This window comes from Heterodontus francisci, chromosome 17 (assembly GCF_036365525.1).
Source record: "Heterodontus francisci isolate sHetFra1 chromosome 17, sHetFra1.hap1, whole genome shotgun sequence".
In the NCBI taxonomy this organism is placed as follows: Eukaryota; Metazoa; Chordata; class Chondrichthyes; order Heterodontiformes; family Heterodontidae; genus Heterodontus; species Heterodontus francisci.
Genome location: NC_090387.1, coordinates 23,427,162 through 23,649,981, shown reverse-complemented (window position 1 = coordinate 23,649,981; position 222,820 = coordinate 23,427,162). Strand labels below are relative to the sequence as shown.

General features: G+C 43.7%; 2 protein-coding genes and 1 long non-coding RNA gene across 5 annotated transcripts; 1 reads left to right on the top strand and 2 right to left on the bottom strand.

Annotated features, from left to right (window-relative positions):
• The first annotated feature begins 25,918 nt into the window (after window positions 1-25,918).
• On the top strand, window positions 25,919-139,512 carry LOC137378766 (calcium-transporting ATPase type 2C member 2-like). The gene is made up of 27 exons (XM_068049151.1): window positions 25,919-26,141; window positions 46,062-46,175; window positions 53,380-53,496; window positions 60,773-60,862; window positions 67,091-67,126; window positions 67,221-67,282; window positions 69,544-69,652; window positions 77,526-77,675; window positions 85,265-85,333; window positions 87,769-87,844; window positions 101,523-101,589; window positions 106,497-106,621; window positions 107,016-107,113; window positions 110,825-110,926; window positions 111,868-111,957; window positions 113,112-113,213; window positions 113,309-113,465; window positions 113,877-114,047; window positions 115,440-115,537; window positions 115,869-115,919; window positions 116,178-116,344; window positions 120,230-120,298; window positions 120,425-120,541; window positions 132,038-132,185; window positions 132,887-132,982; window positions 134,566-134,707; window positions 135,051-139,512. The coding sequence occupies exons 1-27, from the start codon at window positions 26,046-26,048 to the stop codon at window positions 135,170-135,172; spliced, it is 2,841 nt and encodes a 946-aa protein (XP_067905252.1). The 5' UTR covers window positions 25,919-26,045; the 3' UTR covers window positions 135,173-139,512.
• On the bottom strand, window positions 101,080-117,190 carry LOC137378769 (uncharacterized). The gene is made up of 3 exons (XR_010976656.1): window positions 116,487-117,190; window positions 113,917-114,041; window positions 101,080-103,508 (listed from the first exon to the last, which is right to left on the bottom strand). It is a non-coding gene; the product is annotated as an uncharacterized lncRNA (long non-coding RNA).
• Window positions 139,513-145,044: 5,532 nt separating the features above from the next.
• Window positions 145,045-198,981, bottom strand: meak7 (MTOR associated protein, eak-7 homolog). Of its 3 annotated transcripts, none has more exons than XM_068049152.1 (9): window positions 198,775-198,980; window positions 179,823-180,027; window positions 173,704-173,937; window positions 172,589-172,733; window positions 165,427-165,870; window positions 160,785-160,903; window positions 153,247-153,426; window positions 150,104-150,200; window positions 145,045-145,260 (listed from the first exon to the last, which is right to left on the bottom strand). In XM_068049152.1, exons 2-9 carry the CDS (start codon window positions 179,991-179,993, stop codon window positions 145,238-145,240), a joined length of 1,413 nt encoding a protein of 470 aa, XP_067905253.1. In that variant the 5' UTR covers window positions 179,994-180,027; window positions 198,775-198,980; the 3' UTR covers window positions 145,045-145,237. The 3 variants fall into 3 exon arrangements, with proteins under 3 accessions (XP_067905253.1, XP_067905254.1, XP_067905255.1); XM_068049153.1 differs by lacking the exon at window positions 145,045-145,260 and adding an exon at window positions 147,624-147,962 and having other exon boundaries at window positions 198,775-198,981; XM_068049154.1 differs by lacking the exons at window positions 145,045-145,260; window positions 179,823-180,027 and having other exon boundaries at window positions 149,277-150,200.
• Window positions 198,982-222,820: the final 23,839 nt, after the last annotated feature.

Below are 222,820 nucleotides of genomic sequence, written 5' to 3'. Positions count from 1 at the left end.
CAGTGACGCTCAGTTTGGGTTCCGCCAGGGCCACTCAGCTCCTGACCTCATTACAGCCTTGGTTGAAACATGGACAAAAGAGCTGAACTCAAGAGGTGAGGTGAGAGTGACTGCCCTTGACATCAAGGCAGCATTTGACCGAGTATGGCATTAAAGAGCCCTGGAAAAACTAGAGTCAATGGGAATCAGGAGGAAAACTCTCTGCTCGTTGGAATCGTACCTAGCACAAAGGAAGATGGTTGTGGTTGTTGGAAGTTAATCATCTGAGCTCCAGGACGTCACTGCAGGAGTTCCTCAGGGTATTGTCCTAGGCCCAACCATCTTCAGCTGCTTCATCAATGACCTTCCTTCAATCATAAGGTCAGAAGTGGGGATGTTCGCTGATGATTGCACAATGTACAGCACCATTTGCGACTCCTCAGATACTCAAGCAGCCCGTGTCCAGATGCAGCAAGACCTGGACAATATCCAGGCTTGAGCTGATAAGTGGCAAGTAACATTCGCGTCACACAAGTGCCAGGCAAAAACCATCTCCAACAAGAGAGAATCTAGCCATCTCCTCTCGACATTCAACGGCATTACGATCACTGAATTCCCCACTATCAACATCCTGAGGTTACCATTGACCAGAAACTGAACTGGAATAGCCATATACATACCACGGCTACAAGAGCAGGTCAAAGGCTAAGAATCCTCCAGCGCGTAACTCACCTCCTGACTCCCCAAGGCACAAGTCAGGAATGTGATGGAATACTCTCCACTTACCTGGATGGGTGCAGCTCCAACAACACTCAAGTAGCTCTACACCATCCAGGACAAAGCAGCCCCTTGATTGGCACCCCGTCCACAAACATTCACTCCCTCCACCATCGACGCACAGTGGCAGCAGTGTGTACCATCTACAAGATGCACTGCAGCAACGCACCAAGGCTCCTTAGGCAGCACCTTCCAAACCCAGCGACTTCTACCACTTAGAAGGGCAAGGACAGCTGATGCATGGGAACACCACCACCTGCAAGTTCCCCTCCAAGCCACACACCATCCTGACTTTGAACTATATCGCCGTTCCTTCAATGTCACTGGGTCAAAATCCTGGAACTCCCTTCCTAATAGCACTGTGGGTGTACCTACCCCATACGGAGTGCAGCAGTTCAAGAAGGCAGCTCACCACCACCTGCTCATGGGCAATTATGGATGAGCAATAAATGCTGGCCTAGCCAGCGATGCGCACACCCATATCCCATGAAACAAATAAATTTTTAAAAGGCTGGAGCTTCCATTGGTTGCTCAGCTTTGGGAACAACTTGAAACTTTCAAAGACTTTAGCCTTTATATTTTAATTTTTTTTTCTTTTACTAAGCCCACTGATGTGGGGACCAAGTTTGGGATAAAGGCCTTAAAGTGTTGCACAATCCATGTTTTCCTTCCCCACTGGTCTCATCTTCCCCTGACACCCTGCTCCTTACCCTTGCACTGTCTTTCTGAAGCACTCACCAGTCTAGTGAACTGCTGGAACCCATGAGTAATAAAAGACAGTTATAACAGTCGCTTGGTAGCACAGAACTTGAGTATTGCTGAAAAAAAAGAGACATGCTGTCCAAGCTTTTCGACTTGCACTCATCAGGACAGACACAAGAATGCCAAATTTCAAAGGGGGAAACAATTTATACTGCATGAGAAAAGGGTGCTAATTGGTTGGCAAATGCAGGCCTGAAATGTGCCCAACCTACCTCAAATTACCCTGGAAAGGGTAAGGTATCTCAAAAATGTGAGCAACAGTTGAAGCTAGCCGTTTCACACTGCTACTATGCAGTAGCAACACCAGTGATATTTTCCTCTAACAGGATGCTGCTGTCAAACCAAAATGACATTCTGCCTACCCACAAATGAGTCATATGGTATATGAATTTCAGTTCCAGTGCTTTGCTAGGTATGTTGGCCGTGCATCCCAATGACTGGTGGATCGTATCAAACAGCACATCCTTTCAGCTCTTCACAATAGGCAGAGTACTGACCATACTCAAACAGACAGTGCTTGCAAAACTCAGAACACAATGTCTAACGTTAGAGGTGATTCTGCGATTGGACAGCACATACTGAACAATCCCGAGTGTGCTAAGAATTACACTAACAACCAATTTAAGATCATCAGGTGGGCTCGCAATGTGGCGCACTTACGCTTGCTAGAAGCTACGTATATTCATATGCAGGGATCTGTCCTCTGCAGGCAAAAGGAATATGGCCAGGCATTGCATCTTTTTTGAATTAAACAAATGTGTTAGGGGCAATAGTTAGAGTCATAGAGATATACAACACAGAACCTTCGACCCATCGTGTCTGTGCTGGCCATCAAGCACCTATCTATTCTAAACCTATTTTCCAGCACTTGGCCCATAGCCTTGTATGCTATGGCATTTCAATACTCATCTAAATACCTCTACCGCCCCTTCAGGCAGTGTGTTCCAGATTCCGACCACCGTCTGGGTGAAAATTATTTTCCTCAAATCTCCTCTAAACTCCTGCCCCTCACCTTAAATTTATGCCCCCTGGTTATTGACACCTCCACTAAGGGAAAAAGTTTCTTCCTATCTACCCTATCTATGCCCCTCAAAATTCTGAATACCTCAATCAGGTCCCCCCTCAGCCTCTCTGCTCTAAGGAAAACAACCCTAGCCTATCCAGTCTCTCTTCATAACTGAAATGCTCCAGCCCAGGCAACACCCTGGTGAATCTCCTCTGCACCCTCTCCAGTGCAATCACATCCTTCCTATAGTCTGGCGACCAGAACTGTACACAGTACTCCAACTGTGGCCTAACTAGCGTTTTATAAAGCGCAATCATAACCTCCCTGCTCTTATATTCTGTGCACTGGTGAATTCTCCATTGCAACGCCTCGACCAGAGTTGACTTTGCTAACCAATTAGCACCCCTTCTTCATGCAGTATAAATTGTGGCTCGCTTTGAAATTCAGCATTCTTGCATCTATCCCGATGAGTGTAAGATGAAAAGCTTCAACACCATGTCTTTTTTTTTAAGCAATACAATAACGAGAATGGGAGTGGAAAGAAGAGACAGTTATTGACTCTTCACACTGCTGTCAGACCCTAGGACCCTCTACTAAGATGCTGCTACATTTCAGGCACTGGTCCCCAATGCTAACAGACCCCAGGAACCCAATACCTAACTGTACTTAACCCTCAGGGACCCTAAAGTGAACTCGACCCCAAGTTCCTCTAAAGGTCAGATTTCTGCACTTCAGTGCTGACAAATCCGCTGCGGCATTCCAAAGCTCAGGAGTCTCTCCATATCACTATCAAACCAGGTAACTTCCACCCATGTACAGAAACCCCCCAGGACCACCAGCCCACCACTAACACCACCACCCCCCCCCCACCCCCAACACACACATTTTGTGCTCCCAAACTCCACAATAGCTTCTTCTTCCTGCTAAAGTCCAGAAACCTACCAGTAGTAAAAACCACAAGACTGCTTTCCCCCAGCAATAGTTGTAAACACAAGGTATCGGCCTCTGATCTGGTACATTTTACCCACTATCTGATTATTTCCTGCACTAAAATATTTGGTTTAAATAAATGTAGAATACAACTAAATGAACCAGCATAGTCTCTGAATTATCATGAGGAAATTTACCACTATTATTCCTGCCTAATATATCTTGCATAAATATTCCATATTGTTTTATATGTATAATCATTGTGGTGCCACCCATCCTGTTCTTAGCTTATATCCTTATCACTTAATAAAAATGCATTGAAAATTTTTTCAATTATGTAACACATACACAGTATAAGACATTGTAAATTGAAATATTTGACTTAAGACATCTCTCATGACTTTGTCACTCATGACCCAAGTGACCCCCTCAGTTGTGCGGTTATTTTCATGTCTTTGCATTTTATTCATTTTACTAATTTGAAAAAACAACCCACCTTCAGTTTACTCTAATGATCAAATATGTACTTACCTGAGATTATAAGTATTTCGGTCTCTTTACATGGTGCTAAATATACAGTGTTATGGTTCTAAAAGTTTGTGTAATGTACAAATACTTTTATTGTTTCACTTTGTACCAGTGGCAACTGAGATAAAATTCTGAATTTAAAAAACTGTCTGAAATGATACAAGTTGACTGGTCTAAATTAGTTCCTTCCGGTTCGAAAATGTAACAAGCCAGGTTTTTGTCAAAAATGTATCATCTGATTGATTTGTCTTTGTCACATCATTATAGAATCATAGAATTTATAAATACAGAGGCTGTTCAGCTCATTTGAGGTGGAGGATGCGGTAGCACCTCCCGATACCACATTAAACGGAACCAATCTCCCCTCCCAATGGCATCTCCTCAATTCATTACCATTCCTGGCCCCCGGACCTCCCACTTCGCCCGAACTCCCTATTGCAGACCCAAGGTCTCCACTCCTGCCCGCCGAGCTTCCTCTCCCCACCACCCACCTTCATTTGAATACATCAACAACTTGCTAGGTTAGAGATTCACATGTGCTATCGACCTCCAGTACCTCAACCAATTCGTTATGCACGAGACTTGACAGTAAATGTCTGCAAGCTATTTGAACAAAGGAGCATCACACCCAAGCAAAATCCTGCCCACTCCTGCTCTTCACACACACTTTCAGCAAAGGTCATTGATTAACAATTAGGAGAGGAAATCCTGGTAATTTTTTTTTCCTTTCCTAACCCATGGATGCTATGGCTAATTTTAGCCCCCTTACCAATGCCTTCACTTAAGATAAACTCAGCCAGCAGGCCAGGAATCAAACCTGGTCTGTATTACTAACAATTCAAGTAGACAACTTCCTGAGGCATTATAGTAGCAATTAATATCCAAACTTGTCCCTGTTTGGCATCAATGAGAAGGGGAGTGTGTTGGGGTTTAGTTTCCTTTATCCAGTATTAATGGGTAAATAATAAACTATGGGTACATTTACATTGTAGCTTCAGCATTACTAAAAACAATTCCTTCATCACCAACAACGAAAAAGTGACACTATAATTCCAGAATCCAATCCTGACCTGACTGCAGAGCGCAGCACAAAACCTCCTAAACCGATTATCTCACACCTCTTGAATTTCGTAATTGTGGAAAAAAAAGGTTTAAAAAGTCCAAGTAGAGCATGGCTCAGTTGACAAGTGTTCTTCTGTCTGAGCCAGAAAGTTATGGATGCAAGGCTCACTCCCGAACTTAAGTGCACCTTTGCCTGTCTCAGTTTATCAATTAGAAAGAATTTTCATTTATATGGCGCCGTTCACAACCTCAGAACATTACAAAGCACTCTGTAGCCACTGACATTATTTTGACTTGTAGGCAAATGTGGCAGTCAAATTCATACATCAAGATTCTCACAAGCAGTGGGAAGATAAATGACCAGGTAATTTCTTTCTTCAAAAAGTGCCAACAGATCTTTCATATCCAGCAAAGAAGGCAGACAGTGCTTCAAGACGTCTCATCCAGAAAGACCACAACTTCAATAGTGCAGCATTTCCTTGCTACTCCACTGAAGTGTCAGCTTTAAGTAAATATTTGCCAGGCTATGGGGAAAAGGCAGGAGAATGAGACTGGGTGAGTTGCTCTTGCAGAGAGCAGGCACAGACATGATGGACCAAATGGCCTCCTTCTGTGCTGCAGCCATTCTATGATTCTAAGTATGTGCTTAAATCTCTGCAGTGGAGATAAAACCCCAGGCTTCTGACTTACAGGTAAGAGCGTTACCACTGAGCTAAGGCTAACGTTCCTGTACATCAACTATTTTGTTGTCTTTATCACATCCGTCCTACCCTACTTCTTTAAAAACTGACAACATTCAGTCAAAATAAAGTAATCTTTCGTAATGATTTTAAACAGAAAAGGAACACCACAGAGTGGTGTTGAATTTGAGATTTCATTTGGAGGTTGCCCTCATTAACAGGTTAAATGTCACTGTAAAATGCTGTTTCATCTTCAACTCATTACTCACATAAACAGTTTCACTTTTCCAAAGCTTGTCTTACATTGGGAGTGATACTAGGAGCTGACATTTTGCAGTGGAGACAGGAAATGCAAGTCGGGACTGCTTTCGGGTCCCGGACTAGCCTCCAAGGTTGGTGGGGGGGTGGTCGGGGTGGGGAGTAAATTAAAATCCTGATTTTCACAGGGCAACCCCCTAATTAGATTGGAATTGGGTTTGGCGAACACGTAGAGGCCACGGAGACAGGCCAGATGAAGTGCGCCCCCCCCCCCTCACCCCATAGCAGCCACCATTTAAATCTAAAAGGAGTAAGCAAAAGACCTTCAGTGAGCGTTGGATTGAATTGAAGTCTTCAAGGAATGGTATTTGAAAGTTGGAGGCCTGGCATCCAGAGCAGGGAAGCCTGCTAGTTCTCGGATAACAACCTGAGGTGATGCTCGAGACCATGAGGGAGAGGAGGGAGGTCATCTTCCTGAAGGGTGGCAGGAGGAGGCTACCCACTGAAACTAAACAGGGATGGGTTGAGATAGCTGCCACCACCAGTGCCGTAACACATTCAATGACCTGATATGCTCTGGCAAGGTCAGCCCCCAACCCTCAGGACAGGTCTCAGAGCTTGTACCCTCCAGCAGATACGCCAAGTGAGGACCCGTAGGGCACATGCTGCTCCTGAACATGAATGAGGTGTGCGCCTATGGCACTTAATGACCCCACAGAATGGCTCAGAGTCACAGCTCTGCTGAGGATTCATCAGCACTGAGACATGCAGCTTCAAATGGATAGGGGCAGATGCCATTGGTCAGAGAGGACACCAGTGCCTTATATTGCTCTGTTTTGTCCTTGCAGGTAAAACAGGCTGATAATGTGCAGGAAAGGGCAATGACAGGCAGCAGGGTTCCCTACTACCAAAGTGGAAGACCAATGGAGGAGAGAGCAATGGAGGTAGCCAGGATTCCAGACACAGAGAAAGTCAGGCCTGGCGAAATGGGAACCCACGTGCAAACGGCGATTATAGGGGGTGAAGTGTTCAATATGGGGGTGCAGTAAAAGCCACCACGTCCGATAGCATGCCGAGCACTGAGTTGCATTGGGTAGCCTCAGCACTGCAATGGCTTCTGCTCTCCTAGGTTGGTTCTCATGATCGTTTGTGTCTCCCAAAGGTGCAGGTGTTCACTCATGGTCACCATCTCCCTTTCCCACTGCAGCACAGGAGAAATTTCCCGAAATCGAGGAAGTACCATCACACCTGACAAGCACAATGTCCCCCAGCGCAGATACTCTCACCTTAGTGGGTCCTGGTGCACATTTAGATAGAGTGACACTGGGTGAGTAACACTGCAGTTCCCCTTGGAGGAGGCAGGACCGACACAGCCCTACATGTAGTGTTTGATTGATCTGGGTTTGATTGTCCACTTATCAGTGTTCACTGTGTTTGATTGCTTAAACCTATGGGTGGAGCTTAAGAGTTAAAAGTGAAACTAAAGGACACAGCTCGGAGCTTCTACAGAAAACACACCGTCTGCTATGAGGAGACGTACTGAGATCGTGTAAGAACTAATATAGTTTAAAGTGCAGTAAATAGACCAGTTAGTGATATCTGCATTGCTCTGAGATAAATCAGATATACATACAAAGTCCAGCAACCCAGCGTAAACATAACACTACACAGCTTGGCACAGATACAGGGCCTCACAAGTCACAAGAAAGAAGGCTCTACCTGGAACAGCGGCAGGAGATGTGCTCTCACACATCAGAGTTCCCTAAAGTAGTGCGGGTTGAGGATGGAGGAGCCACAATGGCTGAGGGCTTTAAGTGCATTTTCTCCTCCATGGAAAGAGTGGCCAACCTCATGGAGAGCCATATGGGCATCATTCTGAGTGGATGGAGGAACAGCACACTGACATGCACAGGATGCATGCTTCACTGTGTCGGAGTGGTCAGTGGCACTGGTGGCACAAAGATGTCTGGACTGGATTCCAGTTTTGCCCCAACTGCTGCTCCCTGCCAGCCATCCAGAGTGCCAGACAAAGGCTGAAGAGGATGAGGGTGCCACCCCTCCTGGGTCACCTTCATCATCCTCAGTCTCCTTAGCTCCTCCAATTGTCAGAGCCTCTGTGCAGCAGGGCCAAGTGATGGATGCTGGCCCTGCAATGATGCAAGTGAAACAGCCCTTGGAGATGCCCCATGGGCACCTCCTTGACAAGGACGACCACTAGGCAGAGACCAGTGAGCAGGTTGCCTTCACCTCCTCCAAGGCAAAAGAGAAGCACCACGTAGGAGTAGCCTTTTATTGGCAGCCTGGCAGAAAAAGTAGTAAGAAGTGGTGAAAGTGATCAAGGATGAGATTAAGGAGAGGGCAGAGGCTCTGGGTAGATGTGCATCCTTCATTGGCGGTAAGAGTTTAGATATTCCAGCCTTCGTCTTCAATGGATGTATTAGGACAGTGACCTCAGAGTCCATTGTATCCCATGCCCTTCTTTCTGGGTCAGTTAAAATGTTCCTGAATCAAAAGATTCCCTGACATCCATGGCATCCTGATGGAACTTTCACGCCCTACACCATGCCTGGCCACCTCCTTGTGCAGCTGGAGAACCTGAGTGTTCTGCATCCTCCCCTTCTGCTTCAAACTCCTCCTCCTCCTCTCTCACCTCTTGCCCTTCCTCTTCCTCTGATGAGCTATGTGGTTCTAGGGCCTCACTGTCCTCGAGGTCTACCTTGGATGTCGAGGGAGATAGAGATAGAGATTATGATGAAACAAAAGAAAAAGAGGGTGCATAATGCATGTCAGGTGAATTCTTCAAGTGAGGACCAGGCCTGTTGTCAATGTTGAAGGCACCAACTGGCAGGGCTCAGATTGCCACAAACAATAAGTTGAGAGGGGAGGTGAAGAGAAAAATAAGACTGCCAAAGAGAGAATATGAGAATAGAATCGCAGTCAACGTAAAAATGAACCCAAAAATCTTCTACCAGCATGTAAATAGTAAGGGGTACTGGGGTACTAAGAGGTGGAGTGGGGCCTCTTAGGAACTAAGAGGGTGATATATACTTAGAGGCACAGGACAAGGCTAGAATACTTAATGAATACTTTGTATCAGCAGGGAGGACAAAAGGAGCAGGAACAGCAGCGAGAATTAGCCAGTGGGGCCTGGTGCATGGGTTCAGATCCCACCAACAGCATTCAAAAAAAATAATCTTCGTGTGATGTCAGTGGAATGGTGGATAAGTGATTGGCTGTGGCACGAAGCAGGCTGGAGACACCAGCGGCAGCAAAGGATAAGAGAGATAGCGAGTGAGGGAAGTCTACATGTTCAGGGGATGGAGGAGGCTACCTGGAGGTGGGACCTAGAACTGCTCCCTTCGTACACCTGGAGGACAAGATCACACTGATGTTTGTGGTAATCTGAGCCCTGCCAGTTGGTGCCTTCAACATTGACAACAGCAATATCAAGAGCTAATGGCTAAGGGAGTAAACCTGACAAAATCTGGGAGTGAAATCCCATTAGGCAGTTGCTGTTTCCCTCAAGTTAGCAGCTTTCAGCAATTCCTGCAAACGAGTAGGCCCCAGACATATTTGTTTTCATCTTTCCCTTGGACACCAGCCTACAAGGTCGAGAGGCGGGTGCATATGCTGGGCAAGTCTGCACCTCCTAAAACCATTACAAGGCTATGCAGCAAACAAATAAAGGAAACCTTTTGGTTTGGAAGCTGGAATATGAGGATTATGTGCCCTGGAATGGACAACGACCCACACTCCAAAGCTAGTGTACACAAGACAGCCCTGACTGACCGTGAGCTACACAAGCTTGATGCCAACATTGCCAGTCTACAAGAAACCGGATTAGCCGACACAAGCTCTATTCGAGAGGCTAATCAGACCTACTACTGGCATGGAAAGAGTGCTGAAGATTGCTGTGAGCATTGTGTAGGTTTTGCAGTGAGCAACCGGCTGTCACAGTCAATTGATCCACTAGTAGCAACCTCAGAGCATCTCACTCCCTGTGGCTATAATCTGATGGAGGCACAGTCAATATCATACACTTCTACACACTAACTCTGTGCACCAGCATCTTAGATAAGGAGCATTTCTATGACTCTCTATGTGACGTTCCGAAGAATATCCCAAATGGCGAGAGGCTATTCACCCTGGGTGACTTCAACGCACGTGTTGGGGCAGAGAATGATTCATGGTCAATGTGCCTCGGTTGCCATGGGGTGGGCAAGGTCAATCATAATGGACAACGCCTTCTTGAGCTTTGTCTGTTGAATGAACTCTGTATCACCAACACCTTCCTCCAGGGCAGACATCGCCACAAGGTATCATGGCGTCACTCAAGGTCTGAACACTGATACCAACTAGACCTAGTCATCATGAGGAGGCATGATATGCTCCGTGTTCTTCACACCTGCACCTACCACAGCGCAGTTTGTGACATCGACCACTCTCAGCAGCAGAGTGAAGAGGCACAACCGAAAGTTCCACAGCTCCAAATGCAACAGTCCACCACGTATCAACATCCCTTGCACAAGCAATGATGCAAATGCCAGTACTTCTATCTGTTGCTGGAACGCTTGCTACCCACCAAAGACTTAATGGGAACCATTGATGAAGCTTGGAAATCACTAAGCTCAAATCATCTATGAAGCAACAGAAGCATCATTTGGTAAAGACGGAACCCGCAACAAGGGCTGGTTTGAGACCTAGTCAGCTGAGATGATATCTGTCATTGATCCAAAAAAACAAAGCCTACATGATGCACTACAGCTAAGACACTGCACGATCTGAAAGTAGCCAAGACAGCCATGCAAGAGACAGGGTGATACTGCACAAACACTATATATGTCAAGAAATCCAAACTGCATGTGACAAAGGAAATCTACAAGCTATGTATGAAGGGATCAAGAGGGCGCTTGGCCCTGTCATCACCAAAGTTGCTCTGTTGAAGTCAGCAGATGGTGAAGTACTCACCGACAGAAGTAAACAGATGTCCCATTGGGCTGAACTCTACTGTGAGCTATACTTCTGTGAGTTGGACATCTCCCAGACCATGCTTGATGCTCTCCCGCAGCTTCCTGTCATTGATGAGTTAGATGAAGAATCCTCATCACTGGAGCTCGAGGAGGCCCTAGACTACCGAGCGAACAGAAGGGCACCCGGCAAGGACGGAATCCCAGCTGAACTGCTGAAGCACACAAAGTGCCCTCTATTGTCAAACGTTTATGGCCTTCTCCTTCTCTGTTGGAAAGTAGGCTCTGTTCCACAGGAGATGCGTGACGCCAAAATCATCACATTATACAAAAACAAAGGCTACAGAGGAGACTGCAACAACTACAGGGCCATCTCACTCCTTAGCATCATGGAGAAGGCTTTTGCTAAGGCCATACTTAAAAGACTTCATCTACTTGCAGACCAAGTGTACCCGGAAGCACAGTGCAGTTTCCGTGCCTGCAGATCTACTGTGGGTATGATCTTCTCCATACACCAGCTAAAAGAGAAGTGTAGGGAACAGAGTATATCCTTTTACCTTATTTTTGTGGATCTCACAAAGGCATTTGACACTGTTAGCAGAGCAGGGCTACACAAGATTTTGGAGAAAATTGTCTGTCCACCAAAACTCTTCAGTCTCATCCGCTCCTTCCATGACAACATGCACTGCACTGTACAGTTTGATGGCTCCACTTCCGACAGTTTCGAAGTGAAGAATGGAGTGAAACATGGTTGTGTCCTAGCTCCCACTCTGTTAGAAATCTTATTCTCCATGTTCCTGACCTTTGCCTTCCCTGCAGATATGGAAGGTGTCTACTTGCACAGTAGGTCAGGTGGCAAGCTCTACAACCTATCAAAGTTGAAAGCGAAGACAAAAACACAACACATCCTGATCAGAGAACTCCTCTACACTGATGATGCTGTGCTAGTCACTCACACAGAAACTCAGCTACAAAGACTCATGGACGGTCTCTCCCATGCCTGTTGTTTGTTCTCCTTGCCAATAAAGGTCAAGAAAACTGTGGTCATGGGACAAGCTGTTGCATCTCCACCCCTGATCACACTAAATAACACCCCATTGAAAGTGGCTAGCAAATTCTGCTACCTTGGGTCCACGGTGATGTAATGAGATCTTTAAGTTGTCTGGTGCTGGGAATCCAATTATGATGAAGATCTCTAACAGTTTTATTAACAGCTTAACTATTGTATACAGTACAGAGCAAACTATTTACAAAACCTTCATCTGGGTGTTACATTTGCAGGGTGACCCTTGCTTATAGTCACATGACTACATCCTGGTACTTAACTCTTAATATACTGAGATCTTAAAGGGACATCACTCTGAAGTCGATCACACAACAGGTGACAGACAATCTGTTCCTTGATGCCAAGCTCAATACATATATAGGGAAAGCAGCTACTACCTATGGTCGACTCGCGAAATGGGCATGGGATAAAGCTGACCTTTAAGACCAAGCTGATGGTTTATAAGGCGTTCTAAACACATTGCTGTATGGCTGTGAAACATGGGTGACTTAAAGTTACCAGGAAAAAAAACTCAACTTCCATCTTCACTGTCTGTGGCACATTTTGGGTATATCCTGGCAGGACAAAATCATAAATCAGCCGTCCTCTCAAAGACAGAGCTCCAAGTGCGTTGGCACTAATCAGACAAGTGGCATTGGTGGATCGGACACGCCCACAGGATGGAAGATGGTCTTATATCCAAGCACTTTCTGTATTGTGGGATAGCTGGGGCCAGATGATCAGGGGGGTGCCCAAAACTCTACTTCCAGGATGTTTTCAAACGTGGCATGAAGGCCCTAAACATCGATTATTATACCTAGGAGTCACTAGGTGGCGAAAGAGGGAAATGGCAACACATCCTGTGGACTGGTGTGCACTATCATGATGACCAGTGGCTACAGCAGCTTGGCAACAGGTGCCAACATCAAAAACAACAACTCAGCATCACTTGGCAGCTTCATATGTGACACTTGTGGCAGAACCTGCCTCTCAAGCATTGGCCTTCAAAATCATCAGCAAAGGTGCACCAAGCGAAGACACCCCACCTAAATGGATTGTTTATGAACATATGAACATACGAATTAGGAGCAGGAGTAGGCCACTCGGCCCTTCGAAGCTACTCCGCCATTCAATAAGTTCATGGCTGAACTGATTACTCCACATTTCTACCTACCTCTGATAACCTTCCACCCCCTTGCTTATCAAGAATCTATCTTCCTCTGTCTTAAAAATATTCAAAGACTCTGCTTCCATTGCCTTTTGAGGAAGAGAATTCCAAAAACTCACGATCCTCTGAGCGAAAAAAATTTCTCCTCATCTCTGTCTTAAATGGGCGACCCCTAATTTTTAAACAGTAACCCCCAGTTCTAGATTCTCCCACAAGGGGAAACATCCTTTCCACATCCACCCTGTCAAGACCCCTCAGGACTTTATAAGTCTTATAGGGCGGCACAGTGGTGCAGTGGTTAGCATTGCAGCCTCACAGCTCTGGTGACCTGGGTTCAGTTCTGGGTACTGCCTGTGTGGAGTTTGCATCTTCTCCCTGTGATCACGTGGGTTTCCGTTGGGTGCTCCAGTTTCCTCCCACAGCCTTGCAGGTTGATAGGTAAATTGGCCATTGTAAATTGCCCCGAGTGTAGGTGGTAGGGGAAGGTGGGAGGGAATGTAGGATTAGTATAACTGGGTGGTTGATGGTTAGCACTGACTCAGTGGGCCAAAGGGCCTGTTTCAGTGCTATATCAATCTATGTTTCAATCAAGTTGCCTCTTACTCTTCTAAATTCCAGCAGATACAAGCCTAGCCTGTCCAATCTTTCCCCTAAGACAGCCTATCCATTCCAGGTATTAGTCTAGTAAACCTTCCCTGTACTGCCTCCAATGCATTTACATTCTTCCTTAAATAAGGAGACCAGTACTGTACACAGAAATCCAGACGTGGTCTCACCAATGCCCTGTATAGGTGAAGCATAACCTCCCTACTTCTGGATTCAATTCCCCTCATGATAAACAATAACATTCTGTTAGCTTTCTTACATGCTGTACCTGCATAACCTTTTGCAATTCATGCACTAGAACACCCAGATCCCTCTGCACCTCAGAGCTCTGCAATCTCTCACCATTTTGATAATATGCTTCCTTTTTATTCTTCCTGCCAAAGTGGACAGTTTCACATTTTCCGACATTATATTCCATTTGCCAGGTCTTTGCCCACTCACTTAACCTATCTATTTTCCTTTGTAGCCCCCTTATGTCCTCTTCACAAGTTACTTTCCTACCTATTTTTGTGTCATCAGCAAATTTAGCAACCATACCTTCAATTCCTTCATAAAAGTCATTTATATACATTGTAAAAAGTTGAGGCCCCAGCACAGATCCCTGTGGCACACCACTCGTTACATCTTGCCAACCAGAAAACCACTTATGCCTACTCTCTGTTTCCTGTTCACTAGCCAATCTTCTGTCCATGCCAATATGTTACCCCCTATACTATGAGCTTTTATTTTCTGCAATAACCTTATCAAATGACTTCTAGAAATCTAAGTACAATACATCCACCAGTTCCCCTTTATCCATAGCACGTGTAACTCCCTCAAAGAACTTCAATAAATTGGTTAAACATGATTTCCCTTTCACAAAACCATGTTGACTCTGCCTGATTACCTTGAATTTTTCTAAATGCCCTGCTATACCATCTTTAATAATAGCTTCTAACATTTTCCCTAAGACAGATGTTAAGCTAACTGGCTTGTAGTTTCCTGCTTTCTGTCTCCCTTCCTTTTTGAATAAAGGAGTTACATTCACTATTTCCCAATCTAATGGAATCTTCCCCGAATCTAGGGAATGTTGGGAAATCAAAACTAACGCATCAACTATCCCACTAGCCATTTCTTTTAACACCCTAAGATGAGGTCCATCAGGACCTGGGGACTTGCCAGCCCGCAGCTCCAACAATTTGTTCAGTTCCATTTTCCTGGTGATTGTAATTTTCTTGAGTTCCTCGCTCCCTTCCATTTCCTGACTTACAGCTAATACTGGGATGTTACTTGTATCCTCAATAGTGAAGACTGATGCTAAATATCTGTTCAATTCATCTGCCATCTCCTTATTTTCCATTACTAATTCTCCAGACTCACTTTCTATAGGATCAACGGTCACTTTGTTAATGCTTTTCTTTTTTAAATATCTATAGAAACTCTTACTATCTGTCTTTACATTTCTCGCTAGCTTTCTCTTGTACTCTAATTTACCTTCCTTATCAATCTTTTAGTCATGCTTTTCTTTTTTTTATATTCTGTCCAATTTTATTTTTTATTTAGAGATACAGCACTGAAACAGGCCCTTCGGCCCACCGAGTCTGTGCCGACCAACAACCACCCATTTATACTAACCCTACAGTAATCCCATATTCCCTATCACCTGCCTACACTAGGGGCAATTTACAACGGCCAATTTACCTATCACCTGTAAGTCTTTTGGATGTGGGAGGAAACCGGAGCACCCGGCGAAAACACACGCAGACACAGGGAGAACTTGCAAACTCCGCACAGGCAGTATCCAGAATCGAACCCGGGTCCCTGGAGCTGTGAGGCTGCGGTGCTAAACACTGCGCCACTGTGCCGCCCAATCTTCTGACCTGCCTCCCATCTTTGCGCAGTTATAGGCTTTTTCTTCAAGTTTGATATTATCTTTAACTATTTTAATTAACCACAGATGTCGGGTCCCACTGTTGGAATTTCTCTTGTTGAAATGTATCTATTCTGTATATTCTGAAATATCTCCTTAAATGTCTGCCACTACATCTCTATTGACTTATCCCTTAACCTGATTTTCCAGTTCACTTGAGCTAGCTCTGATTTCATGCCCTCATAATTGCCTTTATTTAAGTTTAAAATACCAGTCTTGGACCCACTCTTCTCTCCCTCAAACTGAATGTAAAATTCAATCATATTATGATCACTGCTACCGCGGGGCGCCTTTAACTATGAAGTCATTAATTAAACAAAGTGATGCTTGACAAAGCAGCCAGCCACTGGTGTCATCAGACTGCGCCAAACTGTGTACATGCGCAAACGGGCTCCTGCTCTCTGTGCGTGTGTGGCGTTCCACATTGCCAGGACTGGTTGGCGCATGTGCAGATGATGTCATTGCATAACGCGGGGAAGCGGGGGAGAGAGCGGGGGGAAGCGAGAGAAAGCTTCCCCCAGCCCGCTCTCTCCCCACTTCCCCCCCACCCCCGCCCACACGCTCTGTTCACACCTCCCGCCCACTCTCTCTGGCCACACGCTTCCCCCGACCCGCTTTCTCTCTCCAGCCACTCACTTCCCCCGGCCCGCTTTCTCTCTCCAACCATTCGCTTCCCCCTTGCCTGCTTTCTCTCTCCAGCCACTCACTGCCTACTTTCCCCCCTCCCCCGCTCTCTCCTGCTGCTATGGGTTTACGTTGCCTTTCTGTGATTATTTGAGCAGTGCCATCTATAGTCCTGGCAGCTGCCTCAACATCGCAGACTGTGATGTTTTAGTTGAACAGGCTGCATTTGCGCATGTGCCAATGCAGCACCACCTAGTGGTTGTGTTGTCAGCAAACACAGCCTTAATTAATCCTATCGCATTGCACAATACCAGGTCTAGTATAGCCTGCTCTCTGGTTGGGTCCGGAATGTATTGTTCCAAGAAATTATCCCAAAAACATTCTATATAGTCCTCATATAGGCTACCTCTGCCCATCTGATTTTTCCAGTCTATATGTAGTTTAAAATGCCCCATAATTATCGCTGTACCTTTTATTTTTTAGAGATACAGCACTGAAACAGGCCCTTCAGCCCACCGAGTCTATGCCGACCATCAACCACCTATTTATACTATTCCTACACTAATCCTATATTCCTACAACATCCCCACCTGTCCCTATATTTCCCTACCCCCTACCTCTACTAGGGGCAATTTATAATGGCCAATTTACCTATCAACTGCAAGTCTTTTGGTGGTGAGAGGAAACCGGAGCACCCGGCGAAAACCCACGCAGACACAGGGAGAACTTGCAAACTCCACACAGGCAATACCCAGAATTGAACCCGGGTCACTGGAGCTGTGAGGCTGCGGTGCTAACCACTGCGCCACTGTGCCGTCTGACAAGCTGCCAGTATTTCTTCCTTTATACCCCACCCTACAGTGTGTTTAATGTTAGGTGGTCTGTCCACCACTCCCACAAGTGACTTCTTGCCTTTATGATTTCTCATCTCTACACAAACTGCTTCTACATCATAGTCTCCTGAACTTAAGTCATCCTTCTCTATTGCACTAATACCATCATTAATTAACAGAGCTACCCTCCACCTTTTCCTAGCTTCCTGTCCTTCCTAAATGCTATTTGCCCTGCAATATTCAGGTCCCAATCTATGTCATCCTGCTGTCATGTCTCTGTAATGGCTATCAGATAATACTTATTTCTTCTATTTGTGCTCTCAGTTCATCTGTTTTTTTTCGAATGCTATGTGCATTCAGATACAGAGCCTTTAGTTTTGTCCTTTTATTATGTTTGTAACCTTTGGCCTTATCCATTGATTTACTCTTAGATTTGTACACTCTGTCCCTTCCTGTCACAGTCTGTTTATCATTTCCCATATTAATGCCTTTCTCTCTTGCCTTGTCTCTACTCCTTGATTTACCATATCTTCCCAAATTTGCTCCCTTGCCCCACTTCAGTTTAAAACCCTCTCTACCTCCCTAGTTATGCGGCTCGCTAGAACACCAGCCTCAGCATGGTTCAGGTGTAGACCATCCCAACGGTACAGCCACCACTTTTCCCAGTATTGATGCCAGTGCCCCACAAACCGGAACCCACTTCTACCACACCAGTCTTTGAACCACGCATTAATCTTTCTAATCTTATTTGCCGCGTGCCAATCTGTAAGTGGCTGAGGTAATAATCCAGAGATTATTACCTTTGGTGCCTAGTTCCTCATACTGACTATGCAGAATCTCTTTCCTTGTCCTGCCTTTGTTGTTGGTTCATGAATGGACCATGACAACTGGATCCTCCACCACCCCCCACCCCCGGCCCCACCATAGGATCCTCTCCAGCCCTGAGCAAATGTCCCGAACCCTGGCACCGGGCAGGCAACACAGCCGTCAGGACTCTCGCTCTTTGCTACAGAGAACAGTGTCAATCCCCCTAACTATACTGTCCCCTACTACTACATTCCTTTTTTCTCCCTCCACTTGAATGGCTTCCTGTATCATGGTGCCATGGTCAGGTTGCTCTTCCACCCTGCAGCCTCCACTTTCATCCAAACAAGCTGAAAGAACCTCAAACCTGCTGGACAAGCACAAAGGCTGAGGCTCCTGCACTCCTGCCCTCTGGGACCCCTTTCCAGACTAAGCTGCAGCCACAGTCACCTGTCCCTGATCACTGACCAAATCAGAAGACCCTATCCTAAGAGATGTGACCGTCTCCTGGTACAAAACGTCCAGGTAACTTACCCCCTCCCTGATGTGTCGCAGTGTCGGCAGCTCGGACTCCAGTTCAATGACTCTGAGCCGACGTTCTTCGAGCCGCAAACACTACAGACGTGTTTGCCCTGGATCACACTAGCATTCAGGAGCTCCCACATGCTGCAGCCGTGAGACATCACCTGTCCTGCCATCCTTAATGTGTGTTAATTAACTACTTAATTCTTTTATTCAATTATTTTTTTAATATATATTTTATTAAGCTTACCACTAGTTCCTTTACTATTTTTAAACGAGAAGATTAGAATGGACCTTAATCAGTTACCAGATACTCACCAAACAGGTAGCTTTATCCCAAAGCAAGCACTACCTGCTTGCCTATGATGTTTGATACTATGTTTGATTTAAATTAAATTAAAAGCTTACCTGTATACTTTCCCCAGCAGCTCTCTGTTTCCCTGCTCTCCCTAATGACTGTGATGTTACTCTGATGTAACTTTTCGGTTTTCCCTGCTCCACTCCCACCATGCTCCTCTCTTTCTCTCGCTCTGTCTCTGGTCTCCAACTCTGGACTTTTAACGCGCTTTTTAAACCCCTGCTCCCGCCGTGCTTCTCTCTCTCTCGCTCTGTCTGTCTCCGGTCTCCGACTCTGGACTTTTGGCACACTTTTTAAACCTCCACTCCCACCGTGCTTCTCTCTCTCTCTCGCTCTGTCTGTCTCCGACTGGAGAGCTGTAACCACAGAAACACTAATCAGAAACCCCCTTCAGAGACTGCCTCAAACCTTTCACCTTATATTTTCCCCTCCTCTTTTCTGTCCCTATCTGCATGTGTGTATCATGTGTGCATGCTAGCGTGGGCAGTCGTTTATCTGTCGGCATTAATCATATTAGAGTTTAAGTTTAAGGTTTAATAAATTTCACTTTCCTTCTTTAAACCGAAGAAAGCCTGTTTACGCTTATTTCTTTGCCTGATAATTGGACAGCTGTGAACAAGGATTCACAAAGGGGGAGCTCAAAACAGTGTGTTTAAAAATAATACCCTGTTACAATAAGACCAGGTGAAGACAGTAACAGACCCCTAGACTCCTTTCTCACCTGGTTGTAACATCAGTGATTTCAACCTCCATCTCAACTCAACTCCTCTCAGTCTAGTTTCCTCTTGTCCTCCCTTAATGTAAATTCCATGTAAACTGCCAAACGCCTTGACCTTGCCATTTCAAGTGGCCTTGCTCCCATTGTATCAATCACAGATAAGACAACTCTGATTACTTCCTTATTTCACTCTCCACCCCTTCCCCTTCCCACCCTGATTTCCTTCTGTGTCCACCCCTGGAAAAACCTATCCCCAATTCATTTTCAAACTTCACTTTTAAAATGCCAGTTTTCTAGCCTTTGGTTCTCCATTCACCATGACATTTCCACAGCTACTGATTTGCTCAACTGCACCCTCGCCTCCATCTTTGATGCTATAATATCCACTAAAACCATTACTCTGACACCCTGGCCATTTCTCCTGCTACAGCCCTCATCACTGCTCCCTCAAGTGCATGGGATGCAGACTTTAACAGATCTGGCTGGACCACATAAAGCAATATCAGGTCCTGCTCTCGTCTGCTAAAACTGCTCACTATTTCAGGATCATCCTGGAATGCAAGGATAACCCCCCTTCTTTTCTCTACTGCAAATGGTCTTCTTAAATCCCTCTCCCCTGTCTCCTCCACTCACATCTCCAACAATAAGTGTGAGGAGCTCTTGAACATCTTTATCACCAAAATTACGATCAGCTTCCTCCCTTCCCCTAGCCCACCAGGCCAAACTTCCTCCAAAAATCCCCTCTGTCCTAGCCCTGAACTTGCATCTTTTTCTAGTTTCTCTACTGTCTCCCCTCAAGCCCTCTCTGAGCTCAGCGCACCTTGTCCATGAGACCCAACTTCTGCTCCCTCAACCTTATTCCCACTAAACTGCTGACCACACAACTTCCCTTCCTGGTCCCCATGTAAGTTGATATTGTTAACTGTTCTCTCTCTCCAGGTACTATCCCTCTGTCCTTTAAATCTGTCATCACTACCCTACTCCTCAAAAAAATCCTTGACCCCAACATCTTTGCAAACTACTGCCCCATCTGCAATCTCCCATTTCTCTCCAAAGTCTTTGAACGTGTTGTCACCTTCCAAATCTTTGCCTATCTTCCCTGGAACGCCATATTGGAATCGCTCCAATCAGATCTCTGCCCCTTCCACAGTACAGAAAAAGCTCTTATCAAAGTCACAAACGACATTCTACATGGGCGTGACAAAGACTGACTCTGTGAAGCACCTTGAGGTGATCTATTGCATTAAAGGTGCAATACTATAACTACAAGCTGTTGTTATAGTTACCGAACAATCTATTGTTTAATTGTTAATTAAATTGTTGCTTTTACCTGCTAATGCTAGTTCTCACCTCTGAATCACAAGGTTGAGTTCAAGTCCCATTCAAGGACATGAGCACTAAGATCAAGGCTGACACTCCAGTGCAGTACTGCAATATCAGAAGTGCCATCTTTCGAATGAGTCATTAAACTGAGAACCCATCTACACTCCCAGGTGGATGTAAAAGACCCCATGGTGCTATTTCAAAGAAGATCAGGACAGTTATCCTTGGTGTCCTATCCAATATTTATTCCTCAATCAGCATCTCAAAACAGATTATTTCATCATTATCACACTGCTGTTTGTGGGAGCTTCCTGTGCACAAATTGACTTTACAACAGTGACTACACTTCAAAAGGACTTCATTGGGTGTAAAGTGCTTTGAGATGCTAGTGGTCATGGAAGGTGCTAAATAAATGCAAGTCTTTCTTTCTTTCTTTATCCCTCGCCATTTTCTATGCTGATTCAGTTTAAATATTATAAAAAATCACTTTGCTCTCTCCAAAGAAAATAGAAGTAGAGTTAAGCAATGTAAACAAAGCAAAGCCTGACTGGGACTTTTATACAAATAGGTATATAAGTATCCAAAAGTCATAAAGCATGGAATAATAAATTACTTTTCCCACCATCAAAAATGTATGTTAAACAATGGAAGCAAAATGCTTTAGACAGAACTAAGCCATCCCAAAACCAATGGATCAGATGAAAGCTCTGCAGTCCTACCACTTCCAGTCATGAATGGTGATGGACAATTAAACAATTAATGGGAGGAGGAGGCTCCTCGACAATGGCAGAGCCAAAGACAAGGCTGAAGCTTTTGCAACCATCTTGTGCCTAAGTAGCAAGTAGATGTACTTTCTTCACCCATTCCTGAAGTCCCTACCAATATAGAAGCCAGTCTTCAGCCAATTTAATTACTCCACGTGATATCAAGAAATGGCTGGGTGCAGTGCATACAGCAAATGCTATGGGCCCCAACGACATTCAGGCTGTAATGCTGAAATAGCTGCACTTCTAGCTAAGCTGCTCCAGTACAGCTACAATACTGGTATCTACCCAATAAAGTGGAAAATTATCCAGGTATGTCCTGCCCACAAAAAGCAGGACAAATCCAATCTGACTAATTGTCAACCCATCAGTGAACTCTCAATGATCCACAAAGTTATGGAAGGGGTTATCAACAGTGCTATCTAGCAGTACTTACTCTCAAACACCTGGTCACTAATGCTCAGTCTAGGTTCCAAAGAATCACTTGGCTCCAGACCTCATCACAGCCTCAGCCCAAACATGAACAAAAAAGCTGAATTCCAGAGGTGAAGTGTGAGTGACTGCCCTTGCTAACAAGTCAGTATTTGACCAAGTGCAGAATAAAGGAGCCATAGCAAAATTGAAGTCAATGGGAATTAGGGAAAACTCTCCACTGGCTGGAGCCACATGGCACAAAGGAAAATGGTTCTGGTTGCTAAAGGCCAATCATTTCAGCTCCAGGACATCACTGCAGGAGATCCTCAGGGAAGTATCCTAGGCCCAACCATCTTCAGCTGCTTCATCAATGATTGACCTCCTGACTCCTCAAAGCCATTCCACCATCCACAACGCACATGTCAGGAGTGTGACAGAATACTCTCTACTTGCCTGGATGAGTGCAGATCCAACAACACTCAAGGGGCTTATCACCATCCAGGACAAAGCAGCCCGCTTAATTGGCACCCCATTTACCACCTTAACCATTCACTCCCTCCCCCATTAGTGCATCATGGGTGCAGCATGTACCATCTACAAGATGCCCTGCAACAACTCGTTGCATCTTCATTGACAGCACCTCCCAAACCCATCATCTCTACCACATAGAAAGATAAGAGCAGCAGGCGCGTGGGAGTGCCATCACCACCTGCAAGTTCCCCTCCGAGTCGCACACCATCCTGACCCATCATTGCTAGGACAAATTCCTGGAACCCCCTACCTCACAGCATTGTGGAAGTACCATCACCAGACTGCAGCGATTCAAGAAGATGGCTCACTATCACATGCTCAAGGGAAATTAGGATTAGACAATAAATGCTGGCCTTGCCAGTTACACCCAAATCCGATGAATCAATAAAAAACACTTTGACGTGGACTTCAAACTCTGAACTGTTTTTTTAGGAATATTTCCAAGGTCTCGACCATTCAGGAACTATTACATTCCACATTATTAGGTACAACTCATTAATTCTCACACCATGGAAACTGCCCTCTATGTTATTTGCATATCATCACAACCCCAGCTGCTGGGAAAATCAGGGCCTGCCAGAACATTTTTTAAATGAGTGCATACAATTATTACCTGTTGTGTAACACATTCTGACACAGTATATAGATTTTCACCATTAGCTTTCTATTTACTTGGGGACAGGAGGTGATGGAACAAGAAGAGCAAGCGTACAGGAAATAAGTATTCTCTTAACAGGCCACCCACACACAATTTATATCTCATTTGTTTGAAGATACAGCCATTTGTGTAGCACAAATGTAGCAACGTTGTGATGGTACTAAAATATAATTTCTGTTACATCTCTGGATACTGTAGCTCAGCTTTGGCGCATGGACAAGTTTCTTCAGTCCCGGCCACCAAATCGGTTCCCTAGTCATTGACTCCATCTCGCTCTATGAGCACTGTCAGAGGCTGAAACAGACCGTCTGCAACTCGGTTCATCACCCGTCTCCGACCCTGCTTCAGTTCATCTGCTGCTGAAATTCCTCATCCATGCCTTTGTTCCCTGTAAACTTAACCATTCCAATGCTCTCCTGGCTGGCCTCCCATTTTCCACCTCCCATCAATGTGAGCTCATCCAAACATCGGTTGCCCATATGGTAAGTCTCAAGAAGTCCTGTTCGCATGTCACCGCCGTGTTTGTTAACCTGCATTGGCTCCCAGTCCGGCAGCATTTCGATTTTAAAATTCTCTTCCTTGTTTTCAGATCCTTCTAAGGTCTGGCCCCTCAATATCTCCGTGATCATCTCCACCCATACAACCATCCAACATCTCTGCTCTGCTTCAATTATGCTCTCTCATGCATCCCAATTTTCATCCTTTTCCCATTGGTGGCCAAACCTTCAGCAGTCTAGACCCCAAGCTCTGGAATTCCCTCCCAAAATCACTCGACCACTCTAGCTGTCTCTTCTCCTTTAAGATGATCCTTACAACACACCTCTTTAACCAAGTTTTTGGCTGCAAGTCCTAATATGTCATGTGGCTCAGGGCCAAATTGTGTTTGATAACACATTTGTGAAGCACCTTGGGGTATTTTATTATATTAAAAGGAGCTATGTAAATGGAGGTTGTTGTTGTGTTTGCCAAAGACTCACAAAATCCCAAGACAGTCTTTTACCTGTTCCTGGAGGATGGGCACAGAATTCAATAAGGAATTCAGGAGAAACTTCTGAGTGTTTAGAATGTGGAACATGAGTAGTTGAGGAGAATAGCATAGATGCATTTAAGGGGAATCTAGAGAAGTACATGCGGGAGGAATGAATAGAGGGATATGTGGATGGGGTTAGATGAAACAGGGTGGAAGATGTTCATGTGGCGCTTAACACTAGTTGTAGACCAGTTGAGCCAAATGGCCAATTTCTGTGTTGCCAATTCTATGTAACTCACTGAATTACGTCATTAAAATTTATTCAAATTCTCTTACAGATTTCAGTTAGTTCCATCATTTCTATCATGTTCTCCCAGACAAGTCCCAAACAAAAAATGTGCAAAACAAAGCTGAGAATTGTCAGCTCTGAGCCCTGGCATTCATTCTTATCAGCGTACGCGGAAGGCAGAGAGATGGATTCCCGAATGGAAGGCTCTCTGAGCAGGGATCTTTCCATGCACAATCGGAGATCAGCGATGGAGGGTTTTGCACAGAGCAGTGGCTCGAATGTATGCTGAGCCACTTTATAAACACCCAGGCTGTGCGTAACTGAGAGAGGTTGGAGCCCCTGTTTTACTACCTAAAGGGCTGCTCCTCAACTTCTCAACAAACACTCCTAAATCTTGGCCACCTAATATGGAGGGGAGCAGGCAAGGTGGACCTTCTCAAGGGTCTACCCTTGGGTCTGGCAGAAACAGCTATTCACAGGTCCTAGATGAGTGCGACCCACGGGGCTGGTTGATATGCCTCTGTTCCATGGCCTAGTCACAGCTGGGTGGCCCTGAAGAGGAACAAGTGGAGTCCACTGGTGCACTGAAGGCTTACTGTGACTAGCTGACACCATAGGATGTACACTGTTTAATTGATAGCAATAAAAGTATATTGATTTTTTTTTAAATGTAAGCCTCTTTAGTTTTGATTGATATTCAACAAAAACAAGAATTATTTGTATTATACAGCACCTTTAATGTAATAAAACAGCCACTGTGCTTCAAAGAAGCATAATCAGACAAAGATTGGCAGTGAAGCAAAAAATGGAACATTAGCTGACCAAAAACTTGGCCCAAACAGTAAATCTTAAGGAGTATCTTAAAGCGGGAGATAGAGAGGAAGAGGCTTTGGGAAAGAATTCCAGAGCTTGAGGTTGTTAACAGAGAAATAAAGGAAATCGCGAAACACGGAATTGGAAGAGTTGCAGAGTTCTTGAAGGGTTGTAAGGCCGGAGGAGGCTACAGAGATTGGGACGGACAAGTCCATGGAGGGATTTGAATACAAGGATGAATGTCGATGCACTGCTGAACTGGGAGCTAATATAATTCAGCGAGCAATGGGGCGATGGAAGAAGGTGATTTAGGATTTCACATGTCGCCAAATCACATTAGTGTGCCTGCTCAGATTTACAGAGCTGCTTTACCAGTTACTGACAGTGGGTTATCCCAAAACACCTTTCTTGGTTCAATCGAGAGAAAAAATAAGCGCAAGTGCCGATCTGAAATTAAAGGCGCGTCCAGTTTGCTCACTCTAAAGACAGATACGTGGCAATAACCCTAAAACACAACTGTTACCTCGCCAAATGCGGGAACTAGTTTTGGGCCCGGGGGCAGGTGTGTTTGTTAACCTGAGTCCAGGTGCGGAGGAGGAGGAAGAGGAAGCGGTCACAGCAACTCCCTCAGGTATTTCACAGTGAATATTTAACCCAACTCCCCGCTTCACTCCGTCAGGTTCTCTCAGACAAATCCCTGACTAAAAAAGTCGCCATTCACAAAACAAATATATTAAGGGGGGGGAGATGCCAACGCGAACTCCCAACTTCTTGCAGAAACTTTCCCTCCTCTTATCCCGGAGAAAGTACCAACTGATTCGGGACAGTGGCCTGGACGGCAAGGTGAGTGCCTGCTTATTATGGGATGCGTTACCTGAGCCGGGAGCAATTATGCTCCTTCGATATCTTGAATGATTATATAAAAACACACAACCTCTTTTTAACTGTTATATTTGGGTGTCTGGGACTTGCCAGGTAGTTCGAGAACCGAGCAACACCACTGCCTTCCTGGCCAGAACAGAAAATAAAAGCTGCATTTCACTCTGCGAACGAAACTAAAACGTTTAAACACAACCATTGTTTTTTTTTCTTCTTTACTAATGCTGAAAAAATCCTGTCAAATGCAGGAGAATGAGTTAAATTCTCACACATTTTCTCAATATTCGTGGTTTTCTACTTTTTAAAATTTGAATTGAGTCCCTTTAAAAAATATACAAATGAACGAAATTTTGAAGTTCCATCAGCGAGCCACTCTGTGCTATCTGATTCGATACGTAAATACCTAAAGGGGTAATACTCTGCAAAGAAAAATGGTACCTGTTTTTCCTGTACATGACCTGTGCTTTTGTTTTCGTTAATTCAACCGAAATATTGAAAAAAAAAACTGTTGAAAATACGTTTGAAAAAAGTTGCTGACTTAAGAAAAAGTAGTGGTTACTGTTTTGTTTCTGGTTCTTTAACAGCCTCAGGCTGTATTTACAAAATACTTTACTACAGCATTGCTAATTTATCACTTTGCAACTTTCAATAGACAGTAACTGGTACTATATATACTTGTAAAGGTACAGGTAATTGCTAAGCCTGTACATTAGATCCTCTGTTTCAAGAACTTAGTATCTATATGTGCTAATGGCATAAACATAGCATTTCACCTGGTTTTACAATAGTTAAAGAAGCTGATTTGAAGGATTTATGGAGCCTATAGAGGCATTTTATTTTAATATGGTGTGCAGTGGATGATGGAGGATTTACCATTGGGTATGTCAGCAATTTACAATGACCAAAGGAGTTGCAAACCACTCCCAGCTGTACTAAGAGTTAAGTTTAAAGTACTAAGTATATGTTCCTCTGATGCTTTCCATCATTGAAATATTATTGTTATGATATGGGTTCTTTTCCGATGCTTTCTGCTTAGTGCTCAAATCAAGAGTCGGCAACCACTGATCAAGCTGCACTCACTATGACCAATAACTTGTACAATGTGCCTTGGATGTAGCTTATCTGGTGTGAACAATGTTTCTTTTCTGTTGTGATTATGCCCCATAACTCCTAATCTCCCGAATCTGCCAAAAAATCAGTGTGTTGACAGGTCAGTCTGAACAGTGTTTATTAAGAGGCAAAAGTAATACAGGCAAAATAGTTCAATCAATACAATGAGTACAATAATAGAAAACTTGACTTCTCACCAGTACTGTAAAACCATTTCAAAACGACAAAAGTCTCACACTCGCCATTAGCTCTTTGCACTAACTTTCATAAATTATTCTGCATGTCCTCTATTTTAAAAAGCATTTGAATCCTGGTAACCTCCAGCTTGTATGGTGAGAAGTAAACTGAAGGACCTAGTCTGCCAGTCTGGTTAGATCAAGGAATCACAGAACTGTTACAGCAGAGAAGGAGGCCATTCAGCCCATCATGTCTGCACTAGCTCTCTGAATAAGCAATTCATGTAGTGCCATTCCCCTGCCTTCTCGTAACCCTGCACATTCTTCCTTTTTCGATAATTGTCTAATTCCCTTTTGAATGCCTCAATTGAACCTGCATCCACCACACTCTCTGGCAGTGCATTCCAGATCCTAACCATTCACTGCATGAACAAAAGTTTTTCCTCATGTCACCATTGCTTCTTTTACCAATTACCTTAAATCTGTGCCCTCTCATTCTTGATCCTTTCATGAGTGGGAACAGGTTTTCCCTATCTACTCTGTGCAGACCCCTCATGATTTTGAATACCTCCATCAAATCTGCTCTCAGCCTTCTCTTTTCCAAGGCAATTAGTCCCAACTTCTCCAATCTATCTTCATAAATGAAGTTCCTCATCCCTGGATCCATTCTCGTAAATCTTTTCTGGACTCTCTCCAATGCCCTCACATCTTTTATAAAATGCAGCATCCAGCATGGACACAGTACTCCAGTTGAGGCCGAACGAGTGTTTATACAAGTTTAGCATAACCTCCTTGCTCTTGTACTTTATGCCCCTACTAATAAAGCCTAGGATGCTGTATGCTTTATTAACTGCTCTCTCAACCTGTCCTGCCACCTTCAATGACTTATGCACATATACACCCAAGTCCCTCTGCTCCTGCACCCTCTTTAGAGTTGTACCCTTTATTTGAGACTGTCTCTCTGTATTCTTCCTACCAAAATGAATCGCTACACACTTCTCTGCTTGGAACCTCATCTGCCACCTGTCTGCCCATTCCACCAACTTGTCTATGTCCTTTTGAAATTCTACGCTATCCTCCTCACAGTCAGATGTCCCTTGCCTTTTTGAAGTTGAACTAGTGCAAAAAGATCATTTAAAACCAAAAATACAATTTTACAATTAATCACAGCATTCAAAAATGTGCTAACAGAATCTCATAGGGAATGATAACAACCTATTAATGGTCTAATAACCATGAATTTATTATCCTAGACTTGAATCCTAGGTTTAAGACTCCTAAATGATTCAAGTGCATGAAAAGAAAATGGTTTTGTAGACTCAAAACAAAATTATATGTGCCTGCATTTCAGGTGAAAAACAAATTTTAGAAGTGCCTTTGTCCTGCTATCCAATAGTTCCCTCTATCCCGTAACTAATTTGTTCACTGAATAGGATCAAACAGAAGAAAGCATTTTTTTCCAATAATATTTTCTTTATCTGAGAATTTTTCTATGACTATTCTTTTGTTGGTCCCTATGGAGGAGGCTAAGTTCACAGGGAGTAATGCATTTGTTGCCTTCCAGAATTACACATGACAGCCAAGTCATAGAGCTGCTTGTGAGAACTCGGTGTCACTTTAGAACTACTTGAATGATGTGACTGAAGAAGGAAGTTTAGTGTGCAGCAGTAATGGGAATCTGGCTATGGGGTAGTATGTGATCTTTAAATAAGTAACTACTTTATTAATGTATACCCACTTTCTCAATCACTAATTTACACTTCAGCAGGAAGTGTTGTGTGGCTGAATTTATGTGCAGAATTGAACAATAGTAAAAGGAATGTGTGGGAGCTGATAACACAATGTGATGATTTCCATTTAGAAAATGATTCTACAGGAATGCATTTTGTCTGGGACTCTCAAAAACGCTTCCAATGAAAGATACCACCTCCTACATTATGAAGTAATATATTAAAAAACAATTGCATTTGTATAACGTCTTTCACGACCACAGAACATCCCAAATGTTTTATAACCAATGAAGTAGTTTTGAAGTGTAGTCACTGTTGTAATGCAGGAAACACAGCTGTCAACTTGCGCACACCAAGCTTCCACAAGCAGCAATTGGGTTAATGACCAGATATTCCGTTTCTGTGATGTGATGAGGGATAAATATTAGCCGGGTCACTGGGAATATCTCTCCTGTTGTTCTTTGAAATAGTGCCATGGGATCTTTTACATCCAACTGAGAGTGCAGACAGAGCCTCATCTGAAAGTTTAACAACTCATCTGAGAGATGACACTTGATAGTTCAGCACTACCTCAGTACTACACTGCAGTGTTAGCCTAGATTTTTGTGCTAAAGTGCTGGAGTGGAACTTAACCCATTAGCTCCTGACTTAGCAGCAAGAGTGCTACTAACTGAGCCTATTGAATATCATGTTCCCCTCACACATTTTTTATATGAATTAAACTGTAAAGAAAATGTAAAGAAGTCAGTGGCTGGGATGTTCCGGGCCCTTGAGGACAGGGTCAGTGGGAAGAAGGCTGGCAAAATGGTGCGGGAATGTGTTTGGTGACATGCCCAATGCCTTCTTGCCGCCATGCTATTTTGACAGCAGCAGGAAAGGTGCCAGACAGCCCGCTCGCCGGATCCCTATTGAGCCACTTACATGCATTTGACCAGCGGTGGAGGAGGGGTGGGGGGGCCCTCCTTCCTGGGCACTTTGGCCCATGGAGGGCACCCCCCCCCCCACCCCGGTGGCAATGGCTGCCCCCATGGCATCAGCGCCACCTGCCCTCATCGACACACACCCCACCCACCTGCTGAAGCCTGCCTGACTGGCCCCGGTGCTCCAGACCCCACCTAGCTGGTTGTGAGGGCGCACGTCCATCGATGTGCCCTCGTCCTCCAGGTGCAGCTGCAGCAGTGGCCACCACTCCCAGTGGTACTGTTGAGCTGCCGACCCTCTGATTTGGCTGGCAGCTCTTGGGTACAGGCCGCTGTCCTTAATAGGGACGGAAGGCCCGCCGGTAGCCACTTAATTGTCTGCCACCCGTAAAATGTAGCCCCAGGTCCTGCCACCTGCCAAAGCGGGGTCATCTCCTGCTTCCGGCCCCAGTGACAGGATCACTGGTGCCTCTGAAAAATCTGGGCCAGTATCTTATTTGTGCCTATTATGATTAAACTAAATATAACTGTATGGTTTTATGAATGTCTGCTGCTTAATTCTTTAGACCTGCAGTAGTTGCAGCTTTCTCCAAGGACCCAAAGAATAAATGTAGTTTTAGCTTGGTAACAGTTCTATTGTTTCATTCATAACGCGTTAAGAGTTTGAAAGCAAACCACATTCGAATCCCAGCCTGAGTGCGAATGGTGTGAAGATTGGTCATACTTTCCCTGCTTGCTTGTGCTTTCCAAAAACACCAGTACTTAACACTGGGAAATGCCTATGAGAGTAATCACAGATGTAGCCCTAGGCCTTCCCACATTGTGGAACAGTTCACTTCCATTGGAATTATGCAAATATTCCAAAAATTCCTACAAATCTGTATTATCCTATAAGAATTTTAACATTGTCCAATATGGAGTTCTGCTTAAAAATAACTGGATCTCTATTATACAATGAGTACCAAAAAATATACCCAAGTGTAGTCAAAAAGATATGTTTGTTCTGTAGCAAAAGTTTAATTTTAAATTATCATGGCTATTTACATGTTCTATATACCTCTTGTCTGAAATTAAGTTCGTTCCATTAGTTAATTAGTTAATCTGTTGTATAATAGAATTAACAGAGATAATACTAACACTGTGTACAGATATTTAAAATTATTTAACAAAAGCTGGAAAAAGTAATGAGTTCATCTATTTAGTTAAAGTAGAAATGTGCAAATGAGTGGGAAAACAACGATTGTTTCATGTTGGCTAAACTTAGATCGACAGTTAAACTATTTAGACATTTTAATGTGATTGAATTTGATAAATATAAATGTCAATGTTTAGGCAATTTGTTTCAGTACAGGTGATGTTAAGAAGTGGGCCCTTACAATCACCTAGCTGTAGTGCTGAAGACCTGTACACCGGAACTAGCCACTGCCCTAGCCAAGTTATTCCCATGCAGCTATGACTCTGGCATTTATCCAAATTTGTCCTAACCCCAAAAAGCAGAACAAATCCAATTGTCAATTACCGCCATATAAACCTTTTCCCTATCATGAATAAAATGATAGAAGGAGTCATCAAGCAAAATCTATTCACCAATATCTTGCTTACTGCACACAGTATGGGTTCCACTTGGCTCCCGACCTTGTCAGTTTTGATCCAGGCGTGGCCATGAGCTGAATGCCAGAGAAGAAGTAAGAATTACTCCCTTTTACACCAAAGGCATTATTTAACTGTATGTGGCAGCTAGAAGCCCCAGCAAAACTGAGATCAATGAGGGTCAAACAAAGATGGCTGTGGTTGTTGGAGGTCCGGACAGTGTCTTTAGCTGCTTCTTCAATGACCTTCCCTCAGTCGCAAGATCAGGAGTGGGGCTGGATAGAGATCCTGGAATTCCCTACCTATAAATAATGGTAGGAGCACCATCTGCACCAGGTCTACGGCAATTTGAGTAGAAGGTCCGACAACACTAGCAGATTCTTGGGGCCACGAGGGATGGTCAATAAATGCAGCTTTGCCAGCATCGGCCACATCCTGAGAACAAATAAATTGAAAGTTGTTAAATCTAGGAGTTCAGGCCTGAAATGTTTAGCAGGTGTAGAGGAAAATAAATGCTGCTTTTAGTAAGAAAATTAAGCTGTGCAAATAAATTCTTTACTTGAAGTTAGCTGCTAATAAGCTAGTGTTATAAGTCAGTCTCGAAGCATTTTTCCATATTTTTAAAGGCAAGATTGCAGAGATATAAGAAATTTTCAGCTTTTCCATTTTTTGAGACTGGGGTTTGGGGGGCTTCGAGGCAGTGACTTTTATATTTTTAGATAATACTTGTGTACAGTTCCATGTGAGTCTTGATAAGAATTGTTTACAACTAATCTTTTTAGAATCATTGAAACCATACTAATGGAGATCATGGAGTATTCTGCTAAATGACACAACATTCTTCCTATTTGATTTTACTGTCTTATAGTCTAGCAGATTGTATTGGTTTTTGTGGAAGGAACAACTGTTTTTTCTGGTTAGCAGGCCATGATTTTGGTTGCTGCTGCCGCTGGTGGAACGTGTAATGCTGTCAGTGGCATGGCCAAAAGCTGTGGTTGTTCTCTTTAGAGCAGAGAAGGTTAAGAGAAGATTTGGTAGAGGTGTTAAAAATCATGAAATGTTTTGCTCGACTAAATAAGGAGAAACTGTTTCCAGTGGCAGAAGGGTCAGTAACCAAAGGACACAGTTTTAAGGTGATTGCCAAATGAAACAGGTAACATGAGGGAATAAAAACAAGAAATGCTGAAAATACTCAGCAGGTCTGGCAGCATCTGTGGAGAGGGAATCAGAGTTAATGTTTCAGGTCAGTGACCTTTCTTCAGAACTGGCAAAAATTAGAAATGTGAAATGTTATAAGCAAGTAAAGCGGGAGTGGGGCAAGAGATAACAAAGGAGAAGGTGTAGATAGGACAAGGTCACAGAATAGCTGACCAGAGGGTCATGGAGCAAAGGCAAACAATATGTTAATGGTGTGTTGAAAGACAAAGCATTAGTACAGATAGGGTATTAACGGACAGAAAATTGAACAGCCGTAAGTACAAATATGAAAAAAAAAACAGCGGGTAAGCAAACTTGACAAACTAAGATGAAATAAAACACACAAAAATAATATATAAAAAAGAAAAAATAACTAAAAATAAAAGTAAAATGGGTGGCCATCATGCTCTGAAATTATTGAACTCAATGTTCAGTCCGGCAGGCTGTAATGTGCCTAATCGATAAATGAGATGCTGTTCCTCGAGCTTGCATTGATGTTCACTGGAACACTGCAGCAATCCCAGGACAGAGATGTCAGCATGAGAGGAGGGGGGAGTGTTGAAATGGCAAGCAACCGGAAGCTCGGGGTCATGTTTGGGGACTCAGCGGAGGTGTTTCGCAAAGCAGTCACCCAGTCTGCGTTTGGTCTCCCCAATGTAGAGGAGACCACATTGTGAGCAGCGAATACAGTATACTACATTGAAAGAAGTACAAGTAAATCACTGCTTCACCTGAAAGGAGTGTTTGAGGCCTGGGATAGTGAGGAGAGAGGAGGTAAATGGGCAGGTATTACACCTCCTGCGATTGTAGGGGAAGGTGCCATGGGAAGGGGATGAGGTGGTGGGGGTAATGGAGGAGTGGACCAGGGTGTCGCAGAGGGAACGATCCCTTTGGAATGCTGACAGGGGAAGGGAGGGGAAGATGCATTTGGCAGTGGCATCACGCTGGAGGTGGTGGAAATGGCGAGGATGATCCTTTGGATATGGAGGCTGATGGGGTGGAAAGTGAGGACAAGGGGATCCCTGTCGCAGTTCTTGGAGGGAGGGGAAGGGGTGAGGGTAGAGGCGTGGGCAATGGGCCGGACACGGTTGAGGGCCCTGTCAACCACAGTGGGGGGGAATCCTCGGTTGAGGAAAAAGGAAGACATATCAGAAGCGCTGTCATGGAAAGTAGCATCATCAGTGCAGATGCATCGGAGACGGAGAAACTGGGAGAATGGAATGGAGTCCTTGCAGGAGGCAGGGTGTGAAGAAGTGTAGTCGAGTTAACTGTGAGAGTCAGTGGGCTTATAATGGACATTAGTAGACAGCCTATCCCCAGAGATGGAGACAGAGAAGTCGAGGAAGGGAAGGGAAGTGTCGGAGATGGACCATGTAAAGGTGAGAGAAGGGTGGAAATTAGAAGCAAAGTTGATAAAGTTTTCCAGTTCGGAGCAGGAGCAGGAAACGGCACCGATACAGTCATCAATGTACCGGAAAAAGAGTTGGGGGAGGGGGCCTGAGTAGGACTGGAACAAGGAATGTTCGACATATCCCACAAAAAGACAGGCTTAACTAGGACCCATGAGGGTATCCATAGCAATACCTTTTACTTGAAGGAAGTGAGTGGAGTTGAAGGAGAAGTTGTTCAATCTGAGAACAAGTTCAGCCAGGTGGAGGAGGGTGGTGGTGGATGGGGACTGGTTGGGCCTCTGTTCAAGGAAGAAGAAGAGAGCCCTCAAACCGTCCTGGTAGGGGATGGAGGTGTAGAGAGATCGGACGTCCATAGTGAAGAGGAGGCGGTTGGGGCCAGGAAACTGGAAATTGGCAAAATGACGTAGGGCATCTGAAGAGTCATGGATGTAGGTGGGAAGAGACTGGAACAGCAGAGAAAAGATACAGTCAAGATATGAAGAAATATAGGTAACAAGACAGGTAACATGAGTGGGGTGACATGCTAGGCCCCCACCTGCCAAGAATGAGGCACATTAATTTTGTCACAAACATTGATTTTAAACTGTTACTGGAGTTAAGAAATGACTTATTAAACAGATCAGCCATGGCTGGAAGAGATACTTGCATAGTAACAGTCAGTGTTTGGAAGGACAAAGCAGCCATTCCCTGACATTCAACCCACAATGGACTTTTGATCACCAGACTTTGAAGATGGGGGAGTTCGCATTCCAGGTTGACTGCTAAGATGGCCGAATACACAAACGGACATGGTCAACAAGCTAGTCACATGACTAACCTGCTGAGCAACCTGAGTTTTTTGAATTTGTACAAAATGTTTGGGCAGAAAGTTTGTTTGCTCCTGGACTGAGAAGATCTCTCTCCTGTCTGCTCCCATCTCTTTCTCACAAGCCTCTGAATCCACTGAAGACACATGAACCCCATGAGAGAAAAGTCTCTGACAGCGAACAAGGTTTAAGAAGAATACTGGGCCCGAACGAAAAGCAAGATCTACCTACAATCAAGGACTCTACAGTGAGATCGAAGAACCGTAACAAAAACTCTTCAGATGTTTCCTCAAATGTTTCCACTTTATTTTTGTTCTGCTCTTTTGTGTCTCTATTTGCATGTGTGTATTGCATTTGCATCCTAGCATGGGAGCATTGTGTATCCGTAGGCGTTAACCAAATTAGAGTTCAAGTTTAATAAATTTCAACTTTTCTTCTTTAAACCTGAGAAAGCCTGTGCTGGTTTCTTTGCCTTTTATTGGAAAGCAGTGAAAAGGGATTCACCAAGGGGGAGATGAAAACAGTGTGTTTAAAGTTAAACCCTGTTACAGTAAGACCAGGTGAAGGCTAAAAGGGAACGCTAGATCTCTTTCTTACTTGGTCGTAACCGGGTGGAAAAAGTTATGCTGTGAGTTGTTGCGATCTGGAATATGCTGCCTGAAAGGGTGGTGGAAGCAGATTCAGTACTAAAGGGAATTGGATAAATACTTGAAGGGAAAAGCTTGCAGGGCTATGGGCAAAGAACATGGGTGTGGGACTAATTGGATAGCTCTACCAAAAAGCTAGCAATTACACGATGGGCTAAGTGGCCTCCTGCGCAATATGTATCTACGATTCTAATGTTACAATGTTACTTGAAATTTACATGCTGATTATTAAATTTCATGAGTTGTATTGCAGTTTTGAGTATAATAAAATCATTGCCCCAGCTATTGGTTCACGTAGCACCTGTGTTTTTAGGCACTATACAGGCTCCTAAGTCCTAGGAATGGTGAGCATTTTGGCTAAGGTCAAACAAGGTGTCCTTTACCCGTGCCTGATGCAGGCACTGGCCCTTAGTATATGCATATGAGGGGTCTAACATCAACTTGAGGTCCCTGCTGCAACGTTGGTTTGCCTTTTACTGACTGAACTCCAGGAAACCAACCCCACCAATTGCCTGCAGAAAAAGGTAAGTAACTTATCTGTAAACTGCTCTCCTGATTACTGCCACACCTGGCTTCCCTGGCCCCAACTTCTGATCTCCCTTCTGTGTGCAGTGCACATTGCACTTGCCTAATGAGAATGATGGCAGGACCATGGCAAATTAGCCCACTGTCCTCACTAGTAATGTACTAGTTTGCTGCAGGCCCCTGTGGCAGAATGCTGGTCTTTACGGAGAGGTGGGAATTAATTTAGCTGGATGGAATGCCCAGAGTGAATCCGGGATAGAGGCAAATGTAAGCTGGAAGCAGCTGTGCTCTAATATAGAGTTGCGAGAAGCACTCTTGCGCTTTCTACCTCCTCGTTCAAGTTAAGTATGACTTAAAAATGTAACTTTTTGGGGATGGCCTCCAGCAGTCCCTTTAGACAGTCTACTGCATGTGATCGGATAATCCTGAACACTGCAAGACCAATGCCTGCTACATTTAGGATAAACCAACTTCTGGTTTGTGTTCTAAAACAGGCACTAGGCCACATGAACTTACCAAGAAGAGGCTTAATGAATATTTTTGGTGACTGAACCTATATGGCTCTTTACATGCTTCTGATGCAGTTCAGGTGCGTGAGGTGTTTGTATGCATTTTCTGCCTGGAAAACTGGTGCAACCAGGCCCAATTTTACCATTCCTCCCCCCTACCTTTATCTGAATCTCTAATCCAATTTCCCTGCCCTTTCTCTATTGGTTTATAATTCTTCCTTTTTTGAATATTTATCCAATTTCCTTTTAAAAGATTATCTAAGCCTCAATAGCCACTTGTGATAAACACCTCCATGTGGAAAAAACGTCTTTTCCCCTTCTCTACCATTCCTGTTCTTCTAGTTAATTCTTCAACTAAATTCGTCAGAATCTTGCCATAGAAAGAAAAAAACTTGGAATTCATTCGAACCTTTTGGTTCGAAATTGGGACAGTGCAAATCACTTCACAACCATTTCATTGCTTTTTACTGTTATGTGGGGAAAATATACACTACATTGTGCCCCTAGCTCAAAGAAAGGCAGGACTGGAGCTAAATATTCCTGGGAGCATGGTGTTCCAGAAAGAAAGGAAGAGGGGTGGCATTGTTGATTAAGGATAGTATTACAGTGCTGGAGAGAGAGGATGTCCGAGAGGGATCAAGGACAGAATGTTTTTGGTTAGAGCTAAGAAACAATAGAGATAGATACCATTACACGACTGGGATAAGTACAAGCAAAATACTGCAGATGCTGGAAGTCTGAAATAAAAACAGAAATTGCTGGAAATGCTCAGCAGCTCATTCCCTAGAACCAGATCCTTCAATGCCATGTTCCTCGTTGGACTGGGAAAAAAAACTGATGTAGAAACACAGACCTGAAATGGTAACTCTGCTTCTCTCTCTACAGATGCTGCCAGACCTGCTGAGTATTTCCAGCCAACCAAAAAAATGATCCACCTATTCTAATCCCACCTTCCAGCATTTGGTCCGTAGCCCTGCAGATTGTGGCACTTAAGGCGCATATCCAGACTCCTTTTGAATGAATTTAGGGTCTCTGCCTCAACTACCCTTTCAGGCAATGGGTTCCAGACCCCCACTACCATCTCCGTGAAAAAGTTTTTCCTCATCTCCCCTCTAATTTTTCTACTAATCACTTTAAATCTATGCCCTCACGTCACTGACCTCTCTGCTAAGGTGAATAGACCCTTCACATCCACTCTATCCAGGCCCCTCAAAATTTTGTACATTTCAATCAGATCTCCCTTCAGCCTTCTCTGTTCTAAGGAGAACAACCCCAGCCTGTCCAACCTTTCCTCATAGTTGCATTTTTCCAGTCCTGGCAACATCCTTGTAAATCTCCTCTGTACCCTCTTCAGTGCACTTACATCCGTTCTGTAATGAGGTGACCAGAACTGCACACAGTACTCAAGTTGTGGCCTAATCAATGAGTTATGCAGTTCCTGCAAAACCTCCTGGCTCTTATATTCTATACCTCAGCTAATAAAGGAAAGGATTCCATATGCCTTCTTAACCACCTTCATCGACCTGTCCTGCTACCTTCAGGCATCTGTGGACATTCACTCCAAGGTCCCTTACTTCCTCTACGCTTCTCAGTATTTTCCCATTTATTGTGTATTCCTTTGCCTTGTTTGACGTCCCCAAATACATCACTTCACACTTCTCCAAGTTGAATTCCATTTGCCAATTTTCTGCCCATCTGACCAGACCAGCAATAACTTCCTGCAGCCTACAGCTATCCTCCTCGCTATCTACCACATGGTCAATCTCTGTGCCGTCTGAAAATTTCTTGATCATGCCCCCTACATTTACGCCCAAATTGTTAATATATACCACAAAAAGCAGGGTACCTGACCTTCCCACCGCACCCCGCCCACCACAAAAGTCCATAAACTTTTAACTTCAACCCTTTATCACCATCCCCTCCACCAGTAAGATTAATTTGATCCCACTCCCCCACTGCACTGAAATACTTACCTGCTCCCCCCTCCCCACCAGTGTCCCGCATCGGATCACCGAACGGAGATCCAACGGCGCTGGAGTGCCGGCTGCCACCACCAATATAGCATCGGAATGGATGGCAGGAGTGGGAAAATATTTAATTCATTCATTTGCATTTTTGTGAATGTTATTGCTGCTCCTGTCGCTATGAGGCCTCGCTGCCACTGACGGTATTGTACTGGGCCTTCCTGGCGACAAGGCCCATAGTGGGCCGCTCCTGGAGACATTTTCTGCCCCCCCTGCCATGACTCCTGACCCCTCTATCTCTTCTGTCATTCAGGGAACTGTGTATTTATTTATCCTACCTTTCCCCGTCATCGGAATGTATCTCGACTGTATCCAGATTATTTCCTTTTTAAAGGCAGCCCATTGTTCAATTAAAGTTCTGCCTGCCAATCTTCTATTCCAATTTACCTGGGCCAGATCGGTTCTCCCCCATTGATTTGGTGGGCCGAAGGGCCTGTTTCAGTGTTGTATCTCTCTATGACTCTATGAAATTGGCCCTCCCCCAATTAATTATTTTTACTCTGTTTTGCTGTCTGTCATTTTCCATAGCTAACCTAAACTTATGATACCATGCTCACTGTCCCCTAAATGTTCCCCTACTGACAATTGATCCACTTTTCCCAACTCATTCCCTAGAACCAGATCCATCAATCCCACGTTCCTCATTGGACTGGAAAAAAACTGGTGTAGAAAGTTCTCCTGAGCACACTTTAGAAACCTTTCCCCTTCGCTACACTTTACTATATTCCCAGTCTATAATAGATAATCAAAGTCCCCCATTATAACTGATCTATAGTTTTTACACCTTTCTATAATTTCCTTGCAAATTTGTTCCTCTATATCTTTCCCACCATTTGGAGGCCTATAGAATACACACAGTAGTGTGATAAGAATGGAAAGTACTGAAATTTCATTCTGGTGAAAGGTCACAGACCTGAAACATTAACTCTGTTTCTCTCTCCACAGGTGCTGCCAGACCTGCTGAGTATTTCCAGCATCTTCTGTTTTTATTACAGTTATTCCTCTTTTATGGCCACGTGGTACGATGTGGGTGGTTCCCACTTTTCGGGCTGCATTTTACATGTCCGCTGCTGAAATCGGCGGTGGACGTAAACTATGGTGGTCCACCTGTGTGGATCGCACGTCGTGGAGCCACAGTGATATTAAACGCAGTGGCTCATTTCAATGGCCAGGGCGGACCCCTCCCTGATGACGTGGAGGGGGCGGGTGGTCCATCCCCAGCAATGGCACCAGGCGCCATTGCACAGGCACCAATGCCATTCTTAAAGGGCTTCAAGCCCTTCCATTTAATTAAAATTTTTAAAGAGATAATGAGTTAAAATTTATTCAAAAAAATTAAATAACTGTTTCTACCCCCTCTCCACTCCCCAATAACCATACAATTCATTCCTTGCCCTCTCCCCGCACCACCCCCCCAACAAAATACTAACCTTGTGTACCTGACCTTCCCTGCCCCCTCCACCACAGTTCATAACCGTGAACAGTACCCCTTCCCACCATCCCCTACACCAATCCAATGAGCTTGTCCCTGCTCCCGCCCACCCACACTGAAACACGTACCTGCTCCCCGCTCCCCACCAGTGAACGGGTTTCCGAAGGCGCAGGAGTGCCGGCCACCAGCAGCAATATCGCTCCAGGACAGACAGCAGGAGCGAGTAAGAAATTAATTCATTTATTTAAATTTTAATTATGCAAATTTGGCTCCTGCCGCCGAGTGGTGGAGGGGCCGCCATGAGACCTTGCCATTGCCGGCAATATCGGGCTGGGCCTTCCCGGCGTCGAGGCCCGTGGTGGGCACGTGTTGGAGGCACGACAGCCCCTTCAAAAGAGGCGGCAGACCTCCAAGGAGATGGAAGATAAAGCCCCCCAGCCCCCGGGCACGGGAAGCTGTGATGGGCCCGGCGTGCCCCAACCCCAAAGCGCCACACGTAACAACGTGGCCAACGCATGCCAGCTCCGGGACACCGAGAGCAAAGACACGTCTGGCGCACCTCCGGGAAGCCGGGAGCAGTGATGTTTTCGAGGAGGAACAGAGGGAAGCAGCAGAGGACAACCCAATCCTTGCTGCCTACAAGACCACCCCCCCCCCCCCGATGTCACCCTAACGGAACAAACTCTGCATGAAAAACCAGGAGGGGTTTCTGAGCCCAACTAATGTGAAACAGCTTGCTCACACGATGGGTATGCAGGAACATCCCGAAGGACTGGGACTAGCAAGGACAAATGGGATGGGAAGCAACAAATAACTTTAAAAAAAATGGGTGTAAGGATTGCTTCCATTAATGTGCGTAGCATTAAATCTACTACGCGATGTGTTTCAACCTTGGATTACCTCGCCAAGGTCAAAGCCGACCTACTGTTTCTGCAGGAGCGTGGAATACCACACTTCAGCACCTACAGGCAGTGGTGGCAATGGTGGTCCCACGGGCCATCGAACTGGTCGGGGGGTAATGATTGCCGTTTCTCCAGCATAGGTATTCTGCTGTGGGGAGGTAACTTCACCATCTCCGAAGTTAAGGAGGTGGCGGGCGGTCGCCTCCTCGTAGCAGACGTGATGTACAACAACGCTCCGCTCCAATTGATCAACGTGTACGCCCCGGTACAACGCAGCGAGCGGCTGACCGTCTTCCAGCAGCTCCCACTGCTGCTGGCGACGTCCAGGCCGGTCATCCTAGGCGGTGACTTAAACTGCATCATCGATGCTGCTGGCTGGACGATCCGGCAGTGACAACAGCAAACTGGACGTTACGTCCAGATTCCTAATAAAAACAGTTAAAGATGCCAAACTGCGCGACGTCTTCAGCAAACCTGCAGATGGAGCGCAGCGCAGATACACATGGTCAAGATCGGATGGGTCTGCCCGTTCCAGGATTGACTGCCTGTTTGTGTCCCGTGCTGTCACGGTCGGATCCGCCGACATCAAGCCGGTGTTCTTCTCCGACCACTGCCTCTTACTGGCCGACTGTCACTTACAGGACGACCAGCGAGTTGGCAGGGGGACGTGGAAGCTCAATGCCACACTGCTGAACCCAGAGAACGTTGAGGAACTCAAAAGGGATTACAAAGGTTGGAGGACCGTGAAACCCCTCTTTTGAGTCTCCAGTTCACTGGTGGGAAGCGATCAAGGAGAACATCAAGAGGTTCTTCATCCACAAAGGTGTTCAGAGGGCGAGAGAGAGACAGAGGGAAATGTCCCGACTCCAGAAAAGTATGCAAAATCTGCTCCAGCTGCAGTCGATGGGGGTCGAGGTCAAGGAGGACCTCCAAGAGGTGAAGAGCCAGCAGGCCTCGCTCTTTGCCACGGAGGCCTCCAAGATCATCTTCTGGTCCAGAGTCCGCTCCATCGAGCAGGATGAGACATGCTCGCGTTACTTCTTCCAAAAGGTACACAGAGAGAGCTCTGTTATCAGCAGCCTGAAGGAAGAAGATGGCTCGGTAACGTCTTCGCAGTCCGACATACTAAAGGATCAGCAAATCCTTTTATGCTGGGCTGTATGACGTGAAGCCTACAATCAGCAGAGCCTCCCAGTCCTTCCTGTCATCTATCACAGAGGTCTTAGATGACAGCAGGAGGGAGGGACTGGACAAGCCGCTAACTCTGGACGAGCTGACAAAGGCCGTCGAGTCCTTAGAGACGAGTAAAACTCCCGGAAGCGACGGCTTACCGGTCGAGTTATACTCGACCCTGTGGGACTGGGTCGGCCCGGACCTGCTGGAAGTATACGAGAGTATGCTCCTGGCTGGCAGGATGTCAGAATCCATGAGGAAAGGCATCATCACCCTCATTAACAAGCGGAAGGGGGAGAGGTCAGAAATCAGAAATTGGCGGCCCATCTCACTGCTTAATGTTGACTACAAGATTCTGTCCAAAGTCATAGCCAGTCGAGTCAAGTCTGCTCTGGAGTTGGTGATCCACCCCGATCAGACCTGTACTGTACCCGGCAGGAAGATCTCTGATAGTCTCGCGCTACTCAGGGATACGATCGCCTTTGTGCAGGACAGGAGGGTGGACACCTGCCTCATCAGCCTGGACCAGGAGAAGGCTTTTGACAGGATATCGCACACCTACATGATGGACGTGCTTTCCAAAATGGGGTTTGAGGGGGGGAATCTGCAATTGGATCAAACTGCTCTACACAAACATCAGTAGCGCAGTCACAATCAATGGGTGGGAATCGGAAAGTTTCCCGATCCAATCTGGAGTCAGACAGGGCTGTCCTTTCTCCCCTGTCTTGTTTGTTTGCTGTATTGAACCCTTTGCTGAGTCTATTAGGAAGGATGCGAGCATAAGACGGGTAACAATCCCAGACAGTGGAGGCACTCAGGTTAAAACCTCCTTGTACAAGGATGACGTCGCCGTCTTCTGTTCGGATCCGCTGTCCGTGCGCAGACTGATGAGCATCTGCGACCCGTTCGAACTGGCCTCGGGAGCCAAAGTTAACCACGGCAAGAGTGAGGCCATGTTCTTTGGGAACTGGGCTGACCGATCCTTTGTCCCCTTCACCGTCAGGTCAGACTACCTGAAGTTGCTGGGGATATGGTTCAGAAGGGCCCGGGCGTGCACCAAAACCTGGGAGGAGCGAGTAGCCAAGGTACAACACAAGTTGAGCATGTGGGGGCAGCGATCTCTCTCCATTATGGGCAAGAACCTGGTCATCAGGTGCGAGGCGCTCACGTTGTTGCTGTACGTGGCGCAGGTCTGGCCCATACCCCACTCCTGCGCTGTGGCCGTCACCCGAGCGATTTTCCGCTTCATCTGGATCCAAAATGGACCGGGTCCGGCGGGACACGATGCTCAAACCTCTGGACAAGGGTGGGAAAAATGTACCCAACGTCGCCCTCATCCTGATGACCACCTTTGTGTGCAGCTGCATCAAGCTGTGTGTAGACCTCCAATATGCAAACTCCAAGTGTCACTACGTGCTGAGGTTCTATCTGTCCCCGGTGTTGCGAAGGATGGGCCTGGTCACATTGCCACGGAACGCTCCATGCAGTTGGACTGTGCCGTACCACCTATCCTTCGTGGAGCAGTTTCTGCGGGAAAACACCTTTGACCACCGATCCATCAGGCAATGGTCTGCACGGAATGTCCTCAAGGCCCTACGGGAAAAGGAGACGGTGGATCCTGTCGGATGGTTCCCCGAGCAGACCGCCAAAGTCATTTGGCGGAATGCCTCATCACCAGAACTATCAAACAAGCACCAAGATGTAGCTTGGCTGGTGGTGAGAAGAGCCCTCCCCGTCAGATCCTTCCTGCACGCCCGAAGTCTCGCCCCCTCCGCGCAATGCCCCCGCGGTGGCTGTGGTGGGGAAGAGACGGTTGCCCACCTCCTCCTGGAATGTGCCTTTGCAAAGCAGGTGTGGAAAGAAATGCAGTGGTTTTTGTCGAGGTTCATCCCAAGCAGCTCTGTAACACAGGAGTCTGTGCTCTACGGGCTGTTCCCAGGGACGCACACCGAGATAAACATCAACTGCTGCTGGAGGACTATCAATTCGGTGAAAGACGCCCTTTGGTCTGCCCAAAACTTGCTGGTCTTCCAGCGCAAAGAGTTGTCCACCACCGAATGTTGCAGACTGGCACATTCCAAGGTCCAGGACTACGTGCTGAGGGAGGCACTGAAGCTTTGGGCAGCCGCAGCAAAGGCTCAATGGGGAAAGACCACAGTGTAAGGTCCCCCCCACCAAGCTGAACTGAGGGCTGGATCCATGGGAAACCCCTCGAACTGTATCGGGAAAATTTTCATTTGCTGTAAAATGTTAAAATGTAATTGGCATGACAAATGTGAAATGGAAGGGTGGTGAGGCAACTCATGATTGTAATGAAGCAAACGGATCTCAATTGCACTGTTTGTATTTTTTGACTTGGTGCTGTTAGAAATTGGTAATGTATATTTTTACAGATTTTTATGAATAAAGTATATTTTGGAAATAAAAAAAAGTGTTGGAGGCATTTAGTTGGGGGGAGGGGATGTAGGTCACGATAAACCTGTTGAATCCTTTGGAATCAAGTTCTTGATGGGATAAAAATAAGAAACACTGGAAATACTCAGCAGGTCTGGCAGCATCTATGGAGCGAGAAGCAGAGTTAATGTTTCAGGTCAGTGACCCTTCTTCAGATGGGTGCAGGCCTGAGATGACTGTAGATTTCTCTCTTGATTGAAAGTTCAGTTGAAGATGGTGGGACACTTCTAGTTTAGTGCTGTCAATGTAGATGTAGGTTCTACAGCAGGGTCCATGTCTTCTGGCTTGCTGGAACACAAGCTGCTTGATGTCGCTTCTGTCTCTCTCTCTCTCTCTCTCTCTAGGCTGTCTTTTTTTAAGGTAATGCTGTGTTACTTCTCACCTCGTTGCAGGAGACGATCTCATCGCTTCCCAATGGTGATCACCCAATGGCCCTGGACAGGGCTACTTCACATCTTTGTTTCAAAAGAAGACATTCGATTCTGGAATGTTTTAGGATAGAGTGCAATTGACACCTCTAAGCTTTGAAGATTTGTCCTTTGTCTTTGTTGGAAAGTTTGAATACACAAAGGCCAGTCCCCTTTCCGTCAGTGGCGATTTTGAAGCATTGTTCATTTTTAAAAGAAAAAGTCAATTTTTCATAACTCTTCATAGTTAGTCCACAGTTTGTGTCATCGCACCTCACAATAATCCATTATATCCTTCCGTGTTCCATAAATGTAAGACTGTAATAACCAGCCCATGAAACTGACAGACAGCAGAGGGAACTATTTTGAAGTGGGAAATGGATTTGTGTATAGTGCAGAATGGAGTGTTAAACAGAGCGGGAGATCATCTGACTCTACATGGTGTAAATATCTTGTGCCCTTGGATGAGTTGTCCCTTTCCTCCAGGGGATGCAGCAATATCATTTTTTTTTGTGCTGTTTGAGTGAACAAGGAAGAATCTACATTTCAATTCAATGCAGATAGTTGAATGCGCAGTTATTGTATTTTTATGGGATGCATATTCATAGTGAAAATAAAATGAATGTCTTCTTGGTTCAATCAGTTAAGTTGCATTTTTGGTCAAATATCAAATGCCCAATATGGCAGAACAAATTCATCCCCATTTTCTTTTATCTAATTCTACCTTTTTATAATGAACAGAAAATAATTTCTATGGACTGGGAATAAAATGTGTGGAATAGTCAGAGGATTACTAATCATTCCTCTAACTGTACGATAACCATATGCACTCACAGCAAATGAAAGAACATTTTTTTTCTCTACCAACAGGAGAATGGGGAGCTCCAGGAACTAAACGTTAGTAGCAAAACTAAGGCAATTGTGCCTGTGTCTTCTAAAGAAGCTAGCACACAGTCCTTGGGTGAGCTAGTAAGCGATCTACAGGTGAGAATATATTTTGACGTAAATAAGAATTCACCACATTTTTCTGTGGAATAATGTGGATGGCCCTACTAGAGAAGGGGCTACACTCGACCTCCTCTTAGGAAATGAGGATGGGCAGGTGGTTGATGTGTCAGTGGGGGAGCACTTTGGGACCAGTGACCAAAACTCTATTAGCTTCAAGATAGTAATGGAAAAGGATAGGACTGGTCCTCAGGTTGAAGTCCTAAATTGGGGGAAGGCTAATTTCGATGGCATCAGGCAGGAACTTTCAAAAGTTGAATGGGAGAGGCTGTTTACAGGTAAAGGGTCTTCTGGCAAGTGGGAGGCTTTTAAAATTGAGATAGGAAGAGTTCAGGACTGGCATGTTCCTGTTAGATGGAAGGGCAAGGCTGGCAAGTTTAGGGGACCTTGGTTGATGAGGGATATTGAGGGTGTGGTCAGGACAAAGAAGGAGGCATATGTCAGGTAGAGGCAGCTGGGATCAAGCGAGTCCCTCGAGGAGTATAGGGGATGCAGGACTACACTGACGAAGGAAATTAGGAGGACGAAAACGGGCCATGAGATTTCCCTGGCAGATAAGATAAAGGAGAATCCTAAAAGATTTTATAAGACGATTTAGAGTAAAAGGGTAGCTAGGGAGAGAGTAGGTCCCCTGAAAAATCAGTGTGGTAATCTATGTGTGGAGCCATGGGAAATGGGAGAAGTCTTAAATGAATACTTCTCATCTGTATTTACAGTGGAGAAGGTCATGGAAGCCAGTGAGTTCGAGGGAGGGAACAGCGATATCCTGGAGCATATCAACATTACAAAGGAGGAGGTGTTGGAGGTTTTGAAGTGCAGTATGGTGGATAAATCCCCAGGGCCTGACCAGGTGTATCCTAGGATGCTATGGGAAGTAAGGGAGGAGATTGCTGGGACTCTGACAGAGGTTTTTGTATCATCATTAGCCACGGGTGAGGTACCAGAAGACTGGAGGATAGCTAATGTTGTACCTTTATTTAAGAAGGGCAGCAGGGATAAGCCAGGGAACTACAGGCTGGTGAGCCTTACATCAGTGGTGGAAAAGTTATTGGAAGCGATTCTGACAGACAGGATTTATATGCATTTGGAAAGGCAAGGATAGTTAGCATGGCTTTGTGCGTGGGAAATCATGAATTTGATTGGGTTTTTCGAGGAGGTGACCAAGAGGATTGACGAGGGAAGGGCGATGGGCGTTGTCTACATGGACTTTAGCAAGGCCTTTGACAAGGTCCCGCATGGTAGGCTGGTCCAGAAGATTCGAACACATGGGATCCAGGGTGAGCTAGCAAATTGGATACAAAATTGGCTTGGTGATAGGAGGCAGAGGGTGGTAGTGGAGGGTTGTTTTTCAGATTGAAGGCCGGTGACCAGTGGTGTGCCGCAGGAATCGGTGCTGGGCCCTCTGTTTGTCATATATATTAATGACTTGGATGTGAATGTAGGGGGCATGATTAGTAAGTTTGCAGATGGCAGCAAAATTGGTGGTATAGTGGACAGTGAAGAAGGTTGTCTAAGGTTACAACAGGATATAGATCAACTGAGAAAGTGGGAAAGGGATTGGCAAATGGAATTTAATGCAGACAAGTGCGAAGTGATGCATTTTGGGAAGTTAAACCAGGGCAGGACATATACAGTGAATGTCAGGGCCCTGGGGAGTGTTGTTGAGCAGAGAGACCTTGGGGTGCAAGTACATAGTTCCCTGAAAGTGGCAACACAGGTAGACAGGGTGGTGAAGAAGGTGTAAGGCATGCTTGCCTTCATCAGCGGAGGCATTGAGGACAAGATTTGAGATGTCATGTTACAGTTGTACATTGGTTCGGCCACATTTGGAGTACTGTGTGCAGTCCTGGTCGCCGCACTACAGGAAAGGTGTGATTAAGCCAGAGAGGGTGCAGAATAGATTCACAAGGACGTTGCCTGGTTTGGAGGGCTTGAGTTATAAAGAGAGATTGGATAGGCTGGGTCTGTTTTCCCTGGAGCGAAGGAAGCTGAGAGGGGACATGATGGAGGTATATAAAATTATGAGAGGCATAGATAGGGTAGATAGCCAGAGTCTGTTTCCCATGGTAGGGGTGACTAAATCTAGAGGGCATAGATTTAAGGTGAGAGGGAGGAGGTTTAAAGGGGATCAAAGGGGTAAATTTTTCACACAAAGAATATTGGGTATCTGGAATGTTGCCTGAGGAAGTGGTGGAGGCAGGAACAGTAGCGACATTTAAGAGGCATCTGGATAGGTATTTGAATGAGCAAGGCATAGATGGATATGGAATTAATGCAGGCAGGTGGGATTAGTATAGATAGGCATTATGGTCAGCATGGACGAAGGGCCTGTTTCTATGCTGTATGACTCTATGACTCTATAATATTTGTTATCTGGTTGAAGTGTCGTGTGAACAATTTGCTGAAAGCACTTCTATTATGTAAACTCGGTACCTGTGTGCTCACATTTTTTTACTTAAAACAGAAAGCACCAGTTTTGAAATGGCTGTTACAAGTATGTTTGAAAATTGCTATTTGTTCAGAAAATTTACTTTCAATGGAGAAATTTTTGTCAATCTTTCCAACCAGATGATGTTGGAACTATGATGTTGTTGTTGTTATTACAGAGACTTGGTTGAGGGAAGGACAGGATTGGCAGCTAAATGTTCCAGGATTTAGAAGCTTCAGGCGGGATATAGGGGGATGTAAAAGGGGTGGGGGAGTTGCATTACTGGTTATGGAGAATATCACAGCTGTACTGCGGGAGGACACCTCGGAGGGGTCATGCAGCGAGGCAATATGGGTGGAGCTCATGAATAGGAAGGGTGCAGTTACGATGTTGGGGGTTTACTACAGGCCTCCCAACAGCCAGCGGGAGATAGAGGAGCAGATATGTAGACAGATTTTGGAAAGATGTAAAGGTAACAGGGTTGTAGTGGTGGGTGATTTTAACTTCCCCTATATTGATCCAGGAGGGCTTCTTGAAACGATATGGAGATAGTCCAACTCTGGATGGGGCCGTACTGGACCTGGTATTGGGGAATGAGCCTGGCCAGGTGGTCGAAGTTTCAATAGGGGAGCATTTCGGAAACAGTGACCATAATTCTGTAAGTTTTAAGGTACTTGTGGATAAGGATAAGAGTAGTCCTCGGGTGAAGGTGTTAAATTGGGGGAAGGCTAATTATGACAATATTAGGCAGGAACTGAAGAATTTCGATTGGGGGCGGCTGTTTGAGGGTAAATCAACATCTGACATGTGGGAGTCTTTCAAACGTCAGTTGATTAGAATCCAGGACCAGCATGTTCCTGTGAGGAAGAAGGATAAGTTTGGCAAGTTTCGGGAACCTTGGATAAGGGGGATATTGTGAGCCGAGTCAAAAAGAAAAAGGAAGCATTCGTAAGGGCTGGAAGGCTAGGAACAGACGAATCCCTTGAGGAATATAAAGACAGTAGGAAGAAACTTAAGCAAGGAGTCAGGAGGGCTAAAAGGGGTCATAAAAAGTCAATGGCAAACAGGATTAAGGAAAGTCCCAAGGCTTTTTATACATGTATAAAGAGCAAGAGGGTAACGAGGGAAAGGGTTGGCCCACTCGAGGACAGAGGAGGGAATCTATGTGTGGAGCCAGAGGAAATGGGCGAGGTACTAAATGAGTACTTTGCATCAGTATTCACGAAAGAGAAGGACTTGGTGGAGGATGAGCCTAGGGAAGTGAGTGTAGTTAGTCTCAGTCATCTCATTATCAAAAAGGAGGAGGTGTTGGGTATCTTGCAAAGCATTAAGGTAGATAAGTCCCCAGATGCCTGATAGGATCTACCCCAGAATACTGAGGGAGGCAAGGGAAGAAATTGCTGGGGCCTTGACAGAAATCTTTGCATCCTCATTGGCTGCAGGTGAGGGCCCAGAGGACTGGAGAATAGCCAATGTTTTTCCCATTGTTTAAGAAGGGTAGCAAGGATAATCCAGGAAATTATAGGCCGGTGAGCCTTACGTCAGTGGTAGGGAAATTATTAGAGAGGATTCTTCGGGACAGGATTTACTCCCATTTGGAAACAAACGAACTTATTAGCGAGAGGCAGCATGGTTTTGTGAAGGGGAGGTCGTGTCTCACTAATTTGATTGAGTTTTTTGAGGAAGTGACCAAGATGATTGATGAAGGAAGGGCAGTGCATGTTATCTATATGGACTTCAGTAAAGCCTTTGACAATGTCCCGCATGGGAGACTGGTACAAAAGGTGAAGTCACACGGGATCAGAGGTGAGCTGGCAGGATGGGTACAGAACTGACTCGGTCATAGAAGACAGAGGGTAGCAGTGGAAGGGTGCTTTTCTGAATGGAGGGATGTGACTAGTGGTGTTCTGCAGGGCTCAGTGCTGGGACCTTTGCTCTTTGTAGTATATATAAATGATTTGGAGGAAAATGTAGCTGGTCTGATTAGTAAGTTTGCGGACGACACAAAGGTTGGAGTTGCGGATAGTGATGAGGATTGTCAGAGGAGACAGCAGGATATACATCGGTTGGAGACTTGGGCGGAGAAACGGCAGATGGAGTTTAATCCGGAAAAATGTGAGGTAATGCATTTTGGAAGGTCTAATGCAGGTGGGAAGTATACAGTAAATGGCAGAACCCTTAGGAGTATTGGCAGGCAGAGAGATCTGGGCGTACAGGTCCACAGGCCACTGAAAGAGGCCACGCAGGTGAATAAGGTAGTCAAGAAGGCATACGGCATGTTTGCCTTCATTGGTCGGGGCATAGAGTATAAAAATTGGCAAGTCATGCTGCAGCTGTACAGAACTTTAGTTAGGCTACACTTAGAATATTGCGTGCAATTCTGGTCGCCACACTACCAGAAGGACGTGGAGGCTTTGGAGAGGGTACAGAAGAGGTTTACCAGGATGTTGCCTGGTCTGGAGGGCATTAGCTATGAGGAGAGGTTGGAAAAACTCGGATTGTTTTCACTGGAACGACGGAGGTGGAGGGGCGACATGATAGAGGTTTACAAAGTTATTCGTGGCATGGACAGAGTGAATAGTCAGAAGCTTTTTCCCAGGATGGAAGAGTCAGTTACTAGGGGACATAGGTTTAAGGTGCAAGGGGCAAAGTTTAGAGGGGATGTGCGAGACAAGTTCTTTACACAGAGGGTGGTGAGTGCCTGGAACTTGCTGCCGGGGGAGGTGGTGGAAGCAGGTACGATAGTGACGTTTAAGAGGCATCTTGATAAATACATGAATAGGATGGGAATAGAGGGATACGGTCCCTGGAAGTGCAGAAGGTTTTAGTTTAGGCAGGCATCAAGATCGGTGCAGGCTTGGAGGGCCGAATGGCCTGTTCCTGTGCTGCACTGTTCTTTGTTCTTTGTTCAGATATTGTTAAAATTACATGGAAGTCTACAATGCCTGGATCAGAAAGGCTCTCAGGCCTCAATAACATTTTATGTACGAGCTGCCAATGACTGTCGCGCCTCCACAGACAGTTTGTTTATTTTATAAAGTTGAAAATCCAGCCAGTTGTCTCGGATGGGGGAGGCTGCGGGTGCTACTGCATGAGGACTGTGTAGTCAGTGGAGCACACCTCCTGTGTCTGGCTCCACAGGAACTAAAATAAAAGCAAAATACTGCAGATGCTAGAAATCTGAAATAAAAACAGCAAGTGCTGGAATTACTCAGCATGTCTGGAAACATCTATGGAGAGAGGAAGAGTTAATGTCTCAGGTCACTGATGCTGCTGAGTATTTCCAGCACTTGCTGCTTTTATTATCCACAGGAATTACTTTTTTTTTTTAATTACTTATTTTAAATGTAGGTAGCCGGGCTGTAGTAACCGCTGAAGAAATTTGAGAGGAGCACCTACCCTACTCGATCAAAACCAATTTCTGTAAGGAAGCCTAAAACATGAGTTAGGACCCTCGCTTACATATGTAAGGAGATTTACACCTGTTTTGAGTAGCTGCCTAGTAGGCCTGTACAGGCAAGTCTTTAGCAATATGGTGGCCTCTATACTGCAGGCACAGATCGCGGTGCAGGATGCTGTGCCCTGAAATTGGGCCTTGTGCCCCATTTTCCAGGCAGATATTGGGAACAACAAGAACCAATTTCTATCCCGACAAACTGAGTTGGAAACCTTTTCTAAAAATGTAATTCAAGCAAGAAATTAAAATTCAGATATGTATTAATCAGTTTTAGTCGTTCAGCACAAACCCAATTTTCCTACAATTATATTCCATTGCAGTGCATACTTTTTTCATTCATTCTGGTGATGTGGGCATTGCTGGCAAAGCCAGCATTTATTGCCCATTCCTAATTGCCCTTGAAGCAAAGCAGTCTGTGTGGTGAAGCTGCTCCCACAGTGCTGTTAGGGAGGGAGTTCCAGGATTTTGACCCAGCGACAATGAAGAAAAAGTGATATATTTCCAAGTCGGGATGACTTGTGACTTGGAGTAGTAGTGTTCCCACGCGCCTGCTGTCCTTGTCCTAGGTGGTAGAGGTTGCAACGTTGGGAGGTGTTGGCGAAATGCTGCAGTGCATCTTGTAGATGATACACACTGAAGATGGAGGGAATGTTGTTGGAGGGAATGAATGTTCAAGGTGGTGGTTGGGGTGCCAACTAAGTGGGTTGCCTTTTCTTGGATGGTGTTAAGCTTCTTGAATTACAGCTACACTTATCCAGGCAAGTGGAAATTATTCCATAGCACTCCTGACTTGTGCCTTGTAGATGGTGGAAAGGCTTTGGGAAATCAGGAGGTGAGTCACTTATTGCAGAATATTCAGCCTCTGACCTGCTCTTGTAGCCACATTAATTGTGCTGGTCCAGTTAAGTTTCTGGTCGATGGTGACACCCAGGATGTTTGTGATGAGCAATTCAACATGGTAATTCCATTGAATGTCAAGAGGAGGTGGTTGGACTTTTTCATGTTGGCGATAGTCTTTGCCTAGCACGAGTGTGACATGTATTTTATTTGCCACCTATCAGTGCCAACCTGAATGTTGTGCAGGCATTGCTACATGTGAGCACTGTCTATTTCACTACCTGAGGAGTTGCAAATTGTACCGAACACTGTGGCATCATCAGCAAATATTCCCACTTTTGACCTTATGATGGAAGAAAAGTCATTGATGAAGCAGCTTAAGATGGCTGAGCCTCGGACACTGTTTTTTTGGGGGGGTTATGATCAGTGATTTTAAAATGAATCTTTGGTTTTGATGCTAGGCTGACTTGCAGAATGGTCTCACAAAGGTTCATGTGTTGGAACGCCGACTGCTGTATGGATGGAATGATTTTGAAGTGGATAAACATGAACCAATTTGGAAGAAATATCTTGGCCAGGTAATGTGTGTGATGAATTCTGAAATTATCGATGAAAACAAACTGAAGAAAAATGTTGACTATAATGTGGCCCGCGTTTGAATGTAGCCTTATCCTTGGGTTCATTGTGATTTTTCGTCAATTTTACATTTTACAAGAGGCAGTTTGACATTTTGCAGAAATGTGAGGCAGAATTCTAACTGCTAAGGGCGAGTGGGGTCAGGTGTGGGTGCAAAGTTAAAGCCCCAAAAAGTGCCTGTGAATCAGGAATCCAACATGATCCTGCCCACTTCCAGGTTTAACCAGGGATGTTTGAAGGAAAGCAGGAAACCCCCGTGGAACTATCAGGCAAGTACTTAAAATATTTACATAGTTAGTTATGAATTTAACCCAGGATTCTGGCTTTAACTGCCAGCATGTGGGTTTCCTAAGCTGTGTGGAGCTCGTCAGGGTCAACAAGGTGAGAATAAAGTGGGAAACCATTGTTCAATAAAACTGTGAAGCCTGAAAGCCTTTAGATAGTGCAATTGCATATAGTTGTTGGCCATCCTATATGAAAGGTTTGTGCTCACAGCACTTGTTTGGAGAGCACGATTTCACTGCTTGGCAGGTGATTTCCAACTTTTTGGAAGTCATTTCACCCACCTTGGAGTTTACTCGCCTTGATCTGAACTTCCCTGCTGTTGGCCTTCACTGGAGCATGGGAGCAACCTTTGCAGGTTACAGCATGGAATTCTGATGAAGGACAACAGGAGCAGCCACACCAACACCAGCAGGAGCAGCAACACCAACGACCTTCTCTGCAGCCATATCCCACTCCATGGGACAGGGGATGGACACAAAGCTCCAGATTGAAGAAGGCGATACTCTCAGCACAGGGGATACAGACAGAGGATTTGCTTCCTTGACATGACAGAGCAACAGTGCATCAGGAGGCTTAGGCTTTTGCAGAAGACTAAACTAAAAGATCAGGATATTGGGATGGAGGACCAAAAGCATGACAAAAGAAGTAAGTTTTAAGCAGGATCTTGAAGGAAGGAGAGAGGTAGAGATGTTTAGGAAGAGAATTCGAGACCATAGTGCCTAGACAGCTGAAAGGCCAAAGTTGAAGGAATGTAGAGCTTGGAGGGATTTGCGATAAGGCTGGAGAAGGATACAAACAAAGGGAGAGATGAGGCCTTCAATTGGAAGTCTGGTCAGGAGAGCATTGGAACAGTCAAATGCAGAGGAAGCAAAGGCATGGATCAGAGTTTCAGCAACTAGTGGGCTCAGGCAGAGGCAGGGGCAGAGGCACAAAATATTGCAAAGGTGGAACCAGGCGGTCTTTGTCATTGGAGAGAATACAGAGAGTCAGCAAGACAGCTTGAGCAAATTTTTTTTTTAGATTTAGAGATACAGCACTGAAACAGGCCATTCGGCCCACCGAGTCTGTGCCGACCATTAACCACCCATTTATACTAATCCTACACTAATCCCATATTCCTACCACATCCTCACCTGTCCCTATATTCCCCTACTACCTACCTATACTAGGGGCAATTTGTAATGGCCAATTTACCTATCAACCTGCAAGTCTTTTTGGCTTGTGGGAGGAAACCGGAGCACCCGGAGGAAACCCACGCAGACACAGGGAGAACTTGCAAACTCCACACAGGCAGTACCCAGAGGAACTCCTGCAGTGATGTCCTGGAGCTCAGATGATTGACCTCCAACAACCATAACCATCTTCCTTTGCGCTAGGTATGACTCCAGCCAGCGGAGGGTTTTCCCCCTGATTCCCATTGACCTCAGTTTTGCTCAGGCTCCTTGATGTCATACTCGGACAAATGCTGCCTTGATGTCAAGGGCAGTCACTCTCACCTCACCTCTTGAGTTCAGCCCTTTTGTCCATGTTTGAACGAAGGCTGTAATGAGGTCAGGAGCTGAGTGGCCCTGGCGGAACCCAAACTGAGCAGGTTATTGCTAAGCAAGTGCTGCTTGATGGCACTGTTGATGACACCTTCCATCACTTTACTGATGATAGAGAGTCGGCTGATGGGGCGGTAATTGGCCGGGTTGGACTTGTCCTGCTTTTTGTGTACAGGACATACCTGGGCAATTTTCCACATTGCAGGGTAGATGCCAGTGTTGTAGCTGTACTGGAACAGCTTGGCTAGGGACGTGGCAAGTTCTGGAGCACAGATCTTGAGTACTATTGCCAGAATATTGTCAGGGCCCATAGCTTTTGCAGTTTCCAGTGCCTTCAGTCGTTTCTTGATATCACGCGGAGTGAATCGAACTGGCTGAAGTCTGGCATCTGTGATGCTGGGGACTTCAGGAGGAGGCCGAGATGGATCATCAACTCGGCACTTCTGGCTGAAGATTGTTGCAATTGCTTCAGCCTTATCCTGATGTGCTGGGCTCCCCCATCATTGAGGATGGGGATATTTGTGGAGCCACCTCCTCCAGTTAGTTGTTTAATTGTCTACCACCATTCACAGCTGGATGTGGCAGGACTGCAGAGCTTAGATCTGATCCATTGGTTATGGGATCGCTTAGCTATCACATGCTGCTTACGCAGTTTGGCATGCAGGTAGTCCTGTGTTGTAGCTTCACCAGGTTGACACCTCATTTTGAGGTATGCCTGGTGCTGCTCCTGGCATGCCCTCCTGCACTCTTCATTGAACCAGGGATGGTCTCCTGGCTTGATGGTAATAGTAGAGTGGGGGATATGCCGGGCCATGAGGTTACAGATTGTGGTTGAGTACAATTCTGCTGCTGCTGATGGCTCACAGCGCCTCATGGATGCCCAGTTTTGCATTGATTTTTTTTTAGATTTGGAGATACTGCACTGAAACAGGCCCTTCGGCCCACCGAGTCTGTACCGACCATTAACCACCCATTTATACTAATCCTACACTAATCCCATATTCCTACCACATCCTCACCTGTCCCTATATTCCCCTACCGCCTACCTATACTAGGGACAATTTATAATGGCCAATTTACCATTAACCTGCAAGTCTTTTGGCTGTGGGAGGAAACCCACGCAGACACAGGGAGAACTTGCAAACTCCACACAGGCAGTACCCAGAATTGAACCCGGGTCGCTGGAGCTGTGAGACTGCGGTGCTAACCACTGCGCAACTGTGCCGCCCTTGCTCGATCTGTTCGAAATCTATCCCATTTAGCACTGTGATAGTGCCACTCAACTCGATGGATGATATCCTCAATGTGAAGGCGGGACTTAGTCACCACAAGGACTGTGCGGTGATCACTCCTACCAATACTGTCATGGACAGAAGCACCTGCAGCAGGCAGATTGGTGAGGACGAGGTCAAGTATGTTTTTCCCTCGCGTTGGTTCCCCCACCACCTGCCGCAGACCCAGTCTAGCAGCTATGTCCTTTAGGACTCGGCCAGCTCGGTCAGTAGTGGTGCTACCGAGCCACTCTTGATGATGGACATTGAAGTCCCCCGCCCAGAGTACATTTTGTGCCCTTGCCACCCTCAGTGCTTCCTCCAAGTGGTGTTCAACATGGTGGTGTACTGAGTCATCAGCTGAGGGAGGGCAGTAGGTGGTAATCAGTAGGAGGTTACCTTGCCCATGTTTGACCTGATGCCATGAGACTTCATGGGGTCCAGCGTCGATGTTGAGGACTCCCAGGGCAACTCCCTCCCTACTGCATACCACTGTGCCACCACCTCTGCTGGGTCTGTCAAGCCCCCCAGATGTTAGTAAGGAGGACTTTGCAGGGTCTACAGGGCTAGGTTTGCCGTTGTCGTTTCCGGTGCCTCGGTCACTGCCGGGTGGTCCGTCAGGTTTCATTCCTTTTTATTAACTTTGTCGTGGTTAGGTACAACTGAGTGGCTTGCTAGGCCATTTCAGAGGGCATGTAAGAGTTAAACACATTACTGTGGGTCTGGCGTCACATGTAGGCCAGACCAGGTAAGGACAGCAGATTTCCTTCCCTGAAGGACATTAGTGAACCAGATGGGGTTTTTACAACAATCGACAATGGTTTCATGGCCATCATTAGACTAGTTTTTAATTCCAGATTTATTAATTAAATTCAAATTCCACCTTCTGCTGTGGTGGGATTCGAACTCATGTCCCCAGAGAAATTCCCTGGGTCTCTGGGTTACTAGTCCAGTGATAATACCACTACGTCACCGCCTACCCATGATGATGAAGGGAAGGTCATTGATGAAGCAGCTGAAGATGGTTGGGCCTAGGACACTATTTTATTTTTTAAAATTTTATTTATTTAGAGATACAGCACTGAAACAGGCCCTTTGGCCCACTGAGTCTGTGCCGACCAAGAACCACCCATTTATACTAACCCTACAGTAATCCCATATTCCCTACCACCTACCTACATTAGGGGCAATATACAATGGCCAATTTACCTATCACCTGCAAGTCTTTGGCAGTGGGAGGAAACCGGAACACCCGGCGAAAACTCATGCGGTCACAGGGAGAACTTGCAAACTCCGCACAGGCAGTACCCAGTATTGAACCCAGGTCCCTGAAGCTGTGAGGCTGCGGTGCTCGCCACTGTGCCACCCTGAGGAACTCCTGCAGCGATCTCCTGGGGCAATGATAGGCCTTCAATATTCACAACCATCTTCCTTTATGCTAAGTATGACTCCAACCAGTGGAGAGTTTCCCTCGATTCCCATTGACTTCAATTGTACTCGGGCTCCTTCATGCCATACTCGGTCAAATGCTGCCTTGATGTCAAGGGCAGTCACACTCACCTCACCTCTGGAGTTCAGTTATTTTGTCCATGTTTGGACCAAGGCTGTAATAATGTCAGGAGCTGTGTGGCCCAGGCAGAACCCAAGTTGAGCATCGGTGAGCAGGTTATTGCTGTGTAAGTGCCACTTGATAGCATTATCGATGACACCTTCCATCACTTTGCTGATGATGGAGAATAGACTGATTGGGCAGTAATTGGCCGAATTGGATTTGTTATGCTTTTTGTGGATAGGAGATACCTAGGCAATTTTTCAGGTAGATGCCAGTGCTGTAGCTGTACTGGAACAGCTTGGGTAAGGGAGTGGCTAGTTCTGGAGCACAAGTCTTTCGTACTACTGCCTGGATGTTGTCAGGGCCCATGGTCTTTGCTGTATCCAGTGGCATCAACCATTTCTTGGAGTGAATGGAATTGTTTGAAGACTGGCATCTGTGATGTTGGGGACCTCGGGAGGAGGCTGAGATGGATCATTCATTCAGCACTTCTGGCTGAAGATGATTGCAAATGCTTCAGCCTTGTCTTTTGCACTGACATGCTGGGCTCCTCCATCATTGTCTTCCATTCATGATTGGATATGGCAGACCTGTAGAGTTTTGATCTGATCCATTGGTTGTGCGATCGCTTGGCCCTGTCTTTCACATGCTGCATCCGCTGTTTAGCATGCAAATAGTCCTGTGTTGTAGCTTCACCAGGTTGGCACCTCATTTTTAGGTATGCCTGTTGCTGCTCCTTATATGCTGTCCTACACTCCTCATTGAGTTGATCCCCGGCTTGATGGTAATGGTAGAGTGAGGTATATGCTGGGCCATGACGTTTCATATTGTGGTTGAATGCAATTCCGCTGTTGCTGATGGCCCAGAGTGCCTCATGGATGCCCAGTTTTGAGCTGCTAGATCTGTTCTGAATGTATCCCATTTAGTATAGTTGTAGTGACACACAACACGATGGAGAGTATCCTCAGTGTAAAGACAGGTCTTCATCTCCACAAGGACTATGCAGTGGTCATTCCAACCAATACTGTCATGGACAGATGCATCTGTGACAGGTCAATTTGGTGAAGATGAGGACAAGTAGGTTTCTCCCTCTTGGTTCTCTCACCAGCTGCCACAGGCCCAGTCTAGCAGTTATGTCCTTTAGGACTCAACCAGCTCGGTCCGTAGTGATGCTACCTAGCCACTCTTGATGATGGACATTGAAGTCCCCCACCCAGAGTACATTCTGTACCCTTGCTACCTTCAGTGCATCTTCCAAGTGTTATTCAATATGGAGCAGTACTGATTCATCAGCTGAGGGAGAGAATAGATGGTAATCAGCAGGAGGTTTCTTTTGCCCAGCATGTCAGTGCAAAAGACAAGGCTGAAGCATTTGCAATCATCTTCAGCCAGAAGTGCTGACCTGATGTTTGACCTGATGCCGTGAGATTTCATGGGGTCCAAAATCAACATTGAGGTCTCCCAGGACAACTCCCGCTTGACTCCCACAGTGCCACCACTTCTGCTGGGTCTGTCCTGCTGGTAGGAAAGGACGTATCCAGGAATAATGATGGAGTCTGGGATATTGGCTGTAAGGTATGATTCGGTGATTATGACTATGTTGGGCTGTTGCTTGACTAGTCAGTGGGACAGTTCTCCCAGTTTGGCACAAGCCCCCAGATGTTCGTAAGGAGGACTTTGCAGCGTTGACAGGGAAGAGTGTGCCATTGTCATTTCCAGTGCCTAGGTTGAAGCCAGGTGATCCGTCCGGTTTTATTCCTTTCTCAACATTTCTATAGCTAAGGGGCAGCATGTGGATGTCGAAGAGAAAGAGGCCAAGGAAAGATCCACAAAGAAATCTAGGACAGGAAGAAAAACAGCTGCTGGAGATGCTATGTCTGCACTCAGAGTGGAACCAAGTAAGAATTTGAATGAGACAGGAAGGAGTATGGTAATATTGGCCCCCTGAAGGTGTGTTCGGAGGGAATATCGGTGAGAGAGGAGTTTGGGTTAGTTGGGGTTCTGCTCATAAGGAAAGTTTTTTACATATTTGAAAGCTATGCATATTTTGCTTATAACTTTTTTTAACAAAGTTACAAAACTTAGGAATATATGTATGTTAAGATGAATATTGATTAGCTTTAACTACTATTTGTTGTGAGTTATAATCTGTTAACTGATGGATTATCAACTTGGGAAAGCACAGTCATAAAAGATATTGGAAAATATCAGTCATTCATCCTGCACTGTTAACATTTGACTGTTTTAACCCTATTTTTCATAACCATTTTCCTCTATTAAGTCATTAAGTTTTGTTTATCTAGCACTGTACTGGATGCATTGTTCACTAAAGTAAGTGTCACAAGATAAAGTGAAAGCTTAATTTTTAAAAAAGACAAACAATATTTACATATCAGCTTTTACAATTGTATTAATTCCATCCAGACACATGAAAACGTAATTATTTTACAAGAACCAGATACAAACAAAATGATGACAAACATACTAGAAATTAAGATTTATATTTTGATATATAATATAATCAGTGCTATTTTGGGTGCTTACTAATTTTTGGTTTCAATCCTAGTTCAAGAATCCCCTTATTCTGTTGCTTTTGACCTCAGCTGTTATTAGTTTCATCACTAAAGAGATTGAAGATGCAGTGAGCATAACAGTGGTATGTATAAATGTTCACCCAGTCAGCTCTCAGTGAATGTAATCTGGCATGTTACTAAGACTTTTGGTGGGGGGCAGGGGGCGGGTGGGGGGGGTGGTGGTGGTGGTGGTGGTGGAGGGGGGGATGGGTGACCAACTTTCCACAGAAAAAATAATTAAAGTTAAATTTAAATGTTGGGTTTTAAATGCTAAGTGTATGCACAAACATCATTTTTTTAAATATTATGATGGAAGGTGATTAACATGTTTAATGAGTTAGGCATTGAAGTTATTTCTCCAAAGAGTGAAAATGCTCAGTAGTTTGCTTGCCTATTTTAGTCACGGATAAATATGTCAGCCCCTGGTCCTGGGCACTCAGCAAATCTTTCCACTTTTCCTTTGGTTGTGAGAATAAGGAGACAAAATAAGGACAGAAACGCACACTAAGGCCAGAATTTAACCATGAGCGGCAGGGTCACGGAGGCAGAAGTGGAAGAGGGTAGCGAAGGCTCTCCTGCTTCGACCTCCACTCCTGTTGCAATGGCGCGCTGGCCAGCCAATTAACAGCCAGCAAGCGGGGTCGTCAACGTATCCACAACTGGGGGTGGGAGGTAAGGCAGCGGCCACGTCATCCCGTGACCCGAAAGAAGGTGTCAACAGCATCTTTAAGGGGTGTGCAGATATCACAAGAAGGAAGCCTGGAGTTTCATCGAAACCCTCATCTGCATGAAACCCCAATCAGTCTCTGAAGAATATCCCTCATTTGCCTGTGACCACCCCCTCATCTGCCTGCTGCAACCCTTCATCTGCCTCACCACAAGGAAACCCCTTCTGCCTGACATCAGTCAAGCAAGTCAACCAAAAAGCCTGTGGAACCCTCTTGAGGGCATGGCGAAAGCGAGAACCCCGGTGGCCCCACAGTTCAGTAATGACTTCCTGCATGTCCTTCTCCAGGCTGCTTGGGAAAGGTAGGAGATCCTCTTCCCTTGGGACTGAAGGAGGAGACCTCCCCACTGAACCAAGCAAGCTTGGATGGAGATCGCAGGGGAGATTCACAGCCATGGGGTTTTCCACAGAACATGGATTCAGTATCACAAGTGGGTCAATGACCTTCCCGCTCTACCAGGGTGAGGTGGAGGAGGGGACCTCAGAGGATAGAGCATCATATCCTTGCGCCTCACCCTCCACCAGCTCAGATATTGTCACCTCAGTGGGTAAGTGCACGGTAATAGATCCAGGGTCACAAGCTGAAGAGACATCACCCAAGAGCTGGACCAGCGGTCAGAGGCTATGACAGCCGAGGCCTCTGACACTCTGAGGACTGTGGGAGGGCAGGCACATGATGAGTCCTCGGTTGATGACATGCTTTTGGAGTTTTCCGTACGGAAGCAGATGCTACAGGTTCAGCATGAGGTGTGTGGAGATCTGGCGGAGATTCCAGAGGGTATGTGCACCCTGGACCTGACAGTGGAGAGGTCCATCCAGACCATGACTGCTGCGATCTCCCTCTCATCTTGTGCGTGGCCTTACCCATTGAGAGGTTTGTGACTCTCGTGGAGAGCCACATCCAGTACACCAGTCAGTGGCTGCCAGGGATGCTTGCAGACCTGCATGCCATCACCTTGTTCATGAGCTCTACCTAGCAGTGGTAAGGCGAGAGGGGGACGAGGCACCTTGAGTCACCAGCAGGTCCTCATCCTTCTCAGGTCAGCAGGAGGTTCAAGTGTGCCTTGTGAGGAAGGAGGAGTAGCTGCCTTATGTATCTGAGGGCTTCTGTCAGGGCACTCCTGATGTGGACATTGCATCCTAGGGTCTTAAAAGAAATTGCTACAGAGATTGGTTGTAATTGTCCAAAATTACCTCGATTTTGGAAAGGTCCCAGTGGATTGCAAAACGGCAAATGTAAAACTCTATTCCAGAAAGTGGGAGGACAGAAAGTGAGAAACTATAGGCCAATTAGCCTAACATATGTCATTGGGAAAATGCTAGAATCCATTATTCAGGAAGCAGTAGCAGGACATTTAGAATATCCTAATGCAATTGGGTAGAGTCAACATGGTTTTAAGAAAAGGAAATGGTATTTGAAAAATTTATTGGCGTACTTTGAGGATATAACACGGAGGGTGGATTTTTTAAAATTCTGTCATGGGATGTGGGCGTCGCTGGCTATGCCAGCATTTATTGCCCATCCCTAATTGCCCTTGAGAAGGTGGTGGTGAGCTGCCTTCTTGAACCGTTGCAGTCCATGTGGGGTAAGGAGACCCACTGTGCTGTTAGGAAAGGAGTTCCAGGATTTTGACCCAGCAACAGTGAAGGAACGGCGATTATAGTTCCAAATCTGGATGGTGTGTGACTTGAAGGGGAACTTGCAGGTGGTGGTGTTCCCATGCATTTGCTGCCCTTGTCCTAGTTGGTAGAGGTCGCGGGTTTGGAAGGTGCTATTTAAGGAGCCTTGGTGCATTGCTGCAGTGCATCTTGTAGATGGTACACTGCTGCCACTGTACGTCGGTGGTGGAGGAAGTGAATGTTTGTAGATGGGGTGCCAATCAAGTGGGCTGCTTTGTCCTGGATGCTGTCAAGCTTCTTGAGTGTTGTTGGAGCTGCACCCATCCAGGCAAATGGAGAGTATTCCATCACACTCCTGACTTGTGCCTTGTAGATGGTAGACAGGCTTTGGGGAGTCAGGAGGTGAGTTGCTCGCTTCAGGATTCCTAGCCTTTGACCTGCTCTTGTAGCCACAGTATTTATATGGCTACTCTAGTTCAGTTTCTGGTCAATGGTAACCCCTAGGATGTTGATAGTGGGGGATTCAGCGATGGTAATGCTGTTGAATGTCAAGGGGAGGTGGTTAGATTCTCTCTTGTTGGAGATGGTCATTGCCTAGCACTTGTGTGGCACGAATGTTACTTGCCACTTAACAGCTCAAGCCTGGATATTGTCCAGGTCTTGCTGCATTTCTACATGGACTGCTGCAGTATCTGAGGAGTCGCAAATGGTGCTGAACATTGTTCAATCATCAGCGAACATCCCCACTTCTGACTTTATTATTGAAGGAAGGTCATTGATGAAGCAGCTGAAGATGGTTGGGCCTTGGACACTACCCTGAGGAACACCTGCAGTGATGTCCTGGAGCTCAGATGATTGACCTCCAACAACCACAACCATCTCCCTTTGCGCTAGGTATGTCTCCAGCCAGCGGAGGTTTTCCCCCTGATTCCCATTGACTTCTGTTTTGCTCAGGCTCCTTGATGCTATAATCAGTCAAATGCTGCCTTGATGTAAAGGGCAGTAACTCTCACCTCACCTCGAGTTCAGCTCTTTTGTCCATGTTTGAACCAAGGCTATAATGAGGTCAGGAGCTGTGTGGCCCTGGTGGAACCCAAACTGAGTATCACTGAGCATTATATTGCTAAGCAAGTGCCACTTGATAGATGATAGATACCGCAATAGATGTAGTATATTTGGATTTCCAAAAGGCATTCAGTGAGGTGCCACATAAAAGGTTACTACACAAGCGAAGAGCTCATGGTTTGGGGGGTAATATATTAGCATGGATAGAGGATTGGCTAACATACAGGAAACAGAGAATTGGGATAAATGGGGCATTTTCAGGTTGGCAAACTGTAACTAGTGGAGTGCCACAGGGATCAGTGCTGAGGCATTAAGTATTTGTGATCTACATTAATGATTTGGATGAAGGTACCGAGTGTATTGTAGCCAAATTTGCTGACGATATAAAGATAGGTAAGAAAGCAAGTTTGTAAGGAGGACACAATTTACAAAGAGATATAGTTAGGTTAAGTGAATGGGCAAAAATTTGGTAGATGGAGTATAATATGGGAAAATATAAGGTTCCCACTTTGGTGGGAAGAATAGAAATGCAGAATCTTACTTACATGGAGAGAGACTGCAGAATGCTGCAGTACAGAGGGATCTGGGTGTCTGTACCTGAATCACAAAAAGTCAGTATGCAGGTTCAGCAAGTAATTAGGAAGGTAAATGGAATGTTGGCATTTATTGCAAGTGGGATGGATCATAAAAGTAGAGAAGTCTTGCTACAGTTGCAGAGGGCACTTGTGAGACCGCACCTAGAGTACTGTTTACAGTTTTGGTCTCCTTACTTAAGGAGGGATATACTTGCATTGGAAACAGTTCAGAGAAGGTTCACTAGGCTGATTTCTGGTATGAAGGGGTTGTCTGATGAGGAAAGGTTGAGCAGGTTGGGCCTATACTCATTGGAGTTTAGAAGAATGAGAGGTGATCTTATTGAAAAGTATAAGATTCTGAGGGGGCTTGAAAGGGTAGATGCTGAGAGGATGTGTCCCTCGTGGGTGAATCTAGAACTAGGGGGCAAAGTTTCAAAATAAGGGGTCTCCCTTTTAAGACGGAGATGAGGAGGAATTTCTTCTCGGAGAGTCATTAATCTTTGGAATTCTCTTCCCCAAAAGAGCAGTGGATGCTGGGTCATTGATTATATTCAAGGCTGACCGAGATAGATTTTGATCTACAAGGGAGGTAAGGGTTATGGGGCCAGGCAGGAAAGTGGCGTTAAAGTCACAGTCAGATCAGCTATGATCTTATTGAGTAACGGAGCAGACCTGTGGGGCTGAACTACCTAGGCCTGATCCTACTTCTTATGTTATGTAGGCTAGGTTAGATAATCTGGGGTTGTTCTACTTGGAGCAAAGAAGATTGAGAGGAGATTTGATAGAGGTGTACAAGATTATGACAGGATTAGATAAGTTAGACAAGTAAAAACTGTTCCCATTAACTAATGGTGCAAGGACTAGGGACACAGATTGAAGGTTTTGGGCAGGGGGAATGTGAGGAAGCACTTTTTTATGTAGTGAGTGGTAATGACATCGAGCACGCTGCCCAAGAGGGGGGTGGTGGGGGTGGGGGGAAGCAGAAACACATTATGATTTCAAAAGAAATTGGATGGGCACTTGAAGGAAATAAACTTGCAGGTTAGGGGGAAATCGGGCAGGGGAGTGGGACTAACTGGATTGCTCCACGGAGAGCTGGCATGGACTCGATGGGCCGAATGGCCTCCTCCTTTACCGTAAACGACTCAATGCTGTATCTCCTTCTATGCTGTATCATTCTATGATTCTATACAAGGGCCATCTGATGTGGGAAAGCATAGTATGCTAATTAATTTTCGATTTCTTGTTAAGACATGTTATACTGATTGAATGATATAAGTGAGTCTGATCATAAATGTTGTCGTATGTTCACTTACAGCCTGAGAAATAAAACAGTTCATTGTGCCATTCTGACCTCATCTCATTTGAGTGTAAATAGTCTGTCTATTAAGAGGTAGAGATGGGCAATCAATGCTGACCTACCCAGCAATGCCCACATCTCATGAATGAATAAAAAAAAGTGTCACACTTGTGAAGGGTGTACACAAAAGACACAGTATCCAATTCATGTGTCAAGGCAGTGCATTGTTGCATCCCCTGGGTTACACTTAGTTATAAATAGATATTGGTCTGTATAAGCCAACTTTGCAATGTAGCAACAGCGGATGTACTTACAGGAATGATTGGTGTCACAGAAATGCCGGAAATACACAACAGGAATCAAAATCTGTAATGGGAGGCGGTGTGGGGGGTGGGGGGGGGGGGGGGGGTGGATGCTGTCTCTTTAGTATGGCTTCATGTTCCTGCTGATCCTAATGCTCACATTGGTTCAACATTCCTTTGAGCTGATTTCAGTGCATGTGAAAATCTGACAGTTTCCGTAAATAGCATCCCATACACAATTCAGTTCTGATGAAAGGTCACTGACCCGAAACGTTAACTTTGTTGCTGTCTCTACAGATGCTGCCAGACCTGCTGAGTATTTCCAGAACTCTTTTTTAATTTCAGATTTCCAGCATCTGCAGTATTTTGCTTTTATTTATCCCGTACACAATGCCAGCTTTTCACATCCACTTTTGCATTTCGGAACCCAACCAAGATCAATGTCAAAAAGGTGCTCAGTAATTAGCAACGCAGGGTCTTTCTGTCTGAATGCCCAGAAGCAGAGAATCCTCTTCATCGGGGTTATTTGAAGGAGAAGAATGTTTTTGTTAGGAAACTTAAGGGTATCTTTTTGAAACTTGGTCATGAAGTGATGAAATAATGCAACAATTTCTGACACAAATGGTTAAACAAGAGAAATCCAAATATTAAAATACATTTCTTTCATGAAACAGGAAGTATTTTATATACAACTCAGTAAGCTAATGTCATTCCTTTTGTAGGCGATTGTAATTGTTGTCACAGTTGCCTTTGTGCAGGTAAGATATATTCCCATTAATTCAGTAGAAATCTTTGTGAAATTAATGACTTAAAATCTTGCTGTGTTGCCTCGTAACAATTTTTTTTTTTCAGGAGTACCGTTCTGAGAAGTCTCTGCAAGAATTAGGCAAACTAATTCCTCCAGAATGTAACTGGTGGGTGCTACCTCCGAATATTTTCATAAAAAGTGTGGCAGCAATCCTCACCTGTCAGATCATGCATAGATCGGGGATCTTCTAGGAGCTGCTGACACTCCACTGTCATAACTCTGTTAAAGTGTAAATGGTGGGCTGAAATTTACCAGCACCCAGCATTGGGGATCGTGGCAGGGGGGCCCGGAGAATACTTCCAGGAGAGGTCCGCCACAGGCTCAACGCTGGGAAGGCTACGCTGCATTTTACGGGGTTGGTGAGGCCTCCAGGTGGCCCCGCCTTGCTGCTTGGTGGCAGAGCTTTAATTTCAATATTTAAATAAATGTCAAAGCATGCAAAAACACCTACCTTGTCCTGATGGCTGTCCCACGCCAATATTCCGAATGGTGGCCGGAATTCCCACCCCATCAGATTTCCGTTCAGAGATCCGAGGCATGACACTGGTGGGGAGGGGGGAGGAGTGAAATTTTCAGGGTTGGGGGGAGCAGGGGAAACAGTTTCTATTGGCTGAGGGGATGGTGGGAAGGGGTTGAGGGGCAAAGGTAATGAAGTTCGGGGAGGAAAGCTTGGGTTGGGAAGAAAAGTTTTTGTGGTGGGATAGGTGCAAAACTGAAGTGTGTAGTCATTGGGGGTGGGTGGGAGAGGGGCTTCCAGCTTTTACTTAATTTTTTTAATCTTACTTAGAAATGGGTTTCTCTTTAAAAATTTAAATTCAACTAAAGGGCTTGAGCCCTTTAAAAATGGCGCCAGCCCCTGCGCGGTGGCGCCGGACGCCATTGTCGGGGTTAAAGCACACGCCCCCTCTACGATAATAAAAGCAAAATACTGCGGATGCTGGAAATCTGAAACAAAAACAAGAAATGCTGGAATCACTCAGCAGGTCTGGCAGCATCTGTGGAAAGAGAAGCAGAGTTAACGTTTCGGGTCAGTGACCCTTCTTCGGAACTGACAAATATTAGAAAAGTCACAGATTATAAACAAGTGAGGTGGGGGTTGGGCAAGAGATAACAAAGGAGAAGGTGCAGATTGGACCAGGCCACATAGCTGACCAAAAGGTCACAGAGCAAAGGCAAACAATATGTTAATGGTGTGTTGAAAGACAAAGCATTAGTACAGATTAGGTGTGAATATACTGAATATTGAACAGCAGCAAGTGCAAACCTGAAGAAAAACAACCTGAAAAAAACAGTGGGTAAGCAAACTGAACAAACTAAGATGAAATGAAATAAATGCAAAAAAAGATTGTCAAAAATGTAAAAAGGAATGTAAAAAAAAAGGAAGAAAAAATAACTAAAAATGACTAAAAATGAAAGTAAAGTGGGGGCTGTCATGCTCTGAAATTATTGAACTCAATGTTCAGTCCGGCAGGCTGTAGTGTGCCTAATCGGTAGATGAGATGCTGTTCCTCGAGCTTGCGTTGATGTTCACTGGAACACTGCAGCAATCCCAGGACAGAGATGTGAGCATGAGAGCAGGGGGGAGTGTTGAAATGGCAAGCAACCGGAAGCTCAGGGTCCTGCTTGCGGACTGAGCGGAGATGTTCCGCAAAGCGGTCACCCAGTCTGCGCTTGGTCTCCCCAATGTAGAGGAGACCACACTGTGAGCAGCGAATACAGTATACTACATTGAAAGAAGTACAAGTAAATCGCTGCTTCACCTGAAAGGAGTGTTTGGGGCCTGGGATAGTGAGGAGAGAGGAGGTAAATGGGCAGGTATTACACCTCCTGCGATTGCAAGGGAAGGTGCCCTGGGATGGGGACGAGGTGGTGGGGGTAATGGAGGAGTGGACCAGGGTGTCGCGGAGGGAACGATCCCTTCGGAATGCTGACAGGGGAAGGGAGGGGAAGATGCGACTGGTAGTGGCATCACGCTGGAGGTGGCGAAAATGGCGGAGGAATATTTGTCAGTTCCGAAGAAGGGTCACTGACCCGAAACATTAACTCTGCTTCTCGCCCCCTCTATGACATCAGGGGCGGGCATGTCGGCCCCTCCATGCTGATGAGCTGCCACATGAAACATCATGGCGGCTTCGCGACACCTAGAACAGCACCGAGCTACTAAAATTCAACCCGGTGATTCTTTTGCACATTCCGATGTAATTATGACCACATTTCAGGAGCAGATGCAAGGAAATTCTTGGCCATAATCTCTCAACGAGCAGGAACAAAGAAACATGAAAGTGACAAAATGGTTTTATGATGCTGAATCATTTATATTGCAAAAGATGCGCCCGAATATTAGTATGTCTATCTTCTCATTTGTAGTATTCGTGAAGGTAAACTGGAGCACCTGCTAGCAAGGGAACTTGTGCTTGGTGACACTCTATGCATTTCAGTTGGTGATCGAGTCCCTGCAGATATCAGACTTTTTGAGGTTTGTTTTATTTTATGTTCTTGCTATTCTTGCAGATTTGCAAATCAGCAAGATATCAACAGTTTATTAACTGATCTATAATTTGGATTGATGATTAATAAATACATTTTCTGAACAGTACTATCGAGTGAAAATAATGGTAAATAAGACACTGTCCTTCTGCAAATTTATAGAGAACTATGGGAAAATTTTGGTGCAGATGCTGTAATGATGGCTGTTGACCTCGTAATATGGGACTGAGAAGAGTACACTGCTGTTCCTAGTATTTACCTAGTTTTTTTTTGGATCAGTGTATTAGGAATAGATACAGGATTGTTACTAGCAAAAGTGCTGACATATGATGAAGTAGATCTTGAAGATGGGTTATATACATGGCCAGTCGAATGGTCAGATGTTGGACTGTATTTTAAGGAGACCTTGACGTCGGAATCTGTAGTGGCGGAGGTGGTGGGTGGGGGAAGGTCAGATGGTAAAGGTAAATGTTTTGGGGCGGGGGGGGAAGGGCAAATAATTAATTTAATTGTTATTGGGGGATGGGAGAGGGGCAAAGGAGATGTATTTATTTTAGTTCATTTAATCTTTCTTTAAATATTTAAATTTTCCAGGAGAGCTGACAGCCCTTTAAAAAATAACATCAGTGCCTGTGCATAGGCAGCTGACGCCATTGCCGGGGACAGACAGCTTGCACCTCCACCTGTTTGGGGGGCGGGGTGGCGGCCCGCCCAAGCTATTTAAATGAGCCGCCGCGCTTGGAATCGCGGCAGCTTTTGGCGTGCGGCCCATATGGGTGGGCCACCATTTTTATCGCCATTCAGCCTGTTTCTGAAGCTTTCAATCCATGTGGTTCTAGGTTCAGATCTTACGAATACTATTGTGCGTACAGTTTAAATTTTATTTTCCAGTGTGTATTCAGAACAAACATTATTTAATTATGCCTGCTTAAGGCTGCGAGTACACTGAGTGTATCACTACAAACATCAGCTCTTTAGTTTGCTTAGTTCTAATTTTGAGTCTGCTGTTTACAAATTAGCTTTTCTTTAAGAGTATAAAGGAAACGATTGTTCCTCTCCCAGCTACAAGTACAGCTTAATGGGCCCATGGAACTATGTTTGCTTGTTTGTTGTACAAGGTAATAGACCGAAATCAGAACAGATAGTTTTATGGTCATTTTCACAAAGTCCATGTCTTTTCTTTACCCCTCCCCCCCACCACTAAAAAAAAATCTCAAGAGCTTCAAAGAAGTTTGAAATGAGGGGTTTGCCCACCTTTTTTAAATTTAAAATCTATTCTGCAGCCCACACTGAGTTTGCTAAGTTCCTGACATCTTGCATGTTGACAGCTGAAACCTGGTATCAGTTGAGTGCCATGTAGCCAAATCTTCTCAGGTGTGAGTGCATTCTCCATGTAAATGTTCGTGTGAAAGACTAAAGTGGATGACGGATGTGTTCCTGTCAATCATAAGACAGTAATCCATTTGAGGTTTTAAGGTGATCAATTTCCCTGGTGCAGCATAGATAAAGTGCTTTGTGTTTGTTGTCTAAATTTCAAATGAGTTTACTGCCGAGTATTATATGGTGGATTTTCCTTATTCTTTTCTGTTGTGGATAGAAACATGTTGAATCAGTTGTGTTTTTAGTGCTCATTATGCTGGTAAATGGGTTGCATGACTTTGAATCTCAATTTTCCTTACATTTGTAAAATTGCAGTATGAGCAGCTTGTTATTTAATGGTACAGAGGCCATTTTAAAGGGTTTGACTTTAGTGTATTCTAAAATCCGAATATGTACTGATATATTTACATTTACTTAAAAAATCCTTTCCAAAGCCAGGGAAGTTGAAAAGGATTTCTTCAAAAATTAAAAAAATACCTATTCTCATTTTCCTCATCCTCTTCCCCCTTACTTGAAGTTTACTAATTATATACTTAATGCATGTTATGATGGCTCCAATAGTACACTGAGTTCATGTTGCCCCTTACATAGTCATAAAATAGTACAGCACTGAAGGAGGTCATTTGGCCCATTGTGTCTGCACTGGCCCTTTTGAAGAGCAATCCAGTTAGTCCTACTCCCCTGCTCTTTCCCCTTATCCCTGCAATTTGTTTCTCCAATTAACATTTGATGGCTATGAATCTGTTTCTGCCACCCTATTATGCAGTGAATTCCAAATCACTCATTGCATAAAGAGGTTTTTTTTCCTTATGTCACCTCTGGTTCTTTTGCCAAACTACTTAAATCTGTGTCCTCTGATTTTGGGCCCTTCAGCATTTGGAAGTAATTTCTCTTTCTTTACTCTATCTAACCCCTTCATGATTTTAAGCACCTCTAATTCCCAACAAAACAAATTCATAAGTTAAGCTGATGGTGATGTATTGGAGTAGGGATTTGAAAGATTTTGGGGGCGGTGGGGGGAACTGGGGAGAAAGGGATGAGCAAAGAACCAGAGAGAGGTGAAATGAAAGGGGACATGGCTAAGTGAAAGGAAGGGGAGGAGATGGGAGAGAAGAGCTTAAGAAAGGTTCAGAGAAGTACAAAAAAAAAAGTGAGATTGAAGTAATGCGCTTGAGTCCTGAGTGGCAGCCAAAATGCATACACGGATGGACACACCGAAATGGTAATTGCAGCGTAAATGCATAATTAATGAAATGTTTTATGGTTTTATTTAGAAACTTGTGTTATGACCAGGTGAGAAAGAGGAATAGGGGTTCCTTTCAGCCTTCACCTGGTCTGATTGTAACAGGGTTTAATTGTAAACACACCGTGTTTTTTTAGCTCCCCCTTGGTGAATCCTTGTTCACTGCTTTCCAATTATAAGACAAAGAAACCAGCACAAGCAGGCTTTCCCAGGTTTAAAGAAGAAAAGTTGAAATTTAATAAACTTAAACTCTAATTTGGTTAACACCTATGGATACACAATGTGCCCCACGCTAGCATGCATATGCAATACACACATGCAAATAGAGACAGAAAAGAGCAGAAGAAAAATAAAGTGAAAAAGTTTGAAGCATTATCTGAAGAGTTGTTGTTACAGTTCTTCGAGCTCACTGTAGAGTCCTTAATTGTAGGTAGATCTTGCTTTTCGTTGGGGCCCAGTATTGTTCTTAAACCTTGTTCGCTGTAGGAGACTTTTCTCTCTTGGTCTTCATGTGTCCTCAGTGGATTCAGAGGCTTGAGAAAGAGATGGGGGCAGACAGAAGAGAGATCTTCTAAGTCCAGGAGCAAACAGCGTTCTTCCCAAAACTGTTTGTACAAATTCAAAAAATTCAGGTTGCCCAGCGGGTTAGTCATGTGACTAGATGGTTTGACCATGTCCATTTGTGTATTCGGCCATCTTAGCAATCAGCCTGGAATGCGAGCTCCCTGACCTTCAACGTCTAGTGATCAAAAGTCCATTGTGGGTTGAATGTGTCAGGGGATGGCTGCTTTGGCCTTCCAAACACTGTCTATTAATATGCAAATGTCTTTTCCAGCCACGGCTGATCTGTTTAACAAGTCCACTCCAGTAACAGTTTAAAAATCAATGTTCATGACAAAATTAATGAGCTTCATTCTTGGCAGGTTGGGACCTAGGATGACGCCTCCACACCCAGTGGAATGAAATGAGATTTGAGAAAAGGCACATTTCATTAAAAGGGTTGAGAGAAAAAATGTAAGATACAGAAAAAAACATGCATTTCTCTCATTCATTCCCATTCATTCATAAATCCTAAAACGTATTACAGCCTGTCTTTTCTTGGTGCCAGTGCTGCTTTAATTGCACTCATTTGGCATCCCAATAAACATGTGTTTTTTGGGGGCAAATTTCTCTTCCATTTGCACATTTCTCTTCCATTTGCACATTTCCATGGCTACCTAGGGTCTTTGTTCCTGCTGAGGTAATTTTTTTTAAAAGTCTGTAGTGGGCGGGTCTATCCTGAACACTCTTTCAGTGCTTTGCTGAGTCATGCAAAGGCTTATGAGTTCAGCGGTTGCGTGGTTTACTTTTTTTTTCTGACTGGGGGAGGATTCTTTGCTGATCTCCCCTTTTCCCCAGAGGACACTTCTGCCTGCAAGTATTTGTGCAGTCTCTAGTTCGAATAGGTGAGGCATCACCCTCACTGGTTCTCTGCCCCCTAGAGGTCTTCATTTCTGCAGGTTCCTGTAAATGCTGTTAGATACTCTGGTGGGGTGCTTCTAGTGTCTGCATTTATGTAGGAGGATGTGGGGTCTAACTTTTCACATTTTTTGGGGTTGGCTGACTGAACAGTAGGGGTTTTCATCCAGGATTCCTCCCAGACTTCCTTTAACCTGCCCTCTTGGTCACTTTTTCCCCTTCCCTGTCTAACCTTTGGCGGGGGGTTCCTTACAGTTCACCAGCCCTCTGCTAGAGGGTTCTCCTAATGCCTGTACAGGACTTAAGGGTACAGGTTGCACTGTAGGTTGGTGTTTGCCCTCAACCTGGCACAGATAGCAACTCCTGCAGTACTCCACCACATCTTTGTGGAGTTTTGGCCAGTCAAACTGCTGTCTTATGCGGTCTTTGATCTTTCGTATACTGGCATGTACAGCCACTGTAGTCTCGTGGGCCCTTCTTAATATTTCTCTCTGGTACCTCTGTGGCACCACTAACCGGTGAATTACTGTCCACTCCTTGCTTTCAGGTCTGTGAGGAGAACTCCATTTCCTCATCAGTACCTCATTCTTTAAATAGTAGCAATCAGGGACTCCCTCTGCTTCACTTTCAGACTGGGCAGCCTGTGCTAACTCTCGCAATACTGGGTGGGCTCGCTAAGCCTCAGCAAGGGAAAATCCATTTAATTCATTCCCTGGGTTTCCTAACTTTCCAATGAACGTCTCGGACAGGCAGACCTCATGGTCATCTGCCTGCAGTGTCAATGCAGTCTCCTCCTGGGGAGCTGGTTTGATTATGGCCTGATCTACTACAGATTCAGGGAAACTGCAGGGGTCCGTCTCCCGCCACTGCCATGTCTCTCTGACCTCCTGCAGTCTTTCTTTCACTACTGGGGGGGGCTACCACCTTCAACCCACCAGATCATTACCTAGGAGCAAGTCAACCCTGTCCATAGGCAAACTAGGGACAATCCCTACGGTCACTGGTCCCAAAACTAGGTCACACTCCAGGTGCACCCGGTGTACAGGTACAGGCATACACTGCCCTCCAATACCATTCCCCAGCATTTTGGTGTTCCTGCACACTCTGTGGGAAAGGTCAGGCCTTTTCCCAGTAAAAGGGATCTCGTGGTCCCTGTGTCCCTGAGAATCACTGTGGGCTCGCTTGCCCCACTCAAGGGGTATGGGGTTAACCTCCCTTCAGACACAAAACCCTGATAACCCTCAGGAACCCTATTAAGTTTTCCTGAACTTGCAGCAGTAGACTTCCTGGGTCTCACTCTTACTGCAGTTAAAGCCACAGCTTGTTCTGCTGTGCTTTCGATCAGATTCCTTTCTTCACTGAGTGGAGGTGCCCTGATTAACCTTACAGGTTTTCCCTTTAGTTTCCAGCAGTCAGCTCTTAAATGCCCTGCTTTATTACAATAGAAGCACAAGGGTTTTCAGGTCTGACTCTTGCTCACAGCACCTTCCTTTTTGGCTAGAGGAAGGCCCCCTGTGTTTCCTGCTTTCCTTTCTCTATCCGGACTGCTTATGCTCCTCTCACCTTAAATAAGGAGACCAGTACTGCACACAGTACTCCAGATGTGATCTCACCAATGCCCTGTATAGCTGAAGCAAAACCTCCCTACTTTTGTATTCAATTCCTCTCGCAATAAAGGATACCATTCTTTTAGCTTTCCTAATTACATGCAGCACCTGCATGCTAACCTTTTGTGATTCATGCACGAGGACACCCAGATCCTTCTGCATCTCAGAGCTCTGTAATCTCTCACCATTTAGATAATATGCTTCTTTTTTATTCTTCCTGCCAAAGTGGACAATTTTCCACTTTCCCACATTATACTCCATTTGTCAGGTCTTTGCCCACTCACTTAACCTATCTATATCCCTTTGTAGCCTCCTTATGTCCTCTTCACAGGTTACTTTCCCACCTACCTTTGTGTCATCAGCAAATTTAGCAACCATACCTTTGGACCCTTCCTCTAAATCATTTATATAAATTGTAAAAAGTTGAGGCCCAAGCTCAGATCCCTGTGGCACACCACTCATTACATCTTGCCAACCAGAAAATGACCCATTTATGCCTACTCTCTCTTTCCTGTTTGCTAGCCAATCTTCTATCCATGCCAATATGTTACCCCTACACCATGAGCTTTTATTTTCTGCAATAACCTTTGAGTTGGCACCTTATCAAATGTCTTCTGGAAATCTAAGTGCAATACATCCACCGGTTCCCCTTAATCCACAGCACATGTAACTCCCTCAAAGAACTCCAATAAATTGGTTAAACATGATTTCCCTTTCACAAAACTATGTTGACTCTGCCTGATTACCTTGAATTTTTCTAAATGCCCTGCTATAACGTCTTTAATAATAGCTTCTAACATGATCCCACACTGCTCAGCCATTTTCCTCAACTCCTCCATAGTCAGTGCTTTTAACTTATTCCAAGTTACTTCACCCTGGCTTGGAGAGCTACTAGCTTCACTTGCAGACATGTTAGTATTCAAGCACATACAACCACAAGAAAACCTGTATTGAAATCTTGCTTTTTTTTTTGCTTGGGAACAATTTGGCTTCCCATTTCCAATTTCTCTCGTTTGTCTGTGGGTCAATTTCGGACACTAGCACCCAAATTTCTGTTACAACCAACTGAGAAATAGGGCTAGGGTTCCCTTTCAGCCTTCACCTGGCCTTACTGTAACAGGGATTGATTTTAAATGCACTGCTTTTTTTTAGCTCCCCCTTGGTGAATCCTTGTTCACCGCTTTCCAATTATAAGACAAATAAACCAGCACAAACAGGCTTTCTCAGGTTTAAAGAAGAAAAGTTGAAATTTATTAAAGATAAACTTAAAACTCTAATTTGGTTGATGCCTACGGATACACGACATGCCCATGCTAACATGCATATGCAACACACATGCAAATAGAGACAGAAAAGAGCAGAAGGAAAATAAAGTGCAAAAGTTTGAGGCAATATCTGAAGAGTTGTTATGGTTCTTCGAGCTCACTGTAGAGTCCTTGATTGTCGGCAGATCTTGCTTTTCATTGGGGCCCATTCTTATTAAACCTTGTTCGCTGTAGGAGACTTTTCTCTCTTGGGGTTCATATGTCTTCAGTGGATTCAGAGGCTTGTTAGAAAGAGATGGGAGCAGACAGGAGAGAGATCTTCTCAGTCCAGGAGCAAACAGACTTCTGCCCAAATTGTTTATACAAATTCAAAAAAACTCAGGTTGCCCAGAAGGTTTGTTATGTGACTAGATGGTTTGACCATGTCCGTTTGTGTATTCGGCCATCTTAGCAGTCCAACCAGGAATGCGAGTTCCCCCACCTTCAACGTCTGGTGATAAAAAGTCCATTGTGGCTTGAATGTGTCAGGGGATGGCTGCTTTGTTCTTTCAAACACTGTCTGTTAATATGCAAATGTCTTTTCCAGCCACGGCTGATCTGTTTAACAAGACCACTCCAGTAACAGTTTAAAAATGAATGTTCATGACAAAATTAATGTGCCTCATTCTTGACAGGTGGGGGCCCAGCATGACACTTGGTAGGAATTTAATTTACAGTTACCACCTTTTTGAAGCTACAGTATAAGGTGCATAATGCAGTGTTACAGATATGTGCTTCAACTATTGATTTCAGTTTCTGTTTGTGCACAAGTATTTTTGTACAAATAGCAATCTCCAACTAATTGTGAAAATGTCACACTTTGTTTCCATCTGTAAATTCAAATTGACTAGTTTATTGTTTTTAAATTAGGCTGTTGATCTATTGATTGATGAATCAAGTTTCACAGGGGAGTCAGAAGCTTGTAACAAAAGTGCTGCAACCTTGTCAGAAGCTGGGGATTTAACTTCTCTTAAAAACATTGCATTCATGGGAACCCTGGTACGACATGGTAATGGAAAGGTATCTGCTTTATTAAATTATTATTTTATAATACTAAATTGCAAATTTATGCACAAGGAGCATTAAAAGGTCATGAGATATTGTACTATTGGTAAATTTTTAATTTTGTTTTCTGTTCCTCTAATTTATTTTCCACTTCCATTTTTAACTTGTAACTTCATTTGCTGTGTTTACTTTTGATCCAAGAGTGAGTGGGTAGACAGCTGCTCGCAAGCTTCTTTTGTGCTTATGAACTAGTCCCTCAGAATGCACAAACCCCATGCTGATTTATTCAGGTGGGCAGAACACACGCCCTGCCCAACCCATTTAAGCTGCAAACGAAATTGCCCCAAGAATGAGTGGATCTGTTGTCACATTGTTGATGATAAATTTGAATTTGAGCTTTTGAAACACAGGAATATTATACTGTGTGACAATTTAGTACTTTGCTATTACTAATGTGGATCTCTCGGTAAGTTCATGGGAGTTTTTTTAAAGTACATGAATAGTGTGCCAACCACACAGATGGATAAAGAAATAAATTTGTTCCCTGCGTATATCTGCCACATAAATAAATCTGTGCACATAATGTGCAGTAGGTGGATAAGAGAAGAAAACAAGAAAAAGGAGCAGAAGTGGACCATATGGCTCATTGAGCCTGCTCCGCCATTCAATACGTTCATGGCTGATCTTGGGCTTCAATTCCACTTTCCTGCCCGCTCCCCATATCTCTTGATTCCCTGCAAGACCAAAAATCTATCTATCCCAGCCTTAAGTATATTCAATGATGGAGCATCCACAACCCTCTGGGGGAGAGAATTCCAAAGATTCACAACCCTTTGAGTGAGGATACTTCTCCTCATCTCAGTCCTGAATGATTGGCCCCTTATCCTGAGACTGTGTCCCTGTGTTCTAGATTCCTGACCAATGGGAACAATCTCTCAGCTTCTACCCTATCAAGCCCTTTCAGAATCTTGTATGTTTCAATTAGATTGTCTCTCATTCTTCTAAATGCCAGAGAAGAGCATGGGGCCTAGGCCACCAATGGTGGAGCAATTAAAATCCAGGATGCACATGAGGTCAGAATTAGAGGACCACAAATATCTCGGAGGGTTGTGGGGCTGGAGGAAATTGCAGGGTTTCAAAAAAAAATTGCTTGCAACTTGAAATATTCCCCTTTTGCACTTGTAATGATTCTTTTCACAAAATAAAAATGCTATATTTTTTTTAAAAGTACTCGCATTTAGCCAAAACAGCAATTAGATACAGAGTGAATTCCAGAGTTCAGTGCTGCTGCAATGCATCTGTTTGCTATCCATTTACACTTTAAACTACAAAACAATGGGGAATCAAGTGATGTCACCTCTAAAGGAGCAGTAAAGGAATCATTATATTTGTTGAGTATTCTTACCTCTTTTATTTGATTTGAACAGCTCTATGCTCATGTGTTTGATCTGCCATTCAATAAAATGGGATTAGAATAGATAGGCTTGATGGCCGGTGCGGACACGGTGGGCCGAAGGGCCTGTTTCTGTGCTGTATAACTCTATGACTCTAATATAGGCCCAATTTACTCAGCCTCTCATCATGGGACAACCACCACCACCCCCCCCCCCCCATCCCAGGTATCAATTTAGTAAATCGTTGCTGTACTGCCTCCAGTGCAAGTATATCTTTTCTTAAATGTGGAGACCAAAACTACACACAGTATTCCAGGTATGGCCTCCTTAAAGCCCTGTACAATTTTGGTAAGTCTTTATTCCTGTACTCCAATCCCCTTTCAATAAAGGCAAACATGCCATTTGCTTTCCTAATAGCCTGTTGCACCTGCATCTTAACTTTGTGCATTCCTTATCCAAGCACACCCAAGTTTCTCTGAACATCAACACTTACCAGTTTCACACCTTTGAAAAAAATTCTGCTTTTCTAATTTTTACGACCAAAGTGAACAACTTCACACTTCCCTACATTATACTCCATTTGTCATCTTGTTCCCCACTCACTTATCCTATGAGCCTCTTTGCAGCCTCTGTACATGCTCCCCGCAGCTTACCTTTCCACCAAGCTTTGTATCATCAGCAAACTTAGATACATTACTCTGTCTCTTCATCCAAGTCATTAATATAAAGTGTAAATAGCTGAGGCCCCAGCACTGATCCTCATGGCAGCCCACTGCCTGCCAACTTGAAAATGCCCCATTTATGCCCACTCTCTGCTTCCTGTCTGTTAACCAATCCTCTATCTATGCTAATATGTTACCCCCAACACCATGAGCCCTTATCTTACCTATTAATCTTTTATGTGGCACCTTATTGTATACCTTTTGAAAATCCAGGTATCCTACATCTACTGGTTCCCCTTTATGATTAGATTAGATTAGAGATACAGCACTGAAACAGGCCCTTCGGCCCACCGAGTCTGTGCCGACCGTCAACCACCCATTGAGACTAATCCTACACTAATCCCATATTCCCACCAAACATCCCCACCTGTCCCTATATTTCCCTACCACCTACCTATACTAGTGACAATTTATAATGGCCAATTTACCTATCAACCTGCAAGTCTTTTTGGCTTGTGGGAGGAAACCGGAGCACCCGGAGAAAACCCACGCAGACACAGGGAGAACTTGCAAACTCCACACAGGCAGTACCCGGAATTGAACCTGAGTTGCTGGAGCTGTGAGGCTGCAGTGCTAACCACTGCGCCACCTACTAGTTACATCCTCAAAAAAACTCTAATAAATTTGTCAAACAGGATCTCCCTTTAGTAAAACCATGCTGACTTGTTCTAATCATACTATGCTTTTCCAAATGCAATGTTTAGACTTCTTTAATAATAGTTTCCAATATCTTCACAATGACTGATGTTAGGCTAACTGGCCTGTAGTTACCTGTTTTCTCTCTACCTCCTTTCTTGAAAAGCGGTGTAACATTTGCCAACTTCCAATCTGACGGGACCATTCCTGAATCTATGGAATTCTGTAAAATCATAGCCAGCGCATCCACTATCTCTGCAGCTATCTCTTTTAGAACCCTAGGATGTAGGCCATCTGGTCCCGGGGATTTGTCAGATTTTAGTTTCTCCAATACTTTTTCTTTGCTGATATCAATATCCTTAATTTACTTACTCTTTTTAGCCCCTAGGTTACTGCCTTTTTCTGGCATGGAACTTGTGTCTTCCACTGTGAAGACAGACACACAATATTTGTTCAATGCCTCTGCCATTTCCTCATTCCCTATGATGATTTCTCCTGTCTCTGCTTCTAAGGGACCAATGTCTCCTTTAGCTACTCTCTCCCTTTTTATGTATTTATAAAAGCTCTTACAATTTGTTTTTATATTGCTGGTTAGTTTACCCTTATTCTATTTTTTCCCCTTTTTATCAACTTTTTGGTGGTCCTTTGCTGATTTCTAAAACACTCCCAATCCTCAGACTTGCTACCATTTTTTGCAATATTGTAAGCCTCTTCTTTTAGTCTAATACTCTCCTTAATTTCCTGAGTGAGCCACAGATGGGTCTTTCTTGACAAGTTTTTGTTTTTGAACGGAATGTACTTTTGTTGAACCCTATGAATTGTTTCTTTAATTTTTTCCCACTGTTCATTTACCGCCATACCTTCCAGTCTATTTACCCAATTAACTTCAGCCAGTTCTCCCCTCATACCTGCATAATTGACTTTGCTTAAGTTTACGTTTCTTGTTTGTGATTGAAATATGTCACTTTCAAACTTAACATGAAACTCAATGGTATTACGATCACTCTTTCCCAGTAGATCTTTTACTACAACATTGCTTATTAACCCTGCTTCATTACACAGTACGAGATCTAAGATAGCTTTATCCCTAGTTGGTTATACAATGTAATGCTGCAAGAAACTGTCATGAAAGCATTCTACAAATTCATCTTCGAGACCATTGTTGCCAATTTGATTGTCCCAGTCTACATTTAATACATTACCTTTTTTACATGCTCCAGTAATTTCCCGTTTAATGTTCTGTCCAATATTATAACTACTTTTAGGGGGCCTGTAAACTACTCCCACCAATGTTTTCTGACTCCTGTAATTCTTAATTTCCACCCAAACAGATTCTACTTCATGATCTTCTGAGGCCAGATCCCTTCTTATTAATGTCCTTTTGTCATCCTTTACTATCAGGGCTACCCCTTCTCCTTCGCCATTCTGTCTGTCTCTCCAAAATACTGTGTACCCTGGAATATTCATTTCCCAACCTTGATCTCATTGTAACCATGTCACGGTAATGGCAATTAGATCTACATCATTTACCTCTATTCGTGCCACTAATTCATCTATCTTATGACAGATGCTTCGTGCATTCAGATAAAGGAACTTCAATTTCATTTTTTTACCTCTATTCCCTACAAAGACCTTATTTGCCAGTGTACAATTTTTGTTAAACTCTCTGTCTCTTCCTGTCCCATTTTGTTGGGAGTTACCCACATTACTATCCTGCTCCGATGCCCTGACCTCTCTCTTTGGATTTCTAAATTTTCCTTTACCCAAACCCTCCCTCCCACCCCTGCCGCCCACGATTAGTTTAAAGCCCTGTCTACAGCCCTAGTTATGAGATTGGCCAGGACATTAGTTCCAGCCCAGTTCAAGTGAAGCCCATCCCAACAGAATAGCTCCCTCTTCCCGGAGTACTGATGCCAGTGCCCCTCGAATCAAAACCCCTTCTTCGCGCACAACTCTTGAGCCACGCATTGAATCTGCTTGACCCTGTGCCAATTTGCGCATGCCTCAGGTAACAATCTGGAGACGATTACCTTTGATGTTCTGCATTTTAGTTTGAACCCTAACTCCTCAAATTCTCTAAGCAGAACATCATTTATTATTCTACCTATGTCATTGGTTCTTACATGGACCACAACAACTGGATCCCCTTCCCCTTCCACGCCAGGTTCCTCTCCAGCCGTGAGATGTCCTTACACCTGGCACTGGGCAGGCAGCACAGCCGTCAGAGCTCCCAGTCACAGCTACAGAGAACAGTATCTATCTCCCTGACTATACTGTCTCCTATCACTACCACATTTCTCTTCACTCCCCCCACTGGAATGGCATCTTTCACCATGGTGCCATGGACAGTCTGCTTATCCATTTGCAGTCCTTCTCTTCATCCACACCGGTAGCAAGGACCTTGTACCTGTTGGACGAGGTCAGAGGCTGAGGCTCGTCTGTCACTACATGCTGATTCCCCCTACCTGCCTCACTCACAGTCACACCCTCCTGTCCATGACCATTGGCCATCTCTTATGATCTCCCTACTGTAAGGGGTGTGACTGCCTCTTGGAACTAAGTGTCCAGGTAACTCTTCCCCCTTTCTGATGCTCCGCAATGTCTGTAACTCAGTCTCCAGCTCAGCAATTCTGAGCTGAAGTCGTGCAAGCTGCAGACACTTACATAGTTGTCTGGGATTGCAATGAATTCCATAGATTCCCACATTCTGCAGTTGCAGCACACCACCGGCCCTGCCATCTCTGTACAATCTTATTTTTTAATGAGTCAATTAGTTAAGAATTCAAACAGAAGTAATGGAAAGTTGCACTCACCTACCCCTTGGAGACAAAGGAAGAAGACTCACCAACTGCTGGAAGCTGAAAAAGATAGGAAAACGAGCCCCTCTTTCCTCCTCTGTGCCGAATTCCCACGTGCACCAAATTTCCAACATCACTCTGGCAAATGTCTCTCTCTCAGGAAACAGTCTCTTCTCACTCTCTCACCTCTTGCCTATAATTATTTAAATGACTTTCCCTGTCTGTTACATTAGATAAATTTCAAAAACTAATACTTTACTTCATTTTGAATTCCCCCGCCACCACACCGCTCCCCACCCCCCCCCCCCCCCCCCTCCACCCCACCGCAACAAATTTACAATCACTTTCAGAATTTTCTTCCGGACTCATTTTCTGCCAAACTTCCAGCCTTCTTCAATAAAAGCAAAATACTGCGGATGCTGGAAATCTGAAATAAAAACAAGAAATGCTGGAACCACTCAGCAGATCTGGCAGCATCTGTGGAAAGAGAAGCAGAGTTAACGTTTCGGGTCAGTGACCCTTCTTCGGATCTCCAGGGTTCCGAAGAAGGGTCACTGACCCGAAACGTTAACTCTGTTTCTCTTTCCACAGATGCTGCCAGACCTTCTGAGTGGTTCCAGCATTTCTTGTTTTTATTTCAGCCTTCTTCATTGCTTGATAGGGGTTTGAAAACAGCATGACTCAACATGCTGTAGGAAAGGCCAGTTTAGCTGTCAACTTATAAATAAAAATTCTGTTTGTTATGTCACTACTCCACCAAATACTAAAATCTAGTGGTGCTCTTCATGCTCAGTGAGAAGCCAGTCTTGCGTACATTCTGGGAATTGTGTTGAGCTGCTTACATAGACTGGCACTGGTGCATTCTGTGAGCTGCAGGGATGAATTTTGTCTTGCCCTTGAAAGCGGGCACGGAGGCAGCGGGGGGGGGGGGGCAAACGAAATGACAGGAGGTGCCATTCCCAATGTTAACCCAGCTCCCTGCCATTTTGTCCGGGCCAATTGAGGCCCTTAAGTGGCTAATTAATGCCTGAATAGCCCCAGCGACTCTGACCCCACTTACTTCTCCTGGGGTCTGCTCCTGTCTTCGGTACTGCAAGGCCTCCTGCAGTACTGGCAGTGACCACTGCTCCCAGTGTCACTGCCGGTACGCAGAGCTGCCGGTCTTCCAATTGGCAATAGGCAGTTAATTGTATAGCAACAGCAGTCCAATGGAGGGCAGAGGCGGGTTCTTACCCAGCCTTACGGCCTGCTGACAGCACCTCTGTTGCCAGAATAAAATGCAGTCCAGTAAGTTTACAGCATTGAACTCTGAGGCATCCCACTGTGACTATCCTGTTTTCCAAGAACTCCCACTCCCCCAACAACATAAATCCTCTATGTACCCAATGCTTTCACCTCTTGAGGACATTTCTTATCCATTCCAAGATTTATCCTGAATTCAGCACCACTCTGATCTTAACTAGTGACATTTCATGCAGAACACTTCTGTCAAATGCTGTTTTGAAATCCATGATCCACTTAAGATGTCATTTCCACAGAATCAAAGAGGTTGGTCGGGCTGGTTACTTTCCAAATCCATATTGGTTGCTATTTACTAAGTTATTATTTGGGTAATCTTTAAATTTATTCTGGATCCATTCCATTGTATTGCCCTGTATTTAAATAAGATGGACAGTTGATAATCATCTCAACAGAATAATGTAGATGGATACTATATCGTCTGTATCAGCACACTGTCGGCACAGCATTTTACAGGGTTTACATTATTGCCTAAAATCTACATATTATTCAAGATGTCATCTCTGCAGGAGTGATGGGGTCTGGAGATGTTGCTGGGTGGTTTTTCTGAAAAGTCCGCCTTCTCAACCTTCTCTTTACACATTTTCTGGCACCAGACCACCTGAATGTCTAACAAACCAATTCCCAAGGTTAAGAAATCCACTCAGAATCAATTTTACAGTTAACCAATGGATTGGATGCATTCTGCTGCAAGTTTATATACATATATTGTGTGCCTGTGTGAAGCTTTTTGTTTGTTTGTTTCTTGTGTGCAGGGCATTGTGATTGGAACTGGTGAAAACTCTGAGTTTGGAGAAGTTTTTAAAATGATGCAAGCTGAAGAGGTATACATTCGAATGTTTATTTTTCAGTACCGTTGCCTATAGATGACTGTCAATAAAGATCACATATATCCATTGCAGGCACCAGAACCTTGAAAATCTCCTCCCACCATGTTTCTTTTGCTGACTTCATTGAAGTAAAGGATGGCCATTGTTAATTGTATATTAATTGTGTTTAATTTTATGCAGGTGGTGGGCATTAACTGGGGATTCACTTGTACCCCTACAAATAGAGACAGTCTGAAATTGCGGTTGTTGGGTCAGGAGGCGTATGCTTGTAATGTGTAACCCTGTAAATAAATGCTTATAAAAGTGTGTAAAGATTTCCTGCAGTTCTATCTTTCACCAGCTGGAATTATAACAACAATGACCCACATCCCATTGATCATCCAGTGTTGGCATTAAACACTACAAGATCAGGCAGACGTTGCCAAAGAATAGTGCTCTCCATTCTGTCTGACAACATGTCACAGCTATAACTTTACACTTTACACCTCCTAATTTGATTCTTTCCTTTTCCCACACCAGCTATGCATATGACTCTTCAGATTGTCAGTTTATACCAAATATAATGATTAGTGCTGACTTTATTTTCACATTGCAGTTCAAAATGGGAGAACAGTCAGATAACTCATCAAAAGTTAAAAGGAGCAGACACCTACCACTATGGAGCTCTTAAAGCAATTAAAAAAAAAACACATCTGAGATGCTACATAAGTACATCAGTTGCGGAGGTTCATACAGATGTGTGATTTTTTTTCTTTTTCTTGGTTAAAAGTGAAACTAACAGTGTCACTGCATAGAATCATAATCTTTGATCCACTGCTAATGGGAAAACGCATTTATTTTCTTTCTGGTCCTGTTTTTCACTAGTTACAGTATGCTAACATCCTATGCTATTTTAAAAATGAGAGTCGGCAATTGGATGGCATAGTGGATTAGTCTCTAGCCTTTTACCTGTGGGACTTTGGTTTAAGTTCAATCCAGGCTGTTGGGATGAAAGTCTCCTCAATCTGCTGGTTCTAAAGATCCACTCAGTTTCTAATGGGCATTGGTCTACAACACAAAACTGTCTCTAAGTTCGTAATTATTGTCACTCTCACACAAGAGACCATTGGATAGCTGGTTTGGAAAGTGGAAAATTTGTCACACTGGTGCAAGCAGAGCATGTTTCTTTGAGTTTGAGGCTATCACATGTTTTGGGAGAATAAAAGGAGCTTTATTCAGTATTGGACTATGTTATACTTGACTGGTGAATGCCTCATATTGCCATTTGGTGCTTGAAGTAGGATGTGTTCATGCCCCATCACTAATATTTCTTGCCTTTTAGAACAAAAGATATTGGAAAACTAGATTTTCATGTAGATTTTTACATTTAATTTTGCACAATTGTATTCTTCTTGGAAAGGTAGTGACTTTGATGTTTTTTCTCCTTTGTTCGCCTAATGTATGTACTTCTGATATAAAATGTGTGAATTGGGGTTCTCCATATAAGGATCTCATCATGTAATTTTGTTTTTAATATGGCAAACTAGTTTCTTAACTTGTTTTTCTTTTTTTATCCACTGATGAATTTGATGTGTTAGTATTGATCAGGGGCTGAATCTTTGGGTCCTGATGGGGGAGAACTTGGAGGTGGGAGAGGGGGTGGGGGGACGGAAGTTCACGCTGACGGCCTGCATGCTGGTTTGCCAGCATCATCCCGCCCCGGGTCATTATTCCGATAGTGAGATGGGGGTGGGTGGTGGGGTTGGTGGGTGGTGTGAGTGTGTGTCAGGACTACCCAACCACAAGCAGCAGGTAGCCAATTAAGGTTCTTTCAAAGGCCTATTGTCAGAGGCTGACTGGAGTTTTCCAGTCAGCCTCTTGCCCCCCCTTACACCCCACTCCCTTCCCCCCGAGGCATCAAGGACTAGGCCAACAGCCTGAAGGTGCACTCCTGACAGCAGACCTGGGGGGCCAGTGCTCCAGATCGACCCTCCCCACCTGCCTGGCTTCAGCTGCAGCTGCAAGCCTCCCTATGGAGGGGTTCCCCCTTTCACAATGGGCTGCTAAGGGTTTTTTTTTATTTTAAAGTTAGAGAGAGGGTGCCTCCGTCTTGAGCCACCCTCTCTCTCTTTTACCTGGAAAGGCAAGCTCTGCTTCTTCAGTACTCAAGGGCCTCCTATTGGCCCTCCAACTTCAAAAGCCCGCCCTCTGGCCATTAATTGGCCCATTCGGAGAAAATCACTGCCGATTGACTGACTGTTTCCCACACAGTGTGCACTTCTGATCCCTATTTGACGCTTACGTCAGAGGCATGAAGCCCTTGGGAAAATCCTGCCACAGAAGTGAGTTTTGCAAATAAATCTTGTCTATGAATTTATAGTTGTAAACAATGAAAGACATGTAAACCTTTAATCTGTCAAATATTGGTACTTTTTTTAACATTTGTCTAGGCTCCCAAGACCCCCTTACAAAAAAGTATGGACAAGCTGGGAAAGCAATTATCACTCTTTTCTTTTGCATTAATTGGTAAGTTGGACAAAGTAAAGTAAAACTTTAATTTTCTTTGTGATCTATAAATAAAATGGGGTTGTCATTAGTATGATCTTTTTAAGTCCAATAACATTTGAATTCAATTAATAAATCTCGAATTAAAAGCTAGTCTAATGATTACCATGAAACCATTGTTGATTGTTTTAAAAACCCATTTGGTTCACGAATATCCTTTAGGGAAGGAAATCTGCTGTCCTTACCTGGTCTGGCCTACATGTGACTCCAGCCCCATAGAAATGTGGTTGACTCTTACGTGCCCTCTGAAATGGCCTAGCAAGCCACTCAGTTGTATCTAACTGCAACAAAATCAATAAAGAATGAAACCAGATGGACCACCCGACATTGACCTAGGCAACGGAAACAACAACGGCAAACCCAGCCCTGTCGAACCTGCAAAGTCCTCCTTACTAAGATCTGGAGGCTTGTGCCAAAGTTGGGAGAGCTGTCTCACAGACAAGTCAAGCAACAGCCTGACATAGTCATACTCACGGAATCATACCTTACAATGTCCCAGACACTGCTATCACCATCCCCGAGTACGTCCTGTCCCACCAGCAGGACAGACCCAACAGAGATGGCAGCACAGTGGTATACAGTCTGGAGGGAGTTTCCCTGGGAGTCCTCAACATCGACTCCAGACCACATGAAGTCTCATGGCATCAGGTCAAACGTGGGCAAGGAAACCTCCTGCTGATTACCACCTACAGCCCTCCCCCAGCTGATGATTCATTACTCCTCCTTGTTGAACACCATTTGGAGGAAGCACTGAGGGTGGCAAGGGCACAGAATGTACTCTGGGTGGGAGACTTCAATGACCATCACCAAGAGTGGCTCGATAGCACCACTACTGACCAAGCTGGCCGAGTCCTAAAGGACATAGCTGCTAGACTGGGTATGCAGCAGGTGGTGAGGGCACCAACAAGAGGGAAAAACATACTTGACCTTGTCCTCACCAATCTGCCAGCCGCAGATGCATCTGCCCATGACAGTATTGGTAGGACTGACCACCGCACAGTCCTAGTGGAGACAAAGTCCCGTCTTTACGTTGAGGATACCCTCCATCATGTTGTGTGGCACTACCACTGTGCTAAATGGGATAGATTTTGAACAGATCTAGCAATGCAAAACTCGGCATCCATGAGGTGCTGTGGGCCATCAGCAGTAACAGCAGAACTGTACTCAACCACAATCTGTAACCTCATGGCAAGGCATATCCCCCACTCTACCATTACCATCAAGCTGGGAGACCAACCCTGGTGCAATGAAGAGTGCAGGAGGGCATGCCAGGAGTAGCACCACGTATACCTCAAAATAAGGTGTCAATCTGATGAAGCTACAACCCAGGACTAGTGAGTGCCAAACTGCGTAAGCAGCATGCGATAGACAGAGCTAAGCTATCCCATTAGCAACGGATCAGATCTAAGCTCTGCAGTCCTGCCACAACCAGCCATGAATGGTGGTGGACAATTAGACAACTAACTGGAGGAGGTGGCTCCACAAATATCCCCATCCTCAATGATGGGGGAGCCCAGCACATCAGTGCGAAAGATAAGGCTGAAGCATTTGCAACAATCTACAGCCAGAAGTGTTGATGATACATTTCGGCCTCCTCCTGAAGTCCCCAACATCACAGATGCCAGACATCAGCCAATCCTATTCACTTAACGTGATATCAAGAAACGACTGAAGGCACTGGATACTGCAAAGGTTATGGGCCCTGATAATATTCCAGCAATAGTACTGAAGACCTGTTCTCCAGAATTTGCCGTGCCCCTAGCCAAGCTGTTCCAGTACAGCTACAACACTGGCATCTACCTGGCAATGTGGAAAATTGCCCAGGTATGTCCTGTACACAAAAAGCAGGACAAGACCAACCCAGCCAATTACCGTCCCATAAGTTTACTCTCAATCGTCAGTAAAGTGATGGAAGGTGTCATCGACAGTACTATCAAGCGGCACTTGCTTAGCAATAACCTGCTCAGTGACGCTCAGTTTGGGTTCCACCAGGGCCACTCAGCTCCTGATCTCATTACAGTCTTGGTTCAAACATGGACAAAAGAGCTGAACTCGAGGTGAGGTGAGAGTGACTGCCCTTGACATCAAGGCAGCATTTGACCGAGTATGGCATCAAGGAGCCCTAGCAAAACTAGAATCAATGGGAATCAGGGTGAAAACTCTCCGCTGGTTGGAGTCATAGATGGCACAAAGGAAGTTGCTTGTAGCTGTTGGAGGTCAATCATCTCAGCTCCAGGACATCACTGCAGGAGTTCCTGAGGGTAGTATCCTAGGCCCAACCATCTTCAGCTGCTTCATCAATGGCCTTCAATCATACGGTCAGAAGTGGGGATGTTTGGTGATGATTGAACAATGTTCAGCACAATTTGTGACTCCTCAGATACTGAAGCAGTCCATGTAGAAATGCAGCAAGACCTGGACAATATCCAGGCTTGGGCTGATAAGTGGCAAGTTACATTCGCACCACACAAGTGCTCGGCAATGACCATCTCCAACAAGAGAGAATCTAATCATCTCCCCTTGACATTCAATGGCATTACCATCATTGAATCCTCCACTATCAACATTCTGGGGGGTTACCATTGACAAGAAACTGAACTGGAGTAGCCATATAAATACTATGGCTACAAGAGCAGGTCAGATGCTAGGAATCCTGCAGTGTGTAATTCACCTCCTGACGCCCCAAAGCCTGTCCACCGTCTACAAGGCACAAGTCGGGAGTCTGATGGAATACTCTCCACTTTTCTGGATGGGTGCAGCTCCAACAACACTCAAGAAGCTCGACACCATCTAGGACAAAGAGCCTGCTTGATTGGCACCCCATCTACAAACATTCACTCCCTCCACCACCGATGCACAGTGGCAGCAGTGTGTACCATCTACAAGCTGCATTGCAGCAACACCCCAAGGTTCCTTAGGCAGCACCTTCCAAACCCATGCCCCCTAGAACCTAGAAGGACAAGGGCAGCAAATGCATGGGAACACCATCACCTGCAAGTTCCCCTCCAAGCCACACACCATCCTGACTTGGAACTATATCACCGTTCCTTCACAGTCGCTGGGTCAAAATCCTGGAACTCCCTTTCTAACAGCACTGTGGATGTACCTACCTCACATGAACTGCAGCAGTTCAAAAAGGCAGCTCACCACCATTTTCTCACGGGCAATTAGGGATGGGTAGCAAATGCTGGCCTAGCCAGCGATGCCCACATCCCATGAATGAATAAAGCAAAAACATTACAACTACTCCTTTAATAGCATTATTCAATCTTGCAAATTTGTGACATCTTGCTGTCTCCTCTCAGTCTTAATTCTGGACAAACTAGGGGAGAAATTCAACTTGTGGATGTCTATTTTGCACCTGAAAACAGGTCCCTCACAGTTGAAGATTGGGAAGCACCTCAGTCACACTTTTGCCTGATGCAATATTCAAGCAGGTCTGTCAATTGGCAAATAGTTCACCAGCCTGAAACTGGCATAAGGCTGCTTACATAGCCAAATCAAGATCCTATGCTATTTTAGAACCATGACAATTCAATGGGCTTGCTCCACCTAGATGTACCAGGCTTTGAGTGGCCTGACCAGGGGTCCTTAAAGGGACTGTTGGAGGGTGTGCACTAAACTGCCAAGGAAATTTTAAGTTTTTTTTTGTCGGCCCAGCAGAAGCAGATATGCTTCTTTCAGGCCCACAAAAAAACTATGGCCTGTTGTTGGTCTGTTTGAGGCCACTCCCCTGAGATTGGCCCATTTGCCTGCTGGCTGGTTCAGCATAGATGCCGGTTGATTTTCCACCCTTCAGCTGCACCACTGAAATGAGGCCCAAACCCAAATTTCTTTATGGCTAAGCCATCAAAGTTACACCTGTTTTGGACAGAGGTTAAATTTCCCAGCAATTGTGCTTCAATACACAATAAGCAACATAACTTCACTTCTCTATCCTATTGTGTTGTCTATATGCCAAAAAGCAAAGTTTGCTGCATGGGAAAATGCTTTGCTAATGACTGCCCATTTTATCATGCATGAAGCAACCATTAAACCATGTTCTAGCATTTCAGGGGAGAACTATTCATTGTATGCTGTTTAAATGGGTTAGTGCAAAGCTTTGAGCTGGCAGATGGACATTAAATTTCCCTCTTAACCAAAAGACAGAGCCAGTCACCATTCTGTCCCAGCTGAGATAGGAACATCAGAACATAGGAAATAGGAGCAGAGTAGGCCATTCAGCCCCTCAAGCCTGCTCCGCCGTGCACCTAGATCATGGCTGATTTTCTACCTCAACAAAATTTTCACGCACTATCCCATATCTGTTAATATCTTTAATATCTAGAAAACTATCAATATCTATTTTGAACATACTCAATGACTGAGCCTCCACAGCCCTCTGGGGTAGAGAATTCTAAAGATTCACAACCGTCTGAGTGAAGAAACTCCTCCTCATCTCAGTCCTAAATGGTCTACTTCTTGTTCTGAGACTGTGTCTCCTGGTTCTAAACCCCACCACCCCCCCACCCCCCAGCCAGGGAAAACATCCCTCCTGCATCTACCCTGTTGAGCCCTGTAAGAATTTTGTATGCTTCAATGAGATCACCTCTCATTCTAATGAACTCTAGAGAGTGCAGGCCCAGTCTCCTCAATCTCTCCTTACAGGACAATCCCGCCATCCCAGGAATCAGACCGGTGAACCTTTGTTGCACTCCCGCTATGGCAAATATATCTTTCCTTAGGTAAGGAGAGAAAACTGTACACAATACTCCAGGTGCAGTCTCACCACGGCTCTATAAAATTGCAGCAAGACTTCTTTACTCCTGTTAGCAAAACAAAAGACCGACCGCAGGATCTTGCAGCTTTACAGCCACTTATGTACTTTGAAGTGTAATCACTGTTGTAATGTAGGAATTGTGGAGCTGTGTTGTATTACTGTAATTAGCTTCTGTTTAGTATTTTGATATCAACCATAGTTGTGATTGTGTGTGATTTTGATAAGAGTGTGTAACCAAAAGACAGATCAAACAGCTGGAGAATTATTGAGGCAATTAAGATAAAATTGGGCTCTGTAGAAACAGCTGATGCCTCGATTGGGAGTTGCGTTTGTGATTTTTATATATTCATACAATACATGTTGATACTATAGATTGTTACAGCAGATGGGCAGGTAACCAGAAACCGATTGGTACTGTAGATATTTTGGCATGGTAATGTCTGTACCATGTGGTTACAAATTCCTTTCATGTTGTGGATAATGCTGATACACTGCTAAAGAATCCAACCAGCGGCATTAATATTTCAGTGGTAATCTGGTCATTGACACACTGGGACTGGGAATTGCAGGGAGGGAGTGGGGTGCCTGTCAGTGGCCGGGAAACGCGGGATGGCTGAATTGAATGGCGGGATCTCATTAGAATCGCTTTACTCAGCCAGATTGAGAGGCTGCCCAGTTGTCAGGCAGGAAAGCCTGCCATACAAGGCTGCAGCCATTGACTGCAGGGGATGATTGCTGGCAATTTGGAAGATTGGGGGATGTGTGGAGTATACTGCAGCAGCGAAGAGGGACAAAGAGATCATGATGAGGGGGGGAGGGAAGAGAGATTGTGTGGAGTGTTGGCAGGAGAAGAGATCACAGGGGGTCTGAGAGATGATGCAGGGGGTGGAGGGAGAGGTGTGTCAGCTGATCACATGGAAGGCAGAGATTGCAGTAGGTTTGCTTTTGGGGCCGTGGGGTGGAGAAGCATTCCTACGCTTTCTGACCCACAAACAGTGCTGGAAAAGCACTTAACTGCTGGATCTGCCAGCGCTAGCCTTCCTTATCTGTTGAGTTTCCTGACCTCTGGGAAACCCAGGCTGTATCCATTAAATTCAAATGGCTCCCAAAATCTGAGGCACAGAGCCTCATTTAAATATTATAATTACGAACCTGCCTCGCCAGAGCGGGTTACTTGCATGACCTTAAACACGCTGTTGTTAAACTGGAAGTAGGTATGTTCACATTGGGTTGGGTTTCAGTTTTTGTTTAAAATTTAAACCCTCCCGCCTATCGTGTGTGGTTAAAATTATCCCCCACTGTGTATTCACATGGTTCATGGATCTCCCACAGATTCTTCAATAACCCCTATCTGAGCCAGGGATAGTAGAATTTCAATTTCCAACTGACCAGTACAAAAACAATTGCAGGAAACATATTTGACCATGCTAAGAGACAGAGAAAGTGTCTGCTGTGGTCACGTGATGCAGGTGTAGTCTTCATATCATCAGATTTATGGCATCCTGCACCATGCATAATATTTGTGAAAAATGAAGAACAGTATGAAATCTTGACCAGATGATGCATCTTGATGAGCACCTGATAAACCAAAGAGCGGTGAAACAGTGATGGGAACTTGCATGGTACAGTGAGCAAATCATAACTGATCATATAGGGAATACACCAATAAACATGCAACGTAAAAAGAAGAAAGCTAATTATTTTCTGCAGGTTTCTTCTGACTTGGAGCGAAGAATTTACAATCCATAAACTTCCTCAGAAACAGACTTTATTTTATCTCAGTATGTATATCGCACCATTCTCCTCCACCATCAACTGACTGGATGGGACTGCACTTGCCTGGTTCCATTATTACCTAACTAATCGTAGCCAGGGAATCACCTGCAATGGCTTCTAGTTTTACTCTTACTATTACCTTTGGTGTTCCCCATGGATCTATGCTTGGCCCCCTCCTATTTCTCATCTACATGCTGCCCCTCGACAACATCATCTGAGAACATGTCAGCTTCCACATGTACCCTGATGACACCCAGCTCTACCTCACCACTACCTCGCTCAACCTCTCCACTGTCATTATGTTGTCTTGTTATGACTGATCACTCCAGTCAAAGCCCCCAATCAAAATATACGATTCTGATTGTGTTGGGAGAAACGCACTGTTAATTCAATCCTGTCCCTCCACGGATCGCCTGACATATTATTTCAAACTTTCCAAATTAAAGAAAGATCCAGCCAAATTGTACCATCTATTAACCCCCGAATGAGGCTAACCAAACCAGGTGTCTTTAAATCAACAAATTAACTGATAATTAGAAAAACTAAATATTTAAACACGACTAAGATGTAAACCACATTTAAAATAGAAAAAGTTAGAGTCCTTGCAGATTTACACTCCTGCCAGATGTGGAACAGTCCAAGGTTGCTTGAAGTTCTCACAGCTGTCCGATGGGGAAAAAAGGTTCTTCAACAGTAGAATAGTCCGTAGTCTAATTCAGAAGTCGAAATTGTTGCTCCTTCTCCAGCAATGCATTTCAACAATTAATAACTTGCAAACACTTTTTAATGAATCAATTTGGCTTTAGAATTTTTTTGGAGGGATAAAAGATTGTCACAGTTTAACTTCCCTTGCTTCAGTTTAATTTATCAGAGATCTCTGTTTTGGCTTGACTTTTTAGAATTTTGAGAGAGAATAATAAATAAACAGACTAAATTTTCTTCAGTTTAAGTGGTCTGAGAGCCTCCTTTCAGCTGCTTGCACGCAGCTGTCTGTCTGTTTCTCAGAACAGTCTGTTTCCACTATAAACCAGTTCAAAATTAAATTGTAAGAATGTATCTCTCGGGGCTGGATATTACCTTAGGCGGATGGGAATTCACCACTGACGTGAAAGTTTCTCGGCCAGATGAACTGCACAGCTAGGAGCACTGCCCAGTACTGGGTTCGCTATTCTCCGAGAATTATCTCGAGTATCCCCTAATCTATGTGGCATCACTTGACACTGGGAAACCGTGTCCGGTGTAACAGAAGCTGATTTTTTTTCTTACCTTGGGGTGTCAAAGGAATTTGACAGGTTTCCTCCAACACATTTGTTTCTTTAAGACACATGGTGTTGCCTACTCTGTCCATACCGTCCTTTAAATGAAAATTTGGGTAGGAGTCTGCCTCCTTTATCGTAGTGACTTTTCTAGAGTCTATACAAGTTTGAGCCGTCCCACCAGGTTTAGACATCAAGACCATCTGCAAATTCCAGCTGTCCTGACTAGGCTCAACTAAGCTGTCCTTCAGCATGCGTTGTACCTCTGCTTCCACTTGGGCCTCTCTGACTGGACCTAAGCGACAAGGATGTTGTTTTAAAGGAATGGTACCCCCTATACCCACATCAAGTGTGGCTAAGGTTGTACATCCTGGCTTATCCCTACAAACCTTTTGAAACATCATGAAAACCCTGGTTAGGACTTCATGCTGTTTTGCCTCTATATGTAGAAGCCTATTGTTTAATTTTTCTAGCCATTCCGTATTCGCTAATCTGTCAGATGGAGGTTCAATCTGAGAATTTCCTAGGCCTACTTCTGCCTCATTCTCACTATCCTTTTCTTCTTAACAGCCCCGATTACCTGACATACCTGTACTGGCTTGTCCTCTTCCCTGCGATAATATTGTTTGAGCATATTAATGTGACACAGCCAGTTTTTCTTCTGGCGATCAGGGGTGTCAATCAAGTAATCTACCTTACCCACTCTTTTGATCACTCTATATGGGCCACTGAACCATGCTTTTAATTGTTCTCCCTGTGATGGTAACAACACTAATACTTCATCCCCTGGTTTTATGGTAAGTTGTGATTTTCCCACCATTTGACAGGTATGGCATATCCTTGAAAATTGTCTCACATTCTTTGTGAGACCTGGCCAGTAATAATGTTTGCTTATGTGTGATTTGGTCTTCCAAATTCCCCTATGTCCTGCAAAAGAAATGTCATGTGCTAACCTTAATAATCCTGGTCGATATTTAGGTGGTACCACTATCTGTTCAACAACTGCCCAATCTTCGTCAGCAGGTCTATGAGGCGGTCTCCATTTCCTCCTCAAAACCCCGTTTGCCATATAATAGCCTTCTGGAACTCCTTTCACCTTTGGATGGAGCTGTCTGTGCTTTTCGGTATATCTCTGGATCAGCTTACTGTGCTGCAATAATAGACGATCTGCTAAACAACTCATTTGGACTATCTAAATCCCCAAACAAGGTTTCAGATACTTAGCTATCTATTTGTGGTGCCCCTTTTACCTCCAACAGTGGATCTTGTTTAGCCATTGCTCGGGTAATTACACACACAGGAAATATTCCTGGAACTTGTTCCTGTAATTATTCCATTTCCTTAGTTTCACTTGGTTCCTCTGTAACTATAGGAGAAACTGATATTTTTGATCCAGGCAAATCATTTCCTAGGAGTAGATCAATTCTGTTTACCAGTAAATTGTGGACAACACCTACAGTTACTATCCCAGATATTCAGTCACTCTTTAGGCGTACTTTATACAAAGGTACGGGTATAGACTTCCCGCCAATTCCATTAACTAAAACTTTAGCCTTCAAAGCACTCTCTGGTGGAAACCTCATATCTTTCCCCAGCAAGAGTATTTGGGTTGCTGCTGCATCCCTGAGTATAATAAGTTTTCCTGCTTCACTTATGACATACAGAGTTACTCTGCCCTTTGACAAAAATTCATTCTAACTCTCAGGTATTTTATTCTTAACCTCTATACTCCTTTTAGTTTTAGTATCTGCTTTCACATTCACAGTTGTCATTAAAGCTATAGCCTGGTCTGCTTTACTCTCAGTCAGAGTCTTATGCTCTGCACTAACTTAGTGTACCCCAACAAGTCCTATGGGTTTACCTCGCAATTTCCAGCACTCTGAACAAAGATGATCCATTTTGTTGCAAGGATAATACCTTGCAAACCTCACTTCTACCCTCAGCACCTTCCTTTCTGATCTGAGGAGGTGATCCTGGGGCATTCCCAGCTGTTCCTTCTTGTCCCCAGCTACTTGCCTTCCTTTCACTCTCCCACTTTCTATCCTTCTCAGGTTTATGGGGGTGATGGACAAAATAGGTTGGCTTATTCACAAGCTCAAAATCATCAGCAATCTCTGCTGCGTGACTAGCTTTCAAAACTTTCAGGTTATCTATGAGTTCTCACTACTGAAGGAATGGAGTTTTTAAACTCTTCTAAGAGAATCAATTCTCGAAGGTTCTCATATGTGGTTTCTATCTTTAATGCCCGTATCCAATGGTCAAAAGTAATTTGCTTCACCCTCTCAAATTCTAAATACGTCTGCCCAGCCAATCTCCGTAGGTTCCGGAACTTCTGATGATTAGCTTCAGGGACTAAATCATATGCGGCGAGAATAGCTTTTTTTGCCATCTCATAATCTGCAGAAGCCTCTTCAGGAAGCATGACTTAAGCTTCAGGAGCTCTGCTTACCAGCCGGCTCTGAATAAGCAGTGTCCAGCTTTCTTTCAGCCATTTCATCTATTTGGCTATTTTTTCCAAAGATACAAAAAAATGCCTCTACAACTCTTTCCTCAAATTTAGGAAGAGCCTGTATAAATTTTAAAAACTTCTCGCTGATCTAAATTCAGATTCTTTCTGACCCTTTTGCCTTAGTTTCATCTCTTTTAACTTAAATTCCCTCTCTTTCTCCCTGTCTTCCAATTCAAGTTTTCTTAATTCATTTTCAGCCTCAAGTTTCTTTGTTTCCAACTGAATCCTAGTCAATACCACTGCATCACTCTCGGACCAACTACCTTCATGTCTCTTGTATTCCCTTTCTTGTTCCTCATATTCCCCTTCAGCTTTATAATCATCATTATCATCGTCATCATCATCTTCTTCTACCAGTTCCAGATGTTCGGCCATTATGTCAATTATCTCTGCTTTTTTGGCACCTGATTTCAATTCCAACCCCAATTTCACTGCCAATTCTTCAATTTGTTCTTAGTTAAAGTTATCAAGTCACTCAGGGAAACATTCTGCTTTCCCAAAAACTCTGCTACAACCACTAATGCCATTTCAATGGTATAGACTGTACCTTATTATACAAGAGACCTGTTCTTTTATTTTCTTTGTAATTGGTGTCAGATTTAGATCACAACAATCGAGTTTCCAATTGCTATGATCCCAGATGCGAGATAAATTAAATATGATGCCAAACGCAAGACCCCAATTTAAATGTTATCTCAGAAACGAGTAATTAATATGATTCCAAATACGAGCCCTTCAAATTAATCTGATTCTGATCCCAGATGCAAGCTGCTGAATTAAATATCATTCAACTGCGAGTGAGCCCCCAATTAATATATGATTCAAATCCCGGACGAAAAACTCAATTAATATGTTATGACTGACCGCTCCAGACAAAGCCCCCAACCAAAATATACGATTCTGATTGTGGTGGGAGAAATTCACTGTGAATTCAATCCACTCCCTCAACAGATCGCCTAACATGTCATTTTAAACTTTCCAAATTAAAGAAAGACACAGCCAAATTGTACCATCTATTAACCCCTGAATGAAGCTAACTAAACCAGGTGTCTTTAAATCAACAAATTAACTGTTTAATTAGAAAAACGAAATTCTGAAACACTACTAAGATATAAACAACATTTAAAGTAGAAAAAATTAGAGTCCTTGCAGATTTATGCTCTTGCCAGTCCAAGGTTGCTTGAAGTCCTCACAGCCGTCCGATGGAGAAAAAAAGGTTCTTCAACAGTAGAACAGTCTGTAGTCTAATTCAGAAGTCAAAATTGTTGCTCCTTCTCCAGCGATGCATTTCAACAATTAACAACTTGCAAACACTTTTTAATGAATCAATTTGGCTTTAGAATTTTTTTGAGGATAAAAGATTGCCACAGTCTATCTTCCCTTCCTTCAGTTTAATTTATCAGAGATCTCTGTTTTGGCTTGACGTTTTAGAATTTTGAGAGAAAATAATAAATAAACAGACTAAATTCTCTTCCTTCCGTTTAAATGGTCTGAGAGCCCTCCTTTCAGCTGCTAACACACAGATGTCTGTCTGTTTCTCAGTTAGAACAATCTGTTTCCACTATAGGGAGGCAAGGGAGGAAATAGCAGGGGCTTTGACACAAAAGCACAGTATCAGGTGGCACAGTGGTTAGCGCCGCAGCCTCACAGCACCAGCGATCCGGGTTCGAATCTGGGTACTGCCTGTGCGGAGTTTGCAAGTTCTCCCTGTGACCGTGTGGGTTTTCACTGGGCGCTCTGGTTTTGTCCCACAGCCAAAGACTTGCAGGTTTTGATAGGTAAATTGGCCATTATAAATTGCCTCTAGTATAGGTGGTGGGGATGTGAGAGGATAATGGGATTAATGTAGGATTAGTATAAATGGGTGGTTGATGGTCAGCACAGACTTGGTGGGCTGAAGGGCCATTTTCAGTGCTGTATCTCTAAATAAATAAAATTTTCAAATCCTCTCTGGCACAGGTACCAGAGGACAGCAAATGTGGTACCATTAATCAAGAAGGACAGTAGGGATAAACCAGGCAATTACAGGCCTGTGAGTCTAACATCAGTGGTTGGGAAAATATTGGAAAAAATTCTGAGGGACAGGATTAATCTCCACTTGGAGAGGCAGGGATAGTTAGCATGGCTTTGTCAGGGGGAGATTGTGTCTAACTAACTTGATTGAATTTTTCAAGGAAGTGACTGGATGTGTCGATGAGGGTAAAGCAGTAGATGTAGCATACATGGATTTCAGTAAGGTTAACATTGCTAACTCCACCTTGGCTCACTCATCTGCTGAAACCCTCATCCATGCTTTTGTTACCTGTAGATTTGACTGTTCCTGGCCAGCCTCCTATATTCTACCCTGTGTAAACTTGATGTTATCCAAAACCCAGCTGCCCCTGTCCTAACTCACACCAAGTCCCGTTCATCCATTAACCCTGTGCTCACTGACCTACACTGGCTCCTAGTTAAGCAGCGCCTTGATTTTAAAATTCTCACCCTTTTTTCAAATATCACTGTGGTCTCATCCTTCCTTATCTCCGTAATCATCTCCAGCTCCACGATCCTCTGAGATCTTTGCGCTCCTCCAATTCTGGCCCCTTGAGCATTCCTGATTTTAATCGCTCTACCATTGGTGGCTGTGCCTTCAGCTGTGAAGGTCCTAAGCTCTGGAATTCCCTCCCTCCCTCCATACAGCTTTCCACACTCTCCTCCCTTAAGACTCTTGTTAAAATCTACCTCATTGACCAAGCTGTTGGTCATCTGCCCTAATATCTCCCTCTGTGGCTCCGTGTCCTATTTTATTTTAAAATTTCCCTGTGAAAGTGCATTACATTAGAGGTGCAATATAAATACAAGTTGTTCTTGTACTTATTTACAGTAGTTTGAATCTGAGTACTTAAATGGACAGATTGATTTATTCAAAGCTTCACCTTATCAACAGTAGAATACATTGTATAATATTCCTGTCATAATAAAACAGCAGTATCTTATCACTTGCTATAAGTATTGCCATGGGAGATTGATGAGTATTGTTGAAAATTGGTAGAAAACTCTTTGAATTTGGCCAAGTCAGATGCCATGCCTAAAGTTTCCCAAATGTAATACATCTGGTAACATTTCTTTTGTTTCTGGTTAAATGCAGTTCTGCTAATAATGCTCATAGATTTGAAACTGTAAATTGAAGTGAGTCAACGGGGGCGAATTTTCTTAGTTCTTCTTCCATTCCATTGCTGTAACTTCACGTTGATGAAGTCATTTGATGGAATGGGAGGAGCCCTCATAAAATTCACTTCCAAAGTCTTAATTCATTAATTTCAAGACTTTTTATACAGGTGTAAACATTGTTTTCTACAGGTTTATTGATGCTCATCGGTTGGTTACAAGGGAAGCACCTCCTTGGCATGTTTACTATAGGAGTTAGGTAAGAAGATAAATGCCCCGTTTAGAAATATACAGTTTAATGTGATAAAATACCAATGACTATTCTTTTAGAACATATTATTTCTAAGACTACAGAATTTGCTGGACGTCAATAAAGCATGCTTTGAAATAATTTTAGCTGTAGGTTAATAATACATGAGAAAGCAGTTTTTTTTTAAATTTAAGCAGCATAAGTAAAAAGGCAGAGTCTTATTTAGAAGCAGACTTGTTACTAACAGAAAAGTGGAATTGATTTCAATAGACTACTACCAGGCAGGATTATGCTAAAAGTAGTAAGTTGAGGGTGTAGAGCAGGCTAGTTGGCTACAGGAGGTTCAGTGGGACCAGAGCAAGGGGAGAAATTATTGGTGAAAACAAGATATTAAAATTTCTTTCAATGAAAGAAAAGTACGTGAATTTATTTAATCCTTCATTCTCTACCCAAAGTGACTTTAAAGTATTCATTCCTGAGGTGATAAAAATTTTTCATTATTTATTTGTAGTTGAATTGTTACACACTATATAAATATGAGTGTGAATGTGTTTTTTTTTCTTCATGTGTTTGTTGCACTGATATTTTTCCTTCATATTATTTGTTGTGTAACTTTGTGAATGTGGTGATGCCTGTTATTTCTATCTTTCCCAGCCTAACTGAATGAATGGTTCCTGAAACCGCAATTTTAATCACATTTACTGTCTCATATGATTAGTTTTTGGTGAGTTTATAGTCAGTCTATTTTTAAATGCCTTCAGATGTACTTACTCCTGCCATTTCCCGTTGCTCCATCTCTCATATGGTAGTATTTGCATCATCAGAACTAATTTTAATTTCCAGTATTTTTGAAAAATTCTTTTCTCTTAACCATTTAAAACATTGGTCTCTGTAATTTTCTTAGTGTTGGTGTTAGTGTAGTGTGTAATCTGCCATTATTTTTCCACCATCCAGGTAACTGAATCTAGATCAGAATGTTTTTTACTTCATGATTGCAGACACATATAAAGGGATACAAATGAATCTCATTATCAATGTTTTCTGTATTTGGAAGTGACCCAAGTTACTTGCAAGTAAAACCAGGAGTTTTTTGATGGCTCTGCTGGTTATATAAATAACCTAAGTATTAGATGGCTACAAATGGGTCAAAGGTGAACCCATGGTCATGGATTCTCTTGAAAGATACTCTGGTGAGACCCTCAGTATTAATTCCATTATTCAATGCTGTCTTTGAATAGAATACAAAAAGGTCTCAGCTTGAAATTTCTGCTGGTGAAGTGATGGAAATTCATGCTCAATTCCTTTTAAGGCCATTTATCAGGAGCATGCATAGGGTATGCAGCCCCCTCTGCTCTGCATCAGCTAAAACCCATGACCTTCATCCATAATTATACAGAAGCACAAGAATCCTGCCTAATAGACTAATCATTCTTTCCCTTAGAATTTCAACTCCGTGGATGGTAAGAAGCTCAGAAATGGCTTTCCTTTACCAGGAACTGATTTGTATCCTAGCCTTACAGGAAACATGTGGAATGGTCAATAATCATTATTTAAGGTTCCATGGTTACTAAATAGTTGAAAGGCCTATAGAACCAGAGGGAAAAAAAGGGCAAGTAGTATGACTGTGATCACTGACCAAGACCTAATATAGTGGAAGTTAGGAAGTGCTGAGCTAACCTACACTGGGCAAAAATAATTTCTTAAGGGATCTAGGCCATGGATTATGGGATCTTGTACATTCGGTAGATGTTGAACGTCAGAGGGCCAAACTGTAGCATATCTTCAGATGGCCTTGCAGAACAGTTTTTGACTGTCTATTACTCCTCGTGGACTGTTGGACAGTGTTAGTCTTGGAAGTCTTAAGGTGTTGCAAATCCTTCTGGCAGCTGTGCTGTCACCTTCTCTGAAATTCACCAAAAATGTGGTATCTGTATATGATTCAAAAGGACACAAAAATCCATCATGGTTACTTGGGTATGTTCTTTCCTTTTTAATGGCAGTGTTCAATGCCACTTAGAAATTTTAACCATTGACTAGTTACCTTCTTTGTTATGAGACTAGCTGTTGGTTATCTTGTGTCATGCAGACCCCCACTTGCCAAGACTGAAGCATATTAATTTTGACATATGAACATTGATTTTAAACTGTTGCTGGAGTGAAGAAAGGACTCATTAAAAAATCACCAGACACTTGGCTGGAAAAACATTTGTATACTAACAGACAGTGCTTGGAGGGACAAAGGACTATTCCCTGGTCCACTTTATCCAAAATGGGCTGTGATCACCAGACATTGAAGGTGAGGATGCTCACATTCCAGGATGACTGCTAAGATGGCAGAATCCACAAACAGAAGTGGTCAAACCAGCTAGTCACATGACTAACCTGCTGGGCAATCTGGGTTTTTTAAAATTGTGCCACAGAAAAGGGCAGAAGGTAATTTGAACTGGAAGCTCTCTCTCTCACACTTTCTCCCAAGCCACCAGACCCACGGAAGAAATGTAAACCTCAAGAAAGAAAAGACTCCGACCTCGAAACAAGTTGAAGTGTGCACTGGACCCCAACGAATTGCAAGTCTGACCGGCAACCAAAGACTTCACAGCAAACTCAAAGGACAATAAAATAGAAACCCCTCTATTGCCTCAAACTTTTCTCCTTTATTCCTTATACGTTTTCTGTCTCTATCTGCACGTGTGTTTATCGCGTATGCTTGCTAGCATGGTCGCGTCGCGTATTCATAGTCGGTAACTGGATTAGAGTTTAAGATTAATAAACTTCTACCTTTCTTGTTTAAAATCTAAGAAAACCTGTCTGAATTGATTTCTTTGCCTTACAATTGGAAAGTGGTGAACAAGGATTCACTAAAGAGGAGCTAAAACACGGTGTGTTTTTTTAAATTAAACCCTGTTACGGTTAAACCAGGCAAAGGCTGAGAGAGATCCCCTAGACCCCTCTCACCTGGTTGTAACACTTGTAGAAAAGGGTGTAACCATGATAAAGAGTATCTAATAATTTGCAGTGGTTCATGGCATCTATGCTGAGTGATCAGGCTAAAATGCTCAGTCACAAGAATGATAATTGCTCACCACAAAAGATGAGACTGGAAATATGTGATTGCTGACAGGGTCAACAGCAAATGATGGGTCAATGATTTCCTTGGTTCAGTAGACTACTGGCCACACATCTGCTAAGAAGTATCTTGTTAATGCAACTGTTAAAAGGAGAGCTATAAACTGAAGTACGAGACCTTTCAAACCAGTATTTGAAGCCTCTAGGGAGCAACCAGGGAGATGCAGCAGGATAAGTGGATTGTGTTTAGAGGCGAGTGTATGCAGTTGTAGGAAAATTATCTTAAATTGTTTTGTCTGTTGTCGAAAGTAAAAAGGATTCCTCTGGTCTAGTGCCAGTGACTCATATGTAGGGATGTATCTGCAATGAAGAAAAGACAAGGTATTCATTGAGATGTATTAGAAGTATAAATTACAAATTTGAAAGAAGCTGTATTGTTTGGCGTATTGTATTGGCTACTACACCACGAGAAGGATATTATTGCTGTTGAGAGGGTGCAAAGTTAAACAACAAAGTCAGGGGCAAGATTAAAGTAGTGTTTGTTCTCTTTTTGGAAGGGAGGATTTCTAATAGACTTATGTTATGACCAGGTGAGAACGGTGTCTAGGGGTCTGTTACTATCTTCACCTGGTCTTATTGTAACAGGGTTTAATTTTAAACACACTGTGCTTTGAGCTCCCCCTTTGTGAATCCCTGTTCACAACTTTCCAATTATAAGGCAAAGAAATGAGCATAAACAGGCTTTTTTAAAGAAGAAAAGTGAAATTTATTAAACATACTTCAACTTTAATACAGTTCATGACTACGGATATACGTCGTGCCCATGCTAGCATGCACACGCGATACACATTTGCAAATAGGGACAGATAGGAGAAAAGGAAAAGATAAGTAGAACAGTTTGAGGTAACATCTTGCTGTAGTCCTTGATTGAAGATATGGTCCGGGGTTTCGTTGGGGCCCAGTATTCTTCTTAAACCTTGTTCACATAGCAGAATTTTCTCTCTTTGAGTTTACATGTCGTCAATGGTTTCCGAAGTTGGTGAAAGCGAGATGAGGCCAGACTGGAGATGAGATGTTCTCAGTCCATGAGCACTCGGCTTTCTGATTTCAAAAATCTGCTTTTCCAGTTTAAAATTCCCCTAGTTGGCCAACAGGTGGTCACATGACCGACTGGTTTGACCAGGTCTCTTCTGTGTATTGGGGCAGGGACTGGCTCCCTTTGTTTCCACCCTGTCTCGTGCTATGAAAATGTCTTTCCAGTCAGGGGCTTGCAATTTTTCTGTTTTAATGCTCATGTGGCAAAATAATGTGTGCCTCAGTCTTGGCAGGTGGGGGGTTTGCCTGACACTTAACGGTTTTTTTAACGGAAATCTTCAAAACGATGAAGAAAATGGATTAAGTTCCAAATAAATCACTCACACTTATAAAGGCAAGTAAATGAAATTGAATTAAATAAATCTGGCAATTTGTGGGTTAGGACCAGTGAAAAATTAGCATGAAAACTGCCAGATATCATAAAAACCTATCCAATCTACTAATCCCCTTTCGTGGAAACGAACCTGTTCCTCCTACCAGGTATGGCCAATTTGTGACTTTATTCCCATAAACCATGGTTGTAAAATAACTCGAGATCAGCAACAAACGCCACCTCGTTAGAGTTGGCCAAATCACCAGAACAAAAAAAGACTGGGTGACTTGCTGGTTAATTGCTTTACCTTATTTCCACCATTTCCTATGGTTTTCACTTCTGATTGCTATCCAGTGACCTGCTACTATAAAATGCATGTATGGGCTTAGGTAAGGACAAGATCAGTCGTAGCTATAACATGGCTTCTTGTTTTTATTAATAGTCTGGCTGTTGCAGCTATTCCAGAAGGCTTACCAATTGTTGTCACAGTAACACTAGCTCTAGGTGTGATTAGAATGTCAAAGAAGAGAGTCATAATAAAGAAACTTCCTGTTGTAGAAACATTAGGTAAGACAACAAAATTTATTTATTTTGTTAATTTTAAATAATTAGACTTAATATTCTGGGTGTATTTTTCTTTGAATAATTTGATTTGTTTTACATCGATCCAAGAAAAAATCATCTAGAGGAACTAATAGGCAAGATACAGCAGACCCAGTTAGTGAAAAAAATTCTTTTCTATGTTTGTACTGTTCAAAATAATTTGTAAATTCAATTTCTCCTTTTCATTCATCTTGCTATGTACAAACCTCTTCATATGTGACAGCAACTCAAAATGGCCAAGATAGAAATAGTACCCTGTCTTAATATCTGAATCAATTCTTGTATATAATTTATGGAGAGAATTTAAGCACGGTTTCTAATGCAAAGTAATTACTAGTCACACTTTTTAAAAATATAGGTTGCTGTAATGTTATCTGTTCCGATAAGACTGGCACCCTAACGGCCAATGAGATGACTGTAACACGATTGGTTACATCAGATGGCATACAAGCAGAGGTGGGTATTAAATTACCTTACAGTCTAATCCTGATGAGGGTTTTATACTTTATTGGTAAAAGAATGTCTGGAGGAAATTTATCACAATTTAGGGGGCAAAATTAGATAGCCCCTGAAAATGGGTGTTGGGATTGTGATGCACAATTAACCTATGCCTATTCCTTCTGATGCAGGCAGTGTGAAAAAGCTGTGCTACCTTCTCATTAGCATGATTATAGCGTGCAGCCTTTGCTAAGTGCACTGTTGAGTTCAGCAGGGGGCACAAAGTCATGAGAGACCAACATGAGTTCAAACTAGCCCGCACTACTTAAAGCCAACCAGCAATTCATAAAGGGGAGTTGCATTTTAAAAGGAATAGGTGTTGGAAGTCATTTTAAAAGTGCACAAAATTGCAGAGAGCGTGCTCCAAGTTTCCCTGAGGCCTTGGTACAGGACATGGACAGGAAGAGAGAGGTTGTCTACTCACATGGAACAGGAGGCCCTCCAGACAAACACTGCGAAAGCAGTGAGAGTGGATAGCAATAGCAGTCAATGCCAGCAGTGTAATGGCAAGGACCTAGATTGCATGCCACAACAAGTTTAATGATAAGTGGTCAAGGTCAGTGAATACATCTTCAAATGCCATGTCCCACCAACTGTACCACTAGCCTCACACACAAACTGTGCAATTCACCACCCTGCCTTCACTCATCGACTAACAATCTCTATCAATCAGGATTCATATCTAACACTCATAGCTTCACATCACTCTCATACACTTAGTACTGCTGCAAGTCTCACACCCAACATCTCATAGCTTGTACACACTGGCGCATTGGCTAAACAAATTGTGCCACACTCACTGGCACACATCCCTCTCTCTTGCAGGACAAGGTGGCGCATAACTGCAGGCAGTAATGCCTAACCGACGGGCATGGCTGCATGTACTCATGCTGATGGAGGAGACAATGTCCACCATTATTGGAGTAGCCATGACTGAGGCTGTGGCCAGCAGTGGGGCTGAAACCATCAAAGATGAACATATGTTCATATCTAATCCTTCTTCTCACTTTCCCCTCATCCCACAATCTCTTTTGATATACAAGCTGAAGATAGTCTAAACATGCATCTCTTGCTTTGCCCCCCAGTTTCCCCCCTCCTCCCCCACAGCCACCTCTCCTTTCCCTACCCTAACCTTTCTCCTTTCCCTACCCTATCCTTTCTCCTTTCCCTACCCTATCCTTTCTCCTTTCCCTACCCTAACCTTTCTCCTTTCCCTACCCTAACCTTTCTCCTTTCCCTACCCTATCCTTTCTCCTTTCAGATATCCGAGACGCGCACCCTGTCCAGGCAGCGGTTCAGGAGCAGGAAGTGGAAGAGGAAGAAAAGACTTGAAGAAGAAACACTGTCACTCAATTTAACACTGACCACCAGCTCAGATACTGACTGAGCGTACTTTAGAAGGGAGCTTAGGAGGTGGGATCTTCACGTGGTGAGACACTAGGCACGAGTAGCCTGCAGCCAGTATAAGTCGAAAGGTTAGCACAGGTGCCAGCTCACCACAGGGCAAGGTCACACACAAGTTCTGTTGTAGATGACTCAGATGAGGACTTTGATGGACTAGTGTACAGAAATAAGGCTGATGGATATACACATGGGAATTCTTGGGACAATGGCAGGCATGCCAGAAAGCCTGCAGTCACTGTAAAGGAGCATGGAGAAGTCCAGCACAACCCTGCATATGGCTTTACACAAAACTTGGAGCCCATCCTTCCCAGCGTGGAAGTGGTGGCCAACTCCATTACCACACTTTTAGACCCAACCATGATGCAGCATCTGATGGCTGAGATTTCAGCTTCCATTGTAGCACAAGCAGAAGCCACCCATCTTCTGAGTGCTGCAAACTCAGACCTCTGCCATCATGGTTACAGATATCAGTGTTCAAAGGGGCTTGCAGGGTGTCAGAGCAATCCAGCAATCTGTCCTCCAATACATTGCTCGGATTATTGAGGGGTCGCCGCAGGGGAATGGCATTGGTTCTGTGGAGCCTGAACCTGCTCTTCTACTAGGATGACAGCATTCATCCCTCCACCACTGCCACTCCACCAGTTCCCTTGCTGTTTGCCTGTCAACCAGCTAGCCCAGACTGCTGCTGTCTATGTCAATGTGGTGTAGTCCAAAACCAAGCCTTCTAGGGCCAGAGCTGCTTGAGGTCATGCTGCAAGGCAATCTGCAGTCTCCCCCAGTGAAATTCAGCAGCCTTCCACCAGCCAAGCTGCAGCCACAGAGATAGCACTGCATAGGAGCACTAGAATAGGCATACACACAGAGGACAGGCACTAAGGGAATACGTAAGGGTAATTAGTTGCCTTTTCTATGGACTATTGGATGGTTTGAGTGGTAAAGTTGGTTTGGAATATTTTATGGTGGTTTATATTTCAGAATTGTGGCTTGAAGGGCTGTGATGGTCAGTAAGTGAGGGAAGCTTAAGTGTGGGACTGTTGTTGAATGGAGAATTGGGTTTATGTTTACTGGTATCGCAGTCGGATGAGCTGATTGCAGAATGCCAGCCAGAAAGCGAAGTGTTGGTTGGTCCCCTTCCTCTTCTCCTTCCTTAGCTATTGACCATAGAGCTGATGGCAAGGACTGTACCCTCATGAAGGCGAGGTTGTTCAGGATACAGCAGACTATGGCAAATCATGAGGCGAGTTCTGGAAAGTATTGCAGGGCTCCTCCAGAGTGATCCATGTAGTGGAAGTGTTGCTTACGTACCCGAATGGCCTGCTCAATGATGTATCATGGGGCAGCATGGCTGTCATTACATTCATGCTGCCTATGGGTTGCGCACTGGAGTCATGAGCCAGGTGGTCAGCAGATAGTCCTTGTTGCCTCGCAGCCACCCTTTGGTTTCTCATGGTGGCTCAAGTGATGATGGTTCAGGGCGCAAACTAAAGTCATCATGACTTCTGCCAATAACATTGGTACAGGAAAGTTGACGACAAGATGAGGATTAGGACTTGAGGAATGAGCATATGTATATTATTCTTCTGCTGAAGAGACTATTATTAACTTTTACCAAAAACAGGCAGCTGATGCCAAGAGCAAATTAAACACAAAGTGAAGTAGCAAACTGATGGTCACCTTGTATCCCTCAATACTGAAAGGCATCATCATCATTTTCAGATAGATGATTGACCTCAACCAATTAAAAATGAGAGACTGATGACAATATTTCAAAGGCTTCAAAATGTTAGTATTTAAGAACCGTTGTATTAAAAGATGAGCAACAAGCAGTAATGAAGGGGAATGTCATCCTAATATCATTTTTAGATCTTATATTTTTCAGATTATACTGCAGTATGCAACTGTGTTGATCTTGAGACCACAACCAATACATACTGCATCCAGATATATAATATTCAATAGCATAAGATCATACTTTTCAAAGAAATCCCTTGGTGTCAATATAATTCTTATAAATTTCTATAGTAAACATAGTTCTTTTCATACTATATTGTGGGAAAATAGTTAGCTGCAATATTTTTAAATTAAGATCTAATAAAGAATGACTCTGACTCTATAATTTCAAATGACCTAAAACATTTAGCACTTCTTATTGAAACAAGGTTGTCTAGCTGGCTTAAGTGTAAACATTTGAGTAATGGCTGAATCTAATTTATATGCATTATGGCTTGTGAAAGTTTTGCAAATTGAATTTTTCATTTGTTACAGGTAACTGGTACAGGATACAATGGAAATGGCAATGTATGTCTATTACCCAGTGGAGAGATAGTCAAGGCGTTCTCCAATGTGTCGATAGGAAAACTGGTTGAAGTGAGTTAATTTTAATTCATTCTCAGAATGTGGGTGTTGCTGGCAAGGTCAGCATTTATTGTCCATTCCTAGTGGCCCATGAGAAGGTAGTTTGTATCATCGCACTTCGGGTGTGCGTGACCCAAGGCAAATGCTCAGAGGCTGTTTCCCCTAGTTGGAGAGTCTAGAGCTAGGGCTCACAGTCTCAGGATAAGGGGTAAATCATTTCAGACTGAAATGAGGAGAAATTTCTTTATTCAGAGGGTTGCGAACCTTTGGAATTCTCTACCAGAGACTGTGACTGCTCAGATGTTGGGTATGTGCAAGACTGAGATCGATGACTATTTGAATTCTAAGGGAATCAAGGAATATGGGGGTCGAGGAGAAAGTCAAGTTGAGATTGATGATCCTACTGAATAGAAGGACAGGTCCAAAGGGCTGTATGACCTACTCCTGCTCCTTTTGCTTATCTTAGCACTGTTGATGACTCTTTTCATCAATTTGCTTATGATTTGGAGTAGACTGATGGGCGGTAATTGGCAGGTTGGATTTGTCCTACATTTTGTGGACAGAACATATCTGGAGAATTTTGCACCTGGTTGGGTAAATGTCAGTGTTGTAGCTGAACTAGAGCAGCTTAGCTGAGGGCTGGTTCTGGAGCACAGACCTTCAGCAGTACAGCTGGGACATTGTCAGGTCCCATAGCCTTTACTGTACCTAGGGTGCTCTGCCACTTCTTTATGTCACATGGAGTGAATCAAATTGACTGAAGACTGGCATCTGTGAGAGTAGGGACCTCAGAAGGAGGCTAAGAACAATCCATTTACTCAGCACACCTGACTGAAGGAGGTTAGGGCGAGTAGCACAATTACAAATGGTTAAGGTTCATCAATACAGCTTGATAGTTTTGCTATAATTTACTATAAATCATGTGACCCATGTTAAAATTTGCTTGCTCATAGGCTGGATGCTTATGCAATAATGCTGTCATCAGAGAAGACACGTTAATGGGACAACCAACAGAAGGAGCCTTAATTGCTCTTGCAATGAAGGTAAATGCTGAAAAAAATTAATTTTGATATTTGAAACAGAATGACAACTGGTGCATTAGCTACAAGTGCATGTCAAAGTACAGCTAAATGATCAGCAAATCTTAAAAGGTTGACATCTTCACGGGGGTGGGGTCAACCTTTTGGCAAAATATATTTACTTTTAAAAATGCAGTTGAGTGATGTGAATCTCACTGAAGAGCTGAGTGCTTTCATTACATTTAATTATTCAAGCACAGTTAATGAGCTAAGGAATAATGGGGGTAATTTTAATGACCAAGGACAAGTGGGACTGTGTTGGGCGACAAATTAAAACTTTAAAATTTCAAACCTGCCTCGAACCACCACTCCAGTTTTAATGGAGGTGGAATTGGGTGGGCACAGGGAGAACCAGCCAACCTGCTCTCAGGAGGTTGGTCAGTGGTATCAGCTTTTAAGGTGGCTGCATGCCTCCATTCTAATGAGCTTTTCCTAGGCCTTGGGAAACATGGCAAGTAAAAGGAGAGAAGGGCAGCATCCATAAGTGAAGTGTACTTACAGTATTGTTTGTGGGCCAGGAGGACCAACATCCTCCATGTCTCCCACCAGCCACGCCAATGCAATTTCTCCCTGCCTCCTTACCTGTTCTCTACTTCTCAGCTGCATCCTTGTGCTACAGGTTTTTCCACATGTTAGACAGGAAACTTGCAGAAATTTTTTTTTAAAATGCCTGGCAGTTAATATCTGCAGGATGTCCAGGTAACCCGTACTCGGGTTTCCCGTCCAGAATTCGCACTCCCCTCCCCCCACAAACACACAACCCTGTAAACATCTGGCTTGTATTTCCGTCTTGGAATTGTTAATTGTCACTTGGTGGACCAAATCGGGACATAGCTGAGACATCCAAATAAATAGCTTTCTGGTTTAACAGGTTATAAAAGAATATGAGATTAATGTGAAGACAGTAAGATAAAAGTGATAATGCAAATACCCAAGAATGACTATCTGAACAGTCTTTTCTTGTTGTCCTTTTGTGTTTTTGTATGAATATCATTTTAATTCAAGTACATATCTGATTCAGTACGAAAAGATCCAAAGGAAAATTAACAGATCATTTGATTAAATTATTGAACAACTTTTGGCTTTAAAACCTAATGATTTTACATTCTGAATTGAAGATGGACCTTGATCATGTTAAGCAGAGCTATATGAGGAAAAAGGAATATCCTTTTTGCTCAGAGCAGAAGTGGATGGCTGTTAAATGTGTCCACAAGAGTCAGGTAGGAACGATTTTGTTCAGAGACTTATAAAATATTTTTCAGTTATTGAGCCATGTCTGCAGGCAGCACTAACAGTTTTTATGTGACATTTAAAGGACACTGAAGAAATTTACTTCATGAAAGGTGCATATGAGGGAGTGATTCAGTACTGTAACAATTATAGCAATGGTGGCATGCCTGTACCCCTCACACCACAGCAAAAGGCAATATACGTCCAACAACAAGCAAAGCTAGGAGCCGAGGGCCTGCGTGGTAGGGTCATGTGTTCTGTGTTAAATTTCAAATAGTGAATTTTCAAATGTAAAATTGCATGTATTTTATATAATGTATTTCTAGTTCTAAAGAAATGTATACCATGATAAAAGGATAAATATTGAATTTTGTAATTTGTAAAAAATTTTATACCTTGACATTATTTTGTAACATAAGTGACCCTTTAGTACAAAAGGTTAAAGCTATTTCCTCATTTGCGTGTCTGCTAAGACTGTAACTTTTCCAACAAATGGGTGACCTTCAAGCCTAGATTCTTTCTCTAAATAGAGGCCTCCCATAGTAGCCTGCATATGACCTCAATAGCTACTGGTCCCATATCCAAACTGCATTATATACATGTTCAATAAATATATGGTCTTAATAGGTATTTTCCTGTTTGCTTTTCCCCAGTGCTCACACTAGCCGTTGGACATGAATTAGGTGCACTCACCTTCTTGGGATTGGTTGGTATTATTGATCCACCAAGAGCTGAGGTCAAGGGAGCAGTTCAAATGCTTCAAAATTCAGGAGTTGCTGTAAAGATGATCACTGGAGACTCTAAGGAAACGGCCATTTCTATAGGTGCAGTGAAGTTTGGTACACCAAATGTTATTATGCAACAAACCTGTTAGGGGCATTTTTTTGTCTTTAGGTTTAATACAATTCTTTTGTTGTTTATACTGTTCTAATGCCTGCCAACATCCTAAAAAAATTAACAATTTTCATGTCAAATTAAAATGAGTCACAATTCTAGGTGCAAACTCGACTTTCTAAACACTGATAAAAATGAAATTTGCATGCAAGTCAAATTTAAAGAAATGGGGATGACTAAAGGGAAATTGATTTGGTGCTATATCAGATACTTTTGAGGAGGATTTTCCTCTATGCTAGCACCATCCCATAGGTCAGCAATGCAGTATGCCTAAAAATGTGCATTCAGGTTTCAGGACAGAGCTGACCATTGTGGTCCCTGCACATGTTCAAGCACTATGGTGTATGGTAGCCACTGAAAAAGGTGTCAACCTGAAATAGGTTGGCTTTTTGTCGCAGTGCCATATTACTAAAAAAAAACTAAGAACTAGTGGCATAGTAGACTAGTTAATGAAAGGAAGATTCAGTCTGTTAATATAGCAGTGTGTGAACACTGCATCTATCCCATTTGAAAATTATAATGGAAGAAATTAAAGTTCATTGCAGCCCCAGTCCTGTTTTCCATACAAGTCTAGCCACAGTCTCTACCAATAACTGAGCCTTACAATTTTTGCCTTATGCTATCTAGTTTACTAATGCATGAAATAAATTGTATAGTTACTGAATATTCTAGTATTCTTAACATTTTTATATTATTTTTTTTTAATCTACCTTAGTAAAACTAAATTAGCAATAAATAATTTAAAACTAGCATTGGGAAGAATTCCTTTAATCACAATCAATTCATAGAATAATTTGGCAGACAAGATAATGAAGGCAGCAGCTGGGATATTCAAAAGGTGACTCAGTGCTGTAATGGGAAAATTGAAGTTCTGGGGGAGGAGCTTCAAGGGGCCATATGGCCTTTTCTTGTCCTTGGCTGTTATGTTAACTTATGAGTAGGGTTTACAAATGGTTTGCTCTGATGTTGGTCTCATTTTTTGTAATGGGTGACGTACTGGAAATTATATTCTCAATAGTAGTAAATGATAACTATATTGCTGTCTGATTTTATTCCTAACATTAGCATCAGTGACTAAGGTATGGAGCGACTGATCCACCATTCAATTTTTGTTTTCTTCTTGGGGTACACCTTCACTGTATGTGACTTTGGGTTTCATTGTTTGTTTCGGTGGGTGGGTGTGTTTGTATCTTTATAGTACAACTAATTACAAAGAAAATCATATTTTAACAATGACTTTCAAATAAAATGGTCCAAGATATAAAACATAACCCTAAAGTTTGGCAGTAAATAACCTTTTCCAAATATATGTGCACATGCAGGAAGAAGTATACATCTATATAATGATGATATGGAGATCATGTCAGGGGATCAGCTGGAGCAACTAGAAGATGAAGATCTTTCCCTCATGGTAATGAAGGTATGATCTCAATCCAGTTATTCAAATTGCGAACTACACTTCAGTTCTGGCAAATAACTTAAAGGCACTTTCCAAATGTCTATTTATAAGTTATGCTCCTCTTTAGTATATTTATTCAACCATCTAATATTTGTGTGTTTGAAAATATTTAGCACAAAATCATTGTAGCTGTTTAGAGACCCTATACCTGTGGTTTTGTTATGCATATTAAAATAGAACGGTTAATGCTTCAGAAAGCAGTATTTTAATGTTCAGATTATCTATATATTGTTTATACTTTTTTGTTTTCTTTCCTCTTTCTCTCCTGTCCTCTCTTCCCCTCCTCTTTCAGGTCTCTATATTCTTTAGAACAAGTCCAAAGCACAAACAGAAAATTGTAAAGGTATAACTTCTTTTAAATTTGCACAACAAATGCTAAAAGTATCAATCCCTTTTGCTTCAACAATATCCATATATTTGCCACCTTTGTAGAATATCATTAAAACATTGTAATGCTAAATGTCAGTTGCTGCTAATGGAAATTATTTTAGATGCCTCTCAGCTAATTTGATCAGCAATAGATTCAGTTTAAATGTTGTTTATATATTGGTTAACCACTAAACTATGCAGTTATATACCTCCCTTAATTGTTGCTACATAGGCCCTCCAGAGCAATAATGCAGTGGTGGGGATGACCGGAGATGGTGTGAATGATGCTATTGCTCTCAAGTCTGCTGATATTGGAATTGCCATGAAAGGAACAGGAAGTGATGTCAGTAAAGAAGCAGCAGGCATGATTCTGGTGGATGATAACTTTACCTCTATTTTGTGAGTAATTTTAATTGGTGCTGTTTAAGGATTTGTCTTTTTTTACCTGTAAGATAGCAATTATACATCACTTTTGATTTCTGAATGATATAACATTAACAGCTAACATGAACAGTGTTTATATTGTCACTTTAATTCCCACCTTGCTCTCATGCTGCCCGTTCTGTCCTCAGCTTCCTGGCGTGTTCCAATGACGCTCAATGCACGTTTGAGAAACATTTTTCGATCAGGCACTTTTGCAGTCTTCCAGACTCAACATTGAGTTCAACAATTTCAGGCCGTAATCTCTGACCCCATTTTGTTTTCTTTTTCTTTGCAGGTTTTGATTTTACTCTCATTTTTCCCGTCTTTGCTTTCAGACAGCAGCTGTCCATCATCCTCCAGACACACCGGGCCTAATTTTCACCACAGAGGTGGGAAACAGGAGCTGGGTTTGTTTTCAGGCTAGAAACCCGCCTCTGGTGGGGAAACTGATTAAAATTACGATTTTCATGTGGGGAAGCCCTTAATTGGTATGGGGAAGGGTTTCCTGTTTCATTAAAGCTAGTGGGGGTGGGAAAGGAGGCGGGTCAGATCAAGCGTGGAACTTATTTAGACTCCACATGGCAAATCACTGAGCTGCTGATTGTCCTGAAGAAGAGAACTGTGCATCGTGCCAAAGCCTTCCACTGATCCAGAGAGAAGTTAGATGAGTCAAGAGAGCCAGAGACTTGGCACCAGAGACAGGGCTACCCCTTGGTTCATTGATGTGGACTTGAATCTCATGCTGGAGGCCCATGAGGGAGAGAAGGGAGTTACTCTTCCCAGAGGGTGGCAGGAGGAGTTGTCCAGCTGAGACCAAACAGGCCTGGCTCCAGATTGCCATCGTCATCAGTGGCAGAAGTGAGACAAGGGGAACGTGCATCCAGTGCCATAAAAGGTTCAACAATCTCATACGTTCTGGCAAGATGAGTGCAACCCCAACCCTCTGGACAGGTCTCAGCACTTGCACCCTGCAGCAGACACACCTCATGAGGAGTTTCAAGTGCATGCTGATCCTGAACATAGGAGGGGTGTGTGCCCTAGGCATTTACTGACCCCTCAGAATAGCTGACAGCCAGAGAGCTGCTGAGGACCTGTCACCACTGAGACATGCAGCTCCTAATGCATAGGGGCAAATGACATTGGACCCAGGGGACAGTAGTGCCTTATCTCACTCTCTTTTGTCCTTGCAGGAGAAATGCACACATAATGTAAGGAAGAGGGCACAGACAGGAGGAGAGGTGTCCTTTTCTATCAAATAACCCCCATGAAGCAGATAGCAATGGAGTAGACCAGGATACTGGAGAGGAGGCAGTTGGGCCTGGTGAAACAGGAGTTCCTGGTGGACCTGATGAGTAGAGGGCAAAATGGTCAATAAGGGGGTGAAATGCACTCCATCCCGCTAGCTTGTCGCACACTAAGTAACATTGGGTAGCCTCAGCACTGCAGTTTCTACTCTCCTTGGCTAGCTTTCATCATCTCTTCTTGTGTCTCCCACAGGTGCAGATATCCATCCCACAACACCCTCTCCCTGTCCCTCCGTGGGCCCTGAGCTGCACAGGAAGAAGAAGAAGCACCATCACATCTTACGAGCGCACCATCCACCAGTGCAGATAGGTCCTCGCATGCATGTAGGCACAGGGTGATGATCACAGTACTAGTAGGCAGGAGGTGGTTCCAGAGATAGAGGGAGCTCCCCTCAGAGGAGGGAGGACAGATATACAGCCCTGCTCCATAGGACACAGGAGCAGGACCTCAGGAACCACATGAAAGCATAAGCCTTGAACAGCAGCAGGTGATGTGCTCCCGCATGTTAGAGTTCCTTGAGGCAGTGCGGGGTCTTGGGCAGAGGATAGGGGAGTTCATCCAGCTTACGTGTGCCACAGTGATTCAGGGCTATGAGCATGAGGTCCTCCATAGAGAGAGTGGCCAACGTCTTGTAGAGTGGATGCAGGAACTGTGCCCTGACAATGACAGAATCCATGAGACACTGAGTGGTGTGGAACACTAGGACTGATGGCACAGGGATCCTTGGAGGGGATTCCAGCTGCACCCAAGTTGGTGTCCTATGCCAGGCATCGGGCATGCCTGGCAAGGGCTGAGGATGGCATGGAGGAGGATGAGGGTGCCACCCCTCTTGGGCCGACTTCATCATCCTCGGCCTCCTTGGCCCCTCCGACTGAGGGACCCTCAGTGCAGCAGGGTCAAGTGATGGAGGCTGCTCCTGCAATGCTGCAGGGGCAGCAGCCTCTGGTGATGCCCCCACGAGCACCTCCATGACGAGGACAACCACTACATGCATCTCAGCCACAAGCCGAGACAAGTGAACAGGCTGCCTCCACTTCCTCGGCGGCCACAGGGAGAACACTGCTACGAGTGGCCATGGGTGGAGGCCACCGCATCGCACAAAGCACTAAGTTGGGTCACTTGGGTATCTTCCTACTGCCTCTGTGAACTGATTTCCTCTCTGTACACTTTATTAATGATGGCACATTAAGGCACATGTCTGGGACTCCTTTTATTGCTACCGTGATGGGAAAAGTGGTTTGAGGTGGTGAAAGACATAACTGGATCCTCCATAATGAGGGCAAAGCCTCTGGGCAGATGTGCTTCCTTAATTGGCAGTAAGTCATTCGAAGTTCCAGGCTGCATCTTCCATTCATGTGTTCGCGTAGGGTTCATGGACTCTCTTCCACACCATGTCCCGCAAACTGGGTCAGAGGGGCTCAGTTGAAACTTTCCTGAATCAGGAGATCCTGGACCTTTACGGCATCCTCATGAGATGTTCATGCCCTGAGCTATGCTCAGCCACCTCTCTGTTTAGCATCATCTCCCTCCGCCTCCACTTCCTCCTCCTGTTCCCCGATGAGCTGTCTCCTCCCAGGGTTCACCACCTTCAAGGACCACTCTCTGGAGGACCATGTTATGGAGAAATAAAGCCTGGCACGGGCATAAAATTAAAACCCGACCCGGGCCCGAATCCTTTAATTTTTTCTCATACCCGACCTGACCCGAAAATATCAAACATATTATTAAAACATAAAAAAATCATAGATTTAAAAAGAAAACAATACAAAACAAAACAGTACAGTCCAGCCCGACCCGACCCGATCCAGCTGAATGCTGGATAGAGATTATAGACCCGACCCGAACCTGACACACTTAGTCGGGTTTGGTTTGGTTCAGGTCGGGTAGCCAGACTTTAATGGAGAATGCAGCAGACCACCACAATGACAGAGACCCTTGCAGGAGGGTATTGGAGGGCGCCACCCAACCAGTCTAGACACCGAAATCGCATCTTAGGAACCCCAATGGTGGTCCTAGTGAGCAGGTGGCATTGTTATATCACTTTGTGCCCCCGTCAGAGGCTTCCATAGTGGGATGAGTAGCCATGACCTCAAGGGATATCCCTTGTCCCTAGGATCCATCCATACACTTTGGGGGTTGTAGTGAAGCTCTAGACAGCCTGGCCTGCGGAGTATCTTCATCATTTTCTGTTTTTATTTTATTTTGTGCATTTGGACTTACTTATGGGTCTTTTATTTAATGGGTGTGTGTGCAAGGTTAAAATCTTTAAGTTTTTGTAAAGTTAAACTTGCACAAGGCCTGGGTCAGGCTCCATTGTAATGGTTGTGGTCCAAACAGCTTGTGACACTCACAGTGCAAATTCACAAATGAATGTTTGCAACGTGGATGCATTATCTGAGGGCTACCAATATCTTCCATAGAACTGTATCCAACCATGTGTCACTGTCTTCAAGAAGAATAAAGGAGACAAGCAGGAAAAAATAAGTAAATATTAAAACTTGTATAATTGAATCATTTATATGATGTTGAATAATCTGCCAAGTCGTTATTTTGTAGGTGTGCAATGGAGGAAGGCAAAGGAATTTTTTACAACATCAAAAATTTTGTGCGATTCCAGCTCAGTACGTAAGTACAAATTTAGTTATTCATGTAAAGACCTCTAATTGTACTTCATATTACACAACTGCCATGGGAATATATATGAATATATAAATTATTTTTCTCTGCAATTTTTTTCCTTTAAACATGCAGGAGTATTTCAGCATTGAGCTTGATTGCTCTTTCTACTGTATTTAACCTGCCAAATCCACTAAATGCTATGCAGATTCTGTGGATCAACATCATTATGGATGGGCCTCCAGCTCAAAGGTACAGCTCAGTATTACTTAAATGTAATGTCAAGATTATGCTATGTTCCTATGATATTGTCTAGTTGAGGCTGGTTGTTTAATTGGAATCCTATTGGTGCTCTATTTCAATGTGAAGGGCGAATTATGTTAATATATTTCAATATTTAAACATTTTCTTCACATCCATTTTATAAAATTAGTTTAATTTTAGGCATGTCCTTGTTTATATTTGAATAGTATGGTGCATCGTTTCTGTTTATGGCAGATCTGTGTGTACATTTTATACATAATTGGATGATGTTCGTGATCTGCAGTGCTCTATGCTTTTACATTTTTCTTGGATTTGTACGTTACCTGTTTTATCTTTCATTTTAATGACGTACTGCAAATCTTGTTTACCTTCAGTCCTAGTATGCAGCTTGATATTCACCTGTTTTGTTTGGTATTGGTCTGTGACATTTCTCACCCCAATAGGTAGCATGTATCTGTCGGTGCATTTACACTACATCCTTAGCATTTTGCAAAGCAGTTTCCACTTTGCTGTGATATTAAAACTAAAATATAAATAAGTTGTTAGATCCCACCTAACTCTGGAGAGAAATTGTATAAAACTCTCTGGAGGAGATAAACTGGCACCACTTGAGCTTGACACCACATGGAGTATAACCTGTACTGTAAATACAGACTAAGCACAAGTGCCTTGATGACATTGGGCTGGATTTTCAAAGCCTGCTGAGTGCAGGAACGGAGGAGAGCGAACTTTGAATATCTCATTCATGGAGGTCAGCACTGGGACCTGGCACCTCTTGAACGCAATGCCATTTTTAAAGGGATGCCGGCATTGAGGGAATGGGTCGGGTGCACACCTCCAATTAATTGCCTGTTGCGCTCATTAACAGTCTTGTCTGTATCAGTGCACAATTTCTGAAAGCTGGGAACAGGGAAGACTCTGTGGGGGAAATACGATAAGGTTGTGAAGACGTGAACAGTGTGGAGGGCCATGAGGGACTATGGAAAGGGCTAATTGAAATAAAGCAGAGGCAGCAAATAAAGCTCAGTTGCTTCAGATGTGCCTTAGTGTGGCTATTGCTGCAGCTGAAAGAGTTGAATTTCTCATTGGTAAGTGGCAGGAAACCAGAGAGGGACGTGAGGCTGCTGGCATCAATTAGACAGTTGGGGTTGGCAAGGGAAGGTCTGGTGAACACAGAAAGCCCAGCTGAGGAGTTCAGAGGAGAACAGTAAAATAAAAGCAAAATACTGCGGATGCTGGAAATCTGAAATAAAAACAAGAAATGCTGGAACCACTCAGCAGGTCTGGCAGCATCTGTGAAAAGAGAAGCAGAGTTAACGTTTCGGGTCAGTGACCCTTCATCGGAACTGACAAATATTAGAAAAGTCACAGGTTATAAGCAAGTGAGGTGGGGGTGGGGCAAGAGATAACAATGGAGGTCTAGATTGGACCAGGTCACATAGCTGACCAAAAGGTCACAGAGCAAAGGCAAACAATATGTTAATGGTGTGTTGAAAGACAAAGCATTAGTACAGATTAGGTGTTAATGCACTGAATATTGAACAGCAGCAAGTGCAAACCTGAAAAAAAACAGTGGGTAAGCAAACTGAACAAACTAAGATGAAATGAAATAAATGCAAAAAAAGATTGTAAAAAATGTACCTTCCTATAACTCCTAGGGCTTGCTGGCTCTTAAAGCAATACTGATCCCTTGCAAGCCTTAAAGGCAGTATTCCAAAAAAAACTACAGGACCATGACAATAGAAGTTTTTACAATCTGTATTTATATTTCTTGTCAGTTTGCATTCATATTCTATTCTCTCTTTCTTTATCAATTTCTTGGTCCTCCTTGGAGACTGCGATTCAAAGGGTGCATTCTTGATACCATAGAAACAGCCACTGGGAGTGAGCCTGATGTGATACATTTGTTTCAATTCAGTTTGAACTGGCTTTTAGTGAGACAGTTTGTCCAAAACAGAACACACAGACAGACGACAGGACACAGCTGTGATGAGCACACCTGAAAATGAGCTCTCAACCTGAAGGAAGGGGATTTTATAGAGTCATAGAGCCATACAGCATAGAAACAGGCCCTTCAGCCCACCGCGTCCATGCCGACCATAAAGCCTATCTATACTAATCCCACCTGCCTGCATTAATTCCATATCCCTATATGCCTTGCTCATTCAAGTACCTGTCCAGATGCCTCTTAAATGTTGCTACTGTTCCTGCCTCCACCACCTTCTCAGGCAGCTCATTCCAGATACCCACTATTCATTGTGTGAAAAATTTACCCCTTTGATCCCCTTTAAAACTCCTTCCTCTCGCCTTAAATTTATGTCCTCTAGATTTAGTCACCCCTACCATGGGAAACAGACTCTGGCTATCTACCCGATCTATGCCTCTCGTAATTTTATATACCTCTATCATGTCCCCTCTTAGCCTCCTTCGCTCCAGGGAAAACAGACCCAGCCTATCCAATCTCTCTTTATAACTCAAGCCCTTCAAACCAGACAACATCCTTGTGAATCTTTTCTGCACCCTCTCTAGCTTAATCACATCTTTCCTGTAGTGCGGCGACCAAACTGCAGACAGTACTCCAAATGCGGCCTAACCAACGTTATGAACGACTGTAACAGGACGTCCCAACTCTTGTACTCAATGCCTCGGCCGATGAAGGCAAGCATGCCATATGCCTTCTTCACCACCCCGTCTACCTGTGTTGCCACTTTCAGGGAACTATGTACTTGCACCCCAAGGTCTCTCTGCTCAACAACACTCCCCAGGGTCCTGCCATTCACTGTATATGTCCTGCCCTGGTTTACCTTCCCAAAATGCATCACTTCATACACGTCTGCATTAAATTCCATTTGCCAATCCCTTGCCCCCTTTCCAAGTTGATCTATATCCTGTTGTAACCTTAGACAACCTTCTTCACTGTCCACTGTACCACCAATTTTGGTATCATCTGCAAACTTACTAATCATGCCCCCTACATTCACATCCAAGTCATTAATATATATGATAAACAACAGAGGGCCCAGCACCAATCCCTGTGGCACACCACTGGTCACCGGTCTCCAATCTGAAAAACAACCCTCCACTACCACCCTCTGCCTCCTATCACCGAGCCAAGTTTGTATCCAATTTGCCAACTCACCCTGGATCCCATGTATTTGAACCTTCTGGACCAGTCTACCATGCGGGACCTTGTCAAAGGCCTTGCTAAAGTCCATGTAGCCAACGTCCATCACCCTGCCCTCGTCAATCCTCTTGGTCACCTCCTCGAAAAACTCAATCAAATTTGAGAGACATGATTTCCCACGCACAAAGCTATGCTGACTATCCCTAACCTAATCAGACCTGGTCTTTCCCTATGCATATAAATCCTGTCTCTCAAAATCCCTTCCAATAACTTTCCCAACACTGATGTAAGGCTCACCAGCCTGTAGTTCCCTGTTTTATCCCTGCTGCCCTTCTTAAATAACGGCACAATATTAGCTATCCTCCAGTCTTCTGGTACCTCACCTGTGGCTAACGATAATACAAAAATCTCTGCCAGGGCCCCAGCAATCTCCTCCCTTGCTTCCCATAGCATCCTAGGATACACCTGGTCAGGCCCTGGGGATTTATCCACCTTAATGTGCTTCAATACCTCCAACACCTCCTTCTTTGTAATGTTAATATGCTCCAGGATATCGGTGTTCTATCCCTTGAACTCACGAGCTTCCATGACCTTCTCCACAGTAAATACGGACGAGAAATATTCATTTAAGACCTCGCCCATTTCCCGTGGCTCCAGATATAGATTGCCACACTGATCCTTAAGGGGACCTACTCTCTCCCGAGCTACCATTTTACTCTTAGTATACTTATAGAATCTTTTAGGATTCTCCTTTATCTTATCTGCCAGGGAAATCTCATGGCCCCTTTTCGCCCCCCTAATTTCCTTCTTAAGTGTAGTCCTACATCCTCTATACTCCTCAAGGCACTCGCTCGATCCTAGCTGCCTATACGTAATATATGCCTCCTTCTTTGTCCTGACCAGATCCTCAATATCCCTCGTCAACCAAGGTTCCCTAAACTTGCCAGCCTTGCCCTTCCATCTAACAGGAACATGCCGGTCCCGAACTCTTCCCATCTCACTTTTAAAAGCTTCCCACTTGCCAGACGTCCCTTTACCTGTAAACAGCCTCTCCCATTCAACTTTTGAGAGTTCCTGTCTGATGCCATTGAAATTAGCCTTCCTCCAATTTAGGACTTCAACCTGAGGACCAGTCCTAACCTTTTCCATAACTATCTTGAAGCTAATAGAGTTATGGTCACTGGTGCCAAAGTGCTCCCCCTCTGACACATCAACCACCTGCCCATCCTCATTTCCTAAGAGGAGGTCGAGTGTAGCCCCTTCTCTCGTAGGGACATCCACATACTGCTTCAGAAAACTATCCTGGACACACTTAACAAATTCTTCCCCATCTGATCCCTTAGCACTAAGGCAGTCCCAGTCAATACTAGGGAAGTTCAAATCACCTACTATTACAACCCTATAATTCCTACACCTATCTGTGATTTCCCTACATATATGCTCCTCCACTTCCCTCTGACTATTTGGGGGCCTATAGTATAATCCCATCAAAGTGATCACCCCTTCTTTCTAAGTTCTACCCATATGGCCTCACTGGACATTCCCCCTGGGATATCCTCTCTAAGTACTGCCGTGATGTCCTCACTAATCAATAGTGCAACTCCCCCTCCTCTCTTCCCTCCAACTCTGTCACGCCGGAAGGATCGGTACCCCAGAACATTGAGCTGCAAGTCCTGCCCATCCCTCAACCACGTTTCCATAATAGCTATAATATCACAATCCCCATGTACCAATCTATGCTCTGAGTTCATCTGCCTTACCTGTAAGGCTTCTTGCTTTAAAGTAAATGCAGTTTAGCCTACCAGACCTTCAATGCTCTCTGTCCTGCCCCTGCCCGGCCTGCCTACTGGACTTGCTTGCTTTAACCTCTACATTTGCCTCAACTATCTCATCTGAGAGACTACTACTTTGCGTCCCACCCCCCTGCAAGACTAGTTTAAACCCTCCCAAGTAGTATTAGTAAAGCTTCCCGCAAGGATATTGGTCCCCCTCCAGTTTAGATGCAACCCATCCTTCTTGTACAGGTCACCTCTGCACCAGAAGAGATCCCAATGATCCAAGTAGCTGAAGCCCTCCCACCTGCACCAGCTCTTCAGCCACGCATTCATTTGCCTCATCCTCCTATTCCTAACCTCACTAGCACGATTTTAGTCTGTTTAATTATTATCTCTCAAAATTCTAAAACATCAAGCTAAAAGAGAGATCTCTGGTAATTTAAGTTGAAGAAAGGGAAGTTAGACTGTAACAATCTTTTATCCCTCAAAAACTCGAAAGTCAGATTGATTCTGTTGAAAGTGTTTGCAAGTCATTAATTGTGAAATTCGCTGGAGAAGGAAAGCAACATCCTGTAACTGAGGACTTCAAGCAACATTGGACTGTAACTTTGCAAGGACTCTAATTTTTCTATTTTTAAGTGTTCATAGTGTTTAAGAATTTAGTTCTTCTAATTAAAGAGTTAATTTATTGATTTAAAGACACCTGGTTTGGTTAGCCTCATTCAGGGGTTAATAGATGGTCCAATTCGGTTGGGTGTTTCTTTAATTTGGAAAGTTTTAAATGATATGTTAGCCGATCTGTGGAGCGATGGGATTGAATTATCAAATGCGTTTCTCCCACCACAATCAGAATCGTATATTTTGATTGGGGGCTTTGTCAGGGGCGATCGGTCGATACACTATAGGAATGTGAAAAGGAAAAATTGGCAAAGACAAATGCGGGTCCATTACAGGCAGGGACAGGAGAATTTATAATGGCAAACAGAGAAATGGCAGAGAAGCTAAACAATTACTTTGTGTCTGTCTTCACCGACGAAGATACAAGAAGTCTCCCTGAAATTCTTGAGATCCAAGGGTCTAGTGAGAATGAGGAACTGAAAGAAATTAATTGGACTAAAAGTTGACAAATCCCTGGGATCCAATGATCTTCACCTTCGGGTGTTGAAAGAGATGGCTACAGAGATAGTGGCTGCATTGGTGATAATCTTTCAAAATTCTATAAATTCTGCAATGGTAACTGCCGATTGGAAGGTTGCAAATGTAACCCCACTGTTTAAGAAAGGAGGGAGAGAGAAAACGGGGAACTACAGACCTGTTAGCCTGACGTCGGTAGTAGGGAAAATACTAGCATCTATTATAAAGGATTACTGGACACTTAGAAAATAATGGTCTGATTGGGTAGAGTCAACATGGATTTATGAAGGGGAAATCATGTTTGAAAAACTTGAGTTTGAGGATGATACGAGCAGAGTAGATAAGGGGGAACTAGTGGATGTTGTGTATGTGGATTTTTTTGAAGGCTTTTGATAAAGTTCCGCATAGGATGTTAGTAAGCAAAATTAAAGTGCATGGGATTCGGGGTAATAAAGTAGCATGGATTGAGAATTGTAACAGACAGAAAACAGAGTTTCTTCATGACTTTGATAAGAGCTGTTTCAGTACTGTGTCAGATGCGGAAACCTGATTGGAGGGATCCAAAAATGGAGTTCCGGGAAAGATGGGAACAGATTTGGAAGGCAACATGTTCAAGGACTTGAGAGGAAAGGGAGGTTGGAGATAGGATGGTAGATTGCAAGGGCAGTGGGTGAAGGATTGGCTTTTGAGGAGAGGAGTGATTAAAGGAGAGAGGGACAACACCTGAAGAAAGAGAACCATTTACAATATTGGCTAACATAGGGACCAGGAGGAGAAGTTGGTTGATCAGCAGTTAAGTGGGAATAGGATTAAGGGAGCAGGAGGTGGGTCTCATGGACAAATGAGTTCAGAGAGGGCATGAGGGGAGATAGAGAGAAACTAGAGAAAGATGTGAATTTAGGGCTAGGGTGGGGGGTGGGGGGGGGGGGGGGCGGGGAGCATTGGAGGAAGTTTGGCCTGGTGGGCTAATGGATGGGAGGGATGCGGCAAAGGCAGCTGATCAGATGGTGTCGATCTGAGTGACAAAAAAGTCCATGAGCTCCTTGCAATTATTGTTGAAGGTGAGGCTGGCATGGATCTGGAAAGAGGTTTAAGAAGATGGTTTGCAGTAGAGAAGAGAAGCCAGGGGTTATCTATGCTTTCCAGGATGATGCTGGAATAGTGAGCAGTTTTAACAGACAAGAGCAGGACGGATTAGTATTTAAGTGGTGCAGCCAGATCTGGAGGTGGATGGATAAATTAGTTGTCTGCCATATCTTTTCAAGTCTGCGTCCCTTGGATTTAAGGGAGCAAAGATGAGGGCCACACCAGAGTGAACAACCAGGGTGAGAGAAAGTAATGATTTTATTGGGGACAAGAGCATCAAAGGTGGAGTGTGGGTGTGGTTGAGCAATTCAGTAGCTGAATTGTGGCCAAAGGCAAGAGAGTTGTGATTTTAAAGTGCAGTTGTAAGTAAACAGAGGGATAATTTTTTCCAAGGATGAATACAGAAAGAGGTATAGTTGGGGTGTGGAAGGACGACGTGGGTGGAGAGTGATACAAGGAAGTGACCAGAGAGGGCCTTATCTGTAATTGATACGAAGATCACGTGAGATGGCAAGGTCAAGGGGGTGGCCATGAATATGGGTTTGGAAGTTTACCTGGAGGGAAAGGTTTAGGGAGGATAAAAGGGCAGTAAACTCAGAGGAGAGAAAGCATTGCGAGTTGAGATGGAGGTTGAAATCACCGAGAATGAGAAGTCGCTCGGTGCAGAGACTGAGGGGGGAAAGCAGTGAAGATATCAGTGACAAAATTTCCACTCCATGGAACATTCATTGATCAAAATCACAAAAAAAAGACAATTTATACACTTCAAGTTAAAATGCTTTTTTTCAGTAGCAATAAATGTATTGCTGTGGAAATGTATGCATGTAATGGGAAGCATGTGGAAGGGGTTACAAATTCAGCTTAGAATTAGATTGAAAGAGTTAGCATTGCTTTAGATTCAGTGTTGCTGCTAAATTGTCTCACTGTTAAAGTACAACATGTACAACAGACTGAGAAATTAAGTCATCATGTGTGACTCGTCAACATTTGTAACCTGAAGTTGAGTCCCTTTGTGCATCTGAGCACTGAAGAGCTTAAAGATGGATGGCTATGTGCACTGCTGCCTAATTATGGCTTAGGGAAGGGGCATTTGCATACTATAATTAATTGAAAGCCATTTTTTAGAAGCAGTAGTGTAGAACTTTGAATCTATGCTCTATACCCTACCAAGCTCCTGGTAAAAGCTACAGTTTCTGCAAATGTCTGAGAAATGTCAGCTTGGAGCTTAAAAATATTCAAATGAATATCACACTTCATTGTAATTTCTAAATTGAGGTTTTACAATGAATGGCAGAATTCAATGTGTTGTACTGATTTTCCTTGTTACAGCAGACCCTTACCACATTAGACAAATGACTCTTGTATAAAGTATAGTTGCTGGACCCAAATAAAGGAGGTGTAATTGATTTGAATAGCATTTTTCTATTGCATATTTTAATTATAGTCTATATTTTATTCATATTTTCCTAGCTTAGGTGAGGACAACAGAAGATATACCATAATGGTTTTAAAATTTAATCAACTGGCTGAATTTTGACTGAGTTTTTAAACTGTGAACGTGGTAGCTTTAATGAGGCTACAACTTTTCTGAAACTTGGAATTCTTATGAAATGTTGGCTTTCTTCCCCCCCCCCCCCCTGCCCCACTGCTCTCCCGATACACAATAAAAGGGAGGATATTGAGAGAGGTCGAAGAAACGAGAGACCTTGGAGTGCATGTCCACAGGTCCCTGAAGGTGGCAGGAAAGGTAGATAGAGTGGTGAAGAAGGCATATGCAATGCTTTCCTTTATTAGCTGAGGTATAGAATACAAAAGCAGGGATGTAATGCTGAAACTGTATAAAACACAGCTGAATATTGCATACAGTACTGGTCACCTCATTGCAGGAAAGGCATAACTGCTCTGGAGAGAGTACATAAGAATGTCGCCAGGGCTTGAAAGTTGCAATGAGGAAAGATTGGATCGGCTAGGATTGTTTTCCTTAGAACAGAGGAGGCTGAGGGGTGACTTAATTGAGGTGTACAAAATTATGATGGGCCGAGATAGAGTAGACAGGAAGGATCGGTTTCCCCTAGTGGAGAGGTCAATTACCAGGGGGCATAGATTTAAGGCGATGGGTAGAAGGATTAGAGGGGACATGAGGAAAACCTCTCTCACCCAGAGGGTGTTGGGTGTCTGGAAATCACTGCCCGGATCAGTGGTGGAGACAGAAACCCTCAACTCTTTTAAAAAGGTACCTGGGCATGCACCTGAAGTGCATGGAAGGTGGGATTAGACTGGACGGCTAGTTTTTTTTCGGCCAGCGCAGAAACTGAGCTGATCGGCCTCCTCTGCCATAACGTTTCTATGATTCTAAGAAACCTGAATTTACATCTTATAAAATCCCTTGGCACCAGACCTAGAATTGGCAGCTATACATTCCACTATGACTCAAAGATTCACCAGTTGAGATTTGCTTCAGAATTTGACGTAATGCATTTCATTACATCCATCTGAATCCAAGCGCACAAGCTCTCTCTAATAATCTGTCGGTACATAATGAAATTGGTACACTACATTTATCCCGCATCAGTGTTAAATAGGATATTTCCTTGATTACCCTAGCAAATATGACTAAAGTGTATTAATTTAATTTTGATTTAAAATATAATTTAATCTTGTTTTTCTTTGTAGCTTTTTGTGACAACAACAACTTGTATGACAGACACTGAGCCACACAAGGAGAGATTTGGAGGAATAACCAAAAGTTTGGTCAATGAAGTGGGTTTTAAGAGGCAGAGAGGATTAGGGAAGGAATTCCTGAGAGTGCAATGAATGGCTGAGGAGGAAAAGGAAGGAAGGAGGAATAAAAGGCTAGAATCAAAAGGAGTACAGTGTTCTGCAGAAAGTTGTAGGAAATTACAGAGATAGAAAAAATTGAGGCCACAGAGAGCTTTAAGCAAAATTTTAAATTTAAGGCATGGGAGATTAAGAGCCAATGTGATGGCAGTGTAAGACATGATCTAGGCAGCAGAGTTTTGGATGAGCTGACATTTATCGAAGATGGTGGATGGGAGACAGGCCAGGTGACCATTGGAATAATTCAGTCTGGAGGTGAGAAAGGCATGAATTAGTGACAAATAGGCTGAGGTACAGGTGGAGGCAGGTTATGTTATATGAGAATAGGCAGTCTTTGTGATGGAGAGGATACTGGGATGGATTGGTAGCTCATGTCGGGATGAAAAATTATTTATCTTCTTACGTCACCTGCTAAAAATGGAAAGCTGGTGTTCATATCTCAAATATGAAAAATGAATTATCTACTTGAAAAAATTGTATTTTGAAAAACAAAGTGGGTTGCAACAATGAACTAGGTTTTCCTGCTAGTGACAACTGAGTGCTGATACCAATGATGGTGCAAATTTCCACCTGATGCCAAAAACCTTTCTGATTTTTGTCTCTGTCTCATAGCTGATTGAAGACGGTGTTAGGTAGACTTAGGTCTTAGTTGTGCTACAGTATGCCATGTTTTACACTGTACATACAGTCTGCTGGGCCGACAATAAAGAAATATTAAAATTAAGCAATTGCGACTTTACAAAAATATAGCCTAATGTACGTTCATTAAATTGACCCCTAAGGATTTTGTGCTGAACGCAAAAACTGACAGTTACAAAAAAAAAGCATTATTTAAATTTTCAAAAGTAATTTGAGTTTGAGTTGAGAACATTTGAGGCAAATTTTCATCTCTTCTGCCTGAGTGGTAGTCTATTGAATTAATTTAATAGATTGGAAATCGGGTGTGTTCTATAACATGCAAGCAATCATCTCCACCAGATTACTGCCCAGGCAATGAAAATGGAATTTATCCCATGCTGTTTGCATTACTCAGTATGGAAGTTTTACTATACATTATTTTTTTTTTTTAAATTATGTATTTGGTTCATTCCAGTGTGAAAGTCTCTGAAAAGTCAAATTTTGAGATCTGTCATCAATAGTAATCATTTCAAGGTGGATGTTGTGCAAGCTTAAGATTTTTTGACATCTGCTAGGATCAGAATTAACGTCTCTGATCAGGAGTTCTGCTGTAAAAATTAAGTCTTCCATTAGAAACAACAGGAAACAGTTTGGAGATCAGGAAACTGTTCTTTGTATGTAAACTTTCTAGCTTTTGTGTTAACGTTCTTGTATCTGAAGAGTTTTAGCAGATTTTTGTCCCAATTCTCTATGGCTGTAATCACTGCTCGAGATGTATTCAGAATGCAATACAATTCTACAGATTAATTAGAAATTCTGATAGAGTTAAAGGGCATTCAGATGAGTACATAGTAAAGCTGTTCGACATGTGATGGGAAGATTTTAAATTTTTTTCTGCTCTTTCTGCAGCTTGGGTGTTGAGCCAGTTGATAAGGATATCATTAAACGGCCTCCAAGAAATGTCAAAGACTCTATCCTGAATAAAGACCTAATTGTTAAAATACTATTCTCAGCTCTTATCATGATCAGTGGTACCCTCTTTGTTTACTGGAAGGAGGTGTGTATAATTTATAAACTGTAATAACTGAGTATCAAGCAGTGATTAAGAGATCAATTCAATAATCTGTGTACATAGTACGTGTAGCAATGTAATGAATATGTACTGCTGGCAGTAAGTTATTCAATTTTAAGGAACGTAGGCAGACTTGAAAATTGAGAAACTAGTGAAAGTAGTAATGTTCTTCCAGAAAGCAATTTGTTCCCATGTTCCAATGAATAGTAGAATGCTACTATAATATGCTCCCACTGACTTTCCAGGGCCCACGAGGAGCACTCTCATACATCTGGGTCCCTCCAAAATACCTCAAAACAATTTCACAGATGGTTTTTGAAGCAGTTTTGAGCAGTCCCTTCTAAGTCCTTACAAGCTTTCTTTTTTAATTTTTTCTTTTGAACCCATTTTTGATAAATGCAATCCTCAAACCACTGCTAAACAGTCACAAATAGTCCACATATATATTATGTTTGCATTTTTTGCACACATCTACCTTTTCACTAAAATTAATAATTAGAGGAAGATATAGGCCATTATGTCTATTTCTCCTGTTTCAAATGCATGCAAATTTCTTCCAATATCTTAATCATATACATTACGTGTACTCTGAAAGATTAAGATAGTTGGTTTAACTTGGCAGTTAGCAATACTTTTATTTCTTATAATTCTGTAACTTTAAATCCATCTCTCTTTATTTAAAATAGCTTCCGGAAGGGAAAATTTCTTCAAGGACCACAACCATGACATTTACCTGCTTTGTCTTCTTTGATATGTTCAACGCTTTAAGTTGTCGCTCTCAGGTACAAAATACTACTTAAACTTTTTTTTTTTAAGCATTTCATTGTGTAAAGGGACTATGTTAGTTTTAGAAATTGAAGCAAACTGCAAATTACAGGCGCAGAATGAGATTTCTATTTTCTGTTCCTCACTTTTTTTATTTAAAGAGTTCCTTCCCCTTGAGTTTCTACCTTGTAGGTAGTAGTATAGTAGTACTGAGATTTGTACATACTATGATAAAAACATTAACATCTAAAAACCCATGTTTCTGCTTCGGAGCTGTACTTTTCTGGTCCATTCTTCAATTCATAAAAATAATTTGCTCCTATTTGAGAAAACTTTAGAATCTGCTAAAATGTACTGGGAAATTTGTATTTTAAAGTAGTCAATTGTAGCACAACATTTTTGAAGCTGTTCATTGGTGGTTTTTCTTGTACTTCCATGACAGTAGGTGCGCATTTCAAAAGTGATCAGTAATTCTAAATAAGTGCAAGTTTTATCTTCCTGAATGGGATGCCCTATTGGAGCACATATCCATGCTTTTATGGTCTTTTGTATAAATTAGGGACATTTTTACATATATTATGCATATAGCTGCTGCATAACCTTAACAGGTAAACCATATTTCTTTAGTCTGCTAAACACAAGTACAAGATGATCTCATATGGCTCCGTTTTGTAAATCCAGCACAGAAAGGTAGAAATTATGATTCGTGTCATTCTTGTACAACTGCTTAATGTGCTCATACCAAATCTATATTTTCATCCTTTTGTTAAAATGGCAGAGGGGGGAATTTGGTATGAGTCTGATTGTTCTTGGACAAAAACCTGTGCTGATGTGAAGTTCTTCTACTCTGTCGTGTGCTACTGAATTATACAGACCAGGAAAATCACAGGTTCAATCACTGGCACTGACTGCTTTGGGTTTCAAAAGAGCGGCAAGAAATTGTTATTTAGGTGGGGGGGTGGGGGGGGGAGTAAGAGAAAAATCAAGATTTCAAAATTCACTGAATCATACAGCATAGAAGGCGGCTATTTCGCCCATGGTGCCCGTGCTGGCTCTTTGGTAGAGCTATGCAATCAGTTCCACTCCCCTGATCTTTCCTCCTAGCCCTGTAATATTTTTCTCTTCCATCCAACTCCCTTTGAAAGTTATTATTGAATCTACATCCACCATCCTTTCAGACAGTGTGTTCCAGATCACAACAACTCACTGCATTAAAAAACAAGTTTCCTCATGGTGCCTCTGGTTCTTTTGCCAATCACCTTAAATCTGTGTCCTCTGGTTACTGACCCTTCTGAAACTGGAAACAGTCTCACCTGATTTACTCCATCACAACTGTTCAGGACTTTGAACACCTCTATCAGGTCTCCTCTTAACCTTCTCTACACTAAGGAAAACAATCCTAGCTTCTCAAGTCTCTCCTGACTGAAGTCCCTCAACCCTGGAAACCTTCTAGTAAATCTCCTCTTCACCCGTGCTACACCTTTGACCTCTTTCCAAAAATGTGGTGCCCAGAATTGAACACATTATACCAGCTGAGGCCTCAAGGGTGTTATATAAAGGTTTAGCGTAACTCACACTTGTTCCTTTTTTTCTTTTCTAGACCAAATCAATATTCCAAATAGGCCTTTTTCGTAATCATGTGTTCCTTTATACCGTACTTGGCTCACTTCTGGGACAAATGGCTGTCATCTATTTCCCACCTTTGCAGAAAGTTTTCCAAACAGAGAGCCTCGGAACACTTGGTATGTGAGTGAAGATTTCTTAGTGGTGCATTAAGTTTTTTGATTTACTTTCCAATGAAGATTTTTCTGTAAAAAAATTTGTTGACAACTTTTTATAGCGGATCAGTATTCATAAGTTAACTCTTTCAGTAGTAGTGTTTGAGTTCAGATGGTACAGTGTAGTTCCCATCATTTGTAAATCCTGTCCTGTCATATTTGGCTTACTGGTATTGTATCTTATACCAAATATATAAGCAATAATAACAAATATTTTGAACATGGAAGTACTGATAGCACTTTCTGAATTTTACAATCCAGCTAGCCTTGAAATCTAAACATATCTGTATTTTCTATTCCTTTACAGACTTGCTGTTCTTGGTTGGCCTGGCCTCTTCAGTTTTTTTTGCAACAGAGATATTGAAGTTAATTGAAAGGATATGGTCTTCAGCCACTGAAAGGAAAAATGGTCCCAATTTAGAAATATGACTATGAATTGGAATGTAACTATACTGGCTGAGCCACATTACAGAATTGCACAACTACACTTTATCAGAACTATCATTGGCTTTGTGAAATTTCATAATGAATGCATGAAGTTATATTTTGTAAATTCAGTTAAAGGTAATGCATTTGTTCAGAATGTGTTGATGCTCTTGAACAGAAGGATTCCCTAATTTAGTTTTGCAAATTTTCAAGACAAAATGATAATATAAAAAGTCTTGGGGCTGAATTTTTGGAGCCCCCAAAGTCAGGAACAGCAGGGGGGGGGGCGGGGTATGCCCAACAATACTGGTGCCGGACGGCGTGTCAATTTCAAGACTTGGTTCCTGCTGTCAGCAATAATCACCAGGGAGGGAGGAGGGCGGGAGAGGGATCCTGCTCTCCTCCCAATTGAGACCAATAAACACTGCAAAAAGCTTGTTAAGAGTTTGTCAACGGGTGAAGTTTAAATTTTTAAGGGCACCCTGGTTACTCGCAACTTCAGAAACTGAGCAGCTGAAGGGAAATGGGTAAAGAGTGGGAAGCCAGTTAGGGCTGTCTGAGGGCATCACCCCGGCCTTATTAGAGGGTCAGCAGGGCAAAGAGGGACTGGAAACTTGGTAAAGGGGTACCTCTGGCACTGCACAGGCGACAGTGAGAGTGGGCACTTAGTGCCCAGGCTTTGAGTATGGCATTGCGGGGGCAGAAGAGCAGAGGAGAAAGGCTGCCAAGAACAATGATAACAATGGGGAGACAACTGTCAGACTTTGGGCCCAGTGGTGATGAGGGACAACACGCTCCACAGGAAGGGCTGAACAGTGGGCATCTGGAGGACACGGGAGAGGAAAGAAGCCTGGAAGGCATAACAGGGTAAACCCTCAACACAGGATCTACCACCTGATGGAGCTACCTGGAGATGACCGAGAACCAGTGCCGCAAGAGACTGTGACAGACATTTGTGCATTCATCACCGAAGATCTTGACGCCTCACAGCACTGGTCAACATGCCCTGCCAGTGGCCGTCAGAGTCACTGTGGCCTTGAACTTCTCCACTCCTTCCAAGGATCAGCAGCACACCTTAGTGGCATCTCAAAACAGCTGCACGCCACTGCATCTCACTGGTTACTGATGTCCATTTTGCCAAAGCTGAACAGCACCTTCATTTAATGACAACATGGCCATGCAGGGACAGAGGGCATTGGGTTTCACCTCCATCGCTGGATTCCTGCAGGCATAGAACATCATTGATTGCACCCTTGCAGCCATCAAAGCACCCAGCGACTGACACCTCCGATCCATCAACAGGAAAGACTTCCACTCTCTCAATGTCCAACTGGTCTGCGACCACAACAAAAGCTTCCTCCATGTATGTGTTCACTTTCCTGGCAGTTGTCATGGCTCCTTCATCCCCCACCAGTCCAGGCCAGATCTTCACTCCAACCTCCAGAGTGCATGGATGGATCCAAGGGAACAAGGGATATCCCTTGAAGCCATGGCTACTCACCCCTCTACTGGAGACCCAGATAGGGGCACAGAGGCAAAACAACCAATACCACATGCTCAATAGAATAACCATTGAGTAGGCCGTCAGGCTTCATAAGATGCAATTCCGATGCTTGGACCGGTTGGGTGGTGCCCTCCAATACCCATCTGTAAGGGTCTCTGTCATTGTGGTGGTCTGCTGCGCTTTCCATAACATGGCCCTCCACAGAGGTGTGGACCTTGAGGACAGTGAGGCCCTGGAAGGAGACAGCTCATCTGGAAGGGGCAGGAACAGAAGATGAGAGAGGAGGAGGAAAAGAAGGTGAAGGAGATGACACTGAACAGAGAGATGGCCCTGCTGCATGATGAGCTGGGCTTCTCCTGTCACCTTCACAGCCTCCAGCGTTCAAACCAGGTCAGCATCAATGAAGCGAGGGGCAGCCCCACCTCAGGTGCATCTCTCCTGTGACATCTTGCTTCGCTCTGGTGAAGTGGAAGACTTTGGCACAAACTGCAGATCTCTCCCTCAGGACAACCAGCAGCCTCAGTGATAGCTGCTGTAGGGTGTCTAATTCAGTCCTATATTCCATCTGAGCCACCTCCATTCCTGCCCCCACTGGCTCTAAGTGGGCAGGAAACCTGTCTCCCTACCAATTAAGGGCTTCCCCATGCAAAAGTCTTAATTTTAATCAGTTCTGTCTAGAACAGGGAACTGAATTAGATGATCAGCCGTGATCTCTTTCGAATGGCAGAGTAGGCCCAAAGGGGCGAATTGCCTACTCCTGCTCCCATTTTCTACGTTTCTATGTTTCCCACCGGAAGCAGGTTTCTGACCCAAAAACAAACCTGGTTCCCGTTTCCTACCTCCTTGGCGAAAATTCAGCCCTTGACGTGGGCTGGGATGTGTAAAAGAGCCTTGCGGCTCTGGAATTGGCCATTGATCACCCTCTGTCCAGAATTGACACATTTGGAGTGTGGTACATTCAAAATATAAATATTTTAAGCTTTGTTCTTTCAGTACTGTTTGTTCTTGTTTCAAACATTGAGTACAGTACATGCCTGCAGCTGCATATATAGCTAGGGACAGTGGTTGATATTTTTAGTTTGATTCCCTAAAGAAAAAATAGCATTACAGCCTGTTGGAATGGATTGGGATCTTCATTCTGATTCCCATAACCAGTGATGCCTTAAATTGCCTTCATTGTATCAGATCTGAATGGTTGTGCATTGCCAACAACAGGCCTTCATCAAGCATTTTTTAATAACTGCTTCAGCACAAATTATAATGATACAGTTTATAGACTCACACACTAATAATTATGTAAAGGGTTTTTGACAGCAGTAAGATTGGCCATCTTTGTTCTTTGATGTAAGTGGTACAATAGGTTTCCTGTTCTGGAAGCTTTTCAAAAAAAGTAGATGGGCTGAATTTTACCAACCCTCTGGGGACAGGCTGTGCTGGAAGCAGTTCAGAGAAGGTTTACTAAGCTCATGACTGGAATGGGCAGTTGTCTTATGAGGAAAGGCTGGACAGGCAAGACTTATATCCGCTGGAGTTTACAAGAATTAGAAGCGATTTGATTGAAACATACAAGATCCTAAGGGATTATGAGAGGGTGGATGTAGAGTCTGAGGGTTGTGAGTCTTTGGAACTCTCCCTCAAAAAAGGTGGTGGAAGCAGAATCTTTGAATGTTTTTAAGGCAGAGGTAGATAGATTCTTGGCGGGAATGTGGAGTTGAGGTTACAACCAGATCAGCCATGATCTTGTGGAATTCGTATGTTCGTATTGTTACGACCAACCGCTCCTTTCAAGCCCTCTGATTGTGGTGGGACCAACGCACTGATAATTCAATTCTGTCATTCCACAGATCGGCTAACATATCATTTAAAATCTTCCACATTAAAGAAAGACCCAGCCAAATTGTACCATCTATTAACCCCCTAATGAGGCTAACCAAACCAGGTGTCTTTAAATCAACAAATTAACTCTTCAATTAGAAGAACAACATTCTTAAACACTATGAAGATATAAACAACATTTAAAATAGAAAAAAATTAGAGTCCTTACAAATTTGCAGTCCAGTGTTGCTTGAAGTCCTCACAGGATGTTGCTCGAAATCCTACAGAATGTTGCTTTCCTTCTCCAGCGAATTACAACAATTAACGACTTGCAAACACTTTCAACAGAATCAATTTGACTTGAGTTTTTGAGAGATAAAAGATGGTCACAGTCTAACTTCCCTTTCTTCAATTTAAATTACCAGAGATCTCTGTTTTGGCTTGATGTTTTAGAATTTTGGGAGATAATAATTAAACAGACTAAAATCCTCTTCTTTCAGTTTAAATGGTTGAGAGCTCTTTTTCAGGTGTGCTCATCACAGCTGTGCCTTGTCCTCTGTCCGTGTGTTCTGTTCAGACAAACTGTCTCACCAGAAGCCAGTTCAAACTGAATTGAAACAAATTTATCGCATCAGGCTCACTCCCAGTGGCTGTTTCCCTGGTTTTCAGAATGCACCCTTTGAATCGGAATCTCCAAATGGCTGTTTCTAAGGCAACGAAAATGCACCTTCCTATAACTCCTATGGCTTGCCGGCTGTTAAAGCAATACTGATCCCTTGCAAGCCTTAAAAGGCAACCCGCATATTCCCAAAAAAACTACAGGACCGTGACAGCATAGGCTGTGAGGTGTGGTGGGGGTCCTGTAAAATGGCGAGGGAAGGCATAGGGATGGAGTGCCCATCGTCTTCTTGCTGCCATCTTGCCATCGACGGGGAAGGTGACAGATGGCCATCCTGCCCAGAGGAATATTGAGCCACTTAAGTAGCCAACTAAGGGCCTCTTCCCACTGCCGCTAGCAATTTATCAGCGGTCAATGGGCCCTCTGCCATACGAGGACACTACCAGGTAAACCCTGGCATCCTCCAGTGGGCTTGGGATTTGGGGGGGGGGGGGGGGGGGGGGGTGGTGGTGCCGGGGGGACGTCCTATTTGAGCACTCTTTGGCCCATGGAGAGAACTCCAACAGAAATGGCTTCCCTCATGATCATCTACGATGCATTGCAGCAATGCACCAAGGCTCCTTAGACAGTACCTTCCAAACCCGCGACCTCTACCAACTAGAAGGATAAGGGCAGCAAATGCATGGGAACACCACCACCTGCAGGTTCCCCTCCAAGTCACATCCCATCCTGACTTGGAACTATAATCGCCGTTCCTTCACTGTCGCTGGGTCAAAATCCAGGAACTCCCTTCCTAGCAGCACTGTGGGTGTACCTACCTCACATGGACTGCAGCGGTTCAAGAAGGCAGCTCGCCACCATCTTCTCAAGGGCAACGGTGATGGGCAATAAATGCTGGCCTAGCCAGCGACGCCCACATCCCATGAATGAGTAAAGAAAAAGGACTAGCCGCCTGCCCTCACCATCCACTGACCCCCACCTCCACCGCCCACCCTCCCTGACCTTGCTGGAACCTGCCTGACTGGCCCCAGCTCCCCCAGACCCCGCTTACCTGGGTGGCCACCGCTCCTGGTGGCGCTGCTGAGACTGGCCGGCAGCTCCTGAGGGCAGACAGTCGTTCTTAATAGGGACGGCAACCAATTAGTTGCCTGTAAAATGCGGCTCTAGGTCCTGCAGATGGCCAAGACAGGGTTGACCCCCACTTTTGGGCCCGTTGTCAGGAACCCTGCCATGAAAACAAAATTCTGGTCAACGTGTATACACAGGTCCAATGTTGGGAGACAGCAGTGACAGGTTAATAGCGTGTTGTATGAGCATTTCTTTAAAACTCAAGGTAGAAAATTGAACCTTAAGCCTAAATTCGCAACTAGTGTAATAATCCATAGCTACAGCAAAGTCATCTGCCAGATGCTGCCCCTCGCTGCTGCGTGACCACTACAGCACACATTCCCGGTGAATATCTGGAATGAGTAGCACCCTCAAATATTCAGAACTGTAGTGACAAACCACCTTGACCATAATGGTCCCTGCAGTTTGTGGGCCAAGGCTTGAGACTGCCCGTCAGCAAGTAACAAAGTCAACCAACTGCAGCCTTAGTGTAGTGTAGACAGCACACTACCAGCTCCTTTGACAACATCTCACATGTTATGTGGGCTTGTACATTTTGTGGGCAGGATACCTGCAAGTAGGGTGAAGTCGGTGTCACCTAACTCTAGACCTCAAACCTCCACAGCACTCTTCCTCATCAAAGAGATGTGGAATTGCTAGGAAAAGAGCCATTCACCAACTTTTTATACCAATTGACGATTTTTGCAACAGCAGGGCAGACCTGTGGCTTGAACTGACTGCCTGCCAGATAATTAATACTGAATTCACATACCCAAGGGTACCTGTGCACCTAAGAATCTGGGTGTAATGTGATGAAACCCCTCCCCATCTGAACCACTGCAGTCAGCAGAAATGTGCCTTTCTGACCTGGGGTGGGTGGCCAATTTTGAGAGCGGGGACTGGTTCGGGTAAAGTGACTGTTGAACTAGCGTAAAACATACATGAACATAAAGTAATAATAGGCACAACTCCTTACACTTAATATTCTGCAAACTTTTGCACTATTTGATTTGATTTTGTCCAGATTAAGGTTCTATCTGGGCAGAAATTCGAAAGCTGCAGGTTTGGATTCCCATTTTGTGATAAATTGAAGTGCTGATTTTCTCAGCAACATCAGCATTTATAAAATTACCTGATGACTCTTTCAGTAGGAGAATCACAAAATAAACACTGCACTTTTCACATCCCAAGGAATTCCCAAAATTTTCTATAGATCCTTAATTATGGGCAAAAATGGCAGCCAATAAGCACAAAAGCTAGGTCCCACAAACTGCAAAGATTAATGACCAGTAAAATTAGTTTTAGTAGTGTTGGTTGAGGAATGACTAGACCAGGAGAACTACTTGTTCTTTAAACAGTGCCATTAGATCGATTATGTCCACCTTAACTGATAGAGCATCATAATGGGAGTAGACATTTTAGCCCCACGAGCCTATTCTGCTGTTCAAACAGCTGATCTGTGCCCCAACACATATACCTACCTTTGACCCATGTCTCTTAATACCTTTGGTTAACAGATCCATCGATCCCAGGTTTAAAATTAACAATCGACCTAATACCAGTTGCCATTTGCAGAAGAGTTCAAAACATTTCAACCATTCTTTTGGCCAATTCTCAACTCTACCACCACTCAGTTTTTTTCAGATGTAAAGCCCCTATGGACACTGTTATATTAAGGATCCTTTATAACTAAGTTTTGGAGTAGATTTTACACATTTGAAAGTTTAATCTATTATAACTTTCAATTGCGAATGTGAAACATATGGATAAAATTCTATAGTACTGTATTCTTTTAGATAGCTATTTCTCAGTACTGTAGCCTTTGAAGACTGTACTTCCAAGTTGCACTGCATGCTTCAATTGATTATTGTACTGATCTACCTCTAGGATCATTCAATAGTCAGGTTAGACGGGTGGGGCAAGAGTAAAATGTTTACTGTTCAAGCAGCTTATGTCTTGACGCTGGGAGGTTTTCTGACTGGTGCTGTTATGATCTAACACATAATTTGCTGGCATTAAATTCCTCTCCGCACTATTTTAGATGTCTGAAACGGATAAACGTTCCCATTAATGATATTCTTCATTTTTCAGCACTACATTTAATAAACAGAATGATATTCCCCTTTTTTTTTTAAATTGTTTTTCTCAGTCATTGATGACCAGTATTGAAACAATAGAAACACATGACTTTTTCCACTGCAGTTAACAAAACGACAATTTTCAATTTTTCATCAAGAGGCACGTCGTCCCCACAAACTCATGAAATTCAGAGTAAGAAGCTCCAATTTCCCAGCTATTTATTTTGTAAAATGAAAATAAATTATTTATCTACACATTAATTTGGAATGCTTGTTACCCAAATTGAATAACTGAAGAGCTCCACTCCCTTATATATTAATCATGAATTCCAAGTGTTATGACCAGGTGAGAAAGGTGTCCAGGGGTCCCCCTCAGCCTTCACCTGGTCTTACTGTAACAGGGTTTAATTTTAAACATGTGTTTTTTTAGCTCCCCCTTGCTGAATGCTTGTTCACTGTTTTCCAATTATAAGGCAAAGAAACCAGCACAAACAGGCTTTCTTAGGTTTAAAGAAGAAAGTTGAAATTTTTTAAACTTAAAATTTAATTTCGGTTAACGCCTACGGATACAAGCCATGCCCCATGCTAGCATGCATACGTGATACACACGTGCAAATAGAGACAGAAAAGAGAAGAAAAATAAAGTGGAAAGGTTTGAAATATCTGAAGATTTGTTGTTACAGTTCTTTTGTTCAATGTAGAGTCCTTGATTGTAGGTAGATCTTGCTTTTCGTTGGGGCCCAGTATTCTTCTTAAACCAGGTTTGCTGTAGGAGACTTTTCTCTCTTGGGGTTCATGTGTCTTCAGTGGATTCAAAGGCTTGTGAGAAAGAGATGGGACCAGACAGGAGAGGCTGTGGCAAGCCAGCCAGGTGAGATCTCCTCAGTCCAGGAGCAGATAGTCTTTCTCCTCAAACTGTTTGTACAAATTCAAAAAAACTCAGGTTGCCCAGCAGATTAGTCATGTGACTAGCTAGTCTGACCATGTCAGTTTGTGCATTCCGCCATCTTAGCAGTCAACCTGGAATGCGAGCTCCCCCACCTTCAACGTATGGTGATCAAAAGTCCATTGTGGGTTGAATGTCAGGGAATGGCTGCTTTGTCCTTCCAAACCCTGTCTGTTAATATGCAAATGTCTTTTCCAGCCATGGCTGATTTGTTAAACAAGTCATTTCATGACAAAATTAATATGCCTCGTTCTTGACAGGTGGGGGCTTAGCATGACAAGCTTGTATAGCATTTACAAAGCTTCAGTTACCTCCCACAGCATTCAAAGCAGTGTCTCCAATATCTCGCTGCTAAATTGGCAAAAGAAGCAAAAGTGACATGAGGAAAAACTTTTTCATGCAGTGAGTGGTTAAGATCTGGAATGCACTGTCTGAGAGTGTGATGGAGGCAGGTTCAATTAAAGCATTCAAAAAGGGAATTAGACTGTTATATGAAAAGGAAGCATGTGCAGGGTTATGGGGAAAAGGTCGGGGAATGGCACTAACCAAATTGCTTATTCTCCGCTGTAACGATTCTGTGAGCCACACAATCCCACAGATGGAAGGGCTGAACAAATTGCTGAAATAACTAAAATTTGGTGCAGTTCAAGATGACCTGACTTTTATTAATGTACTTTCTCCAGATAATTTAATGGTGTGCAAAACATTTTTGATTTCTAAACAAATTATAATTTCCTTTGAAGTAAGCTGTATTTGCCAAACAACTCTGGCTCCTCTAATCAGGGGGCAACCAGGAAATTATGTAAGCAGCCTAAGCTGACTCTCACTTCAACTTTAATAGAGCAAACAGGTAGCCTGATGTGCACTTTGTACATCTGCTACAACAATGCACCAAGACTCCTGAGACAGCACCTTCCAAACCCGCGACCTCTACCAACTAGAAGGACAAGGGCAGCAAATGCATGGGAACACCACCACCTGCAAGTTCCCCTCCAAGTCACACACCATCCTGACTTGGAAATATATCACCGTTCCTTCACTGTCGCTGGGTCAAAATCCTGGAACTCCCTTCCTAACAGCACTGTGGGTCTGCCTACCCCAAATGGACTGCAGCGGTTCAAGAAGGCAGCTCACCACCACCTTCTCAAGGGCAATTAGGGATGGGCAATAAATGCTGGCCTAGCCAGCGACGCCCACATCCCTGAATGAATAAAAAAAAACATGGATTTACTCAGGTGGTTCCTATGCTGAGTGTTTCCAGTTAGGAGCCTACAATTAAGAGATAATATTTCATCATGGCCAATTAAATTCTGATTCAGATATGTTAGTCTGTCAAAATTGCCTGACATTGTCTGAGTTAAGTTGTTAATTGTTAAACTATTCATTTTACAAGTGGACAAAGTTTTTGGCTTGTTTTTCTCCACTACCAGTTTGATAATGCTACAGGTGATTTTTCCTAAGAGCTGCCTGAAAATACGACACCATTTTACAGTAAATGTAATCAATCAAATTACAATAGTTTACACTTAAGTGGTTAGTGTACTTTTTCATTATATAAAGCATGTGAAATAACAACGGACATAATAGCCAAGTAATTAACTTGTTGGTCACAATGTAGCAACACATTTTCACACTGAAATCAAACTGAACTGTTACTTTGTGAAATTATGACAAGGATTTACTTTTTGTGAAGGAAATTTTAAAATGTGACCACTATCCATGGAAATATTCATTTCTAGTTGATTCACAAATTTTAAAATTTAAAATGTGCATAAAAAGTGAATCTGCAAAAATTGTTGAGCCAAAGATTTTTGAGATTACTTGTTTATTCAGCTGTAAAATGTAACTTAGCACATATGATCCATGTTGCGTGAACATAAAAATTTTTTTTTTTTAAATGGACATTAAAACTCAAATTTCTGAGAGACATTTTTCCATCTACTCACTGTTACTTATCACTTTCTTCTGAAACTCTTTAGGCTTTTTTGTTTTGAAACACTCACTCAGGCTTATAGTTTTTCCCTGCAAATTACAAGAGAACAAATTGATGACTCGTTCAAAAAAATGTTATGCTTAATGGGGTTAGTTTATTTGTAGCCAGATTACATATTTAAAACAGACAGAGTTAAATTGATTACAGAAAATGAATACAGATTTAGCAGGTTGAGAAAGGGAAAAGAACTCTGTACCCAGCAATTAATTGTTTCACCAAGTAAATAATGTTTCACCAATATCTAGCGCAAGCATGTTATTAAGTATTAGACATGCAATCACCCAAAATGGCCAGTTCCTGTAAATATAAGATTTGTCTCCCGATAATCAGCTGTGTTCTCTCTTCGAGATCTCCTTCTGATCATCCACCAGGGTCTCCTTCCCTTGACTGGAGTAAAGCTCTCTGATGTGTTCAACCTCCTGCAACCCTTTTCAGGGGACAAACCTGTGTAACTATATTGGCAGGCCATACCATCCAATGAAGCTTCTTTTAAAAGCACAATACCCAAAATTATATTCTGCGTCCTTTGTTTAAACCATAGGGTTTGAAACACCCAGAAAGCTGTCCATCTTTCTTTCACTTTCTTCAATAACTGTCCATCTTGTGAAGCCCTTTGCAGTCAATCTTCCAGAAAAAAAAGTATTTCTTTTGCTGGAACACTATGCTCTATCTTATCTAAGTTGTACAATCTTGTCAAGGCTTATTCTTCCTAAATCTTATTCTTCATAAATCCAAATACCAATGTCTCTCTCTTGCCTGTACTATCTTTTTCTCTCCAATAGCATTTGCTTTAGTTTCACAGTTTGTTACGACTGACTGCTCCCAATCAAAATATCCAAGTCTGATTCTGGTGGTAGAAACGCACTGTGAATTCAATGCCGTCCCTCCACAGATCGCCTAACATATCATTTTAAACTTTCCAAATTAAAGAAAGACCCAGCCAAATTGTACCATCTATTAACCCCTGAAATGAGGCTAACGAAACCAGGTGTGTTTAAATCAACAAATTAACTGTTTAATTAGAAAAACTAAATTCATAAACACTAAGCTATAAACAACGTTTAAAAATTGAAGAATTAGAGTCCTTGCATATTACGCTCCTGCCGAAGTGAAATCTCCCAATGTGGAATAGTGCAAGGTTGCTTGAAGTCCTCAAAGCCGTCCAAAGGTGGGAAAATAAAAGGTTCTTCAACAGTAGAACAGTCCGTAGTCTAATTCAGCAATAAGTGATGCTTTCCTTCTCCAGCGATTAATTTCAACAATTAACAACTTGCAAACACTTTTCAATGAATCAATTTGGCTTTAGAATTTTTGAGGGATAAAAGATTGTCATATTCTAACTTCCCTTCCTTCAGTTTAAATTATCAGAGATCTCTGTTCCGTTCCTGCTGGTCCAGCTGTCTGTCTATGTCTGTGTGTTACAATAGTCTGTTTCCACTAGAAGCCAGTTCAGAATTAAATTGTAACATGGTATCTCTCGATCTTTGGTCCCAAGTGGCTTTATCCCAGGCAACGAGAATGCATTCTTTGGCTCAGGGCTGGATTTTACGCCTGGTGGACAGGAGCTGGCCACCTATGTAAAAGTCAGTGGTAAACCCGCTTCCGCCCAGCTCGAGGATCCGACCTGCATTTTACGGGTACCCGGGCTTCAATTGTTCTGAAGTGGGACTTCCACCCACTTGAGGGAGGACGTCCCACCTCATTGAGCAGCTGGCCAATCATCAGGCCAGCAGCTCTTAGTCCCAGCAGCGCCACCTGGAGCAGGTGGTTGGGGAAGCAGAGGCAGCCCTCAAATCGGGCACCCTGTCAGTTCCGCCCCCCCCCCCCCCCCCCCGCCAACTACCCTGGTGTACTGAGAGGCCACCCAGTATTGCTGGGTGGCCTTTCACGTCTCCTGGACGCCCACTTGCCACTCAAGGGCCTTGATCGGCCTAGGGCGGGTGGTCCGTTTCTCGACCCCCCCCCCCCCTCGCCCGGCCTGGGGTGGAGGCGGGAGCGGGCCGCGAAGGCCTTCCGGAGCCTCCCGCTCAATTTTACGCCACCCCTCCGGCTCGCTGGGGTGGCGTAAAATTCTGGCCTCAGTCTTTGGAGCTTGCTGCCTTAAAGCAGTACGGCTCATTTTCCAGCCTTAAAGACACACCACATTCTTCCCCCCAAAAAAACTACAGGATCATTAGTTCAAAAGTTTTTTTTTTAGAAAGACTGAAATTTGCATGGTTTTCTGTCCACTTTGGTTCGTTGCAGGGCATGACGGGTAATACGGTCAATCTTTTTGCCATGAATTCATTTAAAAAGGGTTTTTTCTTTTACTGTCCTATGCTCCACACAGGTGGCGGGTCTCTGCTAGAGGCATTTTCCGCACCCCCCCCCCCCACCCCCTGCCACGACCGCCGACGTCAGGGTCTGTAAAAGTCACCCCTATATGAGCTGGCTTTCAGTCTAAGGGACTGACTCTATTTAAGACCACCTGTCCCATCTCTTTAATCACCATTAATTTACAGGTTAACATTACTGATTGACAAAAAAGGTGTTCAAAATCATGAGGGGTCTGGACAGAGTAGATAGGGAGAAACTGTTCCTATTGATGGAAGGATCCAGAATCAGAGGACATCGATTTAAGGTGATTGACAAAAGCAACGACGACATGGGGAAAATCTTTTTTTACGCAGCGAGTGGTTAAGATCTGGAATGCACTGCCTGAAAGTACGGTGGGATCAGATTCAATTAAATCCTGCAAAAGAAAACTGGATAATTATCTGAAGAAAAAAAAAAAAATTGCAGGGCTATGGGGGAAAAAGGTGGAGTGGGCCTAGGTGAGTCACTCTTGTAGACAAATGGCACAGACACAAAAGGCCGAATGGCCTCCTTCTGTGTTTTAATCATTCTATGATTCTAATCACGTGTTTTAATAAGATTGAGGAAAAGAAAGAAGAAAAAGGCCGTAAGGTTCTGCTCTATGCCTCTTCTGAATTGAACTCTGGGTTGAATGACCTGCAAACTGCTTAATAGAACGCATTAACTCCTTCTGTGACTGGAGTATTTCTCATTTCACCCCTTCCCTTTATTCATCCTTGTCTTTAAGCGTTCAATTCTGACAAAAGAAAACTAAATCTATCTTTTCGATATACCAATGTTAAAACAGTTTATCCTCTCCCTCACATTTTCTTTACTGTGTTTAAACAAGATGTATTGTCCAGTAGATAAATTACACAAATCATTGCTTATGTTTAAGTTTTCAATATAAGCAATTTGTTGTGTTATACCATTCTCTACATACAAAATCAAACTAAAGTGCTGTAACAAAAACAAGAAATGCTGGAATCACTCAGCAGGTCTGGCAGCATCTGTGGAAAGAGAAGCAGAGTTAACGTTTCAGGTCAGTGACCCTTCTTCGGAACCTTCTCTTTCCACAGATGCTGCCAGACCTGCTGAGTGATTCCAGCATTTCTTCTTTTTGTTTCAGATTTCCAGCATCCGCAGTATTTTGCTTTTATTAACTAAAGTGCTGTGTTTTATATCTTCCTCCTATGTACTTAAATCCATTTAAGGATTCCAATAGAAATTAGGCAGTGAACTGACAGAATTACCCTTCAGTTCCAGAATGCATAAGGAATAGAAGGAAAGGAGTGGTATCTCCTAATTTGAAAGGAGTAATTAAGGATATTGGAAAGTTATCACCTAATGAGACCTAGCTAGGTGCTGAAGCAAGCAAACTGTTGCCTAGAAATTCTATTCCTTGCCTGCACCCTCCTGAACCCCTTCCATTAATCCTTTACTATGGATATATTGCTGACTTTTGTTTGCAGGGAAGTGGCATGTAGCCAGAAGTGTTATTTAAAGAGATACACCCTAATATAGAGATGGGAGTTGACAAAGTCTAGGTTACTATATTCTTCAAGTACAGATGACCAGGCCTGATTAAAATCATTAGAGGTACCATTCCAAAAATGTAAGAACTTCATGCTTTAAAATTTAAGTAATTTCAATAGAATGACAGGAACTCTTGAAAACTAAGCATGGATACAGTCTCTTTAATTATACAAAATTTTATAGAGAAATTTGTAGTGAACACATATTGAAACATTATAATTTTACTTTGAATAAAGTCACTATAATAGGAAAATTTATATACATTAAATACATTCTGCAGAAGTATTAAACAATCCATACTTGACAGTTACTAATGCTGCATAAATCAGAGTAATACAATTACCAACACCTTACTCCATATGAAGATCCAGACTATGTTTAGAAAAAAATACCAAATCTAAAAACAGAATCACTTGCAATATACCCTCCCATCCAAGACATGTATCACTTTGCTATCTGTATTTCTGCCTTCAAATGGTACAGTACTGGACTGTCACCAACACAGTTTCTTTGTAAAAACCTAATCAAACTGCTCAGTGCTTGATTATGGGTGAAGATGCAAGGCTAGATTTATTAAATCCAGTAAAATTCCCTTCTTCGAATAAAAAGTGAATCCTAACTCATTTTTCATTTATGAACATGGTAGTTTTGTGGAAATATGTATCAGAATAACTAGCCTTATAATTGTTCGTTCCAGCCAAAAGTGAAAACCAGCCCAGGCATCAAGTGAAATTGCTTTGTTGTCCATACGCACTTGCCTTTATATTGGGCAAATCTTTTATTGCAATAGATGTGTAAGTAGTATTCCCAATAGAAGAACAGAAGATCCTGTCCTCATCTGCTGGTTAATTAAGGGTTTCTCCTGATATCAGAGACTTGAACAATTCAATTGTGTCCCCTTTTTTAAAGGAATAATGGTGACATTTAAAGACTACTGCATATTATCCTGTTTATTCTGTGCTTTCACTTTGGTAGCACTTCATTCTTCCTCTTCACCCTCACCTGGATCTTGCAGTCCTTCACTCATTCGGGTTTTTCCAATCATTTGCAGCAAGGCCTGTGCTTCAGGTTCAGCATCTAGTACAGTGTTCTTCTGGAACTAGAAGTAAAAAGCACACCTACTGTAGAACTTGAATTCAAGTACAGTTGCCGAAAGCCACTTTACATTTGGTAGACATTGAATTTACTTTATCAACGAACTTCAGTTATTCCATTTAATACAATTAAGTCTATCCAAAAAGTAAAATCTTGATTTAAAACAAAATCTGGACTGCCAGTTTTCATTACCATTATAAAAGATTGCCTAGAAAAAAATTTAGTTGATCAAGAATATTTTTACTTAAAACAGTGACTGTTAAATGTGTAGCATGGAAAGGTTTACCAAGTTGGAAACAGACAGCTGAACAAACACTTTGGGGGGAATTTTATGCTCTCCCACACGGTGGGATGGTGGCGGGAACCCCCCATCCCCACCACCAAAACTTAGTCCTGGGCAGCAAGGCAGTGAATAGCCTTCCTGCCCCGCCAACTGAGGCCCTTAACTGGGAATTTAATCCCCATTTAAGGGCCTCTTCCCGTCACAGCCGCAATTAGCCATGAGGTGGACGGCCCTGTCATTGCACAGGAAGAACAGCATGGAAAACCATGCAGACTGCATCTGGGCTCTGGGGGGGAGCAGTCGGGGTGTGTCCTTCTTTAAAAGGCATTTAGTGCCTGAACGAGAGACTCTGCATCGGGAAGGGGGAGGGTGGAGTCCTGCTCAAAGCCACCCCTCTGCCCTTGCTGCCAGCCCCATTCCCATGACCCCCACCCCACGCAAGATCCTTCCTGCCCTGATCTACCTGTGGCTTGGATCCAGTGACGCTCCTCGGCCTCCGGTAGGTGCTCCTTCAGCAGCAGACACCACCTCTACAATGGCACTGCAGCTGTCGGCCTATGATTGGCCAGAATCTCTCCAAGGGTGGGACTTCCAGCGATGGGGTCCTTGATCCTATGGAAGGCCTGCCACTGTCCACTTAAGTGCCTGATTGACACTAGATTCAGCGGGCTTTCTGGAGAAGAGGTGACGCAGGGATCTCGTCATTGCTTTCTCTGGATGTTGAGACCACTGCCACCAGAAGAAAATTCCCCCCCTTTCTTTCTCTCTCCACAGATGCTGCCTAACCTTCTGAGTATTTCCAACATTTTCCAACAATAAATACTGACTCCTTGTCTGGTTTGGTAACTCCTTTAAACCAATGTTTAACAGCTATGAATCTCATCCTTCTTTGTTTAAATGTTAGATAATGGACCACTCAATCTCAGGAGGACAGGAATAATAGGGAGCAGGGGTGAGAAAGATGAAGGGGGATGGTGATGGATAACGTGCCCTGAGGGTGGTGTCAAAAGAAACCTACTAATACAAATTGTTCCAAAGTACAATTCAAGATAAACAAAGACTATTCTAAACCAATGCAAAAAAAAGTATAATTCTCTCCTATACCTCTTATCTCTTATATCCCTGCTCCAGAATTCGGATTTTAGAAAAAACAGGTTCTTAGCCCTATACTGTGACCCTTCTTTTGTATGTGCACCAACTGAGTGCCAAGTGGCATAGTTGCTCACAGGTTCAAGAAACACCAATATATCTGATCACTTATTTGCAGCTCTCCTGAAAAAAAAATGGACCAACTTTTATGTCAACTCACCAATAAAGATCTCATAATTAAAAAAGAGAATTTGACACTCAAATCACTTAACTCGTGACCTTGTAGATAACCTATGCAGTTTTATCCAAAGAAAAGCTTTTCACAAGTTGACCTTGCTAGCCTTTATGATTAAAAGACTCAACTTCTACTCAACACGAAGGGCTGGATTTTGTTCTTCCCCCCAGGCGTTGGGTTCCATGGCAGGGGGGGGGGGGGGGGGGGCCCTGAAGTTGCCTCCGAGAGAGAGCCACCACGCAACCCGACACCACGAGGGCCTGGCCCGATATTACCAGCGGTGGCAAGGCCTCGTGACGGCCCCATTTGAATATTTAAATAAATTAAAATGAGTGAATTAATGAACCTCATGGCACTGCCTAATGTCCTGCTGCGATCTTCAGCCCAGTGGCCGGCACTCCTGCACCTTCGGATCCCCGTCCGGGGAAATGAGGCGCCATACCGATGGAGAGGGATGAGGTGGTAAGGTTATCAGTGCGGGGCTGGGGTCGGGGGTCGGGGGGGGGGGGGAAAAAACGGGGACAAATTAACATCATGGGTGTAGGGGATGGTGGAAAGTGTTGTAGTTCAAAGTTGGTGGGGGGAGGGTCAGATGGTAAAGGTAAATATTTGGTGGGGGGGGGGGGGGGAGATGCGGGGGGAGGACAAATAATTAATTTAATTGTTATTGGGGGTAGGAGAGGGATAAAAGAGATGTATTTTTTTCATAGATTTTGCCTTTAAATATTTAAATTAGCTGGTCGGGCTAACAGCTTTTTAAAAATGGCAGGGGTGGCAGCCTGCCCCGGCTATTTAAATGGGCTGCCGCACACAGAAGATTGCAGCCTGGGTGGGCCTTCAGCAGCGGGCACATAAAATTACTATTCTGAATGGATGCAAAGATAGTTATGTGAATATTGTTCGAAATGCAGGTATTAAAACATTTGATTCGTAGCTAAGTTTCCGATCAGATTGTTTCACTTATTAGATGCTATACCAATTAAGGTTCTTTACTGAAAACAAATGAATCAAAAGATTCAGTTTAATACCACATTAAAGACTCTACCACAAAACAGTGAATGACTGAATTAATAACCATATTTGAAACTAAAGACTCCTGATCAAGGTACTTCCTGTCCCATTGCAAATCAGGTAAAAGTGAGGAGATGTAAGCACAGGAATTCTGGTCGAGGAGCCAAGTTTGCAATTCCACATTCTCTTCCCTCAAGGGTATTTGGCATTTTGTCTGAACACGTGCTGGTGAAGGGGATGGTAAATGGACTGAATTCTGTCACTTCAACACTACCTGGCTGGCATCAGTTAATCTTTAGGCTTTCCAGTGGAGTTAATCATTTTTTTTTAAAATTGCAATTGCAGAAAGCATCAACAATAATACAACTGGGCATCAGTCATTAATGTATGGAAATTGTTTTTTTTAAAAAAAAAAATGGAGCTATAACTTACCGATTGACCTTTAGGAGGGTTTCCTACTCTCCAGAGCTCCAAAGTGTCAATCCTAAAATATTCCTGGGCAGACAACTGAGGGCTATTGTAAGTTGTACACCGTGGCTTTGCTTTGCTGTGTCCTCCACCATAATCACTGTCAATCCACAATCCAAAGTAATAAAGCTGCCCTCCCATGCCCTATGTAAGAATTACAAAAGAAAGTCAACTTTATAATTATCTCCACTTTAAATTTAATATTAATGTCACATGTTGTAATCAGAATATTTAAAATGCATTGTTTCTAATTAGTTGGCAACATCTGTTTATCAAAAAATACAGCCTATAGTCTACTAGGAGATAATTGCATGTTTGTTAGAACAGTGTACAGTTTGTCTTTTTATAAACAAACTTTACCAAAGACTGGATTTATATAGCAACTTTATCTCATCACTCAAACATTCCAATAATTCCAAATACAAATGAATTGTGTGGCATGCAAATATAACTAGTTTTTGATATTTGGTCAGGAAGGAACGTTGCCCATGACACAGAAGCAAGTGTGCTACTTAAGCTCAATAAACAACAGAAACCTTAGTGAATTGGGGGAGATGTTTACAAAGAAGTGACCTGTCAAGATGTAAGAGGGTCAGGAGGTTCTGAAATGTCGTACGGTTTCACTTCTGAGATATTGTTTTGGTTCAGTTAGGGTGTGGACAGTATTGAAAATCAGTTGGAGATCAACCTGCCAAGAGAGAAGTACCCAACTCGCCTCCTTCCTTCTGTCTCTGTGAAACACTGTATATCAAGTGGGATAACTGAAACCCCTGATGCCACATTTCTTCAGGAAGGCCTGCCAGATTAACTCTCAATGCCACCTGAAAATAACTGCTCCAGAGAAGATCCCAGTGAACCGTCTAAGTGTACTCAAACTACAAACTGTCTGCCAATTTGGGACACAACCTAACTTATCCATTTTCTTCAAGAATTCACAAGTATTTGGCCAAAAGTATTTTTTTTTTGTAAAAGAGCTCTGCAGAGAAGATCTCTAATTTTCAGTTAATCGGTGTGTGTGAGCGTGTAAGGGGCTAAGGTAAAAAGGGAACCTTCATATTACAATCTGTGTGTTAACGTTTTGCTTCATTACGGGATAAGTCTTGTTTTATAATAAACTGACAGTGTGTGTGTTACATGTGTGTGTCCGTGGGTGTGTGAGGGAGAGAGAGAGTCTGAGGGGATAAGGTTGGCAAGGGTTGTTTTCCTTAGAGCAGAGAAGGCTGAGGGGTGACCTGATTGAGGTATACAAAATTATGAGGGGCATTGATAGGATAGGTAGGAAGAAACTTTTTCCCTTAGCGGAGGGATCAATAACCAGGGGGCATAGATTTAAGGTAAGGGGCAGGAGGTTTGAGGAAAAATGTTTTCACCCAGAGTGTGGTTGGAATCCGGAGCACACTATCTGAAGGGGTGGTAGAGGCAGGAACCCTCAATATTTAAGTATTTAGGTAAGAACTTGAAACGCCATAACATACAAGGCTATGGGCCGAGTGCTGGAAAATGGGATTAGAACAGATAGGTGCTTGATGGCCGGCACAGACACAATGGGTTGAAGGCCCTGTTTCTGTGCTGAAAAACATTGAAACATAGAAAAATAGGAGCAGGAGTAGGCCATTTGGCCCTTCAAGCCTGCTCTGCCATTCTATACGATCATGGCTGATCATCCAAACTCAGTAACCTGTTCCCGCTTTCTCCCCGTATCCCTTGATCCCATTAGCCCCAAGAACTATATCTAACTCTTGAATATATTTAATCATTTGGCTTCAACTGCCTTCCGTGGTAGAGACTTCCACAGGTTCACCACTCTCTGGGCGAAGAAATCTCTCCTCATCTCAATCCTTAAATGGCTTACCCCTTATCCTTAGAATGTGACCCCTGGTCCTGGACTCCCCTGCTATCAGGAACATCCTTCCTGCATCTAGTCTGTCCAGTCCCGTTAGTATAACTATCACTCTAAGGTAAAAAGGGGACTTGAAAATTTAAATTTGTGTCTTTATGTTTTACTTCATTACTAGTTAAGACTTGTTCTACAATAAACAGATAATTTTGTTGTTCATTAAAGAAACTTGGTTAGTGTGTTCTATTTTAGGAAAAAGAGAGTACACGATTGACTGTATTAGTAAGTGGGAAAATTTAAAATATATGTTGTGACCTGTGGAGAAGTGGGACTAGAATAAACAGTGCACGTCTCTGTCATAACATATCAATTGGGGGCTCTCTTTCCAGGATAAACCCAACGCCGACGACAGACGACGTAAGTGGGTAATAATAAATGGGAAAGGAAAAAATAAAAAGAATCAGGTTTCCTGTGCAATAATGGAATGTCTTTGACAGTTGCTGCAACCTTTCTGGGGAAGGAGGATGTATCTTTGAATGATTTGAGGAACTTAACCAAGGTTAAACTAAAGGATTTGGCAGAACTGCTGGTGTTAAGAGTGAAAACCAGGAGCTAAGAAAGCAGACATAATTGAAGTAATAGCACACCCTTTGAAATTGGAAGAAGAATGCAAACCAGAGGGTACTGCAGTTGAATTAGCTAAGATTCAGTGACAAATGAAAAAACTTGAGCAGGAACAGGAAATAGAAAAACTTAAACTGAAAAAGGAGGAAAAAGAATTGAAAAAAAACTAAAGCTTGAAAGAGAATTGACAACAAAGAAGCTTGAATTTGAAAAAGAGGAAAAGGGGAAAAATAAAAGAGTTGACCTACTCCTGGGGAATGATTTGGCTGGAGCGAAAGTAGTGGCTGCTCCAGTAGCCACAAAAGAGCCAAGTGAAGTTAAAGAGTTAGAACAATTGCAGGAAAAGGTTCCAGGAACTTTTCCTTCATGTGTAGCAACCCGAGCAATGGCTAATCAAATTCCATTGCCGGAGCTAAAATTGGCATCACCGTCAGATAGACAAATATCTGAAACTTTCTTTGGGGATTTGGATAATCCAAAAGGAAATATTTAATAAATCTTCTCTGTTCACTGGATAAATAAAGTGGCATAATCAGCTCTAAAAGAAGCTGAGGCAAAAGGAGTTCCAGAAGACTATTATATTAAAAATGGGATTCTGATGAGGAAGTGCAGACCGCCTCACAGACCTGCGGAGGAAGAATGCACGGCAGTTCATCAGATAGTGGTACCGCCCAAGTATCGCTGGGAACTACTATGGATAGCCCATGAAATTCCTATAATGGGATATGTGGGGATCTGGAAGACCAAATCATGTGCTGGTCAACATTTTTACTGACCAGGTCTTTCCAAGGACATGGTGAGTTTTTTTTTTTAAACTTGCCATACGTGCCAGATTGTGGGAAAACCACAACCTGCCATAAAACCGGCACCTCTAATTCCCATACCAGTTTTTGGGGAATGATTTAGTAGGGTGTTGGTAGACTGTGCAAGACCTTTACCAAAAACAAAAGCAGGACACCAATATGTTTTCACTATCATCGAAATGGCTACTCAGTTCCCAGAGGCCATTCCCTTGAAAATAATTTCTGCTAAGGTAGTGGTACAGAAGTTAACCCAGTTCCTCACTAGATATGGATTACCGAGAGAGATTCAGTTGGATCAAGGTTCCGATTTTATGTCTAAAATCTTTCAGGAACTAATGGGTAACTAAGGTATTACAGAGCTAGATTCTTCCGCATACCACCCACAGACACAAGGAGCTTTAGGAAGGTACCACCAGGCCCTCAAAACAATGATCAGGGCATACTGTCATGAATATCCCCATGATTAGGATAAAGGGCTAGAATTTCTTTTGTTTGCCACTAGAGATTCACCGAATGAATCTACAAGTTTTAGTCCATTTGAATTAGTTTGTGGACATGAAATAAGAGGTCCTCTAAAATTAATTAAAGAACGAGTTTTGGAACAGAGGGATGAATCTTCATGCTAGACTGTGTATCCATCTTCTGCAAATGGCTCACAAGAGCTCAGGAACACCTAATAGTTTCCCAAACAACCATGAAGAAATGGGCAGACATGCATGATAAGACCTGAATATTTCAACCAGGGGATGAAGTGTTTTAGTATTATTGCCTTGACAGGGTGAACCATTTAAAAGAGTTTGTATGGATAAGCCAGGATGTACAACCTTAGCCACACATGATGTGACTGTAAGGGAATCTGTTCCTATAAAAAGGCAACCTTATCGCTTAAGTCCAGTGAAACAGGCCTAGGTAAAAGCAGAAATCCAATACCTGCTGAAGAACCACCTAATAGAACCCAGTCAAAGCAGCTGGAGTTCACCAGTAGTATTGGTGCCTAAACCTGACATTTCAACAAGACTCTGTATGGACTAAAGAAAAGTTAATTCAGTAACAAAGGAAGACTCCAACCCAATACCTCGCCTGGAAGACTATTAACAGAGTGGACAGTGCCATGTTTCTTACAAAAATAGATTTGTTAGAGGGATACTAGCAAGTTCCTTTAACACCCCTAGCTAAAGAATATTGGCCTTTGTCATACCAGACGGTCTTTTCCAATGCTGAGCGAGGCCATTTGGGCTGAAAAATGCCCCAGCAACCTTTCAGAGACAAATGAACCAAGTGTACCTAACTGTGTTGTTTACCTTCATGATGTGCTGGAATACAGTGACACTTGGAAGGACCACTTGAAACAACTGTTTAGGAAATTACAGTCGACTGATTTAGTAATAAACCTCGTCAAAAGTGAATTTATGAAAGTGAGAGGTCAAGGATAAGTGTTGCCAAAAACCGCGAAAGTACAAGCATTGATTGAGTTCCCTACCCTTAAGACTAAGTGAGAAATCATGAGGTTTTTGGGGATGTGTGGTTTCTACTGAACATTAGTACTAAATTTCAGTACCATAGCTGTTCCACTGAGAGGTTTATTACAGAAAAAGAAAACCAAGGTAGAGTGGTCAAGGGAATGCCAAGAATCCGTTGAGAGGTTTAAAGCCATTTTGATGAATGAACCAGCGTTGGCTGCTCCAAATTTCACTAAGCCCTTCAAGGTAACAATTGATGCTAGTGACCTGGGGGTCAGTACAGTCTTGTTACAAGTCGATAAATCAGAGATAGAAAGGCCAGTGGGATACTTTTCCAAAGAGCTAAATTAACACTAAAAAAGATATTCAAACAGTGGAATAAGAAACCGTAGGTTTATTATTGGCTCTTAAGCATTTTGAAGTCCATGTCCACCACGACTACAGAGAGACAGTAGTATATACTGATCATAACCCCCTAGTCTTTGCGGAAAAATGTAAAAAACAGAATGCCGGACTATTCCGATGGAGTTTACTATTACAACCTTATCACTTAAAGATTATCTACATTGCGGGCAAAAATATTATTGCAGATGCTTTATCGAGAATCTAACTTTGTTCGAGTTCTCTGAATGAAAGAGGGTACAGAGCAGAATTGTATTAATTACAAGAGTGAATGAGTTTGAGTGTGAAAATGTGTTTTAACATTTTTTCATCTTCTATTTTTCCCACACTTGATAATGAAACGCATTTAAAAATGGCGTTTCATTCCAGAGGGTGGAAGTGTTATGAAGGTGCTTCCGTGTTTTGTTAAAATATTTTTTTTCCAGGAACTCAGTCAAAGTAAATAACTGTTGGACCAGTTTTTTTTTTTAAAAAGAGACACTGAAAGACCTGGTTTAACAGCAATGTTTGCTGGTGGTCATATGACTCAAGTTAAAACTAGAATAGAAACTCTGGTAATAGGGGAAGAAGTGACAGGCGCGCTCATTGATAGGACAAGCCTGGGGAGCAGCAGAGTGCACCTGAGAAGCAGCAAACACAAGCTTTTGGTTGTAGAGTCAGTACTGTGTTTTACCTTCTGGAGTGAGCAGCTGATAAAGTTAGTCTGCTGCTGAAGTGAAGGAAGGAGAGAAGAACCACAACCTTGCTCACTTTCCAGCATCTCTAAAAGACCCTGAGAAGTCCACTGTGTCAATTCATCTCATTTCCAGTCTTTAAAGAAAACCTGATAAATTAATTCTCAACACTGCCTGAAAAGAACTGTTCTAAAAAGATCCCAGCAACCTGTCTACGTGTACTTGGAGGCTAGACAGTATGCCAGTTTTGGAACAACATGTCTCATCTGCTGTTTTCTTCAAAAATGAGCAAGTAATCAGCCCAAGTGTTTTTTTTTTGTCTGTAACAGAGCCCTGAATTAAAAAATCCCTTTTATTTTTCCCGGTTAACCAGCATATGTGTTTGAGTGAATGTGAGAGGCCAAGGTAAAAAAGGGACTTTAAAATTTAAATTTGTGTCTTTACGCTTTACTTCATTGTTATAGAACAAGTCTTGACTAGTAAACAGATAATTTTGTTGTTTATTAAAGAAACTTGGTTAGTGTGTTCTATTGAGAAAAATAGAGTATATGATTGACTATTAGTAAGTGGGAAAATTTAAAATATATGTTGTGACCTGTAGCGAAGTGGAACTAGAATAAACAGTGCACTCCTCCTGCCTCGGTCCTAACACATATGAGATCATAAGAAATAGGAGCAGGAGTAGGCCATAAGGCTCTTCGAAACTGCTCCACATTCCCAACTGATCTCCACATCCCTTGATTCCAAGAATCTATCAATCTCAGTCTTTAATATACTAAACAACTGAGCATATTACTCTAATCTGTGTATCATATGCACAGAGTGCCACCTAGCACTGTTTAGATAGGTTGGCTGTCAGAAGCAACGCCATGTGGTTAGTATGGAAAGCATTATACCATTTTTCTGTGAATTACATGGCTGGAACACACAATCATCTGAACCATTAGCATCAAGATCAGTTGTTCTCTCCAAATTTTTTTAAAGTTTAACTGAGTTTTTTTTTTGTGAAATTGTTGGAAGCATTTAATCGAAATTGCATCTTAGCTGATTTGCCTCATTTCCAATAGAACTTTATGGCTACTTGTTTAGGCTCTCTCATTGGTCCAGAGATGCTTTTGGAGGGCAAGTGGACATTAATGCCCTTGCAAATATTTCAGTCACATCCGTTGGGAGTATATTAGAACTTTACTAGAATAGTCTCTACACTGCTTTTTGTTGCTCAACCAACTACAGCAATGCTGTTTACTTTCATGAGCCAGTTTAAGGCAAGTAGGATCTTATAACCCAACTGGTTGCCAAAATAGATCATAACTTGCCTAACAGAAATAGCACATAAAGGGTTGTGAGTTGAGTACCAGCTTTAGGACCCTTAACTCTTACAGCAATAAAAATGACTGATTAAAAACTACAAGAATGATCCAGTGTAAGGAGATGAGTTTTTTTTTAGGAAGATTAGAGAAGTTTAACCCAACAGTCTATCACAAAGAAAGTGAAGAGGTGACCTCACGGACATATTAAGGCATGAAGTTCTAAAATGCCCTACAGAACAATAAGAGTTTACAGGCTAGTGATCACACAACAGGTTGTAATGGAGAACAGACTTCAACAATATACTGGGCTCAAATTACAGAAAGCTCTATGCTCACACATCACTTATTACTTAATTAGTTCTCCACTGAAGTTAGACTGGCTCAATACTCACAAGTCCATTTGGCATTGTCTGTTGGCCATGATTTAGGTACATGTAGTGGTCATTGTAACCTGTACAGGTGTAGATCCCAAAATGTGGACTAAGAGTAAACAAAAAACATTTGCTATCCCCTGTAAAATATGTTGAGAGCAAAAAGTATTATTTTCTATTTCTTGGAAAAGAAAGAACTTGCATTTCTATAACAATACATCATTTTCTCAGAATGCCCTAAAAAGTATTTCAGAATTGATGGATTGCTTTTGAAGTATAGTCATCATTGCCATGTAGGGAAACATGGCAACATTTTTATACTTAGCAAGATTCCAAGAAACAGCCAATGAATGAATGATTGAATTATCTGTTTTTGAAGCATGCTCTTCATGACATCCTTTATATCCAATGAAGCAGGTAGCAAGACAGCACCTCTAACAGCATTTGGTACAGACTGAAGTGTCAGTTAAATGACTTGAATCCACAGCCTCTGACAGACAACAGCGCTACCAACTGAGCAAAGCTGACAGTCAAAGTTTAAACTATTGATTCAGATAATAATGTTAATTTTAAGCAGCAGATATTTATGACATTCAAATAAGGATTTGTATCATGAAAGAAAAAAAAAAAATCTGTACAGTCTTGATACAATGGGAGGGAAAGCAAAGCTAAGCAGCCAGGCCAGAGATGATTATTTTTGCCATAGCTGACTGGGCTTATCCGAACTTGCTGGCTAGTGGATCAATTGTCCCTTGCACCTGGTTAAATTTCCAACAGGTTTCAAATTTCCCATTCTCGAGGGAGCCACCCGAGTCATACAAATCCCAGAGATCAGGGAATTTGAAAATCAAAATCAACCTAGCTGCAGGAGAACGACCCCAGCTAAGACAAGCTTATTAAACAGAAAACTTCAGGAAAAGCGACGTAGCAAGTCAAAGCATCAGAACCGAAGCGAGCAGGCAAGCAGAGTCGAACAAGGGCAGCAGGGATAAGCCAGGGAACTACAGGCCAGTGAGCTTTACATCAGTGGTGGGAAAGTTATTGGAAAGGATTCCGAGACAGGATTTATATGCATTTGGAAAGGCAAGGTCTGATTAGGGATAGTCAGCATGGCCTTGTGCGTGGGAAATCATGTCTCACGAATTTGATTGAGTTTTTTGAGGAGGTGACCAAGAGGATTGACAAGGTCAGGGCGATGGACGTTGTCTACATGGACTTTAGTAAGGCCTTTGACAAGGTCCCGCATGGTAGGCTGGTCCAGATGGTTTGAACACATGGGATCCAGAGTGAGCTAGCCAATTGGATACAAAATTGGTTTGGTGACAGGAGGCAGAGGGTATCAGTGGAGGGTTGTTTTTCAGATTGGAGGCCGGTGACCAGTGGTGTGCCGCAGGGATCAGTGCTGGGCACTCTATTGTTTGTCATATATATTAATGACTTGGATGTGAATGTAGGGGGGCATGATTAGTAAGTTTGCAGATGACACCAAAATTGGTGGTATAGTGGACAGTGAAGAAGGTTGTCTAAGGTTACAACAGGATATAGATAAACTGGGAAAGTGGGCAAGGGGGGCCCTGGGGAGTGTTGTTGAGCAGAGAGACCTTGGGGTACAAGTACATAGTTCCCTGAAAGTGGCAACACAGGTAGACAGGATGGTGAAGAAGGCATATGGCATGCTTGCATTCATCGGCCGAGGCATTCAGTACAGGAGTTGGGACGTCATGTTACAGTTGTACATAAAGTTGGTTAGGCTGCACTTGGAATACTGTGTGCAGTTCTGGTCGCCGCACTACAGGAAAGATGTGATTAAGCTAGAGAGGGTGCAGAAAAGATTCACAAGGATGTTGCCTGGTTTGGAGAGCTTGAGTTATAAAGAGAGATTGGATAGGCTGGGTCTGTTTTCCCTGGAGCAAAGGAGGCTGAGAGGGGACATGATAGATGCATATAAAATTATGGAGAGGCATATTTAGGGTAGTTAGCCATGGTAGGGGTGACTCAAACTAGGGGACATAGATTTAAGGTGAGAGGGAGGAGGTTTAAAGGGGATCAAAGAGGTAAATTTTTCACACAAAGAATAGTGGGTATCTGGAATGAGTTGCCCGAGGAGGTGGTGGAGGCAGGAACAGTAGCAACATTTAAGAGGCATCCGGACAGGTACTTGAATGAGCAAGGCATAGAGGGATATGGAATTAATGCAAGCAGGTGGGATTAGTATAGATAGGCATTATGATCGGCATGGACGCGGTGGGCCGAAGGGCCTGTTTCTATGCTGCACGACTCTAACTGGAGAAAGGCAATGCTCCCGTATTTCACTGCTTACTCTCAGTGACTGTGGGAGATTTAAATGCATAATGACCAGCAAATAAAAGGCTCACCAATGTGACATTTTGCTGCATCAATAAAGTGCTTTCCTCAAGAGGAAAACAGGGGCTAATTAATTATAAAATCTCCTGGTGACCTGCTTTGTACTTGATTGGCAGAAGCCTGGGTGAATGCCATCTATTCAGTAGTTCAGATAAGAGAGAGGGAAAATAAATACAAAAGCAAACTACTGTGGATGCTGGAAATCTGAAACAAAAACCGAAAATGCTGGAAATACTCAGCAGGTCTGGCAGCATCTGTAGAGAGAGAGAGAAAGAGTTAACGTTTCAGGTCGTGACCTTACATCAGAACTGACAAAAATTAGAAATGGAATAGGTTTTAAGCAAGTGAAAGTGGGGGGGGGGGGGGGGGGAGGAGGGGAAAGAAAAACAAAAAAGGCAAATTCCGTGATAGGGTGGAGACAAGAAAAGATTAAATGACAAAAGGTTTCATGGTGCAAAACCAAGTGAAGAAACAAAAGATGTGTCTGGATGACATGTAAATGGCCGAATAGCAGCCGTTCAAACACAATGAAAGAAACAAGGCTGGGGTGGGGGGAAGCGAACCAGCAAAAAAAAAACATGAAAGAAAAAAAAAGGGGACAGAGGTGATGATCTGAAATTACTGAACTCTATGTTGAGTCCAGAAGGCTGTAAAGTGCCCAGTCGAAAGAGGAGGGGCTGTTCCTCGAGCTTACATTCAGCTTCAGTGGAACACTGTAGCAGGCCAAGGACCGAAATGTCAGAGTGGGAGCAAGGTGGGGAATTGAAATGGCAAGTGACAGGAAGCTCAGAGTCACAAAAATAAATAATTCCATGTAAATAAAAAGCCTTTGAGGATTAAGGCTATATGAATAAGAAAATAAAATATCTTAACTGTGTGGTACATTACTCTTGTGTAAAGAGCAATAAAAAAATTATTTTATGGTTACGATCTGGAATGCACTGCCTGAAAAGGATGATGGAGGCAGATTCAATCATGGTTTTTATAAAGGTAATTAGTTAAGCAACTAAAGGGAAAATCATTGCAGGGCTACTGGGAGTGTGGAACTAACTAAATTGCTCTTGCAGAGATCCGACACAATATTTAGACATCCCAAGGTCAGGATATATAAATGCAACTTCATAAACAGGGATTACAGCTGTTGCTGCATAAAATGTCCATAATGATGGCAGCGGTGATGCTCTAGGCAGACTATGAACCTAGCAGTTGAAGGGTCATTGTGTAGACTGAGCAGCCAGTCCCATTCAGTCTTTTCAATGAGCATTCAAACATACAGCATGCTGAACATCTCTCAAAAGGACTGCAGAATTTTATTCCCCGAATATTCAACACTTAACACAGGTAAAATTATCTGTTTTTGTTTGTTTACTGAATAAAAAAAAGCATGTTGAGAATTTTCATTCTAGTGTTTTTAATCGGTGGTTTTCAGTTTGAACCCTCAAGTGAAATCCCAATGTATGATGATCTAAAGTGATTCAGACTCAGAGCTTGCCCAACACTGCAGGCTCAACACTTGGGTTTCATGATACATGGATTGCAACTACAGATTGGTGACAAACTAGGCTTAAAGTAGGCCTTCAACTTCTCGGACACTTTTTAAACCAGACTTAAGCTAACTTAAAATAATTATAGATTGAGGAGACTCGTTTGTGGGATGTGGGCGTCACTGGCTCGGCCAGCATTTATTGCCCATCCCTAATTGTCTTTGAACTGAGTAGCTTGCTAGGCCATTTTAAGAGTCAACCACATTGCTGTGGATCTGGAGTCACATGTAGGCCAAATCAGGTAAGGACGGCAGATTTCCTTCCCTAAAAAAGGACATTAATGAACCAGATGGATTTTTACAACAATCGACATGGTTTCATAGTCATCATTAGATGATGCTTTTAATTCCAGATTTATTCATCTGCTATGATGGGATTTGAACCCATGTCCCCAGAGCATTAGCCTGGGCGCTGGATTACTAGTCCAGTGACATTACCACTATGCCACCACTGCTGATCTAATCTCTAAACATTTAGATTGCAATTGTAAGGACAGGAGTTCTGTGCGTACATGCAACCACAACCTTCTCAAAGGCAATTAGGGATAGGCAACAAATGCTGGCCTTGCCAGCGACACCCACATCCCATGAAGGAATTTTTAAAAAGTGCACAGAGCTCTCTCCTGGGCAGTTACAGTAGTGAACTTCTGAGACTCCTACTGCAGCTACTGGTCTGAGATTGGAAGTTACAGTATAAATGTAGCATAGAAATAAAACTGCTAGCGGATAAATGTCACACCATCAATGCTATTTTACCTTGGAACTGTGGCCTTGCAGACCAGCTTTGGGAGGCAAAACCACCAAAGGTGTATCCATCTGAATCCTTAATAACCAATAAAGATGGTCCTTTATGAAGAATCAGACTGCAAAAGCGAGTAAAACTTTCCCCATGGAATTGAGAGGAGTACAACAGCTGCCATTGGCTTTGATGTTCTGAAGGCAGGTAGGTGTTGAGATACATGACTGATGGGATGTCAAAAAAAGTATATTGTCCAGTATATTTTATACCCTCGCATTGTGGCAGCATGTGTTTTGTGCTGAAGAGTTCACTGTGGGACTGTGCACTTGTAATATGAAGGCCCAAAGCAACAAATGCATGGAGAAAATAAGGGATATGGGTGACTCTGTACACCCAGTCCTTTAGTGCCTGCAGTCCGTATTCCACATTCAGCAAATAATCTGTAGACAGATATTGTCCACCTGTCAATAAAGGAAACAAAAACAAACAATCACTAAATCAGGTTCACAGTACAGTTACATCTACTGGACATTGCTAACAAAATGAAAGAATTTAAAGATCAATCTGTCAACTCTCCACACTCCCTGCCGAGTATTGCGACAGAGGCTTTCCCTATTGCTATGAATTCTGAAAGTGTTGAAATTAATTCAGGATAACGCTCCAGTGCAGTAATGACAGACTCAGACCTTGCACAGATAAATAGGCATTAGGTATATTTTTTTCTGGGATTGTTCTCCTTAGAGCAGATGAAGTGAATAGGAGATTTGATAGGAGGTGTACAAAATTATGAATGGTTTTTCTACAGAAGTCAGATGGTAAGAAAAGCACTGCAGTGAAACCAAAGAACTGCTAGAACAAAACAAAAGCGTCACAGGAAGTACAACAGAAATACAATCCAGACATTTTTTTAATTCATTTTTGGGATGTGAGCATTGCTGGCATGGTGAACATTTGTCACCCATCCATAACTACCCTTGAGGTGGTGATGATGGGCTGCCATCTTGAACCACTGCAGTCCATGTCGTGTAGGTATAGCACAGTGCTGTTAGGAAGGGTTTTCCAGGATTTTGACCCAATGAAGGAATGACAATCTAGTTCCGAGTCAGGATGATGTGTGACTTGGAAGAGAACTTGTAGGTGGTGTATTCCGATGCTTCTGCCGCCCTTATCCTTCGACTGGTAAACACTGCTTCCACAGTGTGCCGGTAGTGGAAGGAGTGAATGTTTAAGCTTGTGAATGGTGTGCCGATCAAGCAGATTGCTTTGTCTTGGATGGTGTTCAGCTGGAGTGTTGTTGAAGCTGCAGTCATTCAGGCAAGTGGAGAGTGTTCCATTACACTCCTGACTTGCGCCTTGTGGACCAGCTTTGGAGAGTCAGGATGAGAATTACTCACCGTAGAATTGCCAGCTCCTGACCTGCTTTTGTATCATCAGTATTTATATGGCTAATCCAGTTAACTTTCTGATCAATAGTAACCCCCATGATGTTGTGGGGGATTCAGCGATGGTAATGCCAAGAGGAGATGGTTAGATTCTCTCGTGTTGAAGATGGTCACTGCCTGGCACTTGTGCAGCATGAATATTTCTTGCCACTTTTCAGCCCAAGCCTGAATATTGCCCAGGTCTTGCTGCATGCGGGCACAGACTGTTTCAATATCTGAGGAGTTGCAAATGCAGTGTTCAGTATCAATAGTCAACAAACATCCCCATTTCTGACATCATTTTGCAGGGAAGGTCATTGATGAAGCAGCAGATGATAATTGGGCTTAGTGCACTATTGCAGTGATGTCCTGGGACTGAGATGATTGACTTCCAACAACCTTAACCATCTTCCTTTGTGTTAGGCATGACTCCAACCAATGGAGAGGTTCCCCAATTCCCATCGACTTCAATTTTGCTGGGGCTCTTTGGTGCCCCACTCGGTCAAACGTTGCCTTGATTCTCGGACAGTCACTCTCACCTCACCTCTGGAGTTCAGCTCTTTTACCATGTTTGGACCAGGGATGTAACGAGATCTGGAGCTGACTGGCCCTGACAGAACCCAAACTGAGCATTGGTGAGCAGGTTGTTGCTGAGTAAGTGCCACTTGATGGAAGGTGTCATCAACATGCTATCACTTTGCTGATGACAGGGTAAACTGATGGGTCAGTAATTGGCTGGATTGGATTTGTCCTACTTTTTATGAACAGGACATACCTGGACAATTTTCCACACGGTCAGGTAGATGCCAGTGTTGTAGCTGAGCTGGAACAGCTTGGCTAGGGGTGCAGCTAGTTCTGGAGCACAAGTCTTCACTACTACAGCTGGGATGTTGTCAGGGCCCTGTAGCCTTTGTAGTATCTAGTGCCTTCAGCCATTTCTTGATATCATGCAGATTGAATTAAGTTGTCTTAAGACTGGCAACTATGATGGTGGGGACCTCAGGAAGAAACCAAGATGGATCATCCACTTGGCTCTTCTGGCATGCACATAGTCCTGTGTTGTAGCTTCAGCTGGGTATCTCATTTTTATGTATGCCTGGTGCTACTCCTGGCATGCTCTTCTACACTCCTCATTGAACCAGGGGGGTCCCCCAGCTTCAGGGTAATGGTAGAGTGGGGGATATATGAGGCCATGAGGTTACAGATTGTGGATGAATACAATTCTGCTGCTACTGTTGGCCCACAGCACTTCTTGGATTCTTAGATTTAAACTGCTAGATCAGTTCTGAATCTATCCTATTTAGCACAGTGGTAGCGCTGCACAACATGATGGAGTGTCCTCAGTGTGAAGACGGGGCTTCATCGCCATAAGGACCGTGCAGTGATCATTTCTACAAATACTGTCATGGATGGCTGCAACTGCAACAAGTAGACTCATGAGGAGGTGTCGAGTAGGTTTTTCCCTCTTGTTGGTTCTCTCACCAATTTTGGCACAAGTCTGATGTTGGTGAGGAGGACTTTGGGTTGACTGGGCTGGGTGGGCCTTTGTCTAGTGTTTCTAGTGTCTAGGTCAATGCTGGATGGTCCATCCGGTTTTATTCTTAGTCAACTTTTCTTTAACAATTTGATATAACGGAGTTAGTCAATTTGGCTAGAGCTAAGGAACAAAAATGGTGCAGTTACATTGCTCAGTGTTGTCTATAGGCCACCAGCTAGTAGGAAGGATGTGGAGGAGCAAATTTGCAAGGAAATTAGAGAGGTGTAAAAATTATAGGATAGTTATAATGGGGGACGTTAATTATCCAAACATTGACTGAGATAATAGTAGTGTAAAGGGCTGTGAGGGGCATGAGTTCCTAGAGTGTGTTCAAGAAAATTTTCTACAGCAGTATGTTGCTAGTCCAACGAGAAAGGAGGCACTGCTAGACCTAGTACTTGAGAATGAGGTGGGCCAAGTGGATCAAGTATCAGTAGGAGAGCATTTAGGGGATAGTGATCATTGTATCATAAGGTTTAGACTGACTATGGAAAAAGGACAAAGAACAATCCAGAGCAAGAAAAATTAACCAGGGGAAAGCCAACTTCAATGGGACAGGAATGGAGCTGGAGTAAATAAATTGAAGTCAAAGGTTGGCAGGAAAAACGGTAGCTGAACAATGGGCAACCTTCAAAGAAGAGATAGTTCGGGCACAGTCAAGGTATTTTCCCTCAAAGAGGAAAGGTAGGGCAAAAAAATTCAGAGCTCCCTGGATGACAAAAGAGGTAGAGATTAAGATAAAGAAGAGAAAGTGTGCTTATGACAGATGCCAGGTAGAAAATACTATTGAGAACCAGGCTGAATATAGAAAGTCCAGATGGGAAGTGAAAAAGCAAATAAGAGAGAGCATGAAAAGGAAATCCCAAAGTTTTCTATAGACATATAAATAGTAAAAGGGTGGTAAAAGGAGGAGCAGGGACGATTAGGGACCATAAAAGGGATTTACAAATGGAGGCAGAGGGCATAGCTGAGGTATTAAATGAATAGTTTGCATCTGCCTTTACCAAGGAAGAAGATGCAACCAAGGCAATGGTGAAAGTGAAGGTAATTCAGACACTAGAGGGGTTTAAAATTGATAAAGGGGATGTATTATATAGACTGTCTGTACTTAAAGTGGATAAAGCACCAGGATGAGATGCATCCAAGGATACTGAGGAAAGTGAGGGCGAAAATCACAGAGGCACTGGCCATAATATTTCAGTCTTCCTTGTACTCGGGAGTGGTGCCAGAGGACTGGAGAATTGCAAAAGTTAGACCTTTGGTCAAAAAAAAGGTGTAAAGATAAGCCCAGCAACAACAGGCCAGTCAGTTTAGCTTTGGTGGTGGGTAAACATCTAGAAAAATAATTTGGGACAAAATTAACAGTAACATGATCAAATGTGGGTTAATTACGGAAAGCCAGCTTGGATTTCCTCAGGGAAAATCATGACTAACTAACTTGCTGGAGTTTTTGTTGAGAGAGTAACAGAGAAGGTTGATGAGGGCAATGCTGTTGATGTGTACATGGACTTTCAAAAGGCATTTGATACAGTGCCACACAACAGACTTGTGAGCAAACTTACAGCTCATGGAATAAAAGGGATGGTAGCAATACGGATTTGGAACTGGCTGAGTGACAGGAAACGGACAGTGGTGATTAATGGATGTTTTTAGGGCTGGAGGAAGGTTCGTAGTAGAGTTCCCCAGAGGTCAGTAATGGGACCCTTGCTTTTCCTGATATATATTAATGGCCTAGACCTTGGTGTACAGGGCACAAGTTCAAAGTTTGCAGATGATATGAAACTTGGAAGCATGGTGAACTGTGAGGAGGATAGTGTAGAACATCAAAAGGACATAGATAAGTTGGTGAAATGGGCAGACAAGTGGCAGATGAAGTTCAATGCAGAGAAATGTGAAGTGATACATTTTGGAAGGAAGAGCACAGAGAGGCAATGTAAAATAACGGGTACAATTCTAAAGGGGATGCGGAAGCAGAGGGACCCGGGTGTATATGTGCATAAGTCATTGAAGGTGGCAGGACAGGTTGAGAGAGCGGTTAATAAAGTATCCAGTATCCTGGGCTTTATTAATAGGGGCATAGAGTACAAGAGGAAGGAAGTTATGTTGAACTTGTATGAGACACTATTTCGGCCTCAGCTGGAGTATTGCATCCAGTTCTGGGCGCCACACTTTAGGAAAGACGTGAGGGCATTGGAGAGAGTAGAGAAAAGATTCAGGAGAACGGTTCCAGGGATGATGAATTTCAGTTATGAATATAGATTGGAGAAATTAGGACCGTTTTCCTTGGAGAAGAGAAGGCTGAGAGGTGATTAGATAGAGGTATTCAAAATCATGAGGGGTCTGGACAGAGTAGAGAGGATCTCACTCGTGAAAGGATCAAGAATGAAAGGGCACAGATTTAAAGTATTTGGTAAGAGAAGCAAAAGTGACATGAGGAAAAACTTTCATACAGAGAGTGGTTAAGGTCTGGAATACACTGCCTGACAGTGTGGTTGGAGGCAGGTTCAATTGGAGCATTCAAAAGGGAGTTAGACTGTTATATGAAAAGGAAGAATGTGCAGGGTTATGGGGAGAAGGCGGCGGAATGGAAATGAGTGAACTGCTCTTTCAGAAAGCCGGAGCGGACATGATGGGCCGAATGGCCTGCTTCTGCACTGTAACAATTCTGTGATTGAGTGGCTTGCTAGGCCATTTCAGAGGGCATTTAAGTGGGTCTGGAGTCACGTGTATGCCAGACTGGGTAAGGATGGTAGATTTCTTTCCCGAAAGAAGTGAATGAACCAGGTGGGTTTTTCACAACAATTGATGATAAATTCAATTAATTTAGAAACTAAATTCCACCAGCTGCCGTGGTGGGATTTGAACCTGTGTCCCCAGGGCATTAGCCTAAGCCTCTGAATTACTAGTTCATTGACATTACCACTAACATAAGAAACATAAGAAATAGGAGAAATTCAATAAGATCATGGCTGATCTACTCCAGACCTCAACTCTTCTTTCATGCCAGCTGCTCATAGCCCTCAACCCCCCAATATTTCAAAAATCTATCTACCTCCTCTTTAAATACTTTCAGTGATCTAGCCTCCACAATTCTCTGGGGGTAGAGAATTCCAGACATTCACCACCACCTGAGAGAAGAAATTCTGCGGTGCTAACCACTGCGCCGCCCCACGTGGCAGCAAAATTTTGGATGACCTTCCTTAATTTTACGAGGGTAGAATGTGGGAGACCAGCCAGGAGTGCATTGGAATAGTCAAATCTAGGGGTAACAAAGACACGAATGAGGGTTTCAGCAGATAAGCTGAGATAGGGGCAATCGGGCGATGTTGCAGAGGTAAAAATAGGCAGTCTTAGTGATGGCGTGAACATGTGGTCAGAAGCTCATCTCAGGATCAAATAGGACATCAAGGTTGTGAACAGACTGGTTTAATCTCAGACAGTTGCCAGGGACCAGTTGGAGTTGGTAGCTAGAGAACAGATTTTGAAGTGGGAACAACAACAAACAATGGCTTCAGTCTTCCCAATATTTAATTGGTGAAAATTACTGCTCATCTAGTACTGGATATAGGATAAGCAGTCTGATAATTTAGAGACAGTGGAAGAGTTGAGAGAGGTGGTGATGAGGTAGAGCTGGGTGTCGCAGCATGCATGTGAAAACTAATGTTGTGCTTTCAGATAATGTCACCAAAGGCGACAAACAGATGAGAAATAGGAGGGGGCCAAGGATAGATCCTTGGGAGACACCAGAGGTAACGGTGCAGGAGTAGGAACAGAAGCCATTGCAAGTGATTCTCTGGCTATGATTAAATAATTAAGAATGGAACCAGGTGAGAGCAGTCCCACCCAGCTGGACGACAGTGGAGAGGTGCTCAAGGAGGATGGTATGGTCATGGTCAACCGTATCAAAAGCTGCAGACAGGTCGAGAAGGATGAGGAGGAAACATTTACCTTTGTCACAATCACATAGAAAAAGATAAAATTAATATTTTTCAACTGATCAACACCAAAATGAGTGCTCATATGCTATTATGATTGGATCTTTTCCACCCTGGGCTATCTAAGAATAATCAAAATTCCCTTAAATTTCCAAACAGCTATTGCTTGATGAATGCCAGGACTGTCCATATAGTGGAGCTTTTAACTCCCATCAACTACATTTGCTTAGAGCTATTAGCCAGTTGCTAAAAAACAGGTTTTGATACACATGTTAGAGTTCAGTACCTTTAGCCTTCAAGTGAGACATCAGAGCAGTCGTCAAACGTGCTACACCGAAATTACAATCTGCGGTTTTCTCCAAACTCCAACCAAATAGCATATGTTCATGGCGTAGTAAGTAGATCACAGACATAATCAGATCTTCTGTGAACTATGAGGATGTACAACAAAAAACAACTAAAATGGGGCTAAACCCAGCACAAAATTCACAGAATGAGATGGTAAAATAAACTGTTCAATGGCAAGAGACAGCTGTTGCATTGCAATTGACCTCTGTCACGGGGTGGGGTGGGGAGATAAAGCAAGGCAACGTTGGTTAGGCTTCCCACTCGATTGTAATCTGATCTTCCCTGACCAAAATATGGATGCATGGATTTGACGGTTCAAATGTTTTGGCCTCTAGTCAAACAAACAGTCAATCAACAATTGCTGTCTAGGATGAGTGGTGGCTATTTGAGCAAGGTGTTGCAAGCTTAACCCCTCATTGTAGAGCTTCTGATTATTGGCAATTTAAGGTGCAGATGGAAGTGCTTGGTCTGGTAGGACGACAGAAACCTTAACTGTGTTCATCCTGTGAAGTCATTCACTTTTCTGAATTACATAAAGGGCCTCTTGACAGCAAAGTTCTTAACTCTGCCCGTTGGGTATTTCTTTCAGTTTTTAGATGCAAGGGGATTTCCTTGAGAATGCATTCCTTGATTTCCCATACTGACAATTCATGCCTCAGACAAAGTTTCAGATCCAAACTGCGGATCTTTTTTCATTTCTAGCCAAACTCATTCAGCCTCTATTTGAGCCACTAGCCCCATGAAACTGCTACTCTAGCTTGTTTGGTCTGTACGATTGCAATCTGTGGGACTTAGTTCTTTTTGACTTCACGGAGTATTACCTACCCTGACTTTTTAATAATTTAAAAATAAATGGTTTTGGAAAATTGTTCCTTTTAAACATTTTTGTTTTAAACTGTGAAAGGTGATCTTATCAGAATTGGCCTGGACGACACTGATGAGTAATATGAGGACACTAAATTGATGTGATAGCTGTCTGTGCCCAGCTCAAAGTATCTAAGTAAGATACTGAAATGCCTTTGCTGAAACTTAGGGCAGTGTTAGAGTCTTTACCTGTTTTATTTGTGTTCCTTTTACAGGACCATCAGCATCTTGGGAAATCATTCTTTGAATGATAAAACCTTTTTCTTCAGCAGTACCTCGCATGGCATAGGAAAGAAATAAAACAAACTGTTTCTTGCTTATGGCGTCACTGAAGCCTTCTGATTTTTTTATTGCTTCAATGCTTCTCATTCCATTGTAGAGTCGGATAGTCATGGTGCTTGGCACTCCTCCATGAACATATGACTGAAGAAGAGAATGAAAAGGTCACCCAGCATTGTATAACATTCTCTTAAATTGCTTCCAAATCTACTTCTATTGCAGTCATCACCAAGGTATGGGGTAGCTTGCCAGAGGCAACCAGCAGTTTTCACTCCATTCTTTATACTTCGGAATTATAAAGAATCACAGAGCAATAAGTCAAAATCATTACAGTGTCTATAAAAAGCTGAGGAACAACTTCCCTTACAGCAAATTCCCAGCATCACTTCCAATGGCTTTGAGTGGTGCCAAGCAGAGGAATGTTGCAGGGACAGTCATTTGGTGGATCTCCAAAATAGTTAGATAGGAACACTGTTGGAGCACAAGACTGGTCACCAGCATAGTCTATTTGGAGAGGCTAAGACTGCATCCAATCCAAATGCAATGTCATATGCACTGCAGGTAATGCAAAAAGAAACTGCAATTCTAGTTCCTCCCAGTTCAGTCCAGAATTCCTGCCCTGACCAAGAGGTGCCAGGATTGTGCCAAACTGGAAGGTCTCAGCCTAAAATATCTGAGATAATTCCATAAATGAAACTCAGTTATAATAGTGTGATGATTAAACAAAAACCTACGCTTTCCGATTGGCTGGTTTGGGTTGCGGGGTTGAGGAAAGGAAAGGGGGAGAGGGAAGGGGGTAGGTCCCGGGGGCATCTCCAGCAGGGCGGGACTTGGCTCTGACCAAAGCATATCTCCCTTCCCTCAGCTAGATTGCCAACTCCAGGATTAGTTGCATGCTGGAATTGGGCTCCTTTGCCCCTGTCGGGGTGTCCCAGCCCAGAATCAGGGCAAATTCAGCAGTGGTAGGTCATGGAGGCAGCCTGAGAATGGAGACTAAAGAAAAAAAGTGAACTGAAATTTCTTCCTGCTATCTGGGACTTGTGCATGGCAATGTTTGAAGAGCCAAAGCACAGATCCTCACTGCCAGCAGCATCTTTTGCCTCTCTGCTGGTCTTTGAATGCTGGAAACCAAAGCCCCTACATCTGGCAGCCTGAAAAAGCAAATGGCAGGAAACACAGCAGGGAAAACATTTCCCTTATATTAATCACATTAGCACATGCTCACATATAGGTGTGCATTTTAAGCCACTGGGCCTGCTCTACAGAAAAGGGGGCGAAGGGTGGGTGGGAGGGGAGGAGGCAGAAACTAGACACAGTGTGTGAATGTCCACCTCAAATATGCAAGAAAACCAGTACAAAAAAAGTCAAAAATGCTTAGGCAAAAAGCTACAATTGGTGATGTGTACACATCATGGTTAGCAGGTCAGAGACTAGGGATTCTGCAGCAAGTAACTCACCTCCTGTCTCCCCAGTGCCTGTCCACCATCTACAAGGCACATGTCAGGAGTGTGATGAAACTCTCCACTTGCCTGGATGGGTGCAGCTCCAACAACACTCAAGAAGCTCGACACCATCCAGGACAAAGCAGCCCGCTTGATTGGCATGCCATCCTTCACCTTCAATATTCACTCCCTTCACCACTGAGGCACAGTGGCAGCAGTGTGTAAAATCTACAAGATACACTGCAGCAACTCACCAAGGCTACTTCAGCACCCTCTAAACCCATGGCCTCTACCACGTTGAAGGACAAGGGCAGCAGATGCATGGGAACACCATCACCTGCAAGTTCCCCTCCAAGCCACACCCCATCATTACTTGGAATTTTATCTTCACTGTCACTGGGTCAAAATCCTGGAACTCCCTTCATAACAGCACCCCAAGGATTGCACTAGTTCAAGAAGGCAGCTCACCACCACCTTCATAAGGGCTATTATGGAAAGGCAATAAATGCTGGCCGAGCCAGCGATGCCCACATCCCATAAAACGAATAAAATAAAGCCCTATAATAAAGCTATGGGTCCTATTCCCTTCAATTTCTTTTGCTCAACTTACTCAAGCAAGTACACACAAATTTATACACAATTAAGAGCTTCAGAATTGTGGCGGAACCTTGCTTGGGTGTTCTGTTACGGTTTTAAAATGTTATCTTGCAGCTGATGACAGCACTATTGATAAGTTTTTTTAAAAAAACACTTCTCAATTTAGGGATTTGGCCACAAATGTTGAGACGTCCAAGACATGTCAATGAACTTTGTTCTGTCTGCAATAACATTTTCTTTAAAGCTCTGAAGTTTCACATTATCCACAGAGTCCCATTTCTTGAAAAAGGAATGTAATAACTTTAGAAGATTAAGAATTTATATGACGGTGATGTCTGTGCCAAATTCAAAGGTGCTGACTACTCACTTTAGCCCAATGTTCAGCCAACAGGGATACGAGCTTTGTTGCACAAGGAGAAGGCCCACTATCACCAGAGAACTTGATGAGCAATTTAATGTGGTTTTGCCAGTATCACCCTCATACAGAGAATACATTTTTAAAAAGCTATGCATCTGCAACCTCTTTCCTCACAAATTAAATCAGTTAGATTCCTTTTTAAAATCGAGGAGCAGTAACCAAACAAAATGTATGCTGCATCCCAACAGTCAGAATTAAGCACCTCTGTATCATAGATTCAGTCAACACTGAAAACCCTACTCAGATCGAAATGGATTTGTTAATCACAATTAGGGAGGCAGTGGCGCAGTGGTAATGCCACTAGACTAGAAATCCAGCATCTCAGGTCAATGCTGAGGACATGGGTTTGAACCCTGCCATGGCGGATGGTGCAATTTAAAGTCAATTAATAAATCTGAAGTTAAAAACTAGTCAAGAGGTGACCACGAAACAATTGTCAATTGTTGTAAAAACCCATCTGGTTCACTAATGTCCTTTAGGGAAGGAGATTTGTCATCCTTACCTGGTCTGGCCTACAAGTGACTCCAGACCCACAGCAATGTGATTGACTTTTAAATGCCCCCTGAAATGGCCTAGCAAGCCACCCAGTTGTATCAAACCACTACAAAGCCTCAAAAAAAGGAATGAGATCAGACGAACCACCCTGCATCAACCTAAGCGCTGGAAACGACAACAGCAAACTCAGCCCTGTCGACCCTGCAAAGTTCTCCTTACTAACATCTAGGGGCTTGTGCCACAATTGGGAGAGCTGTCAAGCAACAGCCTGACAGCCATACTCAAGGAATCATACCTTGCAGACAATGTCCCAGACACCACCATCACCATCCCTGGGTACGTCCTGCTAGACTGGGACTGCGGCAGGCAGTGAGGGAAAAACCTACTTGCCCTCGTCCTCACCAATCTACCTGTCGCAGATGCATCTGTCCACGACAGTGTTGGTAGGAGTGACCACCAATGCGGAGCCGAAGTCTCATCTCCACATTGAGGATACCCACCAGAGTGTTGTGTGGCTCTACTACCGTGCTAAATGGAATAGATTTTAAACAGATCTAGCAACTCAAAACTGGGCATCCATGAGGCACTGTGGGCCATCCACAGCAGCAGAATTGTATTCAAGCACAATCTGTAACCTCATGGCCAGGCATATCCCACACCCTACCAATACCATCAAGCCGGGGGACCAACACTGGTTCAATAAAGATTGCATGAAGGCATGCTAGGAGCAGCATCAGGCATATCTAAAAATGAGGTGCCATCCTGGTGAAGCTACAACACAGAACTACTTGCATGCCAAACAGTGGAAGTAGCATGCAATAGACAGGGCTAAGCAATCACATGACCAACAGGTCAGATCTAAGCTCTGCAGTCCTGCCACATCCAGTTGTGAATGGTGGCGGACAATTAAACAACTGACAGGAGGAGGAGGCTCCACAAATATCCTATCCTCAATGGGGGAGCCCAGCTCATCAGTGCGAAAGACAAGGCTGAAGCATCTGCATCCATCTTCAACCAGAAGTGCCGAATGGATGATTCATCCCAGCCTTCTCCCGAGGTCCCCAGCATCACAGATGCCAGTCTTCAGCCAATCCGATTCATTCCACATGATATCAAGAAACAGCACTGGATACTGCAAAGGCTATGGGCCCTGACAACATTCCAGCAATAGTACTGAAGACTTGTGCTCCAGAACTTGCCATGCCCCTAGCCAAGCTGTTCCAGTACAGCTACCCGACAATGTGGAAAATTGCCCAGGTACGTATTGTCCACAAAAAGCAGGACAAATCTGACCTGGCCAAGTACCGCCCTATTAGTGTACTCTCAATCAGCAAAGTGATGGAAGTGATCATCGGCAGTGCTATCAAGCTCTGCAATCACCTGCTCACTGACACTCAGTTGGGTTTCTGCCAGGGCCACTCAGCTCCTGACCTCATTACAACCTTGCTCCAAACATGGAAAAAAGAGCTGAACTCCAGAGGTGAGGGGAGAGTGACTGGCCTTGACATCAAGGCAGCATTTGACCAAGCATGGCATCAAGGAGCCCTAGCAAAACTGAAGTCAATGGGAATCAGGGGGAACACTCTCTGCTGGTTGGAGTCACACCTAGCACAAAGTAAGATGGTTGTAGTTGTTGGAGGTCTATCATCTCAGTCCCAGGACATCACTGCAGGAGTTCTTCAGGGTAGTGTCCTAGACCCAACCATCTTCTGCTGCTTTATCAATGACCTTTCTTCAATCATAAAGTCAGAAGTGGGGATGTTTGCTGATGGTTATACAATGTTCAGCACCATTCACGACTCCTCAGGATACTGAAGCAGCCCATCTCCATATGCCACAATACCTGGACCACATCCAGGCTTGGGCTGATGTGTGGCGTGAATGTTACTTGCCACTTAAGTGCCAGGAAATGACCATCTCCAACAAGAGAGAATCTAACCAGTTCCTCTTGATGTTCAATGGCATTACCATCGCTGAATCCCCCACTATCAACAGCCTGGGGTTTACCATTGACCAGAAACTGAACTGGACCATCCACATAACTGTTGTGATTACAAAAGCAGGTCAGAGGCTATGAATCCTGTGGCAGATAACTCACCTTCTGTCTCCTCAATGCCTGTCCAGCATCTACAAAGCACAAGTCAAGATGGAATACTCTCCACTTGCCTAGATGGATGCAGCTCCAACACTCAAGAAAATTGACAAGACAAAGCAGCCCACTAGATTGGGACACAATCCACCATCCTCAACGTTCACTCCCTCCACCACTGCGTCAGTGACAGCAGCATGTACCATCTACAAGATGCACTGCAAAAACCCACCAAGACTCATTTGACAGCACCTTCCAAACCCACAATCTCTACCACCTAGAAGGACAAGGGGAGCAGATCAGGAGAACACAACCACCTGCAAGTTTCCCTCCAAGCCACACATCATCCTGACTTGGAACTGTATCGCTGTTCCTTCACGGTCGCTGGGTCAATATTCCAGAACTCCCTAACGGCACTGTGGGTGTACCTACACGCCAAAGGACTACAGGGGTTCAAGAAGGCAGCTCACCACCACCTTCCCAAAGGAATTAGGGATGGGCAATATGTTGGCCTAGCCAGCAACGCCATATCCCACAAATGAACAAAAATAACGCCCCATTATCAGGGTAGAAATAACTATTCTGGCCTCTCAGCCTATCTACGCAGCAGGCCAGTAATGCAGCTTCTCTGTACAGGCCATGCCCAAACATTAAGGACAGCCAGGAAGGAAAGTCAAAAAGGCAATGGACAAGTGTGCACTCATTCCTGAAACCACTCTCCAGCATTAACATGGGTAGCACTAAGGGAAAGTGATTCTGTATTAAATGTGGGTTTTTTTTTTTAAATGGTTTAGTCAGAGCAAGATATCAGAAAGGACACCAAGCAGAAAAGTAGCACATTCATGTTTTACAAATAATATAAAAAAACTTACATTTTTGGATTGCGTTTCCATTAATACATAGTTTGGAAGTTTAGCAGGGAAATTAAAAATAAATTTATATTTGCTATGATAAATCTTTTCACTCCAGCTCTTATGTTAAGGTTTACCTTTAACTTGGCCAGGGTAATATTCTTCTGAGCAGCTTTTCCACTTTTCGTGCCTTCAGTGCTCCTTGAGCCAGATATAATATCAAAAACACTATCCAGAACAGTTTGTTCTTCAGGAGAAAATGAAGATAGGTAGGTTCTAGTCAATGCATGACTCTCTACGTTTCCCATCTTTTCTTGCAGATAACTGCAGGGTCCCTTAAACCTATAAATAACATTTGAAAAATTAGGCAGCACCACAACTACCAAGTGCGCAGCTTTACCTGTAAACTTTCAACCTAGTCTTACTGCAAACACACATTGATTGGGAATGGCGGGGGGGGGGGAAGAGAGATAGAGAGAGATATTAGATTGCCTGATCTCAGAAATTTCACAATGCACACAAAAAGAAAAAAAGAAAGCTACAGTACTTAAATCTGTTAAATAAAAGCCAACATGCAGCTTTCCATATCTGAGGCCTCAGAAGACCTTGCCAAACAATCCCATGGGTACAAAAGAAAAAGGGTTGTTGTGGGATCTTTATGTCTACATGAACTGGCAGGCTAGGAGAGCATCTCATCCAAAAGACTTCTGACAATGCAGCACTCCCTCAGTACTTCACCATACTGCAAATGTAGATCTAGGTTTTCAAAAATAAAAGCAGAATTGAAAGCACATGCTGAGTATTTCCAGCATGTCTGGTTTTTATTTCAGATTTCCAGCATCCGCAATGTTTCCCTTTTATTTTAATGCCTAATTTTAATGATTTGTTACGACAAAGTGAGAGGGGTCTAGGGGTTCCCCTCAGCCTTTGTCTCGTTTAACTGTAACAGGGTTTAATTTTAGAAATTGTGTTTTTAGCTCCCCCTTAGGTGAATCCTGGTTCACTGCTCCAATTGAAAGGCAGACAAATCAAACAGGTTTCCTTAGATTTAAACAAGAAAGGTAGAAGTTTATTAATCTTAAACTCCAATCCGGTTAACGACTATGAATATGTGGCGTGACCACACATGCAGATAGAAACAGAAAAAGTAGAAGGAATAAAAGGGGAAAAGTTTGAGGCAACATATGGTAGATACAGTCCATTAAAAGTTCAATGTGGAGTCTTTGGTTGTCGGTAAGTCTTGCAATTTGTTGGAGCCCAGTTCACACTTCAGCTTGTCCCAATGTAGGAGTCTTTGTTTTCTTGAGGTGTACGTGTCTTCTGTGGGAGGCGGAGGTGGGAGGCGGGAGAGGGCACTTCCTTACACCTTCAATGCCTGGTGACCAAACTTCATTTGGGTTAATTGGAGCAGGGAATAGTGCCTTGTCTCCACAAGCAGCATCTCTTAGTATGCAAATGTCCTTCCAGCCGAGTGTCTGGTGACCTTCAAACAAGTCATTTCTTCACTCACTTCACTCTCAAGCAACAGTTCAAAATCAATGTTCATATGACAAAATTGCTATGCCTCATTCACAGCAGGTGGGGGGCTGAATGACAGGTTTAATTCATTGAAATAAATTCATAATGCTAACAGAAAATAGAATAGGTGTAATCATTTCATGTCAGATGTTTAATATTTTCTGATACAAAGCACAATACTTTAGTTGCTGGAAATCTGAAACAATAAAACAGAAAACTTTGGAAACACACGAGCTCATACAGCATCTGCAGAGAAATTTTAAAAAAAAAGTTAAGGGTCTGGACCCAAAATTATAATTTTACTATTCTCTCCATGGATGCTGACTGATCTGCTGTGTGTTTCCAGTATTTTCTACTTTTTTGTTTCCATAGTTTGTATTCTGTTAGCTGATTAACTATTATTCCGACAGCTGATATTGTTAACAGTACTCTCCTTCAGTGCTGTCCCTTACCCTCTTTAAATTTGTCACCATCACCCTCTCCTCAAAAAACAACCCTTGATCCCACTGTCCTTACAAACAAACTACAACTATGGGCCAGGTGGCCTCTTTCTGTGCCGTAAACTTTCTTATGATTCTATGATACATATTCATTGCTCTCCAAAGTCCTTCAACACGTGTCCGAAATCTGTGCCCATTTTTCCCCGATATTTCAGAGATGAGCTTCTGACCGCATATCTGTTCTATCAGTAAAACTGACTATTTCCACCTCTACAACATCACCCAACTCCACCCCTGCCTCATTTGCTGCTGAAACGCTCACTCATGCCTTGGTTACTGCTAGACTTGTCTATTCCAATGCACTCCTAGCTGACCTCCCACATTATACCCTCCATAACTTTGAAGTCATCCAAAAATCAGCTGCCCCTGTTCTTACTCACACCAAGTCCTGTTCCCCTACCACCCCTATGCTCACTGACCAAAATTGGCTCCCAGTCAAGTAACACCTCAATTTGATCATTCTTATCCTTGTTTTCAAATTCTTCCATGTCTCGCCCCTCCCTATCTCTAATCTCCTCCAGCCCCACAAACCTCATATCTGCACTCCTCTAATTCTGGCCTCTTGAGCATCCCCGATTTTGATCGCTGCAGTATTGCTGGCCATGCCTTCAGCTATCTAGGCCTCATGCTCTGGAATTCCCTCACTAAACCTCTCATCCTCGCTTTCTTCCTTTAAGACGTTCATCTTGCTCTAATATCACCTTTTGTGGTTCAGTGTCTAATTTTGCTTTATTACACTCCTGTGAAGCACTGTGGGTCGTATTGTATTAAAAGATGCCATATAAATACATTATTTTTGTTGTTCTAGTAAGGTGCTTGTTTTATATTTTTATTTTTAGCCAAACTGAACCACAAGAGGGTAGTGGGCAAGGAACAGAGCAATCATATCTAATAAATTAACCTTTACCTAGTTTGGAAGAAAGGGACTTATTATTAAAATTGTACATTATACACAGTCAATAAGTGGCCAACTTACATTCCTCCGCCCACCAAACCCTTCACATTACCAAATATAATGTGTGTTTGGCCAATGAATGAAGCCATGCAATGACTTTGTTTCTGGTCATACTAAGGAACAAAATATCTCCCATGTAAGATTCAGAGTAAAAGATCAAGCTGCTTTATTTACTGTAATAAGCGTCACACTCATTCACGATGGGGTACTAATCATTTAAAAATGTTCCAGCATAAAATGCTTTCAAAAACATGAAAACAACCAACCAGCCGCTCTCAAATCTCTAATTTTGGAAAGAAAGTTCAGTCCTTATCTTCAGACTTCAGTACACATTCCTCGCAGCATCTGACTCCCAGCCCTTCTCCGATTTCCACAGCGAAAGATCTTCAGGTGTACTGTTCTTCAGACCTTAGCTGCAAATCAGCTTTTCTGAACTTCCCTCAAATCACAACTCTGCTAGTTATTACTTTCTAATTTGAGCACCCTTCGTTGACAGGTCCTCTGTGGTCCCCTTTAGGTCATAATCATTAGATGGTGGAACACTCCGTTGCCATGGTAACCCTAAAGCTTGACGAGTACATTTATTGCCAATGTTCTAACAGAAATAAAAAGCTTACCTTCAGACTTTTTGGCTATTTAACCTCGCTCAAGTAGGCTAATTGCAACTGAAACTTAGTAAACACAGCTAAAATCTTCAGACTAAAAAGGACCTCTACCTGAAGCATTAATCCATCTTTTTTGCTGTGTTTTTTCAGCATTTGCTGTTTTTAATTACTGCTGAAATCAGCTGTACCCTCTTTTACTACAGCAAGATAAGAAAAATACCATATTCTGCCTGTGTAATTATTCCACGTGATATCAAGAAATGGCTGAACAGACTGGGCCTGGCTGTAGTACTAAAGACACGAGCTCCAGAACTAGCCACGCCCCCTAGCCTAAAGGCCGGCTCGAGTCTGCAAATGAAACCTGACCAGAGCCCGACGGAACCACATCTGAGCCCAAGCCAGCCCAAGTCCTTTCAATTTTTCCTGCACCCGACCCAACCATCAGTCAACCTACGTTCCATTTTTCACTTTGTTACTTACCTGCAAATGGACCACTGGGTGCAGCACTACCTAGAACTCTACACCAGGGAAAATGATGTCACTGATACCGCCCTCAATGCAGCCCAGTCTCTGCTAGTCATGGACGAGCAGCCAACAAAATCGGAACTCAGTAATGCTATCGATTCTCCAGCCAGTGGAAAAGCCCCAGGCATGTGTTTAAGTCTTAAGAAGGAATTTGCCTCCACACAAGATCAGATGGCAGGTTGTTCAACCTTGCCCATCTTAGAGCGAAGACCAAAGTATGGAAAGTCCTCATCAGGGAATGCCTCTTTGCTGACAATGCTGCATTAACATCGCACAAGGAAGAGTGTCTGCAGGGACTCAACAGGATTGTGGCTGCCTGCAATGAATTTGCCCTAACCAATAGCCTCAAGAAAATGAACATCATGGGACAGGACGTCAGGAATGCTCCATCCATCAATATCGGCGACCACGCTCTGGAAGTGGTTCAAGAGTTCACCAACCTAGGCTCAACTATCACCAGTAACCTGTCTCTCAATGCAGAAATCAACAAGTACATGGGAAAGGCGTCTGCTGCTTTGTCCAGACTGGTCAAGAGGGTGTGGGAAAATGGCGCACTGACACGGAACACAAAAGTCCGAGTGTATCAAGCCTGTATCCTCAATACCTTGCTGTACAGCAGTGAGGCCTGGACAACATATGTCAGCCAAGAGGGACGTCTCAATTCATTCCATCTTTGCTGTCTCCAGAGAATCCTTAGCATCAGGTGGCAGGACCGTATCTCCAACGCAGAAGTCCTCGAGGCGGCCAACGTCCCCAGCATATACACCCAATTGAGCCAGCGGCGCTTGAGATGGCTTGGCCATGTGAGCCGCATGGAAGATGGCAGGATCCCCAAGGATGCATTGTACAGCGAGATCGTCACTGGTATCAGACCCACCGGCCGTCCATATCTCCGCTTTAAAGACGTCTGCAAACGCGACATGAAGTCCTGCGACATTGACCACAAGTCATGGGAGTCAGTTGCCAACGATTGCCAGAGCTGGCGGACAGCTAAAAATGCGGGGCCAAAGAGAGGCGAGTCGAAGAGACTTAGCAGTTGGCAGGAAAAAAAGAGACAGACAACTGTATAACAGCCCCAACAACCAATTTTATCTGCAGCATCTGTGGAAGAGTCTGTCACTCTAGAATTGGCCTTTATAGCCACTCCAGGCGCTGCTCCACAAACTACTGACCACCTCTAGGCGCTTACCCATTGTCTCTTGAGACAAGGAGGCCAAAGAGGAGAAGACTTACCTGCACAAGCTTAAAATAACAAAACCACCTTTCAAGTCCAGAAAGTAAATTAACAGTGGAGCCACTTACTGGAGATGGTGATAGAGCGTGTCCAATCTGGCCCGACCAGAGCCTTAACGCCAGACCCAGAAGTGCGACCCAACCCGAACCAGACACGTAGTCGGTCTTGGGTCAGATAGCCGGCCTTTACCCTAGCCAAGCTGTTCCAGTTCAGCTGCAACACTGGCATCTGTCTGACAATGTGATAGATTGCCCAGGTATGTTCTGTCTACAAAAAGTAGGATAAATCCAATCCAGCGAATTATCACCCCGATCTACTCTCGATCATCAGGAAAGTGTTGTCGACTGTACTATCAAGCAGTACTTACTCAGCAATGACCTGCTCACTGATGCTCACTTTGGGATCCACAGGACCATGCAGGATGACTGCAGTTCCAACACCCAAGATTGACACCATCCAGGGCAACACAGCCTGCTTGGCACCCCAATTACCACCTTAAATATTCACTCCATCCACCACTGGTGCACAGTGGCAGCAGTGTGTACCATCTACAAGATGCACTGCAGCAACTTGCCAAGGATCCTTCAACAGCACCTTCCAAACCTGTGACCTCTACCACCTAGAAGGACAAGGTGCATGTGAACAACACTATCTTCTGCAAGTTCCCCTCCACATCACACACCATCCTGACTTGGCACTATATCACTTGACACCTTCACTGTCGCTGGGTCAATATCCTGGAACTCCCGAACAGCAGTGAGGGTGTACCAACAGCACACGGACTGGAGCAGTTCAACAAGACAGCTCACCATCACCTTCTCAAGGGCAATTGGGGATGGGCAATAAATGCTGGCCTGGCCAGTGATGCTCACATCCCACGGACAAATGAAAAAAAAAAGGTTTTGCATCAATGCACTGGAACTGATATGCTCTCTAAAGATGCTGGCTGACTTGCTGAGTTGTTTGTTGCTTATTTAATTAAGCAGTTACTTGCTTTTTTAATTTGCATCTTAACATTTTGATTATGTTCTAAATAGTTCTGAAGATAGAGAGGTCAGCGTTCAAAAATGAAACATTTTTCTGCTTTGGCTCCCAATATTTTCAGATGCTGAACAATGTGAAGCTTCTCTCCCCCAACCATAGGCAGGATTTGGCAGTAAGAATAATAGTGAGGGTGACAGTGCTCACCATCATAAAATGCAAATCAAACAGCAACTTCCAGTAATTACACATGCACAGTTAAACAGGTAAATCAGGAGGTTGCTGAGGTCAGAGAGGAGTTGCTGCTCCAAAAGCGGTGTGATAATGGTGTCTCAGCACCTGGTTTAGTGATATACGCACTAACATGCTAGGACAAAGTTAAGCCTTGTCCATTCCAGTGGAAGTACGCTTTTCTTATCATGCTAAGTCTTAATTACCAAACAACCTCTATGGCACTGAAAATTAACTTCAACAAATGGGGACTCTCATTCTGTCAAATTTTAAAACTATTGTTCGAGAGTTAATAAAATATAAATAAACTTAAAAACATTTTTACAAACGTTTTCTGTCTCTTTCATCTCTCCCTTATTCCAATTTCCCCCCCCCCCTATTGTTTTCTGTACCTGATTTGACATAGGATATTAAATTCAAATTTATACTTTCTCGTTCAGACTCTGCGTTGCTCATTAACAATTCTTCAAGTTGATTGTATCTCCTTAACCACAGTTGCTTGCCCTGTTCACATAGATCCCAGATCCCCTGTAGAAGATGCTGAATCTTTTGGATAGTTTGCCAAAAGGAATTCACAGTGCAAAAGCCCATAGAATGTCAATCTCAAGCAAGGATTCTCACTGCACCATCATAGGTCTTTCAATTTCCATCCAGCCATCCAATCAGGCCCAAATTATGAGTTACATTGTGCAGTAGACCCATGTCCACTAGGATCCAGTTTAAAACAGTCAAACTTATTTCATGTTGGAAGCTTGCAAGTGGCAAATTTGAACTCCTGAATTAAGAGATCCATGACATTCACGGCATCCTCACAAGCCATTTATGCCCCAAGCTATACCTGACCACCTCATAATGCAGCAGGGACACCTCTCTGTTCAGCACCAGCTCCTTCTACCTCCTTCACTCTCACCCCCTGCCCCTCTTCTTTCTCCGATGAGCTGTCTCCTTCCAGGGCTTCACTATCCTCAAGGTCCACATCTCTCTGGAGGGCCATGTTACGAAGAGCGCAGCAGACCACCACAATGACTAAGACTCTTGTAGGAGGGTATGGGAGGGCACCACCGAACCGATCCAGACACCAGAATCACATCTTCAGAGGCCCAATGGCCTGCTCAATGGCTGTCCTACTGAACAGGTGGCATTGGTTGTATCGCTTCTGTGCCTCTGTCTGGGGCCCTTGCAGAGGTGTGAGTAGCCATCGCTTCAAGGGATATCCCTTCTCCCCTAGAATTAATCCATAGACTTTGGGGCTGGAGTGAAGATCTGATGCAGACTGGACTGTCAGAGGATGAAAGAGTCATGGTTGCCAGTAAAGCAAGTGCACACACAGAAGAAGCTCTTGTGGTCACAAACTAGTTGAAGTGTTGAGGGAGTAGAAGGCCTTTCTATTTATGAATCTGATTGGGCGGTCGCTGGGTGCCTTGATGGCCACATGGGTGCAACTGATGATGCCCTCCACCTAGGGGAAATCCAGCAATGGTGATGAATTAAATTCAATTAATTAATTTAAAGAAATGGAATTGAAAGCTAATCTCAGAAATGGTGTCATGAAACTATCAATTGTTGTAAAAACCCAACTGGTTCACTAATATCCTTTAGTGAAGGAAATCTGCTATCCTTACCTGGCCTACATGTGACTCCAGACCCACAGCAATGTGGTTGACTCTTAACTCTACTCTCAGCCACTCAATTGTCAAGGTTAGTTAGGAATGGGCAACAAATGCTGGCCTTGCCAACGACACCCACATCCCATGAAAAGGATTTTTTTTTTTAAAACCCCAGTGCCTTCAAGGCTGCATCCGTCATGAAATGAGTGTACTGTCAAACCCTGGCAAAGAGAAACGCAGTAGGGTGTAGCTGTTTGAAATGGCACTAAAGTCCGCAGCTGATCCTTGGAAGGAGCAAAAAGTGAAGTTTAAGGCTACAGTGACTTTGATGGCTACCGGCAGGGCATGGCGACCAGTGCTGCGAGGTCTTCAGCAACACGGGCCCAGGTGTCTGTGGCCTGCAGAGTCATAGTCCCCTGCGGCACAGGCCACCACCCAAACCAGTGGCAAGAGGAGGCTACTATCTTGAGACAGACTACAGCAGCTCCTCTTCACTGGACGAGGAAGTGCCGGAACAACGGCACCTTCAAAAAGAGGTGGCAGAACTCAAAGGACCTGGAAGATAAAGTCCCCCAGCCCCAGGCACTGGAAGCTGCGATGGGCCCAGAGCACCCCAAACCCAAAGCACCAAACCTAGCAACATGCCCGGCGCTTCCCAGCTCTGGGACACCGAGAGGAAAGACACGTCTGGTGCACCCCAGCTCCGGGAAACTGGGTGCAGTGATGTTTGAGGAGGAACAGAGGAGAACAGCAGAGGGCAGCCCAATCCTTGCTGCCAGGACCACCACCACCCGGTCACCCCAGCAGAAGAAACCAGGAGGGGTTTCTGAGCCCAACGATCGTGGAACAGCTTGCGTGCACTATGGGTATGCAGGAACATCCTGAAGGTCTGGGACTAGTGAGGACAAATGGTATGGGAAGCAACAACTAACCTTTTTTTAAAAAATGGATAGAAGGACTGCTTCAATTAATGTGCGTAGCATTAAATCCACTACGTGATGTGTTTCAACCCTGGACTACCTCGCCAAGGTCAAAGCCGACCTACTGTTTCTGCAGGAGTGTGGAATACCACACGTCAGCACCTACAGGCAATGGTTGCGATGGTGGTCCCACGGGCCATCGATCTGGTCAGGGGGTAATGATTCCCATTCCTCCGGTCTGGGTATTCTGCTGCGGGGAGGTAACTTCACCGTCTCCGAAGTTAAAGGAGGTGGTGAGCAGTAGCCTCCTCGTAGCAGATGTAATGTACAACAATGCTCCACTCCGGCTGATCAATGTGTACGCCCCAGTTCAATGCAGCGAGCGACTGACGGTCTTCCAGCAGCTCCCACTGCTGCTGGCGACGTCCAAGCCTGTCATCCGAGGCGGTGACTTCAACTGCATTTATTTATTTTTTATTTAGACATACAGCACTGAAACAGGCCCTTTGGTCCACCGAGTCTGTGCCGACCTACAGTAATCCCATATTCCCTACCACCTACCTACACTAGGGGCAATTTACCTATCACCTGCAAGTCTTTGGCGGTGGGAGGAAACCGGAGCACCCGGCGAAAACCCACGTGGTCACAGGGAGAACTTGCAAACTCCGCACAGGCAGTACCCAGAATTGAACCCGGGTCCCTGGAGCGATGAGGCTGCGGTGCTAACCACTGCGCCGCCCATCGATGCAGCTGGACGATCCGGCAGAGACGACAGCAAACTGGATGCTACGTCCAGATTCCTAATGTAAACAGTAAAAGATGCCAAACTGCACGACGTCTTCAGGAAACCTGCAGACGGAGCGCAGCGTAGGTCCACATGGTCAAGAACGGACGGCTCTGCCCGTTCCAGGATTGACTTCCTGTTTGCGTCCCGTGCTTTCACAGTCAGATCCACCGACGTCAAGCTGGTGTTCTTCTACGACCATTGCCTCTTACTGGCCGACTGTCCCTTACAGGACGACCTGTGGGTTGGTAGGGGGACATGGAAGCTCAATGCTACACTGCTAACCCCAGAGAATGTTGAGGAACTCAAAAGGGATTACAAAGGTTGGAGGACGAGCGAGAGAGTGAGAGCGAGAGAGCGAGAGAGAAATGTCCCGACGCCAGAAAAGTACGCAAAATCAGCTCCGGCTGCAGTCGACGGGGGTCGAGGTCAAGGAGGACCTCCATGAGGTGAAGAGCCAGCAGGCCTCGCTCTTTGCCACGGAGGCCTCCAAGATCATCTTCCGGTCCAGAGTCCACTCCATTGAGCGGGATGAGACTTGCTCACGTCAATTCTTCCAAAAGGTACAGAGAGCTGTGTGATCAGAAGCCTGAAGGAAAAAGATGGCTCGGTAACGTCTTCACAGTCCGACATACTAAAGGATCAGCTAATCCTTTTATGCTGGGCTATATGACATGAAGCCCACAGACAACAGAGCATCCTAGTCCTTCCTGTCATATATCACAGAGGTCTTAGATGACATGACAAGGGAGAGACTGGACAAGCCGCTAACTCTGGATGAGCTGACAAAGGCAGTCAAGTCCTTTCAGAAGAGTAAAACTCCCGGAAGCGATGGCTTACCGGTTGAGTTGTATTTGGCCCTGTGGGACTGGGTTGGCTCGGACCTGCTGGAAGCATACGAGAGTATACAAAATTGGTTTGGTGATAGGAGGCAGAGGGTGGTAGTGGAGGGTTGTTTCTCAGATTGGAGGCCGGTGACCAGTGGTGTGCCGTAGGGATCGGTGCTGGGCCCTCTGTTGTTTGTCATATATATTAATGACTTGGATGTGAATGTAAGGGGCCTGATTAGTAAGTTTGCAGATAACACCAATATGGGTGGTATATTGGACAGTGAAGAAGGTTGTCTAAGGTTAGAACAGGATATAGATAAACTGGGAAAGTGGGCAAGGGAGTGGCAAATGGAATTTAATGCAGACGTGTATGAAGTGATGCATTTTGGGAAGTTAAACCAGGGCAGGACATATACAGTGAATGGCAGGGCCCTGGGGAGTGTTGTTGAGCAGTTGACCTTGGGGTGCAAGTACAGAGTTCCCTGAAAGTGGCAACACAGGTAGACAGGGTGGTGAAGGTGTATGGCATGCTTGCCTTCATCAGCCGAGGCATTCAGTACAAGAGTTGGAACATCATGTTACAGTTGTACATGACGTTGGTTAGGCCGCATTTGGAGTACTGTGTGAAGTTCTGGTCGCTGCACTACAGGAAAGATGTGATTAAGCTAGAGAGGATGCAGAAAAGATTCACAAGGTTGTTGCCTGGTTTGGAGGGCTTGAGTGACAAAGAGAGATTGGATAGGCTGGGTCTGTTTTCCTTGGAGCGAAGGAGGCTAAGAGGACATGATAGAGGTATATAAAATTATGAGAGGCATAGATAGGGTAGATAGCCTGAGTCTGTTTCCCATGGTAGGGGTGACTAAAACTAGAGGGCATAGATTTAAGGTGAGAGGGAGGAGGTTTAAAGGAGATCAAAGGGGTAAATTTTTCACACAAAGAATAGTGGGTATCTGGAACGAGCTACCAGAGGAGGTGGTGGAGACAGGAACAGTAGCGATATTTAAGAGGCATCTGGACAGGTACTTGAATGAGCAAGGCATAGAGGGATATGGAATTCATGCAGGAAGGTGGACAGATAACATAGATAGGCATTATGGTCGGCATGGAGGCGGTGGGATGAAGGGCCTGTTTTTATGCTGTACGACTCTATGACTCTATGCTCCTGGCCGGAAGCATGTCAGAATCGATGAGGAAAGGCATCATCACCCTCATCTACAAGCGGAAGGGGGAGAGGGCAGAAATCAGAAATTGGCGGCCCATCTCACTGCTTAATGCTGACTACAAGAGTCTGTCAAAAGTCATAGCCAGTCGAGTCAAGTCTGCTCTGGAGTTGGTGATTCACCCTGATCAGACCTGTAGGAAGATCTCAGATAGGCGATCGTATCCCTGAGTAGCGCGAGACTATGTACGGGACAGGAGGGTGGACACCTGCCTCATCAGCCTGGACCAGGAGAAGGCTTTTGACAGGATATCGCACACCTACATGATGGACGTGTTTTCCAAAATGGGGTTTGGGGAGGGAATCTGCAATTGGATCAAACTGCTCTACACAAACATCAGTAGCGCAGTCTCAATGGATGGGTATCAGAAAGTTTCCCGATCCAATCTGGAGTCAGACAGGGCTGTCCTCTCTCCCCTATCCTGGTTGTTTGCTGTCTTGAACCCTTTGCTGAGTCTATTAGGAAGGATGCGAGCATACGAGGGGTGACAATCCCAGGCAGTGGAGGCACTCAGGTTAAAACCTCCCGGTACATGGATGATGTCCGTTTTCTGCTTGGACCCGCTGTCTGTGCGGAGACTGATGAGTATCTGCGACCAGTTCGAACTGGCCTCGGGAGCCAAAGTTAACCACAGCAAGAGCGAGACCATGTTCTTTGGGAACTGGACTGACCGATCCTTTGTCCCCTTCACTGTTAGCTCAGACTACCTGAAGGTGCTGGGGATATGGTTCGGAAGGGCCGGGGCATGCACCAAAACCTGGAAAGAGCGAGTAGCTAGGGTACACATAAGTTGAGCATGTGGGAGTAGCGATCTCTCTCCATTATGGGCAAGAACCTGGTCATCAGGTGCGAGGCACTCACGTTGTTGCTGTACATGGCGCAGGTCTGGCCCATACCCTACCCCTGCGCTGTGGCGGTCACCCGAGCCATTTTCCGCTTCATCCGGGCATCCAAAATGGACCGGGTCTGGAGGGACACGATGTTCAAACCTCTGGATAAGGGCAGAAAAAATGTATCCAACATCGCCCTCATCTTGATGTCCACCTTTGTGTGTGGCTGCATTAAGCTGTGTGTAGACCTCCAGGATGCAAACTCCAAGTGTCACTACGTGCTGAGGTTCTATCTGTCCAAGTCTTGCGAAGAATGGGCCTGGTCACATTGCCGCGGAACGCTCCATGCAGTTGGACTGTGCCGTACCACCTATCCTTCGAGAGATAGTTTCTGTGGAAAAACACCTTTGACCACCAATCCATCAGGCAGTGGTCTGCACGGAATGCCCTCAAGGCCATACGGAAAAGGAGATGGTGGATCCTTTTGGATGGTTCCCCGAGCAGACTGCCAAAGTCATTTGGCGGAAAGCCTCATCACCAGAACTTTCAAACAAGCACCAAGAAGTAGCTTGGCTGGTGGTGAGAAGAGCCCTCCCCATCAGATCCTTCCTGCACGCTCGAAGTCTCACCCCCTCCGCAAAATGCCCTCGAGGTGGCTGTGGTGGGGAAGAGACGGTTGCCCACCTCCTTCTGGAATGTGTCTTTGCAAAGCAGGTGTGGAAAGGGATGCAGTGGTTTTTGTCGAGGTTCATCCCAAGCAGCTCTGTAACATAGGAGTCTGTGCTTTCCGGGCTGTTCCCAGGGACGCACACCGAGATAGTCCTCCAGCAGTAGTTGATGTCTATCAATTCAGCGAAAGGTGCCCTTTGGTCTGCCCAAAACTTTCTGGTCTTCCAGCCCAAAGAGTTGTCCACGACCAAATGTTGCAGACTGGCACATTCCAAGGTCCAGCACTACGTGCTGAGGGAGGCACCGAAGCTTTGGGCAGTGGCAGTAAAGGCTCAATGGGGAAGGACCACTGTGTAAGGTCCGTCCACCAAGCTGAACTGAGGGGCTGGATCCATGGAAAACTCCTCGAACAGTATCCGGAAAATTTTTGTTTGCTGTAAAATGTATATGGTATGAAAAATGAAATGGAAGGGTTGTGAGGCAATTCACTCCTGTATTGAAGGAAACTGATCTCCTTTGCACTCTTTGTATTTTTTGACTTGGTGCTGTTTGGAACTGTTTTGTCACTTTTTTTTTTTATTTACAGATTTTTATGAATAAAGTATATTTTGGAAATGAAAAAAAAAACTCCCCTGCGGTACTGGGTCTCAGTCATCCCCAGGTAGCTCCATCTTCGGCAGTAGATGCCATGTTGAGGGTATGGTGGCCATTGCCTTCCTGCCCCATTTCCTCTCCCATGCCCTCCTGATGCTTGGAGTTCTGCCCTTCCTGCAGATATTGCTGCTCATCGCCACAAGACCCAAAATCTGACAGTCATGCCCCTGTTGCCAGCTGCAGCCTTCCTTGTGCACGGGTGCCCGTCCTATTGTCCTTGGGCATCCATGCCCCCTTTTCTGCCCAAAGGGTGACAACCCCCTGCACTGCTCATTCACTTACTGCCCACTGTCCCCACCACCTGCACCATGCCAAGGGCACCTCTTTCCCAAAGGCTGAGTTCCCCTCTGCAACTCTGACACTTTACGGGGCAGAGGCAATTCCCTCGGGCGGCCATGACTGGCTCCGCATTCCGTACCGGCCTCCCTTCAGCTGGTCAGCTTCAGATAGCAGGAGCAACCCGTGCACCAGTGTGAAAATTTCAACACCTCTCTTCAACAAAATAAGGGGTCGCTCATTTAAGACAGAGATGAGGAGGAATTTTTTCTCAGGGTCTTGAGTCTTGGAATTCTCTTCCTCAAAAGGCAGTGGAAGTAGTCTTTGAATATTTTTAAGGCAGAGCTAGATAGATTCTTGATAAGCAAGGGGGTCGAAGGTTATCAGGGATAGGTGAAAATGTGGAGTAATCAATTCAGCCATGAACTTATTGAACGGTGGAGCAGGCTCGAAGGGCCGAGTGGCCTATCTCTGCTCCTAATTCGTATGTTCGTATGAGCTCATAATGAGCTCTTTAACAACTTCAAATGGACTCAATCTGCAAGTGGACAGGATCACTGTCCCACTCTCTCAATGCCCTGGTGAACACTGCTGGTGACAGGAATGGCATCGCTAAACTGACATTGAGTTCAATAATTTCAGAGCATGACGGGCCCCCCCCCATTTTACTTTTATTTTCAGTTATTTTTTTCTTTTTTACATTTTTTTTTGTATGTTTATTTTATTTCATCTTAGTTTGTTCAGTTTGCTTACCCACTGTTGGTTTTCATATTTGTACTTGCTGCTGTTTAATCTTCAGTCCGTTAACACCCTATCTGTACTAATGCTTTGTCTTTCAGCACACCATTAACATATTGTTTGCCTTTGCTCCATGACCTTCTGGTCAGCTAATCTGTGGCCTTGTCCAATCTACACCTTCTCCTTTGTTATCTCTTGCCCCACCCCCACTTTCCTTGCTTATAACCTTTGACATTTCTAACATTTGCCAGTTCCGAAGAAGGGTCACTGACCCGAAACGTTAACTCTGCTTCTCTCTCCACAGATGCTGCCAGACCTGCGGAGTATTTCCAGCATTTCTTGTTTTTATTATTGCCAAACTGACACGCTGGCCGGCGCAGGTATTTTCGGGCCCATCTGCCTCCGTTGCCACCCTCAGCGGGGCCTGAAAATTCAGCCCAAAATGTCACAACACTGCAGCAAACTTCTTTCTTAATTATTACACCCAGAGGAGCATGTTGCAACCCAAAATATTGTCTCATTACGATATAATCTTCCCGCAATTGTACATTACCATTACAACAATACCTAGCACAAAGGAAGATGGTTGTGATTGTTGGAGGTCAATCATCTCAGGCCCAGGACATCACTGCAGGAGTTCCTTAGGGTAGTGTCCTAGGCCCAACCTTCTTCAGCTGCTTCATCAATGATCTTTCCTACATCATAAAAGGTCAGAAGCAGCGATGTTCGCTGATGATTGCATAGTGTTCAGTTCCATTTGCAACATCTCAGATAAAGAGGCAGTCTGTGCCCACGTGCAACAACAGCTGGAGAATTCTGGCTTGAGCTGTTAAGCAGCAAGTAACACTTGCACCGCACAAGGCAATGAGCAGCTCCAGAAGAGAAAGTCTAACCACCTCCCCTTGACATTCAATGAAATTACCATCGCTGAATCCCCATCAACATACATGAGAAAACAAATATGTTTAATCTCCCTATCAAAGAGCATTCAATACTAATGTTCTTGAATTCATGAAATGTTTACAAATAAAACCTGAAGCAACGAGTGGTTAGGATTTGGAACATACGAATTAGGAGCAGGACTAAGCCACTCAACCCCGCTCCACCATTCAATAAATTCATGGCTGAATTAATTACTCCACATTTCCACCTACCCCCAATAACCTTCCACCCCCTTGCTTATCAGGAATCTATCTACCTCTGCCTGAAAAATATTCAAAGACTCTGCTTCCACAGCCTTTTGAGGAAGAGAATTCCAAAGTCTCACGACCCTCAGAGAAAAAACTTCTCCTCATCTCGGTCTTAAATGGGCGACCCCTTATTTTTAAACAGTGACCCCCTAGGTCGAGATTTTCCCACAAGGTGAAACATCCTTTCCACATCCACTCTGTCAAGACCTTTCAAGATCGTATATGTTTCAGTCGCCTCTTACGCTTTTAAATTCCAGCGGATACAAGCCTAGCCTGTCCAATCTTTCCTCATAAGACAGCCCACCCATTCCAGGTATTAGTCGAGTAAACCTTCTCCGTACTGCCTCCAATGCATTCACATCATTCCTTAAATGCACTGCCTGAGAGGGTGCATGGAAACAGATTCAATAGCAGCTTTCAAATGGGAATGGATAAAAACTCAAAGCAGAAAAAAAATATTGGAGGGATGAGGAAAGTGCAGTAGAGTGGGACTAACTGAATTGCTCTTCAAAAGAGCCAGTGCAGACTAGATGGGCTGAATAGCCTCTTGCACTGTACTATTCTTTGATTTGATCCTGGGAGTCAAAATTGATTGGCTCAACTGGATGAACCACATGAATACTGTGGCTACAAGAGCAGGTCAGAGGCTGGGAATTCTGCAGCAAGTAACTCATCTCCTGTCTCCCCAATGCCTGTCCATCATCTACAAGACACAAGTAAGGAGCGTGATTGGAATACTCTCCATCTGCCTGGATGGGTGCAACTCCAACAACACTCAAGAAGCTCGACATCATCCAGGACAAAGCAGCCCACTTTATTGGCACCCCATTCACTGCTTCTGCCACTGTTGCACTATGGGAGCAGTGTGTACCATCTGCAGCAACTCACCACCTTCGACAAAACCTTCCAAACCCACAACCTCTACCACCTAGAAGGACAAGGGCAGCAGGCACGTTGGAACAACACCACTGGCAAGTTCCCTTCCAAGCCACACACCATTCTGACTTGGAAATATAGCCTCATTGTTGCTGGGTCAAAATCCTGGAGCTTCCTACCTAACAGCACAGTACATATACCACACAGACTGCAGCAGGCAGCTGTAAGAAGGTAGCTCACCACCAGCTTCTCAAGTGCAATAAGGGATGGGCAATAAATGCTGACCTTGCTAGCGACACTCACATCCCACAAACAAATAAAAAATTTGGATTTATATAGCACATTTATTGTGGAAAACAACCCAAGGTGCGTCAAAGCAGTGTTATCAGACAAAGTTGGACACCGAGATACATAAGGAGATGTTGGGACAGGTCTCCAAAGTTTGGCCAATGAGGGAGGCTTTAAAGTAGTGTCTAAAATGGAGAAGAAAGTGACGCAGAGAGGTTTAGAGGTGGAATTCCAAAGTCTAGAGTCTAGATCAGTGGTTCTCAAACCTTTGCACACCCGGACACTTAGATGGAGGAAAGGCCCCCTCGGACCACCTACCAGTCCTACCCCACCCGCTTTCATTTGTCACCACAAAATGACTCATCAGAATTAATGGGAAGAACGGTGTTGCTTTTGATAAGACATGTGGTGATGTCTGGTTCCAAGCTGGAGAGTTTCAGTATCATGGCAGGCTCCACATTCAGCCCATTCCTCCTCTTTGTTTTCAGCCTCATGATAAAAATCCAATCTTGCAGATGTACATTGTAACAGTAACATAAATCTTGCTTATAAAACTACACTGTTGTTACTCGTGCTTATGGCGACACGTGCCATGCATATGGGAGCTGGTTTTGTTGTGTAATGTTACAGAAGTGATGGGGATGGGGGTTCTGGCCTGTTCTCTCGTATGGCCTCAGCCATGGCGTTGTACGTCGGTAGTTTTCATTTTGGACCAACGCGTGGACCACCTTGAGCACCCTCGCGGCCTGCAGATGACACTTTTAAGAAGCCAGCTCGCCACCACCTTCTCAGGGGCAATTAGGGTTGGGCAACCCAGTGACGCTCACATCCCATGAAACGAAAGAAAAAAATAACTGAGACTACCGGTCCAGACAGTTGAAGGCACAGCCGCCAATGAAAATCAGGGACGCTCAAGAGAGCATAATTGGAGGAACACAGAGTTTAGATTTAGATTTTAGATTTAGAGATACAGCACTGAAACAGACCCTTCAGCCCACTGAGTCTGTGCCGACCATCAACCACCCATTTACACTAATCCTGTACTAATCCCATATTCCTACCACATCTTCACTTGTCCCTTTATTCCCCTACCACCTACTTATACAAGTGGCAATTTATAATGGCCAATTCACCTATTAACCTGCAAGTCTTTTGGCTGTGGGAGGAAAACGGAGCACCCGGAGGAAACCCACGCAGACACAGGGAGAACTTGCAAACTCCACACAGGCAGTACCCAGATTTGAACCCGGGTCGCTGGAGCTGTGAGGCTGCGGTGCTAACCACTGCGCCGCCCCGGTTGTAGGGCAGGAGGGGGTTATAGAGATAGGATGGGGCAAGGCTATGGAGGAATCTAAACAATACTGAGGATTATAAATTTGTGGTGTTGCTGGAGCCAATGTAGGGCACGAGCTGATGGGTGAACAGGACTTGGTGCAAGTTAGAATATGGGCAGCAGTTTTGGATGTGCTCAAGTATCCAGAGGAAGATCGGATATCACAGAGCATAAGCAAGTGTTTCACAGTATCATGGAAATTTGATAAGAGGTGACATTACTGAAAAATAATGCAATAGGGTCAACAACACTCCCCGTACAGGATATACATTCCTTAGAATAATAAGCACTTCTTATTCGGCAACCCTGCAGAAAACATACTTACGGTAACTGCTGCGACCTTTCTCACACAGGAGGCTTATCAGTCAATGGGAGGTGGAGTGGAAGCAGGGCTTTCTGAACGATCCATACTGACACAAAGCGCAAAACAACCGTTTAATAAAACCAGCCTAAGCGTAATCTTTACCACAGTACAGTTAAATACATAAACAAACCGGAAAAATGTGGCGGAAGTGAATAGATTGACGGCACCATAAGCCAATCCAACACCGAGAAAGCGATGTCTATTTATTTTAATCCTGGGACTATTCGCCAAGAAGTGTTGCGAAGGCGGTAGTTCCGCTCAGCTGTTATCCTTGCCCAAGGCTGCAGTACAATGAGTGCAAACATTGAGTTATGCTATATCAGTTATAATAGGCATTCCCATCAAACCAACAAGTAGTAGATTTTCACAGATACTTGCATGGTGCTTGATGATCTAATCATTGGGACAATTTCCACGGGATGTTGTGATTAAAATGTGTCGATACAAAAGGGTCAATATTCCAGTTAACACGGGGGACCTCTGAATGAACTGTGAACTGTGACATTTCCGTTGTAATACAGGAATACTACGTGCAAGTGACACCATGCAATTTGCTCATTTTGGGGATCAGAAAATGACCCCGTTTCTGAACAGACTGATCTTTTATTTTAAACTGGTGCAGCTGCAGTTCTGAGATTGGTATTTGCAGTTCGAGTTCGATTCTGTTTATACTGCTTGGATCCCATCTGACTTTAACTTTGCTGTTTAGCAGGGATGTGTGCATGCCTGGCCTAGATAACTTCTTGCACAGAACTGTCTCCGAAAAGTTGACAGGGAGGTGAGAATGTCCGAATAGTTAAATTGTGGTCAGTTAACCTTAACGAGTGACCAGGGGTTTCCTTTGCAAACTGGTTTTGGCTAGATTTACACTCAGTTGTCAAACTGAAGTGATGTGAGGCTGTCAGCTGAGGGACGCACTAAAGATTGGGGCAGCCACAGCAAAGGCTCAATGGGGAAAGACCACAGTGTAAGGTCCCCCCCACCAAGCTGAACTGAGGGGCTGGATTCATGGGAAACCCCTCGAACTGTATCGGGAAAATTTTGTGTGCTGTAAATGTAAAAATGTACATGGCATGATAATGAAATGGAAGGGTTGTGAGGCAACTCATGATTGTATTGAAGGAAACTGATCATCTTAGCACTGTTTGTATTTTTTGACTTGATGCTGTTTTAAACTGGGAATGTAATTTTTACAGATTTTTATGAATAAAGTATAGTTTGAAAATAAAAAAAAATCTGCAAAGGTTCTGAATCTGCATTCTTCCAGAATCAGCTTGCACCCTGGCTCCCAATTAGTACCAACAGTTTACCATCAGTGTGAAGCCAAAATTCTCCTTCATTGATACTGTTCTTGCAGTGTAAATGCACCTGGGCATCAAAAGTCCAGTTTTAAATTGGTGATCCAAACACATTATGGTGATCCCAAATTAAGGACTTAATGATTTGTTACGACCAGGTGAAGAAGGGGTCTCAGACTCCGCTGTCACCTTTTTCCTGGTTTGGCCGTAACAGGGTTTAACTTTTAAACCACAACTGTTTTTAGCTTCCCTTCAATGAGTAATGCTCACTGCTCTCTAATTGTAATTGTAAAGGAATCAAACAGACAGGTTTTATCAGGTTTAAACAAGAAAGGTGTAAGTTTATTAACCTTAAAACTCTAACTCAGTTAAAACTACTAAAAATACATGACAAAACCATGCTAGCATGCATACATGATAAACACACGAATAAAGAGAGAGGAGGAGAAAGAATTAAAGGGGGGAAGGTTTCAAGTAGCAGATGGAATTCAGTTACGCTTGTTGGGTTGGATGTAATAATCTTGATTGGAGTTAAGTCTTGCAGTTCTTATTGAGGCCCACTGCACACTTTCAAACTTGTTTCGCTGGTATCAGAAGGCTGTAGGGGTCTTCTGTCTTGAGGCTTAAGTTACTTCCGTTCATCCTTGGAACTTTGCGTGAGAGAGAGACCTTGCTTCTCTTTGGTCTCCAAAAGCAGTCTGACAAAAACTTTACTGTGATTCAAAATTCAATCAATTCCCAGGTTGGCCAACAAGTTAGCTCTTTGTTTGAGACAGTATCACCTGCGAGGTTTGTTGATTCTTCAAAGCTCACTAGACACACTCATTGGGGGGGCGGGTGGAATGCTGGCTCTTACACAGACAATGACTCTCAATGTCTTTTGATCATCACTATTGACAAAACCCATCTAGCTAATTGAATCAGGGAGCACTCCCACTGTCTCTCTAGGCAACTGTCTTGCAGAATGCAAACGTGCAGCCATGTTTTCAGCCACTGCCCTGTGGTCTTTTTCAACAAGTTATGTTCAAATACTGTTCCATATGATGGAATTAACATGTTTCCATTTGGCAGGGGTGGTTTCCATCACAGATTCTAATGCACAACAGTGACGTGATATGTCCTACACATCGGGTGTTTGGAAGAATTTAGCACTTCATTATGTGGGGAGCCACTGCTTCATGTGCAGCAGTGATGTAGGCACTGAAGGTTGTACGATTTACCCCCATAATAAACAAAATGGGACTGTCTTATAGAGTGTGATATGTTGAAGGCACTTAACAAGAAGCGGATATGAAATAGACACAGTGTAAAAGTAAGATTGGAGGTGAGGAAAAGATTTGAGTCACTGGGTTCATCAGATGTAGATTGTATGATGATTTTTTTTTAACTGGTCCAGTTCAGTTTCTGGTCAATCATGATTCCCAGGATGTTGATAGTAAGGGGTTCAGTGATGGTGATGCTATTGAACGCCAAGGGGAGATAGTTAGGTTCTCTCTTGTTGTAGATGGTCATTGCCTGGCACTTGTGTGGCACGAATGTTACTTGCCACTTATCAGCCCAAACCTGGATGTTGTCCAAGTCATGCTCCATATGGATACGGGTTGCTTCAGTATCTGAGGAGTCGCGAATGGTGCTGAACATTGTGCAGTCACAGTGAACATCCCCACTTCTGACCTTATAATGGAGGGAAGGTCATTGATGAAGCAGCTGAAGATGGTTGGGCCTAGGACACTACCCTGAGGAACTCCTGCAGTCCTGGGACAGACACAACCATCTCCTTTGTGCTAGGTATGACTCAAACCAGCGGAGAGTTTTCCCCCTGATTCCCATTGACTTAAATTTTGCTAGAGCTCCTTGATGCCATACTCGGTCAAATGCTGCCTTGATGTCAAGGCCAGTCACTCTCACCTCATCTCGGAGGTTCAGCTGTTTTGTCCATGTTTAGACCAAGGCTGTAATGATGTCAGGAGTTGAGTGGCCCTGGCGGAACCCAAACTGAGCAGCAGTGAGCAGGTTACATAATTTGATAATAAAAACTGAGCAAGTGTCACTTGATAGCACTGTCGATGACCCCTTCCATCACATTGCTGATGATCGGGGGTAGACTGATAGGGCGGTAATTCATCGGGTCGGATTTGTCCTGTCTTCTGTGGACAGGACATACCTGGGCAATTTTCCACATTGCCAGGTAGAGGCCAGTGTTGTAGCGGTACTGGAACAGCTTGGCTAGGTGTGCGGCTAGTTATGGAGCACAGGTCTTCAGTACTATTGCCGGAATGTTGTCAGGGCCCATAGCCTTTGCAGCATCCAGTGCCTTCAGCTGTTTTTTGATATCCCACAGAGTGAATCAGATCAGCTGAAGTCTGGCATATGTGATGCTGGGGACCTCAGGAGGAGGCTGAGATGGATCATCCACTTGGCACTTCTGGCTGAAGCTGGATGCAAATGCTTCAGCCTTGTCTTTTGCACTGATGTGCTGGGCTCCCCCATCGTTGAGGATGGGGATGTTTGTGCAGCCTTCTCCTCCTGTCAGTTGTTTAATTGTCCACCACCATTCACGACTGGATATGGAAGGACTGCAGAGCTTAGATCTGAACCATTCATTGTGGGATCACTTAGCCCTGTCTATTGCATGCTGCTTCCACTTTATGGCATACAAGTAGTCCTGTGCTGCAGCTTCACCAAGCTGACACCTCATTTTTAGGTTTGCCTGGTGCTGCTCCTAGCATGCTCTCCTGCACTCTTTATTGAACTAGGGTTGGTCCCCTGGCTTGATGGTAATGGTAAAGTGGGGGCTATGCCCGGCCATGAGGTTACAGATTGTGCTTGAATACAATTCTGCTGCTGTGGATGGTCCACAGTGCCTCATTTATGCCCAGTTTTGCATTGCTAGATCTGTCCGAAATCTATCCCATTTAGCGCGGTAGTAGCGCCACACAACACGATGGTGGATACCCTCAGTGTGAAGATGGGAGTTAGTCTCCACAAGGACTGTGCAGTGGTCACTGCTACCAATACTGTCATGGACAGATGCATCTGTGACAGATAGATTGGTGAGGACGAGGTCATTTAAGTTTTTCCTTCTTGTTGGTTCCTTCACCACCTGCTGGCATACCCAATCTAGCAGCTGTGCCCTTTAGGAGTCGGCCAGCTCAGTCAGTATTGGTGCTACCAAGCCACTTTTGGTGATGGATAGAGAAGCACTGATTCATCAGCTGAGGATCCAGAGGGTGGGGGGGTGCGTGGGACGGGCAGTAGGTGGTAATCAGCAGGTTTCCTTGTCCATGTTTGATCTGGTGTCATGTGACTTCATTGGGTCCGGAGTCAATGTTGAGGACTCCCAGGGCAATTTCCGCCCGAGTGTATGCCACTGTGCCGCCACCTCTGGTGGGTCTGTCCTGCCGGTGGGACAGGACATAACCAGGGATGGTGATGGTGGTGTCTGGGACATTGTTTGCAAGGTATGAAACAGTGAGTATGACTATGCTGGACTAGTCTGTGGGACAGCTCTCCCAATTTTGGGCACAAGCCCCTAGATGTTATTAAGGAAGTCTTTGCAGAGTCGGCAGGGCTGGGTTTGCCGTTGTCATTTCTAGTGCCAAAGCCGATGCCGGCTGGTCCGTCCGGTTTAATTCCTTTTCTTAGGCTTTGTAGTAGTTTGATGCAACTAAGTGGCGTGCTCGGCCATTTCAAAGGGCATTTAAAAGTCAACCACCTTGCTGTGGGTCAGACCAGATAAGGACAGCAGATTTCCTTCCCTAAAAGACAGTAGTGAACCAGTTGGCTTTTTACAACAATCGACAATTGTTTCATGGCCATCATTAGAATAGCTTTTTTAATTCCAGATTTATTAATTTAATTCAAATTCCACCATCTGCCATGGTGGTATTCAAACACATGTCCACAGAGCATTAGCCAGAGGCTCTGAGTGGCTAGTCTAGTGACATTACCACTATGCCACCACCTCCCCACTGGGAGAGAAAAGTCAGAAAATTACTCCAGTAAGGTATTGTCCCTTCTGCTTCTCCACCTCCCAAACCTCCTTCTAAAATCTATCTCTTTGACCAAGCTTTTAGTTACCCTTCTCAAAAAGAACTCTGTGTTACAGCCAGGTGGTAAGAGGTAGGCAGTTCCCATTATTCAGCTCCCAACTGATTATGTTACTAGCGTTTTAACCTATTTGTGTTTTATTTGTCAAATAAACAGACAGCGACAGGTTTTCTTGTAGGTTTAAAACAGAAGATTAGCTGTTTATTAAGCAATATTGATTCCCTAAATTGTGACACACGCATTGATACACACACACACACACACACACACACACACACACGAACAGATAGATAGAGAGGAAAAGGAGTAAATCGTTTGAAATGAGGTAGGTCTTGGATCTGGCAACAGGTTTAAGCATTAGCTCACTGAGACTTTGAAATACTGTTGTCAGCTGAACTTTGGAAGTATGAAATCAATAATGTAAATCTACGATGGTGCTCTAGCAGTATATTCATTTTCAGTAGTTACAAAAATGTTACTTTTCTGCTCAGCACTAAGTGTTTGCACAAGATGGCTGATAGAAGTGAGCTGTTTTACAATGTGCTTTAATGTTTTGGTTTATGTGTTACATAAGTCACAAACACAGTAGCAACATGTTTTACTCCATGTCAGTAAGGCACGGTGTACTTTTATTGGTCCAGGTTGAGTTGCCATACATACGTGATGCTTTACTGCATTAAATACATTCATATAGAAAATCTACACACCTACGGTGGTGAACCTTGTGAGCTGCCTTATCGTTGCTCCGAAACTCAAACATGAGCAACATATGAGCAAGCAATATGCACTGAAATCCTCCCTCCGAATACACGTACATACACACATGAACAACGTTGATGAAGAAAATTTAGGATGAATAGAGCAGTAGATGCATTGATTCCCGTACACTGAATTTATGATCCCAGCTCAAGTTGTTAAGTAAAGACAGGCCTTCCCCACAGCAAGGGATGGAAAATTAGACGAACATCCAATCCTGGCTAATCTAAAATGCATGCCTGATTCAAGTATACAATTACAGAATGACATTGGTGAAGATCCTAGGGGAAAATTTCTGTTCTGTCAGGAGAGCTGCCTGCAGTTGTTCAGGGGGAGTGGAGGACCGGGAGATGGTAGATTAATAAGGGAGAAATGTGACTGAAAAAATAAGGAAACAAAGTAGACATGGTAGAATTTTAACAGGGAGCGGGAGTTTCCCAAAATTCCACTGTAACTTCAGCAGAAGATTGACGGAAACCCCAGAGAAATGTTGTAACAGCCAAAATTTGGCTTTTTTTGTTTTACGGAAGCACTGTCTATTGACCAATGTATGATATTTACATTTCAGATAACAACAACTTCACTTGTATTTATATACCCTTTAATGTAATAAAACATCCCAAGAGTAAGACTTGACACCGAGTTGCATAAAGGAGGTATTGGGGCAGATGCCAAAAGCTTTGTCAAAGAGGTAGGTTTTAAGGAGCATCTTAAAGGAGGAAAGTGAGAAAGAAAGGCAGAGAAGATTAGGGAGGGAATTTTAAAGCTTAGGGCCTAGGCACCTGAAGGCACAGCCACCAATGGTGAACCAGTTTAAATCAGGGATACTCAAAAGGCCAGAATTAGTTGAGCACAAATATCTCAGAGGGTTGTGGGGCTGGAGCAGATTACAGAAGTAGGGAGGGGCATAGCAATTAATGGATTTGAAAGCAAGGTTGAGAATTTTAAAATTGAGGCATTGCTTAACCAAGAACCAATGTAGGCCTGTGACCCAGGGGTGATAAGTGAACAGGACTCAGTGTGAGTAAGGACAGGGGCAACAGAGTTTTGGATGACCTCAAGTTTATGAACAGTAGAATGTAGGAGACCAGCCAGGAGTGCATTAGATAGTCAAGTCTAGAGGGAACAAAGGCATAGATGAGAGTTTCAGCAGCAGATGAGCTGAGGCAGGGCAGAGTCAAGTGATGCTGTGGAGGTGAAAATAGACAGTCTTACTGATGGTGTATGTATGTGGTCAGAAGCTCATTTCGGGGTCAAACATGACATCAAGTTTGTGAACAGGCTGGTTTAGCCTCAGACAGTTGCCAGCGAGATGGACGGAGTTGATAGCTAGGGAATGAAGTTTGTAGCAGGGACCGAAGACAATTATCCAATACTGGATGCTGGATAAGCAGAGTGATAATTTAGAGAGTGGAGGAGTTGAGAGAGGTGGTGGTGAACTAGAGCTGGATGTCATCAGCATACTTGTGGAAAGTGAATGGTGTCACCGAGCTGCATTATGTAGATGAGAATTAGGAGGGGGCCAAGGATAGATCCAGAGGTAATAATGTGGGAGCTGGAAGAGAAATCATTGCAGGTGATTCTCTGGCTATGATTAGATAGATAAGAGTGGAGGCAGGTGAGAGCAGTCCCAACCAGCTGGAAGACAGTGGAGAGGCATTGAAGGAGGATGATGTGGTCAAACATGTCAAAGGCTGCAGACAGGTTGAAAGGACGAGGAGGGAAAGTTTACCTTTGTCACAGTTACATAGGATGTCATTTGTGACTTTGATAAGAGCCATTTCGGTACTGTGGCAGGGTCAGAATCCTGATTCAAACGTAGAATTCCAGGAAAGGTGGGCACAGATTTGGGAGGCAACAATTCATGTACCATTATCAGCTCACACTTCCAGCAACTTACAGGGCAAAATATTTTTCAACTGAAGGATGAGGGAAGAAGTTGAACTAACAGTGCGTGATATAAGATGCCCTACACCAGCAAATTCTGGGCCATCTAGTTTTCGCCCAATGGCTGACTGGGGACTGAGTGTCTGGAAAACCACAGCCATGAGCAGAATAATGTTTTCTGTACATCCATGGCATTCCGATCATTTGGTTGGCAAGTGCAGTCTAGTATAGAGCTGAACCAATAAGGTCCCAGATTTAATTCCAAAGAGGGTGTCAGTGCCTCACCTATCTTTGTATCATCAGCGAACTTGGATACATTACAAACAGTTCCCTCAACTAAGCCATTGATATAGACTATTCATTGATGTAGATTGTGTTACGACCGACCGCTCCAGTCAAAGTCCCCAATCAAAATATACGATTCTAATTCTGGGGGGAGAAATCCCATCCCTCTACAGATCGCCTAACATATCATTTTAAACTTTCCAAATTAAAGAAAGACCCAGCCAAATGGTACCGTCTATTAACCCCCGAATGAGGCTAACCAAATCAGGTATCTTTAAATCAACAAATTAACTGTTTAATTCTAAATTCTTAAACACTACGGAGATATAAACAACATTTAAAATAGAAAAAATTAGAGTCCTTGCAAATTTACACTTCCCGATGAACATTCCTCTGATTAAAGTCCACGCGCAATCTTCCAGGGTCCAATGAGGAAAAGAAAACAGTACAACCCCTGAAGTTTCAAACGCCTCTTTCTTCCAGCAATGACCACAGTAGATCTACAACTTGGAACCACTTTCAATAGAATCAATCTGGCTTTAGAATTTTTGAGCGATAAAAGATTGTCACAATCTAACTTCCCTTCCTTCAATTTAAATTATCAGAGATCTCTGTTTTGGCTTGACCTTTTAGAATTTTGAGAGAGAATAATAAATAAGCAGACTAAATTCTCTTCCTTCAGTTTAAATGGTTTGAGAGCACTTCTTTCAGGTGCTAATACACAGCTGTCTGTCTGTGTCTCTGTTAGAACAGGCTGTTTGCACTATAAGCCAGTTCAAAATTAAATTGTAACAAATGTATCTCTCGATGCTCAGGCCGAGTGGCTGTATCCAAGGCAATGAGAATGCACCTTTTGAATCGCAGTCTTCGAATGGCTGTTTCCAAGGCATTCTTTGACTCAGTCTTTAGAGCTTGCTGCCTTAAAGCAGTACGGTTCTTTTTCCAACCTTAAAGGCACACCACATTCTTCCTGGAAAAATAACTAATGCATCATAACAATTGTAAATATCTGAGGCCCAAGTACTGATCCTTGCAGTGCCCCACTAGTTACAGCCTGCCAATGTGAAAAAGACCCATTTATTCATAATCTCTGTTTTCTGTCCATTAAACAACCTTCAATCCATGCTAATATATTGCCCCCAAACCCAGGAGGCCTAATTTTGTGTAATTACCTCTTGTGTGGCACCATATCGAATGCATTTTGAATATCCAAATACACGACATCTACTGGTTCCCCCTTATCTACCCTCCTAATTACCAATTCCAAAAGCCTTAACAGATTTGTCAAATGCAATTTCACTTTCATAAATTTGTGTTAACTCTCCCCAATCATATTATGATTTACAAGTGCCCTGTTATCACATCCCTAATAATATTTTCTAGTATTTCCCTATGACTACTACTACTATTGCTACTGTTTTCTCTCTCCCTCCTTTCTTGAATAGCAGGATTATGTTTGCTACCTTCCAATCCATGGGAACCATTCTAAAATCTAGGAAATCCTGGAAGATCAAAATAAATGCATCCACTATCTCTGTAGCCACATCTTTTAAAACCCTAGGATGTAGACTGTCATGATCCAGGGGATTTGTTGGCTTTTAGTCCCATTAATTTCTCTAGTACTATTTCTTCAGTAATACTAATTTCACTAAGTTCTTCATTCTCACTAGACCCATGGTTCCCTACTATTTCTGGAATATTTTTTGTGTCTTCAACTGTGAAGACAGATACAATGGGCTGCACTGCCGCCAAAATAGGCGGCGGGCGTAATAAAATGCGGCCCACATGCAAGGGGACCATGCCGTGGAGCGGCCGCGATTTCAAACGTGGTGGCTCATTAGTATGGCCATGGCGCCTGCTACGTGCGATAATGTAGAGGGGGCAGGTGAGCCGTCACCAATAATGGCATCCGGTGCCATTTTTAAAGGGTTTACAGTCCTCAATGTGCATTTAAAATTTAAACTGTCAGTTAGTGTAAACATTTTTAAAAATTAATAAATAATCTTTCCATGCACTCTCCCACCAACTCCCCCAATGGCATTTCACAACATTCCTGCCCTTCCACCCCCCCTTCTGAATTCCTAACGTGAAAATCTGACCTTCCACCTCCCCTCCCCCGCCCCCCAAAGTTCAAAAGCTTTCTCCTTTACCCCTTCCCATCACCACCCCCCCCACCCCCGAACAATCCGAGGCGTTCTAACTCAGTTCCCCCCCCCCTCCTCCCGCACAGAGAACAACACCTCCTCCCCCTCCCCAGAGGTGTCGTGCCACGTTTCCCCGAACGTGGATTCGAAGGCACAGCATTGCGGGCCGCCAGAATAAAGATTGCAATGTGCTGGAAGAATCACTGCAGCCTGCATGGTAAGTAGGCATTAATATATTTTAATACAGGTCCTGTCGCCGAGCGGTGGGGCGGCCACCACGAAGCATCGCCACCGCTGCCTAGATCGGTACGGTACCTGCCGCCGTTGGGATCAATGGCGGGCCTCCTCCGTAATGATCTTCATTGGCCCCCCGCCCCCGCCACCGCTCCTGGCGCGGAGAGGCTTTAAAATCCAGCCCAATGTATTTGTTCGGTGGCTCTGCCATTTCCTAATTCCCGTTATTATTTCTCCTGTTTCTGTTTCTAAAACACCCACATTTTCTTTGGATATTCCCTTCCTTTTTACAGACTTATAAAAGCTTTTACTACCTTTTTTTGCCAATTTACTCTCATGCTATTTTCTCTTTGCTAAATTCTAAAGTCCTCCCAATCTACAGGCTGACTACTCTTTTTGGCTACATTAGGGCCGGCACCTTATCCAGGCGATGGGGGTCTCAATGTCTGGCAAAAATGATGCAGAAAACCCGGCGTCGCCTCTTCTGTGGGAGGCCCACCGAATCAAGTGCCAATCAGGCACTTAACTGGACAGCGGCATTCCTTTCATTGGATCAAGGACCCCGGCAACAGAAGTCGCAACCTCTGAGCCAATCAGAGGCCAGCAGCTCTTTCACTGAGCAGTGCCACTGTGGAGGCGGTGACTGCTGCCAGTGGAGCACCTACCCGAGGCCCAGGAGCGGCACTGGACCCAGGCCACAGATAGGTGAGGGTGGGAGGGGTATCGTGGGGTGGGGGGTCACAGGGGAGGAGAGTGTGGGTGGTTGGCAGTAAGGGCAGGGGGGGTGGCTTTCAGCAGGCCCCCATTCCCGCTGCTGAATCCCTCATTCAGGCCTTCCCCGCACCCCTCCCCCCCATCCGCCCCCTGGAGCCAGCAAGCAGCCCACACGGTTTTTCCTGCCGTGCTTCCTGAGGCCAGTTAAATTAGTTAAAAAGCTCAGTTAGAGCTTATTGGAGGGGGAGGGGGGAATATTTAAAGGGGCACAGGGGTTTCAGAAGCTGTCAGTGTCTGATCAGCTGAAGGGAGGTCTATACAGAGTGGGGAGCTAGTCAAGGCTGCACAAGGACATCACCCCAGACCTATAAGAGGGTCAGTGGGGCAAAGGAGGACTTGGAATTTGGTAAGGAGATACCCTTGGTGCTGCACACGTGACAGGGAGAGTGAGAACTCAGCACCCGGGCATTGAATGGGGTGGTCACCCCCACGGCATCGTGGGGGCAGAAAAGCAGTGGCCAAGGCTGCCATGGGCAATTGAGAGGCCAGATGTGCAATAGGGAGACTGTAACTCAGATTTTGGGCCCAGTGTCAATGAGGGGCAACACCCTCCACAGGAAGGGCAGAACCACAGATATCAGGAGGACACGGGAGAGGAAAGAGGGGCTGGAAGGCAACGGAAGCCATACCCTCAACAAAGGATCTACCGCCAAAGACGGAGCTGCCTGGAGATGACCGAGACCCCAGTGATGCAGGAGACTGTGACTCTACAGGCAGATGGTCATAGAGATCTGTGCCCTTGTTGTCAAAGACCTTGCACCTCATAATACTGGTTGCCATGCCCTTCCAGTGGCTGCCAAAGTCACTGTGGCCTTGAACTTCTTCGCTTCTGGCTCTTTCCAAGGATCAGCTGTGGGATTAGTGGCATCTGGAGAATGGCTACACACCACTGAGGACACTGATGCCCTCTTTTCCAGAGCTGGACAGTGCATTTATTTCACTGCCTCAGGCACAGAGGGCAGTGGGTTTCACCTCCATTGCTGGATTCCCCCAGATGCAGGGCATCATTGATTGCACCCATGCAGCCATCAAGGCATCCAGTGATCGGCCAGTGGGATCCATCAACAGGAAGGGATTCCCTCCATGTTCAACTGGTCTGTGACCACAACAAGAGCTTCCTCCCTGTATGCGCTCGCTTTCCTGGCAGCAGTCATGGCTCCTTTATTTCCACCAGTCCAGGCTGCCTCAGATCTTCATTCCAACCCCCAGTGTCCGTGGATGGATCCTAAGGAACATGGGAAATCCCTTGAAGAGATGGCGACTCACCCCTCTATGGGTGCTCCAGACAGAGGCAAAACAATCAATACCACCTACTCACTCAGGCTTCTGAAGATGCGCTTCCAGTGCCTGGATTGGTCGGGTGTTACCCTCCAATACCCCACTGCAAGGATCTCGGTCATTGTGGTGATCTGCTGTGCTTTCCATAACATGGCCCTCCAGAAGGGTGTGGGCCTTGAGGACAGTGAGGCCCTGGAATGAGATAGCTCATTGGATGAAGAGCAGAAACAGGAGTAAGAGAGGAGGAATAAGAGGAGGCAGAGGGAGATGATGCTGAACAAAGAGGTGCCCCTACTACACGATGAGGTGGCCTCCTCCAGTCATCCTCTGGGAAGATGGCCTCCCTCCTCTCCCTCATGGCCTCAGCCTTAGATCCAGGTCGGCATCGATGAAGCGAGAGGCTGCCCTGCCCGATTGCCAGGTCTTCGGCTCCCTGTGACATCTCGCTTCCCTCTGGTGCTATGGAAGGCTTTGGCACAAACCGTAGATCCTTCCCTTAAGACAACCAGCAGCCTCATTGATGGCAGCTGTGGGGAGTCTAAATCAGTCCCACACTGCATCTGACCCATCTCTGTTCCCACCCCCTCTGGTGGGAAACTGGACAGGAAACTTGTCTCCATACCAGTTCAGGGCTTCATCTTGCGAAAATCTTAACTTTAATCAGTTTTCCACTGGAGGCGGATTTCTGATCTGGGAACAAATCCAGCTCCTATTTCCCGCCTCCATGGTGAAAATTCAGCCCTATATTATAAAATCTCTTCCGTAACAAAACCAGCAGCATTATAAATGTTCCCTCACTAGCAACTACCAAATTTGCTGGTCCTGTTCAGATTCTGCAGCTGTGCCAGCTTTATTTCTGTCATATTGTATTTACACTGCTACAAAAATACTGTTTTTGTATTTTTCTTAAAAGCAAAGGAATTCTACACAAGGAAAGACTAAAGTCCATCTGGTTTACCTTCTACCATCCTGGTAGTCACATGAGACAATGATAATAGCATTGTTGACTAATCAGATCAATCAATCTTTATCAATTAGTCCACTAGTTCTCAAACATTTTTGGTTGAAGGACCCCTTTTCGAATGGATTAGTAATTAACACATACCCTACCTAAGTTACAATACTATATATACTCAGAATACCTGGGCAAACTCAGATTTTGGTGCCCTTTCTTTGGATTTAAGTAGTAATTTAAAAACTCGCTTCTCTTCCACAAGGCTGAGCTCACCTGGCACCTACCGCCAGCCTTGCTGACTGCGGATTTACCTGGCAAGCTTCCTGCCACTCTCAGCCTGCTCCCCTCCAAGGTGAGGCAGACAGCCCACTCTGCACTGCACATGTCGTAGCAGCACTCTGCTCCCACCTCCCAACTCACACCAAGCCCACCCCAAGCTACTGCTTATTTGCATACTACTCGTCCACTTCGCCTTGTCGCCTATGTTGTTTTCTTTCGCCCTGCTTCCTCATTGTTTTGAAATCAAGAATGTCTCTAAATCTAATTCATTCTTTACGCAGGACCGCAACATGACGGAAACTTTTTGTCGCTCAGTCTTCCCTCCCTTTTACTGTTTACAAGATTTTAAAATGAAAACCTGACTTCAGCTAATCACTATCACTTGATTTATCTCACCTTCTGTTTTTAACCTTGATGACATCCTTCATCATGAGACTTCTCAATTAAAATTTTACTTTAATTTGACAACAAAAGATGCTGAAAATACACAACAAATCTATCAGTGTCTCTAAAGAGAAACAACAGGTTCCTGTATACTCTTGATCAGAATTGTTTTCACTGCTGATGAAAATTATATATATATATAAAAATAATCATATTTGACTAATTGACCTTTTCGATTAAGTAACAGAGAAGGTCGATGAAGGGACTGCAGTGGAAGATGTCAATATGGATTTTAAGCTAATGTTTGAAAAAGTACCACATAAAAGGCTGGTTAACAAAATTGAGGCTCTTAGAATAGAAGGATCAGTGTCCAATTGGGTAAAATAAAATTGGCTCAATGGCAGAAAACGACGAGTCATGGTAAATGATTGTTTTTCATACTGGAGTTGGTAAACAGTGGTGCTCCCCAAGGGTCAGTGCTGGATATTAGAATACAGAGTAATATTTCAGAATTTATCTATGATATAAAACTTGGCGGTGTGACGAACAGTGATGATGATGTAAATCAACTGCAACAGGTCATAGATAGGCTAGCAGAATGGGCAGACAAGTGGCAGATGGAATTTAATACAGAGAAGTGTGAGGTGATACATTTTGGCAGAAGGGGTAGGGAGAGGCAATATAGATTTAATGACACTATTCGAAAGAGTGTGCAGGAACAGAGGGACCTGGGGGTTCACGTGCTTCGATCTCTGAAGGTTGCAGTACAAAGAACAAAGAACAAAGCACAAAGAAAATTACAGCACAGGAACAGGCCCTTCGGCCCTCCAAGCCTGCGCCGATCCAGATCCTCTATCTAAACCTGTCGCCTATTTTCTAAGGGTCTGTATCTCTTTGCTTCCTGCCCATTCATGTATCTGTCTAGATACATCTTAAAAGACGCTATCGTGCCCGCGTCTACCACCTCCGCTGGTAACGCGTTCCAGGCACCCACCACCCTCTGCGTAAAGAACTTTCCACGAATATCCCCCCTAAACTTTTCCCCTCTCACTTTGAACTCGTGACCCCTAGTAATTGAATCCCCCACTCTGGGAAAAAGCTTCTTGCTATCCACCCTGTCTATACCTCTCATGTACATATTGAAAGATTTGTTAGCAGAGCTTATGGGATCTTGGGCTTCATAAATAAACCTTATAAAGCTCTGGTTAGGCCCTAACTAGAGTATTGCATCCAGTTCTGGTCACCACACCTCAGGAAGGATGTGAGGGTGCTTGAGAGGGTGCAGAAGAGATCTATCAGAATGGTTCTAGGGATAGGGGATTTTAGTTACAAAAGGTTGGAAAAGCTAGGGTTGTTCTCCATGGAGCAAAGGAAGTTGAGGGGAAATCTGATAGAGGTGTACAAGATTATGACAGGTTTAAATAAGGTAGACAAATAAAAGCTGTTCCCATTAGCTGATAATACAAGGACTCGGGTTTTGGGCAAGATCTACAGGGGGGATGTGAGGAAGAACATTTTTGTGCAACGAGTGGTAATGACCTAGAACTCGCTGCCTATGAGGGTGGTGGAAGTGGAACTGATCAATGATCTCAAAAGGAAATTGATGGGCACTTGAGGGAAATAAACCAGCAGGGCTACTGAGATAGAACAGGGGGAATGGGACTGACTGGATTGCTCTTCAGAGAGCCATCATGGACTTTGAAGGGGAAATCAGAATTAAGCAAAGTATTAGAAAAGCAACTCAGCAGAATATAATTAAGTCAGGATGAAAAAAGAGACAGGCAAGCTGTTAGGGCAAAAGGCAGGATTAGGGAGTGAAGGTTGGTTGCTGGGATCAATTCAAGCTTCACAATATGGAATGTTTGACTAATGTGAAACAAAGAGATAATGGACTCAGGCTGGAGACATCTATGGTGGGCACTGATAAAGAATAGAACGGTGTATTCATTAGAGTGCATGATCAATTATCCATTATTTGACCATATTGCGTGAGAAAAACAGTATACAAGTTTGTATCCTTGTGTGTAACTTCAGAGCACTATCTCAGGACTGCCCAAGGTGGACTCTTCTTGCATATGCTCGAATAAATGATCAAAACCTGTACCTGAGTCTCCTCGTATGGTGATTGAGTTGTCCCACAACAGTTTGGCATAGTTAGCAGGATACTCGCACTGGACCATCGGAACAGCACTGCAAGTGGGTGAATATATTTATTTACCACCCATAGTTAGGGCAGTAAGCCTACCCGTGTGACGGTCCAATCGAGTACCCAAAGAATCGAAAGGAGGACTCAGGACAGGAGGCACCAGGTAAGGAGGAAGAACCTTGCTGGTGGGACAGTAAGTCCAAAGCCACATAGAGGTCAGAACCACTTACCGTGACGTTAACAGAACATAAAGCCGCACAGGTCGGGAGAGACGAAGGGGCTAGGAGACCGCGCTGGGCGGCATCAGGAGGCTAGCAAAATGTCAGAGAACAAGTTGAATAACGAATTGCATTTTGACTGGGGGCATATCATTTAAATATTCACATATCAAAGAACAAAGAACAGTACAGCACAGGAACAGGCCATTCGGCCCTCAAAGCCTGCGCTGATCTTGATGCCTGTCTAAACGAAAACCTTCTGCACTTCCGGGGTCCGTCTCCCTCTATTCCCTTCCTATTCATGTATTTGTCAAGATGCCTCTTAAACGTCGCTAACGTACCTGCTTCCACCACCTCCCCCGGCAGCAAGTTCCAGGCACTCACCACCCTCTGTGTAAAACACTTGCCTCGCACATCCCCTCTGAACTTTGCCCCTCGCACCTTAACCCTATGTCCCCTAGTAACTGACTCTTCCACCCTGGGAAAAAGCTTCTGACTATCCACTCTCTCCATGCCACTCATAACTTTGTAAACCTCTATCATGTCGCCCCTTCACCTCCGTCGTTCCAGTGAAAACAATCCGAGTTTATCCAACCTCTCCTCATAGCTAATGCCCTCCAGACCAGGCAAAATCCTGGTAAACCTCTTCTGTACCCTCTCCAAAGCCTCCACATCCTTCTGGTAGTGTGGCGACCAGAATTGCACGCAATATTCCAAGTGTGGCCAAACTAAGGTTCTGTACAGCTGCAGCATGACTAGCCAATTTTTATACTCCATGCCCCGACCAATGAAGGCAAGCATGCCATATGCCTTCTTGACTACCTTATCCACCTGCGTTGCCATATCATTTAAGACTTTCCAAAATAAAGAAAGACCCGGCCAAATTGTACCATTTATTCATCCCTGAATGAGGCTAATCAAAACAGGTGTCTTTAAATCAACAAATTAACTATTTAATTAGAAAAACTAAATTCTTAAACACTACTAAGATATGAACAACACTTAAAATAGAATAAATTAGAGTCCTTGCAAATTTACGCACCTGCCGAAGGTGGAAAAGTCCAAAGTTGCTTGAAGTCCTCACAGCTGTCCGATGGGGAGAAAAAAGGTTCTTCAACAGTAGAACAGTCCGTAGTCTAATTCCAGCAGTAAGTGGTCTCAGCATCCCCTGTGGGAGTGTTTTGAAGGGCTTTTACAAGTGAATTTAGAAATTTTTGTAACAGCTGTGGATGAGAAATTCTGCTCGTGTTGATGCGCAGGTCGCCCTTCTGCTTGGAGTGATGCAACTTCTTTGGTCTGAGTCTAACTTTGCTGCACACCAGGGAGTGGTCGGAGTTGCAGTCTGCACTGTGGAAGCTGCGTGTGATTTGAACACTGTTTAAGGTGGCTCGCCTTGTGACGATGAGGTCCAGCTGGTGCCAACGATGCGACCTTGGGTGCCTCCATGAAACCTGGTGACAGGGTTTAGTGTGAAAGAACGAGTTGGTGATGCAGAGGTTATGATAGGTACACAACTCAAGCAGTCTCTGTCCATTCTCATTCATCCTTCCAACGCCATAGTGCCCAAGGCAGGAGGGCCATGAGTCATGGTCGGCCCCAACCCTGGCCATTCTGTATTCACTAATTGGATAGTTGGAGGTTCAATCTGAGAATTTCCTAGGCCTACTTCTGCCTCATCCTCACTATCCTTTTCTTTCTTAACAGGTCCAATTACCTGACATACCCGTATTGGCTTATCCTCCTCCCTGCTAAATGGTTCCTCAACCAATGGTATGGAAACAATTGGTGCTGGTTTTATGGTAGGTTGTGGTTTTCCCAACATTTGACAGGTATGGCATGTCCGATAAAATTGTCTCATATCCTTTGTCAGACCTGGCCAGTAATAATGTTTGCTTATGTGTGATTTAGTCTTCTGAATTCCCCTATGTCCTGCAAAAGAAATGTCATGTGCTAACCTTAATAATCCTTGTCAATATTTAGGTGGTACCACTATCTGTTAAACAACTGTCCAGTCTTTGTCGGCAGGTCTATGAGGCGATCTCCATTTCCTCCTCAAAACCCTGTTTGCCATATAATAGCCTTCAGGAACTCCTTTCACCTCAGCTTCTAACAGAGCCGTCTGTGCTATTCGGTATACCTCTGGATCAGCTTGCTGTGCGGCAATGATAGACAATCTGTTAAACATCTCATTTGGATTATCCAAATCCCCAAATAAGGTTTCAGATGCCTGATTATCTATTTGTGGTGCCTCTTTTACCTCCGACAATAAATCCTGTTTAGCCATTGCTCAGGTAAATACACACGCAGGAAATATGCCCGAAACATGTTCTAGTAATTGCTCTGTTTCCTTAGTTTTACTTGGTTCCACTGTAACTATAGGAGAAATTGATATTTTTGATCCAGCCAAATAACTTCCTTGGAGTAGATCAATTCCCTTTACTGGTAAACTGTGAACAACACCTACAGTCACTATCCCAGATATTAAGTCACTCTCTAGGTGTACTTTATACAAAGTTACGGGTATACACACCCTGTCAATTCCAGTAACGAAAACTTTAGCGTTCAAGGCGCTCTCTGGTGGAAACCTCATATCTTTCCCCAGCAAGAGTGTTTAGGATGCTCCTGTGTACCTGAGTATAATGATAGGTTTTCCTGCCTCACTTTCAGGATACAGAGTTACTCTCCCCTTTGACAGAAATTCATTATAACTCTCAGGTATTTTATTCTTAACCTCTATACTCCTTTTAATTTTCGTATCTGGTTTCACATTCACAGCTGTCGTTAAAGCTATAGCCTGGTCTGCTATACTCTAAGTCAGAGTCTTTTCCTCTGCACTAATTTTGCATACCCCAACAAGTCCTATGGGTTTGCCTCACAATTTCCAACACTCTGAATGAAGACGACCTGTTTTGTTGCAATGATAACACTTTGGCTTGTGAACCTCAGAACCTTCCTTTCTGACCTGAAGAGGTGATCCTGGGGCATTCCCAGCTGTTCCTTCTTGTCCCCAGCTACTTGCCTTCCTTTCACTCTCCCACTTTCTATCCTTCTCGGGTTTATGGGGGTGACAGACAAAATAGGTTGGCTTATTCACAAGCTCAAAATCATCAGCAATCTCTGCTGCTTGCCTAACTTTCAAAACTTTCAGGTTATCTATATGAGTTCTCACTACTGAAGGAATGGAGTTTTTAAACTCTTCTAAGAGAATCAATTCTTGAAGGTTCTCATATGTGGTTTCTATCTTCAATGTTAGTATCCAACGGTCAAAATTTATTTGCTTCACCCTCTCAAATTCTAAATATGTTTGCCTAGCCAATTTCCATAAGTTCCTAAACTTCAGACAGTAGGCTTCAGGAACTAACTCATTTGTAACGAGAATAGCCTTTTTTGCCATCTCATAATCTGCAGAAGCCTCTTCAGCAAGCATGGCATAAGTTTCATGAGCTCTGCCTACCAACCTGCCCTGAATAAGCAATGTTCAGCTTTCTTTCGGCCAATTCATCTGTTTGACTATTTTTTCAAAAGATATGAAAAATGCCTCTCCATTCCTTTCCTTGAACATAGGAAGAGTCTGTATAAATTTCAACAACTTCTCACTGGGACCTGAGCTAAATTCAGGTGCATCTGACCATTTTGTCTTAGTTCCATCTCTTTTAGCCTAAATTCCCTCTCTTCTCTTTCACTTCCTCTCCGAAATGCTCTCTCTTCCTTCATTTCCTCTTTTTTCAATTCAAGTTTTCTTATTGCAATTGCTTTTTCTTTTTCCTGTTGAAGCTCCAGTTTTTTCATTTCTAACTGAATCCTAGCCAATTCCACTGCATGACTCTCGGACCTACTACATTCTTGTCTCTCGTATTCCCTTTCTTGTTCCTCGTAGTGCCCTTCATCTGTATCATCATCATCATCATCATCTTCTTCTACTAATTCCAGATGTTCAGCTATTATGTCAATTATCTCTGCTTTTTTGGCACTAATTTCAATTCCAACCCCAATTTCACTGCCAATTCTTTTAATTTGTTCTTTGTTAAAGTAATCAAGTCACTCAGGGAAACATTCTGCTTTCCCAAAAACTCTGCTGCAACCACTAATGCCATAATAATGGTATAGACTATACCTTTTTATACAAGAGACCTAGTTCTTTTAATTTCTCCGTAATTGCTGTTAGATTTAGATCCCAACAATTGAGTTTCCAATTGATATGATCCCAGACTCAAGAGCAATTAATCTGATGCCAAACGCAGAACCCCAATTTAAATATGTTATCCCAGAGATGAGTAATTACTATGATTCCAAATGCTAGCCCTCCAAATTAGACTGATTCTGATCCCAGACACAAGCCACCAAATTAAATATGATTCAACTGCAAACCCCCAATTAAGATATGATTCAAATCCCGAGAAACCCAATTAATATATGATTCGAATCTGGAGCGAGTCCCCAATTAATATATGATTCAAATCTCAGACGAGAAACACAATTAATATGTGATTCAAATCCCGGACAAGCCCCCAATTAATATGTTACGACTGACCGCTCCAGTCAAAGCCCCGAATCAAAATGTACGATTCTGATTGTGGTGGGAGAAACGCACTGTTAATTCAACCCTGCCCCTCCACAGATCGGCTAACATATCATTTAAAACTTTCCACATTAAAGAAAGACCCAGCCAAATTGTACCATTTATTAACCCCCAAACAAGACTAACCAAACCAGGTGTCTTAAAATCAACAAATTAACTATTTAATTAGAAAAACTAAATCCTTAAATACTACTAATTTGTAAACAACATTTAAAATAGAAAAAATTTAAACTCCTGCTGGAGGTGAAGAAGTCCAAAGTTGCTTGAAGTCCTCACAGCTGTCCGATGGGGAGAAAAAAGGTTCTTCAACAGTAGAACAGTCCATAGTCTAATTCCAGCAGTAAGTGATGCTTTCCTTCTCCAGCGATGACCATGGTAGATCAACAACTCACAACCACTTTCAATAGAATCAATCTGGCTTTAGAATTTTTGAGGGATAAAAGATTGTCACGTCTAACTTCCCTTCCTTCAGTTTAAATTAGCTGATAGCTCTCCTTTCAGGTGCTAACACACAGCTGTCTCTTTGTGTCCTCTGTTAGAACAGGCTGTTTGCAATATAAGCCAGTTCAAAATTAAATTGTAACAAATGTATCTCTCGATACTCAGTCCGAGTGGCTGTATCCAAGGTAACGAGAATGCACCCTTTGAATCACAGTCTCCGAATGGCTGTATCCAAGGCAACAAGAATGCATTCTTTAACTCAGTCTTTAGAGCTTTCTGCCTTAAAGCAGTACGGCTCTGTGTCCAGCCTTAAAGGCACACCACATACTTTTTGGAAAAAAAACTACAGGATCATAACAGTATTCATTAGAGTGCATGATCATTATTTGACCATATTGCATGAGAAAAACAACATATAAGCTTGTATCCTTGTGTGTAACTTCAGACCACTATCTTGGAACTGCCCGAGGTGGACTCTCCTTACATACGCTCAAATAAATGATCAAAACCTGTACCTGAGTCTCCTCGTGTGGTGATTGAGTTGTCCCACAACAGACTTGAGGGGCCAAATGACCTCCTTCTGTACCATATTGACTATGTAACTCTAAGAAAACATTAATCTATCCTTTCTTTCTACAGATGATGGCTTTCCAGTACATTTCATGGTTATTTTAAGCTTCCAATATCTGCAGCTTTTTCTCTTTTCATAGGTGAATGTACTTTGATATGGTCCTTCAGTTTTTTTTTCTGGGAAGATGCGGTTTGCCGTTAAGGCTTGCAAAGGATCAGTATTGCTTTAAGAACCAGCAAACCTCAGGAGTTATAGGAAGGTGCATTTTCATTGCCTTAGAAACAGCCATTTGGAGACTGCGATTCAAAGAGTGCATTCTCCCTACCGTGGACACATCCACTGGGAGTGAGTATTAAGCGATACATTTGTTGCAATTCAATTTTGAACTGGCTTTTTAGTTGAAGACAGTTTGTTCTAACAGAACACAGACAAAGAGGACACAGATAGCTGTGGTGACAGCACCTGGAAAAAGAGCTCTCAACCATTTAAACTAAAGGAAGAGGATTTTAGTCTGCTTAATTATTATCTTTCAAAATTCTAAAAAAAAGCCAAAACAGAGATCTCTGATAATTTAAACTGAAGGAAGGGAAGTTAGACTGTGACAATCTTTTATCCCTCAAAAACTCGAAAGTCAGATTGATTCTATTGAAAGTGTTTGTAAGTCGTTAACTGTTGAAATTCACTGGAGAAGGAAAGCATCACCTACTGTTGCAGTTAGACTACGAACTGTTCCACTGTGTAAGAACCTTTTTTCCGCATTGGATGGCTGTGAGGACTTCAAGCAATATCCTGTGAGGACTTCAAGCAACATTGGACTGTAAATTTGCAAGGACTCTAATTTTTTTCTATTTTAAATGTTATTTATAGCTTCATAGTGTTTAAAATTTTGTTCTTCTAATTAAAAAGTTAATTTATTGATTTAAAGACACCTGGTTTGGTAAGCCGCATTCAGGGGTTAATAGATGGTATAGTTTGGCTGGGTCTTTCATTTGGAAAATTTTAAATAATATGTTAGGCGATCTGTGGAGCTACGGGATTGAATTATCAGTTTGTTTCTCCCACCATTATCAGAATTGTATATTTTGATTGGGGGCTTTGACTGGAGCGGTCAGTCGTAACAACTTCTTTCGAGGAAGTTAGTCTATTTAATTACAAGCAGACACATTAAATTATGTTTACTGAGTAACTTTATATTTGTTATATTAAATATTATTCACAATTATCCAAATGTATTTCAATAAATTATTTCTTTTTTATATATTTCAGTGTTTGCTATTTTTATCCACCAGGTGGCAGCAGTGTGTAATTGATTTGAAAGATTACACAGCTCACTGAAAGACAACGCATCTACTCAGAATGCACTGACTGCCTACACCTGGGGGGTTAAATTGCATAGCTCCCAAAGTCGGGCCGAGGGTCACGATGTGTGACTAACTTGCACCTGTTCAATGTAATGCAGGCAGCATGCAAGCTGAATGCATTGTTGATTGGCTGCGCATCTCGCCAGGGGACCCAAGTTCATGTGGTGTTAGCACTTAAAGCTAGCCTTACTTAATGCCAGACTGCACCTCTTAAAGACAAGATGCATTCTGGTTGCAATGGGGCTGGAAGTGGTGAAAGAAGAGTTGAAGACTGGCAAAAATTTACTAACGTGGTGCAACAGGTCAGAAAGCATGGCCAAGAATGCTGCACTGGAGGCCTTGGTACAGGAGATGCACAGGAGGAGAG

What these genes read in the sequence shown, in the direction of transcription:
- meak7 (XM_068049152.1), bottom strand. Translation starts at nt 179,993, where the DNA reads ATGGGAAACGTAGAGAGTCATGCATTGACTAGAACCTACCTATCTTCA. An exon ending in TGCAAGGCCACAGTTCCAAG is followed by an intron (nt 160,904 to 165,426) that starts GTAAAATAGCAT and finishes CATATTTTACAG; the next exon opens with GGGATAGCAAATGTTTTTTG. An exon ending in ACCCTCCTAAAGGTCAATCG is followed by an intron (nt 150,201 to 153,246) that starts GTAAGTTATAGC and finishes TTTTACTTCTAG; the next exon opens with TTCCAGAAGAACACTGTACT.
- LOC137378766 (XM_068049151.1), top strand. Translation starts at nt 26,046, where the DNA reads ATGCCAACGCGAACTCCCAACTTCTTGCAGAAACTTTCCCTCCTCTTA. An exon ending in AAATGATGCAAGCTGAAGAG is followed by an intron (nt 85,334 to 87,768) that starts GTATACATTCGA and finishes ACATTTGTCTAG; the next exon opens with GCTCCCAAGACCCCCTTACA. An exon ending in CTTTAAGTTGTCGCTCTCAG is followed by an intron (nt 132,983 to 134,565) that starts GTACAAAATACT and finishes TTTCTTTTCTAG; the next exon opens with ACCAAATCAATATTCCAAAT.